The sequence below is a fragment of the Schistocerca piceifrons genome, chromosome 2 (assembly GCF_021461385.2).
Source record: "Schistocerca piceifrons isolate TAMUIC-IGC-003096 chromosome 2, iqSchPice1.1, whole genome shotgun sequence".
Taxonomy (NCBI): domain Eukaryota; kingdom Metazoa; phylum Arthropoda; class Insecta; order Orthoptera; family Acrididae; genus Schistocerca; species Schistocerca piceifrons.
The window spans coordinates 621,358,563-621,646,920 of NC_060139.1; the positions used below are offsets into that span (position 1 = coordinate 621,358,563).

The 288,358-nt window shown below is 42.0% G+C and overlaps 2 protein-coding genes across 2 annotated transcripts; both read left to right on the forward strand.

Moving 5' to 3' along the window:
• The first annotated feature begins 42,846 nt into the window (after positions 1-42,846).
• Positions 42,847-185,781, forward strand: LOC124775678 (insulin-like growth factor-binding protein complex acid labile subunit). The gene is made up of 5 exons (XM_047250506.1): positions 42,847-42,912; positions 133,577-133,702; positions 138,938-139,162; positions 176,472-176,750; positions 185,656-185,781. The coding sequence occupies exons 1-5, from the start codon at positions 42,898-42,900 to the stop codon at positions 185,779-185,781; spliced, it is 771 nt and encodes a 256-aa protein (XP_047106462.1). The 5' UTR covers positions 42,847-42,897.
• A 34,801-nt stretch (positions 185,782-220,582) lies between these two features.
• On the forward strand, positions 220,583-259,379 carry LOC124775679. The gene is made up of 5 exons (XM_047250507.1): positions 220,583-220,588; positions 220,630-220,974; positions 224,742-224,901; positions 242,536-242,739; positions 258,601-259,379. The coding sequence occupies exons 1-5, from the start codon at positions 220,583-220,585 to the stop codon at positions 258,816-258,818; spliced, it is 933 nt and encodes a 310-aa protein (XP_047106463.1). The 3' UTR covers positions 258,819-259,379.
• Positions 259,380-288,358: the final 28,979 nt, after the last annotated feature.

Sequence of the window (288,358 nt, forward strand, 5' to 3'; positions counted from 1 at the left end):
GTTGAAAGACTGACACCTCAGCACTCACTCCCTCCTTTTGAACTCGGAGTGCACCACTGTGCGTGCAGCACAGCTACACAAGGCGCCAGATACGTCGATCGGTGGCAAGGTAGAGTCCGCGCAGAATACCATGGCCGGTAGATTCGCAGTCGGCAGGGCACGTGTGGGGAGAACAGTAATAGTGGGGGTACGTGCAGGTGCTGTAGGGAAAATGTCGATGCTGTAGGGAAAATGTCGAGTGCTGGAGGGGAAGTGCTGTTGTAAACTGAAGCTCGGGTTTTTTGTAAATATCAATTGGGTTCCGTCCATACCCACACTTCCATGGTGACAATTCAAAAAGATATGTCACCTCTACTTTGGTTAGTATTTAAAAGAATTCTACCGAAAATGGAGCGATTTATTTTTGGTTTGCTTGTTATCCATATGTAACTTTCAGAGAAGCTTCATGAGTGGCGGATTTTGAGTAAAATGTACACATTTCTCTTGCTGCCACGTTAAGGGGAGCCGGAGGTGGTCAAATCCAAAAAATTACGATTTTTTTTTTTTTGCTACCGAAAATTAATTGGAACATTCCTCTTTAATGTAAACTTTGAATTATTGTTCTACTCGCCCTAGAAGTGGAGTTATTACCATTTTCCCCCACGCCTGCATAGGAAATGGGCGGCCGCTGAATGCATCTAACACCCTCTCGTGACTTCCTGGCGAACTGCTTGGGATTTTCTCGGCCTATTACGCATACAGCGCCTTATGTTACGCATACAGCGAGTGTACAAGGGTTGGCTACATTGTTTTCTGTGACAAATGAAGCGCTAAGAGGGATTTGGTAGTGACATTAGATGGTTCCTGGCAAAAGAGGGGTCATAAATCCCTGAATGGGGTGGTAACTGCTACTTGTGGTGATAGTGCAAAAGTGATAGATGTTGCAATATTATCAAAACATTGTAGGTGCAAAAATAAAATCAAAAGAGAGCACAGTGGAACCTGTGAGGCAAATTTTAGTGGCTCAAGTGGAGCAATGGAAGTGGATGGAGTGAAACAAATTTTTGAATGTTCAGTTCCCAGATACAACGTTAGGTACAAATACTACCTTGGGGATGGTGACTCCAAAGGTTTCAAGACTATAGAGGAACTGAAACCATATGGAAATGAATTTGTAGTTGAAAAGTTGGAATGCATTGGGCGTGTGCAAAAGCGTATGGGTGCACGGCTTCGAAGGCTCAAACAAACTTTGGGTTCAAGTAAGCTCAGTGATGGAAAGACAATAGGAGGGAGAGGCAGGCTTACTGATGAGGTGATTGAACGTCTACAGAGATACTATGGGTATGCTATAATGCAAATTACTAGTAATGTTAGTAACATGTGAAAAGCAGTGTGGGCATTGTTCCTTCATACTGCCTCTTCCAATGAATACCCTCAACACAGCCTCTGCCCAAAAGATTCCTGGTGCAAATATAATGCAAAAAAGGACTATGATCACAAACATGGTTTGCCAGCAGCTGTGATAAATGCAATAAAACCAATTTTTGATGACTTAGCACAGCCAGAATTGTTACACAAACGTCTACATGGAAAGACGCAGAATCCTAATGAGAGCGTAAACAATTTGATTTGGAAAGTGATTCCTAAAAGGGTGTTTGTAAGCATAAAAACACTGCACTTTGGCATTTATGATGCAATAGGAACCTACAACCAAGGGAACAGTGTGAAGTTCTGAAGGCATTAGGATTTACAGCTGGCGTGAACACTGTACTAGCACTAGGATAAGAGGAGCAGAAAGAAGAGAAAGGCATATGAAGTATGATGGAACAACAGGCCAGAAAAGAAGACAGAAAAGGAAGCTTTTGGAGGATGAAGAAGAAGACCCTGATAATCCATCCTATAGTGCAGGAATGTATTGAGAAACTTTGATAGCCATTTCCTGTAAATTAGAATTTTTCGAATATAAGGAACATTTTCTCAAAATCCACTCAAGCTAGAGAGATGAAATTTTTATACAGCACTGCTAGTGGTCAAACTTACATTGTAACACAGCCATTTGGCAATATATTCAGTAGTTTCATTTCAGTTTAATTATTATTATTATTATTGTTGGCGAATTTTCCCTAAAAGGAAATCGTTAAGCTTATGACTTTGAAGGCTTGTTCTTCTTGTCCTTCCAGTACTCCTTCATTCTCTTGGAGAGGGCCTCTTTTCTCTCCTCAGACCATTCTTGTTTGGTCCGCTGTTTTAGCGCTTCTGACTTCCCAATTGTCTATGTGTTTTCGGAAGGTGCTTCTGTCTGTGGTGTTTGTGGTGCCAATTGCTTGTAGGTCTTTTCGAACTCCTTCCATCCAGGGTGTCGAGACTTTAAGTGTCTTGATGTGTTCTAGAATTTTCTTGGTGAGTCTTGTTTCAGGGAGTCTATCTAAATGTCCGTAGAATTTAAGGCGCCTTTTTCTCATATCGTTCTCGATGTTCGAATATGCTTCTACTGTTGAGTTCTTCTGTAGTCTGTAGCCATCTGGTGTGGGTCTTCCTCCTAAAATTTTCCTCATGATTTTGCGTTCTTCTTTTTTGATTTCTTCAATTTTGATTTTCCTGTTGAGTGCTAGTGTTTCGCTGGCATACAGTACCGCGGGTTTGATCACTGTGTTATAGTGTCTGATCTTGGTGTTTCTGGAAATGCATTGTTTGTTGTAGACGTTTCGTACCATGCCTAGTGATTTCCGTGTCTTCTGTTGTCTGTCTTCGTAAGCCAGTTTCTCTGTTCCGGTCGGTTCGATGATTTCGCCTAGGTATCTGAAGTGTGTGACCCCTTTAATTTTGCCGTACTTGGTTGTGATGTCGTCGCCTTCTCTTGTTAGGACTTGCGTTTTTTCAAAAGAGATTTGTAGGCCGACTTTCTCGGCGCATTCTTTCAGGATTTCGATCTGTGTTTTTGCTGATGTTGGGTCATAGGTCAGTATCGCTAGGTCGTCTGCGAATGCTAGGTAAGGGATTTCCAGTCATTTCCTTCCTAATGTGAGTGGTCTCCAGGTGTTTTGTCTCCTGACTTCAGCTTCCCATTCGCTCATTACTTTGTCCAGGACGATGTTGAACAATAGTGGGGATAGTCCATCTCCTTGTCAAAGGGGTCCGAGATTTCGCCCATGAATTTGACTTTGGATTTTGTATTGGTTAGTGTCTGTTCGATTAGTCTTCGGGTCTTTTGGTCTAGGCCTTTTTCTCTGAGGATTTGGATGAGGGACTTTCTGTCGATCGAGTCGTAAGCCTTTTTGAAGTCGACGAAAGTGCAGATGATTTTTTTGGGGCTTGTCATGTGGGATTTTATGATTGATTTCAGGTTGAAGATTTGTTCGAGGCAGGCTCTGTTGGGTCTGAAACCCGCTTGGTATTCCGAGATGGCGGGTTCCAGTTGTCCTTGCGTTCTGGTGAGAAGGCAGGTTGATAGAATTTTGTAGATGACCGGTAGCAGGGAAATTCCTCTATAATTGTTTGTGTCTGTCCTGTCACCTTTCTTGTGTAGCGGGTGAATGAGTGCGGTCTTCCAGTCGTCAGGTATGATTTCGGTTGTCCAGGTGTTCTGTATGATTTGTGTGATTTCGTTTAGCGAGTTTGGTCCTAGGTTCTTCAGCACTTCTGCCGTTATTCCGTCTTCACCGGCTGCCTTGTTGTTTTTCAGTTTCTTTATGCAGTGGAGGATTTCTTCTTTTGTTGGTGATGGTGAGTCTTCCGGTGTGTTGGCCGGTTCTCGGGGTTCGAAGGTTGAGTTAGGTTCCGGGCAATTTAGTATTTTTGAAAAGTACTTCGCGAGCTCTTCACAGTTTTCTTTGTTGGTAAGTGCCAGTTTTCCGTCTTCTTTTCTGAAGCAGAGGTTCTGTGGTGAGTATCCTTTGACTTGGGTGGCGAACGTCCTGTAGAAATCCCGTGTGTTGAAATTTCTGAAGTCTTCTTCGATGGAGTTTAGCTGATCGTTTATGTATTTGCGTTTCTCTTGTCTTATTGTTTTCGATGTTTGTCTTCGAATTTCATAGAAGTTGTCCTGTGTTTCTTGTGTTTTGTTGCTGTTGTAGTTTGTGAAAGCTGTTCTTCGATTTTGTAGGGCGATTTCGCAGGTAGTGTTCCACCAAGGGTGCCTGGGTTTTCTAGTCAGCGGGATCAGTTCTTTGGCTGTGTTCACAATTTTTTGTTTAAAGCTGGTCCAATCTTTCGCCTCTTGTTTTTCCCAGTGTTCTGTGGTGTTCGATTCTCTGATCTTTCTTGTATCAAATTTCGGTGAGGTCAATTTCATTTTGTGTTGTCTTCTTGGTGTGAGTTTGATTTTGATTCTTGTTAGGTAGTGGCCCGAATCTATGTTGGCGCCTTTTCTTACTTGGACGTCGTGGATTTCTTTCTGGTATTCATAGGAGATTGCCACGTGATCTATCTGGAATTCGCCTAGTGAGTGGACTGGTGATCGCCACGTCTTTTGTTTCTTGGGCTTTTTCATCAGGGAGGTTGACATGATTTTGAGGTTGTTTTGCTGGCAGAGTTCGATCAGTCTGGTGCCGTTTTTGTTGGTGAATTTGTGTGCAGGGAAATTTCCTACTGTTTTTCTGTAGCGTTTTTCTCTGCCGATTTGTGCGTTGAAATCGCCTAGTAGAATTTTCGCGTTGTCTTGGGGTATTTTTGCCAGGGTGGTTTCGAGTTTGTCCCAGAATTTGTCTGTTTCTTCTGGTTTGTCCTTGTTGTCTGCGTTCGTGGGGGCATGTACGTTGATGAGGGTGTAGTTCTTGTTGGCGTGTTTGATTCGCATGGTCATGAGCCTGTTGTTGACCGCGTTGACTTCTTTTACTGAGTCTAGGATGTTTTTGTTTACTGCGAAGGCCATGCAGAGGAGTGCTCCTCCTTTGCCGATTTTCCTGTTGGTTCCACTCTTGAAGAATCTGTAGTTTCCGTAGTCTATTGTGTCTGAATCCGTGTATCTTGTTTCTTGTAGCGCTAGGATCGAGATCTTTTGACTGGTGAGTTCCATTGTTAGATTGTGTAATTTTCCCGTTTGTATTAGTGTCTGTATGTTGAAGGTGCCAAAGTATGTGTGTGTTTTCTTGGGTAGTTTGCCAGAGCGCTCCGACTCGCCCTTTAGTACATCTCCAGGTCCCCCAGAATCCGAGTGCCTGGTTGCCGTCTTGCGACGGGTGGATCGTCCACCTGGGGTAATGTTGTTTTTAGGTGTACTTGCCATTATGCTTGTAATTCGTCTGGCTTGCGCCAGTTTGGTAGAACCAGGGATTTTCAGTTCCTGGAGCTCGTATCAGCCGCACCATTGGTGACAGACGCTGGCCAGAGTACGGGTGGTTACGACACAGACGTGTCTGGGCTTTTGTGTTAGTTTTCTTCGTTTCGCCGGTTTTTACTCCGGGTACTTATCCTCGAGGATGTGATAGTTTTGGTCCGCCCCGAGTGTTTGATTTCCTCGGTGCCACCCATATCTGGGAGGCTTTCCCCTATCCGCCACCTGGGGAGGCGCCCGATTTGTGATGACCACTCTCACCCAGCTGTTGTTTACTTTTGTAATAAGGCTTCATTTTAGCATACAGTGGTAATAAAGTTAATGTTGCAAATCATTGAGAAGGGTGGCCTGTATCTTGTCAATCGCATATGGTATTAAATATTCCTTTGAGATATTTTTTCCACAGGATTACTATTAGTGTATGGTAAAGCACGGTTTGCACAAAGATAATACTGTTGGAATTGTGTGAACAATATATTTCGTGTGTGACGGCGCAAAGTGCACCGTGTAAAATAACCTCTTTGACATTGTCTAACACTCTTTGTGTGCGCTAATTATTCTGTTGTGTTCGCTGTAATTTTGTTTGTTCTTGAATGTGCAAATATAGTTATTAGTAAGATGTCCTTTTTTCTCCTTAATACTTATTCAGCTGCGCAAATTCCAATAGGTTATGGGCCCAGCGTGCATTTGGAATAAGTATATCAATAAAATAGTAGGGAGAAAGTATTGGAAAAGTCCCAATTTACGTGAAGAGCGAGTTATCCTTACAAGACGATCGCTATTTTTTTCCGCATTATTTTTCGGTGTTCTTTACGGCAATAAAAAGCAAGTTACCGTTAAGAATGAGTGCGGCACAAATTCCACAGACTGAAAGACTTATAGGTCGCGAAAACTATGCAACCTGGAAGTTCGCAGTAGAAGCGTATTTACGTTTAGACGACCTATGGGACGTGGTAGATGGGACAATGAAATCCACAGATCAGAATTATTCAAGTAAGGATAGGAAAGCAAAATCAAAAATGATATTACTGATTGATTCGGTGAATTATGTTCACGTTGAAAAAGCTGCTACGTCGAAAGAAGTCTGGGACAATTTACGAAGTGCATTCGAGGATGGTGGTCTTACGAGAAAAGTAGGATTATTACGCAAGTTAATTACCACTCGTCTGGACAAATGTAAGAGTGTAGACGAATACGTTAACAAAATAATAACCACGTCGAACCGTCTGAGAAACATCGGATTCGAGATCGCTGACGAATGGATAGGAACATTGGTGTTGGCAGGACTGCCCGAAAGGTATGCACCTATGATTATGGGACTTGAAAGCTCGGGTATACCAATCACAGGCGACAGTGTTAAGGAGAAAATCCTGCAGGACGTAAAGAGTGCTCCAAGCTGTTGTACATTGGAGAAGGAAGGTGCGTCTGCTCTCTACTCAAAAAACAAAAAGAAGAAACCGGTGAGGTGCTATAAATGTCAGAAGATGGGACATATTGCGTCTCAGTGCAAAGAAAAAGTAAGCCCAAGATCAGACACTCAGCAAAAGAGGTATGTTACTGATAGCCCAGAGAGAAGGACCAATAACAAAGGTAAGGCACTCTCATGTTTTTATTTTTTTGGTGGGATGAGCAATCGTGATATGGAATGGATTTTAGACTCAGGTGCATCTGTGCATATTGTTAAAGATAAATCACTTCTTTATGACATCAAAGATAAGACTCATATGGGAATATCTACTGTTGATGGCAACAAGCTCCAGTGTCACGTGGCTGGGAAACTAGATCTACATGTAAGTGTAAATGGTGAATCAGATATGGTTACAGCACACAATGTTCATTATGTGAAAAATGTGGCAACTAACCTGCTTTCTGTAGGGGAAATTGTCAAGAAAGGAAATACAGTCACCTTTGACATGCAGGGTGCAAGAGTAATCAGTGAAAGTGGTGAAGTTATAGCTACAGCGAATAACGAAAGGGGTATTTTTAAGTTGAATACCATTGACAGTAAACATAAAAATGTTTGTGATTCAGTATATTCAGCAGAAGGTTTTTTATGGCACTGGAGGCTTGGACATCTAAATAGAAAGAGTATGTCTATAATAAAGGATATGGTAAAGGGAATACAGAATTTTAGTGTGTCCAAGGATCCTTGTGAGACATGTATAAAGGGAAAACAAGCAAGGTTACCCTTCAAGACTAGTAAGAGTAAATCCACAGAAGTCTTACAGTTAATCCACACAGATGTATGTGGCCCGATGGAGAGTGAATCCATAGGTGGGAGTAATTATTTTCTTACGTTTATTGATTATTACTAACGATATACTCATATTTATTTTCTTAGTTCTAAAGACCAAGTGAGAGATATCTTTGAGGAATATTGCAATATGGTTGAAAGATAGACAGGAAAGAAGATCAAGATCATCAGGTCTGATAATGGGAGACAATATATTAACCAGAAATTGAAGAAACTTCTGGCAGGAAAGGGAATCAGGCATCAAACTACCATAAGGTACAGCCCATCTCTAAATGGGGTTGCTGAGAGGGCTAATAGGACCATTGTTGAGAAAGCAACGAGCATGATGACTGACACTGAATTATCCAAAGGTTTTTGGGCAGAGGCAGTGTCAACAGCTGTATATTTGAACAATAGCTCACCTACAAAAGCATTAAAGAATGGAACCCCTTATGAGACATGGGTAGGAAAGAAACCTGATCTAAGCAATATAAGGGTTTTTGGGTGTGATGCAATGGCACATATTCCAAAACAGCCTATTTTTGTAGGCTATTGTGGAAATTCAAAGGGCTACCGATTAATGGATCCATTGACAAAAGATTGTCACAAGTAGAGATGTAATATTCTTTGAAAATAGAAAGGACTCAAAAGAGAGCAAAACCACTAAGTCAACTGCACCTAGTTCAGAAGGTGAAACCTTGTGTGAGGAAATAGGAAGTGAAGAAGAGGAAGACGACAGCCAAGGACAAATGGATACAATTTATGATGACAATGAGTTAGAGGATGAAAAACATGAAGAACACAATGTAAGGCGTTCTTCTCGTGTACCAAAACCGAAGGAATATCCGGATTTTGAGATGTATACAGCACAGTCTTTTAATGATGAGCCAAGAACAGCAGAAGAAGCAATGAGTGGCCCAAACTCTCAAGAATGAAAAGAAGCGATGAAGAGAGAATTAGAATCTTTATAACAGAACGAAACCTTTGAATGGGTAGATATGCCAGGAGATAAGAAACCACTGCAGGCAAGATGGGTATTCAATTTGAAGAACCCTGAAAGCTCATCACCAAAATACAAAGCAAGACTTGTGGTAAAAGGATATTCACAAAAACAAGGGGTAGATTACGAAGAAACTTTTTCACCTGTAGTCAAGTATGCATCATTGAGATATCTTTTAGCCTTGGCAGTAAAACGAAATTTAATAATTCATCATATGGATGTTAAAATGGCATATTTAAATGGGAAATTGGAGGAGGAGATATATGTCATTCCACCAAGGGAAGCCAGAAAGTAAAGAGATTTGGCGTTTGAGAAAAAGTATTTATGGACTTAAAGAAAGTGAACGTTGCTGGAATCGATGTCTACATGAAACTCTAATAAATATGAATATGAAGCAATCCAAGGCAGATCCCAGCATTTACTATAAAGGGAGAAAAGAAGAAATAATAATAATGGCGATATGGGTGGACGATTTCTTTATCCTGACTGAAAGTGAAGGCCAAATGAGAATTTTCAAGAAACAGCTGCAAACCAAGTTTAAGGTGCATGATTTGGGAGAAGTCAAACGTTATTTAGGTATGCAGATTACTAAGGATGAAGAAAGACAAGAATTGAGCATAAGTCAATCATCATACACGGAAAAAATACTAAAGAAATTTGGCATGAGTGATTGCAAACTCATAAGTACTCCAATGGAAGTAGGAGTGAAGTTAAGTGTAAATGAGACTGATGTGGAATGTGACAAGAATGTTCCTTATTTAGAAGCAGTAGGGAGTCTGTTATATTTGTCTCAAACGTCACGACCCGTCATTGCTTTTGCCACCAATGCAGTGAGCAGATATTGCAGAGACCCAAAGGAAAAGAACTGGAAAGTTGTAAAGAGTATATTCCGATACCTAAGAGGAACCTCAATCTATGAGTTAAAATACCATAGAGACGGTAACGCAAAACTAGAGGGATATAGCGATGCGGACTGGGGGAGTGAATTGGGAGACAGATACTCCACCACTGGCTGCTGTTTTAAATTAATGGGGGCCTCACATCATGGTCCTGTCAAAAGCAAAAAACTGTTGCATTGAGCACCGTAGAGGCCGAGTATATGGCACTATCTTACACCACACAGGAAGCATTATGGCTACGAACATTAATAAGTGAAATAGAACCCAATTTAATTGAGGAACCTACAACCATCTTCTGTGACAATAAGGGAGCCATAAACCTAGCTAAAAATGATGTTACTAGTGCTAGGACAAAGCATATTGATATACGGCACCATTTCATTCGGGACCACGTAGAGCGACAGAACATTGCCGTGGACTATCTGCGTACAGAAGACATGTTAGCTGACCTTCTGACCAAACCCTTGGAAAAGGAGAAGTTTGAGAAGATTGTGGGACTATTTGGTTTATCTTGTGGAAGCAACACACAAAATATAAGTTCAAGGAGGGGTGCTGGAATTGTGTGAACAATATATTTCGTGTGTGATGGCGCAAAGTGCACTGTGTAAAATAGACCTCTTTGACATTGTCTAACACTCTTTGTGTGCACTAATTATTCTGTTGTGTTCGCTGTAATTTTGTTTGTTCTTGAATGTGCAAATATAGTTATTAGTAAGATGTCCTTTTTTCTCCTTAATACTTATTCAGCTGCGCAACTTCCAATAAATACAAACAAGAAAATTTTAACAGAAGGAAGTGTAGCTTGTAAGCAACTGTTTTTTACTTACAGTGGTTTCTACTTTGTGATGAATGGAGTCATTTTAATAACTCGCTGTGTACGTAATAAATGTGTGTTAACCATGTCAATTTGAGAACTAATTGTATGACTACTGTCTGATTCAGTATAATTATCAATCCGTCTCTCAGTGTGATGGCAACTGTTAATAGCGTCAGCTTCAATAATATTAAGAATATGGAAGCCACATGAAAAACAATTAAGAGGATCCTATCTACTTTCTTTCCCACCTTAAATATAGGGTCATATACTGGGGTAATTTGGCAGCAGCTAAGCGAGTTTTCATCATACAAACAAGGATGGAAGCCTAGAAACTCCTCTAAGCCTATGTTTTATAATTTAGATGTTCTATCTTTACCTTGTACTTACGTTATGGAGATTCATTTATTTTATTTTTTAGCTAACGTAATAGGCAAGGAATAGACTATTTGAACCATATTCATCTCGTTGACAGCATAAACTACGTAAGAAGAAGCACATTCCACCAACAAATTAAAAACTAAGAAATAACAAAGCAAGCGATATGAAAAGTAGGCAAGTACAGCACATGTCTAGCAGTTACCACCATCTAACGGTGGCAGATACTTTCAGAATGGGAGCCACAGACCATATGTAACATGGTCTATGATGGTAGTATACATGTAGCGAAGTGTTCCGATAAGGCACGTGGATATGGTCACATGATGTCAGTTCCGGTCCGAAACGTCAGTGCAGGCAGGCGTTGCAGTGGCGTGAGACACTTTCAAGATACAACACCTACATGATATACAGTCAGATCCATGAAAGATGGCGGCTCGCGCATGTCGAGGCACAGACAGGGGTTGGATTGTTGACGATTCTAATCGACAGTTGCGGTACACGCATGCGCGTGTTTTCCTGTTGGAAGTAAGTGTATATCCTGCAAAGTATGTCTCTCGCTTGCTTATGCAGAATTTATCACTTACACCGACAATCTGCGATGACAGTTCGCAACAAGTGGAATCGAAATTCACTAAACAACTCGCTACGATCACGTTTAATGTTCACATTAGCTACAGCATTCACAACAGAGCGCTCAAAACACTACTGAACGCTAATTGGCTGTTGGAGAATACGTGACGTAGGTGCGCAGAACAAGCCTAAACCTGACCGCCATCGTTCGTGACTTCAACTATAGATCTGCAGCTGCACTGTGGCGACATCTTTGTGAGTTTATTGCAAAAAGTGGTGGATTCCATGATTTATTCAATCTGAAGCAATCTTTCTTAGTTGAATTCGTCGCCTACCGAATTTAATTTGCTTCTTTCACTATTGAGTCCCAAAAGATGAAGTCGAGAGCTAAATTTTGATGTTTTCATACACCACAGAGTGCCCAGTGTTAATACAGTGCTCTGCCACCGCCGATTTATTGGATTGTAAGAGCTGGGTGTACCTGCAGTACAGTGTGCGATTTGTGCTTTTACCAGTTGGGGGGGTGGGGGGTGGATGTCTTAGCGGGTTAGTATAATTATATATGTTACTAGCTTAGACCGTGGCGTTACCCATGGCTAAACAGTTATTTATAAATAGATGTTAATGCCGAAACTCACTATTCACGCGTATGCACTATCAGAAAAGCCAACCCTTGTTATATCTTTAATAGTACATTATAGGTAAAGCTTACTTACAAAATCATCTGCATACAGGTATACGAGGGGAATTCAAAAAGCTGCATTTATTCTGATGATAGAAAACCGAAACATGCGTTATTTTTCTACGTAACCTCCCTGGACTTCAATGCAGTTTTCCCGACGTTTTACGAGTTTTTTTTTTTATTTCATCAGAAAATACGTTTTTATGTTGCATCTGTAACCAATTTTGCACCGCAGCAATAACGTCTTCATCACTTTCAAATTTTCTTCCCTGTTGTGCTTCCGTTAAGGGTCCAAACATGTGAAAATCGCTTGGAGCCAGGTCTGGACTGTATTGTGGATGTTCCAGCACCAAGAATCTCAACTCCTTTATTGCGTCGGCTGTCAGTTTGACAGAATGTGGGCGAGCGTTTTCTTGCTGCAGGATGACACCTCTTCACAGTTTTCCACGACGTTTGGATCTGATTGCAGGTTTTAGTTTCGTACGCAACACATCACATCCACCATACGATACAGACCTGGCTCTCAAGCCTCGTTTGCGCTGGGGCGACGTCTTGCAACATTGTGGCATGCTACGGAAATGGGGCGTGCGTCGTCTTGTAGCATGCTACAACAGGCAACATCTTGCGGCGTATTTTGCATGCGGCAAGTTAATTTATACCAAAGCAACGGAATTTGTGCCACACGTGTGTCGGTCTTGCAGTATAATGGATGATAAAGTGATCGCAGCGGCGGCCTACTTGGTACTTGCACCACTAATGTATTTATTTAAAGTATCATATTCTGCTATTTCCCTCATAGTGCCACAAGTATGTGAAGCAATTTTATTACACAAAGGTAAGCACGCAACATTCAATACTGATTTCATTTAAGTAATGTTTTATTGGCATTTTAAGCAAATTAAAATGGGTATTAAAGAACTGTTAAAAAATACTTATTTCTAAAATCGAATTAATTCGAGCTCTTCTGTTTCTGTTTGAACAAATTCGTCACAATTATTATTGTCCACACATACAATTTCACAGCTAGGTTTTGCAACCAATGTTTCGATGCTCGGAGTTTGCTGTTCACTCCCCCCCAAGGCCGCTTTAAAAAGAACATTTTAAAATATGTGCTTGACGTATGTGGGAGGTACATGTTCAATAGCTTCATCGCCGTCATCTTTTGATACTGTGTCCTCTGTGTCATCAGTCTGAAAAAATAGGGAAAGTAATGAGTATGTTTTACTTTTCAGATTCCAAAGTATACTGAAGAATGGCATAAGGTAGCAAGAAATTTCTAAGTGAAGTGGAATTTCCCTCACTGCATATATGGCAAACATGTGCAAATTACATGTCCTCCGAATACTGGAAGTGACTACATCAACTACAAAGAAACATTCAGCATTGTCCTTACGACAATTGTAGACGCAAATTACTGCTTTCAATACGTAAATGTTGGATGTCACAGGGACAGAAAGAGGGGGGAGGAGGAGGAGATTGACTTAGAGGGGGAGAGAAATTGACCTTAGCGAAGGGGAGAGTGACGGAGGTGGTAGGAGGTGAAAGAGGAGAGAAACAGATTTTGAAATGCTTAACTGCTACATATCACTTTTTCAAAATTAATAACCAAACATATTAATAGTATTAATAGTAAGACTGTATTAAAAACTTTCAGTGTTCAGCTCCACAAATTTAAATTATATGTAAAGTTTTACTCCAGTGCGTGGGAAATAAACATCCCAGGTTGGGATGCGTAAACTAAAACCAGAGGAGGGGATGGTCTGATGCAGAGGGGGGAAAATCCCCCCCATCCCCCCCCCCCCCCTGCAAATCGCACACTGCTACAGTATTGTGTGTATCTTTTGTGGACTATACATGTCGTCTGTCCAATGCGTGAAAGATCACACTCACAGGGGATCTTGCAACCCCCAGACTTCCAAAGCCACAAAAAATCTTTAATGGAACCCAGGAGTGCTGCTGTTTTGAGGGAAGGGGAGGGGACGAAAAATCACTTTTACTTTGTGTTTGCTGGCTCTATTTTTGACAGTAGGCTTTTCACTTATGGCAGGAAAGCCATGAATTTAAAACTTTCCAAGTCTTCTTCTGCATTCCTTAGCCCAGCGTTGGTTTTATTGATAATATGTATCTGCTGTGGAGAATACACATTGGTTCAAATGCTATGTTCATGTTTGGAAGCTCGTTCTCCAGATTACTCTATGTGGGAAGCCTATCATCAAGAATAGGAGGGATCCTTAGCAAACACAAAGTAAAAGTGATTTTTTGCCCTGTTTTAATTCTGTAAGTTCGGACCTATGCTTTCCCAGTGCTATAGTAGGGCACAAAAATTTCATTGCTGCATACATTGGATCCCCAATTGCCAAAAGTGTTAATATTTATTCAACGCATACACACAAAATTCCAGTCATCTCTTTCTAATTTCATCAACACCAGAAGCCGGTAGATCCCTTAAGCAATGTTTCACACTTGGGCCCTATATACACGTAACTTAAGGGAAGAAAATTTTGAGGACGACTTGGAAATACTAGTTTGCTCTTATTGACAAATATTTCTGACATGTTTCTGTAAGAAGTTGAACAGAATTTTCTTCTAGGAAATGAATAAGAGTCTTTTGACTCTGGAAGACAGCATCGAAGAGAAAATTAATAGCACATTTCAGAAACAAGTGTTAAGCTTTGGTGATAAGGTTATTTAGATCACTCATGACTGAATCAGCACTTTTTAGTTTATCCTCAAATGCAGCTACATTAAAAAAGCACAGTAATGCAGACCAGTTACCTGCTACGCAGCATAGGCATTGGTGCATTGCTAGCCACCTTGTAGTTGCTCGTTTCAGTATCTTATTCTTTTCCATGTTCATAAACTCTTGGATCTCAACTAATTATGCAACAACGCTTGGAACGGTAATATAAATAAGAAGATATGTTTCTTAGAACGTTTTCTTCGGCATGAGGGAGATTCTCACGAGTTTTACTACCTACTAAGGCTGCTGAATGACTAATGCATTACATTATGACATGATGCACCTCATGTTTAAGGAGAGGAACGAAAGAATCTCCGATACCAACAATTAAATTGATTCCATCACACGAAATGCCTACAATATTAGTTATTTGGATCATGATGAATTCTAGAAGTCCTGTTCTAATCATACCTGAAACTACAGACATACCTGACCACAACACACAGCAATTTATCTAAGCTTATGTATGAGCTTCCAACCTACAACACTTACGAGAGCGTATCTTTGATATCAACAAATTCAGTTGTTTCTACTTCAGCAAAAATTTCATTTATGAAGTTGGTGCACTTCGGCCTTTTCACTTAAATGTTCTAAGCTACTTTAGAATCAGAAAATACATGATTCTCTAGGGTGATTAAATGATCAACAATCTGGAATGCAACATTATGTTCCGGGGGTTGGGGGAGGGGGTGTGTTTCTTTGACTGATTTGTTAATGGGTTACTTCCGTTTTAGCTATGTATCTACTTATGGATAGCTTGATCGTGAAAGTATGGGCACACCGCCACAAATACAAGGGCGTGCCGAAAAGTAATTCCTAAGAATTTTTTATGTGAAATCTCTCAAAGCTTTTTCAATAAAACAAACATTATTAACATTCTACAGATTTATTCTTCATATCTATATTTATTTCCCAACATAGTCACCATGGTGATGAATGCTTTTCTCCCAACGAGACACCAGTTTGTCATACTGTCGCTGTAGAAGGTTTGACATTGTTGGAGACACAACCTAACCTCTGCACAGTTGCATCACTATCAAAGTGAAGTACTCGAAGGCGTTCCTAAAGTTTTGGAAACGGATGAAAACCGGGTGGTGCCAAGTTGGGACTGTGTGGAGCATGATCATGACAGTGAACCCAAGGTGTCAGATTATTGCAGTTGTCGTAGTGCTCATGTGTGGCCTTGCTTTGTCATGCTGAAGGAGAGGGTGCTCCATGAGTGGACGAACTCTTTGAATTCGAAACTCAATTAAAGCACATTGCTTCTCACACACCGACACAGAGACGTTACACACCACCATGTTATATGCTACAATTCGGAACCCTCTCGCGGCATAGGGCTGCAAATATGTAGATACGAAGAAAGAATAAAAAGTGGAATGTTAATAACGTATGTTTTATTTTAAAAGGTTTTAAAATGTTCATATAAAAAGCTTGGCGATATTCCTTTTTAGCAGGGCCTCAGGATTGTTGACTAGCATTCTTGCAAAGAGTAGTGGAATATCAATGGCTGGGATTGGCAGTTTGCTCTATAACTTGTTACAAGGTTACAGTTATAATATCTGGTGTATTATTGGTACGTTCCCCGTATCATACACGATAGAAACTACCTATACTGGTGACCGAGAGGTGATTTGAACACACGATCTTCTGATGTAGGTATTTTCCCAAATATAGGATTGGGGAACACACTTTTAATACACCCAACATGATATACGGACGTAAAGCATTTATTTGCACACAACACAATACAATGTGTACACCTTGTAACATGTTCTATACTGAACTGTAGTTCAAGTAACAGACATTTCACTCTTCTGCCTGAGAACGTCAGTCAGCAACTCTATTTGTGGCGGTGTAACCACTAAAGTTTTGACTAACTTTATATGTTTCTGTCTTCGAGTATGCTTGTATAGTTGCCTGCCCAGCCCGCTGTGCGGTCTAACGCTCTGGTTCCCGAGCGGGAGGGCATGCCAATCTCCACCATGAATCCGCCCGGTGTGCCGGCCAGCCTGTGGATGGTTTTTAAGGCGGTTTTCCATCTGCCTCAGCGAATGCGAGGTCGTTCCGCTTATTCCACCTCAGTTACACTATGTCGGCGATTGCTGTGTGAACACTGTCTCCACGTACGCGGTCACGCAGTCTAGGGCGTCATGTCACGGACTGTACAGCCCCTCCCGCCAGAGGTTCAAGTCTTCCCTCAGGCATTGTGTGTGTGTGTGTGTGTGTGTGTGTGTGTGTGTGTGTGTGTGTGTGTGTGTGTTGTTCTTAGCATAAGTTAGTTTCAGTAGTGTGTAAGTCTAGGGACCAATGACCTCAGCAGTTTGGTCCCTTAGAAATTCACACATATTTGAACATTCCACATACACGTCGATTATAATTACTCTACCACGCAAACATTTGGGGTTACATTCGTCTGGTATGAGACATTCCTGGGGAGGGGGGGTCCACTGGGGGCTGAACCGCACAATAACCCTGCGTTCAGTGTGGGGCAGAGGTGAGGTGAGTGGACTGCTGTAGCCTGTTGCAGGGTTGTGAAACACTGAGGGCTACGGCAGGGACATAACCTCTCCATCGTTTGTAAGTCCCCAGTTCAATATACAATACAATACTCAATGCTATATAGTTCACTTTTTCCACATATTTCCACATTACATGCAGCACACCTACATTTGAATCCATTATGAGGAAGATGTCTTAACCATATCTAAAAAGTAGGATTATTTGGGCACTGGTCTCGAAATTTATTTTTTCTCGAAACCTTCTCACCGTCTTCTCCTGGTTTTCTGGCCTTTATTCACCATGAGCTTTTCATTTCTTTTAAGGAGAACAATTACTGTTTGTACCTTTATACTGAAATGTTAATACATTGTAAGACAAAAAAAAAGATGCACCACAAAGGAATTATCTGAAAGGAATGGAAATCAATAGATATGATGTACATGTACAGACAAACAAATGATTTCAATTAAAGAAAAATTAGATAATTTATTCAAGAGAAAGAGCTACACAAATTAAGCAAGTCAATAATACACCAGTCCACCGCTGGCCCTTATGAAGGCAGTTATTCGGTTTGGTGTGGATCGTTAGAGTTGTTGGACGCTATCCTGAGGGACGTTGTGCCAAATTCTGTCAAGTTGTTGCACTAGAGCATTAGAATCCCAAGTTGGTTGTTGGACCATGCCTATGACACTACAAACGTTCTCAATTGGCGAAAGATCTGGCGATGTTGCTGGCCAAGTAGGGTTTGGCATGCACAAATACAAGCAGTAGAAACTCTCGCCGTTCACAGGGATGTATTTTCTTGCTGAAATGTAAGCTCAGAATGGTTTACCATGGAGGGTAACAAAATGGGTGGAGTATCATCGACATACCACTGTGCTGTCAAGGTGTCATGGATGACTACCAAATGGGTCCTGCTGTGAAATAAATGGCATCCCAGATCATCAGTCCTTATTTTCGAACCGTGACAGTCAGGTTGGTATCCCACAGCAGTCCAGGGCGTGTCCAGACACGTCTGCACTTCTCATAAGTCCTGGAATGTTATTAACTGGAGTAGAGTTGTCTTTAAGTGATAAACCCCACATTGAACTGAGCCCTGATGACCAGCAAGGACGTGTCTAAGGACGCCTGGGACTGTGGAGGGATACCAACCTGACTGTCGCCTGCCCTATGGCCCTTCAACCAGGATTGCCATTTCATTTCATATCAGGATCCCTTTGGTTGTTATTTGTGGCACCCTTACAGCACAGCTGTATATCGATGAATTCTAAGCCCTGTTTTATTTCCTTCATGGCATGCCATCCTGGGCTTACATTTCAACAGGATTGTAGTGTGATTTGGTAAGTCTGGTAAATTTCCACGAAAGAATGGAACAACAAAAATGTTGTGCCTTCATAATTGGCAAGCTTGATTATTGTAAGGGTTGTACAAATAATTTCAACATGTACAGTATAAGTTCACTGTTGACAGTCATTTGAATTGGTCAGTGTCAACTGCGATCGAAAATGGAGAAAACTGAGTTTTGTGCTGTTATTAAACATTTTGATTTGAAGGTTTGGACTGCTGCACGAATCAAAACAGAACTGGATGAAGTTAACGTGGACTGTGCACCATCATTGAAGACCATTTACTTTTGGATTAATGAATTTAAATGTGGTTGGACAAGCATCAAAGTCGAAGTGCGCTCCAGCCATCCAACTGACGTCGTCACAAAGGAAACCATTGACAAAATCCACGATATCGTGTAGCAAGACCTCTGAATAATAGTTCGTGAGATTGCTGAGGCTGTAGGAATATCAGCTGAGCGAGTGTGTAGTATCCTCATCGAGAATTGGCTGTGAAGAAGCTCTGTGTGAGGTGGGTGGTGCGATTGCTCATGGTCGACCAAAAGTGCATCCAGCAGAATATTTCAACACAGTGCCTGGCTATGTTTGATTGCAATCCCCAAGACTTTTAGTGCCGCTTTGTGACTTGAAATTTGGATCAACCATTACTCACAAGAGTCAAAACAATGGATAAAGCCTGGCGAACGTTCATTGAAGAAGGCAAAGGCCATTTTGTCATCTGGTGAGGTGATGGCTACTGTTTTTTTTTTTGTGCGTGTTTCCAAAGGAATAGTACTCATAGAAAGGGGAGAGTTTGCCAAAACAGGCTAGTCTGAAAAAAAGTACCCTCCCTATCTCTCCAGCTGCTATCTACTGGTTTTTGCACTCTACTACTTCCTCCCATGACATCATCAGTCTCCAGTGAGCAAATGTTTGCTGTCCTTTGTTTAATGGCTTGTGTGCTTCAAACTTAATAATTAGCAAGTTTTATTAAATTATTTTCTACAGCTTAAGTGCTGTTTCCACCTACTCATATTAAATAATGGGAGAAAGTAAGTTGTTATTAATAATACACTATTATCGCCCTTTATTAGTGCGAAATAATAGTTTCATAACCTTGGAATAGTCGCCATCGCCGCGAATATTTGCTTTACAATGCAGAATTTGCCAAAATGGGATACTACATGGTTGGGCAGAACTTGATAGTGTTCCATTTTAACCAACTAAACTCCATGATTTGCACAACTTACAAATAAAGCATTCTCTTACTTTTTATTCCATTTGGCTTATGATTTTTTTTAATTTCCATTTGAAGGTAAAGAAAAAAATAGCAAAAGTTCGTTACTGCATATGTCGAGAAAATTACAGTGTTTTCTTATTTTTTATTGGTTCGTAAAGAAATGAATAAGTGTATAATTATTTAAATAGACCAAAAATTAATTTCTTCTTTTTGAGAAATTTGAATTCTAGGGAAAATGTGAAAGTGCTTACAAATATTACTTCACAGGCCGCAAATGGAACATTGTATTACTTTCTATTCAGATTAATTCATAAAGAAATAGGAGGATGCACCAGTTTGTGACCCACATAATCAACTAATAATGTCTTTTTTTATTCGTCTTAATTCAGATTAGTCCTGTACAATGGAAACAATTTTTTTCTTTTTCTGATTGGTTGGTAAAATGGGAAAACACGTAAGAACAACTGAACGACACTCATGGCGTGTGGAAAGTATGAACCTCGCCGTTAAAGATGTTTTAGAAGGCACTGCAGGAATATGGAGTTACATGTAGTAGTCTGCAAGCAAGAGTATCGAAAGTAATCAATGGGTTGCCATCTGTGCAGAGACGTGCGGATAAAGGTTTGGGTCGATATAAGGCGACATTCTCTCTTCCACAAGGGGAAGAGTTAATTGGCCATGTCATTACCATGGAAAATAGGTTGTTTGGCCCAAGTCTTAATGAACTCTGCAAGCTAGCGTATGAATTAGCTGAGAGAAATGGACTTGCTCACACTTGCAGCAAACAGAAACAGATGGTTGGCAAGCTTGGTGTTATACATATCTAAAACGTCATCCACGTGTGAGTTTCCATGCTCCTGAGCCCATGTCTCTGGCTCGTGGTATGAGTTTCAATCAGCCTGCTGTGCTCAGTTTCTTTTCGCTACTAAAGCAGATTTATGATGAGCGCGACCTAACTCCAGACAGGATCTGCAACGTCAACGAAATGGGCTTTGTAACTGTGCCCAAGAAAACATCCAGATGCTTGGCGCTTAAAGGAAAGAGGCAAGTTGGTGTCTCTCCTCAGCTAAACGAGGGGTTCTCGTCATTGCGAAAATTTGCATGAGTGCTACTGGTGATTTCATGACAACAATGTAATGTTTTCCCTAGAGAAGGAGCAAAACCAGAACTCCTGGACGAGACATTACCTGGAAGTATTGCTGCACACCAATTATCTGGGTGGCTGCAGAAGGAAATTATCGATAGATGATTCCAATTATTTATTGATTTTGCCTGACCATCAGAAGAAAAACCTGTTCTTCTCTTGGGACAGCCAAGCAACTTACGCAAAGATTCTGGGACTAATTTCTTGGCTCAGATGAGTTAATGTAATTTTGCTGTGCTTTCCAGTACGTACAAAAAATCACTTGTACCCATTGGAAGTCAGTTCAGTACCCCTGTAAGCACATACTACTCTATTAAAACTAAAAATTAACTTCTGAGCCATCCAGGTCGTGCTGGGTAAATTGTATGTTGCAGCATTCATCAATGCTGCCACTCTTCGTATATCCGTAGAAGGGTTCCGTAGCACAGGGATTACCCCTTTCAACCCAAATGTCTGCCCTGGTTGGATGTATGCCCCAGCCGATACTACAGACGGACCAGTTGAGAACGTTAATCGAGAAACACCTGAGCAGCACTCAACACAAGTGTCTGTTGCCATACCCGATGCCACCAATTTATTACTGACAGAAACAAACACTATAACCGTGATCACAGATGTCGTAATTGATTCTGCTGAGTTGGGTGAACCGAGTACCTCAGAGTTAACATTCAGTGATTTTCCGAAAAACATTGAAAAGATTCCCCAATCTTAGAGGAAGCGTAACCCAGACGACAAAAGAAGAGGCAAAGCAGCAACTGAGTGATGCAGTAGCAGCTAAGGAAAGAAACTTCCCAAGGTCATCATAACTAGGAAACACTAATAAGTCTGTAATAATAATAATTGTTACTAATTATTACAAATAATTAATTAAAAGGAAATCTACTAAATGAAAAGTAAAATGAACCTAAATATTTCACACGCCAACATAGGCCACTTTCTTAGTCTCTCTAATGAAAATTAATTTTTGTCAGAAAATGCACACAATATTATCAACTTCGTAAGAAAATCACTTCAGTCCTTAGTTAAACCTACTGTTTTTTTACCTTTTTTATTGTTTGAAGTGAAGCTCGGTAGACTCGTGGCGTGCTGAAAAACGTTTAATTTGGGTTTCTATAATCTCAGGGAAGTTACTGTCTTCTCGCCTCGCGTTGGCAACGTAAGAAAATGTGTAGTAAAGCAAAATCTGTAACATTTATAAATTGGGGATTGATGATCGTTACTATGAAATGAAAGCAGAAATGCCAAATTAAACAATTATTATTTAACGAAAGAAGCTTTTTATACAGACATCTGACATCTCGTGTATTAATCTTACAGTTTTGAACATAACAAAGAATTTTTGCCGTATTCCGGCGAAATACGTAGAAATTACAGTAACCTTAGCCTGACTCTGGAACGAAAGAAAAAAGCATTCATAGTAAAGTCATATGAGTAATCGAAATTGGCGATAATAATGGCACAATTAAACAAATTCCTAACAGGAATACAATTTCAGTTCATTTGAACAAAAAGGAAGAAAATAAGAGTCTGATAGCGTAAGATGCTGTCGGAAAGCGCGCGACTAAAGAAGAGAAAGAAAAGAAGAGCGCGCATTCTTATATACACTCCTGGAAATGGAAAAAAGAACACATTGACACCGGTGTGTCAGACCCACCATACTTGCTCCGGACACTGCGAGAGGGCTGTACAAGCAATGATCACACGCACGGCACAGCGGACACACCAGGAACCGCGGTGTTGGCCGTCGAATGGCGCTAGCTGCGCAGCATTTGTGCACCGCCGCCGTCAGTGTCAGCCACTTTGCCGTGGCATACGGAGCTCCATCGCAGTCTTTAACACTGGTAGCATGCCGCGACAGCGTGGACGTGAACCGTATGTGCAGTTGACGGACTTTGAGCGAGGGCGTACAGTGGGCATGCGGGAGGCCGGGTGGACGTACCGCCGAATTGCTCAACACGTGGGGCGTGAGGTCTCCACAGTACATCGATGTTGTCGCCAGTGGTCGGCGGAAGGTGCACGTGCCCGTCGACCTGGGACCGGACCGCAGCGACGCACGGATGCTCGCCAAGACCGTAGGATCCTACGCAGTGCCGTAGGGGACCGCACCGCCACTTCCCAGCAAATTAGGGACACTGTTGCTCCTGGGGTATCGGCGAGGACCATTCTCAACCGTCTTCATGAAGCTGGGCTACGGTCCCGCACACCGTTAGGCCGTCTTCCGCTCACGCCCCAACATCGTGCAGCCCGCCTCCAGTGGTGTCGCGACAGGCGTGAATGGAGGGACGAATGGAGACGTGTCGTCTTCAGCGATGAGAGTCGCTTATGCCTTGGTGCCAATGATGGTCGTATGCGTGTTTGGCGCCGTGCAGGTGAGCGCCACAATCAGGACTGCATACGACCGAGGCACACAGGGCCAACACCCGGCATCATGGTGTGGGGAGCGATCTCCTACACTGGCCGTACACCACTGGTGATCGTCGAGGGGACACTGAATAGTGCACGGTACATCCAAACCGTCATCGAACCCATCGTTCTACCATTCCTAGACCGGCAAGGGAACTTGCTGTTCCAACAGGACAATGCACGTCCGCATGTATCCCGTGCCACCCAACGTGCTCTAGAAGGTGTAAGTCAACTACCCTGGCCAGCAAGATCTCCGGATCTGTCCCCCATTGAGCATGTTTGGTACTGGATGAAGCGTCGCCTCACGCGGTCTGCACGTCCAGCACGAACGCTGGTCCAACTGAGGCGCCAGGTGGAAATGGCATGGCAAGCCGCTCCACAGGACTACATCCAGCATCTCTACGATCGTCTCCATGGGAGAATAGCAGCCTGCATTGCTGCAAAAGGTGGATATACACTGTACTAGTGCCGACATTGTGCATGCTCTGTTGCCTGTGTCTATGTGCCTGTGGTCCTGTCAGTGTGATCATGTGATGTATCTGACCCCAGGAATGTGTCAATAAAGTTTCCCCTTCCTGGGACAATGAATTCACGGTGTTCTTATTTCAATTTCCAGGAGTGTAGAACAAAATACAGATGATAATGCTACGCCGCTCTCATTATCCTGGGCGTACATATTCGCTGACTTGCAACGCAGTTCATTGAATCAGTGGTTAAATTATATCTTTAACTCTTGATATTTCGATAGGAAAGGAAAATAGTATGTTATTACGTCGCGGGCAGGGCACAATATTACATCACCCCGCGGACGGAAATTTGAAAACTATTTACAATATTTTGAAATTATCGTCCAATTTTGGTAACAATAAATCCCCTGATTAGTCATAGACAGGTATCAGTTATTTAAATTGATCATAGGGTTTACGTTCCCCTTACAATGTTTATTGTTTAGCTTCCAGTCGCTTTCTATCACTGACATGTGCACCTTCACATTTGGACTACTGTTTGGTTAAATTTCGAGGGAGGGTCCGGGAAAAAGAAAACCGTTTTAAAAAAAACCGCCGCCGTGAGTCGAGGGTTGCGCATGTCTACGAGTTATATCACAATCAGGACTTTATGATATTTTCAAATAGTGGTTGTATATTGCAGTATTATTGAGTGTTCAGTAAAATTCCTTTTACTTTGGAGTTCACTACCTTTTAGGTTGCACTATTTGGAAGTTATGCTTTATAGAATATTACCAGGTAGTAAATATTTAAAGTCAATTCACTGAACTGGTGGTCAACTATGCTGATATTTTCTTATGAATCCTTAAATATTTCAACTCAAATGTCAATTGATTACATGATCACAGAACAATAAATATACCTTTTTTGCTATTAACGTCATATTGGTACGGAAAAGAATATTACTCTGGATTATGATTACACAACACATCATAAATTGTAACAAGAAAAATCTGAAATATTTTACAATACAGTTGTATTGAAATTTGTGTTACGGTGAATTAAGCAGATTTCAATCAAAGTATACTTTATAACTTTACTGTGTGTGTAGTGTATGTTTTGTGGTTATGTTTCATTACAGCCTTCTATTTAAATTTTCACGTGATGGAATTGTTGTGACTTGGCAAGACAGCCAAGCCACTATGATTGGTAGCCGAAAGGCACGCGTTTAAGCTCACGTTGGCTGGCGTGAGGTCTGGAACAGTTAAAGGAGTTGAGTCTAGTAAAAATAATACGTAGCTGCTGGAATACTTAACTTTAATCCATAATTGGTGAACATCGGTCTGATGGTACATGCATCACAAGATAAATAGCAAATGATAATGGCGCCTTGCTAGGTCGTAGCAAATGACGTAGCTGAAGGCTATGCTAACTATCGTCTCGGCAAATGAGAGCGTAATTTGTCAGTGAACCATCTCTAGCAATGTCGGCTGTACAACTGGGCGAGTGCTAGGAAGTCTCTCTAGACCTGCCGTGTGGCGGCGCTCGGTCTGCAATTACTGACAGTGGCGACACGCGGGTCCGTCGTATACTAGCGGACCGCGGCCGATTTAAAGGCTACCACCTAGCAAGTGTGGTGTCTGGCGGTGACACCACAGGAATGACGATGACTTTCATCCACAACGCTTCACAGAGCGCGGAGCGCGATTGATAGCCGTTGCGCTCGAAGTCTCTCTACGTACGGTTCGGCAAACATTAGTTGGCTCCGCACAGCGCTGCGTAAACCTTTTCAACAATAGTTCAGGCGAGGCTAACGGCGGCTGACGAGGAAATGTTCAAGCCAAAGCAAGAACGTTGACTCAATGTTCCGGCTACACACACGAAACATAGTCTTTAATAAGTTGATCAGATTTGTAATTCCCGGGCGGATTCTGCCCTATTGATCACACTTGTTTTCGGTTTTGTGGCAGTAAAGCACAAAATTCAGAGATCACTTTCTGTCTGGTTGCAATTTATGGTCACTGAATGAAGCACTTCACACAGTTCGCTCACAGTAATGTGTGGGGAAATGTCACCAATTGTCATATCTTGGAGAAAAATCGCCTCACAAAACTTGACGTGGTACCACTGTTCATTAAATAGGATTATTTTTATACACAGTTCATTGTGACAACCTTTGCTTTTATATATTGTCCAGTAAATCAGAACACTGTTCAGTGAAAAATACGATGACGCTTTATTTTAAAAAGTCTCAATCAACGTATTCACTTTGGGCAAATTTTATAGTTACAATATCTAGGTATTCTTTGAAACACAGGTCTGTGAGAGTTAACTGCTGTGTACAATTAGCTATACTCGCGTTGGAGGTTCATATACTGGATTTCACAGTAACAGTCACTGATCAGAAGATCATCTTTACTGTCCGTAAAGAATTACAATGAAATTAGAAATACACATTACTCAAAATTCAGTTACTCGTAACCATTTACATATTCACAGAAAAGAAAACATAAACTCCTTTCTCATTCAAATTATATTCGTTGTTCGATCAAGTAGAGAAAATCTCGCGATTTTACTTCCTACTTAAGAAATTAAAATTGAAACAAAAATTAGACAAAAGGCTACCACGTAAGGAAGTATTATCAAATGGTTCAAGCAAGGCAACACCTCTGATTCTCTAGAGACTGACTATCTCAGGGTTCTATATACAAATTACAAATAACACATTAGCACAAAAATCGAAATTATTTCATAAATAAGTGGAAAAAAGAAATTTACTATTCATCAAGTGATTTAAAGTTTGAGTTTACTCATTGACTTTGGAAAGAAAGTTTAAAATGTTTCTTCAACTTCATTCCTGTCATGACTAATTATTCATATCCATTAAAGCAATAACATTTGAAAAAAGTTCTTTTTGAAAAAGTTATCTTTGATTATTGAATGAAGTTATTTACTTAACTAATTCAAATGGAAAAAACTTACGAGCTAAATACTGAAAGAGAGAGATTCGCATTAGTTATACATACATCACGAAATCTATATACAAGTTAGATACACAGTACAGTTGTTTACATACAAATACTGGTACACATGTAATAAAGGTCATTACTTCAAGTGGTTAAGTAGCACTTTGTTTACTAACATTTGATCATTCATTACACATTTTTAAATCTATCTGGTTGTAAAGTCCCTTGACTTTGTCACTGAACGGTATCTTCAATAGATAGTGTGGTGTCACCGCCAGACACCACACTTGCTAGGTGGTAGCCTTTAAATCGGCCGCGGTCCATTAGTATACGCCGGACCCGCGTGTCGCCACTGTCAGTGATAGCAGACCGAGCGCCACCACACGGCAGGTCTAGAGAGACTTACTAGCACTCGCCCCAGTTGTACAGCCGACGTTCATAGCAATGGTTCACTGACAAATACGCTCTCATTTGCCGAGACGATAGTTAGCATAGCCTTCAGCTACATTTGCTACGACCTAGCAAGTGTGGTGTCTGGCGGTGACACCACAGATAGCTTCCTTTTTTACTCCACGGCATGGCATATGATGTCCTACAAAAAGTTTCGTGTGGGGCAATCTCCATGTGATACACAAAGTTCTTTATGATGCCAGGTTTACTATCAAACATAGGCATACCATCTTCAATGAGATTTGCGAGTTATTTCTTCTGTACTTGTTTCAGATAGGCCGACTCGAATGCTTTTGCTGCAATTGATGCTGAATAGTTAGGTGCTTCTGCGTCATTAATTTTCGAGTGCAGATATTTTGACGTCTCGAAATCCTTAGAAACGTGAAGTATTCTTGGGCCTACCAATTTAACAATAACATTATGACAGTATCTGTTATGTACATTTGGAGTCCTAATTAACCGTAGTGCAATTCTTTTGCGTTTGTAACTAAGCATTTTCCCACAAGTAGATCAATTTTCGCATTTCTACCGCGCAGAAAATCCCATCCCAGGATGCAAGGAACCAATAAATTTTTAATTAGTAAGAAGTGGCACGTAAGTTGCTCGTCTTCTACATAGAGATCGGCCTGCACCTGTTGCTTCACTATCTGTGTCGCAGCGCCTAATGCGCCAGAAACTTGGCAATTTTGCACGGACAATATAGGTAATCTCTTTATGCGGGTAATTTGGTCGAACAAGGTCTTATTTATGACACTTGTAGGGGCACCAGTATCAATGATTGCTTCCACACTAACACCATTAATAGTGACCATAATTGCAGCTTGCACCATGTATTCATCATCATGTTTACAGACATTAGCTTCTTCTAATAATTCGTCCCTGATTTCGGCACCGTCGTAATGTAGTGTTTTCAGGTTGATTGTGGGGTTGCCTCCACTTACAGATCCGACGTTGCTCGGGAGGCCGTTCAGAACGGTCGGATCTAGTTTGACTGTTGCTGCTGGCCAGATGGTTCTACTACTTGGCATACTCGCGCTGTAGTAGGACGATTACTGTCAATGTGACTTTGACCGTTCGCGTTTGGAATGACGGGTACCGCTTGCATTACATTCGGCGTCTGGTTACCGAATCATAGAATTAGTTGCTGGTTTGACCATTGATTGCCTTTATTATTATTCGGATATTGGTTCTTGTTCCGATTATCTGTGTTTGGCTGATTCGGAGGACTGTTGTTGTTACCCCATTGATTGCCATTCGGCTTTTTCCGCGGTGTTCTTTTATCGTGGTAAGCGTCATGTTAATTATTTCCATCTCCGAATCTGCGCTTATGGCTAGTGCCGTTTCCCGAGTTACCGTGCCCATGATTTCATTTATTGGCTACGTAACCGATATTCACGTCATTCGCAGCAGGCAAATTCACTTTGTCGTATTGACCTTTTATGTGTTGGTTACTTTCACTTGTTCATTACTGTTCGGCTTATCAATACTGTGGCAGCCGTTGCAGTTATTCGTGAATGTTTGGTAGTATTTTGCGTCTTCTTGAATTAGATCTAAGGAGTCAGTCACCGAAAGGAGATGCTCCAAATTTTCGTCTGGTACATTTATTACATTTTCCCTAAGGTGGATTGGTAATTTTGTCTTTAATATTCGTAGTACTTCGTTGTGTGAGATAGACTCAGACCAATATCTCGTTTTCGCAATGTATCGTTCAGGCTCCTCTTTTTTCGGATTATACAGTTCCGGGGGTATAAACTTCTTTGTGCAAACGTTCTGGGGGTCCTGCAGACCAATATTTTGCAAGAAAAGCTTTCTCGAATTCAGCAAGCGTGTTGCATAATTCAGTGGTTTCGCTAGCTCATAGGGCTGCGTCACCGGTAATGTGTGACATCACGAACTGAATTTTTTGATATTTTGACCAGTATCTGGGTAAGACATTTTTGAAAGCGCGTATAAATTCAATTGGATGGATGGACTTCTTGTCCTCGGAAAATGTTTGAAACTGGCGATGCTTGAGCAAACTTTGCTCATTCTTCGCTGAACTGACTTCGTCTTCGTGATTACATTTTACTGGCGACAAGTCGGGTGTTTGGAATATTTCTTCATTCCCGAATATCGTTTTTCGTGCATTGTCGTCGTTCGGCGGTTACATAGGAAAATTCATTTCTGTTCTGCCGTCCGTCGAAACGACTTTCTCCAAATTACGGACGCGAGCGTTCATTTCCCACCTCCACAAAGGCATTTCTTGGTTTGGTTCTTTTTGTCCGTGTCGCGGATTGGGCGTGGCGTCTGAATTCGCTTGTACGGCAGAACACATTTCTTCCGTACGCGCTGCGCAGCGTTGTCGACGGCAACATTAATCTTTGTATCTAGTTCCGTCTCTTTAGTGGTTATCCATTTGGATATTCCGATATTTATTTGCCTTTTGTGAGATCCTAGCTGTTCGTCTAATATCTTTTGATTATTTATTTTGAGATTTGTCAGATGTTAATTCTTCCACATCCGATTTTATTGCAGAATGCGAAGCTTTTAATTTTTGAACATCATTATTCAGTTTATTGACTTGGTCCAAAACTGGTGCATAAGTTTCCTTCATATTCATTAACTCGGTTTTTATTTCATCTTGTAATTCTTTGTCTCTTTGTTCCTGTTTCTTTTCGCGTAAAGCTTCCGTTTCTTTTTCCCGCGATCGCGTAATTCCAACTTTTTCAGGAAAGCAGTAAGCGAGTCAAGCGCAATACTATCTTCCGTCTTTTTATTAGATTGATCCGTGTCCGCTGCAGTTTCATTAATTGCAGTGGTCGGACGACCATTTTCTTTATTTTGTGCGATCTCCGAATTCACGACGGTCACGTTCAAGTCCGGGGTCTGATTTTCTAACTCATTTGCAGTGAAATCTATGAGTGATTCATTTAGATTGACCGCTTCATTTTCGAAATCTGATGGTGAAGCCATGGTTTTAATTAGTAAATTCTTTTTTTACCTACTTTGACCATAAATCGGCCATTTTGTGTTCTATATCTTCACACGCAAAAACAATCTAATGTCAATTTTTGCAAAATTGGATTTTTCTTAACACACCCTTCCAAAATCACTGAGCTAAATTACTACTAACTACGATTTTACTTTTGTAGAGAATCAAAGGAAAAATTGCTATAGAAGAAAACTACTGTCTTGGCAGAGCATAAAAATTCATGTGAATGAGTTTTTACCTTACAGATGTACAATTTGCCGTAAAGTGGATTGGTAAACCATTTTCACGTCGTGGTATAGTAGATCGGATGGTTATATGTAATAGAAATACAAATTTTATATTAGAAATTGAAATTAAAATTTTTACATACACTTATTCTTACATTGCAGCCACTCGTTTTGAGCGCCAAATGTAATAATAATAAAATAAATAAATAAATAAAATAATAAAATAAATGTAATAATAATAATAATAATAAAAATAATAATAATAATAACAGGCCTTTCTTAGTCTCTATATTGAAAATTATTTTTGGTCAGAAAATGCACACGATATTATCAACTACGTAAAAAAACATCACTTCACTCCTTAGTTAATCCTACTTTTTTTTTACCTTTTTTATTGTTCGAAGTGAAGGTCAGTAGACTGGTGCTATGCTGAAAATCGTTTAATTTGGGTTTCTATAATCTCAGAGAAATTACTGTCTTCTCGCCTCGCTAGAAAATTCAGATTAGTTTAATTTAATTTCGTGGGTATCGCGTTGGCAATGCAAGAAAAAATGTAGTAAAGCAAAATCTGTAACATTTATAAATCGGGGATTGATGATCGTTACAATGAAATGAAAGCAGAAATGCCAAGTTAAACAACTATTATTTAACGAAAAAAGTTTTTTATATAGTCATCTGACATCTCGTGCATTAACCTAATTTTTGAACATAACAAAGAATTTTTGCCATATTCCGGCGAAATACATAGAAATTACAATAAACTTAGCCCGACTCTGGACCGAAAGAAAAAAAGCATTCAGAGTAAAGTCATATCAGTAATTGCAATTGGCGATAATAATGGCACAATTAAACAAATTCCTAACAGAAATATAATTTCAGTTCATTAGAACAAGACGGAAGAAATAAGAGTCTGATAGTGTGAAAGTCCCTGTGAACTTACACGGCTGTCAGCTGCCAAGCCACGCACCGGTGCCCATTTGGGTCCCTCATGCATGAGGCGGCGGCATCCCTTTCATACTTGACAACTGAGAAATTCCTCTTGAAATGCATGATCACCTAGGCACCGTTGCTAACGTGACCTGATGGGAGCGAGGACCTATATGCAGAATGTGGATGCTCCAAGGGCGCGCATGCATCGACATCACCGTGAGCCACAGCCTGACGCGAACCAATGTGAGCCATCACTCTCACACTGCTGCCGACAGCATGTCAAAGTCACCTCTACAGTTAAAGTTCTTCAAGTGTTATACTGACTTCACAAGTCTATCAAAAAAGGCACCAAGTCATCCTCTGGGCCACGTGTACATGTGTTCACCACTCCTGGTGTGATCCCTCTCTCTACCTGTGGTCCAGCGAAGACCTAATTGCTGAGCGACTCACCCTTGGAGACGCTGCAGAAATCCATTCCAGAATAGCAGAGGGTGCATTGTTCCTCATGATCATAACGGGACATGTGCGAGATGCATACTGACATCACAGTTCATCCAACATAAATCTGTTTGACTGCTCGTGATTCTAACGGGGCATGCGTGGCGTGTGGCTGACACATCGCAGCGTGTAGCTATACACCATCACAAGCGCATCTAGCAATGTTCTCAATGTTATACTTAAGTCACATGGCTATCTAAAATAAGAACTAAGTCAAACTCTTTGAAATTGTATAGTGTCACAGAAATACTTAACATGCACTTTTGTAGGAGCTTTCCTGATGTCTCAGCTTGTATATACGGAAATTATTGCCCTAAAAGAACCTGTTTACGAAAATAGTGCGGAATAACGCCGAATGCATACCTCCTGATGGTCTTAACATGGCACCCCTTCTATCTTGTCTTACCCTTCCTGCTTTCAACATACACAAACGTTCTCACCACTATGTAGAGACTCCTATATGCCAGCACAAAGAACGTCTTCTGAATGAATTGAGCATTATGATTGATTCCTATCGAATTTACACACCGAATTACTGATGCCATCAATGTGGTAGCACTGTCCACCTTTTTTCTTTCTTTCTGCAGATGAGACTTACAACTGCAAAAACTATTTTACACAGATAGCAATATTGCACCCACAATTAAACCTTGCAAAGTGCCTTACATATCGTCAAATATGGAAAGTCTCTTACTCAAATACACTGCTATCCAACCGAGGACTGGAGCTTGAATATTAAGACGTGAAACCGATCTCCAACCCAGCAATATATCACCGCATACTGTATCAATGTAGTAAACACACAATTCGTACCCTGTGCCATACAAAAATCGACCCTTTTACATCATTCGTATAACTATTGACCACCAGAGATTTGTACATATACCTCAAAGACAGACAGCACCGTATATACTACTCGCAGCAATAGATTCGGGCTCGTTTCCCCTCGGCATAAACGCGTTACTGTTTCTGGTCCGCACCTGCTTGCTTGCTTTTCCACACCCATCTCCAGATGCTGGGATTACAGGAACACATTTATTTTCGCATAGTTAGCCATAATATTATACCATTTTCGCTGTACTTCTCGATATCAAGCATACAGCAGTATCCTACCGATCGCTCACGAACACAGTTCTGAAGATATAGATCCCCAAATTATTTCTCTACAAACCCTAAACATCAGCAAGGTGGAGCATGCTGTAAACCACCGAGTAACTAGAAACGTATCCACTATGCAATGACCTTTACGTGAGAATTAGAAAAAAAATAGATGAAACTGATATTTCCTCTCGCAAATACAGATGTTGGTGATGTAACAGATTCTAAATCATCCCTATAATTTGCAAAGTCAACAAAGGGGTTTCTCATGTCTAGAGAGAACCAGCAAACGTGTCTTCCACCCATCTTCCACCTGCTAGATGTACACACCACAATCGATGTTCCCTCAACTAAATAAAGAAGCAAAATGTGCAGAAGCAGTCAACCGGACAATTTACATGGAAGGGAATAACGGTCCACCGCAAAGACACATCCATATTGAATCTAGAGGACAACACAGTTAAGTCAGCTACATTTCGACACTCCAACAGGCGTCTGCATTCGGATGGCTCCCACAGGTCACCACGCTGCATGCCAAGCATGCATGGACTGAATCATCCTAGGAAAAAAACCGACATCATATATATATTATCCCCGTACTTACAACTAAATGTTAATGATTGTGGTCTCAGTTGAACAACAATCCACAACGAGCGAAGTATTGGAAATTCACCCTGCTGATGGCTGTGGGTCTGGAAATAGAAATATCAATACCATTCTTATGACTTAGCATATTCCTCCCTTTGCTGTCACAGTACTCCATGTCAAATCCAAACCTTCCTTTTGACTGGACATAACCATTCCCTTTGCACATGTCGGGACACAAACACATACTTCATAAGCCTGATGCTCGAGGCAAACCTATCACATACCCTCTACTACTAAGTATAATACTTAGTCAATAACCGATTGCTAGCAATATGAATTAACACTGACTGAAGATCAACTGTTGGTTGGCATGTCTCATAAGTTTCTCTTGCGAGTGCTACCACCATGTCCTAGAAAGAGGCGTAATCATCTTACAAAGTGCTATATGTTAAAAAAGACAGAACCATATTATCATCACAAGCAATCTTGGTTCTACAGGTGCACGCAAGTATCCATGTTAAAAGCTATACCAACTTTATAAATCCATGTAAAGCATTACCCATGAATGACTTGGTTTTTCCAGACAAATACCGTGACACGGAATATAGATGGTGATCGCCAGAGTGTATATTATCACACAAGCAGTGCGGTTGCACGTCGCCAATGGTACACCCTCGTAATAAAATACTGACTTTTGAAAGTGATTTAGCTAAGGAGCGTGGTATGAAACCGGCATTTGCAACTGCCTCTCGCCGCCGCCACTAGATATTTCTCCAGTATTTCTAATGCGTTCTGTCTCGATACCACGTTTGAGGTTCTGTGATATATCCACCGAGCTATAGGTGATGACTGATTGAGAAGGATCACAAACTATAGTAGATGGTGTAATGATTGAGGTCATGAGAAATGTACACTAGCTTTTCAGATCTCTGGTGTTACACTTTCGATAGAAATGATGTCTATGGTTTGGAACCTAGTCTTTTCACTCAACCACATACCTGCGTTGGATCCTATGGAGAAGTCATTTAATGATTACAGTCACTAGTGAATTTCTGGCACTCTCACATCTCGAAATGAGCCATCTTTCTCGAACCTATCTGCTACAGTCAAATTCCAATACAGTTTTAGGTAGCCCCTCTGCATCTTGCAACTATCCCTCAGACGCTGCACTACTGCCACCTTCTGCAACTCGTGTAGAAACAGGAAAAGCTGAGTTACTGTGGTTTGACCATTCAATGGAAACGAAGCCTGCTCCTGCAACATGAGGTAGTATGGGAACTGGGGGAAGGATGTGGATTTTTCTACTGCATTGTGGTGCTTCTCCAAACTACAAGCAGGTACTACAGATCCACATCCCTCATAGCCCATTCACGTCCATCACCCCAACAGTCTATCATGTGTTCGAGAATTAACAGTGCATGCACGTGCTGCACAATCATCTACCCACATTCACACTGATACTTGCAAAGTGGGGAGGGGGTGGTTTAGCTATGATACTGAAACTGGGAAACATGCTGTCACATCATTGGTCAGTGTTGAAATTACTGTAAAATTGGGAAAATTGTTCACACAATTATGCTTATTATTTCAGTACATCGGGGGTGTCTTTCCCATCCCATCCATCCACTGGTATGCTGATGGTTGCCACATACTGACTGACTGATATCACTTGTTTGAGCTGGAGAAAGAGTTTTGGTGGAGGGACAACACCGTATGGGGACAGATAGCACCAAAACAGCGATTGCGTACATGACCATAATATGAGGAATCAGTCGAAATGGAACACGGAGTCATCAGCTACTCCGTCATTCTGACAGATGGGTTTAAATGTAGAGGTCGTCAATCAATTTTGGACTGCAGTTTGGAAACTCTCCACAACGCTGCCAAACTCTTCCAGTTTCCTTATGTTGCAACTGTCTTTTATTTACAATCAATCAGTGTGTGCAGTGTGTTATGGTAGGCGCAGTAAAATATGATTTACACCATGTGATGCCTAGTTTTCTGTGAGAGACAATGGATCAGAACGTGTTAATGTCAGTTTAGAACCTGACACAGACCATGAATTCGTGGTGGAAAAACAAAAGGAATGCTAGTGTATAAATCGTGTTACAGGAGAAAGAAAAACAATGTTTCAAACAATGACACAGGGTCACAGAGTGCGTCTCTTGCGACTTGCAGTATAGTCTGTGTGATACAGTCATTCTCCTACAGTACAGGTGATGAAACTTTAAACTGGTCTGTGCAGTGGATCAATACCTGTATATTTAATAGGATCATCACATGTGCTCAAAGCCAGCACGCATGTGGTATTTGTATTCGATATATGAGAGGAGAGAGATGCAGTAAGAATCTTATTGAGTTCTCTATCAGATGAAGTTAGTGGAGGTTTTATAGTTTATAATTTTTCTCTGGTGGATGGAACGGAATAACGATGATAGAATGTTGGGGTGATGTACGTGAATGGGCCATGAGGGATGTGGATCTGTAGTACCTGCTTCACTTCCATTGAATGGTCAAACCGCAGTTCTGTGGCAGTAACTCAGCTTCACCTGTTTCTACATGGGTTGCTGAAGTTAGTAGATATAGCTTTCTCTTACTCCTACGCAGTTCTGACTTACATTGGAACAATCACACGCGCAAAGTTGCAGGGACGGTAGCACAGAGTCTGAGGGGTTGTTGCAAGATGCATAGGGGCTACCTAAAACCATGTTGGAATTTTACTGTAGCTGATAGGTTCGAGAAAGGTGGCTCATTTCGAGATGTGAGAGTGCCAGAAATATGATTCGCTAGTGGCTGTAATCATTAATGGGCTTCTCCATAGGATCCAACGCAGGTATGTGGTTGAATGGAAAGACTAGATTCCAAATCATAGACATCAATTCTACTGAAAGCGTAGCGCTAGAGATCTGAAAAGGTAGTGTACAGTTCTTACAACCTCAGTCATTGTTGTTTGTGATTCTTCTTAATCAATCATCACCTATAACTCAGTGGATACATCGCAGAACCTCTGACGTGGCATCGAGACAGAATGCATTACCAAAACTAGAGAAATATCTAGAGGCAGTGGTGTGAGGAAGTTGCAAATACTGGTTTCATACCACGCTCTTCAGCTGAAACACTTTCAAAATTCGGTAATTTTATTGCGAGGGTGCACTGCCAGTGACGTGTAACCGCACTGCTCGTGTGATAATATACAGTCTAGTAATCACAGTCTATAATCAGTGTCATGGTATTCGACTGGAAAAACCATGTCATTTGTAGGTAATGCCATACATGGATTTATAAATCTGGTATAAGTTTTAAGATGGATACTTGTGTGCATCTGTAGAATGTGATGGTAATATAGTTGTGTTTAGCGTATAGCAGTTTGTAAGACGATTACGCCTCCCTTTCTAAGACACGGTGGCAGCACTTGCAAGAAAAACTTACGAGACATGCTAAGCAAAGTTTGATCTTCAGACCTTATTATTCTGTATCGCCAGCAATTGGTTATTGACTGAGTTTTATACCTAGTAGTAGGGGGTGCGTGATATGTTTCCCTTGAGCAACATGCTTATAAAGTATGTGTTTGTCTTCTGAAGAGGTGCATAGGGAATGACTTTGCCCAGTCAAAAGGAAGGTATGGATTTGACATGGACTACTGTGATAGCAAAGGGAGGAGTTTGTTAAGTCATAAGAATGATACCGATATTTCTATTTCCAGAGCGACAGCTGTCAGCAGGGTGTATTTCCGATACTTCGCTCATTGTCGAATGTCGTTCAATTGAGATCACAATCGTAACATTTAGTTGTAAGTACAGGGATAAAATATATATGAGGCCAGTTTTTTCCTAGGAGGATTCTGTCTATGTGTGCTTGGCGTGCAGCGCTGGTGACCTGTGGCGAGAATGATTCACATTTCATGTTGTGGTGGTGGTGGTGGTGCGTTGCGGCTTATGTGCGCTCAACATCGAGGTCATCAGCGCCCTGACACACATTAAAAGGAACGAATGTGGACAGACCTAAGAAAACTAAAGCACACACTCAAAGAAAGCAGGAAAAGAAGGAAAATGCTACACAAGAAAGTAAAACCTAAGGGAAGGGGAAACATAGCAACAAGAATGTCACAGGAAATTGTTATTGGCTGGCCACTTACATAAAACATTGGCGAGCTTTTAACTGTAGGAGACGTCCGAATGCAGATGCCTGTTGGAGTGCAGGAATGTAGCTGACTTAACTGTGTTGTCCTCTAGACAACCGAAAGATTCAATATAGACATGTGTTTGCACTGGACCGTCATTCCCTTCCATGTAAATTGTCCGGTTGATTGGTTCTGCACATTTCGCGCCTCTATTTAGTTGAAGGAACATCGATTGTGGTGTGTGCATCTAGCAGGTGAAAGACGGGTGGAAGACATGTTTGCTGGTTCTCTCTAGACATGAGAAGCACCTTAGTTGTCTTTATAAATTATAGGGATTATTTGGATTCTGTTACATCACCGACATCTGTATTCACAAGTGGAAATATCAGTTTAATCTTTTTTGTTCGAGTTCTCTCGTAAAGGTCACTGCAGAGTGGATAAGTTTCTAGTTACTCAGTGTTTACAGTACGCACCACCTTGCTGATGTTTAGGGTTTGTAGAGAAATAGTTTGGGGTCTAGATCTTAGGAATTGTGTTGCTCGAGTGATCAGTAGGATGCTGCTGTGTACTTGACATCGAGAAGTACAACGAAAATGGTATAATATTAAGGCAAATCATGTGAAAATAAATGTATGAGTGTCTGATGGTCGATAGCTATATGAATAATATAAAAGGGGCGATTTTTGTATGGCACAGGATACGAATTGTATGTTTACTACATCGACACGGTATGTGGTGATATATTGCTGGGTTGAAGATCGGTTTCCCTCCTTAATATTAAAGCTCCTGTCCTCAGATGAATAGCAGTGTATTTGAGTAAGAGTCTTTTCATATTTGACGATATGTAGGGCACTTTGCAAGGTTTAATTGTGGGTGCAATATTGCTATCTGTGTAAAATAGTTTTTGCGGCTGTAAGTCTCATCTGCTGAAAGAAAGAAAAAAGGCAGGCAGTGCTACCACATCGGGGGGCATCTGTAATTCGTCAGGTAAATTCAATAGGAGCCAATCATAATGCTCGATTCATTCAGCAGACATTCCTCATGCTGGGTTATAGGAGTCTCTACATAGTGGTGAGGATGTTTGTGTATGTTGAAAGCAGGAAGGGTAAGACGAGATAGAAGGGGTGCTATGTTAGGACCATCAGGAGGTATGCATTCGCCATTATTCCGCGCAATGGTGCCTAGTTGATCACGTATTTTGAGAGGAATTTTTCAGGTGTCTAGTATGAAAGGTATGCCGCAGCCTCATGCTTGAGGGACCCAAACAGACACTGGTGCATGGCTTGGCAGCTGACGGCCACATCACTTCGTGGGGGCTGCTGGTGCATCCCGAATTCTGGATGCGTGTACAGTAGCCTCCTGTGCGGTCCAGTGGACAGGGGGTGTCGGGCAGTGCCTGCTCACGTTGTTTGCGTGTGTTGCATTATTTTGCGAGCAGGCTGTGCTATGCATTATTTTGACAATTTACAAGTTGATTTCGTGTCTGCACATCAGTGTACTGCATTATTTAGGAGGAGTTTGCATGTCTGTGTGCTGTGTACTGAAATTATTTCGGTAATTTAGGAGTTGTTTGCGTGTCTGCAGAGCGTTATTTCGGTAATTTACGAATAGTTTACAGGGCTGTAGGCTGTGTGGCGTTATCCCAAGCATGTCAGAGTGTGTGTTTGTATCAGTGTGATAAATATACTATCTTAGATCCATCCCTAAATAAATTGTTCCAAAATAAATAAAGTACACTCCTTCCTCTCTCCAGCAGCCCAGTGCAGGCTGAGTCATTTTCTCCTCCAGACAGCCATCTTGGGTCATGTCACTGAACGGATGACAGCGCCCTCTAGTGCCGGTACTTTGTACTAGGCTCGGATCCCCTGGTGAACACAAGGTTTCCCGCCATTTTCTCAGCCATCTTGGCTAATGTCATGAACAGATGACAGTGTCCTCTGGTGGCAGTACTATGTACTAGTTCAGTTGGACTCCGGACCCCATGGCGACTACCCTGTTTCTCGCCATTTTTCCCCGCCATCTTCAATTATGTTACAGAATGGACAATAGTGCCCTCCAGTGGCAGTACTGTATACTAGGTCAGTTGGACTCTGGACCCCATGGTGACTACACTTGATGGTGGTACTACCTCTAACTGGTTAAATAAATAGTGCATGCAAAATACTTATGTCCAGCACAGGCTGAGTTATTTTCCCCTCCAGTCCCTAGGAAGAGGCGGTCGTCAGGTGACTTGAAAGTGGAAGTAGTCCAAGTGCCCTTTCTTTCCCGCCATTTTCTTAGGTTAATATAGGTAGCACAAGTGGCCTTTCTTTACTACCAAAAATCAAATTTCCAGCCAATTCCTAGGAAGAGGTGGTGGTTGGATGACTTAAGTTAGTGGAGGAAGTCCAAGTGACCTCTTTCTCACCATCTTCTTAGGTTAGTACAGGTGGCTGTGGTGTGTTGCTTTGTCCTGATGGAATTTGAAATGGTTCAAATGACTCTGAGCACTATGGGACTTAACTTCTGAGGTCATCAGTCCCCTAGAACTTAGAACTACTTAAACCTAACTAACCTAAGGACATCACACACACCCACGCCCGAGGCAGGATTCGAACCTGCGACCGTAGCGGTCGCGCGCTTCCAGACTGTAGCGCCTAGAACCGCTCGGCCACCCTGGCCGGCGGAATTTGAACTTCCCGCCATTTTCTGGGGGAGGGGGGGGTTAGCCCAATTGATCTATCTTCCCGCCAAAATCCGCCATCTTGGATGACGTCACAGCCACCATTTTGGATGATGTCATGCGGTGATGCCAAGTCTACAGACCGCCATCTTGGGTGACGTCTTCGCCGCCATCTTGGATACATCTGCCAACAATGGAGAGTGTGATTGTGCAAACATAGCTCCACTACTAACGTGATCTGTTTATTAAAATAATCACTTTCAATGATGTACCAATAGTGAAACTACGGTAAATCCAAGTAATTGTGGCCAAAGAACTATTCGAATCCCACCCCTCAGTATTAAAACATCTACCTCTACATGTTTACTCCGCAACTGCCAATAAAGTGCCTGGACGAGCGCGCGGGAGAAACGAACACTTGTATCTTTCCGCCCTTATGATCATTGCTCCTTACGTTAAGTTGGCGCCAATAAAATATTTTCTCACTATGTGGAGGAAGCTAATGCTTGAAATTTCATAAGGTCTCGCCGCAGCGAAAAACGCCTTTGTTTTAATGACTGCCACCCCAATTCGTGTTTCATATTGGCACTCTGCCCCTTATTTCGCGATAATACAAAACGAGCTGCCTTTCTCTGAACTTTTTCGACGTCGTCCGCCAATCGTGCTGCGGATCCCACTCCCCAGAGCAATACTCCAGAAGTGGGCAGACAATCGTAATGTCTTTTTGGTAGATGTGTTACATTTTCTAAGTGTTGTGCCAATAACTCGCAGTCTTTGATTTACCTTTCTCCATAATATTATCTATGTGATCGTTCCTAATTGTATTTAGTTGAATTTACAACCTTTTTTGATTTGTGTGATTTATCGTGTTACCGAAATTTGGCGGACTCATTTTAGTGTTCATGTAGATGACTTCACACTTCACATTATTTAGAGAAAATTGTCACTTTTACAACATACAGATATCTTGTCTAAATCATTTTGCAATTAGTATTGATCATCTGATGAGTTTACATGACGGTAAATGACAGCATCATCTGCAATCAATCTAAAAGGGTTGCCCACATTGTCTCCTAAATCGTTTATGTGAACCAGGAACAATGGAGAGCCTTTACCACTTCCTTGGGGAACGCCGGATACTATTTCTGTTTTGGTCGATGAATTTTTGACAGTTATTACGAACTGCCACGTTTCTGACAGGAAGTCACGAAACCAGTCACACACCTGAGACAATACTCAACAAGCACGCAATTTAATTAGAAGCCACTTGTGAGTAACATTTGTCAAAAGCCTTCTGAAAACCTAAAAATATGGAATCAATCTGACGTCTCCTGGCGATAGCACTCGTTACTTCGTGAGAATAAAGGGCTAATTGTGTTTCAAAAGAACGATAATTTCTGAAACCGTGTTAGCTATTGTCAATAAATCGTTTTCTTGGAGGTGATTTATAACATTCGAGCACGGTATATATTCCAAAATCCTACCGCAAATGGATGTTAGTCAAATGGGTCTGTAATTCAGTGAATTACTCCTGGTTCCTTTCTTCGGTATTGGTGTGATTCGTGCAACTTTCCAGTGTTTGGTTACGTATCTTTCTGCGAGCGAACGGTTAAGTACGGAGCCAGTATCAACATGCTCAGGAAGGAATCTGACTGGTATTTGATGTGAACCGGAAGCCTTGCGTTTCTTAAGTGTTGTAATACCCATGCCAACTTAGTCGGCATAACCACTGGATAAATTTCTTCAATGCATCGGTCCATTGATAACACTCGAGCAAAATTTTACTGTGTAAGAGGGAGCCACTGTGGTCTCTTAATCAATTACGACGGCAGTGTACGTGTGGACAAGTTTACACACAATGCCGGTTGTGATACCTACATGTAGCCCTCTGTTTGTAAATCTTCTTTGTAAGCCCAATATTCGAAAGGCTTTCCTATCTGCCCCTGTTAAATTAAAGCTATTGAGCAAATATTGTACTCTTTTCAGAGATATTTTCGTTCTTTTTAAGGTAGATAAAGCAAGTTCTTGTGATACATATTTGTTATTATTGTTTTCATTGTGTATTTCATTCTTTGGCGTCATATGATGTAACCTTTTGTGACAACACAGTCTAGACCCAAAAAATATTAGTCCAAGCGCAGACTATCACTGATGCACGTGATATTAATTCGTGAATAAGAACGAGCTGTGGTTCTTACACAGATGTCGCAGTATAGTAACTCACTTGTCGATGATAGGCAGTGAAAACCTCTTAATTCTTATGTAATTATTTCTTTTCTTTTTTTTAATATAATGGCTGCTGCTTATGCATTGTTAGCGACAAACCTAAGTTGAATTCTCCTGCTGATAAAATCATATTTCATCAGGAAAACTGTAGTTGCAGTTAATTGTGAGACTGTAACGCGTTGAACTGAATGGCATAGTCACCAATACTACCAATTTATGTTTGCTTTAGGTCTGCAGGATTGTATTACGGAAACCAGAAAAAATTCCTGTAAGAGACTGATATGATCCTTCTGCACCGGTACTACTCCATCGATATCAGGAATGATGTGGAGCAGAGGAAATAATTAGAAGTCACCCTCGAAGAGGACGCATGTCCAGAAGCTGCCCTGCTGCAACTGCGCATGCGCGGGTTCCCTGTCCGCTCCCCGTGCCTGGCCTGGTCTGTCGTCAGCCCTTGTGTTGACAGTAGCCGGGGAGAAGCCGAGCTGGACGCAAACGTTCTGCCGATGCTGTGAGCTCTCGGCTGTTCAGATGACAATTATCTCCGTAAGTACACGCAACGGCGCGCACTTTGAGAAAGTATCTGTAGTCAAGTGGCTGACGGAAGTTTTCAGTAAAATTACAATTCAAGCCTTTTAATCATATCGTTTGTTTACACGTAAAGAATACGGTTATAATCGAATTATTCTGTAAATTTATCGTATTCTTCAATAACAGGAAAGTTCCGCCTCATTGACGTTAATTTGATGTATGATTTCTTTGAAACTGAATACGGCTATAAACGAATTATTCTGTAAATTTATCCTGTTCTTCAAATAACAGCAACATTCCACTTCACTGAAGTTAATTTGGTTTATGATTTGTTTGAAACTCCCAAATTGGTCTCCCAAATTGTTTTCCGCGGAAACTGGTGTTCCACGGAAAGTGTATAAGTGCTCCACGAAAAGCTATTAAGAACATGGCGTTTTTCTTTTTCCGATGTTCTGACGCTATTAATTTTTTAAAAATCGTTATGACATCTGTGCTATTAATCGTTATTTAAAATTGAAGCAATCGTTGAATAAAACAAGATTTTTTTCATTTTTTAATATTTTACTCATCTTCAAAATAAACAAGGTGTTCCATCAAAGTAGCAGGATTCTCAGTGTTTCCTCAGAGGAAAAGTTTGGGAACCCCTGTTCTAGAGGGAAAGCACCAGTTACATGAATCTGATTCCTCTGCCATTCGCGAGATTCAAAACACCGTAAATACTGCAGTACAGATTGATGCCATGTTTCTCGACTACAGTCTGGAGCTGTGCGACCACTATGGTCGCAGGTTCGAATCCTGCCTCGGGCATGGATGTGTGTGATGTCCTTAGGTTAGTTAGGTGTAAGTAGTTCTATGTTCTGGGGGACTGATGACCTCAGAAGCTAAGTCCCGCAGTGCTCAGAGCACCCCTTTGTTTCTCGACTTCCGGGAAACATTCTATACACTTCCGAATCGTCGACTAGGAAATAAAATAACTACTAAGAAACATCGGAGTAGATTTGAGATTTGTTTGAAAAAGACTGTTCAATAAAAAAAAAATCCTTTGGGTGTCAACGTTTCTAGCTGTCTGAGGCTCTCCGAAGACGTCGCACTTGCATTGATAGAAATTGGAAATTTGTGGTAAGGACTACGGGACCAAACTGCTGAGATCATCGTTCCCTAGGCTCATGCACTACTTAATGTAATTTAAACTAACTTATGCTAAGGATAACACAGACACACACACACCCATGCCCGAGGGAGGACTCGAACTTCCGACGGGAGGAGCTGCGCGAACCGTGATATGACGCCCTTAGACCGCATGGCTGTATTCAGAGATGTCACATCGTTAGACAATTGTAGCAAAATAAAGAAACACTTGCAGATTGTCGGTGGTTAGTGCTAAACGTGGAAGCTGGTCCTCAACATAAAGAAAAGGTATTGCGATGCGCGTCATTGGACGAAAATACCAGATATTGTTTTACTAAACGATTGGCGACTCGGGCCAGGACAGCAAACTGTTTACAAAATAAAGGGAAAAATGTTAATGTACTGTCAATAGTAATAATAATAACTGTGAAACGTGACCGTCATTAGCTTCTAGGGTACAGACCATATAAAAAACAGCTAAGACAGTCAAACTAGTGGTGTCTACCGTAAGTGTTTAAGGTTATTTCGAGAGACGCTTATCCGAGGAAGTAATAATGTATTTAGTGACTCTCCTTGGATAGTATGCCGTCAGAAATTTAACATTCAGCATCTCCGGTTTGCACACACTTTTATGCTGGGTATCCCAGTAGGAATGGTCAGTATTCAGTGATGTGACAGAATGCGAATCCGGGGACGTGGGGGGGAGGGGGGAGGCTATGTGGTTGCAGCCCCCGTCCCCCCCCCCCCCTCCCACCCGCCTCGCCACCAAGAATTACACCTTTACTCTAAATCAAAAGAGATTCTTTGCAACATGGCTTTCAGATTTAACGCTCTCGAAAATTTTATTGCTATTATAGTTGGTATTATAACTAAGAAAATATTCTCTTTCACTCTACAGCAGTGACCAACAAATTTTTTTGTTAAAAGGCCATTACTGATATTGTGCGGCGGGGGTACCTCGGGTTGCGTATGTACCCACCTATCCTATTATTATTATTATCTGGTAACTCAAATGAAGTTGTAGTACTTACCGTTAGAAGTCGTCACCATTCGGAGCAGTATTCAGTTTCAGATTGCTGCCAATTTTGGCGACCTCAAAGTTGTCTGATGAAGCGACATTGTATTGTCTGTGTGAACGGATGATTAATTGACTAATATCAGCAGTTGTACTTGTATTAGTAAGACATTTAATTGAAACTTTCTCAGAGGGCATCACCAGACACCATTTCATGAAATATATGATTTTACGTAGGTTAATTGTCGCGTCAAGAAGAAAAGTCACAGCGATGGTAGGCAACAATTTCCCTTTTAAGGTACTGTGCGGTGCAGCAGGCTGGTAAACTGTGTAGTTTTGACTGAATTTTTATTTGCATTGATCCATCATCTTATTCCTTATAAGCGAGGGCTCTGTCAAGCCACTGAGTAGGTTGGTTGGCGTCGTTACCGACGGCGGATGACGATCAGACCTGTAGGATTCTTGCGAGAAAGTGTTACGTAAGGTAATAAAAATATCTCGGCCGAGCAGGGGGTTTCTAGCTTGTTACAGAACAGTTGAACGGAAGAACACGAGAGGTGTCCGATAGTTCACCTTCGAACGATCGACCTCCAACTTGGCCGCTGAAAAACATTCAAAATACAATATAAGTTATTTTTATGCAAGAGAGATAGGATAGTAATCACTTTTAAATAATTAACACAGTTAAGTTTAATAAATAAAGTAATTATTAAGCCAGCAAATACGGACGGGCTACACTTGCAGGTACATGTTGTCAATATAAGATCATACAGCAGAAAGATGAGAAGGCAGGCAGAAGACAAGTGAAGTAACCTTTATCATTTGTCTCAGCGTTCTGAAACCCCCGTTTTACTGATTTCTAGAAATTTTTTTAGGTATAAATGTTCACTATGATCATAAGTGTTCTCTGGTTTCTTCACGGTTTACACTACAGCAAAATATCACCAAATACGTTGAGGAACAAATTGTATTTTCCTTGTACTGGATCATTTTAAACATTAATTAAATAAAAAATAAAAGGTGACGATTTAGGATGTAGTACAATAGCGTCAATTTAATTTCTTATTCGTTGCTACAAATATGCAGCGCGTGTGAAGATGACGGTCTCTATAACGCGCATCCACGAATCCATGTGTAAACATCCCTGTCAAAATTTATACCAAAGCAGTTGGTCGGTGCGAGTCGCGGATGCCCGTTAGTCGTCAGCACTGGAAGACAAACAGTAGAACATTCCCTCTCTCACATCCTGTAACCCCGCAATGGCCGCGATACTTACCCCTCTGCCCCTGAGGTAGGCGGCAATACACACATCCGTGCCCGAGGCAGGATTCGAACTTACGACCGTAGCGGTCACGCGCTTCCAGACTGAAGCGCCTAGAACCGCTCGGCCATGGAGAAGACATTCTTCAGTCTAAGGTTCGTCGGAAGAATCACAAGGAAATGTATCTAGCCACAAGTGAGGCAGTTTACAAAACCGTCTTTCGAATAATTATTGAGTATTTGTCTTCAGTTTGGGAACCTTGTCAAGTTGAATTAACGCAAGAGAGCTAGAGAACATTCAAAGAACAGTTGCGTTCTAGTACACTTTAGCGGCCTACTATCACCGCAAACCGTCCGGCAGCTTGCGAAGTACAGATACAGTTGAAATCGGCCTTGGTTTCCTTGTGCTTTTCAGTATTGCTACAACAAAATTCAGTAGCATTTCTCTTGGAGCAATAATTAACTGATGTTAGATATCAGCTCTGAATCACAGTAATGCGAGCCATTTCTTTAGATACGATAACGCTGGAAGCTGAAGAAATGAATTAAAATTTGCGCTGCGGCTGTGACTCGAACCCGGCTCTTCTTGCTTACTAGGCAGATATGCTGACCATTACACCGCAGCATTATGGTCAACATAACTGCGCGAGATCCGGGTTCCAGTCGTGGTCGAAGCACAAATTTTAATTCACTTCTTCAGCTTCCAACGTTATCGTAGATAAATTATAGAATTAAATCTCTCAGGGAAAATTTAATTTGAGATTTATTTCTTTGGGTGTTACAAAAAGTTATAGTCGTTGTCAGACACAGTCCAGTATTCTTACATCAGCAGTTGGAGGAATGGTTTCTTTTTATATGGTAGAGAATCTGCGTGAAAAAACAGACTCTCACTGTACAGAGAATGGAGAAAATAATATCATCCACGGATTTAAATCCTGAATTATACTAATAGGGAATGTTTACTATTCAGGCAGAAAACTTTCAGTTCTTTTATGAATGTTGAAAGAGGGCAATATACTCTTATCTGTTTTCCGAATGTAGACTACAATGACTCGACAATATACAAGCCTCTCAAGGAGACGAGAGAATGGGTCGTTATTTCGTTTTTACGTTCTTGGACCAAAATTGGACGTAATCATATCCTTGGATAGGGGCATTATCGTCTTGGAATATCTACTGCTAGAGAAAATACCTGCTCAGTGCTCAAGTTAAATGACCTGATAAGCATTACCACCTACCTTTCCTTTCAGTGTATCAGTAGGGCCTAATGGAAACCGCCTATGAGCGTCCAAATAACTGCAAAGCCTCTACCATTCGTCGCAGTTCAGTGTGTGCCCTTCTCCTGAAGCACGCCGTGTATAAATCTATCCTGGAAAGATAACAGAATTTGTTAGACCCCTCTGACAGCATTACGTGTTTACATTTGTCGATAGTGCAAGTTTTTGATCCGTGTGTAACTGAACCTCTTCTTTGTATTCGCCTGGTGTGAAAGTAGCAGTCACGTCTAATTTGCTTGTTAGAAGAAGTAGCACCATTTATAGCCAAATTTAAATCAGTTGGCATTTGACGCTAAAGTCCCAAACTGCGACGTTGCCGCAAGTAGTGTATGCACAGTTCTCCGCTTCCTGTGGCGACAGTAAATTGCTTAAAACTCTATATTTCCTACAAAATTCGTATAAAAAAATCTGAGATTAACATTTTTTGTAGAGTATTAACAGAATCTTCCTATTCCAAGGCACTCTTTATAAACAGTTAGATGGCTCAGCTATGGGTTCCCCTCTTAGTCCACTGTTGGCTGAAATATTTATGGACCATTTTGAACAAAATTTTCTAAAACCAGAACCTTTGAGTGCAAACATCAAATACTGGTTTAGATATGTAGATGATGTCCTTTGTATGTGGACTGGTACTACAAGACAACTCAACACATTCTTGAAAAACCTAAACAGTCAACATATAAATATCCAGTTCACTATGGAAATTGGCAACAAATCCATAAACTTCTTAGATCTCACCATCGACATCAGTACACATACACATTATTTCAAAATTTACAGAATAACAACTACAGACACAGTAATACATTCTTGCTCACAACACCCCATAGCTCACAAACATGCAGCTTTCCACTCAATGGTACACTGTCGCATATCTATCCCCATGTCCAGAGATGATTTTAACGCAGAGTTAGATACAATAAAATTTATTGCCACAGCCAATGGCTACAATCCAGTTCTTATTGACCACATCTTGCACAGGAAACAAAAACCCCTCCTCTATGCCCCACCTACTTCCCCATCCACTGTCTGCAAGAAATGGTGTACACTACATTTCTAGGTCAGGTATCACAGACTGTAGCCAAAGCACTGACATCCTGCAAGTATAGAGTTTCCTACTATGTCAGGAACACTACAGCCCAGTGTGTTTTTAATAGCAAAGACAAGATCCAGTTATTAGCCAACAGTGGGGTATACATAATCACCTGTTCCGATTGTGAAAAATTTTACATTGGTCAGTCAGGCAGAGACATATCAACTAGGCTGGCTGAACATGAACGCAGCTGGAAGTTGCAGAATTCAGACTCTGCATTTGTTGAGCATGTACTGAGTGAGGGTCACAACTACCAGCCAGAGTCCCAAGTACTTCACTTAGCAAACAAAGGCCATAAACTCAACCTGCTGGAAGCCCTGGAAATTAACAAACATCTTGCTCACAGTCCAGATCTCATCCTAAATGACCAGACACAACTCAACACTTCCCCTCTCCTGAACTTCATATAATCATCTTTGTTGTTCATTACTTCCCACACTCTCTCTTCCTACATATTCCCATTTTCCTGTAGTCGTTTTATTTGTTGCAGTTGTCTTTGTATTCCACATAGGCTGTAGTCTCAATAGTTAAGGGTTTCCTTTTAACTTGTACTTGTATTACTGTCCATGTTTAACTCCCCTTGTAGTTGTCTCATCAAATAGTGTTCACATTTTACTTTGCTCATTTATTTAATGAAAACTGGTACACAGCCACTGCTTTGGTTATAATGTTAATGTTAAAATGCAGTACCACCACATTCTCAAACTGTAGGTTCCCTCAAACACCTCAATTTTCCTGCATTTATTAATTTCTGTTTATCTTATTGATATTTCTTAAGTCCCTCATGTATTCTGTATTTACATTGACAACTGTCTCTTCTTTTTTAATTGGTTGTGTATCACTCTCCATGTTTCATACCTCTTGATGCAGCCTTGTCTAGTACTAATTTTATCTTATTTTATTAGTTTTGTTTATTAATAGAAACTGTTATGTAGGCATGCTATTCCTATTTTGTGCTAAAGGTTTTCCTGGCAATCCCATTGTTATTTATGTTCTGTTCAGTTTTTACCATTTCATTGCAAAGATGTTACTCACTGTATGTTTCTACTTCACTCTAGATGTGTTACTTCTCCTCGAATGTTGTCTGCTAACATTTAACTTCTTTGGTGATAATACTCAGTAAATGTCTGAAGATGGCCTTGTAAGTCGAAAACCGGTTAGCAATAAAAGTAATATTGTAGAACAAAAGCAAACTGGTGCTTTTCATTTATTATTTTTTGTAGAGGCTTGTAGTACTGCTAAGAATTTTAAAAATTCGTTCCTTATTTCACTTAGTGCTGAAGTCCTGTTTTCAGTTCGGGAAACAGTTTTAGACTTATGTCCTATCTAGAAAACTGTAGAACTCATCGAATTACGTTGTCCTTTTTCCTTGATTATGAAAGTACCTCCTTCGGAAACAGATCTTTCCAAAGTTTGGTATCGCTTTCGTCTGATGTGCGCAAGTTTCGTAAAACCCCCACCCCCACCCATAAATTTTTGACTTTTATCAATGTGTCGTTAGCAACAAGAATGAATCCTAAACTGTCCGTTCGCTATAAAAAATAAAAAATTCCCAAATACTTTCATCGTATGGCTATCTACAACGTCTACTCTGAGGAAGTCGTGGAGTAGCGATATGCACATGCACAGATGGCGCTAGTATGGCGTACACAAGGTATAAAAGCGCAGTGCATCGGCGGAACTGCCATTTGTACTCAGGTGATTCATGTGAAAAGGTCTCCTACGTGATTATGGCCTCGCGACGGAAATTAACAGGCTTTGAAAGCAGAATAGTAGTGGGAACTAGATGCATAGGAAATTCCATTCCATAAATCGTTAAAGAATTCAATATTTCGAGATCCACAGTGTCAAGAGTGTGCCGAGAATGCCAAATTTCAGTCATTATCTCTCACCACGGACAACGCCCTGGTGAACAGCCTTCACATAACGAGCGAGAGCAGCGACGTATGATTATAGTTGTCAGTGCTAACAGAGAAGCAGCACTGTGTGAAATAACTGCAGAAATCAATGTGGGACATTCGACGAACGTATTCGTTAGGACAGTGCGGCGAAATTTGGTGTTAATGGGTTATGTCAGCAGACGACCGACGAGAGTGCCTTTGCTAACAGCACGACATCGCCTGCAGCTCCTCTCCTGGGCTCGTGACCATGTCGGATGGACCCTAGATGACTGGTAAACCGTGGCCTGGTCGAGTAAGCCCCGGTTTCATTTGGTAACAGCTGACAGTAGGGTTCGCGTGTGGCGCAGACCCCACGAAGTCTTGCTGCCATGGACCCAAGTTGTCAACAAGGCATTGTGCAAGTTGGTAGTGGCTTCGTAATTGTAACGGTTGTGTTTACATGGGACAGACTGGGTCCTCTGGTCCAACTGAACCGATTATTGACTCGAAATTGTTATGTTTGGCTACTTGGAGACCATTTGCAGTTATTCGTGGACTTCATGTTCCCAAACAACGATTGAATTTTTGTGGATGACAATGCGCCATGTCACCTGGCATAATTGTTCGCTCCTTGTTTGAAGAATATTCTGGACAATTCGAGCGAATGGTTTGGTCCTCCAGGTCGCCCGACATGAATCCCAGCGAACACTAATGGCACATAGTCGAGAGGTCAGCTCGTGCACAAAATCCTGTACTGCCAACACTTTCGCAATTATGGACGACTATAGAGGCAGCGTGGACAGTATTTCTGCAGGGGACTTCCAAGACTCGTTGACTCCATGCCACGTCGAGTTGGTGCACTATGCTGGGCAAAAGGAAGTCCGTCACGATATTAGGAGGTATCCAATGACTTGACACTTCAGTGTATAAGTATGTCAAAAGTCTCAAATTTTAAGCAGAGCAGGTGTTATACATCTTCTTGAAATAGGCGAGTTTCCTGCTTGGTAAGTGGAAGGGACGCTACTCTTTGTGCAATGGAAGCGACGAGATAGCGGGAGCGCCCGGTCTCAGCCAGGCTTCCGTTGGTGCATTGCAGGCGGGAGCAGCCCAGCCCGCTCGCTGTTACTTGCCAACTAATATACTTTGTGAGTGTATTTAGATTTTCTATCACTCTTGTGTTTGGCAGACGAAATTCGCCAGGGCACATTGTATCACGTCATGACACTGGCTACAACAGCTCTAGATACTTTTATGGATGATTTGCTACAGTTCTCACGAAATCTCCAACAAGGCCGGCGCTAGCAATTTGGCCTCTTTTAACAGTCCGACGTGGCTCCAGAATTCAGTGGGCGTCAAGCTGCGGCTCGCAGTTCTCTGTCGTATTTTTATAATAATATACACCTAGCAACTGACAGCCTAATCCAGAACCGTCAACTGATGTCAAGAGTTTCTTAAGAGTGTAGTCCTACAGCTCAGTAACAAACAAAAATAGTTACGGAGACAGTAATGTTTTAAGAAGTGCTGAATTTTAATTGACATTGGTGAACTGGGCCGTGAGCTAAGTATAGTTGTCCGCTTACCTCAGTGGCGTAAGTAGCGCTGCCATTGCGGGGTTAAAGGCTGAGAGGGTGTGCGCTACTCGTACCGACCGGCTGCAGTGATACAAATGTTTTGACATGGAAGGGATATGGATTCGTGAATGCTCGTTATAGGGACGGTCATGTTCAAGTGCGGTACATACATTGCTGGAAAAAATAAATCGCAACACAAAGGAGTTGTGCGACGGAAACTGAAGTTGGTAGGCGTGTTTCTACATCTGAAAGATGTCTGTTCAGCTTCCGCGCCAGTCGCTAGTAGCTCTTCTATGAGGAAGCAAATCAGGTTTGCTTAAGTACACGCTGTAACGGTCGTGAGCGCTAGTTAGCTTTCAGACTGGAAGCGGTGAGTTAATGGTAGTCAAGAATGCCATTAAGAAAACAAAGATACTATTTATTATCAACACCTCGCTGAGTTGAACAAGGCCATGTAATAGGACCACAAGAAGCTGGATGTTCCTTCTGCGATATTGCAGAAATGCATACCAGGAATGTAGCCACTGAACTGTTACGAATCGGGTACTTCAAAGACAGTTCCGAGCCAGACGCTCTGTAGCGTGCATTCCACATACGCCAAACCACTGCCGTTTGCAACTTCATTGGTCAAGCGAGAGTTCATTAGAAGGAAGGGTGGAGGTCTGTTATGTTTTCTTATGAAAGCTGGTTCTACCTCGGTGTCAGTGATGACCGTGTGTCGGTTAGGTGGTGGTCAGTTGACGACCTGCACCCCACCATGCCTGCGTGGCAGACACACGAGACCTGCTTCTGGAGTTACGGTCTGGGATGCGATTTCATATGACAGCAGGAGGACTTACAACACTAACTGCCTCTCGTTTATGTACCGAAATATATTGCTCAACAATTATGGCATTTAGGAGCAGTACCATGTTAACCTCTGCAAGGATTTTTGTAGATTTGACCGTGAAATGCCTAAACGGTTTTTGCCTATCGGACATGAAATTAAATTTTACAAAAGCACACAAACAGTAACAGATCTAATTTAGAAACTGTTTTAACTAGTCAAACTTACTCAAATGAAATAGAATACGGTCGTCAGCGTAATTAGGCACAAAAATGTGAAACATTTTGAAAAAAGGTAGACAGTTTTAGTGGAAAAACTCAGCCTATACTTTTTTTTCTACGGAAGTGCAATGAACCCAGTCACAAGCAAAAAAAAAAAAAAAAGTTTATAGTGGGTAAAAGCAGTACCAGAAAGATATTCACGTTCTCACAAACACAAAAGACACTGTTGCAATCATCAAAATTGATTAACTTCATCGACACTACAAAACCAAGTCACTGCTAAACTGAAATTGGGACATGGGCCTAGTCTTATTTCTTCGGATATCTTCTACACAGTACAAATTTAAATAAAATTCACGTGCAGTAAGATTCACACTATTCCTTGAAGGCAAAGAAGTAACTGTTTTCGTGGATAATGGCATTCGTTGTAACTTTAGCTTCAGTGAGAATAAAACAGTAAGTGGGTGCTCATAAACTGATATTATACCTTTTAACACACGATGAGAACAAAACTCAACATAAATTTCAGGAACAGTTGGAACTTTCTACAGTCAAGTAACTTTGCTCATTTGAGCAACTTTCGATTGGGTCAATCACTTTGAGGTTTTCACAAAAGCTACTCTTGTTTCCTCTTCAACTTTACCAAAATCCACAATAATTTTTGATAACCTATTTTACTCAATTTTGAACACATTTAATCGGAGAGATGTCTTTCCTTTCGAATATCATTTTTCAAAATATGGACACTCGGAAATCATAGTTCAAAAACGAGAGGATCGTAATAGGTGTTATGATAGGGAAAAAATCAAGGTAGGTACATAAATTCTGGTATGGGTTACCTTATATTTGCACACACTAAATGTGCTGATCCATCACTTTACAAATCCATAATTCTTCCTCTCTGCTGCAGTGATTGCGCAATATTGGTGGCGAGTATATGATGGACTTACAGTTGTAATTGATGTGTTCTGTTATTTTCTTCATGGCATCGATCATCAGATTTTATTATAATTTCAGACCACAGAGCAACATATTAAATCCATTCATGCACCCGCGACTTAGGCGCAACAAACCCAGGCCCTAAAAGCCTCACTCGGCACCTGCACAATGCACCTTCCAATCACTAGCTGCCAACTGTAAGGTAGCTAGCCTCCGACTGACTCTCACTGACTCTCATGCCCACCTTTTCACTCGCACCGACCACGATTTGCGTACGCTAACTCACTTTCGTTGCAGAGGGGAAGTACACCAAGTTTTAACTTGATACAAACCAAAATTCCTAAGTGTGGATCAGCAGTTACAAAGTAGCAAGTAAACATTTTTAAACAAACTTTGCATATACCCATATTAGCAAATCAATACAAAATTATTTAACCAAAATCACCCATTTCCAAATACAATCAAAGCTATTAGTCATTAAAGAGAAAACATATTACAACATATCGAGAGCCCCCAGTTAAAGAAAATACACTTTATGCAAAACATAATTAATCAGAAGAAAAATTATTTGGTATCTTAGCTGTGGTGTTACAGACTCTCTTGGTTGTCCCGCTCGCCCGGACTGCAAATCTGTACGTCAGTTAGGTGATTCGACCTGTTGTGCCGCCGTCATGAACAGCATTCCAGGGGGTGTTTTCCAACAGGATAACGCTCGCCCACATTCCAGTGTTGTAACTCAACATCTCTACAGAGTGTCGACATGTTACCTTGGCCTACTCGATCACCAGATCTGTCTCCAGTCGAGACATCATCGGACGACAACTCCAGCGTCACCCACAAACAATATTAACCACCTCTGTATTGACTGACCATGTGCAACAGGCATTGAAGTCGATTCTACAAATTGACATCCGGCACCTGTACAACGCTATTCATGCATATTGCATGCTTGCATTCAACACACTTGCAGTTTCTCCGTTATTAATGTACCAGAATTTCACATTTGCAATGGTTTATCTCGTAATTACATTAACCTGTGCTCTTGCAATGTTAAACACTTAAGTAAATTACCTAGACAAATGTGTTTCACTACTCTACATTAATTATTTTTCGGTGTTGCACTTTTTTCCCGTCAGAGTATTTGTAGTAAGGAATATGAAATTAAGTTAAGGCTCTTGTAATATAAGACAATGAGTAGAAGAAAAATGACGTTTGAATCGTTTTTTATCGTCTCTAATATTTCATTACGCATTTAAATATAAGTATGGCTGCTGTTATTAATCAATCGTCCGATCACACAGACTACACAACACTTCATCACGCTGTTACGGTGTCATGACTTCGGGGTCGCTGAGGCTGGTAGCTGTCTGAGACAGAAATGTTGCACATGATGTCGACTTCTAAAGATCAGTAACTAGGGGGCCGGAGACCAACTTACCGCTCCTTGTTCTTTATTGGTACTCAGCCTAGTCCTTACAGCCCAATAGTGGATCTTCCAGCTGTAATGGTGAGCGGATGTTGGTACGGGTTTTACAAATATTTACAGTAGGTTTCCATAAAATTATGACAACGTATTTGATAAGTAATTATTGTTATATACTTTAACTTCTTGCAGCTCTATTTTATAAATTTTATGAAAGTAACTTCCCTGCGTTATAAATCACGATTGCTGTGGAACTCATGGGTGGTTAGAAAATTTTATTACTACCAGAGACACGAAAATGAGCGGTAGGAAAAAAAAAAAGATCGCCTACGTCCTCTCTGCATCAGCTCGACGGCGACAGACGTATCGGTTGTACATCAGTACCCCCCCCCCCCCCCCCCCCCTTTGTACAATGTCCTGAACTGTACTTCCAAATTAAAGTAGCTTTCTAACGTGTTAACGAAAAAGATTTTTTGCTAGTTATGAGAGATAGTGTCAAACATCTTTTTCATTGACATGCTGTTTGCGTAAAATTATTCACATTTTGCGCTGTCAGCATCTGCCGGCATTGCCACAGCACAGACTTTTCCTTTCACTTTTTGTTGGTGCAGACAGGTAACCAAAATATGCATCTTCAGGTCAGACGTAATGATGTCATTGAACAAAATGGCCCCCTCCGTGACAACCAACGTGGATTCTTAAAAAAACACTGGTCAAGTGAAATCCAGCTCCTGCTTTTCTCACATGAAACCCTTAAAGCCCTGGATCAGGACCATCAGGTAGGTGCCGAAAAAGCTTGACTCACAAGTCAGTACTTCGCCAATGCTTCTTAACACAAGTTCTATCTTACGGGACATCAAACGAAATTTGTGACTGGATTTAGAAAATCTTGGTAGGGACGTAACTTCAGACATGCTCCGTATTAATAACAACCTCAGATTTTTGAAGATAATGTGTAGTACTATCCGAGAAAAGCTGCACAGATATCCAGTCAGGTCTTGATAATAAGTTGATGTGATCAAAATATTCACAACGTGCTTTAAATATTTATAAATGTTAAATTATGAACTCCACAAAACGCAGAGACGTATTACCCTGCGACAAAATGTTGATGAGTCACATTTGGAATTAGTCGGCTCTTGTAAATAATTGGCTGCAACGATTATTAGAGATAAAGCGCATGACAGGTTTCGGCTCATTGGTTCGATACTAGGAAAATGCAATAAGTCTACGAAGAAGTTTCTTTACTAAGCATTCGCGCGACCCTTCCTAGAATGTTGCTACATGCGTGCGACCCATACCAGATGGGTCTAACAGACGATATGGGACACATACAAAGAAGTCCAGAACGGACAAGTTTTGTGTGGCCGCAGGAGAGCACCACGGAGATGCGGAAAAAATGGGCGGACACTTGAAGATAGACACAAGCTGTTCCGTGAAAGACTGCTTGATCACCTTTCCGTAAGACCAGCTAACGAGCGTACTGTGAATGTCAGGAATCCAGTAAAACATCAAATCTGCGGCGTCACTGCGACCGGGAAAACATCCTGTGTGAACGGGACCAATGACGACTGAAGAGAATCGTTCAGCTTGACAGAAATACAACCCTTCAGCAAATTGGTGCATATTTCAATGCTAGGTCATCAACAACTGCCAGCGTGCGAACCATTCTACGAAACGTCATCGATGTTTTGGCTTCCGGAGCCGAAGTCCCATTCGTATACCCTTGATGACTGCACGACACAAAGTTTTACATCTCGCCTGGACCCATCAACACCGACAATCGACTGTTAATGACTGGAAACAGGTTTCCTGGTCGGACGAGTCTCGTTTCATATTGTGTCGAGCGGATGGACGTGTACGGGTATGGACACAACCTCATGCATCCATGGATCCTGCATATCAGCAGTGGACTGTTCAAGCTGGTGGAGGCTCTGTAAAGGAGTGGGGTGTATACACTTAGAGTGAAATGGGACTCCTGATACATCTAGATACGACAGGTGACACGTAAGCATTCTGTCTGATGACCTGCATCCATTCATGTCCATTATGCACTCCGACGGACTTCGGCAATTCCAGCAGGACAATGCGACACCCCACACGTACAGAATTGCTACAGCGTGACTCCAGGAGCAATATCTAGAGTTTAATGACTTCCGCTGGCCACCAAACTCCCCAGACATGAACATTATTGAGCATATCTGGGATGGCTTGCAACATACTGTTCAGAAGAGATCTCCATCCCCTCCGTACTCTTACGGATTTATGTACAACCCTGCACGATTCATGGTGTCAGTTCCCTCCAGCACTACTTCAGACATAAGTCGAGTCCACGCCACGTCGTGTTGCAGCATTTCTGCTTGCTAGCGGGGGCCCTACAGGATATTAGGCAGGTGTACCAGTTCCTTTGGCTCTTCAGGGTATATACAGGATGCTCGACGACCTTCTGGTGAGTGTAGAATATGGCAGCGCTGTAATGCCAGGATAGGAGCTGGACCGCAGCAGTCGCGACCAGAATTTGTGATCTGTGAAGGAGTCAGCGTCCGTTCTGAAGGTGCATTTACACAGGCCATATTTTATGACGATATTTGGCTGCAATAGTGTTACCATCAAAATTGCAGCATTGTGGCTGAAATACATGCAGCATTGTGGCATGACCGGAAATATTGCTGATGTTCAGGTAGTTGCCGACGCATTGCCTACAGAGCTCCGGTTACTATCTTTAAACTCGCGAGCAAGTTCTGTGACGTCATCTCCGAAGTCGATGTCTCCTTGCCCGTAGAATCGACTCTCGAATCTCCACGGCAGCCCATTCGTCATTCAGTCTGTTGTGCAGACGTGGACTTGAATCGCTCTGAGAAGACAGCGAGCATGCGAGTTCGCAGGTACCGTAGGACAGCGGACGTGCAGCATTCCCGCTACATACTTAACCGTTTTGAACGATATTTCTGCCATTAAACTATAAATTAGTATTCATTTAATTCACACAATCATGACTTCGGCTTTACAGCCATTCTCGAGTGCAAATTGAAATATCACAAAATGTCCAACCCGCCTAAATGACAGAAGCAACCATTGGGCATGACAGTTATTATGTAACAACGTAATGTCTAATCAGATAGCAATGAATACTATTCTGCTTATAAATAAATTTATGTAGGTAAAACTTTTTCCAAGACTGCTGTAGATTTATTTTAATATTTAATATCTATTCAGAGAATTTTTATCAATTTCATTCACATATAAACATTTTCGAGGCATTACCGAGTCTGTGGCGACAGTACCAGAAACCATGATATGAGGATGAATTGCAATCTCTAAATGGCGATTAGTTATTGAAATAAATTACAGAAATGAATGATAAGTTACACAACTTGCTCTTAGTCCATAAAGCAAGTTGCCATGACCAAATGAAAACAGAATAGTGCGCTTTTTTGTCACAGCGACATAACAGCGACGTTGCTCTGTACGTAGTTTTCGTTTGACACAGCACATGTTTTCTCGCGGCGGAAGTGGAATAAACAAGAATACGGACATATTACCTGGATTGGACGATATTCTTATGTTTATCGTCTGAAGGGTGGACTATATCGCGAAACTTGTTCCAGATATCACTCTTCCTCTAATGAAGCACATTTGCAGTTGTATATTTTGCATCAATTTTTCGTCTTACATCCTCCACAAGTCTCACAAAACACAACTTCGTTTAATGCCATCAGATCCCGACAATCGCTCATTTCGCCTTGTCGGTGTTACTTTACAGGAGCAAGATTATCTACTCATCTTCCGGACTAACAATATGTCACGACTGGCCATACACTCCTGCGTTCTTCAGAAAGAGAGAACCAGTCGACGAGTATGAAGTGACCACAGCGCCACTCGCCATACTCGCGGAACTACAGCAGGAGCGAAGGAAGCCGGCTAGCACTGATGTAGCAGAGGCGCCTTGATTTGTGAACTATGTATCCCGCAACATCAGAATCATACTCGCTCCATATCTGATCTAATTGGTGAGGGGTTGTGGTGTTGTGCTAGTTAGGTATTTAACAGGAAAGTCATGGTGGGGGATGATTACCTCGGATCGGCTGCCGTCATTTGACATGTATCTCACCGTTCCGACCTGGTTGGAGCGTCAGTGTTAGAGCAACATGACTGAATAAACGTTTGCAGAATACACCGACAGGATTCTTCTAAATAGCGAAGATCATGGTAATGGAAGAGCTGCTCGTCACCTTTATCAAGATCGTTCTTCACAGTGCCCTATTTCATCACATATCCTTTTCGCCACAGTTAAGCAATGGCTCCGAGAAAAAGTATCTTCACCGTCAACAGGCGTCACTGTGGTGCTTCAAGGAGGCGCCGCAACTCAAACTGGAAGAGGCCGTACTGCATCACTTTGAAGAGAACACGTAATCGATTACACGAGCAATTTCTTTGGATATTAGGGAGTGCAATTGTAAAACAAGTGATGTACTAGGTCACACCTAATCAATTACTTGTAAAACTGGTCGCGTTACCAATATGTTTTCAAATGGTTGTAGCACAGGATGAGTGCGTTTCCGGACATGGTTTCCAATTCGGAATATTATCTTACTCACTCCCCTATACAAGTGCAAGAAGTTTGCAACGGGAATTCCTGAACACCATGCATAATTATTATAACTTGGAAACCACTACTACCGATAGGAAAATTGTAGATGACTAACAGTGGTAAATTAGCATATGTGCTGCTTAAGACAGGCGCAACTGCATGCTACCAGTGGTATCTTAAAGTTTTAATTATTATTTTGAAAAAAATCACGCTGTGACCATGAAATCTGGAGTGAGCACTTCTCTGCTTGTTTACTCACAATGTGACACACTTCTCCAACGATGGATGACTTGATTGTAGAAGTCTGCATTTTATCTGTTCAGGAATAGTTTCACCTCGAAAAACTCCTCTTCCCCATTCTACAAATGTCTGCCACGCAGCGTTTTTCTCATACGAGGAAAGACGAAGTCAGAGCATAATACGACGGGAGGGAGGTGGCGGGCGGGGGGGGGGGGGGGGGGAAATTTTTATAGCCCAAAGACGCAGTAGGTGTTGCTGTGTCCTGTGCAGAATGATCTGGAATGTTGTTGTGAACCAAAAACACCTTCTTGGACAGCTTTCCGCGACGGTTCGTCTCGACAGCCTCCCATAACTTCATTAAGAAATTTTGGTAGTATGCTCCTGTGACAGTTTTTCCCTTACGACCATAATCCTTTAGCACCGCACTATGGCAGTCCCAGAAAATGCCCAGCATTACCTTGCCCGGTTATGGTTGGGCGTGTACCCTCAAACAAATTAAAATTGAGTGCGTTAATTTTTTCGAGATGGTAATTAAAGCTTTGTGACTGCGTGTCTTAAATGTACTGTAAAGTAAAGTATAATAAAGAGAAATCGTCTGTTGGCGGTGTAACATGTGATACTACGTAACCCCCCAGCTGAGACGTAAATTAATCCATGTCGGTATACGGCATTGATCGTGTTGTTAGAGTACCCACATCATTCATGCTGTTCCAAGTTCACTTGTGGTTTAAGCTGAAGAAAGAGACAGATGAAAACTCTTGCAGCCCGTATTTAAACGAAAGCAGACGCCATAGAGCAGACAGTTGGAGAAGTAATAACAGGCGAATTACATGAAAAAAAAACTGAATCGCTGACAACCTGTTTCAACAAGTTATAGTAAATTCAGTATGCAGTTCATCAGCGCTCGAATTATCATCTGTCTCTCGAAAATAATAAAATATTCGTAGCTAGTTAAACCTGGCCAAGAGAAGTCTACTAGTAGCAAACATAGGCCTTAATTTAAGGAAGAACTTTCTGAGAATGAATGTTTCTAGCACAGCCTTGTATGGTAGTGAAACATGGACAGCATGGGAACCGGAACACAAGAGAAGTCAAGCATTTGAGATGTGGTGCTGCAGAATCAGCAGAATCGCCTAGGAAAGGAATCGTGGAAAATACTGACAAGAGGGGACAGGATGGTAGTACATCCGTTAAGACACGGCGGAATAACTCCCATGGCAATAGAGGGAGCTGTAGAGGGTATAAACTATAGAGGAAGAAAGAGATTGGAATACATCCAGCGAATAATTGAGGACGTAGGTTGCAAGTACTACTCTGAGAGGATGGGATTGGCACGGGAGAGGAATTCGTGGCGGCCCGCATCAAACCAGTCGGAAGACTAATGACTCAAAAAAACTAATCAAAAAACAGAAGAAAATAGTATGAAGGAACAACAAGAAGAGAAAGACACACAAAAAACATCCCCGAAACAAGTCTGATTAAGCTGAGAGAAGCAAGTTATTGTGTTTTGCTGCATGCGGAATCCTCAGAATGTGGTAGGAGTGCTATTCCGAAGGGCAGCATCTCTGTTTTGGTCTGAGCTACAAGGCCGTATTAGTTGCTTCTGCAGCGTCCCTCCGTCTGACGGAAATTGGCGCCCCAAGCATCCGCTCGGTCTCCCTCGCACTGCCATTTTATAGCCGCCTGTGGCCCCAGCAAACGGCGCCCTCCGCCATCCACCATGGGGGTTACATTCGCGAGGGTTGGGGAGGGTCGCGGACAAAGAGCAACGCGCATTCCACCCCTGCGTGACTCGCCTCCGCGCAGACTGCAGGGCGGTAGCTACCCCAGGCGCCTCTCCACCAACTGCACGCCTGCAGAATATTCGCAGTTACGGAGTGAATGCCAGACATTACACCCCCCTGACAACCTGATTAGTCACCGAAAGGAAATATTAAATGCTGTGGATATCCTACAGGGTGATTCAAAAACAGCTGTTGATTACAGACAAACTATGAAAGATAGCGAGATTAAAACTGTAGAAACTTCAGAAAAGGTAGGAATTTAAGGAGATGGGCCCAGGATAAACTGAAAGAACCAGGTTGTAGAGAGTTTCAGACAGAGCATTAGGGAACGATTGACAAGAACAGGGTTAATAAATACTGTAGAAGAAGAATGGCTAGCTTTGAGAGATGAAATAGTGAAGGCAGCAGAGGATCAAGCAGGTAAAAAGACGAGGGCTAGTAGAAATACTTGGGTAACACAAGAGATGCTGAACTTAATTGATGGAAGGAGAAAACATAAAAATGCAGTGAATGAAGCAGGCAAAAAGGAATACAAACGTCTCAAAAATGAGATCGACAGGAAGTGCAAAATGGCTAAGCCAGGATGGTTAGAGGACAAATGTAGTGGCATATATCACTAGAGCTAAGTCAGATACTGCCTGCAGGAAAATTAAAGAGACATTTGGAGAAAAGAGAACCACCTGTATGAATATCAAGAACTCAGATGGAAAACCAGTTCTAAGCAAAGAAGAGAAAGCCGAAAGTGGAAGGAGTATATAGAGGGTCTATACGAGGGCGATGTACCTGAGGGCAATATTATGGAAATGGAAGAGGGCGTAGGTGAAGATGAAATGGGAGATATGATACTGCGTGAATAATTTGACAGAGCACTAAAAGACCTAAGTCTAAACAAGGCCCCGGGAGTGGGCAATATTCCATTAGAACTACTGACGGCGTTGGGAGAGCCAGTCCTGACAAAACTCTACCATCTGGTGAGCAAGATATATGAGACAGGCGAAATACCCTCAGACTTCAAGAAGAATATAATAATTCCAATCCCAAAGAAAGCAGGTGTTGACAGGTGTGAAAATTACCGAACTATCAGTTTAATAAGTCACGGCTGCAAAATACTAACGCGAATTCCTTTCAGATGAATGGAAAAACTGGTGGAAGTCGACCTCGGGGAAGATCAGTTTGGATTCCGTAGGAATGCTGGAACACTTGAGGCTACACTGACCCTATGGCTTATCTTAGAAGAAAGATTAAGGAAAGGCAAACCTACGTTTCTAGCATTTGTAGACTTAGAGAAAGCTTTTGACAGTGTTGCCTAGAACACTCTCTTTCAAATTCTGAAGATGGCAGGCGTAAAATACAGGAAGGGAAAGGCTATTTACAATTTGTACATAAACCTAATGACAGTTATAAGAGTCTATGGCATGAAAGGGAAGCAGTGGTTGACAAGTAAATGAGACAGGGTTGTAGCCTATCCCCGATGTCATTCAATCTGTATATACACCAAATAGTAAAGGAAACAAAAGAAAGACTTTGAGTAGGAATTACAGTCCACTGAGAAAAAATAAGAACTTTGAGGTTTGCCGACTCTGACAGAATTACAGTGTCATTGGCAAAGGACTTGGAAGAGCAGTTGAACGGAATGGATGGTGTCTTGAAAGGAGGATATAAGATGAACTTCAACAAAAGCAATGGAATGTAGTCGAATTTATTCAGGTGATGCTGAGAGAATTAGATTAGGAAATAAGACACTTAAAGTAGTAAATGAGTTTTACTGTTTGGGAAGCAAAATAACTGATACGGTCGAAGTAGGGAGGATATAGAATGCATACTGGCAACGGCAAGGAAAGCATTTCTGAAGAAGAGAAATTTGTTAACATCGAGTATAAATTTAAGTGTCAGGAAGTCGTTTCTGAAAGTATTCGTATGGAGCGTAGCCATGGGTGGAAGTAAAACATGGACGATAAACAGCTTAGACAAGAAGAGAATAGAAGCTTTCGAAATGTGGCGCTACAGAAGAATGCTCAAGATTAGATGGTTAGATCACGTAACTAATGAGGAAGTACTGGATAGAATAGGGGTGAAGAGGAATTTGTGGCACAACTTGACTAGAAGAAGGGATCGGTTGGTAGGACACGTTCTGAGGCATCAATGGATTACCAGTTTAGTATTGGGGGGCAGCGTGGAGTGTAAAAATCGTAGAGGGAGACCAGGAGATGAATTCACTAAGCAGATTCAGAAGGATGTAGGTTGCAGTAGGTACTGGGAGATGAAGAAGTTTGCTGAGGATAAAGTAGCATGGAAGGCTGAATCAAACCAGCCTCTGGACTGAAGACCACCACAACAACAACAACAACAACGCTAAAGACAGAAAAGTAGCGTTGTGCACATGTCACTGGATAGAGGAAGGTTTAAAGATTTACGTTAGCACAGGCGACTATGCCATAGGTCAACACGAGCACCATGCGTTGGTAGTCCATTTCATTCCACGCACTAATCAACTGGTTCCTATTCATTGAATCGACAGCTTTAATAATTCGACTCTCTGCTCTTGAAGAGTAGTTGCCATAAGTGGAAGAAAGACTCAGTCTTTTATGTGCCCCACTGAAAAAAAAAATCGCAAAGTGTGAGGTCTGGTGATCAGGAAGGTCAAAAGTAATGACTAAATCATATTGTCCACCTCTTCCAACCTAAATGTGTGGGATGATGATGCTTACATAGCGCCGCACCTCAAGGTGAAAGTGAGGCAGGACGTCATCATGCAAAAAAAAAAAAAAAAAAAAAAAAAAATGAAATCATTGGAGTCTTCATAAAGTTGAGGGACCAACCAATTTTGCAGTATGTCCAGGTATGACATTCCTGTCATAGTTTTCACCTCAGAAAAGAAAGGTCCATCAACTTTGTGAACAGAAACGGCACAAAACACATTCAATTTCGTTGAGTCTCTTTCATGTTCGACGACAACGCCAGGGTTTTGTGACCTGATTATTACATTACGGCGGTTTACTTTATACGATATATGAAACGTCGGTTTCTCCGGAAAGATGAGTCGTTCGGAAAAAGTTTCCTCTGTTATATCCCGGAGAACAGATATGCAAAATTTGTACCTTCTGCTGTGGTCACCGGGACGAAGCTGCGATGATTTCACCTTGTAAGGCTTCATATGCAGGCGTCGCTTCAGAACACGCCCCACCATTGTTTGAGGAAGCTGAAATTCCTGGCCTGCTCGTCTTGTGGTCTTCCGAGGGCTCCGTGTGAACAAATCTTGGATACACTCGATACATCCGTCAGATGTTCGTGGCCGCATTACCGACCCTACGACTTATCTTAGAAGATAGGTTGCAAAAAGGGCAACTTATCCTCATATCATTTGTAGATTTAGAGAAAGTTTTTGACAATATCGATTGGAATACATTCTTTGAAATTCCAATGGTAGCAGGGACAAAATACAGGAAACGACATGTTATATAGCACTTGTATAGAAGACAGATGCAGGTATAAGGACAGATGAACATGAAAGGAAAGCAGCAATTGAGGATGGAGTGGGATCTTTGAAACCTGACCCCATGTTATTCAGTCTGCACACTGAGTAAGCAATGAAAGAAACCAACTAGAAATTTGGAGTAGGAATTAATGTTTAGTTAGAAGAAATAAAATCTCTGAGTTTTGCCGATGAAATTGTAATTCTTTGAGACGGCAAAGGATTTCAGGGAATTAGATTAGGAAATGAGACACCAAAAGTAATAGATGAGCTCTTCTATTTGGGTAGCACAATAATCCATGATGGCCGAGGTAGAGAAAGGTAGAGTGGTAATAGCATGAAAATCATTTCGAAAAATAGACGTTTGTTGGCACAAAATATCAGTTTAAATGTTAGGAAGCATTTCCTGAAGATATTTTTGTGGAGTGTATCCTTGTACGAAAGTGTAACACGGACGATAAACATCTCAAGTGAGAAAATAGAAGCTTCTTAAATGTAGTGCTCCAGAAGATTAGATGGGTATGTCAGATAACTGATCAAGAGCTACGTACTGAATCAAATTGTGGAGAAATAAATTTTTGGCACGACTTGACTGAGAAAAGGAATGGTTGATAGAGTACGTCAGAAGCATCAAGGAATTATCAGATTGGTAATGGAGAGCAGTGCGGGGTGTAAAAGCTGCAAAGGGATGTACGTTGCAGAAGTTATGCAGAGATAAAGATGTTTGTACAGGACAGACTAGCGTGGAGAATGTGTGTGAATTCCTATGGAACCAAACTGCTGCGGCCACCGGTCCTTAGACTTGCACACTGCTTAAACTAACTTACGCTAAGAACAACACAACAACAACACACACACACACACACACACACACACACACACACACACCCATGCCCGTGCGAGGACTCGAACCTCCGGCGGGAGGGGCCGCGCAATCAGTGACATGGCGCCTCTAACCGCACGGCCACTACGCGCTGCTAATATGGAGAGATGCACTAAACCACTCTCTTCGGACTGGAGACCACAACAACGGCATAGTGCAAACTAAGTTTGTAATTTGTTTCACGCTGCCATCACATACGCTGGAACATTACTATAGTTCGCGCCGCTGAGCTTCCGTGGCTTCGCGGCCAGAATCCACAGTAATCACTGCGGTCTGCCGCGCGCGAGACAATCTGCGCGACATACTACTCTCCGGATTTAAACCTCTAACTAACACAGGTAAACATAGATACCATTCGCCTTAAATGCTGTTTATTTCTTTATTTAGTGAAAACAATCGATTGTGTTGATGACACAAGTGAAACACTGATGTCACCGGCAACTAGGCATTGAAATAACTTCAGTGGTCACTAGGAGAAGATTTGTGCCGTACCGGGACTCGAAGCCGGATTTCTCGCTTCACGTGAGCGATTGCCCTAACAGCTTCGGCATCTGAACACGCCTCCCATTCAGCCCCAATTTCTCATCTTGTCGCACACTAGGGAGATAGTGTCTACTCTCCATTATCTTCACTCCTCTCAATTTCACTAGATTCCCGCAGGAGTTCGGGTGTAGTGTGCAGCTGAAACAACAGAAGCTCACCTCGTATAGGTTGTACTGATATTAATATATTCACAATAATTTGGAAAAACCCATATTTGTGCCACAATTGTTCAATTTTATGTTTATTCTCTACAGGTTTCGGTTGTTACTCATCTTCAAGGAGAAAAACATTGTGCACTAATAATGTACAATCCATTGATTTACAATGTTTTTCTCCTTGAGGATAATTGTAAGAATAATGTTTTTCTCCTTGAAGATGGTTGTGATAATCAAAGCTGGCAGAGAAAAACATAAAATTGTATAGCTGATGGCATAAATTGCTTTCTCCAAATTATTTAACAGCTGTAGACAGTTCCTTACGAAATTTTCAGTTTCTCTAATAAATATGAGTATCACTTTTTTGTTTCTAAATCGGTAGGCTTAAGATATCGGCGAAGGAGTGAAAATGGTATCTCAGCTAGCATTCGTCACCTGTGCATGTAGTATTTTGATATCCTCTGGTATAAACGCTACTGTGTTCATTCACAGTAACATTACCTACATTATCTATACTCCAATATAAATAAAGTCGTTGTTTAACATAAACACAGTTCATCTATGTTTCTGTTTCTATTAGAAAATTGGGCAATGCCAGGTTTTTCAGCTAGTACAATACATTCAGGGAAAATGTTATTTCTAATAAACTCAGAAAGTTCTTGACGAATTCACCTATAATTTTTACGCAATATTCTAATATAGATTTCGACAGATATAGGCTAATTATTTTTTAATGTCTGTAATATATGAATAAATGTTATTGTGGTCTTGAGTCCGAAGTTTGGTTTGATGCAGATCTCCATGCTACTCTATCCTGTGCAAGCCTCTTCATCTCCGAGTAACAGCTGCAACCAACATCCTTTTCGACCTTCTTAATGTATTTATCTCTTGGTCACCATCTACAATTTTTACCCATCACACTTCCCTCCCATACTAAATTGGTGATCTCTCGATGTCTCAGAATGTATTCTATCAACCAATGTCTTCTTCTACTCAGTTTGTGCCACAAATATCTTGTTTCCCAATTCATACAACACGTTCTCATTAAGTTACATGATCTGCCCGTCTAATCTTCAGCATACTTCTGTAGCACTAATTCAAAAGTCTCTTTCTCTTCTTGTCTAAACTGTTTATCGTCCATCTTTCACTTCCACACATGGCTACATTTTAGATAAATACCTTCACAAAAGACTTCCTAACACTTAAATCTGTACTCGATGTTAACAAATTTCTCTTCTTCAGAAACGCTTTTCATGCCATTGCCAATCTACGTTTTATATCCTCCCTACTTTGACCATCACCAGTTATGTTGCTGCCCAAATAGCAAAACTCATCCACTACTTTTAGTGTCTCGTTTTCTAGTCTAATTGCTTCAGCATTGTTTGATTTAATTCATTCGACTACATTACTTTGTCAATGTTTTGCTTTTGCTCGCATCTCGTGGTCGTGCGGTAGCGTTCTCGCTTCCCACGCCCGGGTTCCCGGGTTCGATTCCCGGCGGGGTCAGGGATTTTCTCTGCCTCGTGATGGCTGGGTGTTGTGTGATGTCCTTAGGTTAGTTAGGTTTAAGTAGTTCTAAGTTCTAGGGGACTGATGACCATAGATTTTAAGTCCCATAGTGCTCAGAGCTATTTGAGCCATTTGCTTTTGTTGATGTTATATCCTCCCCTCAAAACACTGTCCACTCGGTGCAACTGCTCTTCTAAATCCTTTACTGTCACTACCAGAATTACTATGTGATCGGCAAACCTTAACGTTTTTTTCTTCTTTTCCCTGAACATTAATTGCTATTCGTAATTGGATTCCTTTACCATGTGCTCCATGTACAGATTGAATGACATTGAGGATAGACTACAACCGTCTCTACTTCCTTCTCAAACACTTCTTTCCTTTCATGGCTCTCGACTCTTAAAACTCCCGTCTGGTTTCTGTAATAGTAGTAAATAGCATTTCGCCCCCTGTATTTTACTCTAGATACCTTCATAATTTCGAGGAGTATATACCAATCAACACTGTCAAAAGCGTTCTCTAAATCTACAAATGCTGAGTTTAAGTTCATCTCTTTTGTATAGGCCCTCTATATAATTATTCCATCTTTCAGCTTTCCCTTTTTCCTTGGTACTGGTTTTCCATCTGAACTCTTGATATACATGCAACTGCTTCTCTTTTCTCCAAAGACCTCTTTAATTTTCCTCTGGGCCGTATCTATCTCTTTCCCTGGCGAAATACGATTCTAAATCCTTAAGTTTATCCTATAGCCATTCTTGCTTAACAACTTTTCACTTCCTGTCAATCTCATTTTTTAAATTTTTGTATTCCCAAACGCCTGCTTCCTTTGCTACATTCTTAAAATTTCTCCTTTCATCAGTTACATTCAATATATCTTGCGTTATCCAAGGATTTCCACTAGGTCTTGTCTTTTTACCTATTTGATCTGCTGCCTTCATTATTTCATCTCTTAAAGCTATCCATTCGTCTTCTACTGATTTCTTTTTCCTGTTCTAGCCAATCTTTGCTTAGCGCTCGCTCCTTCTGAAGCTCTCAACAACCTCTCTTTCAGCTTCTCAGCTTTCAGCTTTCTTCGATTTTCTACCAATAAACTGTGGTCAGAGTCCATATGCGCCCCTGGAAATGTCTTACAGTTTTAAAGCTGGTTGCTAAATCTCTGTTTTACAATTATATAATCAATCTCGGATCTTCTGGTGTTTCCATGTACAACATATAATAGGCAAATGTTGTTAGCAAAATCTTGAAATGTGCTTGGCCGATTTACATTCAATTTTTACACCATGCACTATTAGTCGGCTTAAAATTACTTGATAGTTGACGTCTGTCACTTGCCACTGCAGTGTTGCCACATCGGCTGTGGCTACCGTTCGGTTACAGGTGACTTACAAACACGGCGGTCACTTCACAGATGTAGTTAATGCGTAGTGCGGAGCAATGTTGGAAGCGTTCGCCGCGAGGTATGTCGAGATGCTCTATCGACAGCTGATTTTAGGTAACCATGACTGAACAATGGCAGACAACACGTTCTCTGCCCCTGAATTTAAACTAATGTCCTAAGCTAACCATAACCTAGTGACGCAACCGAGAAAACTGCGGTTAGCGATCTGTGGCAGAAATAAAATCAAGATTCCTTTATTAACGGCGATTAAAGCGAACTCAAGACAGGAAGAAAAATATGAGCAAATACAAACGATAGCGAAACTGATGCGGAAAAGAATTAGAAATAAAAAAATATGTACTTAAACAAAGTAACTGAACAAAAATAATAATCGAACTCATTCGATTAGATTTAGAAATTAAAAAAAAAATTCCATGCCTTTAGAGATGATTTGAACCTGCGACCTTATAAATGCGAGGTCTAAATGTAACCCGTGACGTTAATCGTTCCAGTATTACACAGCAGTGTGACAAATAGGAAAATTTATGACTGTAGTTGCCCATTTGCAACGATGAATTCCAGCATTCAAAAATTCGGTTTCAAACAATGTCGTTCAAAGCTTATCTAACATAAGCCAATCTCTGTGACTATGATAACTGTATATGTGACACTGAATCGCGTCTTGCGTGGAAGTATCCAGTAGCGTTTGGTAGTGCTGTGTATGAAATGTGTTTCGTTATCATGAAATACGAAAGAGGTTCCACTGGCTCTGAGCACTATGGGACTTAACATCTGAGGTCATCAGTCCCCTAGAACTTAGAACTACTTAAACCTAACTAACCTAAGGACATTACACACATCCATGCCCGAGGCAGGATTCGAACCTGAAATACGAAATAAAAGTGCCAGACCATGATTAGCAATCCAAACACATGAAGAAAGGACGCTGGACAAAGAATTTCGGTTCGGCGTGATGTTGAGCGCTCTGATTGGAGGAAATCAATTCCAACGCATGAAGTGTTAAAGCCGACTGCGAGAAAGAAAATACTGTTGTATGAAAATGTGCGGTTCCGTTTTCTTTCTAGCAGTCTGTTTTAACTAGGACCGTTGATAGAATATCGATATCTTTTCCAATAAGGTATCGATAAATATAGGCGATATCTTCCCCCCGATAACTCGATATATCCATATCAAAATGGCAATATCGAGTGCCGATATTTTTATTTTATATTATATTTTAAAATGTTTAAGTTACTGTTTTAAAACTGTAGTAGAACAATTTTACTTTCACTGTGTGAAGGAGTCTTACGATTTGTTGAGCTTTCATCACGTCCAATCTTTCTCTTTGAATTTGTGAAGCATATATGGGGGACACAAAAGAAGTAGTCCGATTGTGCTTAGTGGTGACGGTGTGAATGGAAAACGAGATTTCCGATGTGAAGAAATAGAACACCACTTGCGTTAAAAAACAATTTTTAACGCAACTAGTGTGTTATACTTCACTTCGGAATTCTTCAAAAACAGTTGCAGAAAATGATGAACGAAAACCTGAATGACAAGGTAGGTCTTTGCGGTGGGCGGAAACGTATGAGGGAAATGCTGATGTAATCGGCGCCCGGCGGTACCGAGAGAAACTGCAATGCTGAGCGTCACCACGCAATTTTGACACTACAACTGCTAGGTCGCTGGGGTTGGCAGACATGAAAAAACAGGGAAGTCAATATGAAGCGTTCCGGACAAATCTGAATTTGTGATGAAACCGAACGACGGAACCATCGGACGCCTCTTATTGTGCCACTTACATTCATTTACCATTGTTAGCAAAGTGGTTATCGCCAAGCGTGAACATGGGTCGTTTTCCTTTCATTTCTTGCTCTAAGGGGGATAAGCGGGCTGCTAGCTCATTGATGCACAGAACATCTACTAATAAATCAGAACTTAAATATACAGCTCTAAAACCGGAAGTATATTTCCAAGCCGTGCGCGGTAGCCGCGTGGTCTCGGGTGCCTTGTCACTGTCCGCGCGGCTCAACCCGTCGGAGATTCGAGTCCTCCCTGTTAAATCCTTAGCGTAAGTTAGTTTAAGTTAGATTAAGTAGTGTGTAAGCCTAGGGACTGATGACCTCAGCAGTTTGGTCCCTTAGGAACTTACCACCATATTCACATAGTGCAGGCGATATTTTTATAGGTCGGTATGTGAATATTTTTTCCGTCGTTATATCGAATTTTTCACGATGTCGGGAGCCGGTAATGATACTTCTGAAACATCGATATGTCGGATTTCCGATATTTTTGAAAATATCAACGGTTCTAATTTTAACTACGATAGCAGGGTATGTAAATATTGGACAAATTGTTTCTCCCACATATATTCTTTCACCTTATATACCATTTTAAACAGAGATTGTATATAGAGCAATGTGTTGTTTTCTCTCTCCATGAATTTTACAGAAAACAACAAAGTTGTATAATATGCTTATCGGCTTACGATTAGAATACTACTGCCAAATCTGAGTTGCCCAAAACTTTGTAATCCCACCCATTTGTAAATTAAAACTATGCGAAATACTCATTGAAGCTACTATCCTCACAGATCCAACAACTGGACAACAGGCGGGATGGAAAAAGAGAGGAGAAAGGAGGAGGACAGAAAGAGGAAGGAGGGGGAGACGGAAGGAGGAGGTGGAGATGGAGAGGAGGAGGAGGAGGAGGAGGAGGAGGAGGAGGAGGGGATCGACAGAGAGGAGGGGGGTAGGGTTTAGGAAGTATATCTGACTCCCATACATACAGGGTGAAGAAAAAATGCCACACCTGGAGGTCGGCATGCGGTTCCTCATCCACGTTCAAGACAAAAGTTTATCTAGCAAAGAAAGATCGGGTGCATTTTGAAAACACGTGTACGAAAACGAGGAGTTGGCAACACTGTCGCGTCGTACTGTGCATCTGAAGGTCCGGAGGAACATGTATCATCCCGCACTACTTACCAGCTGTCGTAGCTTACTGCGTAGACTGCTGAGACATCAAACCCACATCCACCATGGAGCTATCGTTCGAATTCTCGTCAGATTCCTTTTTTAATTTTAGAAGTTCGTTCCCCAGTTCTCGTCGGTTATAAGGAGGACATCATAATGTCTCCTTACAATACCTCGTCACATGACAGTGGGATCCAGTAAACTGCATTTATGCGTCCGCCAACCGCTCAGTGCACAAAAAAACTGGTCCTGTCAAGTTTATGTAAGGAGGCTTCCCGATGGAGTACACAAAGGACGAGTACTTTCATATGATTTTGGAACTGGGTGCATCCGATAACCAAGCTACTGCTGATGCTGGTGGTGCATATGCTGCGCGGCACTCTCAAAGCCGCCATTTCGGTAAGAATGTTTTTCGTCACCTGGAGCAACGCCTTAAGGAAACCGGTAATCTTGGTCCATTAGTAATTTTTAGTCGTAAAACTTGCACAGGTTTGAAATATTGCGTTATTATAGAAAATTAGAGAAATGATCTGTACAATTTTACTAACAATGCCGGCGGAAACGAACAGCAACACGTACTGCACTGCTGAGACAGAGATGTCCCTGTTGCCGCGAGTCGTGGCTTGAAAAGTACCGTGGGCTTGTACGTGCAGAGTGCGAGAGTTGCCCCCACCTGATCTACACTGTGGTTTCTCGCTGTCGTTTCCCGACTTCCGTTGTATTGCAGAATGGCACCATCCCTAGTTTGGAAACATTTTTCCAAGTGATGTTGCAATGAAGTGCAATACATCATTTGCTTCAAAAGATTAAATATTTTTCTGCCATTTCTGTGAAATAAGAAAAGAGGAAGGAAATTAAGGTAATGGTATTAAATTAAAAGCTTAACAACAATTCATTCATAGTATGTAATAAAAACATAAAACACCATATCTACTGCCTGTGTCTTCATGTTGTTGTTGTTGTGGTCTTCAGTCCTGAGACTGGTTTGATGCAGCACTTCATGATACTCTATCCTGTGCAAGCTTCTTCATCTCCCAGTACCTACTGAAACCTATATCCTTCTGAATCTGCTTGGTGTATTCATCTCTTGGTCTCCCTCTACGATTTTTACCCTCCACGCTGCCCTCCAATACTAAATTGGTGATCTCTTGATGCCTCAGAACATGTCCTACCAACCGATCCCTTCTTCTAGTCAAGTTGTGCCACAAACTCCTCTTCTCCCCAATCCTATTCAATACTTGCTCATTAGTTATGTGATCTACCCATCTAATCTTCAGCATTCGTCTGTAGCACCACATTTCGAAAGATTCTATTCTGTTCTTGTCCAAACTATTTATCGTCCATGTTTCACTTCCATACATGGCTACGCTCCATACAAATACTTTCAGAAACGACTTCCTGATACTAAAATCTATACTCGATGTTAACAAATTTCTCTTCTTCAGAAACGCTTTCCTTGCCATTGCCAGTCTACATTTCATATCCTCTCTACTTCGACCATCATCAATTATTTTGCTCCCCAAACAGCAAAACTCCTTTACTACTTTAAGTGTCTCATTTCCTAATGTAATTCCCTCAGCATCACCCGATTTAATTCGACTACATTCCATTATCCTCGTTTTGCTTTTGTTGATGTTCATCTTATATCCTCCTTTCAAGACACTATCCATTCCGTTCAACTGCTCTTCCAAGTGCTTTCCTGTCTCTGACAGAATTACAATGTCATCGGCGAACCTCAAAGGCACTGCAGTCTGGAACCGCAAGACCGCTACGGTCGCAGGTTCGAATCCTGCCTCGGGCAAGGATGTTTGTGATGTCCTTAGGTTAGTTAGTTTAATTAGTTCTAAGTTCTAGGGGACTAATGACCGCAGAAGTTGAGTCCCATAGTGCTCAGAGCCATTTGAACCATTTTTTTGAACCTCAAAGTTTTTATTTCTTCTCCATGGATTTTAATACCTACTCCGAATTTTTCTGTTGTTTCCTTTACTGCTTGCTCAATATACAGATTGAATAACATTGGGGAGAGGCTACAACCCTGTCTCACGCCCTCCCCAACCACTGCTTCCCTCTGATGTCCTTCGACTCTTATAACTGCCATCGGGTTTCTGTACAAATTGTAAATAGCTTTTCGCTCCCTGTATTTTACCCCTGCCACCTTCAGAATTTGAAAGAGAGTATTCCAGTCAACGTGGTCAAAAGCTTTCTCTAAGTCTACAAATGCTAGAAACGTATGTTTGCCTTTCCTTAATCTAGCTTCTAAGATAAGTAGTTGGGTCGGTATTGCCTCACTTGTTCCGATATTTCTACGGAATCCAAACTGATCTTCCCTGAGGTCGGCTTCTACTAGTTTTTCCATTCGTCTGTAAAGAATTCGCGTTAGTATTTTGCAGCCGTGACTTATTAAACTGATAGTTTGGTAATTTTCACATCTGTTAACACCTGCTTTCTTTGGTATTGGAACTATTATATTCTTATTGAAGTTTTAGGGTATTTCGCCTGTCTCGTACATCTTGCTCACCAGATGGTAGAGTTTTGCGAGGACTGGCTCTCCCAAGGCCGTCAGTAGTTCTAATGGAATGTTGTCTGCTCCCGAGGCCTTGTTTCGACTTAGGTCTTTCAGTGCTCTGTCAAACTCTTCACGCAGTATCGGATCTCCCATTTCATCTTCATCTACATCCTCTTCCATTTCCATAATATTGTCCTCAAGTACATCGCCCTTGTATAGACCCGCTATATACTCCTTCCACCCTTCTGCTTTCCCTTCTTTGCTTAGCACTGGGTTTCCATCTGAGCTCTTGATATTCATACAAGTGGTTTTCTTTTCTCCAAAGGTTTCTTTAATTTTCCTGTAGGCAGTATCTATCTTACCCCTAGTGAGATAAGCCTCTACATCCTTACATTTGTCCTCTAGCTATCCCTGCTTAGCCATTTTGCACTTCCTGTCGATCTCATTTTTGAGAAGTTTGTATTCCTTTTTGCCTGCTTCATTCACTGCATTTTTATATTTTCTCCTTTCATCAATTAAATTCAATATTTCTTCGGTTACCAAAGGATTTCTACTAGCCCTCGTCTTTATACCCACATGATCCTCTCCTGCCTTCACTATTTCATCCCTCAAAGCTACCCAAAAATTGTGGTCAGAGTCCACATCTGCCCCTGGAAATGTCTTACAATTTAAAACCTGGTTCCTAAATCTCCGTCTTACCATTATATAATCTATCTGAAACCTTTTAGTATCTCCAGGCTTCTTCCATGTATACAACCTTCTTTTATGATTCTTGAACCAAGTGTTAGCTATAATTAAGTTGTGCTCTGTGCAAAGTTCTACAAGGCGGCTTCCTCTTTCATTTCTTTGTCCCAACCATATTCACCTAGTACGTTTCCTTCTCTCCCTTTTGCCGGCCGCGGTGGCCGTGCGGTTCTGGCGCTGCAGTCCGGAACCGCGGGACTGCTATGGTCGCAGGTTCGAATCCTGCCTCGGGCATGGGTGTGTGTGATGTCCTTAGGTTAGTTAGGTTTAAGTAGTTCTAAGTTCTAGGGGACTTATGACCTAAGATGTTGAGTCCCATAGTGCTCAGAGCCATTTGAACCATTTGAACCTCTCCCTTTTCCTACTGACGAATTCCAGTCACCCATGACTATTAAATTTTCGTTTATCTTCACTAGCTGAATAATTTCTTTTATTTCATCATACGTTTCTTCAATTTCTTCGCCATCTGCAGAGCTAGTTGGCATATAAACTTGTACTACTGTGGTAGGGGTGGGCTTCGTATCTATCTTGACCACAATAATGCGTTCACTATGCTGTTTGTAGTAGCTTACCCGCACTCCTATTTTTTTATTCATTATTAAACCTACTCCAGCACTACCCCTATTTGATTTTGTATTTATAGCCCTGTATTCATCTGAGCAATAGTCTTGTTCCTCCTGCCACCGAACTTCACTAATTCCTACGTCATAATATGCCTCTATTGCTTATAGCCCTTGAAAACCGACAAATCAACACGAAAAACAGAGTCCTTCAACCTTAGTTCTCACCATTTAGCACTGACTATTCGTAATGCCCAGACAGTGGTATGATCCCAGATTACAACGTGATTTTTGAGCAGAGTTTCAATAAAATTAGAATCAATGGGAGAATACTGATGACTTTTTGTATTATTCAACCACTTATCATTTTCCAAGAAAAGCAGCCAAGTTTTCCTTCATTTTCCTATTTCATTTAATGTTTTGATTCTCTATACCTTGAAACTGAAAAGTTTTTCAGTCTTTGTTCGATTTCTACGTTTATTACAGGAAATACTAGGAATAAAAAACCGAAAATCATTTATTTCTGAAACTGATTTTTTGAGCGGATTTAACTGACATGTTAAACTCGCAGGGAAAAAAACAGACATAACCGAAAACTGAATCTTTCGGCGATAACCACCATACCTGACAAGAATTAGATTTACTATACAGGGTGGTCCATTGATCGTGACCGGGCCAAATATCTCACGAAATAAGCGTCAAAGGAAAACAATACAAAGAATTAAGCTTGTCTAGCTTGAAGGGGAAAACCAGCTGGCGCTATGGTTGGCCCGCTAGGTGACGCTGCCATAGGTCAAACGGATATCAACTGCGTTTTTTTAAATAGGAACCCCCATTTTTGTTACATATAAATGTAGTTTGTAAAGAAATATGAACGTTTTAGTAGGACCACTTTTTTCGCTTTGTGATAGATGGCGCTGTAATAGTCACAAACATATGGCTCACAATTTTAGACGAACAGTTGGTAACAGGTAGGTTTTTCAAATTAAAATACAGAACGTAGATACGTTTGAACACTTTATTTAGGTTGTTCCAATGTGATAATGTACCTTTGTGAACTTATCATTTCTGAGAACGCATGCTGTTACAGTGTGATTACCTGTAAATACCACATTAACGCAATAAATGCTCAAAATGATGTCCGTCAACCTCAATGCATTTGGCAATACGTGTAACGACATTCCTTTCAATAGCGAGTAGTTCGCCGTCCGTAACGTTCGTACATGCATTGACAATGCGCTGACGCATGTTGTCAGGCGTTGTAGGTGGATCACGATAGCAAATGTCCTTCAACTTTCCCCACAGAAAGAAATCCGGGGACGTCAGATGTGGTGAACGTGCGGGCCATGGTATGGTGCTTCGACGACCAATCCACCTGTCATGAAATATGCTATTCAATACCGCTTCAACCGCACGCGAGCTATGTGCCGGACATCCATCATGTTGGAAATACATCACCATTCTGTCATGCAGTGAAACATCTTGTAATAACATCGGTAGAACATTACGTAGGAAATTAGCAAACATTGCGCCATTTATATTGCCATCGATAAAATGGGGGGCAATTATCCTTCCTCCCATAATGCCGCACCATCCATTAATCCGCCAAGATCGCTGATGTTACACTTGTCGCAGCCCTCGTGGATTTTCCGTTGCCCAATAGTGCATATTGTGCCGGTTTACGTTACCACTGTTGGTGAATGATGCTTCGTCGCTAAATAGAACGCGAGAAAAGATCTGTCATCGTCCAGTAATTTCTCTTCTGCCCAGTGGCAGAACTGTACACGACGTTAAGTCGTCGCCATGCAATTCCTGGTGCATACAAATATGGTACGGGTGCAATCGATGTTGATGTAGCATTCTCAACACCGACGTTTTTGAGGTTCCCGATTTTCGCCCAATTTGTCTGCTACTGATGTGCGGATTAGCTGCGACAACAGCTAAAACACCTACTTGGGCTCATCGTTTGTTGCAGGTCGTGGCTGACGTTTCACATGTGGCTGAACACTTCCTGTTTCCTTAAATAACGTAACTATCCGGCGAACGGTCTGGACACTTGGATGATGTCGTCCAGGATACCGAGCAGCATACATAGCACACGCCCGTTGGGCATTTTGATCACAATAGCCATACATCAATACGATATCGACCTTTTCCGCAATTGGTAAACGGTCAATTTTAGCACGGGTAATGTATCACGAAGCAAATACCATCCGCACTGGTGGAATGTTTCGTGATACCATGTACTTGTACGTTTGTGACTATTACAGCGCCATCTATCACAAAGCGAAAAAAGTGGTCCAACTAAAACATTCATATTTCTTTACGTACTACACGAATATGTAATAAAAAATGGGGGTTCCTGTTTAAAAAACGCAGTTGGTATCCGTTTGACCTATGGCAGCGCCATCTGGTTTCCCCTTCAAGCTAGACGAGTTTCGTTCTTTGTAGTTTTTTCGTTTGATGCTTATTTCGTGAGATATTTGGCTCGGTCACTATCAATGGACCACCCCGTATACACAGAGGACGTGATTTTGTATTCGTTCACCAATCACCTCGGCGTAGTACACACGATATAGCAAGGCAGGTCCAGATGTATCAAATACTAGTTGTTGATGTGTTGCACAAAGAACTGCATCCACATTATTACATGTTAATTCAACACCACTGATCAGCCCAATTTTGAGAATGGGTTTTGTGCCAAGTGAAAGATAACGAACGTTTTATAAATGACATGATATGGACTGACGAATCTAGCTTCACGCATGAAAACATTTTCAACCTCCATAACAGCCATTATTGGTCGGAACACATCCCACATGTCACCCATGAACGTGGCTTTCAGGCATGCTTTGGCATAAACCTGTAGGCTGGAATCGCGGGAGGAATGCTTCTGGACCCTTACCTATCGACGGATAAGTTGAATACGCCCCCGTATCCTAGGTTTCTTTGCAGTACTGTGCCCCTACGCGTTAGAAAACATTCTACTTTGTGTTCGGCGGTAGCTATGGTTTCAGCATGACGGTGCACTGCCACACATTGCGGTGAATGTGCATAGCTATTTAAATGAAGCGTTTCCAGGGAAGTGGATTGGTAATGTCGGTTCAATTTTCTAGCCTTCACGTTCCCCGGACATTAATCCACTAGGTTTTTTGTTTGTGAGGACACTTAAAGGAACAAGTTTATAGTACTCCACTCGTGCAAGCCGGGGCTTCGGCAGTGGTGGATGCAGGTGTGTTGCGTAGAGTCTAGCAAAGTATGATCCAGTGAATGGCGAAGATTTTGCAGATGCAGGGTGGTCGCTTCGAACATAAGTGAACGATGCTCGTACGTGTACGTACCGGATCTGCAAATATAATACTGGATATCAAACGTACAAACGTACGCATAAAGTGCGATCTAGCGTAGCCTTTCTGTTTTGTTGTTTGTATCTCATTGGGTACGGCCGGCATTACTGTATCCTCTATTATTTTTTGCCGGCTTCATTTGTTTCATGGACGAAACAAAGTGGTCGTTTACGTCTGTAAGAAGTTTATATTATACGCTATGTGATCAAAAGTATTCGGACACCCGGCTGAAAATGACTTAAAAGTTCGTGGCACCCTCCATAGGTAATGCTGGAATTCAATGTGGTGTGGGCCCACCCTTAGCCTTGATGACAGCTTCCATTCTCGCAGGCATACGTTCAACCAGCTCGTGGAAGGTTTCTTGGCGTATGTCAGCCCATTCTTCACGGAGTGCTGCACTGGGGAAAGGTATCGATGTCGGTCGGTGAGACCTGGCACGAATTTGGCGTTCCAAAACTTCCCAAAGGTGTTCCTTAGGATTCAGGTCAGGAACCAGTGCAGGTCAGTCCGTTACAGGGATGTTATTGCCGTGTAGCCACTCCGCCACAGGCCGTGCATTATGAACAGGTGCTCGATCGTGTTCAAAGATGCAGTCACTTTCCCCGAATTGCTCTTCAACAGTGGGAAGCACGTCAATGTAGGCCTTTGCTGTGATAGTGTCACGCAAAACAACAAGCGGTGCAAGCCGCCGACATTAAAAACACGACCACACCATAACACCACCGCCTCTGAATTTTACTGTTGACACTGTACACGCTGGCAGATGACGTTCAACGGGCATTCACCATACCCACACCCTGCCATCGGATCGTCACATTGTGTACCGTGATTCGTCACTCCACACAACGTTTTTCCACTGTTAAATCGTCCAATGTTTATGCTCCTTACACCAAGCGAGGCGTCGTTTGGCATTTACCGGCGTGATGTGTGGCTTATGAGCAGCCGCTCGACCATGAAATACAAGTTTTCTCACCTCACGCCTAACTGTCAGTACTTGCGGATCCTGATGCAGTTCGGAATTCCTGTGTGAAGGTCTGGAGAGATGTCTACCTATTACACATTACGACCCTCTTCAACTGTCAGTCAACAGACGAGGTCGGCCTGTTCGCTTTTGAGCTGTACGTGACTCTTCACGTTTCCACTTCACTATCACGTCGGAAACAGTGGACCTCGGGATGTTTAGGAGTGTGTAAATCTCACGTACAGGCGTATGACACGTGACACCCGATCACTTGACCACATTCGAAGTCCGTGAGTTCTGCGGAGCGCCCCATTCTGCTCTCTCGTGATGTCTACTGAGGTCGCTGATATGGAGTATCTGGCAGCACAATGTACCTAGTATGAAACACATATGTTTTTTCGGGTGTCCGGAGACTTTCGATCACATAGTGAATCTAACTGCTTTCATGGAAAGATTTCGAGATTCGACTACTGGAACCTAATGACATCACACACATCCTTGCCCGAGGCAGGATTCGAACCTGCGACCGTAGCGGTCGCTCGGTTCCAGACTGTAGCGCCTAGAACCGCTCGGCCACTCCGGCCGGCAACAGGAATTCAGTTCAAAGTCAGTGGTAAGTTACACTATGCGGACAATGAACGACAACCTAGAGAGAGTACAGTATCGGTTGAGCTCACTAGACGGAAGGATGACTGTGGCTATACTCGAGTCGCTGTAACAAGATCCCTGACTTTTACAGTGGGCTGAGCGCAACAACTTCGCTCGCCAACTGCAACCAATCACGTTATACGATTTTGAAAACGTTTCTACAGAAAGGCCACAGTGTTGCTGGAGCGCTATTGACTGCTATTGCTTTCGTTTGCAGTCTTTGTCACTGTAGATGAAAGCTTGTAGCAGCCTTGCCAGCTGTCGGGATCAACTTACGCCAACTCGACTGTGGACAGTTGCAAGTATTGGGGGACAGCCTCAACGACACAAGAACAGAAGCAACAACGCTGCAAGTAGCGGTTTAGCACACCATACGCGGGCAGCTCACTTCTGCACTGATACCTCCACAACATTTATTAGCTGGATTACGACAGACGCAAAAGGAATTTGCACCAGAACTGCAGGGAATGGAGAACCCAAAGGCAAGACAAAAGAACAACTTCAGAACAGTGGCAGATTGGTAAATGGTACAGTTTCGCCATATAGCTACCGTCTCCTGTACAATCACACTCAAGTTACCACACCCTGCATTGTATTGGCCGGAAAAACCGTTGGATGTGCTACCAGCGCAAAACCTGACTTCCTGATCAACACCTTGAATCCCGACCTATTACATTCATTGGATTGGACTTACAGCACGCCGAGAGGAAGAATTTCTGCTGAACGAATGTTCCAGTATATCCAGCAATACCGAGATAAATAACGTTATGACACAATCTTGAACATTACTAACAACAGTTGGTAAAATAAACAGCCAACCAGTTGCAGGAAGTTTATTTTTTAAAACTTGGCCTAGGTTTTGATACTCCTATGAGTGTCATATTGTTCCATTAGTTACATACAAACATTATACGTCGAGTTCGATGCTTTCCTCTGTTCCTTAGCCATACCTATCTCACTTTTACAGTTTAAATAGACAATTTAGTTATATTTACTGCATATGACTTGAGCTGGTTAGCTTATGACTCATTTGTAATATTTTTGCAACTGGTTGGATTTTTATTTTACCTATTCAAAATTATAACACCATGGCTATAAATATTACAACTACCAGTGTTGCCATGGTTCTATTAGCAGTTTGTGTACTCTCCTTTTGCTGTAAACGTAAAACTGCATATCCCCTTAGTTACTAGTACATAAAATACCTGTAGAGTGGCTTACTAGTGTAAATAAGGAATAGAAACTGAAACGTAATTAAATTGTGTATCTGTATTAGCAAATAAGAAGTAAACGAAGACAGAATAGGATTAACTGGAGGTGTTCGATGGCCCAACATAGAAAATACATTATTTTGTAAAATGAAGAAATCGCACAACAATTACTGAACAACAAACTGTTTCATACCGCGCCTGCATTATGGGTGTTGTGCGTCCTCAACACTGACAAGTATTTACTATTACATAATTTTCCTGTTAGAGTATCTGGTGGGGTGGAATAGGGGAACAGTTTTTATGGAATTTGTGTAACTCCATATCATGGCTTTTCCTTTCCAGTCTTTACTGTATCTTACTTGTTTTACGATTCTGGTGACTTTCAGTGTCCATTCATGATGTTGGTTTTTTTCAGATGTTTCTAGGTCCCCTTTTACTCTTTTGACACAGAATGTTTTTTTCCATAACGGTGGGGTGAGTATGATATCAGATGACTATGTGATTCTATTTGTAAGTAACTTCCTGTTCTCTCCTTTCTTTTGTTTTTTATCGTGTATTATCTGACATGTTTCTGAAACACTTCAGGATCCCCACCCATTGTCTTGTAACACAATATTTTCATTGTTAGAATTTACACCAGATCGTCGGACCTTGTGTTCCGAAACTAGTCATGTATGCAATAAAAGGTAGTTGTTTCTTCATTTTACAAAATGGATTTGTACCTCTGCGGCTACCCCGCAAGAAGAAGTCTTTGTGCCTAGAAAATAGTGTCATAGGAGTAAGAAACAAAAGAAGAAGCATATGGTTCAGCTCTCATGAGCATCCAAATACGAGGGTAATCCCAAAAGTAAGGTCTCCTATTTTTTTATAAGTACTTAGACTTGTTTGTTTTTCTATAATGGTTTACATCAGTTTACAGCTTGAACATTTAGCTATTTTTCGAAAAAATCACCATTTCTGTCGATAAATTTTTGTAGATGCTGTGGCAGTTTTTGTATGCTTATGTCATACCAGCTCGCCGCCATGCTGTTCAGAAACTTATGAACCTCTTCATTCACCTCGTCGTCGGAGCTGAATCGCTTTCCGTTCAAATGTTCTTTTAACTTAGGGAACAGCTGATAGTCGCTGGGCGCCAAGTCATGACTTTAGGATGGGTGGGTGATTTATGCTCCACTGAAACTGTTGCAGGAGAGCAACGGTTTGCCGAGCGATGTGTGGGCGAGCGTTGTCATGGAGAATGTGTATGCCCTTGTTCAACATTCCTCTTCTCCGGTTCTGTATTGCCCGTTTGAGTACCTGTCAGCGTTAATTGTGGTCCCAGTGGGCATAAAGCCGACCAACAATACCCCTTTCCGTTCCCAAAAAACGGTTGTCCTGACTTTACCGGCAGACTGTGTTTGTTTAAATTTCCGCGGCTTTGGTGAAGAAGGATGCCGCCACTGGCGTGATTGTTGCTTGGTCTCAGGTGTAAAGTTGTATGCCCATGTTTCGTCATCCGTGACAACTGAGTCCAGAAAGTTGTTCTGTTCGGCTGCAAGGCGGTGAAGAAATTCGCGGGAAGCATCAACTCGTTGCCGCATGTGGTCCTCAGCCAGCATTCGTGGCACCCATCTCGCGCACGCCTTCTGATAGTTCAATGTTTCCGTTAAAATTTTGTGAGCAGTGCTTTGGGAAACCTCAGGAACCAACGTGCAGAGATCATGCAGCGTGATCCGACGATCTTCACGCATGCTTTGCTCAACCTTCAACACTATCTCCTCAGAAACTGACGGTCTCCCGCTCCTTTGTTCGCCGTGAATTTCGGTCCGATCAGCTGCAAACTCTCTACGAACGTTTTTGACATCCATGCACGAGTCACCATACACTTCCGTCAATTGGCGATGGATTTCAATCGGCGCAGTGCCCTTTGCGTTCAAAAACCGAATAACTGCGCGCAATTCGCACTTGGCGGTAACATCAAACGAGAGCTCCGTAATCAACGGCTGCCAAGCCAAGACTGAGAGCCTCAGCGCGGCGTGCGCATGTTTACACAAAGCGCGTGAAGCACTCTTCATAACAGTGTGACCAACTGCCACACAAACAGAGTTCTGTACTTATAAAAAAATAGGAGACCTTACTTTTGGGATTACCCTCGTAATAAACCTGTAGAGTGTATAGTTGTCAATGTAAAAATATGTGTAATGAGATTGGTTCAGAAATAGCCTGAATATTGCGCTGCAGACCATATAGTGTCATCATCGCCAAGGGATAAGGTCATTGCCTGCGAAAGAAAGCTAGAAACACTCAAGCTACTAGGCCCTTCTTCTATTCAGTTGCAGTGAGCCAGTTCCGAGGCAGGACCTGTGATGTGCTGACTACCGTCTGGCAGATGACTACTACCTCGAGACAGCTGCCATCCAGGCCTGCTGGACTTGGCCATTGTGAGCTGCTGTCCTGTCCTCCGCTGATGTGAAAACTTTGAGTCTGCTATCACCTTCTCACTGGTGGGAAAACTAATAGTGTATGGCAGACTGTCGTTCTTCTGAGAATTCACATTAGCTGCTGCAGCCGTCTGCCTCGCATCTGTAGATGAAGATGAGCTAATTGAGGTGAAAATAGAGTTGCTGACGGCAGCAAAACTTAGCAGTTCCTGTAGGGTTCGAAGCCGTCCTTTTTGCAACTACTCTTGTTTCGCCGCGTTATCTCGCTGCAAGTGGCACACCAATCCTTGTAGACGCGTTAGACATTATGCGTTGTTGCCGGCCGGTGTGGCCGTGCGGTTCTAGGCGCTTCAGTCTGGCACCACGTGACCGCTACGGTTGCAGGTTCGAATCCTGCCTCGGGCATGGATGTGTGTGCTGTCCTTAGGTTAGTTAGTTCTAAGTTCTAGGGGACTGATGACCACAGATGTTAAGTCCCATAGTGCTCAGAGCCATTTGAACCATTATGCGTTGGCACACTAAGAAATCGGGCAATTTCATTCGCTTATGGACACGTCCAGACACTATAGCTCGCTTCTGCCACTCTGTGACGTCTCCATGTCGACTTACACCCGACTTGCACAAAATCACACCACTTCACTGCCATGGTTACACCAGCGGTGGATTGTCACGTGACCGCGTAGAACCACCTCTGCGTCATTTGTAGTGTTCCAGAGTGAAAAATATGCTGTTGTAAGATGATGACAATTTTTTTCCCCCGGAGAGTTTAGTTAAGAGGGCACACTGAAAATTAACCACTTATCGATCACTTTGTAGTGATATGCAGTATATGGAGGTAGCTGGTGGTGATGGGTGCAGCTATTCCCCATCCCCATCAGTGTCTGTTTCTCTGGGGCGGGGAATCGGCCCAGGACAAGGGCAGAAGCCACTTGTGTGGCTGCTGGGGACGGGAGTAGAGTCGGTGATGCCGTGCCGGTGAGAGACGTGTCCGTGGGAAGCGGCAGGGGCGCTGCGCGCCGCTATTCGCCACAGGCCGCTGCCGCCGGCGCACCGCGCCGGGCCGGAAGAGGAGAGCCCGCCGCGTGACGGACGGCCCGGAAGCGGCGGCCTGGCACCTGCCCCGGGGCACGCCGCAACTCGCCCAGCCCGCACCCTGTCCGCAGGGGCTCCACCAACAATCAATACCTCTCAGGCAAAATGAAAACTAGTTGCCACTTTGTTACGTGGCTTCAGATACAGTTTCCTGTAACAAATTGGTGTGGCTACTTCACGCAGCAAGTACCGGGTGATCAAAAAGTCAGTATAAATTTGAAAACTTAATAAACCACGGAATAATGTAGATAGAGAGGTAAAAATTGACACACATGTTCGGAACGACATGGGGTTTCATTAGAACGAAAAAAACAACAAATTTCACAAAAGTCCGACAGATGGCGGTGGACAGCAAAATGTCAGTGACTGCGCATGACAATCGCGTATAAAAGGAGCTGTAATGAGAGGCAGAATCAGATGCGCCAGCAGTCGCAGCATGTTGACGTTACCTGAAAAGGCGCTTTTAGTAAAGCTTTACTATCAGAATGGGGAATGTGCTAGTCCAGCGTTACGATCCTATCGCCATAGGAAGGGGATTCGAACGGGTGAAGGTCCGTTGACAAATGCAGCTGTGGCGAGAATGATTTCGGAGTTCGAAGCCACGGCTTGTTTAGACGATAGACCCCGTAGTGGCCGACCGAACACAAGGCGCAATGCTGCTGAGACAGTTCAGGAAGAAATGGAGACTGTAGCGGGTTCGTCTATACACGGGGAAGTCAGCGCTCGTGCAGTCGCACGTCGCACCGGCATTCCATACACTAATGTTTGGTTGGCATTTAGGCGTACCTTCCGATACTATCCGTACGAGCTCCATCGGCATAATGAACTCTTACCTGGCGATTTAGTGAAGCGGAGGGCATTTGCGGTGCGGGCGTTTCAAAAGATGGCGGAAGATTACGATTGGTTGAGTAACGTGTTGTGGACTGACGAAGCTCATTTCACGCTCCAAGGGTCTGTCAACGCCCACAACTGCAGAATTTGGGCTACCGAAAATCCTAGAACTGTTGTGGAAACTCCATTGCATGACGAGAAAGTCACGGTATGGGTTGGGTTTACCACATCTACCGTTATCGGACCTTTTTTCTTCGAGGAAATGAGTGATTCTGGTTTTGTAACAGCTATCGTGACGGGTGAGAGGAACGCCAATATGTTACAGAATCGTATCATCCCCAGCCTGGCTGATAAACACCTTCTGGAACGTACGATGTTTATGCAGGATGGCGCTCCACCCCATATTGCTAGACGCGTGAAAGATCTCTTGCACGCGTCGTTTGGTGATGATCGTGTGCTCAGCCGCCACTTTCGTCATGCTTGGCCTCCCAGGTCCCCAGACATCAGTCCCTGCGATTATTGGCTTTGGGGTTACCTGAAGTTGCAAGTGTATCGTGATCGACCGACATCTCTAGGGATGCTGAAAGACAACATCCGGCGCCAATGCCTCACCATAATTTCGGACATGCTTTACAGTGCTGTTCACAACATTATTCCTCGACTACAGCTATTGTCGAGGAATGATGGTGGACATATTGAGCATTTCCTGTAATGAACACCGTCTTTACTTTGTCTCACTTTGTTATGCTAATTATTGCTATTCTGATCAGATGAAGCGCCATCTGTCGGACATTTTTTGAACTTCTGTATTTTTTTGGTTCTAATAAACCCCCATGTCATTCTAAGCATGTGTGTCAATCTGTACCTCTCTATGTACATTATTCCGTGATTTATTCAGTTTTCAAATTTATACTGACTTTCTGATCACCCGGTATATAAGCATTCAAATCTCTATACATAAAAGGCCATGTCCTGACTGACTGACTGACTCACTCACTCACCGACTGACTCATCATCGCTCAGCCCAAACCGCTAAGCATAGAAACTTGTAATTTCTAGATGGCTGTGATCTGATACTGTAGGCGTCGTTTAAGAAGGAAGTTTCCAAAATTCCATCCCTGAGGGTATGAAACAAGAGTGAAAGGGTTTTTGAAAAAATATCACTATTAAGGCAATTTTGAAGCTACACCTACGAATATTGGTTTTTGGTGTCTCAGTCCGAAATAAAGAAATAGACGTTTTAGCTTTTTTGTAAAGTAGAGGGTGAAAACTTTTTTTAAAAAGTAAATCATTATTGATGGACTACTAAAGTATTTTTAAAGCTAAATCTATGAAAACTGGTATTTGACTTCTCAGTTACAAACAGAAAAATATGTGTTTTTGAAAATTCAACCTATAAAGGATGAAATAGGGAATGAAATGAAATGTCTTGTGGCTAGGCCCGCCCAGCGGGTAGACCGGTCGCCTGGTGCAAGTCTTTTGAGTTGATACCACTTCGGCGTCTTGCGCGTCGATGGGGATGAGATGATGATGATTAGGACAACACAACACCCAGCGCCTGAGCGGGGAAAATCTCCGCCCCAGGCAGGAATCGAACGCGGAGCCCTTGGCACGATACGCCGTTGCGCTGACCACTCAGTTATCGGGGCGGACAGCGGGTTAAATATTTTATAAGATGTATCATTATGAATGTAGTTTTAAAGCTAAATCTATGAAATTTTGAATTTCGCTTCTCAGTTAAAAATTAAAAATACACGTTTTAATGTTTTTGGGAATTCGACCCCTGTGAGAGTGAAATAGGGTATGAATGTTTTTATGGAAATATTTCTTTACACAACCATTTTTGAAGCTAAATATATAAAAAACTGTATTCTCCCTCTATTTTAGAATTTTAAAAAAATAAGCATTTTACTGTCCTTGGAAATTCAACCCCTACTGGTGTGAACTAGGAATTGAAATGTTTATGAAAATATTTCGTTGTAAAAACCTTTTTAAAGCTAAAGCTTTGAAAACTGAAGTTTGGCTTCTCGGCTACAAATGGAAAAAACGTTTCACTGTTTTTGGAAATTCAGCCCCGAAGGGAGTGAAATAGGGTATGCAAATTTTTAAGAAAATATTTCGATACCGGTAGTTTTTAAAGCTAAATTTATGGAAGCTATTATTTAACTTCTCGGTTAAAAATAAAGAAATATGGCTTAGGGAATAAAGTTTCTATTGAAATACCTCCACAAGAACGCAAAAGACATGACTAACAAAACCTCAGACTACTGCTACCAGAATCGCTTTTTGGTCAGAAGTGCGTTCGGAAAAGCCCATGATTCTATAAGTTCAGAAATTTTTGCAGTTTGTGAAGAGCATAAAAATTCGATTAAAGGATAAGAAAAAAAATCTGTGCGGACTATACAGCCTATCTGATGGTGATGCCACTGAGAAGTGGAAGCGCAATGGGACAGTCCTGGAAAACACCCATTGCTGACGGACAGCATTGCACAGGATGACCGTAAAAAACGGCCTGAAATCAACAGACAGATACACTCGTTAGTTCAGCTAGCACAGTGACTGTGCGTAGGGAGTCAAAAAGAACGGAGTACAATGGTCGAAGAGCTCCTCATAATCTGTAGTTAATGCTACGCGACGCTTGAGGTTGTTTAAAGAGCGACGCCATTGAGCAATGCATGACTGGAAACGAATGATTTTGAGTGAGAAGTCGCGCTGTGACCTGTGGAAGTCCGATAGCAGGGTTTGGGTTACCTGCCATCATCTGTAGTGCCAACCGTAGAGTACAGAGGAGATGGTGTAACAGTAAGGGGTTATTTTTTGTGAACAGGGTGTAGTCCCCTTATTGCGCCAAAGAAAACGATAATTGCGAAAGGGTAGCAACACGTATTATAGCATTGCGTCTTGCATACAGTAGACGAATAATTCGGAGAAGATGATGCACCTTGTCGTAAAACAGCATCTGTGAGGCAATGCTTTGAGGACAATAAAATTCCTGAAATGGACTCGCCTGCTCAGAGTCCCGATCTGAACGCAACTGGACACCTTCGGAATGATTTAGAATGTAGACTTCGCTACAGACCTCAGGGCCCATCACTACCTTCTCTATTTCCCTCTCTTGAGGAAGAATGGGCTGCCCTTCCTCTACAGACGATCGGACACCTCACTGAAAGTGCCCCCAGCAGAGTTCAAGCCATCATAAAGGCAAAGGATGAACATACCCAGTATTAATGTTCACTAGTAAGTGTCCGGATACTTTTGATCATATAGTGTATGTGATGCTTATAGATTCGAAACAGTTCACACCATAAGCTTCTCATGTATACAATGTTACTTAGTTAATCGTCTGTCCTTTTGCAAAAATATGACGGTAGAAAACACAGATTTTGTCAATACACCCTATGTGATCAAAAGTATCCGGACACCCCCAGGAACATACGTTTTTCATATTAGGTGTATTGTGCTGTCACCTACATGCAGGTACTCCATATCATTGTCCTCAGTAGTCATTAGACATCGTGAGAGAGCTGAATGGGGAGCTCGGCGGAACTGACGGACTGCGAACGTGGTCAGGTGATTGGGTGTCACTTGTGTCATACGTCTATACGCGAGATTTCCACACTCCTAAACATCCTGAGGTCCACTGTTTCCGACGTGATAGTGAAGTGGAAACGTGAAGGGACACTTACAGCACAAAAGCATACAGGCCGACCTCGTCTGTTGACTGACAGATACCACCGACAGTTGAAGAGGGTCGTAATGTGTAATAGGCAGACATCTATCCAGATCATCGCACAGGAATTCCAAACTGCATCAGGATCCACAGCAAGTACTTTGAAAGTTAGGCGGGAGGTGAGAAAATTTGTATTTCATAGTCGAGCGGCTGATCGTAAGCCACACTTCACGCCGGTAAATGCCAAACTACACCTCGCTTGATGTAAGGAGCGTAAACATTGGACGATTTAACAGTGGAAAAACGTTGTGTGGAGTGTCGAATCGTGGTACACCATGTGGCGATCCGATGGTAGGGTATGGGGATAGCGAATTCGCAGTGAACGTCATCTGCCAGCGTGTGTAGTGCCAACAGTAAAACTCGGAGGCGATGGTGTTATGGTGTGGTCGTGTTTTCCATGGAAGGGGCTTGAACCCCTTGTTGTTTTGCGTGACACTGTCACAGTACAGGCCTACATTGACGTTTTAAGCACCTTCTTCTGTTGAAGAGCAATTCGGGTATGCTAATTGCATCTTTCAACACGATCGAGCACCTGTTCATAATGCACGGTCTGCGGCGGAGTGGTTACACGACAATGACGTCCCTGTAATGGACTGACCTACACAGAGCCCTGACGTGAATCCTATACAAAACCTTTGGGATTTTTTGGAATGCCGACTTCGTGTCAGGCCTCAACGACCGACATCGATACCTCTCGTCAGTGCAGCACTCTGTGAAGAATGGGCTGCAGTTCGCTAAGAAACCTTCCAGCACCTGATTGAATGTATGCCTGCGAAAGTGGAAGTTGTCATCAGGGCTAAGGGTGGGCCAACACCACATTGAATTCCAGTGTTACCGATGGAGGGCACCACGAGCTGTAAGTCATTTTCAGCCAGGTGTCCCGATCCTTTTGCTCACATAGCATAAGAACACTGTTGTAGAGAAATGATGATTTTCGTATTGAAGCAATACAGGCGTTGACTCTGGATTTGATTCACGTAAGGGGGGGGGGGGGGGTAACCCACAGATTTTTCACTGGCTGCCCATTCCCTTAAATATAATGTGACGTCACCTCCACAATAAAAATATATAAGATGTTTAAAATGCAGCTGTCGTAATACTTTGTTTGGATTATTGGTTAGTGCAGTACTTTAGCTGTGCAGGGAAATCATGACTCTCTGATGACACCTCTCTCCCCTCCGGGCCTTTCTCTTGCATCCACGCCGGAAGCAACAGACGTGAAGAATATTAGATAAAAGATATTTTAATCCGAGCAGCGACTGCCTGGGCGCAGGTGGTTGTCATCCAGAAAAACTGATGATTCTGGCAGCACTTCGTTTAGACTTAATAGTACAGCACTGGTAACTGATCGAAATTCTGCCAATATCTGCTCCTCTAGATCTCAATCTCAATCTCAATCAGAGTTTGAACATAATAGCTCAGTTGTTAGCCGCTACATTGCAGTATCAGTAGAAGTAATTTCACGATTTTCACAATTAATAGTTGCAGCAGTTGACCATATAAAGTAACCTCATAAGAGTTACGATCTACACAGGACTCACAAGTCCTCAGATGGACAAAAGGGAAGGAAAAATTGGAAATAAATAAACGAAAAGAGTAAAAGTATAAAAAGCAAGAAGCTTCATCAAAGAAGCCAAACAAACATTAAACGATTGAAACCAATACCAAAACTGAAGAGAGAAGACAGGCAAAGAAGCTAACCTGGAAGCAACTGTTTGACTCCGATTTTGACGGATAACTACTGTGTCAAAACGAATTTGAAAATTTCGGTTTAGGAGAAATGGAAGGGCTTTTTTTTTACCGTGAAGAGTCTGAAATAGGCGTAGAAGTTTTGTTTCATTGCATCATTTGAGAATATAGGCTTGCCAAACTTGTAACGGATAGGATAGTGGCGTGGGTACTAATGTGACTCATGTAATTGGAAACAAACATGATAAGCTATTTTTTTCCTACGGTGCACTGCACATTTGGTATTTTATCAACGACGATGTTACAAAACCGTTTGTATGAATTTCTGGTTGCACAATTGGTTTCTCCCACCATCTTTACATCTTCCTGGGACTCATGCTCGATAGGAAACACTCTTGGTCCTCCCATGTGTGTTATCTGTCAGCCCCCTGAACGAGGTTCCCCAACGTCCTACGTGTCCTCAATGGTACTCCCTGGGGTGCAGATCGAACACCCTCCTCCGTTTGTACTGGTCCCTCGTCCGTTCGAAACTAGACGACGGGTGCTTTGTTTATACGTCTGCCCGTCCGTCCCTCTTAGGCCGCCTCAACACTGTCCACCATCGTGGCATCCGTTTGGCCACTGGCGCCTTTTACACTAGCCCGGTTGAGAGTCTGTATGCCGAAGCTGTCCTACCGCCGTGATTTTCTCCTCAGCAGGTATGCATGCCGTTTGTCTGCCATGCGTGGCCACCCGTCCTATGCCTCGTTCCTCGACGACTCCTTTGATCGCCAGTATGGGGCGCGTCCCTCTTCTCTGTTATCTCCTGAAGCCCGCTTTCGGTACTTGGTCCGGCGGCGTAACTTCACACTACCTACAACTTTCCCGGTGGGTGTGAACCATTCATCACTTTGGCTTCGTGCGGCGGCCCGTGTTCACTTCGGCTTTCATTCGATTCCTAAGGACACTACTCCGGCCTCGCTTTATCGCCTTCATTTTCACGACCTTCGCATGGAACTTAGCAATAATATCTCTGTGTACACTGATGGTTCTCGGACTGACTGTGGTGTCGGGTGTGCCTTTGTCATTGGCGCCTCCGTTTTTCGGTATCGGCTTCCGGCACAGTGCTCAGTATTTACAGCAGAGTTCTTCTCCTTGTATCAGGCCACGGAGTGCATCCGGTGACAGAGGCTTTTCAACTATGCCCTCTGCTCAGACTCTCTCAGCACCCTTCAAAGTCTCTGGGCGCTGAACACCGCCCATCCCTTAGTGCTACGGGCCCAGGAAAACTGTCACTTGTTCACTCTTGATGGAGCCACTGTGTTGTTTATGTGGGTTCCCGGTCATGTCGGTCTGCTAGGAAAGGAGGCCGCTGACGCTGCTGCCAAGGCTGCAGTCCTCGTACCTCAGCCCACTAGTTCTTACATTCCCTCCTATGATCTCTGTGTTGTCATCTGTCAGGAGGTGGTGTCGCTTTGGTATCTCCACTGGTCCACTATTCATTGGAATAAGCTCCAGGTTATTAAGACTCTCCCAGTGGCTTTGACGACCTCTCGGCCTTCCCGCCGCAAGGAGGTCATTTTAACTAGGTTGCGTATTGGGCACTGCTTTTTCAGCCGTCGTCATTTGTTTAGTGGCGCTCCCCCACCACATTGTACACATTACGCCCAAGTGTTAACTGTTCGCCATTTCCTGACGGAATGTCCATTTTTTAACTGTTTATGATCCCGCTTGGGTTTTCCGTTTCAGTTATTGGCTGTTTTAGCAAACGACGCGCGATCCGTCGACCGCGTTTAACTTTTTATACGTCGTAGCAATATGGCGAAGGCCATTTAAATTTTAGTTCTGGACGTCCGTTTCTTTATGGTGTATTTTAGAGACCTTTCTCCAAGTTCCTGTTTTTAGCTGTCTTCCTTTAGGTCGATTGGGATTGACGCGTAGTCGTTTTTAACTCCTCTCTGTCTTCGTGTTCTGACATGGGTGCATATGACCCTAGCTGCTTTTGCGCTCTAAAACTAAACGAAAAACAAACATTATCAGAGCGAAGTCCTCGAACGTATTCAGGACTGTATGGAGGATAATAGAGGACAGTGAAACCAAGGCGTCAGATCGTTGCTGATGTCGCAGCGCTCGTGTGTGGTCCGGCATTGTCATGCTTTAGTATATCGTACAGGTCGGTGTAGGTTGAGCTCATTTGCCGTTTGCTGAGTGACGTGTCTGAGATTTAGCTAGAATTCAAAAAATTCTTTCAATCTTTACGCAAAAATCACGGCGTCTGTTCGTGTGCAGTAACAGAGCTCATATGTCCATTGGATTTCAGAGGTCAAGGAATTATTATTATTATTATTATTATTATTATTCTTAAAAAAGTACTTTGAAGATGAAGCTGTAGATTCCTCCCGTGTTTCCAAAACGTATCTGTCCGCTTGGTTTACGCGAATTATGTAAGTATTTGAACTTCGAACTTAGTTATCACTGAAATGCAATGCCAACGTACCTTTTTTCCTTTAAATAAACTTCAGTTGTGTTGTCTACGATTTAAAACTCTTCTTTCTACATGTATTTTAACATCAAATTTTCAGAAATTGAAAATTACGACATGCTTGCCGTTAACAATACAAGATTACTTTTTCTGCATATGTATAATACATCCGTCTTTTCTGACATCTCAAACAGAAGTGGTTTACTTTCTATGTTTATTCAGCGACTCGTAGCTGCACGGTACACTCACGCGCGACACCGCTTATTAGCGTTCACACTCGTAGTAAAATGTAACCGTTTTCTTGCACAATTTTTATCACAAAACAACACTTTCGGTTGCGACCTGTCTTTTTCTCTCCCACGGTACGCAAGTTCCCCTTCACAGGCAGACTCATGATACACTACTATGCTGAAGGAAAGGGTGCTCCATGTGTGGTCGAGCTCTTCGAATTCGTGCTTTAACTTTTCTGAGTGTTTGTCGCGCGCCGATATAAGTACCTTACACACCACCATTTTGCATGCTACAATTGCGAGTCCTCTAGCGGTAGAGAGTTGCAACTTGCTCAGCGAAGCGGGATAGTCGACGGAGTGATATGCATGGAATGTGCTACCTCCACCGATGTTGACAGCAGAATAAAAAAATCGGAGGCATTACTTTTCAGCACGCCCTCGTATTTATTTTATCTTCCGGTGTGAACGGGCTGTAGGCTTTTTAGGCCCTCATCAGCCAACTTAAGACTGAAGGGTCAGTTTACATAGCATCTTAGACAGCTTCTAGTCGTACGAAGATTGTGATTTCGATATGTATGTTACCATTTTACGACTATCCATACGAAAAACGGAAATTGCACTGCGTCAGTATTGTGTGGATAATGTGGACTTACTGTTTTGCCCTAAGTTGTCTGATGATGGTCTAGGAAGACGAAACGCAGAGCACAAGGAAATAAAAAAAAATGTTATTGTGGAACATTAGTACTGTGTATTTCGGTTTTTAATGCATCTATGTGCCTCAAAGTATCGACGGAATAACCATAAATGTAATATCTGCATTCTATCGGGTGGTTATAATTAAACTGCAGCTATTCATGGAGGTCCAGTGTGAGCTGTAATTACCGCAAGGCAGCGTCTTTCTAACGTTCACAGTGGCAGATATGCACCTGGTGGCCAAAATTGGAACTAATTTTTCCAGCGTAATTCTGTTCCGAATTAACGCGGTACAATATCTACCAAGTTTCGCAGCCATACCATAATTACAGCCCGCACTCGATTTCTGTGAGTAGGTACATTTTAATTACAACCCCCCCTCCCCAATATATTGCTAGTTACATTTAGATTCAACAGGGTTTGTTGACAGTTGACGGGTTACGCTCAGCAGTTTCTTTTGGTTTACGATTGCTTTATGCACCAAAGTTGCTGACGAAATTGTTGTGGCTGCAAAGAGCAAACTCGGTAGGCGTGTCTGTTGTTCCGTTCACACTTCCGCGTCCGCAGCGGTCAGGTTCGCCAGACCGTGACGCTGCCCGTAATGTGAGAAGGGCGGGCAAGTAGCTGAAACAAAACACAAGCGCCGCACCGCGAACCTGCCGGACACCGCGGCTCGCTTCCAGCTTCCGTTCTCACAGAGATCTGTGTGCTCAGGGGCGTGCTAGCGACAGCGCCGGGGCTTCGGGCGCCGCGGGCGTCGAGCGCTCAGCGTTGCATGCAGGCCCACCCTAGTAGACGTGCAGCGACGCTGCTCCGTTTTAGCGAAACACGAACGGGTATGTAACACCCTACCACAGATATGTTACATCCTGCATTTTTTTTTCGTCTTTAAGATGTACAGATTCAGTTTCACGTTTTCTCTATGTGTATACAGGGTGTTACAAAAAGGTACGGCCAAACTTTCAGGAAACATTCCTCACACACAAATAAAGAAAAGATGTTATATGGACATGTGTCCGGAAACGCTTAATTTCCATGTTAGAGCTCACTTTAGTTTCGTCAGTATGTACTTCCACCTACGCTCGATGGAGCACGTTATCATGATTTCATACGGGATACTCTACCTGTGCTGCTAGAACATGTGCCTTTACAAGTACGACACAACATGTGGTTCATGCACGATGGAGCTCCTGCATATTTCAGTCGAAGTGTTCGTACGCTTCTCAACAACAGATGCGGTTACCGATGCATTGGTAGAGGCGGACCAATTCCATGGCCTCCACGCTCTCCTGACCTCAACCCTCTTGACTTTCATTTATGGGGGCATTTGAAAGCTCTTGTCTACGCAACCCCGGTACCAAACGTAGATACTCTTCGTGCTCGTATTGTGGACTGCTGTGATACAATACGCCATTTTCCAGGGCTGCATCAGCGCATCAGGGATTCCATGCGACGGAGGGTGGATGTATGTATCCTCGCTAACGGAGGACATTTTGAACATTTCCTGTAACAAAGTGTTTGAAGTCACACTTGTACGGTCAGTTGCTGTGTGTTTCCATTCCATGATTAATGTGATTTGAAGAGAAGTAATAAAATGAGCTCTAACATGGAAAGTAAGCGTTTCTGGACACATGTCCACATAACATATTTTCTTTCTTTGTGTGTGAGGAATGTTTCCTGAAAGTTTGGCCGTATCTTTTTGTAACACCCTGTATACCGTGTGTCCCTGCCATGAGTTCAAATGGTTCAAATGGCTCTGAGCACTATGGGACTTAACATCTGAGGACATCAGTCCCCTAGAACTTAGAACTACTTAACCCTAACTAACCTAAGGACATGACATACATCCATGCCCGAGGCAGGATTCGAACCTGCGACCGTAGCGGTCGCGCAGTTCCAGACTGAAGCGCCTAGAACCGCTCGGCCACTGCGGCCCCTGCCAAGAGTCGTAAGACACATTTTCACTGGTGTTTCGACAAATATTTGCGATTTCGTTTTTGAATTGCGTAGCTGGAGCCAACCCAAACAATTACTGCTCGGCGCTTTTTTCATGTGAAGCCTTTGTTTGTTTTCGATTACAGACAAAGGTCTATTTTGTCTAAAACTGACTTGTTGAGGCCGTGGCTGTGTACAATTAACGTAGGTTGATTCTTAGAATGAAGAAGTCAGCAACCAGCCACTGTTAATACTGCTATCTACTCTACTGGCCATTAAAATTGCTACACCAAGAAGAAATGCAGATGATAAACGGGTATTCATTGGACAAATATATTATACTAGAACTGACATGTGATAACATTTTCACGCAATTTGGGTGCATAGATCCTGAGAAATCAGTAACCAGAACAACCACCTCTGGCCCTAATAACGGCCTTGATACGCCTGGGCATTGAGTCAAACATAGCTTGGAAGGCGTGTACAGGCACAGCTACCTATGCAGCTTCAACACGATACCACAGTTCATCAAGAGTAGTGACTGGCGTATTGTGACGGGCCAGTTGTTCGGCCACCATTGACCAGACGTTTTCAGTTGGTGAGACATCTGGAGAATGTGCTGGCCAGGGCAGCTGTAGAACATTTTCTGTATCCAGAAAGGCCCGTACAGGCCTGCAACATGCGGTCGTGCATTATCTTGCTGAAATGTAGGGTTACGCAGGGATCGAATGAAGGGTAGAGCCACGGGTCGTAACACATCTGAAATGTAACGTCCACTGTTTAAAGCGCCGTCAATGCGAACAAGAGGTGACCGAGAGGTGTAACCAATGGCGCCGGCCGACGTGGCCGAGCGGTTCTAGGCGCTGCAGTCTGGAACCGCGCGATCACTATGGTCGCAGGTTCGAATCCTGCCTCGGGCATGGATGTGTTTTGTTTCCTTAGGTTAGTTAGGTTTAAGTAGTTCTAAGTTCTAGGGGACTGATGACCTCAGATGTTAAGTCCCATAGTGCTCAGAGCCATTTGAACCATTTGTAACCAATGGCACCCCATACCGTCATGCCGGGTGATACGCCAGTATGGCGATGACGAATACACGTTTCCAATGTGCGTTCACCGCGATGTCGCCAAACACGGATGTGACCATCATGATGGTGTAAACAGAACCTGGATTCATCCGAAAAAATGACGTTTTGCCATTTGTGCACCCAGGTTCGTCGTTGAGTACACCACCGCAGGCGCTCCTGTCTGTGATGCAGCGTCAAGGGTAACCGCAGCCATGGACTCCGAGCTGATAGTGCATGCTGCTGCAAACGTCATCGAACTGTTCGTGCAGATGGTTGTTGTCTTGCAAACGTCCCCATCTGTTGACTCAGGGATCATGACGTGGCTGCACGATCTGCTACAACAATGCGGATAAGATGCCTGTCATCTCGACTGCTAGTGATGCGAGGCCGTTGAGATCCAGTACGGCGTTCCGTATGACCATCCTGAACCCACAGATTCCATATTCTGCTAACAGTCTTTGGATCTCGACCAACGCGAGCAGGAATGTCGCTATCCGATAAACCGCAATCGCGATAATCTACAATCCGACCTTTATCGAAGTCGGAAACGTGATGGTACGCATTTCTCCTCCTAACACGAGTCATCACAACAACGTTTCACCAGGCAACGCTGGTCAACTGCTGTTTGTGTATGATAAATCGGTTGGAAACTTTCCTCATGTCAGCACGTTGTAGGTGTCGCCACTGGCGCCGTCCTTGTGTGAATGCTCTGAAAAGATAATCATTTGCATATCACAGCATCTTCTTCCTGTCGGTTAAATTTCGCGTCTGTAGCACGTCATCTTCGTGGTGTAGCAATTTTAATGGCCAGTAGTGTATTTAAGTAAATAGCGCCGTAACCGGGCAAATACTTTTTGGTGTGTGTGTATGCGCTGCTTTGCACAATATGGTGATATGCAAATCATACAAGTGCTGCATATATTTTGCAATATTTCAAAAATACAATCCTGCAACTTCGCAACAAAATTGCGCGGAATTTTCGGTGGCACCAACACACCAAGAATATTTCGCTACAGTGGAAGAATAAAAATCGAAAACTGACGATTATGTAAAGTGCATCTTGTAAGTCTTGTGAACAGCCGTCTGATGATGAACTTGTTAGTTCGGAACCGGTTACGGCGCTGTTGCTTAAATATATAGCAGTATTAATAATGGCTGGTTGCTGTCTTCTTCTTTGTAAGAATGAGCCTACATTAACAAACAAAATTACCTGCAAGTTTCTCAGGAGAGCTTCTGCGAAGTTTGGAAGCTAGGAGAGGAGGTACTGGCGCAGGGGTCCCGAGTCGTCCTTGGGAAGCTTAGGTGATAGAGCACTTGCCCGCGAAAGACAAAGATTCCGAGTTACAGTCGCAGTCTGGCACACAATTTTAGCCTCACAGGAAGTTTCAAAATTATCTTTAAATCGAAATTTTACATGCCGCTTCAATTTTTTTTGCTTTTGTTTTTTGGCGCTCCCAACTTAGTTAAGTCCTATATTCCTTTATTTATAAGTATTAACGGGACAGTGAAACACGAAAAATAAGCAGCAATCCAGGAGCGACTTAGTAACACCGCGTGCTTGGCGTAGCAGTCAGCGCGGGCCAGGGTAGTGCTGTAGCTGGTGGAGTACTCGTTTTTCTTAGAATCTTACTGTCCGACAACCCGACGCTTTCCGTCGACATTGGGCGTCACATGAAAGACTTTTAGGGGAGGCTCTCAGTATATATTTATAAAACCATTGCATGTATGTATGTATGTACAAGGGTTTGACAAAAATATGGAAACACCGCGAGAAATGAATGCTTGAACGTGCATGCTGGAACATAAAAGCAGGTTGCGTTGTTGTGTTTGATCACGAACGACACGAATGCAATGTCCTTAATACGTTACAAGTGTCAGTCGTGGGCCAGTAGTTGTGTGAGTGCTGTATGTGCTGTGGGCAAATAGTTGCTGCCCGCATAGGAGGAGCTTGCTTAACCAAGTTAGCCCGGGTGTTTTGTGTTTCAAGAGGCACCATATCGAAGATTTATATCACATACAGGGAAAGCGGAGAAAACATCATCCGCTAAGTCACAACGCGGACAAAAGTATGTGTTACGTGATCGTCACAGATGGTCATTAAAGAGGAATGTGACGATAAATAGGACAGCTGCTGCAAAAGTCACTGCAGAACTGACTATCGCACTCGCGGACGCCGTCAGGACCAAAATGACACATGGTGCCGAACCAGTGGAGCAGTGAAAGAAAATCGTTTGGTCGGATGTATCTTAAACTGTTCCCAACTTTCGTGCCAGTTTATGTTCCGCCAGTCAAACCTGGCGGTAAATCAATGATGATTTGGGCAGCCATATCTTGGTATTCGTTGAGCCCCATGGCTACTTTACAAGTTCGCATTATTGTCAGGGTTTGTGTGTCCATTTTTTCTGATCAGATTCATCCCATGGCACAATGTTTGTTCCCCAACGGTGATGCTGTGTTCCAAGACTACAGGCCCCCACCACCCTGTTCACACAGCTCGCATTGTCCAAGAGTGCTTTTGTGAGTACGAGAATGAATTTTCGCATCTCCGCTTGTCACCATCACCACAGTCACCAAATTTTCTTGATGCAATAATTTACTAACAGCCGTATGTATTGTTCAAATGGCTCTGAGCACTATGGGACTTAACATCTGGAGTTATCAGTCCCTTATAACTTAGAACTACTTAAACCTAACTAACCTAAGGACATCACACACATCCATGCCCGACGCAAGATTCGAACCTGCGACCGCAGCGGTCGCACAGTTCCAGACTGTAGCGCCTAGAACCGCTCGGCCACCCCGGATGGCGCCCTATGTATTGTAGAAATTTATTTTATTTTATGAACTTCTATGTGCTACCAGTTTCGGCATTACATTGATGCCATTTTCAGGCCCCACTCGTCATAGTCGTAAAATCGCTATACACGGAAGGAGCCGTATAAGAGGATCCGTGAATCAAATCGTCCTGCAACAGCTCTTGGTGGCCAGGCGACACAGACTGCTCAGTTATATGGCTCCTTCCGTGTATAGCGATTTAACGACTATGACGAGTGGGGCCTGTAGATGGCATCAATGTAATGCCGAACTGGTAGTACACAGACGTTCATAAAATAAAATAAATTTCTACAATACATACGGCTGTTGGTAAATTATTGCATCAAGAAGTTCATGCCAGCCGTCGTCCCACGATCCATAGTGGATCAACGAAGACAGTCACCAGATGTCAACATTATTGACCACTTGTGATGTACTTTGGTTGGAGCGGGGCGGGGGGGGGGGGGGGGGGCGTGATCTCTATCCACCTCCACAATCTTTACCTGAACTTGCCATCATTTTGCAGGAAGAATGGTGTAAGAGTCCCTTGAAAACCGTATAGGACCTGGCTTTATCCAGTCCGAGACAACTGGAAGCTGTTCTGAATGCCAGTGGTTGTCCTATCCCGTATTAGGCATGGTAATTGTGATTGCGGTATTCCCATATTTTTGAGCACTGCCTTTATGTATGTTGCACGTTTCATATCTTCTCCTGAACCGCTGGACCGATATCAGTCAAGTTCCGCACTCATATCTGGAAAGAATTGCCGTGGGCGTGCTGATGGACAACCATCGACAGAAATAGAATAACTTTAAGCGTGATTATTAGTTACGTATGTTTTAAAACAATACACAAAATTTCGGCCCTCTACCTGTAATATGTTTCGACCAATGTGAATAATCACATAAAAAAGTGAACTCCAGGGAAATTCGAGGTAAAGCTTGTTTCTCTACCTACCCTGCATAACACTAATGGACCCGACTTCCATATTCATCTTGTTTCTGGTGTTGTTCTCCCTCCAATTTTCCTTTTTCAGACTTCTTCTTCTCCTTGTTGTTTTGGTGGTTTCCAACGCAGATTTTTTTCATTTTCAGACTTCTTATTCATACTCTTGCTGCTTTCGTGGCTTCCAACAGAGGTATCCCTGCTTCGAAAAGTCTCGTACGGTTACTGGCAATTAAACTTCCTCGCATATTTAGTCCACTAGGCACTTCCATCAATTCCATAACCTTGAACCTTGACACGGCACTGTCTCTGAAACATAGCAGAGCATCCAGCACACCTATTTTCGAAGTATTTAGTCCTAACAGCACTTTTTTTTATATGCGTTCCCGTATACAGTTGTTGAAACTCTCATTTGGGTTCAGAGTTCCGCAGTGTAAATACTTGTCTAATAACCTTATGCCACTTAGACATCAGAGACTAAAAAGTTATAAAAAAAACAAATGAGAATAAAATTCTGTTTTTAACTGAGCTGTGTGCGTGATATGGGGGCGTCGCCGTGTGTGCAGACATTTTCAAATTCTTCTAATTTTGGGGCTTTTTCCGGTACGTTTTCCTCGAAGCAAACTTTCATTTTTTAACACAAAAATAAAAAAAAACATTTTTTGAGACTTATTCATGTACTGGTCCCTCTGACAAGACGTAGAAAGACGCACGCCGACAATGGTACACCCAACAACAACACTGGAAACGGAATGTGGAGGCTGCGGTGACAAGGAAAGTTGCCAGATTGCTTTTTTTCATCGTCATACGGGTTGACAATTATTGAACTACATGAAGAAGAAAATGTGAATTTGTTACAAACACTTTATTCAACATGTAAACGTCACTACAGATGAACGGATTTAGGTTATAACATATTCCATATACCTGCCATCCTTACAGATGTGGGGCAGACGAATAGCGAAATTCTGCATGACCCGCTGAAGTGTCGGAACATCGATGCTGTCGATGACCTCTTGAATGGCTATTTTCAGCTCAGCAATGATTATGGGGTTATTGCTATTCACCTGTCTCCTTGTCTGTAATATAGCCCCACAAAAAGGAGTCGCACGTGTTCAGATACGGAGAATGTTGAGGCCAATCGAGGTCTTTGCCAGTGGCCTCTGGATACCTCAGAGCCAGAATTCGGTCCCCAATGTGCTCCTCCAGGGCGTCAAACACTCTCCTGCTTCGATGGGGTCGAGCTCCGTCTTGCATGAACCACATCGTGTCGAAATCAGGGGCACTTTGGATACTGAGGACGAAAAGTCTTCCAAAATCTTCACGTGCCGTTCGTTAGTCACCGTACCATCAAGGAATGTCGTACCGATTATTCCGTGACTGAACATTGCACGCCACACATTCACCCGTTGAGGGTGAAGAGACTTCTCGATTGCAAAATGCGGATTCTCAGTCCCCCAAATGCACCAATTTTGCTTACTGACAAATCCATCCAAATGAAAGTGGGTTTCGTCGCTAAACCAGACCACACAGTACGTACTAATTCCTATCATACCCTGCGGCCAACCATGCAGTTCGAATGCCCTGATGAAAATCGTTCAGAAGTACGACGATTTTATCTCATATAGTTCAATAGTTCAACAATTGTCGCCTTGTGTATTTCCATAAGCTATCCTACATATTTACCGACAGAAGAAGGTATTCCAATGTGACGCATTCATGCTAAAATCATGAAAACATGAATTTAAGTACGAACCACTTACTATTACAGGACATCTACTTCGGTCCTGTCCTGTCAGTTTCCGAACACAAAACTGAACGCAGTGGGGTAGTGGTTAAGGCACTGAACCAACGTTCGAGGAAAATAAGGATCATATCCTTGTATGGGTAGTCAGGTTTAAGTGCTTCATAATAGCCTAAATTATTTAATGATAATGCCAAAATGATGCCTCTCAAAAGCCACTGCTGATCTCCTGTCATATCCTTGTCCAATCGGAACTTTGGCTGCGTCTGCAGAAACATCTTCGTCGATAAGATGGTAAACTCCAATCTTCCTCCCTTCCTCGGGACTAGAACTCGGTGCAGTACTACATCACGCAGACATTTATATCGTAACTGCATGCAAGATACCTTGGCACATTCGTTGTCAATGTTGCCCGCTTCCTGTGGTTGAAGAAACACAGTGAACAGTGCAGAACCAAAACCTAAAGTTTGGTTGGACGAATCGCGTTTATCGAACATGCAAATCATTAACAGCGTTTTGTTAATCGCAGACGCCAGTGTATCTTCCATGAAAACTGAACGCAAAGGATGTTTCAAGGTAGAGAACGCTCTGTGACTTTACACGGATGTTTTAATCAGGCCTAAAAAGAAAACAGTTTGGATCCGAACAGTTGTATGAAGCTGATATACATCCGTGTTTGTTCATTTCCTCTCATCTTAACGAGAACTGTACCATTATTAAGTTGCCTTTTCAAGAGAGTATCATGTCTGCAGTGTAAAAAAGTTTAATGCATGGATTGAGGAACGGCCATGTACCAACACAAAACTACGCTAGCTCGGAAGGTCACCGTGTTTGGACACCGTGAAACTTCTGAAGCGTGTCACATTTGCTTACGTATCTAAGGGTAACAATACAGAGTAAGATGAAGTGGAACAACCAACAGAAAACAGTATCAGAAAGGCGCGTCTTAAAATTACTTTCTGTTGGAAGGATTCTGTGAAAATTCAGTGCATTTGTTAATGACATCTCATTCCAGATACTAGGGCGACCTAGTCTCGCTTACTTCCCAGTGTTAAGGGTTTTTCACAAGTCTCAGTTAGAAGACTTGATAGGAATTTGGAGACATATTGTATGCGTCGAAAATATCCGTATGCCCTTACGAAGAACAAGAAAGATACTCGGAGAACCTAAAGGAGAAGAGCGCAGAGAGACGACTTTTTTTGTTGTTGTTTCACGAAAACCTTTTGGTTATGTTAGCAAACACGTTCTCAAATACACTGCTGGAAAAACGATTAGCTCTCTCTTTTAGAAGTTTCCAGTTCACTCAAGATTTATTGTTGCAACAGTGCATATGAAGTACATGAAATGATTACATTTACAAATGAATAACACAAGTGATTCTGAGGTACTAGGTGTCGACCCTTTCTGAAAAGTCCATATTAGTACATGGTGTAGCCTGCACGGGCGGCAATGCAGGCATTGGCTCTAACATCCATACAGATGACGAATATGTCCTGGGATACGTTATGCCTTGCCTTCTCGACCTGTTCACGTGGTTCTGTAAGAGTTATTGGTCAATGTGTCACACGAGTCACTTCTTGTTCCATCATATCCAACATACGCTCGATTGGAGACAAGTCTGGATATCTTGCTGGGCCAGAGAAGCTACTGCACGTCTTGCAGAGCACGTTGAGTTTCACGGGCAGTGTATGTGGGCGAGCATTAGCCTATTGGAAAAACACATCACCATTCTGTTGCAAGAACGTAAAAAGAACGGGTCTAGCAACGTTCTGCACCTACCGAATGCTGTTAGCGTCCCCTCTAGAAACACCAGAGGTGAAAGAGTGTTGTACTTATCACACCCCAGTCCATAATGCCTCGGGTACGTGTGTCTAGGACAAATCCACTGTACGAGACAGCGCTCACCAGGTCTACGTCGTACACGTAAACGACCGTCACTTGCGTGCAGGCAGAATCTGCTTTCGTAGCTGAAGACCACGGCGAGCCATTCCATCTCTCAAGTGTGCCTCTGACGACACCAGTCGATGCTGTGGCGTGAGTAGAAGACGGGCTAGAGGTGCGCGTGCCCGCATTCCCACTGTTAGTAACCAGATCGCAACAGTTTTGATACGTCTGGGCTCACAAGCCCTCTTATTCGTGCTGCGATACCTGTACGATCTGCCACTGCTGCCCGTACAATATGATGATACTGGTGGGCGTCTGTGCTGCGTGGACGTCCAGAATTTCGTCTAAGTGTGTGAGAATGTTCACGTGATCACTGATACCAGTATCGTTGCACAACTGATGCGGCATGTCCACCTTGTGAAGAAAACCCCAGAAAGGACCAGCCCTCCACTCGGAAGGTTACAATGTGATCCGTTTTAAACTCGGCCACTTGGCTGTAGGAAGCACGGGTATGTCTCCATGTCATGGTTGACTACTTGCTTCACTTGGTTGCAGCAGTCTGAGCCTTCTAGCTGTGAGCATTCGCCATTAAATGGTAGACACAGTTGGCGCTCTGGTAGCTACGCCACTACGCTATGTGTTGGCGAACGATGCTGATACCATAATCAGTACATCTACTATCCCCCAGAAGGCATATGACGTCATCGTTCCACAATCGACATCGGTTTTCCAGATGTAAAATTTTTTTTTCTGGAAGTGTACATCGTGCAACAATTCGACTGCTTGCATCGTAGATTTGGCAGACTGACCACGAGAATGAGATTAGAGAGATCAAGGTGCATAAGAACCACGCAAGAGTCAAATTTTCCTCGCCTCATACGCCACTGGAATGGAACAGGTAGCGGCTAACATTGGTACGAAGTACCTACCGTACGCCATACGTCTACAATAGCATCTGGAGTACTCATGTGTAGATATCGTCTAGATCCAAAACATTCTCAGACCCCTTAACATGAAATAGCAGGCGTTATCAACACTGTTAGGACAAATATAATTACGGACGAGGTAATTTTTATTGAAAGTGGCTGCAAAGAGGCATTGGCTACCGAGAAACTAAGGTATAAAATTTCTTCTAGTAAGCTGCTTGTGGAGCGAACCAGTGTCTCTGATCTGCCAGATACCAGATATGCTGGGGCAAGGAGACAGACGAGGGGTTGGAGGAGGGGTGGGGGTGGGAGGGAAGGGGTCGTGACAATAGTGTCACCGCGGTGCCATGACGGCTAAACAGGGCGTGTGCGTGGCGGCTGAATGATTTACGTGCCAGTTAGCTGTTTGCCCTGCCGCTACCACATGTCACACGGCAGCAGTGGTGGGGAGTGGATGGTGGGTGGGGGGTGGGGGGGGGGGGGAGGTTGTGGGAGTTGCGCGCGTGCAGCGCGCTCTTCTAGGCCCAGCTCCCGCCAAAATATTGAAGAGCTGGCTCAAAAAATAAGGTACTACGTAACATCATAACCGATTAATGATACACCAGTGGTATCCGTCAGTATCTGAAGGCGTTATTGGTCTTCAGTCAACATTATTATATCTACTGCGCTTTTTATAGCAACAGTTGTTTCTTTTGCTGGTTTTCAAACTGTAAATCTGCCGTCTTTGTTGATTTACTTGAAATTGGTATTCTGAGGCTTTCAGCAAATGAGGAACGAATAATGGCAAACAAAAATATTTTCAAACCTGTCTCCGACATATCCATATAAGTACTGAAAGCAACGAAGGTAGCGGAAAATCGTGTTCCTGTCCAAGACTCATGGACTGCTAGGTATTCCATAAACGATTATAGATATCGAAAAAAGTTTCAAGCAGTACCTAATGGTTTGAATGTTTTTACTGTGCACTGTACATCTTTAACTATTTCCTCAACTGAGATTTTTAAGTAACTATAATTATTTTATGTCAGGATTCTTCATCTCGGAGAAAAGTAGTTCAACATAATTCCCGTTAGTACACTACTTGCATTAAAATTGCAACACCATGAAGATGGCATGCAACAAACGTCAAGTTGTCACGAATCGTACTACATGCTTGGATATGCAAAGGATTAGCGTTTCACCACAACTGTGCAAAACGGGTAGGAGTAAGGACATGTAAAATCCTTACTTCGTTACTAATATTATAAATTCGCAAGTAAATCTGTCTATTATGTTGTCACGACTAAACTGCTAACCCGATTTTGATGAAATTTGGTATGGAAGTACCTCGAACCCTGGGCAAGCACATAGACTACTTTCGAAAGTAAATCCTCTCAAATGGATGTTGTTGGCAGTGAAAGAAGCGTAACGGTCCACTCGCAAATGACCGGACTGTGTTCGTCGAGGACGGCCGAAGTGGCCGAGCGGTTCTAGGCGCTACAGTCTGGAGCCGCGCGACCGCTACGGTCGCAGGTTCGAATCCTGCCTCGGGCATGGATGTGTGTGATGTCCTTAGGTTAGTTAGGTTTAGGCAGTTCTAAGTTCTAGGGACTGATGACCTCAGCAGTTAAGTCCCATAGTGCTCAGAGCCGTGTGAACCATTTTTTGTATTCATCGAGTATTTGAGAATGTCAGCACTTCTTGACTTGCAACAAAATTTATACTTAATTTCAGATATTCACGAAACTTCTTCATGCTGACACTCCCAGAAAATGATGCAAGGAGAAAAGATTATCGACTACTACATTCTCGCTGTCCATGCATCGGGAAAGACGTTTTAGTTTATTACTTCTTTAGTACTAACTCTCTTCGCGACACATTTTGCAGACAGTATCCACATACATCACTGAATGTGCATGCAAAATTATATCATTGTATAACACAGAGTTCAGGAGATATGTCGTCTTTAACACTGAAAAGGGGGTGACACTGAAGCAACACTCAGGGACACCTAGAGTAATTTCATACAAATTTGTCGTGTACGTGACTTCATTATTTGTAAAAGATATTGTTGAAATAAGATAATCCTGCTACTCCTGAGAGTAGGGTGTGGATGAGCAAGGGTTCCAAAAAAATGTTCCGCAGATGAAACTGCTGGGAGATTCCTTAGACATACGGGTGTACGGGTGAAATATGTGTGCAAATATGTGTCAAATATTTCTGAGATGTGCTTGCGCGGGCGAAGTCACGGGTAAAAGGCTAAGCGATATACACTACAAAACCAAAAAAATTACGAACTGCGAAGGAATTATCCCTGTGGGATGGAAATCGGAAGCTGTGCTGCACATATACAAACAAATGATTGCAATTTCAGAAGAACTAGATGACTTATTAAGGAGAATGAACTTCACAAATTCAGAAATTCAGTAACCCATTGGTCCACTTCCGTTTCTTAGGCAAGCAGTTATTCGTCTTGGCATTGATTGATAGTGCTAATGGATGTCCTCCTGAGGGATATTCTGTGCAGTTGGCGCGTCAGATCGTCAAAACCCCAAACTGTTTGGAGGGCCCGTCCCATATTGCTCCAAATGTTCTCGACTGGGGACAGAAACGGCGACGTTTCTGGCCAATGTGGAGTTTGGTAAGCACGAAGGCAAGCAGTAGAAACTGTCACCATATGCGGGCGGTATTATCTTGTTGAAATGTAAGACCAGCATTGCGTGCCATGGGGGGCAACAAAACGGGGCATAGAATATCGTCAGCGTATCGCTGTGTTGTCAGGGTACCATAGATGACAACCAAAGGGGCCCTCCTATGAAATGTAATGGCACCCCAGAGCATCATTGCGTGTTGTCGGGCCGTTTGGCAGACGACAGTCATGTTGGTTTTCCACCACTGTCCGGAGTGTCTGACATCTTTGCTGGTCATCGGGGCTCAGTTCGAAGCAAGACTCCCACTGAAGACAACTCAACGCCAATCAGAGAGCTTCTAGGCCGAAGACGTGTCGGGGGACGCGCCAGACAGCGCAGATACCAACCTAACTGTCGCCTGTTACAAGGTCCAACAACCAGGAGCGATGCTCTGAGGTGTCATTTCATTTCAAAGCAGGACCCCTTTGGTTGTGTTCTGCAGCACCCTTACAAAACAGCGGTAGTCGACAATATTCTACGCCCTGTTTTGTTGCACTTCATGGCAAGCCATCTTGAGCTTACATTTCAGCAAGATAATGCCCGCCCACATACGCCTAGAGTAGCTACTGCATGTTCTCGTGCTTGCCAAACCCTACCTTGGCCAGCAGGGTTACCAGATGTCTCCCCAGTTGAGAACATTTGGAGCAATGTGCGCAAGACCCTCCAACGAGCTCGGAATTTTGACGATCTACCGCGCCAATTGGACAGAACCTGGCACGATATTCCTCAGAAGAACATTCAACAACTCTGTCAATCAGTGTCAAGCGTAATAACTGCTTGCATAACGGCCAGAAGTGGAGCAACGCGTTACTGAGTTGTTCAATTTATGAAGCTCGTTCTCTTGAATAAATCATCCAATTTTTCTGAAATTGAAATCATTTCTTTGTCTCTACATGAACATCCCATCTACCGATTTCCGTCCTATTTGGATAATTCCTTCCTCGTGCATCTTTTTTTTTTTTGTCTCAGAGTGTAGAAGAAAAGATAATGCATTAGGTTTCTCGTTCAGAAATTACATTTGAATGTGGTTGCTTGTGAGAAGATCGTATTATCCATTAGTAAGAAGGACATATGTCTACCAGCATGCGACGGAATTCGATAGCTGCAGGATCGTGGTCTATTGAGAGTGAGCTTTATCATTCTGTCGCTTTGGTCGAGATTCCATTATTGGCGTGCGAGAATGAAATCGATGGATTCAAGAGCGCCAAAAAAGTAAAAAAAAAAAAAAAAATGGTTCAAATGGCTTTGAGCACTATGGGACTCAACATCTGAGAACATCAATCCCCTAGAACTTAGGACTACTTAAACCTAGCTAACCTAAGGTCATCACACTCATCCATGCCCGAGGCAGGAGACGGACCTGCGACCGTAGCGGTCGCGCGATTCCAGACTGAAGCGCCTAGAACCGCTTGGCCACAACGGCCGGCCGAGAGGGCCATACTAAACGTATACAGGGTCTGTGCCCATGCAACTAGCACCCGAGAAGCAGACATGTTGTTTGATCAGTTGTGAAGGATCGTACATTCACGTCACATACCCTGAGTCAGTAAATGGGCTTGTTTGCAGTGAGACAAGTATCCACATAAAGAAAGTGACATCTGCAGCTCCACATCTTGTCAGCGCAACGACCAGTGATGCGGCTTGCCGTGATGCAGTAGCAGACTAAGGTCTGGTTCCCACAAGGACATTCCGTGCGGAAAAATTAGTGGTAGCGGCAAGGACGTCACGGAGAAACTGGCAGTCTCAAGGCATGTGAACGGTAGTGATTAGGTTTGTGCAAGTTGAATTTTTCCATTGGACTCTTGATGCAAGGGTACTTCAAGACGCCAGTGATAGAACGTTCTTGCCCATAGCTACCATATGAATTCTCGACGAAGTGCTGGAGCGGACATGTTGGGCACTATGAAATATTTCTCATACGATTCTGAAAAAAATTATCGTTAAAAGACACTGATTTTTGTGCATCTTATAACCTCAGATATTCGACTGCTGCTGGACTACATTTGTATTAGTTATTCGTCATAGTTATTGTGCTACATCGAAATTAAGTAACACTTTGCACAAAATTTTAAGAGCTTGCGGTGGTGAAAACACAGCTTTGCCTATGGTTCAGATTAGATTGTACATTGCTGTGTATGAAATGTAACTAACATATTGAAGTTGAACACATACCAAAAAAAGTTTTGCATCACCTCGGCTTCGAGAGTTCCAGAACGTGTACAGAAAACTGGAATAGCGATCAACATAAACATCATTTCCGCTCTTTTTACTGCTCATCAGAACCACGCATTGCATGTTGTACCACCATACAGCGAGACCTTCAGAGGTGGTGGTCCAGACTGCTGTACGCGCCGGTACCTCTAATGCCCAGTAGCACGTCCACTTGCACTGATACATGCCAGTATTCGACGTGGCATACTGTCTAAAAGTTCATCAAGGCACTGTTGGTCCAGATTGTCCCACTCTTCGACGACGATTCGGCGTAGATCCCTCAGAGTGGTTGGTGGGTCACGTCGTCCATAAACAGCCCTTTTTAATCTATCCTAGGCATGATCGATAGGGTTCATGTCTGGAGAACATGCTGCCCTCTCTAGTCGAGCGATGTCGTTATCCTGAAGGAAGTCATTCACAAGATGTGCACGATAGGGGTGCGAATTGTCTTCCACGAAGACGAATGCCTCGCCAATATGCTGCCGATATGGTTGCCCTATCGGTCGGAGGATGGTATTCATGCATCGTACAGCCGTTACAGCGCCTTCCATGACCACCAGCGGCGTTCGTCGGCCCCAAATAATGCCACCCGAAAACGCAGGGAACCACCACCTTGCTGCACTCGCTGGACAGTGTGTCTGAGGCGTTCAGCCTGACCGGGTTGCCTCCAAACACGTCTTCGACGAGTGTCTGATTGAAGGCATGTGCGACACTCATCGGTGAAGAGAACGTTATGCCAATCCTGAGCAGTCCATTCTGAATGTTGTTGGACCCATCTGTACCGCGCTGCATGGTGTCGTGTTTGCAAAGATTGCCCTCGCCGTGGACGTCGGGAGTGAAGTTGCGCATCATGCAGCCTATTGCGCTCGGTTTGAATCGTAACGCGACGTCCTGTGGTTGCACGAAAAGCATTATTCAACATGGTGGGGTTGCTGTCAGGGTTCCTCCGAACCATAATCCGTAGGTAGCGGTCATCCACGGCAGTAGTAGCGCTTGGGAGGCCTGAGCGAGGCATGTCATCGACAGTTCCTATCTCTGTTTATCTCCTCTGTGTCCGAACAACATCGCTTTGGTTCACTCCGAGACGCCTGGACATTTCTCTTGTTGAGAGCTCTTCCTGGCACAGAGTAACAATGCGGACGCGATCGAATTGACCGTCTAGGCACGGTTGAACTACAGACAACGCGAGCCATGTACCTCCTTCCTGGTGATATGACTGTAACTGATCGACTGTCGGACCTACTCCGTCAAATAGGCGCTGCTCATGCATGGTTGCCAGCCGGAGTGACTGAGTGGTTCTAGGCGCTTAAGTCTGGAACCGCGCGACCGCTACGGTCGCAGGTTCGAATCCTGCCTCGGGCATCGATGTGTGTGATATCCTTAGGTTAGTTAGGTTTAAGTAGTTCTAAGTTCTAGGGGACTGATGACCTAAGAAGTTAAGTCCCATAGTGCTCAGAGCCATTTGAACCATGCATGGTTGTTTACATTTTTGGGCGGGTTTAGTGATATCTCTGAACAGTCAAAGGGACTGTGTCTGTGATACAATATCCACAATCAACATCTATCTTGAGGAGTTCTGGGAACCGGGGTGATGCAAAACTTTTTTTGATGTGTGTATTAAGGTTCTGAGTGGAGCAATTTCTATCTACACTCTAGAGATATTGATTTGTATGTATCGTTGAACGATCTTTCACACTGTGCAGAGTTATCTCTGAGTGCAATGTGAATCACCTACTTGTCAACACTCGTTACATTATTTATACAGTTCAAGATACTGAAACGAGTTTTTCAGAAATTGATAGCACGTAAAGCGGCACATATTTCGAACTATAAAATTATAATTCTTTCTTTGAGGGTCGATGTACTTTTTTAATATCTCGTCAAAGATGAATACAGTGGCATTGCACAGGTTAATATTCACGATATTCTATGTGGGCTAGTGAGCTTCAATTTAAGCCTTCTTGTTGTTATATCACAGGATGTAATCGTTAAGTAATTGTGACGGTGTGCTGAAGAGTTATGCCTCTGAATTTTTTATTCTGTTTTCAATATCAGTTGAGGTATTAAATGTCATGCGTGTTACTCGGTCGACTTTCCAGCTTCACTGACAATAGTTGCAACCCTCTGCCGATAGAGGGCTCCAAATCGTAGCGTGTAAAATGACAGTGTATAACATGAGTATATCTTTGCATTGTAAACAGCGTTCTGGAATCGAGTTTCCAACCACAGAAGAGTTCGTCCATACATGGAGCACCCTCTCCTTCAGCATGACAATGCCAGACCATACACAAGTACTTGTGTTCACTGACCCCCTGATCATCCTCCATACAGTCCCAAATTAATTCAATCCGATTTTCATCTGCTTCTAAAGCTTAAAGAATACCTTCGAGGACTTCACTTTGATAGTGATGAAGTGGTGTAAGCAGAGGTGAGGTTGTGGCTTCGTCAACAATGTCAGACAGTCGTATCAACAAACTGATCTCTTGCTAGAAGAAATGTGCTCGACTCCAGAGCGACTATTTTGAGAGATAAATATGTAGACATGAAGAACAAAGATTTAGAATGGTAATAAAGTTATTTCATCGAAAAAGCTTTAGGAGTTTTCACATAAGAAATTCGGAGGTATTATTTTTCAGCACAATCTCGTACAAGTTTTAATTATTGCAATTTACACAGACCTTTGATTTATTTACAATCTTTAGAACACTTTATGGTTACATGTAATAACATCAGTTTGACTGATAGTCTTTCCAGCATCGCTACAGAAATGATGTTTATAGATAGGCATCTGAAAATTTACTTCAGTTTCTTTTATCGAAAGATCAGACATCCATGATGGCTTCATCCTGTGATCTCAAGTACCAGGTAAAACTTCCTGTTATCTTCAGAATCCAGAAGTCCTAGAGAACAATGAGGCATGCTAGATGTTAGTTCCTACTGATCAAGGAATGGTTAGTAGGTATGTAAGGATATAGTTAGCCTAACTGTCCCCACTTCAACTTTAATCAAACGATTCTAGAGTTGGCACCTGATTGACAAAATATCGAATGTACTTTTGATTAATCTTCATGACCAAACAGATAGCAATTAAAAGTTGTTTCTTACGAAATCATTGTGTCTTTTGATCGGTTTGCACGTGGGTGTATGATATTTTGAGTCGACAAAAAGAACACCTCTGCACAAAATACGTATGACAAATGGTTCAAATGGCTCTGAACACTATGGGATTTAACATCGGAGGACATCAGTCCCCTACAACTTAGAACTACTTAAACCTAAGGACATCACACACATCCATGCCCGAGGCAGGATTCGAACCTGCGACCGTAGCAGTCGCGCGGTTCCAGACTGAAGCTGACAGCATTTGCGGAGCACTACATTACAATATTTTGCGGCTGATGACTGCTACACAGTCTGAGAACTGCCAGTGCATTCCAGTCATCGGCAGTATGTAATTAGTTATTGAGTGTTGGTTCACGAATTAATTGATGATAGAGGAAGTCGGACAGAGTTTGGACAGTCCTACGGTTACTGCTATAGATTGAAAAGTGACCATCACAGCAATTCAACACAATCGTAAGCTGAGGATAACTAAAATACATTACAAGTTGACAAGGGCAACCTTTATGTGACGGTCAGAGTCAATTTATCGCGTACACAATGTATAAAAGGGCATTGCATTGGCGGAGCTGTGATTTGTACTCAGGTGATTCATGTGTAAAGATTTCCGACTTGATTATGGCCGCATGACGGGAATTATCTGACTTTGAAGACAGATTGGCAGTTGGATCTAGACGCATGGGACATTCTGTTTCAGAAACCGTTGTTGTTGTTGTGGTCTTCAGTCCTGAGACTGGTTTGATGCAACTCTCCATGCTACTCTATCCTGTGCAAGCTTCTTCATCTCCCAGTACCTACTGCAACCTAAACCCTTCTGAATCTGCTTAGTGTATTCATCTCTTGGTCTTCCTCTACGATTTTTACCCTCCACACTGCCCTCCAATACTAAATTTGTGATCCCTTGACGCCTCAGAACATGTCCTTCCAACCGATCCTTTCTACTTGTCAAGTTGTGCCACAAATTCCTCTTCTCCCCAATCCTATTCAATACCTCCTCATTAGTTATGTGATCTACCCCTCTAATCTTCAGCATTCTTCTGTAGCACCACATTTCGAACGCTTCTATTCTCTTCTTGTCTAAACTATTTATCGTCCATGTTTCACTTCCATACATGGCTACACTCCATACAAATACTTTCAGGAACGACTTCCTGACACTTAAATCTATACTCGATGTTAACAAATTTCTCTTCTTCAGAAACGCTTTTCTTCCCATTGCCAGTCTACATTTTATATCCTCTCTACTTCGACCATCATCATTTATTTTGCTCCCCAAATAGCAAAACTCCTTTACTACTTTAAGTGTCTCATTTCCTAATCTAATTCCCTCAGCATCACCCGACTTAATTCGACTACATTCCATTATCCTCGTTTTGCTTTTGTTGATGTTCATCTTATACCCTCCTTTCAAGACACTATCCATTCCGTTCAACTGCTCTTCCAAGTCCTTTGCTGTCTCTGACAGAATTACAATGTCATCGGCGAACCTCAATGTTTTTATTTCTTCCCCATGGATTTTAATACCTACTCCGAATTTTTTTTTTTTGTTTCCTTTACTGTTTGCTCAATATACAGATTGAATAACGTCGGGGAGAGGCTACAACCCTGTCTCACTCCCTTCCCAACCACTGCTTCCCTTTCATGTCCGTCGACTCTTACAACTGCCATCTGGTTTCTGTACAAATTGTAAATAGCGTTTCGCTCACTGCATTTTACCCCTGCCACCTTCAGAATTTGAAAGAGAGTATTCCACTCAACATTGTTGAAAGCTTTCTCTAAGTCTACAAATGCTAGAAACGTAGGTTTGCCTTTCCTTAATCTAGCTTCTAAGATAAGTCGTAGGGTCAGTATTGCCTCACGTGTTCCAATATTTCTACGGAATCCAAACTGATCTTCCCCTAGGTCGGCTTCTACTAGTTTTTCCATTCGTCTGTAAAGAATTCGCGTTAGTATTTTGCAGCTGTGACTTATTAAACTGATAGTTCAGTAGTTTTCACATGTGTCAACACCTGCTTTCTTTGGGGTTGGAATTATTATATTCTTCTTGAAGTCTGAGGGTATTTCGCCTGTCTCACACATCGTGCTCACCAGATGGTAGAGTTTTGTCAGGACTGGCTCTCCCAAGGCCGTCAGTAGTTCTAATGGAATGTTGTCTGCTCCCGAGGCCTTGTTTCGACTTAGGTCTTTCAGTGCTCTGTCAAACTCTTCACGCAGTATCATATCTCCCATTTCATCTTCATCTACATCCTCTTCCATTTCCATAATATTGTCCTCAAGTACATCGCCCTTGTATAGACCCTCTATATACTCCTTCCACCGTTCTGCTTTCCCTTTTTTGCTTAGAACTGGGTTTCCATCTGAGCCCTTAATATTCATGCAAGTGGTTCTCTTTTCTCCAAAGGTCTCTTTAATTTTCCTGTAGGCAGTATCTATCTTACCCTAGTGAGATAAGCCTCTACATCCTTACATTTATACTCTAGCCACCCCTGCTTAGCCGTTTTGCACTTCCTGTCGATCTCATTTTTGAGACGTTCGTATTCCTTTTTGCCTGCTTCATTTGCTGCATTTTTATATTTTCTCCTTTCATCAATTAAACTCAATATTTCTTCTGTTACCCAAGGGTTTCTACTAGCCCTCGTCTTTTTTCCTACTTGATCCTGTGCTGCCTTCACTACTTCATCCCTCAAAGCTACCCATTCTTCTTCTACTTTATTTCTTTCTCCCATTCGTGCCATTTGTTTCCTTACACTCTCCCTGAAACTCTGTACAGCCTCTGATTTAGTCAGTTTATCCAGGTCCCATCTCCTTAAATTCCCACCTTTTTGCAGTTTCTTCAGTTTTCATCTACAGTTCATAACCAATAGATTGTGGTCAGGGTCCACATCTGCCCCTGGAAATGTCTTACAATTAAAACCTGGTTCCTAAATCTCTGTCTTACCATTATATAATCTATCTGATATCTGTCAGTATCTCCAGGCTTCTTCCATGTATACAACCTTCTTTGATGATTCTTGAACCAAGTGTTAGCTATTATTAAGTTGTGCTTTGCGCAAAATTCTACCAGGCGGCTTCCTCTTTCATTTCTTAGCCCCAGTCCATATTCACCTACTACGTTTCCTTCTCTCCCTTTTCCTACTACTGAATTCCAGTCACCCATGACTATTAAATTTTCGGCTCCCTTCACTATCTGAACCGTTAGGGAATTCAATGTTCCGAGATCCACAGTGTCACGAGTGTACCTAGAATACCAGATTTCAGGCATTACCTCTCATCACGGACAAAGCAGTGCCCAACGACCTTCAGTTATCGATCGAGAGAAGTGGAGTTTGCGTATAGTTGTTAGTGCTAACAGACAAGCAACACTGCGTGCGATAACCGCAGAAATCAGTGTGGAGCATAGACAAAGTGTCCATCAGGGTAGAGTGGCGAAATTTGGCATTAATGGGTCATGGCAGCAGACGACCGATATGAGTGCCTTCGGTAACAGCACATCACATGCAGTGCCTCTCGTAGGCTCGTGACGACACCGATTGGATCCTAGACGACTGGAAAACCGCGTCCTGGTCAGATGAAGCCCGATTTCATTTGGTAAGAGCCGGTGGTAGGGTCAGTGTGTGACACGGACTCCACGAATCCATGGACCCAAGTTGTCAACAATGGACTGTGTAAGCTGGTGGTGACTCCGCAATTGTGTGGGCAATTTGTACATGGAATGAACTGGGCCCTGTGGACCAACTGAACCGACCATTGACCGCAAATGCTTGTGTTCGGCTACTTGGAAACCATTGGCAGCTGTTCATGTTCATGTTTTCCAAAACAACGATGGACTTTTTATGTATGACTGCGCCAGCTCACCGGGCCACAGTTGTTTGTGAATGGTTTGGAGAACATTCTAGATAATTCGAGCGAATGATTTGGCGACTCAGATCGCCCAACTTGAATCCCATCGAATATTTACGGAACGTAATCGAGAGATAAATTCCTGCACCGGCAACGCTTTCGCAATTATGGACGGCTACAGAGGCAGTATGGCTCAGTATTTCTGCGGGGGAACCGACTTGTTGAGTCCATGCCACGTAGGGCTGTTGCACTACAACGGGCAAAAGCAGGTCCGACACCATATTAAGAAGTATCCCATGGCTTTTGTCGCCTCCGTGTATAGAAGAATGGTAAAGATTACATGGGCAGCTTCTGTAACTAATGACTAATTACTGAATTATACTACAGAGAAAAGGAATTTATCGTACAACTTGACTAAAAGGAGGGATTGGTGATAGGACATATCCTAATACATCAAGGAATCGTTAATTTGTCAGTGGAAGGAAGTGTGGGAGTTAAAAATTACAGAGGAAGACGTAGGTTTGACTATTGTAAGCAGGTTTAAATGGATGTAGGTTGCATTAGTTTTTGAAGAGGTTTGCATACGATAGACTAGCGTGGGAAGATGCATCAAACGACTTTTCATACTTAAGAACACAAAAATAGATAGTGAGACGAATTGTCTTTCTGGTTATTACAATCTAACACCACCTAGTAATATCTCTGAAACTTCCTGGCAGATTAAAATTGTGTGGCCGACTGGGATTCGAACCTGGGACGTTTGCCTTTCACAGTCAAGTGCTCTGTCGACTCAGGTATCCAAGCACACTACTCACGACTTGCCATCACAGCTTCACTTCCTCCAGTACCTCGTCACCTACCCTTCAGACTTCATACAAGTCGTCCTGCATACCTTGCGGGGCTAACACTCCTGGAAGAAAGGAGAGACTGTCACGTCACAACTCGCCAAAGACACGTTTGATAAAATTTGGCAGAGAACTAAAGAAGAATGTAATAACTTACACGTATTCGTCACGCAAGCTTAACGTCTACTCCACGTCCATCCCGGTGAGAGTAACACAGCGTTCTAAATTTCGCATCCCATACAGCTCCATATCAGCTACAAATATCATGAATTCGTTCTACTACAACGTATTCACACAATAACGACATGTTAAAGTTAATTAATTGCCGTCATTCTTGGTCTTTGAAGTTTAATAGAATGAAATTCTTCGCACAGAGAGCTCGGAAATGTTTTAAGTGAGAGGCTGAGGTTTTCTGGAACAGTGCAGGTCAGCCACATTATGCTACTTTTACTAAGAAACGAGCTGAAGCTTCACCGTGCCAGTGGAGTTCAGTCTCATATCTATTTCAATCACCGGATACTTTTATGAAATACGTCACTGCCAACTCTAATATACTGGCGTGTAAAAATTACGGACGGAAGTTAGCTTCCTCATGATGTATCACTGGCAAGTAACATAGCTCGATGAAACTTGCACCATAGTTAGAAACAACTGCGACAGTATAGTATGGAAAGTCTATGAGACGAACAGAAATGGCACTTTTATTCAAAGACAAAATTACACTGAACTCAACGCTATTTATGATGGTCCCATAGACATTACGAAAAGCAGGACATGATATGTCATCACCATGAAGGGCACTGAATCCTCTGCAACGTGCTTCCCCATTGGCCACAATGTTGGTGAGGAGTTCTTGTGACAGGGCGTTCCATTCCTCAGTCAGTGCGGTTGATAAGTGCTGAACAGTCGTCGGTGCATGTGGACGTGCTGCAATATGTCTCCCCAACGTATCCCACACGTTTTAAAATGGATTTAAGTCGGGGGAACGGCCAAACCAGTCCATTCGCCGAATATCTTCTCGTTCCAAGAGCTTCCCCACAGTTCATCTACATCTACATTTATACTCCGCAAGCCACCCAACGGTGTGTGGCGGAGGGCACTTTATGTGCCACTCTCATTACCTGCCTTTCCTGTTCCAGTCCCGTATGGTTCGCGGGAAGAACGACTGCCGGAAAGCCTCCGTGCGCGCTCGAATCTTTCTAATTTTACATTCGTGATCTCCTCGGAAGGTATAAGTAGGGGGAAGCAATATATTCGATACCTCATCCAGAAACGCACCCTCTCGAAACCTGGACAGCAAGCTATACCGCGATGCAGAGCGCCTCTCTTGCAGAGTCTGCCACTTGAGTTTGCTAAACATCTCCGTAACGCTATCACGCTTACCAAATAACCCTGTGACGAAACGCGCCGCTCTTCTTTGAATCTTCTCTATCTCCTCTGTCAACCCGACCTGGTACGGATCCCACACTGATGAGCAATACTCAAGTATAGGTCGAACGAGTGTTTTGTAAGCCACCTCCTTTGTTGATGGACTACATTTTCTAAGGACTCTCCCAATGAATCTCAACCTGGCACCCGCCTTACCAACAATTAATTTTATATGATCATTCCACTTCAAATCGTTCCGTACGCATACTCCCAGATATTTTACAGAAGTAACTGCTACCAGTATTTGTTCCGCTATCATATAATCATACAATAAAGGATCCTTCTTTCTATGTATTCGCAATACATTACATTTGCCTATGTTAAGGGTCAGTTGCCCCTCCCTGCACCAAGTGCCTATCCGCTGCATATCTTCCTGCATTTCGCTACAATTTTCTAATGCTGCAACTTCTCTGTGTACTACAGGATCATCCGCGAAAAGCCGCATGGAATTGCCGACACTATCTATTAGGCCATTTATATATATATCTATATATTGTGAAAAGCAGTGGTCCCATGACACTCTTCTGTGGCACGCCAGAGGTTACTTTAACGTAGGTAGACGTCTCTCCATTGAGAACAACATGCTGTGTTCTGTTTGCTAAAAACTCTTCAATCCAGCCACACAGCTGGTCTGATATTCCGTAGGCTCTTACTTTATCAGGCGACAGTGCGGAACTGTATCTAACTCTTTCCGGAAGTCAAGGAAAATGGCATCTACCTGGGAGCCTGTATCTAATATTTTCTGGATCTCATGAACAAATAAAGCCAGTTGGGTCTTCCACGATCGCTGTTTCCGGAATCCATGTTGATTCTTACAGAGTAGATTCTGGGTTTCCAGGAATGACACGACATGCGAACAAAAAACATGTTCTAAAATTCTACAACAGATCGACGTCAGAGACATAGGTCTATAGCTTTGTGCATCTGCTCGACGACCCTTCTTGAAGACTGGGACTACTTGTGCTCTTTTCCAATCATATGGAACCTTCCGTTCCTCTAGAGACTTGCGGTACACGGCTGTTAGAAGGTGGGCAAGTTCTTTCGCGTACTCTGTGTAGAATAGAAATTGGTATCCCGTCAGGTCCAGTGGACGTTCCTCTGTTGAGAGATTTCAGTTGCTTTTCTATTCCTTGGACACTTATTTCGATGTCAGCCATTTTTTCGTTCGTGCGAGGATTTAGAGAAGGGAACAGCAATGCGGTCTTCCTCTGTGAAACAGCTTTGGAAAAAGATGTTTAATATTTCAGTTTTACGCGTGTCATCCTCTGTTTCAATGCCATCATCATCCCGGCGTGTCTGGATATGCTGTTTCGATCCACTTACTGATTTAACGTAAGACCAGAACTTCCTAGGATTTTCTGTCAAGTCGGTACATAGAATTTTACTTTCGAATTCACTGAACGCTTCACGCATAGCCCTCCTAACGCTAACTTTGACATCGTTTAGCTTCTGTTTGTCTGAGAGGTTTTGGCTGCGTTTAAATTTGCAATGAAGCTCTCTTTGCTTTCGCAGTAGTTTCCTAACTTTGTTGTTGAACCACGGTGGGTTTTTCCCGTCCCTCACAGTTTTACTCGGCACGTACCTGTCTAAAACGCATTTTACGATTGCCTTGAAATTTTTTCCATAAACACTCAACATTGTCAGTGTCGGAACAGAACAGTTGTGTGCGGTCATCCATAAAAATAGAGATGGGACCGAATGCGCCCGTGAAAAGATTCACGTGGGGAAGGAGCACAGTGTCACAATTACGTTAACCTGTGAGTGTAATATGTTCAAAGATTTGGAGGTCAGTATGTTCATGCAACGTTATACCTTCTCACGCCATAACACCTGTACCATCAAAACGATCATGTTCGACAATGCTGGACGTAGCCTCATACGGTGAGACGTGGCAAAACATGATGCACGCGAGGACATTGTCGAACGTGATCGTTTTGGCGCTCCAGATGTGGTGAGGGAAGGCATAATGTTGGATGGGCGTACTGATCTCCAAATTTTTGAAAGTATTATACTCACAGGTCAACGTAATTGACAGTGTTCCGCTTCTCCATGAGAGTCTCTCCAGTGGTGCATTCGGCCCTGACGTCATTTTTATGGGTAACATCGCGCGACCTCGTGGATCTACGCAGGTGGAGGAACTCTTGGAGCGAGGGGATATTCGGCGAATGGACTGACCTGCCCGTTCCTCCGACTTAAATCGCATCGGGCACCTGAGGAATGCGTTGGAAAGGCGTATTGCAACACGTCCATATGCTCCAATATGCTCCAATCACCATTTAGCAGTTGTCAACCGCGTGGAGGAATGGAACGCCCTACCACGAGGACTATTTACCAATCTTGCGCCCAGCATGGGAGCACGTTGCAGAGTAGGCATTACCGTCTGTAGTGATCACACACCCTATTACGAACCATGACACGCCTTTTGTAGTGTCCTAGCTGTAATCTCCCCCTCCCACAGTTTGTTGATGTCACTGCTTTTTTCGATTGTATGGTCTCCTTTTTCAAAAATATTACAGGAATAAGATTTACAATAAACTTTTTACTTATCTTCTTTTTCGTAGTTCGCTCCAGTTCTTCATGTCTAGGAGTTGATTCTTGACGCTGAAATAATTTGACATTATATGGTCTCGTGGTTCCAATTGACATAATTAATTTCGAAGTAAAGCTGTGCAGATTTTTGTTTTCACTGTACTTTATTCTCTCACATTTTTTTATATCACACTGTCCTTTGCATTTTCATATTAACAAAGCCGAAATTGCATTGTTCTTCCTAAACACAAAACACGTGCGATCACATCAGAGGCATGCCCACTACTATTTCACTCTGCGGTAATAGCAATATTCCAAAGGGTTTACAAATGTTCTTGTGCTAAATCTACGGTGCAAGAACCAACTCATTTTGCCAAATTTTTTATTAAGGAAACTACAATAAACCACCAACAGTAGCACACTCTTCAGAACCAACAAAACAATAATGATGCCTTCTGCAAATAAAGCAAATAACAACTAATTCCTTTATAGGAATTCGGCTCTATACCGCACAACTGTTCCACGTGGAAGCTGGCTATTAGCAGCTGGTAGATAGCCTATCACGACGGAGGCGACGTCTCAAAATCGTTGAGGAAGAGAGGATGGTCGAGGTGGCACACCACTGTACCGGCCGATCTTCTCCGCACTCGGCGAATCGGGAACCGCCTGTGGAACAGTCGGGTGCTGCCTTGCCTAGCCCCAGGCGGACGACATTTCCGGGACTATCTGCACACGCGTGATCGCCAAGAAATAGTTCGTTGATCGTCGCGCACGCTTCCTCTGCTGCTGGTTGATGCCATCTGATGGACGTTGGCCTTGCCTACGTGTTTGTTGTCAATTGTGTTACTTGCTTGTAAACACTCTTGCGTCGGCCAGACTTTGCAGCGGAGTCGGCAACCCGCGTCGTTGGTTTGTCTGCGGAGTTGCCGCTGCAGTAGGCGTTTGTGGTGACTGCAGCATCTTCTAAATGAATTTCTGTCAATTTATATTATTATTTTATAAATGAATCCAGAAATAAACGTAGTACATAGTGTCAGATTGCGTAATTGATAACCGAAATTTTAAGTGTACCAAATATTTCGTAATGTCAAATGTTTCCAAAAAAAAAAAAAAAAAAAATTCAACTGTACATTCAGAGCTAGTACATATCGATTATAACAAAGAAAATAAAGTAATTTCTTTTTATAGATTTTAGCTTGAAATATAACACCTTGTGTACAAAATCACATGAATGTTTTTAGAAAAACAGCTTAGATAATACTGACCTGTTCAAAATTCGAAAATTAGTTCTGGTATCGACTACTTTTATTGATGGAAAGTAGTGGCAGAGAAGGGTGTCCGTTTACAAGGGGACCATGTTGAATCCCGGTGACTTCAGTGTAATTACTGTCATTGAATAGAAGTGTATTTCTGTTCATCTCATTGTGTATTTCTTTCAGTTACGTTCTGTACTATACTGTAGTACTTGTTTCTATGTGTGGTGCTAGTGTGATCGACCTGTATTACTTGGCAGTGATACGTCATGTGAAAGCTACTATAGTCCTTACGTTCCACAGTTTTGCACACTAGTGCGTGTTGCTATACTTCTTTCTTTTGCGAACTGCTGAATTCTGTAAAAAAGTATAGTGCCTCATATATAAACAATAGTTGCTTCAGGATCGCCATAAACACAAAAGTTATGAATATTACATTAAAATGCACGCCAATCACTATAGTAACACTCCGAAAGACTGTATTCATTATTTGATTCTGCACGTGGACCTTTCTCGAAAAATGTTATTATTTAGCGCTCTCGGATACTTTTAGTGCTCAGTATTGAATGCGGTGCATGCTTATTGATTGGCGCGCTGACGGGAGTCGCGTGCGCTTTCGCGACAGATAACAGATCGCCCTGCCGCTGTGGGAACGCTTTTAAAAGCAACAGCGGCGCGGAACGCAACAGATACTTCTGCAGTCATTCTTTGATACATAAAGTACTAAACTTTCAGATTAATATTCAACACTGCGCACATGTCCATCCAGTCATCGAATTTACTCGATTCAACACATAAACAAGTTCTCAAACAAACACGAGGCCGTTTACATTTTTGTCTGGGACTTAATGTCACAGAAATAAATAGAAAGAATAGTTCAACGAAAGTTTTTGAGAGCTTCCCCTTGGTTGGATGGCAAATACTGAAACTGCAAATCTCTTCCCACATATTCCCAATTAAGGCTCTTCCCGCTCCGTTATTAGTTCGTCTAGTATTTGGCTGGAAAAAAACTGGTTTCCGTAATTTGTGACATCTGGGATAGCCAGCTCTACCGTTCGGGATAGTGAGTGAAATGTATTTAAAAAGTTAAGTCTTCAGCGGTGAATGTGAAATGGTTTCACATTTCAAGATAGAAGTTGGTGCTCTTTTCTTTCACAGAATTCTGTATTACGCACACCTACTGGAGTGGTAAGCTATACTCAATATTCGTGTACTGCAGCATACTTGATCTACCGAATCCTTCTTGCCATTTAGAGGCACTAGATTCCGTACACCACAATATTTCAGTTCAATGAAGTAACAATAATGCGTTATCTAATGTATACAGTGTTACCTATACATGAGGATAACTGCTTTCTCAGCGAATTGCGCTGATGAAATCTTGAGTTCTTAGACAAGGGATGCAATGCGTGATTCCTTCAATGACTAACCTAGCAGAATATTGTCAAGTGGTCTTTCACAGAACCCAAAGAAATTCTTGTTGTTTGTAAAGGCTGTTTGTGGCACCAAATTCAGTGTCCAGTCCCTAGCGAATGAGAGAGAAACTGAAACTGAGGGTAGCACAGCAAAAGCTGAAGTGCTTTACTCCGTTTTCAAATGTTCCTTGACAAAGGAAAAACGCAGGAGAATTGCCCCAATTTAATCCTAGTATCACTGAAAAGATGAATGAAATAAGTATTAGTGTCAGCGGTGTAGAGAAGCAGTTCAAATCATTAAAATTGAACAAAGCTCCAGGCCCCTATGAAATCCCTGTCAGATTCTATACTGAATTTGCGACTGAGTTAGCCCCTCTCCTCACTATAGTCTACCGTAGATCCCTCAAACAAAAAACCGTGCCCAGTTCTTGGAAAAAGACACAGGTCACATACGTCTACAAGAAGGGTAGCAGAAGTGATCCACAAAACTACCGTCCAATATCCCTGAGATCGATTTGTTGTAGAATCTCAGGACATACTCTGAGCTCAAACATAATGAGGTATCTTGAACAGAATGACCATCTAAATGCCAACCAGCATGGATTTCGAAAACATCGATCTCGTGAAACCCAACTCGTACTTTTCTCACATGGCATACTGAAAGCTTTGGATCAAGGCAACCATGTAGGTGCAGTATTTATTGATTTCCGAAAAGTATTTGACTCAGTACCACATCTACAATTATTACCAAAAGTGCGATCATATGGGATGTCAAGTGAAATTTGTGACTGGATTGAGGACTTTTTGGTAGGGAAAACACAACAAGTCATCTTGGATGGAGAGTCATCGTCAGATGTAGCAGTAACTTCGGGTGTGCCCCAGGAAAGTGTGTTGGGACTCTTGCTGTTCATATTGTATATTAACTACCTAGCAGACAATTTTAACAGTGAAACCAGGCTTTTTGCAGATTATACAGTTATCTATAATGAAGTACAATCTGAAATAAGCTGCATAAATATTCAGTCAGATCTTGATAAGAATTCCATATGGTGCAGAGATAGGCAATTTGCTCTCTAAATGTTCAGTGACGTAAAATTTTGCACCCCACAAAACAAAAAAACGTAGTATCCTATGACTATAATATCAATGAGTCACTGTTGGAATCGGCTAACTCATACAATTACCAGGTTGTAACACTTTGCAGGGTTATGGAATGGAATCATCACATAGATTCAGTCGTGGGTGAAGCAGGTGGTAGACTTCGGTTTATTTGCAGAATACTGGGGAAGTGCAATGAGTCTACAAAGGAGATTGCTTACAAATCACTAGTGCAATCCACGTAGAATATTGCTCAAGTGTGTGGGAGCCGTACCAGATGGGACAGACAGAGGATGTTTAATGCATATAAAGAGAGTGGCAGCACGAATGGTCACTGGTTTGTTTAATCAGTAGAAGAGTGATGCAGAGATACTGAACGAACTGAACTGGAAGACTCATGAAGATAGACGTAATCTATCCGTAGAAAGCTTACTAACAAAGTTTTAAGAACCGGCTTTAAATGCTGACTCTAGGAATATACTACAAGCCCCTACGTATAGCTCACACAGGGGTCGTGAGGATAAGGTTAGAATAATTACTGCATGCACAGAGGCATTCAATCAGTCATTCTTCCCACGCTCCATACGTGAATGGAACAGAAAGAAGCCCTAATAACTTGTACAATGGGACGTACCTTCTACCATGCACATCACGGTTTTTTTGCAGAGTACAGACGTAGGTGTAGATGTAAAGCGTCGTCTCGAAGCGACGTTTCGACGAGTTCCCTCTCGTCATCTTCAGATAAAAACTCTAGGCAACTCGTTGAAACGTTGCTTCAAGATGAGGTTGTCACTTGTCTGAAATCAGAGAAGTGTTACACTGACGTCTTTTCACCCATGTCTCTGCATTGCCACTAAGACTTTCTCTTTCTGTTCAAAAACAAATCATAATTCTACATTTTCCCTCGTGAAAACGTGTCTAAGAGCTAGATGTCCTTCATTGAAATAAGCCGTGTCTTCTGGGTCATGCCAGATGGCGAACACCTCAGGAGTCGCCACAAGTCTTGCCTGGGTAAGGGTTTGGCAAAAAGGTTTTCCGACCTAACTGCTGGTGAGCGACTATAACCGCTTCAGCGACCACCAAACGTCACGGCTGTGGTGCGCTATATGCCAGAGCGAATGGGAACATTGACAATTCTCGGAGCCAGGGGATCGTACAGGTCTCTATTTAAGAAAGAACTATGGTTTTAGCGTTGATCTGAGTCAACTGCTCGGGCAAACGCGTTTTTGGAGTCAAATTGTGCAACCTTCACGGAGGAGATGAAAATTCAAGACATTAGTAGTACTTATTTTGAGATAAAGAAGCTATAAACTATTCAAAAACAGCCCACATTCATCTCGTCATTCGCTTCTATAGCCAAATTGATATATCGGAAAATGAGTGTTTGCAGAGACTGCAGCTGTTAAAATAAGTGCGCATGCATTGGTGGACTTACATCTAGATTAGTAGTCACCAGGTAATCAACACACACTGATAAGCCAGAACATTATGATCACTGTCTGCCGCGGGACTGAATGCAGCCTGATTTCATCGCGGGACAGTGACGCGGTAAGGACAGTATTTAACCAGAGCAGAGACGAATGGGGTCTCATACCACTCATACCAGCGACGATGCGCGTCGCGAAAGGGGAAATGAGAAGCGAGTTTTAAAAAGGCCGCCTCTGAACGAGCATTTCGGGAACGGCGGTAAAGAATCGTGTGCCACTGTTCTGAGAATTATGGAAAGAACGGCGAAACCGCGAGTGGGCGACGAGATGGTGAACTTCCATGTCTCATCACGAACCTGGAGGTCGGAGGGTTGCTCGCTCTGTGAAGCAGGATATGCGGCAATCTTTGGCACATCTGACAACAATGTACAATGCTGGAGCAGGAACATGTGCCAGAATGAGATTTTCGCTCTGCAGCGGAGTGTGCGCTGATATAAAGCTTCCTGGCAGATTAAAACTGTGTGCCGGACCGAGACTCGAACTCGGGACCTTTGCCTATCGCGGGCAATTGCTCTACCACTAGAGCACTTGCCCTCGAAAGGCAAAGGTCCCGATTTCGAGTCTCGGTCCGGCACACAGTTTTAATCTGCCAGGAAGTTTCAGGAACAAGTGGTTAGGAGCACACAGTCCAAGCACATTGTTCAATATGGTTTGTCACAGCAGACAACCCATACATATTCCCTTATTGACCTAACGACATTGTCCATTATGACTGCATTGCGCACAGGACACTTGAGATTAGACTACAGATCAGTGTAAAGTGTCGCCTGATCCGATGAACGACGTTTCTTACTGCACTAGGTCTATGGTCATGTCTGGATACGCCGTCATCCACGGGAATGTCTGGTTGGAACATGCAACATACACCGGACACATGCTGGTGGGGGCTGTGCTATACGTGGGGGACATTCACTGGGGCTTCCAACGGGACCCATGGTACCCTCTAGGCGGATAACTGTCCATGTCACAAGGCTAGTATTATGCAGTAGTGGTTTGAGGAACCTGGTAGTGAACTCAGTCACGTCTTGGTCAACAAATTCGCCTGATCTGAACTCGAGGGAACATATCTGGGACACAAATGTCGTCAGTTCTGCGCCCACAAACCACTGGCCCGTAATTTAAGGTACCTGCGTGACCTGCGCATAGACATCTGGTGCCAAATACTTCCCGAAACCTACCGAGGACTTTTCGAATGCATACCACACAGAATTGTTGATGCACTGCATTCCAGTGATGGGCCAACATACTATTAAGCAGGTGGGCGTAATGTTCGGGCTCATGAGTGTAGGATATAGGCAATTGTACATCTCAGACCACCCAGTTTTCCCTTCAGTCTGACCGAGAACAATCAGAGAGTCTATGCCCAAATATGAAATCACCTTTATATTCGTCGGAGGGAAAAGGGTTGATAAACACAACTGCTAAAAGAAAGATTTCGAAGCCCTCAGAAACACGTTGCACTGGTTCTATGTTTCGAACCAGAGATTGAGCCAAGCACAAATGAAATATATACTGAAAAGTGTTCTAAGGTGCTAGCAACCTCTCCAACAATCCTACAACTGTCGCTGCATTTCCGCTTCTACAGAAAGACGAGGAGGGACAAAATAAATCCTCGTTGTACAGTGGAATAAATGGTTTCACGCCATGTGAATGGACTGACACTTCTCACAAATGATAGAACTTCGTGCTTTTGTTCACGACAAAATCATTTTAAATATTTCATATCCCTATTTTAAGGGATTTTAGTCTTCAGAGGAATGACGAACTTTGGAGGGGGGGGGGGGGGCAGGGTTCTTCATTTGGGCCAGTCCATTGCACTCGATGCATAACGTCTCTCTCTTCTTGCCTTCAGCAGCAATCTGCAAACACTGGCTTCCACAGGGCATCAGATGATAACTATTCCCTTCTGTGTACCTGTAAGGAACAAACTGGGCAGGCGGTTCCCACTAATCTCATCACACTTTTCTCCCACTCGTTTTTGGTCTATGGGGATTTTAATGCGCTCTATGTGCCTTGGGGATTCTTACTGCCACGTGCCAACAGGGTAGAGTAATTGACATGGTCTTTCCACCAAAACATGGAACAGAGCACACACCTCAGCATTGTTACAGTGTCATATTCCGCCATCAGTCTTAGCTTCTTTCTATTAGCTACAGCTGTACTTTGCAAACAACTGTGAAGTACATGGCACGGGGTGCTGCACACTGCACCACTAATTAGTCTTTCTTTCCACTTCGTGGAGTGTGGGAAAGATTGCTTGAACGCTTCTGTTCACGCTGTAGCTAGTCCACTATTGGATTAGAAATTCCTACAGGAGTGATACGTAATATTCCTGTATTACATATGTCTTCAAGGGCCTACCAGTTCAGGTTTTTCAGTGTCTCTTTGACGCTGTCCCATTGGTAGAACTAATCTATAATCATTTGTGTTGCCCTTCTTTGTGTACACTGACCAGCCGGATCACTATGACCACCCACCATATAGCCAGTATGTTCGCCTTTGGCAGGTATAACAGCGGAGATGCGTCGAATCATGAAAGCAATGAGGCCTTGGTAGGTCGCTGGAGATAGTTGACACCATATCTGCACATACAAGTCACCTAATTCCCGTAAATTCCGGGGAGGCGGGTGATGAGGTCTGACGCCATGTTCAATCACATTCCAGATTTGTTCATTCAGATCTGGTGAGCAGTGGGACCAGCACATCAACTGGAGATCACCAGTTTTTTCCTCGAATCACTAAATCACACTTCTGGCCTTGTGACATTATCTTACTGAGAAATGCCACTGCCATCGGGAAATATGATCGTCATGAAGGGGTGTACGTGGTCTGCAACCAGCGTACGATACTCCTTGGCCATCATGGCGACTTGTACGAGCTTCACTTGACCCATGGATGCCCATGTGAATGATCCCCAGAGCATAATGGAGCCGCCACCAGCTTGTCTCCGTCCCGCAGTACAAGTCAAGGAGCTATTTCCCTGTAAGACGACGGATTCGCGCCCTTCCATCGGCATGATGAAGGAGGTATTAGGATTTATCAGACGATGCAATGCTCTGCCAGTGCGCCACCGTTCAGTGTCGATGGTCATGTGCCCATTTCAGTCGTAGTTACCAATATCGTGGTGCTAACATCGGCCCATGCATGGGTCGTCGGCTGCTGTGGTCCATCGTTAGGAGTGTTCGGTGCACTTTTTGTTCACTCACTTGTACTCTGCCCACCGTTAAAGTCTGATGTTAGTTCCGCCACAGTTTGCCACCTGTCTTGTGTTCCCAGTCTGCCCAGTCCACGATGTCCAATATCTGTAATGAGGGGTGGCCGCCCAACCCCAAGATGTCTGGAGATGGTATCACCATGGTTTCGCCACGTGCAGAAGACACCACAACACTCCTCGAACACGTGAGAAGTCGTGCTGTTTTCGAAATGCTCGTGCCGAGCCTCCAGGCCATCGCAATCTCCCCTTGGCAATCTCAGATTAATCGCGCGCCTTCCCCATTCTACACACTCATCGATACTGCATACACCGTGCGTGTGTCTGACGAGCAATCATATCTCACCAGGTGACGCTGCTATCGCATGGACGAATTTATATCGATAGTAGGACGGTGCCCATAATGTTCTGGCTGACCAGAGTATGTTAAATATCCCCAGTTAGTCGTATTTTGTGCCGGCCCCACACACTTGCAGTATTCTAGAATGGGTTGCATAACTGTTTCGTAAGCAATATCTTGTGTGGACTCATTGCATTTCCCTAGTATTCTAACAATAAATCGAAGTCTGTCGCCTTCTTTTCTGCGACTGAACTTATGTGATCTTTCTATTTCATATTCCTACAAAATGTTAGACCCAAGTATTTGTATGAGTTGACCGATTACAACAGTGACTCACTGATCCTGTAGTAGTAGGATAATACTAAATTTCGTTTTGTACACTCTCTTTACATCACACACATTTCTGCAGGGGAAATGGTCAGCAGATTGTGTTCCAATATAGAAACTAACGTACTGTTTTAAACATGACGATATAATGGATATATTTGACTAGTAGTGGTACAGGGTACCCTCCGTCACGCACCATACCGTGGCTTGTGGTGTACCTATGTAGATGTAGATTTTAGTATATTGCTATGGTGATTTCCTTCCTAGCAGAGTCAGCGCAACTAGTGAGCACTGTTCTTGGTTTGTTTCAGGGTTTCCTGTATGTAGCGATGCTACTGCTATCTGCGGCGGCAGTCTCAGGAGAGACCACCATAGCACCCTCCCACCGCTGCCCGCAGGCTTGTGACTGCTCATCAGACGATGGTACACATGTTACAGTAAGTCTGGAACAACGCTGTGCCGTACAGAATACTGGTACCCACGGAATTACAGTTTGAAACATATATGGTAACTGTGTGCAGTAAACGCTTCCTTCTGTCGGCGTGATTTCACGTTAGCCTTCTGTGTTCCAAGATCCCACGTTTACTATACGTATCCGATACTCAGCTGTTATCTGCCAGGAAGTTTCATATTCTCGTGCAACTGCAATAAAAAACAGTGAACGTATATATATATATATATATATATATATATATATATATATATATATATATATATATATATACACTTCCTACTTTCAATTGCAATCAAGACTATAATAAGATTGGCAAAGGTAATGTTAATCAGAACACTAGGAGGAGTTGTGGTCTAAATAACAATAGATTTATTCATTCTTAACATCACAAGACAGAAAAATGGCCCAAGAAACGTCACACAAACATTTTTATTTGACAAGCCCTTTCACTAATATGCGGTCTATGGTGAACAAAGTGATCAGCTGGGGATCCTCACAAGACCCTAACCAGAGCTAATCGCTTTACCTGACTTCATACATGTGAATCCGTTGTATGACCCAAAAACTACGCTACTATTAAGCATCTATACTCTACTATTCCATAAAGAAAAATATGGTTCCAAAGAACAGGATGCTCAGAACCATATATTGGAGCCCCACGGAGTAGCAGCGAATACTGTACCCTTCTGCAGGTCAGGGCAGCACATTACGATGCGCTCGGCGACTGGAGTCATGGACGGCAGCAGTCTGTTATTAATGGCGTGCGCCCGCAAAAATGCAAGTACGTGGTCTCGCTTTCAGCTAATTCGGAAGGCGGATATTTCCCTATGAGCCTCTGAAACCCCAGTGCATTCCAGTGTGCAGGTGGACCCATTTGCTGGTCTGCCAAACCAATTTGACTCCGTGCCATGACTATGCGTGACAGAATTTGTCAAATGTTTAGACGGCTACCTCAAATATGTACACCCATACATCACTCGTTGTGTGCGGGATGCTAGAAGCAGTACCTCTGACGGTTCAAATGGTAACTGGAACAGGCTCTAAGTGGCACAGGCTCTAAGTGACACACTAGCAAAGGACACAAGCCTCACCATTTAGGTAAAGGCCTGCAGTTCTTTCCTAGCGAAGCGCCAGTACAAGAGTGTCCTCTTCTCTTTCTCTCAGCTTTCCTTGCCAGCTTGATAGCATAGCACATTTACATCTTAGACTACTCCCACTTTATCACAAGCCAATCACGAGTTGGAGCGCGGTATTAGAAGCTGGGAGACCGCCCCTTGCTCTGCATACCCAGATTTGACCAACCAGCGACTTTAAAAATTAATTGGGAGAAAAGAAAAGAAGATCGTGGCTTCTTTCCATGCGTTTGTGCTGTGTTTTTGCTAAAAGCATGACGTGGATGGAACTACAGCCCTCCATAAAAAGATCGTTATCTCCGCCGTTGCGTCCATTTCGAACTTTCCAAAGAACAGCCATAGACTTGCTAACAGCCTCATGCCTTCACAAATACGTTTTGTAGCAGAGTCTGGACGTCTGGGCGCCACTGACCTGTCCCACGGAAATTCGCAGAAACACACAGTCTTCTCATCGGCTTCCTGCCTAACAATAGCCCACCCTCTGCTTTATTGCCGGTCATCAATGCTCTGCCCATAGCAACAGCGACTCCTCCTCGGCGCTAGTCAGCCCACCTGTACGTGGCCGCTGACTGACCGGCGCCATCAAACATGTCTGCACAATGAGACGGAGGAACTGGGCAGTGTGCAAATATTTTCACCCAGGTTCCGCAGAAATAACGCTCCCCTCGGCCCTCAGCTGCTGTATGCCTTAACTGCAGTCGTTTAAATCGGCACCCTCCTCCTTTGAACGGAGTAAAAGCTTACTACTATTCCTTCACTAGAGCACACAAGCAAGAGCGTTAACTACTACCAACCGTTTCATCATATGAAACAAGTCAGATCGTATCCAGGTATAACAAAAAAGTAATAAAGATCATCTTCTGTAAGAACATTAAGAAGTGTAACATCATATCAGAAGTGAGAGTGCTCTGCAATCTCTCAGTAGTATCCCAGTGAAATTCAAGTGTGTACATATATAATTATCTTCACAGATAAACTGTTCATATTACCACTGTTTAATTTTTAAGACAAATGTCGTATTAAACCACATATCCTTGAATAAGAATTACCATAATTGATAGGCATCACCTGAAAATGTGGCATCTATTTTAGGCGAAATTAGGCTATATTTTCGGTTAAATTAGCATCTACTTTTTTGGAAATCATTAGACAGAAATTTAAGAGAATGTGCACTGTTAGTGCTCAGAGTTGTATTGTAGTTGTACACGATATGCTGTCTTACGATCACCCTCTGTACCGGGTGATTCAAAAAGAAAGAAGACGTTTCAGTTGTTTATTACATACTGTAAAAGATAGCAAACCATGGAGCATGACAGTGAATAAGGAAGGTTCTATGTTTTGATAACGCTGCGCTGTTATTTGTTTGTGCCAACATGGCAACTACACCACAATAGAAATCTTTCGTATGTTGTAATTTGCATGAAGTCAAGCCATTGTTAATGTCCAAAGTGCATCCCGCCATCAATTCAGGAAGAACCTGCCTCTGCAAAAGCAGATTTGTGACTGGCATACAAAATTCTTGGGAGTTGGTTGCATATACAAAGGGAAAAGCAGTTGTCGGCCATGCATGTATGATGAAATGTCGAGGATATCCGATATGTATTCTTAAGGAGCCCTCTGAAGTCCACAAGACAGGCAGGCTAAAATTATCGGCTTCCTCGAACAACTATGTTGTGTGTTCTGAAACAAAGTCGTCGCTCCGGTATTGAGCAGAGATGTCATGGGCATACCCGGAGTTCAGAGGAGCATTGCACAGCGCGACAGGTATGGGAGATCGGCGTTCAGTCGAGCCTACTCGGCCGACAGCCCCATCCACCCTCTCAATTACGTCGACTGGCCATATTTGTGTGGCAGACTGCCATTCCGAGGAGCCTGCTCCCCCACCCCCCACCAGCCACTTACAAAACCTGACCTCCGTCCATTGACTCAGAGATGGAAGACAAGTATGACAAGACGACATGCTGATGCATGATGCACCTGCCACGTCACTCCCAACAGAAGAGTGGACGCGCGGGAAGATGGCCAGCATGCTGTTCCGCCTCGATAGCGGATGGCACAAAGGGTCGGGAACTGGAACGCATACTGGCATCAGAAAGGCACCCAAGAAGAAGAGTCACCTCGTTGTCTCTACCATTGGTGGCAGAAGGCGCACCATTGCCGATGACAGCGTGGCAGAGCTCGCCTGTATCATCATCACATCTCGACAGGCTGCCAGGAACAGCATGACGTCCTCCCCACTACCCACAACGACTGCCAACCACTTCAAAGTGCCGGACGATGCCCAGATGGTAGTCACCACCCACGCAGCAGGAGACCACGGCCGCTGCTCAAGGAGACGACTCTGCAGAAGAAGATGCTGCCGACTCCCGATCGGCAACCACAGCAGGTCGGTCGCAGCGAAGGCTATTGCGTATAGTCTTTGAGGTGGCAGAAGATTAAAAGGGGCTCGTACAGAGTCTGAAGCAGTGGGCCACCATAGGCTACCATTGGGGGCTGCAGGAGGCAACCTCGTGCATGCGCAAGCTGTGAGCGCAGAAGCTTTAATTAAGGTGATTGGCGAGGCATCAAACCAATGAATGTGTTGGTACCCACACACAGTTGTCCCTGAGAGGCTTCTCAAGATAGTCTTCCGTGGCTTCCCCAGAATACCTGAGCCAGGTTCCTGAAATAAGAATGAACTTCACCATGAGAAACGTGACTTGTATGAAATTGCACTTCATGCACAAGGAGTCACCGTCTCTGCTGGTGATCACCACTGACACCCCAGAGAATAGGCAGCTCTACCTGATTTAGAGGGTGGCAAACATGAAATTCACAGTTGAATACTTCAAGCAGGAGAAAGGCTTGGTGCAGTGCTTCTGCTGCCAGGATATGGGGTACGTGGCTTGCCACTACTCTTTCCCCGAGGTATGTGTGAAGTGCACTGCAGGCAGGAACTATCTGTTCCCCCGGACGCACACCCCAAAGCCTGCAAACTGTGGCTGCCCGCATGTGGCAAGTTATCATGGCTGTGAGGTAATTAAGGCAACCGCAGCTCACCAACATAGGCAGCCACCCAAACAGTAGGCCGCTGCTGGCCGCTGACGCTGCTTCCACTACCCCACCCAAGTGGGCACCAGACGACAGCGTGCCCACCCCACAAACCGTATCCGAGAGGGCACACCCAAAGAGCATCGCTTCAGTTCAGCAGAACGAAACGATGGGAATTCCATAAATTAGGGCTTTGGAGGGAGAGCTGGAATTCCAAAACACTTATCAGTGACAAAATGCCTGTAACAGGAAAATGTGGTGCCGAAGCTATAAACCTGGACTAAGGAACAATAGAATGACATTTGGTCGGATGAATCTCGTTTCGCATTGGCTGAGCTTATGTCCCAATAGTGAAATATGGCTGGGGTTTGGTGCTGATTTGAGCAGCGACATGGTGGTATTCCATGGGCGCCAAGGTTACTCTGCAAGGTCGCAATTACTGCCAAGGATTATGTGACGATTCTGGCTCATCAGGACCATCCCATCGTAAAATATTTATTGTCCAATGGCGATGCTTTGTTGCAAGACGATAGGATCCCTGTTCACACAGCTCGCATAATCCAGGACTGGTTTTGTGAGCACGAAGATGAAATGTCGCATTCCCCTAACACCACAGTCACCAGATCCCAATATTATTGAGCCTTTGAGGTCTACGTTGGAGAGAAGGATCCACCTCCATTACCGTTACCTGAACTTGCTACTTTTTTTTGCAGGAAGGAGCATTTAAGATGCTCATTAGAACCATACAGGACTTGTATTTATCCATTCCGAAACGACAGGAAGCTGTTTTGAATGCCAACGGCTTTCCCACAACATATTAGGCATGCTAATGTGTTGTGTTTTAGTATTTCCATATTTTGTCGTTGAATTCCACCCCTCCCCCCACAGCCATACATTGGGAAGAGACTACAGCCCTTTCTTAACACAGTTCATGAAGTTTGAAATTCCATTTTACTTAGCGTCTCCAGTTAGAATTCGATGAACACGTTCCTGCTCTGACTGTTCAAACCTGTGACAAAGTGCGCGGCTCTCCTCTGGACTTGCTGTGCCCGCAGGTGGTGTGCGATCGCGGTGGTATGTCCGGCTCCGTGCCCACGGGCGAGATGCCCGCCGCCCTGGTACGACAGCTTCGCATTGTCGGTCCCGCTCGCGGACCACCCAATCACCTCACCATCGGGCCGCTCTTCCACAACTTCTCCAGCCTGCTCTCGCTCGTCGTCACCAATTCCGGAGTGCCTGCTCTCGGCTCCAGGTCCTTCGTCGGACTCATCGCGCTCCAAGTAAGTACAGTTACAATAGGCACTTGTTACCAATATTTTAAGGTAAGAAGACTATTAAATACGTTTAAGGTAAGAAGCACCCGTAGTCTATCGGTAGTGTCTTTGACTAATAATCAAAACTTCCTCTTTCCCGGGTTCTAACACCGCTACCGCTTAAATTCAGTATAAAAATCAAGTAAAGGCGGCTGAAGGCTTCCGGCAAAAGAAGTCACCCTCATTCTGCCAACAGCCTCGACGAAGAGAGCGGAGGAGGAGACTGAGTTTCAGCGCAGTCTCTTTCCCTGAGGGTGGGAAACTGTCCCTATAGGCGGAAGAATAAGCAATGATCAACGGCGTGAGTACGCAGAAGGCAATGGGAAAAACTGCATTAAAGACACGTAACGTGTGTCCACAGGACATGTGGCCTTTAATTGATCTCTCCATTGGCAAAAAGCTCCAGACTAGTCCGCCGCTCGGATCTCCGAGAGATGACTGCCAAGGGGAAGATGACTGTGAGAAAAGAGGATTACGTTCTACGAGTCGGGGCGTGGAATGTCGTAAGTTTGAACGTGGTAGGGAAGCTAGAAAATCTGAAAAGGAAAATGCTGATGCTCAGTCTAGATACTGTGGAGGTCAGTGAAGTGAAATGGAAAGAAGATGAGGTTTCTGGTCAGATGAGTATAGGGTAATACCACCAGCAGCAGAAAATGGAATAACGAGAGTGGGATTCGTTATGAATAGGAAGTAAGACAGAGAGTGAGTTCTATATTTACGTGGATACTCTGGAAATCGCACCTAAGTGCCTGGCAGAGTATTCATCGAATCACCTTCACAATAGTTCAGTATTATTCCACTATCGAACAGCGCGCGGACACAACCGAACAACTGCACCTTTACGTGTGGGCTCCTATTTCCCTTATTTTATCAAAAATGTTTCAAATGGCTCTGAGCACTATGGGACTTAACTGCTGTGGTCATCAGTCCCCTAGAACTTAGAACTACTTAAACCTACCTAACCTAAGGACATCACACACATCCATGCCCGACACAGGATTCGAACCTGCGACCGTAGCGGTCGCGCGGTTTCAGGCTGTAGCGCCTAGAACCGCTCGGCCACTCCGGCCGGTCTCCCTTATTTTATCGTGGTGATCGTTTCTCCATATGTAGGTCGTCCTCAACAAAATATTTTCGCACACGGAGGAGAAAGCTGGTGGTGGGAAGATTCCACCGCAACGAAAAACGCCTTTGTTTTAATGATGTCCAGCCCAAATCCTGTATCATTTCAGTGACACACTGTCCCTATTTCGCGATATTACAAAACGTGCTGCCCTGCTTTGAACTTTTTCGATGTACTCCGTCAGTCCTATCTGGTAAGGATCCCACACGCGCAGCAGTATTCTAAAAGAGGACGGACAAGTGTAGTTTAGGCAGTCTCTTCAGTAGATCTGTTATATTTTCTAAGTGTCCTGCCAATAAAACGCAGTCTATTGTTTGCCTTCCCCAAAACATTTTCTATCTGTTCCTTTCAATTTAGGTTGTTCGTAATTGTAATTCCTAGGTATTTAGTTGAATTTACGGCCTTCAGATTTGACTGACTTACCGTGTAATTGAAGTTTAATGGATTCCTTTTAGCACTCATGTGGATGACCTCACACTTTTCGTTATTGAGGGTCAATTGCCAATTTTAGCTCTATTCAGATTTGTTTTCTTAACAGTTTTGCAATTTGTATTGATCTTCTGATGAGTTTACTAGACGATAAACAGTTTCATCTGCAAACAACCTAAGACGGCTGATCAGATTGTCTCCTAAATTGTTTATCTAGATAAGGAACAGCAGAGGGCCTGTAACACTTCCTTGGGGAACGCCAGAAATCACGTCTGTTTTTCTCGATGATCTTCCCTCATTTACAACCAACTGTGACCTCTCTGACAGAAAATCACGAGTCCAGTCACATAACTGAGACGATATTTCATAAGCACGCAATTTCACTAAAAGCCGCTTTTTGTTACTGTATCAAAAGCCCTTTGGAAATCTAGAAACACAGAATCAATTTGAATACCCTGTCAATAGCACTCAACACTTCGTGTGTGTAAAGAGCTCGTCGTGTTTCACAAGATCGATGTTTTCTAAATCGGTGTTGACTGCGTGTCAATAAACAGTTTTCTTCGAGGTAATTCATAATGCTCGAATACAATATATGTTCCAAAATCCTGCTACGAATCGATGTTAATGATATGGGCCTCTAATTTAGTGGATTGCTCCTGCTACCTTTTTGAATATTGGTGTGACCTGTGCTACTTTCCAGTCTTTGGGTACGGATCTTTCATCGAGCGAACGGTTGTATATGATTGTTAAGTATGGAGCTATTGCATCAGCATACTCTGGAAGTAACCTAATTGGTATGCAATCTGGACCAGAAGATTTGCTTTTACTAAGTGATTTAACTTGCTTCACTACTCCGAGGATATCTACTTCTACTTTACTCATGTTGACAGCTGTTCTCGATTCGAATTCTGGAAAATTTACTTCGTCTTCTTTTGCGAAGGCATTTCGGAAGGCTGTGTTTAGTAACTCTGCTTTGGGAGCACAGTCTTCGATAGTATCTCCATTGCTATCGCGCAGAGAAGGCATTGATTGTTTCTTGCCGCTAACATACTTCACATACGACCAGAATCTCTTTGGATTTTCTGCCAGGTTTCGAGACAGTTTCGTTGTGGAGACTGTTATAGGCATCTCGCATTGAAGTCCGCGCTAAATTTCGAGATTCTGTAAAAGATCGCCAATCTTCGGGGTTTTGCGTCTGTTTAAATTTGGCATGTTTGTTTCGTTGTTTCTGCAACAGTGTTCTGAACAGTTTTGTGTGCCAAGGAGGATGAGTTCCGTCGTTTGTTAATTTATTTGGTATAAATCTCTCTATTGCTGCCGATAATATTTCTTTGAATTCAAGCCACATCTAACCTACACACACTGTTAATTTGAAAGGAGTGGAGAATGTCTCTCCGGAAGGCGTCAAGTTAATTTTTATCTGCTTTTTTGAATAGGTATATTTTTCGTTTCTTTTTGGAGGAATTGGGGGTTTCAATATTCAATCTCGCTACGACAACCCTGTGTTCACTAATCCCTGTACCCGTTTTGATGCTCGTTATTAATTCAGGATTATTTGTTGCTAAGAGGTAAAGCGTGTTTTCACAACCGTTTACTATTCGAGTGGGCTCATGGTTCAAATGGCTCTGAGCACTATGGGACTTAACATCGGAGGTCATCTGTTCCCTTGACTTAGAACTGCTTAAACCTAACTAACATAAGGACATCACACACGTCCATGCCCGAGGCAGGATTCGAATCTGTGACCGTAGCAGTTGCGCGGTTCCGGACTGAAGCGCCTGAAACCGCTCGGCCACTGCGGCCGGTCGTAGGCTCATGACTGACTTCTTGAAATAATTTTTAGAGAATGCGTTTAGCACAATTTCGGATGATGTTTTATGTATACCTCCGGAATTAAGCATGTACTTTCGCCAAAATATCGAGGGTAAATAAGTCACCACCAACTACCATTGTATGAGTCGGGTACGTGTTTGAAATCAAACTCAAGTTTTCTTTGAACCTTTCAGTAATTTTATCATCTGAATTGGGAGGTCAGTAAAAGGATCAAATTATTATTTTATTCCGGTTGCCAATGCTATCTCACCATCTCACCGGAGCTATGTACTTCAATTTCGCGACAAGATAAAGTACTTCTAACAACAACAAACACGCCACCACCAACTGTATTTAGGCTATCCTTTCGGAACACTTATGTTCCTCGCAAAAATTTCGGCCTGAACGTATCTCCGGTTTTAGCCAGAGAGCGTTGTGCTCGTTCCCCTCAATATTGCATCAGTGGCATCACTAGCAGAGATTGCAACGGCTTTCGGTCGGTCCCAAGTGATGTCATCAGTGACAACACAAAACTCGTCACAGTGCTTACTCACTTGGGTGAACATGCGGATGAGATCAGCTATATCATCCTCGCCCCATCTGCGGACAATAAATACAGTCTACTAAAACAGCACTCCTCTGCTGACTTAACCGCTGCCCCGAGGAACAGTTACACCGTGTCACCCATAATGAAGGTTTAATGGACAGGTCTCCGTTGCAACTAAGGAGTCGGTTAAGCACTCAATTCGATTTACACCCAGCCTCGGATGTACGATATTTCAGAACCGGGGCAAAAAACTTTATAGTGCCGACCCCCCTCCCCTGCTCCCCCTCGAGCGTTTGTGATAGGACGTCAAAATTTTTAAAAAAATTCAAAAATATGTTCATGTCGTAGCGCACATCTTTCTGAAGAGTTTCATATATAAAACATATATGTTCAAGGAAATGTAAGACATGTTATTTGGCCTTAAGTGTGCCAAAGAGCAGCGCCACGCCTCTTCACACAGCATTCTTCTACTGAACGCCGCTGTATTTCGCTCTGTGGAATTCAAAAGTGTATATTTTTTTTATGGGAGTCATCAAACCGATACTCAGGGCAGTGGGAATTAAAATATCCTGTGGTGCCTTTCCTGCTGCCAGTCGACCGGTTTGACATCCTACCCCCCCCCCCCCCCTTAAAAAAAACAATTAATACTGGGTGGGATCATCTGTGACCGGGAGAACAAGAACGCTTCAGAAAACTTGCGCTCTTTATTGCCCATTAGCTAATAACTTCCTCTTTTGTGAGACATCAAATTACATACAAGAAACATAAAAGCAGTAAAGACAAGAGCCAAGCAAGACAGTACAGTCCTTAGATCCCAGCATGCTGGTTGTAGGGGGGAAGAGACCAAACTGCGAGGTCATCGATCTCATCGGATTATGGAAGGACGGGGATGGAAGTAGGCCATGCCCTTTCAAAGGAACCATCCCGGCATTTGCTTGGAGCGATTTGGAGAAATCACAGAAAATCTAAATCAGAGATCAGAACAAATTGCAAAACGATTTAGAAAAGATATCTGAGTGGTGCGAAATTGGCAATTGACCCTAAATAATGAAAAATGTTAGATCATCCACATGAGTGCTAAAAGTAATCTGTTAAACTTCAGTTACACGATAAATCAGTCTAATATATACGCCGTAAAATCAACTAAATACATAGAAATTACAGTTATGAACAATTCAAATTGGAAAGAACACATAGAGAATGTTGTGGGGAAGGCAAACCAGAGACTGCATCTTACTGGCAGAACACTTAGAAAATGTAACGCACTACTAAAGATACAGCCTACACTACGCTTGTCCTCTTTTGGAGTACTGCTGCGCGGTCTGGGATCCTTATCACATAGGGCTGAGAGAGTACAACGAGAAAGTTCGAAGAAGAGCACCACGTTTTGTATTATCGCGAAATAGGGGAGAAAATATCACGGACATGATACAGGATTTAGGAGTTTTTCGTTGCGGCGTAATCTTCTCACGAAATTTCAGTCACCAACTTTCTCCTCCGAATGCGAAAACATGGGTTGACGCCGACCTACACAGGGACAAGCGATCATCATAATGAAATAAGGGAAATGGGAGCTCACGCGGAAAGATATAGGTGTTCGTTTTTTCCGCGCGATTCGAGGGTGGAATAATGGTGAATTATTGTGAAGTTAGCTCGATGAGCCCTTTGCCAGGCACTCAAGTGTGATTTGCAGAGAATCCATGCAAATTTAGGGTGCGTGGGATAACCGCAGTAATGTTCCTGCTGTCATACGAAATCGCACCGCAGATCATAACACCAGGTGTAGGTCCACTCTGACTAGCACACAGACAGGTTGGTTGCAGCCTCTCAGTTGGCCATCACTGGCACTGAGACAGGACCAACTTTCACCAGAAAAAACAACATACTTCCAGCAAGCTCTCGCTTTATGACAACTTGGCTCCTTTTGAAAAAAATATATAAAAAGCCTGGAGAACAATGAAGTCTCGATAATTGATATACGAAATTTATTGACACTCTAAAAGATAGCTGAATGAAAGGAAGACTGCCAATTTTATTGGAATGAAAACCAAGGTGAATTTGAACAAATTAAAGAATGAGAACCCTAGTCAAGAAATAATTTGATTTCGAAATTTGAGGAAGAGAGAACGGCTTTGTGTACCACAGCATTTGATTACTTACAGAAATGGGCTATTTCTTTCAATAAGTATCAAGCATTTGATTGAATGACGCTGTCTGAAACCTCAGACTGGGCGGTGATTGAAAACACTATTATATACATGACTAAAAATGGTGTGAAGGTAATTGTTTTCAGGAACATATATCTGAAAAGAATTTTAGAAACTAAGTGTGACTCGGAAGAAATGGAAGTTTAAACACCCCATGGAAGAAAGGTGGACTTACATAAGGAAACCGAAAATCCTTAACACAAATTATGCGAGTATTTGTATTCTATCCCTGCACAAAACGCCACTATGGAAAGAGTATTTTGCTGATGTCGGCCCAGAGGACTGATGAAAGAAACCGACTGAAGCCAGGGCCTGTGGAAACATTCTTACTATGCCAGTTTAACTACAGGCTCACTTGCTTAGAGGTTCACAAATATGTAGAACGGAAAAAAGAGTTGCTGAAAAAGGTGAAACCTTCCGAAAAATGTGGCGTACCAACTACCTCTGCGGCAATAAGTTCCATGTAATTGTGCTCTAAATAAAAATTAATTATATTAAATTTTTTACTTCATTTCTACACCCTTATCTCAGAGTTTCTCGACAAGGTCCCAGCTTGCAGCGGTCTTACTGATCGCTAGAACAGTTAACGTTACCTGTATGCAACAATTACGTATGTCACATAGCAACAGGGACATGGAAACAAAACACTGGCGGTGCACAACGTAACCAGACGTGACCAAGAGTGCATGTTCCCCGTGATGTAACGTTCTGTTCTTGTAGGTTTGCTATGATTAATGAGTTGGAGAAAGTGAGTTGTAATATGGAAACAAATTTCCGGACATGTTCATATAACAATTCCTTGGTCTACATGTGAAGAATGTGTCATGCAATTTGTGCAGTACTTTTTTGTTACAACCTGTATAGTTTCGTTGGTTGACATAACCACGCTGCAAACTTTGTAGGCCGCACGGCGAAACAGTGTGACAACTAGAATATTCAGCCAGCCTGACAGCTATCCGTTTGAATTACGGTTAGTGATAATGTAGCTCATGTGATGCATTTTCGCGATCATGGTTTACATTCGCGTCACTGATTTTGAACTTAAACGTAGCGTATCTTTACAGTTTGTCTGTCTACCATGTTTCAACCATTTTGTAAGGTTTTTATACATGCTTTAATGTCTAATGAGCCGTGGTAGGGAAACAAGGGGGAAACAAATGGTAGCACCAAAATTTTTCTTTTAACAGGGTGGCTTTATTGGAGTGAACAGTTACACTAATTTTCAATCTTTCAAAATGAGCTTTACTTCTTTAAGGCAAGCAGCTGCAATTAATCAAAACAACAAACACTTTTAATACTGTAGCAAAGGGGAGGCTGGGAGGACAATGAAAATTAAATAACAACTCTCCACAAATATGACTTCAGATAAGATAAAATTTATGATGGTTAAAATTTTTTAAAAAACTTTCAACAAATATCCCTTAATTCCTTTAGTAAAATAAGTGATAGGCCTAATGAGAAAATGCAATCCACCCCAACATTTCCACAGATCATAGACACAAGCTGTACAATTTAACCCCAAGGATTTGCCAAGATAAAATTTCCACAAAACGTAAAAGATAAATCATTACACTAAAATGCTGCATCAGTTATCAACATAAAAATTCACAAGGAGACCAAGGCTAGATTTTAATATTTCTGACATCGCAGCAGTAGGCAATATAAAATTAGCTCAGTTAACAAAATACAATTACGCCAAAACTCAAATAAAAGTTAAAATTTAACACACACGGCGACAACCGCCAGCTTACAGTAGTTCAAAACATTATTCAGTCCCATAGGTGCGCAGATGTCATTACCAAGGGGAGTGTGCGAACCAACTTGAAGCAACTATAACATGGCATAGACCAAATTACAGATTCGGCAGTGTATGCAGAGAAGTCGGCAAGAAACGGTAAACAAGTCAGGAAACGATCACCGTCGCCCACATACACACTCGCGCACGGGCACAGAGGAGCCAACCTTAGGCCAGGGAGATAGGCTGGCTGCAAAAAAAAAAAAAAAAAAAACAATTCGTCTCGGGGCCCACCGAACCACTGGATGGGAACTACCAAAATTCACTCACCTTAAACCTTACGTACGACGCCCGGGCGAGGAAACGGGAAATCGTATGGGCACAGGCCAGCAAAAATCCCGGACAAACACCCAGAATCCCATAAATTCCAAAACATAATTTAATCAATTATACCCCAAAACCCCAGAACTTGACACAAGCGAAATTACAGGCCACAGGATCAAAAGGCACTCTGCAGAAGAGTAAGGAGGGAAAAGGTTAAACAAAGTTCTGCAACGGCACAATAGAACGCAAAGAAAAACACACTAAGTAAGGCACATCACCCCACATGTGGGGCGGCGGGTGGAATTGATTGTTGTAATGTAGAAAAGGATGCATTTCCCTGCTGTGTAACCATATGTGGGGCTGCGGGTGGAATTACGTTTAAAATGTTCCTATTATTTATGCTGTCTTTTGCCGTTCTCAACGCTGGCTCTCTAACTACAATATTGGCAACCAGAAAGTGATTTGCAAAACGTGAAGCCTGTAATTAGAATTCCTAGTGCCCACTTCATCTGAGAAATACACTTATAGCTACAGCTTATAGCTCTGAGGAATTACGAGATTGTCTGGGATTCATAATCAAAAACGATCGTGTAAAAAAGTTCTCTATTCTGAAAGTCACAGATGAAAAAAAAAAAAAAAGAATCCACACAATCTGACTAACAGAGCAGTTCAGAGTCTAATGCGCTGATGCAACTATTACTGTCCAAATTAAATGTTTAAATGAATGCTCGCCATAATTTGATGATAATGTTCATCAAACGCCACGCTAAATAATGGTAGAATGTCTGTCCCGCGGCGGCACGTGAAAATACGACATACGCAAACTGAAGATAGATAATTAAAGTCATCCCAGAATTAACACTTCACTCGAAAATGATTTCATGGTTACGCGTATCCCGAGTAACTTAATACGGCATCCGAGGCTGTTTATACCAATGATACCGACGCGACGCGACTCCCGACACAAATAGTGTGCTATCCAGCGTCTGGAGAGAACTGGGCCCTTGTTTCCTCGCGCAGCGTTCTTATATATAAAGCCGCGGTGCGGACAGCTAAGGGAACGCCTGATCAAATCGGCTCTCCCAACTAGCCGCTGGGCTAGTAAAGCACCACTTTATAAATTATTGAATAAATCATAGCTTCTTTTGCTGATGGCAGATGAAGCTCTCAATTTAAATGCGCAATCAGCACGCAGGTAAGTAATCATAATAAAAGGCTGATGTGGCTAAGTCAATTATTTTGGGCGAGAGAATTAATTTAATTACACTACACACAGTAGACGAGCTCTGAACCTGCCCTTTGGAGATACGCTATCGCTATAGTTTTACAGTTATTGAGTTGAAACTTCTCACATCTTCATGATTATAGCGGATCTCCCTTCTACTTAAATTTAAACATCCTAGCCTTATTTATTAGCCTAGTTAATCTATCTTGCTTCCTTAATTTTTAAGACAAAAACCAGAAAATCATGAATTTCAACTAAAATCTTAATTTGTGAGATCCAAAAGACTGTTTCTATTAATTTATTAAGAAAAAGGAATCTAAATACAAATTTTTAAGTTTCTAGCTCTCTTCTGTTGCGCCAATTATTTTTACAGAAAAACGTCCAAATTTCGAAAATGGTTAAAGTTATCGAACTGATATTCAACACATATTAATTTAGTATTACTCCTGACATGCTAGAAACGTTTTAGGTTATTTACTTGATTTTTAAAGTATTGCGCAACATTTGTGACGTCAGAGCTAGTTACAACGGACTAGGCTGGCACACAATGGAAAGACTGATGCGAATTTATTACGGCGTGAGTAGGCTGCTTCCCTACACACAGAATGCCGAGAAACACGAACACTGGGGTTTGTCCACGTTTCCGAAGATAATCTTCTTAGCCATAGCACGCTGAAACACACAAACAGCACCAAACTTCCGAGGACGGAAAAGTACTCCACTGTAAACTATATCCGGGAGCAGCACAGCCACAAACTCCTGCCAAGGCGCGATCCAGGGAAATCGCCGCGAGAAAGATGATGCAGCACGAGTATCATCACCCAGAGGAGCAGTCAGACAGGGCAGGAAAGCTGGTAATCAGGCGACGACTCAACCATCGACCCTGGGAGCATCAGCATCAAGTAACACCAGCCCCGGCCAGCGACAGTGCGGAGGGACCCACCGTCCGACGCAAAAGGCAATGCTTGCACCCAAACTTGACTGCCCGCGCACACGCCACCGGGCAGAGCCGGACCACCCGCCGCAAGGAGGCGCCCCGCAATGGAGAAAGAAACACCACTCGGAGGCCCAACGATCGAGAATCGATCGGGAATACCGCCGCCACGGCACATCTAACCCATTAAAATATGTGTTTTCATTCTCCCTCGTCGCATGTGGCAATGCTTTGTTTCCAGCTTTCACCACCAACACTACACACGACGTAGATTAGGATTTTACTGTGTGCCACAGAACTACGGAGTTTGTCGCGAAATGCATTGGTCTAAGCTCCATAAGTTTATGATACCGGCATTTTACTTTTGAATGTGGCTTGTAGTGCTTATATCCAAAGTTGATAGTGCGTGGGACTACGGTACCACTAATGTGCTCGACTAAATACATTAGGAACAGCCGAACAATGATAGGGGGAGGCGGGGGGGAATTGAGTATTGTTTGTTTAAAACATTTTTAAATTTTTGGGCCACAATATTTTTAATACAAATGCAAGGGATCACTATTTCATTAGAAGGAACATAAAACAGAACCATTAAAACTTACAAGCTAGGTAACAAATTTGAGTGTTCTTCCACGATTCGTTTAAGTTATGTCCAAATATCCCAATAACGGGTTTAAGATTCTTTAGTTAAGGAAAAATAAACGCAAAACAATACTAAATTTTACAAATGGTAAAAGATAAAAATACCAAACGTAAGGGGCAGAGTGTGGACAGAAGTGGTGCAAATAAGATGTGATCACTAACATGCCGGTCAAGGCTCGCAGCCACCACATATAGCAAAACAGCCATGCACGAGGTCCTCCCATGCTGCACAGCCACAACCCAAGGGTGGTGTGAGGGACTTTGTTATAACTGACTTATATAACACATCAAAACTCAAAGACAAATGAGTGAACACATTGCATGAGGGCTTAATTATTTTTTTGAATGCAAATATTTTTTAATTTTAATAACTGTCTGTCCGATTACGAAGTCTCGTAAACGGTTGGCCCTGACTAGTTTTAGTACGCAATCTGACTGCATAGAATAACAACAAAGAATGAAAGAAAGTTTCCGTTAACACAATTAATTAATTAAGTCCTCAGCAACTATAAAACATAGGAAAAAACAAAACACAAGTGTAGCTGTTCTGTGTGTGGAAGTGTGATTCAACGTACACATCTGGCACTGTTCTTCTTCAATAAGACAAGAAATTTTAAATGCCATTTATACTGAAGCAATTAAAAAAAATATAAATACTATAATTGCGTAAGGAAACCAGAATTACACTCTAATACAAGAACACGAGCCAGATGCTTTGTTGGCTGAACCTGTAATGACGCATTATTTAAGACATTGAAATAATAAAAAGAAAAGGGAATTTTTTTACCTTCATATATATTGACGAAAAGCACTCTGATCATTACAATATCTCTCTTCGAACAACATCTGCTGTCTAGCCCAAAAAAAAAAAAAATGCATAAAACATGGAACAAGCACTCCCTACTACAACATCTCAACACCGACTCACCCCTACCACTCCACAACAAGCACTCTCCACCACGACTTCTCGACAAGAACTTTTCACTACGACATCTCAGCAAGCACTGCCAGTGGAGGCGGCGGAATAAAACTCTTTGGCGCAATCTCTGGCGCTGTGGCTCAGTGTAGCCACCTTTCATATGCCCTTCTTCCACGGGCCAGAATTTGATGGTATTTTTGCATTGGTGGTGAAAATACCACCAAATTCGTCCACAAAAATACAGACAAAAATAAAAGATAATATTAATACGTAAATATCACATAATTAGATAAAATTTTGGCTTTGCACTGACCTTTCAATAACCTAATATATAAAATACAGTAAGCAATACAAATTCTTTCATACATGTGAGTTTACATAATAGTTTACACAAAACACAAAAAATCAGTTTATACAAATGTTCACATAAAATGCTTTCAATGATAAAAAAACAAGTAGTTGATAGTTCCAGCAGTAGCACCCAGCAATGGTCAACAGGTGCAAACAGCAAGAAGTAACATCATTTCAGTAGAAACAGTTTCAACAGTGGCACCCAGCAATGTTGAGTAGGTGCAGACACTGACAAGTGACATCATTTCAATAGAAGCAGTTCCATCAGTTGCACCCAGCAATGTTGAACAGGTGCAGACACCAACAAGTGACTTCATTTCAGTAGAAGCAGTTCCATCAGTGGCACCCAGCAATGTTGAACAGGTGCAGACACCAACAAGTGACATTATCTCAGTAGAAGCAGTCCATTAGTGGCACCCAGTAATGTTGAACAGGTGCAGACACCAACAAGTGATTATTTCAGTAGAAGCAGTTCCATTAGTGGCACCCAGCAATGTTGAGCAGGTGCAGACACCAACAAGTGACATTATTTCAGTAGAAGCAGTTCCATTAGTGGCACCCAGCAATGTTGAAAGGTGCGGACACCAGTAAGTGACATTATTTCAATAGATGCAGTCCATCAGTGGCACCCAGTTATGTTGAACAGGTGCAGACACCAACAAGTGACATCATTTCAGTAGAAGCAGTCCATCAGTGGCACCCAGCAATGTTGAACAGTTGCAGACACCAACAAGTGACATCATTTCAGTAGAAGCAGTTCCATTAGTGACACCCAGTAATGTTGACAGGTGCAGACAGCAACGAGTGACATCTCATCACTGGTTGAGCAGTTCCAACAGTGGCACCCAGTAATGTTGAGCAGGTGCAGACAGCAAAAAGTGACATTTCAGTAGAAGCAGTTCCATCAGTGGCACCCAGTAATGTTGAGCAGGTGCAGGCACCAACAAGTGACATTATGTCAGTAGAAGCAGTTCATCAGTGGCACCTAGCAATGATGAGCAGGTCCAGACAGCAGTACATAATATTCACTATCACTAATCACACTGTTCATCAGAGTTTATAAGCAGAAATTAAACATGTCCTAGTGGCCCCAATCATGTAGAAAAAGTGCAAGTAACAGTCCATAATATTCACTATCACTAATCACACAGTTCATCAGCAGAAATTAAACATTTCTAAGTGGCACGCATTATGTTGAACAAGTGCAGGTAACAGTCCATAATATTCACCATCACTAATCCGACAGTTCATCAGCAGAAATTAAACATTTCTAAGTGTCACACATCAATGTTGAACAGGTGCAGGTGTGAACAACAGTTTGAATGCACACACAATTGCTTTTACAAAATTATTCTCAATGCTCTTAAACTAAACATACAAATTATAACAAACACAAATGATGTCAGATAATTGTCATATTAACTATTACAATACACAAATAACAGTAAACCTATAATATTTATGGGTGTCAGTGCAAGCCACAACAAACAAGTAAAATAATATTTAGGAGATAAGTCAGTACCACTTATCTGGGGTTAGGAAGGGAAAACACACAAAACACACTCACTCATCTTTCATCCACATTAAGTACTACTATGTAATTGAATAGTGTTAACTGTGTAAATGCAATTCTGTCAAAATTTGATGTTCATCATGTGTATCAAGTAGTAGTGGCACAGTGTATAACAGTCAATAATAGTAAGTCAACGTCATAGTCATCATGTCAAGACCAATGTTTGCCAAGCCAGATCAAAATGTACGGTTGCTGCTGAACAACTGTCAGTGAGCCAAGATATGCAATTACTTCCTCTCTCAAAAAAAAAAAAAAAAAAAAAAATTGTACTGCTTATTGATTTAACAAAGTGTGTGTAGACAATCTTCCTTCCACTTTAGTGTTCTAGTCTGCTATCTTCATCCTCCTTGTACCATAAAACCAACAAAAAAAAAAAATATGCTCCTCACTTACTTTACCTCTTATCCACCAAAACTCCAATAATCATTATCATCACATAATCGCAATACTTCAATAATACCTCTTACGTCGATACATACAAATCTTATCATCAATAATATCATTTACCTTACCTCTTGTCCACTAAAACTCCAATAATCATCAACTTCACATAATCTCAATAGCTCAATAATACCTCTTCAATACGTCGATACATATAAACCTTATTACCAATATCATTTCCCTTCCATAACGACTCTTTCCTCTAGTCAGTCTCCTCGAACAAGTACAGATAAAATCCTAGTGCAAACTTCAATTCATCATCCCATACAATCCAAAGACACAATGTCCACACACAACCTCTGTGTAATCCATCTGATCCAAATCTTCATTATGAATTATAAAATACATTTTGGTTACCTTGTCCATCATTAAACAAAAGAAATGCATACGTGACCTCTAACAGACTTTAGTTTGAATAACTCTCAGTAAGTAAGTATGAGTACGTAGTATGAAAGACCACATAAGACTTTGAGTGAATAAATCGTAATATTTCACAGTGTGCACACCACTTCAAGAATCATGGCAGAAGCAAACATGTGGAGTATTTTTTGTGTCAAGTGTCACTTGCTATTTCAATTGCTCACGAAGAATGCAGTGTAATAACTGTCAATGGTCTAACCCTAGTGTTGGTATGTCATGTCGTTAGCTTCCTTCCTATTAGCATAAATTTATACAGCTTCATAAAACCTCCTGCTCATGTGACTTCAATGAAGTTTCTTGTACTAATGTCGTTCGTCGAATTGTAGCAGTTCATTTTCTTATCTTAAAAATATAAGGCACTGAGCGTAAGCAAAACATGCAACAGCGAGTAAATATACCAGTAGAGAACAGAATGTCAACAAGTGGATGCAGCACAATTCCTACAACGAGGCTCTGCCAAGCAAACAATCTATAATTAATACCATAGTGTGACCTAAACTCTGTTTGTACACAGTATCAGCATTTATATATACCAAATTAAAGAGTAGTTACGACAACAAAATAGAAATGTGTATATATGCAATCCATACGCAAAGCAGCAAATATATATCTTACATAATAAACAGGTCATTAGCATCGTATCAGCATAAGCAAATAAATGTTCATATGTCATCTTAATAAGTAAACATGAAGGCGCAAGCAGATACATCACAAAGTATAACTTACATACATAACCACAGTCAGCACAATTAATCAGGTGACAATTATAATTTAAATAAATAAGCACAGCAGGCACACAATAAAAAAATGTGACATCAATAAAAAAGCATAGCAGCCAAGCGATGCATAATATATACAATTAACAACCCTGTTCATTAATCAATCATTCTCAAAATCAGTTAACACGCAAGCACGTCGCTTCACAAGTAAATTCATAGAACATGAAATTTAGCGCAAAGTATAAATCACGTAATCGCGAGCAGCAAATTACGTCTAAAGTACGTACCTAAGTGGAAATATGTTACCTGAAAAATAAACTCAATTAATAGTTACCTTTTTAGTTTATTAGTTTCTTCTTCGAAATTACATTCTTCCTGAAATTTTCTCGATAGCAAGTCCTCTTAACGTCGGACACACACAGAATTTACCTGAAGTTCTTAAATATTTTATACAACCGTATCCTGAAAAATACTGAACGTTAATAACATAATTTATCAAGTCACTATAGTTTTACACTGAATTTAATCAGAGAAATCAGGCTGTGTATTTGTTTACGGCTGTCAGTGCATTCGCACTGAGCGCTCGATCAGCTGTAGGCGCGTGACGTAGGAAGTAATTGTTTGCGGTCAACGACTGCCTTGTGCGGCGCGCAGACTTGACTTTTGCTTTGAGTCTGTGCCGCCGCCAAAACACAGCGCGGTATCCTTGTATTCTCTGCATGTTTACATGTAGCTGTTAGTTTCTCTAAAGTATGTCATTCCTCAAAAATTTTAACGTTCGATATATGATGTATTCCCCTAGAGCGCCGAGATTTAAGAGTTTCTACTTCGACAGTGTTGTCATGAATAATTTTGCGAATCCTATATGGACCGTTATAAAGCAGAAAAAATTTGCGACACAAGCCCTTTCCTTTGTGAGACAAACGATGAGACTTAATTAATACCTTTTGACCAACTGACAAGATTTTTTAAACGACCAGGATGTTTAGCTGATTTCTCTCTTCTAGCAGCCGCAGCCGCAGACGCAATATCTCGTAGAGCCAGGTTGACAACTTCAGAATGCCGCAGTTTCCGTGAAGGCGGAAAAGGAACGATTTCAGAAATGCGATTTGTCGGTACTTTATTTTTTAATATCAGTATAGGCGGTAAAGAAGTTGAGTCATTAGGAAGTTCATTCAGAATGTTTTGAAAAATATGAAGATACTGATCCCAGGTTCTGTGATTCTGATGACAATAAAGTCGACACAATTTATTGATTTCCTTCATCCATCTCTCTGAAGCGTTAGATTGAGGGTGAAAAAGTGAAATGAAAATTGGTTTAATTTTACGACGCCATAGAGTACGAAGCCAAATTTTAGAGCGAAACTGTGATCCATTATCTGATATAACCTTATCAACATGACCTTCTTTAAGAAAATGTTTGATGAAAGCGTTAGATACTGAACGAGCTCTTGCTTTGCGTAAAGGTGTAAAACACACATATTTTGATGTCAATTCCACTGCTACGAAAATGTACGCAAAACCATTAGTAGAACGAACCACTGGACCGAACAAATCGACTGCAGCCATGTCCTTTAATTTTGCTGGAATAATAGGAAACAACGGTGCTCTGTGAGAAATAGTTGGCGGCTTGGCCTTTTGACATAATTTGCATTTGGCAAGAACAGATCGAATACGTTTTTCCATATTACTGAAGTAGCAATTTTCTCGCAATTTATGAAAGCATTTTCTGGGACCAAAGTGTGCATAACTGAAATGTGTGTACCAAATCAATTTATTGATCCACTCATCAGGAATACAAACTAACCAGAGTTGTCGACCGATTTTCGTTTAAAAAGAACTTTCCAGATAGATCGCAAAAACGAGGTGTGGCCAAATTGTCCAATCTAACAAAGCGTCTAAGAAAATTAGAGACACCAAGGAAACTACGAAACATAATGTTTTGTAGTAGGAACAGCATAATTACGAATAGCGTCTAGTTTCTCTGGATCAGGAAGAATACCTTCTGTAGAAATAATGTGACCGAGAAATTTCACCTGAGAACGACCAAATTCAGATTTTTCCAAGTTCACTGTAATGCCAACTCTTGCAAAAACACATAATAATGAATCCAAAATTTTGTTATGCTCACGCCAAGAACGTTTAGCAATAAGAATATCGTCAACATATGAAGTAATATTGTCACGAAGATAAACAGGTAAAATTTCGTTTAAACTACGAATGAATGCTGCAGAAGATACAGTAAGTCCAAACGGTAATTTCCGAAATCACTTTTGGGTAAAATAGTCATATCCGGTTATTCTTTAACGATTCTCTAAATAGATTGATAGTCGAAGAGTTGTTTTGACAGATGCAAAGAATAGTAAAAGAGTAGGCAGCGGTGCAGAAAACTAAAAGGGAAATAGCACCACTACAGCTCGGGGCCCTATGCACGCTACGGCACATATTCACTTAGTGTAGTGAATCCCCTGAGGACTTAATAGCCGCACATAAATTCCAGTTTGTGACTTAGTGGCCAATTTGGTGGAAGTGCGTACGTAAATTGATCTAACCATGAACATGGATGTATGTCGTTCTTAGAATTACGAAAGATCTTAAATTTCTGAACAGTCAAGAAGTGTTTATAGTCAAAGTTTTCTCCTCGTGGCGACAAAGACCTACCGCGACTGTTCCAGTCCGAATGTCGATTATTGTCAAGTTCACGCGCCTGGCGCTCTCTTGTTGCATCCCGTAAATGAAACAAATTATTTTCTTCAAAGCCCTCTGCTATCTGTGATTCTAAATTTCTTCTGCTGTCTTTTCCTACGATTTCGCCTTCAATTTGTTTGACTTGCTTTCGTAATGCCTCCACTTCCATTTTAACGTGTTCATTAAATTTTCCCTGATTTTCAACATGCTTATTTATGTTCTGGTACTCTTCGGTTTCTGCAAATGGCAATGGTGCTGTATCATCTGAATCTCTGTCACCATTTAAACTAAGACTTGTCAATTTATCTGCAATCTCCTCAACTCTTTCCGATAAGTCACCTATTTGTTCTTTCTGTTTATTTACGTCTTCCGTAAGTGTCGCGACTCGGGTTTCAGTATTGACACATTTAATAGTTAACTGTTCATATTGTTGTGTTAGATTATTTATTCTGTCATTTGGTACGGATTCCTCGATTCTCTCAAATATTTCCTCCTTATCGTGTGCACGTTGTAAATTGAACTCTGAAAATTTTTGTACTATCATGCGATCTCATTCTTCCTGTTCTCTATCCTGTTCCTTTTGTCTAATCTCTACTGCAATTAATCTATTATTGTGAGCGTTCAAAATCGGTTGTACTTCTTCTCTGATTTCTTTCTTTAATTCATCTTTCATATTTTTGAAACATGTCCCTATTCGTGAATCTAACCGTGTTTCCATCTCTGTTTTAATTGTTCCTATTTGTGATCCCACTGTTTTTAATTCAGATCCCAACTGTGATCCCAGTGAGTCTAACCGTGTTTCCATTGTCCCCACGTCAGTTTCTAACCGTGTTGCCAAAGTTCCCATCTGTGTTTTTAATTCAGATCTAAACTGTGTTTCCATTCGTGCTCCCAAATTTAATATAGCACCCATCAACTGCTCCATATTAGCCGGTTCGAAATTCTTTTCGCCCCTAACATTTCCCGCAAAACTAACTTCCTTCTGCACAGCCATAAAGCTATCTGTGTTCGATACTATTTCAGAATCTTCTATCGTTAATCTCGTATTCTGTGAATTTTCTAATTGAGAAAAATTTTGAAATGGTTCCGGACTATTTTCCCGACTTATTAAATTGTTTTCCACTTCATTATTCATCATACTGTTCTCCTGTGTTGACGAGTTCGCCATGTAAACAATTTCGTCATTCTGACTATCCATCATTTTTGCCTTTTTCATCGATCGCGTAATCATTTACAAAACATACAAAACTCGTCACTATATGAAAATTACACACAATGACACTTTATCATCAACAATATCATTCACACGAAATGCTTCCCTCAACCACGATTAACGAACAATTGAAATCTTTCTAACTGCACAAAATTGTCAAACGCGTATACAAGACATCAAAAATTAAATTTTGCAAAATACCATGAGAAGAATGACAATTACCAAATCTACACATGCAATATAGACTACAATTACTAAACTATAAATTACTACAACAATACTACTGTCTACTATTTTTACAATCAGAAGAATTCCAAGGGACGATCCGAAGCAGCGGTCGCCACGTGCATGGGGGCTTAATTATTTTTTTGAATGCAAATATTTTGTAATTTTAATAACTGTCTGTTCGATTACGAAGTCTCGTAAACGGTTGGCCCTAACTAGTTTTAGTACGCAATCTGACTGCATAGAATAACAACAAAGAAGGAAAGAAAATTTCCGTTAACACAATTAATTAATTAAGTCCCCAGCAACTATAAAACGTAGGAAAAAACAAAACACAAGTGTAGCTGTTCTGTGTGTGGAAGTGTGATTCAACGTACACATCTGGCACTGTTCTTCTTCAATAAGACAAGAAATTTTAAATGCCATTTATACTGAAGCAATTAAAAAAAATATAAATACTATAATTGCGTAAGGAAACCAGAATTACACTCTAATACAAGAACACGAGCCAGATGCTTTGTTGACTGAACCTGTAATGACGCATTATTTAAGACATTGAAATAATAAAAAGAAAAGGGAATTTTTTTACCTTCATATATATTGACGAAAAGCTCTCTGATCATTACAATATCTCTATTCGAACAACATCTGCTGTCTAGCCCAAAAAAAAAAAAACTGCATAAAACATGGAACAAGCACTCCCTACTACAACATCTCAACACCGACTCACCCCTATCACTCCACAACAAGCACTCTCCACCACGACTTCTCGACAAGAACTTTTCACTACGACATCTCAGCAAGCACTGCCAGTGGAGGCGGCGGAATAAAACTCTTTGGCGCAATCTCTGGCGCTGTGGCTCAGTGTAGCCACCTTTCAACATATTGCAATCCCCTTTTTAACGTAATTAAAAAAGATGGGTACCTCGAGAGAGGCTGTATCTTTTAACAGTTCAAACATGAAATATCAAAAAGGTGGCTCAAATCACCAAACATCCTTCAGAATATTTTACAGCAGGTACACTATTCTGAACGTAACGTATAGAGCCCAGTCAATATGTGAACACAATAAAACAAACGTTTGGCAATAGAAACCAAAAGAGGAAACCTTTTTCCAACCCAAAAGGAAGCCGAGGGTAGCGACACTAGATCGACATGAACGAGCCATTGAGGCACTAAATAAGCAATACGGTTAGGTGTCGAAACAAAGAAGAAAGTGATGCACCACAACAGGTCAAAAGGCAGGCTGCCGAATAATGTTCCAAAACCTGTGCTACACACTTAAGTGCCCAGATCTGAGGAAAACCAGCAACGCTAGAGGATTATTACGGCTCCCACCCAGTCGTAGTAAGTCTAGGAGCAGCAAGGCTTCGTTCTCGGAATAAACCAGCGCCAACAGTAACATCTGGGAAACAGCAGATGCCACAGGCCACACATCTTCTGGTCACGGCACGTCTCCGGTGCAGGAACGTCCTCTCTGGCATGTTTACACAGTTTCTTCAAATGTTCAAATGTGTGTGAAATCTTATGGGACTTAACTGCTAAGGTCATCAGTCCCTAAGCTTACACACTACTTAACCTAAATTATCGTAAGGACAAACATACACACCCATGCCCGAGGGAGGACTCGAACCTCCGCCGGGACCAGCCGCACAGTCCATGACTGCAGCGCCCCTGACCGCTCGGCTAATCCCGCGCGGCTTACACTCTTTCTCCTTACTTACACTGTTTCTCCTTACTCGCCCAGCGAGAAGTGGGGAAATTATTGTTTTTCCAAATGCAAATAGAACACTAGATAATTATTATCAACTCATGATCTGTCTCTTGTTCCTCCTCTAAGTTCGTAAACAAAGCCATCACCTCAGCAAGAACAGCTCTCACGATTTCCAGCTCATCAGAGGGCCAAGCGAAACCTCCCGCCCCTTGCTTCTCGAATATGCAGCTGCATTCATTAGCCATCACGTTCTCACTGCCCCAATATGCCCAGCAAGAACTTGAAAGCCAATAGGTGCACTGTCCAATGAGCAATGCCTTCGCCAATGGTACGTGGTAATATGCTTGATTTAGATCAAGTACCGTGAAGTACTGGGTACCAGTGAACCAAGTGAAGCAATGGTAAAGGTCAGGAAGAGGGGCAGATTCAAGAACTATCTTCCAATTCAAGGCGCGTTAATCCACCATAGGAAGGAAACCATCTCCATCTGCCTTTTTGACCAAAAATATGGGCGGTGCATAGGGGAAGTCTGCTAACATTGTCAACTTCCTGTTTTAACGCTTTCATCTTAGGCTGTGAAAGTGTATATGGAGACTGCCTAATGGGCTCTCGCTCCAATAATTGAATTCAGTACTCTATTTCATTCCTCAAACTCACAGATTCAGAACACCTTGACAATGAGTATGCTTGCAGAACAAAATCTTTAAAGAGGTGTGAAATCCGAAATAAGACGCCCTAAACATAATCCAGCACCAACCAAGATTTTCCTATACAATCGCACCCTAACAGGAGGTTGTTACAAAACCCCTTCACCACAGTGACCTGAACAGCCCAGGAAAATTCCCCATACGGCAATACACATGCAGTGTGCCTACCGAACCCAATTGTTGCCCATTAACTGCCGTACAGCTCCCTACATTGGACTGTACCTTGGGTAGACTACAAATACGTCGGTACCTTGAATACCACCGGTATTCCAACAAGGACATAATACTTCCAGAGTCGAGCAAGGCATACACTGGCTCATGGTTGAGGTAAGTGCAAGCGAAAGGCAAAGAAGGACCTTTAACACCTGCCACCTTGTGACAAGCTCACGGAGAAGTATGTGAGGCTGAGTAACATATTAAGCTATCTGTGTAACCAGTCGTTTATCAGTGGAATATTTCCTGAATGGCTGAAATATGCTGAAGTTAAGCCACTGTTTAAGAAGGGAGATAAAGAAATAGCATCAAATTTCCGTCCAATTTCACTGTTGCCAGCATTCTCAAAAATTGTCGAAAAAGTAATGTACAGTCATCTTTATAACCATCTTATCTCAAATAGCATACTGTCAAAGTCACAGTTTGGATTTCTAAAAGGTTCTGATATTGAGAAGGCTATCTACACTTACAGTGAAAATGTGCTTAATTCATTAGACAAAAAATTGCAGGCAACTGGTATATTTTGTGATCTGTCAAAGGCATTTGACTGTGAAAATCCAATATCCTTTTAAGTAAACTAGAATATTATACTGTAACAGGAAATGCTGCAAAATGGTTCAAATCTTATATCTCTGGCAGGAAACAAAGGGTGTTATTAGGAAAGAGACATGTATCAAGCTATCAGGCATCATCCAACTGGGAACTAATTACATGTGGGGTCCCACAAGGTTCCATTTTGGGGCCCTTACTTTTTCTTGTGTATATCAATGACCTTTCATCAGTAACATTACCAGATGCCAAGTTTGTTTTGTTTGCCGATGATACAAACATTGCAATAAATAGCAAATCAAGTGTAGTCTTACAAAGATCAGCCAATAAAATATTTGTGGACATTAATCACTGATTCCTAGCCAATTCTTTGTCACTAAACTTTGAAAAAACACACTACATGCAGTTCAGAACTTGTAAGGGGTGTCCCAAGAGTATATGTCTAACATACGATGACAAGAAGATAGAAGAAGTGGACAGTGTTAAATTCTTGGGATTAGAGCTTGATAATAAATTAAACTGGGAGGAGCACACCACAGAACTGCTGAAGCGTCTTAACAAATCTCTGTTTGCAATGCGAGTTTTGTCAGACATAGGGGATATAAAAATGAGAAAGCTGGCATACTATGCTTACTTTCATTCCATAATGTCAAATGGAATTATTTTTTGGGGTAATTCATCAAGCCAAGGTAAAGTTTTCCAGGCACAAAAACGTGCAGTAAGAGTTATATGTGGTGTGAACTCAAGAACATCCTGCAGAAGCCTGTTTAGGGAACTAGGGATACTAACTACTGCTTCCCAATATATTTATTCCTTAATGAAATTTGTCATTAAAAATATATCACTTTTTCAAACCAACAGCGCAATTCATGGAATCAATACTAGAAATAAGAATAATCTTCACAAGGATTTAAAGTCACTTAGTCTTGTACAAAAGGGTGTGCATTATTCAGGAACACACATTTTCAATAACTTGCCAGCAGCCATAAAAAGCTTGACAACCAATGAAATTCAGTTTAAGAGAAGCCTAAAGGATTTATTGGTGGCCAACTCCTTCTACTCCATTGATGAATTTCTTAGTAAAACCAACTGATTTGTATATAAGTACAACATAACTTCTGCACAATTTCAGTGCAGTAATGTGTTCATTGAAAATTTCTCTCTCTCTCTCTCTCTCTCTCTCTCTGTGTGTGTGTGTGTGTGTGTGTGTGTAAGTATAATCTAACTTCTGCACCATTTCAGTGCAGTAATGTGTTCATTGTAAATAAGTATTACAGTAGTTGTATTACATGTTTATTACCTTATAAATAAATAAAAAACTTTTTTATTTTAAATTCAGTGCATTAGTATTTGTAAAATGACTCTTAGTGTTCATTAAAAAATGACAATCATTCCACTTGTGACCTGTGGAGTGGTACATTAGCTTATTTGTTTTAGTTGTAAATATTTGTCATGTATTGTTGTTTTTCTGACATGTTCCACATCCTGGAGGACCTCCTCACTACGGATCAATTGGAATAAAAGTAAATCTAATCTAATCTAGTGCCACTTTTACCCTCACGTCAGCTGTTCGAAGGCTATCCTTGGGGAAGCCACCAATTCCGAATAAAATGCCTGGATTCACAGCAATGAAAGCAAAGCCTTTGTATCCTCTTGACCTTGCCCGAGTTCTTCGGTTTAGCGTTAACTACATGTGCTACCTGCTTGTCAGAGCTGTGCCTTGCCTCTGCTTGAGAAACCCCAATGATATTAGTAACCGAAAGATCTAGGTCTCGGCTGGTTACTGGTTCTTTTAAAAACAAAATGAGAGAACGATCCTCAATTCCCTGTGCAATAACACTGACTATCTGTGTCTGATAATTTCACATTGAAAGCGACCATGGTGGCACACACTTCAGTTATTTATTTAGACATTCCCAGTGTGGCGAATGCGGAAAGCGTGCAGATTAACTATAATAAATCACGCCGAACTCTTTCGGAAAGCCGTTCTCTTAAAATGCATGTATGCAACTCTCGTATGCCATCCTGACTAGCTAAGACATTCACTTAGCGAAACTTTACACAAAGGGGGATATCACCTCAAAAGCTACCTCCCAAAGAATATTAAAAACACTGATCTGCCTTTCCAGGTCGACTGAAAACAACAGATAATTTACTAACAAGTAACAGCATCAATTGCTAAATAATCTATTTCTTTTTTTGCACTGAAAAGGGCGAAATAACCAGAGTCACACCCAATTCGACCTCCTGAAACACCTTGGTCCTGATTGGAGTTTTCCATTTTCACATCGCTCTCCAGCTCTCAGCAAGGCTATTATCACAACAAGTAAATCGCTAACCCTGCCTTTTAAAGGAGGATCAGTCGTTGGCAAACTTAAATCCTCAGTGTGAGTCGTTCAGTCAGTAATTTGCTCCTGAAGCCTGTAGATTTGGGACCAAGAAGGGGATCTGACTTATAAAACATTTATATTCTTGCCCAAGTCGCTGAAAGAGGCTAAACAGCATCCCAACCTGGCACCTACCTCCCCAATACGCTCTGGCATAATTTGCACTGGGAGCCCAAGAACGCCATGAACATAAATCCAGTACATCACCGTCTTCGAATTGGCAACAAATCTTTAGCTCGTTCCTGAGCTGTTCCTTGCTCAGTACACCCAGCCCGATCATCTGGTGTGGTTCCATGTCCGTCAGAGAAAACCTGCAAACAACTGGTAGTCTCTGAACTGACTGCAAAATTAACCAAAACCTAAAAATTACAAATATAGAAACAAACAATGCTCAGTAGACCAGAAACCCAGAAAGTAAACAACAAAACCACACTCGTACTACCAGAATGGTACCAGTGCATCTTTTCAACTTAACGTGTTTGGAATGGCGAGACTACTGGGGGAGGGGGAATTGAGAAATTTTCTTTTAAACATTTTTAAATTTATTGGGCCACAAAATTCTTATTACAAATGCAAATTGAGCACCACATAATTAATGTGAAGTAAAGTGATTTCAACAAAGGAATTACTATTTCAACAGAAAGAACATAAAACAGAGCCATTAAAACTTAAGATAGGTAACATTTGAATGACCTTTCAAGAGCCATTTAAGTTTGATCTAAATGTCCTAATAAACAGGTTTAAGATTCACACAATAGTGAACTTTAAGAACAGTAAAAGATTAAAATTCTAAACATAATGGGCGGTATACAGACAGAAGTGATGCCTGTAAGACATTATCACCAACAGCGTGTCCTAAGACCAGTCAAGGATCCCAGCCGCCACCTCTACCAAAACAGCCATGCGCTAGGTAAACCCTGGCCGTGCAGCCACATGCCAAGGCTGGTGGGAGGGACAAGATTATAAATGACTTGTGTAACACACCAAAACTCTTTAAGACAAGTGAGGAAACGTCTATTACAATCCCCCTTTTTAAAGAAATTAAAAAAAAAAGAGGGGTCCCTCGAGACAGGTTGTAACTTAACAGATTCAACATATCAAAAGGTGGCTTCTCCAAACATCCTTGAAAAAAAAATTACGGTATGTACACTAGCCTGAACATAACATATAAAGCCCATCAAGAGGTGAACACGATAAAACAGAAACGTTTGGCAATAGAAGCCAAAAGCAAAAACTATTCCATCCAAGGGCGAAGCGGAGTGTAGCATCGCTAGATCGACATGAACACACCAAAGGCACACTAAGTAAGCAATACGGTTGTGTGTCAAAATAAAGAAGCATGTAATTCACCACAGAGAAAAAGAAAATTCAGGCTGCCGAATAATGTTCCATAAACTTTGCAACACACTCCAGTGCCAGGACCTGAGGAAAACCACCAATGCACGAGGCACTCACCCTGTCTTAATAAATCCAGGAGCAGCAAGGCTTCTCGATCCTGATCAAACAGCATCAACAGCGAGATCTGGAAAACAGAGGTTGCCATATGCCGCATGTCTTCTGGTCACAGCGCGTCTCCGATGCAGGAACGTCCTCCTTGCCGTGTTTACGCTGTTTCTCCTTACTCGCCCAGCGAGCTCCGAAGTCCTTTCGTACTGAGCGCCTCGTAACTAAAACAAACCGCCAGCGACCTCTTTAAAGGGCAAGCACCAGAAAAAAATCTCTGCCCGCTACAACAGCACACTCTAACCACACCAAAGTGAGCCTCACACTGCAGCACCTCAGACGTACTTGTGACAAGGAATAGTAAATCTTGGTGCCGATCGGGTACTCTCGGCATCTCTTAGCGCTTCCAGGTGGCAGTCGGCGAAAGTTTACAGTTGTTCTCTGTGCACAGTTCGCGTGTTTTGGTTATAGTGCGTTTGTTAACGTTGATGCTGCTCTAATTTGAAAAATGTAAAAACATAGTTCCACTTTGTGCTTCGCAACGTGTGGCCGTAATAAAAGTCTACATCGCCAAAATGTCCAGCATTTAACCAGGAGAATCAAAATTTCCGTAAAAATTAAACTTCCTACCACAAGGCGGTGTCGGTGATACAGTTTAGTAACACGGTGGTGTATAGCTCTCAGGGTCCTTCGGAAACCTAAAAAATAGATATGTGGTATCTTCTTCTTGTCGTTACTGCATTTTATTGCGTATGTACACTATGTCATTAAAAGTATCCGGACACCTAGCTGAAAATGACTTATAAGTTCGTGGAGCCGTCCATCGGTAATGCTGGAATTCAGTATGGTGTTGGACCACCCTTAGCCTTAATGACAGCTTCCACTCTCGCAGGTATACGTTCAATCAGGTGCTGCAAGATTTCTTAGCGAACTCCAGCCCATTCTTCACGGAGTGCTGCACTGAGGAAAGGTATCGATGTCGGTCGGTGAAGGGTGACGAAGTCGGCATTCCAAAACATCCCAAAGGTGTTCTATAGTATTCAGGTCAGGAATCTGTGTAGGCCAGTCCATATGTCATTGACATGTAACCACTTCGCCACAGGCCGTGCATTATTAACAGGTGCTCGATCGTGTTGAAAGAGGCAATCGCCATTCCGGAATTGCACTTCAACAGTGGGAAGCAAGAAGGTGCTTAAAACATTAATGTAGGTCTGTGCTGTGATAGTGCCACGCAAAACAACAAGCGGTGCAAGCCGCCGACATAAAAAACACGATCACACCATAACACCACCGCCTCCGAATTTTACTGTTGGCACTACACACGCTGGCAGATGACGTTCACCGGGCATTCGCCATACTCACACCCTGCCATCGGATCGCCACATTGTGTACCGTGATTCGTCACTCCACACAACGTTTTTACACTGTGTCAGTCGTCCAATGTTTATGTTCCTTACAGCAAGCGAGGCCTTATTTGGCATTTACCGGCGTGATGTGTGGCTTATGAGCAGCCGCTTGACCATGAAATCCAAGTTTTCTCATGTTTTGTCGTAGTACTTGCTGTGGATCCTGATGTAGTTTGAAATTCTTTTGTGATAGTCTGGCTAGACACACATTACGGCCCTCTTCAACTGTCGGTGGTCTCTGTCAATTAACGAACGAGGTCGGCCTGTACGCTTTTGTGCTGTACATATCCCTTCACGTTTCCACTTCACTGTCACATCGTAAACAGGGGACCTAGGGATGTTTAGGAGTGTGGAAATCTCGCGTACAGACGTATGACACAAGTGACACCCAATCACCTGACCATGATCGAAGTCCGTGAGTTCCACGGAGCCGCTCCGTTCTGCTCTCTCACTATGTCTAACGACTACTGAGGTCGCTGATATGGAGTACCTGGCAGTAGGTGGAAGCACAATGCAACTAATACGAAAAACGTATGTTTTTGGGAATGTCCGGATACTTTTGATCACATAGTGTAGCTACCTTACATGGCCTCAGTAGGTTTTGTTTCAGTTTTGTCCTGCAGAGATCTGTTGTGCCTAATAAGTGTAAACTGTGACGATTAGTATTAAAATCTTGTATTACAAATTTAATGATCCCAAAAATCGTCACAGATAGCATCTGTTTGCGCTAAGTTACTAATATAAAATTTTATTAGGCGCTACCTCAACATATTATATGGGTAGTAAAATAATAAATTCAAAAGTTCGTATGATAACGTGCTGTTGAATAACAACCACACAGTTCCAAAAGCGCATGTCGAGATGTAGGCCACACAGTAAAAGGGCATATTGGGAGGCAGTTTCTTAGCCAGTATTGTGCAGTATTTCCTAGTGAAGCAATGGTTCAGTTCATGAATCTTAGTTCACTCAGATTCTGAGGAGAAATGGAGCTGGTGTTATTACATGAGACTACAAAAAAAACTCCCAGTGAATTCACTTTGGTGTTTGGGTTTCCTGACAAACGGTTCACTAACTCCTCCCGCTAAATCGGAGTCATTTCCGCGAGGTATACAAGCTTGTGCGGAAATCTGTCTGTTTTGAAGGTAGCGGTGCCCAAATACCACTTGGTATTGAAGAAAAACAGCTGTATACTTGAAGTAAGTTTAATGTAAATTTCTTACGAAAATAAGTTAAATGTAAATCATATACAGGGTGTCTCTCCTAAGAGTGGTCAGGCGCATTTTCTTTGGTGTGTCGGCAGGTATCTGCAATTTCGTTTTTGCAGTATGTAATTGGAGTCAGCCTAAATAAATCCTGCTCTCACGTCTTTCATGCGACGCCCGGCATCGATGGAAAGCATAGGTTTGTATCCCATTACAAACAAAATGGTTTTTAAAGTGGCATTTTACTTGCGCGTTCGACAGAACAGTCTCAAATTAGTGTAGTGCTATATTTGTTTTATCGATACGTAATACAGTAAAACACGAAGAATAATCAGTATTCCTGCAGCTACAGCACGCCCTGGTCCGCGATGACTACTGCCGCCATGCAGAAGCGCTGCTCTTTCGCTGCTGGAATACTAATTATACTGCGTGTTTTACTGCCCTTGTTAATACATGTTGTTGTTGTGGCCTTCAGTCCTGGGACTGGTTTGATGCAGCTCTCCGTGCTACTCTATCCTGTGCAGGCTTCTTCGTCTCCCAGTACCTACTGCAACCTACATCCTTCTGAATCTGCTTAGTGTGTTCATCTCTTGGTCTCCCCCTACGATTTTTACCCTCCACGCTGCCCTCCAATACTAAATTGGTGATCTCTTGATGCCTCAGAACATGTCCTACCAACCGATCCCTTCTTCTAGTAAAGTTGTGCCACAAACTTCTCTTCTCTCCAATCCTGTTCAATACCTCCTCATTAGTTATGTGATCTACCCATCTAATCTTCAACATTCTTCTGTAGCACCACATTTCGAAAACTTCTATTCTCTTCTTGTCCAAACTATTTATCGTCCATGTTTCACTTCCATACGTGGCTACACTCCATACAAATACTTTCAGAAACAACTTCCTGACACTTAAATCTATACTCGATGATAACAAATTTCTCTTCTTCACAAACGCTTTCCTTGCCATTGCCAATCTACATTTTATATCCTCTGTACTTCGACCATCATCAGTTATTTTGCTCCCCAGATAGCAAAACTCCTTCACTACTTTAAGTGTTTCATTTCCTAATCTAATTCCCTCAGCATCACCCGACCTAATTCGGCTACATTCTATTATTCTCGTTTTGTTTTTGTTGATGTTCATCTTATATCCTCCTTTCAAGACACTATCCATTCCGTTCAACTGCTCTTCCAAGTGCTTTGCTGTCTCTGACAGAATTACAATGTCATCGGCGAACCTCAAAGTTTTTATTTCTTCTTCATGGATTTTAATACGTACTCCGAATTTTTCTTTTGCTTCCTTTACTGCTTGCTCAACATACAGATTGAATAACATCGGGGATAGGCTACAATCGTGTCTCACTCCCTTCCCAACCACTGCTTCCCTATCATGTCCCTCGAATCTTATAACTGCCATCTGGTTTCTGTACAAATTGTAAATATCCTTTCGCTCCCTGTATTTTACCCCTGCCACCTTCAGAATTTGAAAGAAAGTATTCCACTCAACATTGTCAAAAGCTTTCTCTAAGTCTACAAATGCTAGAAACGTAGGTTTGCCTTTCCTTAATCTAGCTTCTAAGATAAGTTGTAAGGTCAATACTGCATCACGTGTTCCAATATTTCTACGGAATCCAAACTGATCTTCCCCGAGATCGGCTTCTACTAGTTTTTCCATTCGTCTGTAAAGTATTTTGCAGCTGTGGCTTATTAAACTGATAGTTCGGTAATTTTCACATCTGTCAACACCTGCTTTCTTTCGGATTGGAATTATTATATTCTTCTTGAAGTCTGAGGGTATTTCGCCTTTCTCATACATCTTGCTCACCAGGTGGTAGAGTTTTGTCAGGACTGGCTCTCCCAAGGCTATCAGTAGTTATAATGGAATGTTGTCTACTCCCGGGGCCTTGTTTCGACTCAGGTCTTTCAGTGCTCTGTCAAACTCTTCACGCAGTATCATATATCCCATTTCATCTTCATCTACATTCTCTTCCATTTCCATAATATTGTCCTCAAGTACATCGCCCTTGTATAGACTTTCTATATACTCCTTCCACCTTTCTGCTTTCCCTTCTTTGCTTAGACTGGGTTTCCATCTGAGCTCTTGATATTCATATAAGTGGTTCTCTTTTCTCCAAAGGTCTCTTTAATTTTCCTGTAGGCTGTATCTATCTTACCCCTAGTGAGATAAGCCTCTACATCCTTACATTTGTCCTCTAGCCATCCCTGCTTAGCCATTTTGCACTTCCTGTCGATCTCATTTTTGAGACGTTTGTATTTCTCTTTGCCTGCTTCACTTACTGCATTTTTATATTTTCTCCTTTCATCAATTAAATTCAATATTTCTTCTGTTATCCAAGGATTTCTACTAGCCCTCGTCTTTTTACCTACTTGATCCTCTGCTGCCTCCACTACTTCATCCCTCAAAGCTACCCATTCTTCTTCTAATGTATTTCTTTCCCCCATTCCTGTCAATTGTTCCCTTATGCTCTCCCTAAAACTCTGTACAACCTCTGGTTTAGTCAGTTTATCCAGGTCCCGTCTCCTTAAATTCCCACCTTTTTGCAGTTTCTTCAGTTTTAGTCTACAGTTCATAACCAATAGATTGTGGTCAGAGTCCACATTTGCCCCAGGAAATATCTTACAATTTAAAACCTGGTTCCTAAATCTCTGTCTTACCATTATACAGGGTGTTACAAAATGGTACGGCCAAACTTTCAGGAAACATTCTTCACACACAAATAAAGAAAAAATGTTATGTGGACATGTGTCCGGAGACGCTTAATTTCCATGTTAGAGCTCATTTTAGTTTCGTCAGCATGTACTATACTTCCTCGATTCACCACCAGTTGGCCCAATTGAAGGAAGGTATTGTTAACTTCGGTGCTTGTGTTGACATGCGACTCATTGCTCTATAGTACTAGCATCAAGCACATCACGAACGTGGTTTTGCAGTCAGTGCAATGTTTACAAATGCGGAGTTGGCAGATGCCCATTTGAAGTATGGATTAGCACGGGGCAATAGCCGTGGCCGCGGTACGTTTGTATCGAGACAGATTTCCAGAACGAAGGTGTCCCGACAGGAAGACGTTCGAAACAATTGATCGGCGTCTTAGGGAGCACGGAACATTCCAGCCTATGACTCGCGACTGGGAAGACCTAGAACGACGAGGACACCTGCAATGGACGAGGCAATTCTTCGTGCAGTTGACGATAACCCTAATGTCAGCGTCAGAGAAGTTGCTGCTGTACAAGGTAACGTTGACCACGTCACTGTATGGAGAATGCTACGGGAGAACCAGTTGTTTCCGTACCATGTACAGCGTGTGCAGGCACTATCAGCAGCTGATTGGCCTCCACGGGTACACTTCTGCGAATGGTTCATCCAACAATGTGTCAATCTTCATTTCAGTGCAAATGTTCTCTTTACGGATGAGGCTTCATTCCAACGTGATCAAATTGTAAATTTTCACAATCAACATGTATGGGCTGACGAGAATCCGCACACAATTGTGCGATCACGTCATCAACACAGATTTTCTGTGAACGTTTGGGCAGGCATTGTTGGTGATGTCTTGATTGGGCCCCATGTTCTTCCAGCTACGCTCAATGGAGCACGTTATCATGATTTCGTACGGGATACTCTACCTGTGCTGCTAGAACATGTGCCTTTACAAGTACGACACAACATGTGGTTCATGCACGATGGAGCTCCTGCACATTTCAGTCGAAGTGATCGTACGCTTCTCAACAACAGATTCGGTGACCGATGGATTGGTAGAGGCGGACCAATTCCATGGCCTCCACGCTCTCCTGACCTCAACCCTCTTGACTTTCATTTATGGGGGCATTTGAAACTCTTGTCTACGCGACCCCGGTACCAAATGTAGGGACTCTTCGTGCTCGTATTGTGGACAGCTGTGATACAATACGCCATACTCCAAACCTGCATCAGCGCATCAGGGGTTCCATGCGACGGAGGGTGGATGCATGTATCCTCGCTAACGGAGGGCATTTTGAACATTTCCTGTAACAAAGTGTTTGAAGTCACGCTGGTAAGTTCTGTTGCTGTGTGTTTCCATTCCATGATTAATGTGATTTGAAGAGAAGTAATAAAATGAGCTCTAACATGGAAAGTAAGCGTTTCCAGACACATCTCCACATAACATATTTTCTTTCTTTGTGTGTGAGGAATGTTTCCTGAAAGTTTGGCCGTACCTTTTTGTAACACCATGTATAATCTATCTGAAACCTGTCAGTATCTCCAGGCTTCTTTCATGTATAGAGCCACTTTCATGATTCTTGAACCAAGTGTTAGCTATGATTAAGTTGTGCCCTGTGCAAAATTCTACCAGGCGGCTTCCTCTTTCATTTCTTACCCCCAATCCATATTCACCTATTACGTTTCCTTCTTTCCCCTTTCCTACTACCGAATTCTAGTCACCCATGACTATTAAATTTTCGTCTCCTTTCAGTATCTGAATAATTTCTTTGATTTCATCATACATTTCTTCAATTTCTTCGTCATCTGCAGAGCTAGTTGGCATATAAACTTGTACTACTGTGGTAGGCGTGGGCTTCGTATCTATCTTGTCCACAATAATGCGTTCACTATGCTGTTTGTAGTAGCTTACCCGCACTCCTATTTTTTTTATTCATTATTAAACCTACTCCTGCATTACCCCTATTTGATTTTGTATTTACAATCCTGTATTCGCCTGACCAAAAGTCTTGTTCCTCCAGCCACCGAACTTCACCAATACCCACTATATCTAACTTTAACCTATCCATTTCCCTTTTTAAATTTTCTAACCTACCTGCCCGATTAAGGGATCTGACATTCCACGCTCCGATCCGTAGAATGCCATTTTCCTTTCTCCTGATAACGACGTCCTCTTGAGTAGTCCCCGCCCGGAGATCCTAATGTGGGACTATTTTACCTCCGGAATATTTTACCCAAGAGGATGCCATCATCATTTAACCATACAGTAAAGCTGCATGCCCTCGGGAAAAATTACGGCTGTAGTTTCCTCTTGCTTTCAGCCGTTCGCAATACCAGCACAGCAAGGCCGTTTTGGTTAGTGTTACAAGGCCAGATCAGTCAGTCATCCAGACTGTTGCCCCTGCAACTACTGAAAAGGCTGCTGCCCCTCTTCAGGAACCACGCGTTTGTCTGGAATCTCAACAGATACCCCACCGTTGTGATTGCACTTACGGTACGGCTATCTGTATCGCTGAGGCACGCAAGCCTCCACACCAACGGCAAGGTCCATGGTTCACGGGGGGTGTTAATACATATCGATAAGAAAAATATGGCACTAGACTAATCTGAAACTATTGTTGCGAGTGGGTACGTAAAATACCGATTTAAAAATCATTTTGTTTGTAACGGGAATCAAAGCGAAGCTTACCGTCGATGTTGGGCGTCATATGAAAGAGGTGATAAACAGAATTTGTTTGTTGATGACTGTAACAAAAGGGATACTCTGTATATAGCTTTAAGGGTAATTATGAAAACTGTTGACAATGTTTATGAACTGATTGTGAGATCGAGCAGGTGATCTTGAATGCATGTTGTGGCGTCTCCTCATGAACTGCTTCGTAATTTAGGAAAGATTCGCGTTTTTCAAAGTAATTCCACGTATGTAATGGAAATAACAGGATGCTACAGAGTTATGATTTATGTAAAGCGTCATGTTTTGTCTCAGAGTAAGCATACAGTAAGGAGCTAGCGCTCCTGATTTGTTTCATTATTCAGTATATTATTCAAAACAAAGACTCGTCTGTTCTATTCGATTCTCTTCTGATTGTCTTTATGTTTACCAGTGCGATTGCTGCCTTTGTTCTGATGAATGTAGGTATCTACATTTAATTGAAATAATAACTACTGAAAAGAGTCTTTCAACTTTCTTTACATCATTTCCTGTGCTTTACTGTTCCGAAACATTAAAGTTAAATGTGGCCACTGCAGTTGTACTAGTGGAAGCTAGTGTCGTTTGCGTAACGCCATTAACTTATTTTAGTTCTCAATAGGCATTACTTGTGCGTAGCATTCAAGAGAACCTGCTCATAGTTTATTTGCTTTCGAGGTACGATACTTCATTGGATTACGCGGAGTAGGTAATTTTATAGCAGATATATATTTGAAACGCAACCATATAAGCCGAAGCTATCCAGTAACTTTTGCTTGAGCAGAAATCGGTTTGTTTTCTTTTAATAAAGAAAATAATCTGATCCAATTATCAGTAAAAAGGACAGTTTTACGAGCAGTCTTTGTTAATAAATATGTACTAAACTCAGAGATATTATTTAACTTAGATAGCCATTTCTCTCAGTTGGGCCGAATTTATAGCTGATCCTCTTGAAATATTACTGCTACCTATAAAAGAAAGATTTCTTGATTCACTTGTAACTTCCATGGACCTATTAAAATGTGAAGGATACACTATTGTCTTCTCCAGAGTAATAAGGAATTGTAGGGTCCTAAGCGTTTCGAATTCTTGTGCTGAGGTAGTCGAAATTATTGGAAGAGATGCTTCAGCCTGTGGAACTATGCGATGTGCACTCAATGAACTCTACGTCGAGCAATGTGTGGTGCAGGCGGAAGCAGGCGCGCTGTCCTACTTTGCGCCTCAAATTGCGATGTCGTACACTGAGGTGAAGGAAGACATTGGGTTGTGGGGGAGGAGACCAGACAGCGAGGTCATCGGTCTCATCGGATTAGGGAAGGACGGGGAAGGAAGTCGACCTTTCAAAGGAACTATCCCGGCATTTGTCTGGAGCGATTTAGGGAAATCACGGAAAACCTAAATCAGGATGACCGGACGCGGGATTGAACCGTCGTCCTCCCGAATACGAATCCAGTGTGCTAACTACTGCGCCACCTCGCTCGGTGACGAAAGTCATGGGAAAGCGAGCGCATATATATAGATGGCGGTAGTATCTCGTACACAATATCTAAGATAGTTGTTTATTGGTTGAGTTGTCTCTTGTACTCAGATGATTCGTGTGCAAATGTTTTCGAGGTGACTGAGGCCGCACAACTGGAATTAATAGACTTTGAACGCGGAATAGTAATGCATGGGACATTCCATTTAGAATGTCAGGGAGTTCAGTATTCCAAGATCCACAGTGTCAAGAGTGTACCGAGAACAGCAAATTTCAGGGATTATCTCTCACCGCGAACAGTGCAGTGGCAGAAGAACTTCGCTTAACGACCGAGAGCAGCGCCGTATGCGTGGAGTTGTCAGTGCTAAAAGACAAGCAACACCGCGCGAAATAACCGCAGAAATCAGTGTGGGATGTACGACGAACGTGCCATTGGCAGCGGGTGTAACTTTGCTAACAGTCTGGCATATCCTGCAACCACTCTCTTGGGATCATGACCATAATTGGTTGGACCCTAGACGACTGGAAAACCTCGGCCTGGTCAGATGAGTCTCGATTTCAGTTGGTAACAGCTAATGGTAGGGTCCCAGTGTGGCGCAGACGCCGCGAAGCCAAGAATCCAAATTATCAACAAGACACTGTGCAAGCTCTTGGTGACTCCACTATGGTGTGGGCTGGGTTTACATGGAATCGACTAGGTCCTCAGGTCGAACTTAACCGACCACTACCGGAAAAGTTTATGTTCGGCTACTTGGAGATCATTTCCAGCCATTCATGGTCTTCATGTTTCCAAACATCTATGTGCCGCGTTACCTGGCCACAACTGTTCGCAGTTGTTTTGAAGAAAATTCTGGACAATTCGAGCGAATGATTTGTCCGCGCAGCTCGCCCGACGTGAATCCCATAGAACTTCATGGGACACAATCGAGAGGTCAGTTCGTGCACAAAATCCAGCAACAACAACAAGTCTCTATTATGGACAGCTATAGAGGCAGCATGATTCAAGGTTTTACCAACGACTTGTTGAGCCCATGCCACATCGGGTTGCTGTTCTATGCCGGGCAAAAGGAGCTCCGACGCGATATTAGGAGGTATGCTGTGACTTTTGTCATCTCATTCTACATAAACATGAGCATCACAAAACACTCGCTGCACTGTCCCACCCTGCATCCCTGAACCACAGTGGTTGTTGATCAGTTGTAGCAGACGACAACGTGAGCAGTGAAGTTTACGCCGTGTTCCAGGAGCTGGACCTGTCGGGGAACGCGGTGAGCCACGTGTCCGGAGAGGCGCTGGTGGGCGTGCCGGCGCTACGCTCCCTAAGCCTGGCGAACAACCGCGTCGAGTCTGCGCCCAGCGGCGCCTTCCGGCACGCGGCCAGCCTGCGCCGCCTCTCGCTGGCCGGCAATCGGCTGGCGACCCTGCAGCCGCGGCTCTTCCGCGGGCTCAGCCACCTGCAAGCTCTAGACCTCAGCGGGAACCCGCTGTCGCGCCTCGACGATGCCGTCTTCTGGGACGTGCAGGTATTCCCGCCTCTTGTTGCCTTCTTCTTTCCACTGAACACACAGAAGCCCACAAGGAAGGGAGTGACAAGAGCCGGCACCCGAAAAGTTTCCCTGTACTCCGCAGATGAATGCTTACTCTCCAACGTATTTTCACTCCTTCAGAGTTTCTTGGCCTCAGCTTCCATTAACAGCGCCCCCCCCTCCCTCCCTCGCAGCTCCACTTAACCACCCTCCCATCTCTATTTTTTGCTTACATTTTTCTCATTCGTAGCATTCTGCGTTGTACCTGCCTTCCTGGAGATGAATGGGTCAACAGAAAATAATTCAAAGTAAACTTCTTTACGAAATATTAATCTTGTCAATGGTAGCTGAAATAAATATTCCTAAAATTTGGTGGGTGTAGCTCAGTTTATCGAAAGTAATTGTGGTGTGCGTACTGTAAGACCTTCGGTACACACACCATCAGATTATTTGACTTGTCGCTCTAACGAAGTAGGCGAGTGTCAGCAATATGTCTCGTGGTCTTATCGTGGCGTGTTTATCTTCTGCCGTTAGGTCAGATGATAGAAATGCCACTTGCACGCTTAGAGTAGCAGATGACCAACTTTAAACAGAACTTCATTAATTTTCACACACGATTATTAAAATAATAACAAGCATAAAAATAACTTAACTTGGTTCTGGATGCTATTTACAATTGACAATCTGAAGTTCCTTTGGTCTTGGTGCGTTAATCTTATTCTCACATATCTCTGATACTTGACAGAAGTGTCTATACATTTATCTTCATGGCTATGTACAGGAGTATGATAATCTTGTTAGGCGCAGACTGATGCAGACTGACTAATCGGAGGTCTGTACACTCGTTATAATACCTCGAGCGTTCAGGTATCACTGCACGAGTGTGATCCGCGAGGAGAAAAGGTTCTACGTTAGCAGCAATCTCATTGGCTGCGTTACATAGTAATACGCAGATCGGCGGAAGCAGAATTTGGTCCGTCTCTAAGACAGCGCTATCTCGTAGTGCGGAGACGGACGAGCGCTGCGCCTGCGCTGTTATGCTTAGTGGGGCGCGCTCTATTGGGAAAGTTGTGTACGCGCTGACTACGCGGAACTATGTACACAACAGTAATAAACGTTGATCAGAACTCAGCTTCATTTCGTTGCTTCGCTGCAGTTTATGTTTCCTGTACGTTTCGTAGGTGTAAACAGGCCACAAAACATCATGGTTCTCAAATAAAGTGAAAAGTCAGTTATTATTTCAGGTGCACAGTTTATTAAGTCAAGAGAGTGCTGCTCAAGATCTTACGGCGGCCGAACCACGAAGGGGAATAAATGCCATACGATCATTTCTTTACATCACACTGAGCCTCCCTCGCATTCGGGAGGACGACGGTTCAATCCCGTCTCCAGCCATCCTGATTTAGGTTTTCCGTGATTTCCCTAAATCGCTTCAGGCAAATGCCGGGATGGTTCCTTTGAAAAAGGGCACGGCCGATTTCCTTCCCCATCCTTCCCTCACCCGAGCTTGCGCTCCGTCTCTAATGACCTCGTTGTCGACGGAACGTTAAACACTAATCTCCTCCTCCATCACACTGAGCCTCCCATACGATTTCCCACAAGTCTCACATAATCTTGCTGACAATTGATGTATTGTTGTGTATAGTAAATTCGCTACTTACAATTACAGAAGTTGTTATTAATTCCAAAAGAAAGTCATCTTCCTGTGGTTACAATTGAAATGCATGGAATGTGATACAAAGACGATTACATATGTCTTGTTTTCAAGAAAAAAATGAGTGAAATGGTACGAATAAACAATGCTGATTACATTTACGTTTATTACACTGTAACTTACGTTTATGTTCATTTCACTGAAACTACGTTATCCTAAGGATTCCAAGCACCTGTCCTGCTTCAGATACGTGTAACGTACATTTTTTTCGGTGTGCATAGAATTTCGATGTATAATACAGCATCCCAAATAAACATTTTGTTTATACTGTTAATCTGGTTTCGTTTTATGAATTACAGTAATTACGAGGTAATTACTTGCCGTTATATTAGCTAATACCATAGCAAGCTGGCAGTATGATAAACAGAGTTGTTACGTGTTCAAACTATGTACTTATAGTGTATTTGCATCTCTTTTCTTATTACATTGTTCGCAAATGAAACCTAATTTCAATGAAACGAATTGACAATAAATGTTGCTACCAATGAGGGGACGTAAGATTAGTCAGTAATTTGTCTTGAAGTTGTTGCAAATTACGTTACGGAGCGTAAAAGGCGAAATTAGTTCTATGGATCACACCTAATGACTTAACAGTTAGTCATGCAATCCAAATTAGCTTGGAATTCGTATGAAAATGAGCTGTAACATTTCAATTCCTGTATTTCCTCAATTATTTTTCTCTCTTTTTCTTTTTTTCGTTTCTTTTCTTTTAACTCCATGGTTTTGTCCCACCCCCTCTCCCTCTGGTTATTCTCCGTCTCCTTATCCTCCATCTCCTTTTTATCTCTCTTCTTAATGCTTTATGGCACTGCAACCTACAATCTCATTTCTCTTCTTTGGAATCTGTCTTTACTTCTTATTCTGTCCTTCTGTCATGTTCGGCAAACTGCTTACCAATTTACTTTCTTTGATCTACTATGGTTCTACTCTCTTTGACACCACCCCTTCATCTTTGTTCCCCCTAGTCCCACAACATGCGGGCCACGGATTCCCTCACCAATTCCATAACACAACATATACAAGACAGGAGTATACGTGCCAGTCGTCCATCACTGTTTCCCATAATGACACCCCTCCGCTTGCTCTGCAATGGAAATCACAGCAGTACCTTATCCCTTGATGGCTTCCTGATGCTACATTTAGTTTTACATGACAGAACTGCTGTGCTGTAGGTCTGAAAGTTTTTACTTAATCCATGGTCTCAGATACAAAGTCGAAAACCGAAAACACGGTTTCTAGGAGAGAGGGAAAGTTAGTGCAGTTTTAAAGTCGAAAGAATGTACTATCTGGGACTGGGATTTTCTCACTGTCTGTGGCTAAAACAAACTGATGGATGCACTCAATGTACTATAAAATCTGCGTTCCTTTTGGCAAAATGCATAATAATGAGATAAACTGGATGACAAGAATTGCTTGATGCAGTCCTAGACAGGTAAAAGTAGATTACTTTGGCCAGTTGGTAGTGTTTTTGAGAGGTTTCTCCATATTTGTCTTATCATAGGATGACTGTGGGCAATGTTTTACTTAGTGTAGCTTTCAAAACACCTTTTGCTCGACTTCAGTTATGTACGTAAACACTAAAAAATAGAAATATGAAAACAGTGCAGTAAATCCACCATTGTGAACAGACGTGAAGTTTTTAAAGAAAACGATGTACTTTAGATAGCATCAAAGCTAAATAAGCATTTTTCAAAGTATATTCCTCGTTTCTCCACTTCGACAGGTATTAATGTGGCAGTTTTGTTGATATATAGCAGGAATTTCTCAATTACTCTTTTTTTTCCTATGTCAGATTTTTAGTTTTCAGTATAAATCTTACATGTGAGTATGAATAAATTATTTTTGAAAAAATCCTTTAGCTTCATTTTCTAACTCATTGGATATCCTGGATTTAATCACGTGAGGATGTAATTTCAGATCGTTGAATGAAAAAGGTGACACCCATATTCATATTATTGACATAAAAGGCGTACTACCGGTTCTACATCTACATATACATCATACTCCGCAAGCCACCTAATAGTGTGTGGCGGAGGGTACTTTCGGTACCACTATCTGATCCCTCGAAACCAGTTCCGCTCGCGAATAGTGCGTGGGAAGAATGATTGTCGGTAAAACTCTGTATTGGCTCTAATTCCTCGAATTTTCTCCTCGTGGACAATACGCGAGATCTATGTGGGGGGAAGTAATATGTAGTCTGACTCTTGAAAAGTGCTGTCCCGAAATTTCAATAGTAAATCTCTCCGTAATGCACAACGCCTCCATTGTAACGTCTGCGAGTAGAGTTTGTTTAGCATCTTCGTAACGCTCCCTCGCCTGCTAAACGATCCCGTGACGAAATTCGCCGCTCTTCGTTGGATCTTCTTTATCTCTTCTATCAGTCCTATCTAATAGGGATCCCAGATAGATGAACAATAATCAAGAATCGGGCGAACAAGCGCATTATAAGTAACTTCTTTCGTGGATGAGCTACATTTCCTTAAGATCCTTCCAATGAATCTGAGTCTGGTGTCTGCTTTTCCCACTATCTGTTTTGTGTTGTCATTCCACATAAGATCGCTCTGGATAGTTACGCCTAGATATTTTACGGCAGACGCTGTCTCCAACTGTTTGTCACCAATAGTGTAGCTGCACAATAGCGGACTTCTTTTCCTGTGTATGCGCAATATGTTACATTTATTTAAGATCAGGGTCAACTGCCAGAGCTTGCACCATTCATCAATTCTCTGCAGGTCGTTCTGCAAATTCTTACTATCTCCTGCCGTTGCTACTTTGGTATAGACAACTGCTTCATATGCAGTTAGCCTTAAAGAGCATCCGATGCTTTCGACTAGATCACATATTGTAAACAGCAACGGTCATATCACACTTCCCTGTGGTACTCCGGATATTCGTGAAAAGCGCCTAATTTAATTCATTATTTGAAATCATTTATCAATTGCTAAGGCTCTACAGCATGAAAATTACTAAGTAATGTTTTGAATAGACTGAGCGAAATAAGAAATCAAAATTCATTCCATGGTTTGCTAAACGAGCCCAGAGACCTACCAAACGAGTGGTGGTAACAACTGTTTCCAAAGATAAAAGACAGAAGATGACGAAGCGATATTTTGATGAGTTATCAGAAGATGAGAGACTTCCAGATCCGGAATCGTACTTCAAAGTCAATGTGTACTATTGCTGTTTAGATATCTTAATATCTCAAACTAATTAAAGATTTCAAAGCCTGTGTGACCTTAGGAACACTCTCGAAGTGTTACAACTGGAGAAACTCTTACCATTTTCAAATGAAATAATAAAAGGCAGCAGGAAAACTGATTGCTAAATATAGTAAAGACGCGTAATTTGATCTGTATGAACAATTAATTTCTTTGAAAATGTGCTTAAAAACTGAAATTCAGAAAATCCATTCCATTAAGGAACTCACGGATTTATTACTGATAAAACTCAGTAGCCTTGCATCCAGTTTTCCGGAGGTAATAACAACATGTTTCCTATTTTTGATCCTTCATGTAACAACTGCACCTGCTGAAAGAAATTTTACGAAATTAAAACTGATTAAAAAGTACCTTAGGACTTCTATGAGCCAAGAACAGCTTTCGGACTTGTCAGTGCTGTCTGTAGAGGCAGAACATCTCGACAAACTAAAATCGTCTTCAGCTATGAATGATCTCATAAGTAAGTTTGCCGAAAAGAAGGAGAGAAAAGTATATATTTGAATTGTTTGGCTAACTTGGCTCCTAGGAGCATTAATTGTAAATAATTACTTATCTGTGTAACCTGCACTTAATCAATAAATATTTATTTTATTTAGAATGAGAGTTCTTGTTTCTTTTGTGGAAAATCTTTACCCTCCATCTAAGCTTCGACACAGTTGGGTAATAGGGCCCAGCGACAAATTTTTAAACAGGGCCCGTCTAAGGCAAACTACGCCACAGGCCCAAAGCCTTTTCATGGTACCTGTCTGCTTACAAATCCGGTTGCTAACTACCTTATCTCCGATTCCCAAGTCTGTAAGAATATCTCAAACAGACGACAAGCAAAATATAGTTTCAATTTTGATTTTAAACTTCTCAACACTGCATTTACATTTGATGAAATTTTTGAGCTACTTTCTGCTGTTCTTTTTCTGGAAGCTGATACTGTCAGACAGCCGATGATATTGAAGAAACAGAGAGCGTAAAATGACCTGTTGTTCTGGTACCCAACAAGCGCCCTGTCATCAGAGCCTTAAAATGAATAAGCCAGGCCTTGACGACGCATACATTTTATCAGTGCATTATTTTGTTCCGTTGATATGTTAATAATGATGCAATATTGAGAAGTATAAGATCAAAATTGATGTAACATTTTGCCTGCCGCCTATGTTAGATACACCCACAGAATTGGAGATAAGGTACTTAGTAAATGCGTTGTAAGCAGGCAGGTACGACCACAAGGCTTTATTAATTAGATTACGAAACCAAAGTAGATGCCTGGGAACCTGGCTGAAGAAACCCAGTTAACACAATTTGAAAAATCAAACGTGACTTTCTGAATGTTTGAAAACATGCTCTTTCTAACAGTGATTAGTTTGAAATCAATTCTGGAAAACAGATTTTCTAAAAGAAAGTTGGATAAAATATATTTTTATAATTATTTCAAAAATCAAGTTTGAATTGATTTTGTAGAAATTTGGGAAACAGTATGTGGACGATGTTTTACACAGAGTTGACAAAAGTCATCTCCTCCCGTCCCCTACTTCCCCTCCTCTCTCCCCAGTTGTGAATTGGTGGGGAAAAAGACTCAATCCGTGCTGAGTTGCAGGAGAGGAAGGATGTAAGGTACTGTCTTGGGAATTGAGTTCTTTTACGTATATGTGTCATCCTCCTGGAAGAATATCGTAAATTTTACCGGGTATACAGAACTGGTTATTACCCCACAAACTTTGCTGTCTGAAATTCAAATAAGCACAACTGCTTAAAATTTGCGAGACGATAGAAAAATCTCTCATGAAAAAACGTATCTCATGACACAAAATGTGCGGTAAATTCGACCAATATTTGCTTGTTTGTTCAGACATTAATTAAGTTAATTAAACTGGTTGGGAATGTGTTCAGTTGACGAGATGTTAGCACTGGACTGAGAGGAGTTAAATAAGTGTGTTATCTGTAAGCGTACAGTTGAGGACTACATCCATAGCTTCATACTTAATGGTTGGAGAAAGTGGATACTGGATGAGCGTAGGGGGAATACTTTTCAGCAAATAATGATGCTGCATCAGGATGGTCAGAGGATGCTTTTCGCAACTCATAGAGACTACTGCCTGTGCAGAAGCTGTTCGTGTTTATTGAAATGGTCAGCCGATCCACTGTGCAGGAGACAAATTCGTCCTATTCCACTACCCCAAAGTGAACGGATAAGAGGTGCTCCCCTTGGTGTATGGGGCTCGACAGAGGATGCTTGAAATGTGCTTTGCTCCCCTTTCCAGTCACGTGTGTGTATGTTCACCTTGCTGTGTGCCCTAGTTCACGATTCCACTCGAAAAGGGTGGCGAACTGTCCTACAGCCACTGCCAGAATAATTGCCTCCTACCGATCTACAAGAGTATAGATGCTGAGGAACTTTTACACAGATACGTGGTAGGATGGGATAGGACAGCAAACTATCACTTTATTGTAGGAATGGTAGCCTCCTACAGCTACAAGTGAAATATAGAAAGTTGTACACACACACACACACACACACACACACACACACACACACACACACACACACATACACACACATTTACATGATAAGAAGGGACATAACAGTAAACTGTCACTGAGTATAGGAAGAGTTGCCTCCTATCGATCTAAAAGTGAAACAGCTGCTGAGGATCTTGTACACGGGTACATGGTAAGAGGGGATAGGACAGCAAACTATCAGTGAACTGTAGGAAACGTTGCCTTCTATCGAGCTACAAGTGTATTGCTGCTGAGGAACTAGTACACAGACATAGAGATACACATGGTAAGAAAGGACAGGGCACCAAACTATCACTGAAGCGCAGGAAGATCAATATATGCTACCACAACTGATGGAAAATGCTTCACTGCTCCAATTACGCATTGAAAATCTCATGAAAACAACGGACTATAATGCAACACATGCACTGGGAATTGAGAAAAATCATGGTAATAATACAACTACCACAAAAACTGACCCCAAAAGATTTCTGCCAGGAGAGTGTGGCAGCAGCTGCATGCGTATTCACCTCAATGTGTGGATACAGACTAAGCAGCTTACAACCGGTCTCACCTTCCCTCCTATCTGCCCTCGTACCTTCCTTTCCTCCCCTCGTAGGTGGAGATACCGGTTTCCAAGCCTGTCCTATCCTGTCGTTGATGGCACACAAAGAGATCCATCTGTTGGGAGTGATGGACTGTTTCCAGTGTGCAGACACCAGTCACAGATGGACAAAAGACTCAATAACCGGATGCTTCCAGCATCCAATTAAATGTATTTCTCGGAAAGACTGGTCCCCTTGGAACAATTTCTTGGAAGGACTGCCCTCCTGGAACCAAATTCTTCATGTATGAAGAACTGGACGATGAACAGCGATGTGCTTTCAAACGTTCTGGATGTTCTGCCACACTTCTAAAGTAGTCCTTGCCTAAGTAAAATCAGTATCATGTAGAATAAACATTAGACTAGTCAAAACTATTCTTTGATGCTTCTCACTGCTGATACTTCTATTCCTCCCACAAACCTATTCCCACTGGGAACTTTTAGCGCTGAAATATGGTCTCCTATGCATATTCCCATTATATTTAGTATTGTGCGTTAAACAAGTGTTATTTCGTGTTAATGTTTGCCAGGATAATTTCTCTGTATCCATTCAGCTATAGTGTTGGGCTGGGCAAAGCTACTTTTTGGTTCTTCTCAATAGCTATTCCATCCTTCACAGTCCTTCAGGTAGTGAGTGTTATACTGATCAGAGATACTCTGGCGCTTCTCACTGCTGCTACTTCATACCTATACCCGCCAGTAACTTGTATGGTCTCTTGTTCATTGGATTTAGTATCACGTGAGAGGTGTTCGCAATACCACTTTCGAAAAAAATGAACTGAACGTTGCATTGCTGTATACCCTAACCCACATGAATTTGACGACAGAGTTCACTCAAAAATCATCGCTAAACGTACTTACAGTTCGTGCTCAAAGATTGCTCAGCGGACGTATGTGGAGCTGCTGGCCCGAATCCGCGGCGGCGACCAGCGAGCGAGGCCTCAGCTGCTGGGTGAGCGGCGCCTGCAGCTGGCTAACCGCACAGTCAGGTACAGTGCCTGAGATCGCAGTTAGGAAGTCAGCAATATCTGCTATCAAAAACCTCGTCTTCATACTGCAGTTCTCAAAAATTTTCAAGACCACCACCCACCTACTCCACCAAATACTCTACAGCCTCGGTCTCTGAAAGATGCTCTCTGGCGACTTCTTTCTGTTCCACTGTCCCAAAGGACTGGCAGAGAGTTAAATTACAATATAGCCTTCGCTAACTTCATCCACTAGGAAAATCTCTAAAATTACAGATTTTTTTAACTGAACTGGCGGGCAACCTTGATACTCGAATCACACAGATCACAGTGACACAACTGACGGAAAATGCATCAGAAAGATCTAAAACAACCGCCACTCTAAATAGTCGTGAGAAACCGACACCCGCCTTCGAAATGGTCATTAAACACTCACACCCCACACTTTTAGATCATTATACTCATTGCTAATATCAGAATTAGAACAGAACATCGAAAAAATCATGACACATCACTGTAATAATAATCTTCAGCCAGCGAAGTGGAGGTAGCTGCAAGTATTCACCTAGGTGTAAGAGGACCAACTAAGTACACAATTCGACCGCTAGGGGCGCTGAGGTAAGCAACCTCCATCCTCCTCTCTCCAAGGGCGTAATCAGGATTTTGTCAAAGGTGTGGGGGTCCGATTTTGTAAGAAGGACCTTAAAAATGCTCATGTTTATTATTCTATTCTTTAAATATATTTAGTTATTTATTAACTTAATGTGTATTATTTGCTTTCGGGAAACCTTCATACCAACAGCATTTGGTCTATAAAATTAAATAGGAAATGCTTCTCTTAAAAAGTTTAACGTGTAATAACAAACACCCAAATGTGCAATTAAATATTTCTCTCATAGAATAAAGAACAACCGTCTCCAGTCACAGTCATGATTTTATTTCGATGTACGATGCATTTCGAGCCCTGGGCTCTCATCTTCGGTTGCTTCAACAGTCTGCTTCAATTTTTTTCTTGTGTCAGATTTAGGTTAATTCTGATCCTGGTTAGATTACAGAGGTATATTACAAAGTGGCAAATTTGAATATAAGTTCACAAAACTAAGGTAAATCGAAACATAACTTATTGTTTCCAGTTGTGGATACGTGATTTTGAAGCATAGTGTCGGTAAACATGTTTATAAGTATATACATACGCAGTATACAGAAGTATATAAACGCACATAAACGTGTTTATGCGTGCTGCACTTCAAAACCATGTTTCCACTGCCCTAAACAGTAAGCTACACTCCTGGAAATTGAAATAAGAACACCGTGAATTCATTGTCCCAGGAAGGGGAAACTTTATTGACACATTCCTGGGGTCAGATACATCACATGATCACACTGACAGAACCACAGGCACATAGACACAGGCAACAGAGCATGCACAATGTCGGCACTAGTACAGCGTATATCCACCTTTCGCAGCAATGCAGGCTGCTATTCTCCCATGGAGACGATCGTAGAGATGCTGGATGTAGTCCTGTGGAACGGCTTGCCATGCCATTTCCACCTGGCGCCTCAGTTGGACCAGCGTTCGTGCTGGACGTGCAGACCGCGTGAGACGACGCTTCATCCAGTCCCAAACATGCTCAATGGGGGACAGATCCGGAGATCTTGCTGGCCAGGGTAGTTGACTTACACCTTCTAGAGCACGTTGGGTGGCACGGGATACATGCGGACGTGCATTGTCCTGTTGGAACAGCAAGTTCCCTTGCCGGTCTAGGAATGGTAGAACGATGGGTTTGATGACGGTTTGGATGTACCGTGCACTATTCAGTGTCCCCTCGACGATCACCAGTGGTGTACGGCCAGTGTAGGAGATCGCTCCCCACACCATGATGCCGGGTGTTGGCCCTGTGTGCCTCGGTCGTATGCAGTCCTGATTGTGGCGCTCACCTGCACGGAACCAAACACGCATACGACCATCATTGGCACCAAGGCAGAAGCGACTCTCATCGCTGAAGACGACACGTCTCCATTCGTCCCTCCATTCACGCCTGTCGCGACACCACTGGAGGCGGGCTGCACGATGTTGGGGCGTGAGCGGAAGACGGCCTAACGGTGTGCGGGACCGTAGCCCAGCTTCATGGAGACGGTTGCGAATGGTCCTCGCCGATACCCCAGGAGCAACAGTGTCCCTAATTTGCTGGGAAGTGGCGGTGCGGTCCCCTACGGCACTGCGTAGGATCCTACGGTCTTGGCGTGCATCCGTGCGTCGCTGCGGTCCGGTCCCAGGCCGACGGGCACGTGCACCTTCCGCCGACCACTGGCGACAACATCGATGTACTGTGGAGACCTCACGCCCCACGTGTTGAGCAATTCGGCGGTACGTCCACCCGGCCTCCCGCATGCCCACTATACGCCCTCGCTCAAAGTCCGTCAACTGCACATACGGTTCACGTCCACGCTGTCGCGGCATGCTACCAGTGTTAAAGACTGCGATGGAGCTCCGTATGCCACGGCAAACTGGCTGACACTGACGGCGGCGGTGCACAAATGCTGCGCAGCTAGCGCCATTCGACGGCCAACACCGCGGTTCCTGGTGTGTCCGCTGTGCCGTGCGTGTGATCATTGCTTGTACAGCCCTCTCGCAGTGTCCGGAGCAAGTATGGTGGGTCTGACACACCGGTGTCAATGTGTTCTTTTTTCCATTTCCAGGAGTGTATTTTTCGATTTGTCTTACTTTTGTAAACTTATTATCACAATGTGCCCCTTTTTAATATACCATTGTAATCTTAATAGGACCAGAATTGATCTAAATCAGAGAAAAGGAAAAAAAGTCAATATAGACTGTTAAAGCACCTGAAGTTGAATTTGCAGGGCTCAAAATGCATCCTGCATTGAAATAAAATCACGATTGTGATGGAAGGCGGTTGTTCTTTATTTTACACGGGTAATACAGTCATGGAAGAAAAACTGACAACTAAGGATAAAATTATGCAAAATATTTCTTTATTTGGCAATAAGACAAATTCACTCTATCGTAAGAAGAATTAAATTTAAACGGAATACACAGACACTATGAGCTGCAGTTTTGGGAATTTAACATTGATTCACACTGTAATCTCCCCCCTCACTTATCGACCTTAATGACAGTGAAAAATTAAACCGCGTGTACCTAATGGAAATTTGGGAAAAAGCAATCGTTACCGAAGTCAATTTGTCGGTAAAGAGGGAGGAAAGGGTTACATCTAAATGAAAGGAAAAATGCAAATGAAACTGGTGGAAATTAATTTTGAAAAGGGGTAAAGTTAATAAAGTAAGTAAATGTGCGGCCGTTACATTAACAATTAACTAGCGGTAATTAGATATTTGAGATTTGGGGGAAATTATGGTCGCCGGTCCTAAGGACAATTACTATAGTAACTGAAAAAAGAAAGGTTATTACACATATAATTAGCACTAGAAGCGTGGCAACTGAAGGTTGACACATGTAGTGTGAAAACTGAAAGTTTGTCAGAAGTAATAAATTTCGCTACACTCTGACTTAATTTAGCAACAGAATTAATAAAACAGGAAAATCGAAAGTTAATTTAGTGACTGAAGTTAATAGTGAGCTTTCTTTCTGAAGCACATCGAAATTCAGTAAAATACGGTTAGTCTTGGACTACCTCAACAATCATTTCAAAAGCTACTTGAATCTACGCAATTTAGAAATAAGAGATTTAACTTTGAACTTGAATTAAATGATTCTGAACAATTAACAATAGTAAAATTTAGTATGTACCAAGCTGAGCTGTAGTCACAGGTAAGCTAAAATATGGTAACAAAACTCGCACTCATAATTTGTGCTTGTGTAATCTAAATATTGTAGCCAGCTATGAATACTTTAACTGAACTTTGAAATTAAAGCAGTGAAATAGAATAATATTGCTTTAATGCTGGCGTTTGAATTTCAACGACACTCGGGTTCATTCCGGAAAAGGAAGGGCCCCTGCTTGGTAATGCAATTGGGACAATGAGCAACAAAGGTTCATGCTATGTTGCTGTAATTTTGTGATTTGAACAGTTTTAAAAGCTGAGGTCTGCCATACAGTTCTAAAACTTTACGTGCTTCCAGTCTTCCTTGTTGGTTGATTGAAGGTTTGAAGCCGTCGATCGAGGAGGTGGCGACAGTCACTCATTGTCGGCCGTCGCTGTTGCAGAAGCTGGATGTTGGCGCGCCTCCTTCTCGACACGGTCACCAGGCGAAAAGGGCTCTTGATATGCGCCAGCTAATGCTTCCCGTCCGTGACACCGTGTCAGAAACTATCATAGCAAGTCGAGCGCAATTACATGCTGCCAAACCCCGAAAGCGCGGCAACTCGCGGGAGTGTCTCACAACACACCTGCTCCACTCGCTACTCCAGGCAGACTCCCCTCTGCCCGCGCTCCGCGCGTCAGAGTTAACACCACCAAAGATCCTAAACAATTTGGCTCTCCACACGACCTATCGATGTATTCGTTCGATAGCATAGTTTTCCCTAGGCCAGACCCAGCGTATAAATACAAATAATATTCACAAAACAAACCAATTATACATCGACATAAATGCATATACATACAAATAGTAAAACAATTACAATATACAAAGACACAGAAATGTTATATCTTCAGGTAACAAAAAAGGAACAAAATTTGCAGTGCAATAGATGGAAATAGGAGGATATGCATTTCCGGCGTTACAACACATTAATTTCAACTCGACCTCTAATGTATGGCCGACCGGGGTGGCCGAGCGGTTCTAGGCGCTTCAGTCTGGAACCGCGCGACCGCTACGGCCGCAGGTTCGAATCATGCTTTGGGCATGGATGTGTGTGATGTCCTTAGGTTACTTAGGTTTAAGTAGCTCTAAGTTCTACGGGACTGATGACCTAAGATGTTAAGTCCCATAGTGCTCAGAGCCAATACTCTAAATGTATGCGACCTCATAAATGAGTGTGTATTTATCCATGATAATTTGGTTATGAAGCCTTTGATGCTAATAAACTCTTCTACAATGTACAACATACGTTGTCGTTTATATGACTTCTTATGCAAATACGTTAGGGATGTGGCGGTTTGACCCACTGTTCCATTGACGTTACCAATAAGACATTTCATAACAGAACATCTTTCTTTCTGTGAAACTTGAAGACGTCATATAACGCCGTTCCTCAAGAAAAATAATTCAAAATGACGATCGCTAGCCGCCTTCCAATATAAATACAGCTTTTCAGTGTCAGGTGTCTCCAAACAGATGTTCGGCTTGGCTTCGATGCGGCTCTTTTCAGGTTGTATTTTTAAGGGAATTGGGATTCGACAGGAAAGGAAGGAAATGGTAAGGAATTCGTTTTGGCCAATAGTAAGGACCCAACCCCGACGTTTGACTGAACTGAAAATGGGGAACCACCGAAAACCATATTCATGGTTGTCGCCGGATGGATTTGAACCACAACGCCTCCCGAATCCAGGGATTGGCAGCTCAGCATCTCAAGGCGCAGAGCTACCCCGTTCGGTGGAGAATGTGAAAAAACTGTTGTTGTACATTGTTTTCAAACGAAATAAAATGTATCGCAACAGAAGATTGACATCTTAAACTGCGTGTTTGTCCTTTGTTCATGTATGTTTCGACAACTGGTGGAGCATGATCGCATGCATTTTAAGATTTAAATATTGTACAGGGAATTCGTGGCTTCAGTTATTATAGTATTGCAAGGGTGTAAATAGAGTCTGGACAAAAAGGGGGTGGGGGCAGGGCGCAGCTGGATCGGATGAATTCAAGTAGTCCGCTGAAAAAATCTTTTAGAAACGAACGAACTGTAGAACGTGTTGTCATCTCATACCCCTTCTGCTCTGCTCGGCACAAACCCCTCCCATCTTTTCGTATCGAAACCGGTTTTCATAACTGACTACCGCTTGGATTATCAAATTTGGGCTATAATGACAGAATTTTTGGTAAATTTTTTAAAGAAATGCAACCATCGTCGTTCAAGCGGTATTTTTGTTGATCAGCGAGATTTCTGGGCGACACAAGCAAATCCAAGTGTATTTTTATTCACTGATTTTAGTTTTTATTTGCAATGATGTACACCGTTCCGCTGCCTTGTGAAATACTGAAATATTTCAACCCCTAAGTTCTACCAATCTCCAAATAACAACTCCTGTGCTAACATTAATATGCCGCAGATAGGTAATTAGGCCATTACAATAGTGCACACGTATTTTAACTTATCATAACACTTGTGGACGAATCAAAATCGTTTCTTCTTCTTTCTTGTTACAAACTTATCCGTAGGGGAAGGTTCCCTAAAATGTCGTAACACAAAGAAAAACATCTACTGTGGGCATATTTTTCGAATTATAAGCTTTATTTTACGCAAGTTAATCTTAAGAATCATTAATTACAATGATTCATGAAAACAAATTATATCATACCTTGTATCATTATTACAATGTATTATCAGAAAGCTTACACAATCGCACGTCATGGCAATTGTTGAGTAAAATGACATACCCTTATGTCTTCTATAGATTTTCACTTTTGTTTGCAAATGTCACATGTAAACATCTTTGCACTATATGAAACCTCAGCACATACGCTGTGAGCCCACACTGAACACTTAACACAACTGAGCCATAAGGGTATTTACCCAACGATTGCCATGACATGTGAATGTGTAAGCAAAAAATCAAAATATGTTTAAATACATTTGTTTGTAAATAACTTCAAAATATAAAAATCAGTTTGCAGTATTAAAATACGCATAATAGTATGTAACCTATTAAATGCTTATTGTTTGTTTGTTTAATTTAAGTAGGCATTTACCTGCCATCAACGTCTCCTTGCTGAATCGATTGTCAATTTCAGTCCTCTTGGCTAACTCAAATGCCAGTTTCCTAATATCATTCAATGTAAGTCCAAATAGCCCGCACTCTAGGTCTTTAATATGCTCTACTAGTTCAATTTGTAGCTCTACTGGAAGCGTTTTCCCGAATCGACTTAAGCCTTTATTACTCCTACAACATGCTTTTTCTTGCCTTGTACCCTTCTTCTTAAAGTAGCTTGAGGAACACCGAACATGTTTGAGGCATGCTGCCAGTCCATTTGCTTGTTATGAACAGCATCAATACCCTTCAGCATGCTCTCTGAATCCCATGACTGGCGATTACTGATTATGTCATAAATTCCAGCCAGTGTTATTGAAATAATAATAATAATAATAATAATAATAATAATAATAATGGTAATAGTAGCGAACCACATGTTGAAGTACCATGACTAGAAACGAAGCATAAACTGAGGTAGTGGGTAAAATGACATACCTGTTTCATTTTACCTCCATCGATCGTATGTAATTTTACCTGCAATTGCAGCATTTCGTGTATTAGCGCACTACTAATAAATACGAGTACCTACACACCCAGAAACATGCTTAAAATGTTGCAAAGGAAGTATTTATTCACTTTCTGAGTGAAAACAGTTATTACTCAAACGATCTAAGCGTAGTGAGTCGCACAAAAACAATTATCGCAATTTCTAAACATAACCTTCTAAACCAGTGATCTCTATATTGGAGATCATTGTTCTAAACAAACGGCCTCGCCATTTTTGGAGTAGCAGTGTCGCCAACACTAGACCATAACCTTGTGTCATAAAGCAGTGGTGGCAATAGCAAAACGCACAAGGTATGTCATTTTACCTGACTGTGTAATTTTAGGACACTTTCTCCTAATTAGAAACTATCAGAAAAGCACACAGCACAAAAATAATATACGGCAACACTTACATTAAATTAAGTTAGAACAGAACCGATTATCAAAACAGAAGCTGATCTCAGGTGAGCTCAACAATGTACATATCTGATCTTGGCTAAAGCAGGGACAGGCGAAGTCCGGCAGTGCAATCGATATATCGACAGTTTAAATCTATTAAATCTCTCAGTAGTCTTGTTGTTTGTCGATAGGGCGCGTCCCTTTTTTGTCGTATAATTGAAAATCAAAGTATAAGGAGCGATCAAAAAGTTTCCTTTCACAGACCGTACAGTCCAGAATTGGTATGCTACTCAGGTAAAATCCCGTGGGCATAGAGGCAATCATTCCACCGACGCACCAGGCTGATGATACCGCTTTCGTAAAATACCGTACCCAGCTGCGCGAGGAAGTCCGCAATTGCCTGCAAGTATGTCTTCGTCCGAGACGCTTCAAGGCCTATTTTAAGGGACCAAAGTCGTGATATCGTACGGGGAGAGATGACTATGGGACGAGTGTTCTAGTGTCTCCCAGTTAAGTTGGCGTAATTTCTCCGTTACGACAATTGCGATATGGTGACGTGTGTTATCATGAAGTGGCAGCAGCCCTTGTTGCACCATTTCACAACGTTACTTTTCGACAGACATGCTGCTCCATACACATACTTCATTCTTCGGTGGATGTCTACCGGTGTTTGTCCTTCGGCAACCAAGAAAAGAATAGCAGCACGTTGGTCCTGTATGTGCAGTAATCCCTTGCCTACATATCAGTGCTTATATACCAGCATCGTAATCGCGCTACGTTACGCATACGTTGCAGCAACGCCCTGAAACAGAAACTTTTTGATCTCCCTTCATAACTTCCAGTTTCATTATACGGCAGGCAGATCATTGTACCCCTGGACGTCGCCTTTGGCTACGTCCTTGTTCCCTCCATCCACTCTCCTAACCCTCGCACTGGATTTCTGGTCTACTTGCATGCTGTAACTCGTTGCTGGTAGTAACAAATAGGCGGTGGTTTTGCTTTGAGGTGGAGTGTGATTTGACAGCTCATGGAGGGAACAAAGTTACAAGGATAACTCTGCACCTGCAGACACTTCAGAACAAGATGTCTTCGGAGCCGGCGACAACAGCATCGTTCCAGGGCATCCGGTTTGTGGAACTCCAGCACAACTATTCGTGGTTGAAAACCTACCCCAGAATTCTTCTCACACAACACGCTGTCACTTCGCGAAACTGCAACACATATGAACCTTCCATACTCGACAATATTCTCCTCTCCTCGTACCTAATAAAAACGTACATGGCTCCACTGACAGGGTGTGTGACGCTCTACGGCGTTGTACGAGTGTGCTGAACGGGAGAGCCAGCTTGCAGTAAGCGCCAGGTTTCTGCGACCTGTACCTGCGTCACAAGAGGAGCGCGCGGAGAGGTCACAAGCGCTAAACTTTTAACGTTACTGGAAATTAGCTGCTAAGTGTCATGAAACACTGCTCTTCAGTTCTTTCAACCCTTCCAACCTCTAAAATATACGTCAGTATTGGGCGCAAATATCAACACATGGTAAAAATACGGTCTTTTCCGAACATTATGACATGTCCTTCCATCGCTTATAGTAGCGCGCTATAGTAAACGAAAACGTGGTTGGAAGACGGGTTATTTCGTAACATCCAGTGGGGTACAAGGTTGGGAATGCCGGCAAAACTTTAATATTCCTGATGGAAACTGGGATTTAGTTACCAAGTCTCATCAAATAGAATAGTATTCACGCACACGAAATTTATGTTGGTAATTAGCGTAACTACATACACACACACACACACACACACACACACACACACACACACACACACAAACAACAAACATATGTCTTTTCTGGGCATTACAGCATGTATAAAGTTGTACTATAGTAAACGAAATTGTATCTGGGAACATTGTGCTACTCTAATACTTCACAACATCCAGCTGTGTGAAAGGTCGGAATGCCACCAAACTTTATGCTCCATAACGATTGCGTTTACTGTCTGCCTTGTAGTCGCCCATGTGTATTATAAGCTGCTGATTTGAATACGTCGTTAAATTAAGCAGGTAACAGTACTGTGCCCTCTGAGACGAAGAGCTTCTCACAGCTGTAAACTAATGAAGTTTCCGAACTTTTTGTTATTAGCAAACACCGTCCTTTTCGCTAACCCTCACAGTTGATCTTACACCATGTCGAGCTTTCTGTGCATAGCTTCGGGAGGGTGCCCCGTTGTCCATAAGAAACAGTGCCTCCCGGCGTCCTGTGAACATACACACCGTCCCTTATGTTAAAAAATGTCGTCGCTTTCCAGTGTGCGGGCAGCGTCTCAGTGATCTGTAAGTAGAAAGCCATGAGCTAAACACACATCATCTAGATTATTCTCTCCATGCAAACACCTGGAGTGGTCTCAGTGATCTGTAAGTAGAAAGCCATGAGCTAAACACACATCATCTAGATTATTCTCTCCATGCAAACACCTGGAGTGGTAATTGCGCATAACACTTGGAATATTCTGCGGTGTTACCCTCTCTCTCCACGCTAACTGATGCTGGTCCGGAATGACTCACCACAGTGAAGGGGAGAACATTGATTTCCTCACAGATACATGATTTAAGCACAGTGAAATGATTCTGTTGGGAGACTGGCGATCAGTATGTTCCAGGTCACTCTTGTAGCGACGGTAGCATTAGTCCATTTGGAGACATCTACACTATGACAGCAGAAGCTGCAGCGAATCACCAAATTATTGTAATCAGTCAAATAACGTCTCCTCGAAAAAGGAAAGTGCGATTAAATATGGAGCTCATCTTCTTCGGAAACGTCGAGTCTCCGTCTTCCACAATTTGTCTGTATGAGGAACCGTCTTCGTCTCGTGATGTGAGAGCAGTTGATCTTGTGATGTGTAGCATTCGGTCTTAATGTCGATTTATACATCACTGTCTAAATAGAAAATCACTGCTGGTGTAAAACAGTGCACACAAGAACCCTCTATTTGTCTTCTTTCAATAAGGTGTATGGAAATGACTTGCTCCTATGTACCCATCAAACATAAGAATGACTATGTTTTTGCCTTAATGTAAAAGACACTGTTACATATTGATATTTCATGTGGCTCAGATATGAGTAATAGATACATGCACGAGAATTTATTCACAGACTCTCTCTCTCTGAACTCACTTAAGCATTTACAAAAAAAAATTTTTAGATCGTTGCTGGATCTATTTTATAAATCTTTTATGGATATCCATTACCTTAGCCACAGTGTTATACTTACTAGAGTTAGTTTCATTTAGGTTGAACATTCGAAGTCAATTATCATGTTCCTGATTAGTACTGCGCCTTTCAGATATCCATATATCTTTCTGTTTGTTAACATCTGTGCTGTGTTTTACCTAAGCAATGTCTCCTGATTCTGTGTAGCCTTTTTTTTTATATCGCATACATGCAGTATTGGTTAGAGCTCTTGGCAGTTACAAGGATCGATCACTCCACGTGAGGTGAGATTCAAGGTAAATGTGATATTGTCTAACTCATTATGAACAAGTACCTTTTGTGGAGTTTACTAATACTCAAGTAAAATTCGTGGCAGAATTCAGAACACAGCTGATATATATACGAATCATCATTGCTACCACCACAAGTGAACGAGCTACTGAGGTGGTATTTACTGCCCAATGAGGGGGAGAGCGACGATGAAGTTGAATTTATATGTGAAATAATCAAAATGAATTAAAGAAATATGGTTTCATTTCTTTTGTAGAGAAAAACTGTTTGTGTGTCGCCCTGTCTCTCACACACATACCTAGCATCTTCTACAAGACCAGTCACTTACAACAATCTCCTTGTGTGTGTGTGTGTGTGTGTGTGTGTGTGTGCTTGCGTATGTTTGAGAGCGTTCAAAGTTAGTGTCTGTAAATAAATTCTCGTACAAATATCTATGACATATATTTGATATGCATGAAATATCAATAGGGAACTGTGTCTTTTACATGCATGCAAGAAGACACAGTCATTTTTAAGTTCCACAGCAAGCTACCACTAAACATGTTAGTGTTGGTACTTGGGAGCAAGTCGTTTCCATATACCTGTACTGAAAGAAGGCCAATAGAGGGTTCTTGTGTGCTGTAGTTTCGTAAGCATTCTGATGCACTGTGTTACACCACCAGAGATTCTATATTTAGACATTGCTGTATAAACCGACATTGTCATCGAAAGCTACACATCACAACATCGACTGCTCTCACATTACAAGACTGAGCAGTTTCTCTTACTGACAAAATGTGGAAGATGGAGATTCGAGGACGAGTCTGCATCGTTTCCAGAGAAGATGAGCTCTGTATTTAATCGGACATTGCATTTTCGAGGGGACGTTATTTGGCTGATTGCAATAGTTTGATGACTCAATGCAGCTTCTGCTGTGATACGAGGCATATTCGGAAAGTAACATCCGGTTTCACGCGAAATGGAAATCACTGTGAACAACGCGATGAAGCTCTGCACAGATGCGTCAATCAGTGTCTCTAGTATGTCAGTCGATGGCGTGACGTCGCTTTTTTCAGTTCTGAGCGCATAGAGAGCACGTAGACATGCTTACAATACCAGTGTCTCCCGCCACTTATGTGGATCTGGTGGGAAATTTCGCCTGAAGTTATGGAGCCAGCATAATATAAATGTCACGCGTTTCTTTCTTCAAGACAAGTCTCAGCCGCATTCTGCAGGGGCAATGAAGACGCTCCTGCAGTGTTTCCGATGGAAAGTGTTTGATCACCCTCATTACAGCCCTTAATTGGCTCCCTCCGATGTTCATCTCTGCTCACATGAACCGCTGGCTATGAAGACAACATTTTGGCACAAACAACGAAAGGCAGACAGTTTGTACAACGCCACAACAAATGTCTAAGTCGGAGTGGCGACTATTTAGAGAGGTAGCTGGAAGATGTGGCTGACTTCTACGAATAAAAAGTTTTTGATTTTCACTGTGGTTTCCATTTCGCAACCGATCGGACCTTACTTTCCAAACAGCCCTCTGGGTATAGATGTCTCCAAAATGACTGGTGCTACCCACACCACAAGAGGAACCTGGAACAGACTGATCGCTAGTCTCCTACCAGAATCATTTCACTGTGCTTAAATGATGTATCCGTGAGGAAAGCAATGTTCTCCGCCTCACTGTGGCATCAGCGTGGACAAAGAGCGGAACACACCACACAATTTTCAGTGTTACGCACGATTACCAATCCACGTCTTTGCATTGAGAGATTAATCTAGATGATGTTGTGTGTCTGGGTCACGGCTTTCTGTTTACAGATTGCTGAGGTGTTGCTCACAGAGTGGAAAGTGAAGATATTTTTTAACATAAGGAATGGTATGCATGTTCACAGGATGCCGGGAGGCAGCGTTTCTTATTGACAACAGAGCACCCTCGCCAGAGCTGCGCGCAGAAAGCTCGACGTCGCATGTTGTGAGATCAACTGTGAGGGGTAGTGCGAAAGACGGCGTTTGCTAATAACATAAAATGCGGAAACTTGATTAGTTTACAGCAGTGAGAAGCGCTTGATCTCAGAGGGCACAGTACTGTTCCCTGCTTAATTTAATGGTGTATTTAAAACAGCAGCTTACAAATCACATGGGGGTCTATAGGATCATTAGTAAATGCAATTGTTATGGAGCATAAAAGTTTAATGGCATCCCTGGATGTTATGAAATAAAATAACACAGTTAGAGTAGCACAGTGTTTTCAGACGCACAATTTCGTTTACTATAGCACGCTTTATACATGCTGCAATGGCCAGAAAAGACCATATGTTTATTTTGTGCGTGCGTGCGTGTGTGTGTGTGTGTGTGTGTGTGTGTGTGTGTGTGTGTGTGTGTGTGTGTATGTGTGTGTAGTTATGCTAATTACCAACACCAATTTCGTGTACATGACTATTATGCTATTTGATGAGGCTTGGTAACTAACTACCCGTTTCCATTGTGCATGTTAAAGTTACGTTTGCATTCCCAATCTTCTACCCCGCTGGGTGTTGCGAAATAACACGTTTTCCAACAACATTCTCGTTTACTATAGTTTGCGGTTATAAGCGATGGAGGGATAAGTTATAATGTTCGGAAAGACCGCATTTTCACCGTGTGTTTATATTTGCACTAAATACTGATGCGTATTTCAGAGTGCCAGAAGGGATGTAACAATCGAAGAGAGGTTTTTCACACACACAACAAAAAAACACTGTATCACTGTCAAATCAAGCCCCACATCAAAGCAAAACCACTGCCTCTTTGTTACCACTAGCAAAAAGTTACAATAGGCCATCAGAGTGGAGAAGCCAGCACTAGGTTTAGGGGAGGGAGGAGGATAGAGATTGCTTCTCCCAGCGTCCTCTACCTGTCTATTTGTAAACTTACTTAGTTGGCTCCCTGACATGTTGCTGAACACTTGCAGCTGCTTTCGCTTTTCTGGCTGAAGATTTTTATTACAGTAATTTTTTCGGTGTTTTGTTCTATTTCAGATATTAGCACTGTCTATAATGATCTGACAGTGGATGGTGTGGGGGGAGAGGTGTTTCGTGACTATTTGGAAGGCGAGTGATGGTTACTCACGACAATTTAGAGTTCGTAATTGCTTTAGAAGATCTTGATGCATTTTCCGCCAATTGTGCCACCGTGGCCTGTGAGTTTCGACCACCAAAGGTATTTGCCAGTTCAGTTATAAGATCTGTTATTTTAGATATTTTTGTAGTGGATGAGGTTGTCGAAGGCTGTATTGTGAACTAACTCTCAGCGAGTCCGCTGGGACAGTGTAATAGGACGAAGTCGCCAGAGAGCATCGTTTACAGAACGATAGTTGTAGAGCGTTTGAAGAAATAGATGAGTGGTGTTTTCGAAGTTTTTTATCACAAGAATTGTGGTGTGAAGACCAGGTTTTTGATAGCGGATGTTGGGGACTGCCTAACCCTGCCTGAGTCCTATCACGCTGGCCGCCGCTGCGAACGTGGACCCGGCAGCTCCACACGTGTTCGCGGTGCAGTCTATGCACATTATCTATAAGCGCTTTTAGGGAGGATTTTTGAGTGAAGCAGTATTGTGAACATCTCTCATGTGATACTAAATCCAACAAACCAGAGACTAGAAATGTATCCAACGAGTTTAGGTGTGAAGATACAGCAATGAGAAGCGCCAAAGAGTGGCGCCAAAGAGTAGCTTTGATCAGTGAAACACCCACTAGCTGAAGGACTGTGAATGAAGGGATAGGTCATGAGAAGCACCAAAGAGTAGCTTCGGGCAGCCTAACAAACTAGCTGAACGGATACAGAGAAATTATTCTGGAAAACCTTAACACGAAATAACACTCGTTTAACGCATAATACTAAATATGACGAACAGGGACATGCACAGGAGATCATATTTCAGTGATAAGGTCTCCAGCTGGTGTAGGTATGAGGGAGGAATAGGGGTATCAGCAGTGAGAAGCATTACAGTACAGGTTTATTCAACATGAGACTGATGTACTTCGCCAAGGACCACTTCGGAGTGTGGCAGAACACCCAGAACATTTGAATGTACACAGCTGCTGATCGTTCAGTTCTTCATCCATGACAATTAGTCAGGTATTTAGCTTTTGTTCTTGGGGGGGTAGCCCTTTCAAGAAATTGTTCCAGGCAGGCCAGTCTTTCACAGAAATAGGTTTAATGGCTTGCAGGAAGCATCTGGTTCTTGAATCTTTTGTACATCTGTGACTGATTTCTGCATACTGGAAACAGTTCATCACTGTCAGCAGATAGATCTCTTTGTGTACCATCAGCAATAGGATAGAACAGGCCTGGAAGACCAGTATCCCCACCATGGGGAGAGGAAAGGAAGGGAGGAGTGAAGGTGGGAGGGAAGGCAAGTGTGGGATCCTTGTCTCTTATAGGGTGCCAGTAGTGAGACAACAGCGATGTCACCCCAAATTGCATTGTTGCCAAATTTATTCAAGATGGCGGTGATAGATGTGGCAATGTTGCATTGATGTCATGGAGAGAAGTTCAAATTTTGGCGGGAAAATAGGTCAATTGGGCTACCTCTGCTATCCTAACTCCCCCCCCCCCCCCCAAATGGCGAGAAGTTCAAATTTTGACAGGTAAAGAAGGCTACCTCCACAAACATAACATAATGGTGGGAATATTTTGACGGGAAAATAGGTCACTTGGGCTACCTCCACTAACCTAAGTCATCCAACCAACACATCTTCCCTGGAAGTGGCGGGAAAACAACCTACCTGTGCTGGGCTGCTGGATAGGATGGACACAAGTCTTTTTTTTGCATGTAGTGTTTATTTAAACAATTTGAGTTGTTGTAGGCAGTAGCTCAATCCAGTGTGCTCACCATGAGGTCTGGAGTCCAGAGTCCAACTAACCTAGCACACAGTACCGCCACCAGAAAGAGCTGTCGTTCCTCCCGCGATGTAATCCAAGATCGCCGTCTCGGGAAAAAATGGCAGGAAAATAACGCAGTCTCTGTCCCATTGCTGGGAGGGGGGGGGGGGGAGTAGTGTACTTTATTTATTTTCAGTAGGACATTGGGACACTTTATTTAGGAATGGATTTCATGTAGTTTATTACACTGATACAAAACACTAGCCCTGTCATATTTGGGGCAAATTACATAGCATGCAGACCTGCAAAAAACTTATAAATCACCGAAACAATGCAGTACACTTATGTACATACACGCAAATGCCTCATAAACTGTCACAATCATTCATGTATAACGTTCTGCAAACATGCTCACTAATTATAAACTGTCGAAATAATGCACTGCACAGTCTACAAACCTGCAAACTACACGTAAATCACCAAAATCCTGCAATATACTGATGTTGTTGTTGTTGTTGTGGTCTTCAGTCCTGAGACTGGTTTGATGCAGCTCTCCATGCTACTCTATCCTGTGCAAGCTTTTTCATCTCCCAGTACCTACTGCAACCTACATCCTTCTGAATCTGCTTAGTGTATTCATCTCTTGGTCTCCCCCTACGATTATTACCCTCCACGCTGCCCTCCAATACTAAATTGGTGATCCCTTGATGCCTCAGAACATGTCCTACCAACCGATCCCTTCTTCTGGTCAAGTTGTGCCACAAACTTCTCTTCTCCCCAATCCTATTCAATACTTCCTCATTAGTTATGTGATCTACCCATCTAATCTCCAGCATTCTTCTGTAGCACCACATTTCGAAAGCTTCTATTCTCTTCTTGTCCAAACTATTTATCGTCCATGTTTCACTTCCATACATGGCTACAATCCATACGAATACTTTCAGAAATGACTTCCTGACACTTAAATCAATACTGGATGTTAACAAATTTCTCTTCTTCAGAAACGCTTTCCTTGCCATTGCCAGCCTACATTTTATATCCTGTCTACTTCGACCATCATCAGTTATTTTGCTCCCCAAATAGCAAAACTCCTTTACTACTTTAAGTGCCTCATTTCCTAATCTAATTCCCTCAGCATCACCCGACTTAATTAGACTACATTCCATTATCCTTGTTTTGCTTTTGTTGATGTTCATCTTATATCCTCCTTTCAAGACACTGTCCATTCCATTCAACTGCTCTTCCAAGTCCTTTGCTGTCTCTGACAGAATTACAATGTCATCGGCGAACCTCAAAGTTTTTATTTCTTCTCCATGAATTTTAATACCTACTCCGAATTTTTCTTTTGTTTCCTTTACTGCTTGCTCAATATACAGATTGAATAAAATTGGGGACAGGCTACAACCCTGCCTCACTCCCTTCCCAACCGCTGCTTCCCTTTCATGCCCCTCGACTCTTATAACTGCCATCTGGTTTCTGTACAAATTGTAAATAGCCTTTCGCTCCCTGTACTTTACCCCTGCCACCTTTAGAATTTGAAAGAGAGTATTCCAGTCAACATTGTCAAAAGCTTTCTCTAAGTCTACAAATGCTAGAAACGTAGGTTTGCCTTTCCTTAATCTTTCTTCTAAGATAAGTCGTAAGGTCAGTATTGCCTCACGTGTTCCAGTGTTTCTACGGAATCCAAACTGATCTTCCCCGAGGTTGGCTTCTACTAGTTTTTCCATTCGTCTGTAAAGAATTCGTGTTAGTATTTTGCAGCTGTGACTTATTAAGCTGATAGTTCGGTAATTTTCACATCTGTCAACACCTGCTTTCTTTGGGATTGGAATTATTATATTCTTCTTGAAGTCTGAGGCTATTTCGCCTGTTTCATACATCTTGCTCACCAGACGGTAGAGTTTTGTCAGGACTGGCTCTCCCACCGCCGTCAGTAGTTCCAATGGAATATTGTCTACTCCGGGGGCCTTGTTTCGACTTAGGTCTTTCAGTGCTCTGTCAAACTCTTCACGCAGTATCGTATCTCCCATTTCATCTTCATTTACATCCTCTTCCATTTCCATAATATTGTCCTCAAGTACATCGCCCTTGTATAGACCCTCTATATACTCCTTCCACCTTTCTGCTTTCCCTTCTTTGCTTAGAACTGGGTTTCCATCTGAGCTCTTGATATTCATACAAGTCGTTCTCTTATCTCCAAAGGTCTCTTTAATTTTCCTGTAGGCAGTATCTATCTTACCCCTAGTGAGATACGCCTCTACATCCTTACATTTGTCCTCTAGCCATCCCTGCTTAGCCATTTTGCACTTCCTGTCGATCTCATTTTTGAGACGTTTGTATTCCTTTTTCCCTGTTTCACTTACTGCATTTTTATATTTTTTCCTTTCATCAATTAAATTCAATATTTCTTCTGTTACCCAAGGATTTCTACTAGCCCTCGTCTTTCTACCTACTTGATCCTCTGCTGCCTTCACTACTTCATCCCTCAAAGCTACCCATTCTTCTTCTAATGTATTTATTTCCCCCATTCCTGTCAATTGCTCCCTTATGCCCTCCCTGAATCTCTGTACAACCTCTGGTTCTTTTAGTTTATCCAGGTCCCATCTCCTTAAATTCCCACCTTTTTGCAGTTTCTTCAGTTTTAATCTACAGTTCATAACCAATAGATTGTGTTCAGAGTCCACATCTGCCCCTGGAAATGTCTTACAATTTAAAACCTGGTTCCTAAATCTCTGTCTTACCATTATATAATCTATCTGATACCTTTTAGTATCTCCAGGGTTCTTCCATGTATACAACCTTCTTTCATGATTCTTAAACCAAGTGTTAGTTATGATTGTGTTGTGCTCTGTGCAAAATTCTACCAGGCGGCTTCCTCTTTCATTTCTGTCCCCCAGTCCATATTCACCTACTATGTTTCCTTCTCTCCCTTTTCCTACACTCGAATTCCAGTCACCCATGACTATTAAATTTTCGTCTCCCTTCACAATCTGAATAATTTCTTTTATTTCATCATACATTTCTTCAATTTCTTTGTCATCTGCAGAGCTAGTTGGCATATAAACTTGTACTACTGTAGTAGGTGTGGGCTTCGTATCTATCTTGGCCACAATAATGCGTTCACTATGCTGTTTGTAGTAGCTTACCCGCATTCCTATTTTTCTATTCATTATTAAATCTACTCCTGCATTACCCCTATTTGATTTTGTGTTTATAACCCTGTAGTCACCTGACCAGAAGTCTTGTTCCTCCTGCCACCGAACTTCACTAATTCCCACTATATCTAACTTCAACCTATCCATTTCCCTTTTTAAATTTTCTAACCTACCTGCCCGATTAAGGGATCTGACATTCCACGCTCCGATCCGTAGAACGCCAGTTTTCTTTCTCCTGATAACGACATCCTCTTGAGTAGTCCCCGCCCGGAGATCCGAATGGGGGACTATTTTACCTCCGGAATATTTTACCCAAGAGGACGCCATCATCATGTAATCATACAGTAAAGCTGCATGCCCTCGGGAAAAATTACGGCTGTAGTTTCCCCTTGCTTTCAGCCGTTCGCAGTACCAGCACAGCAAAGCCGTTTTGGTATACTGATGTAAAGGCACGAAAACAACTCATAAATTGTCAAAAGAATGCATGTATAACACTCTGAAAACATGCTCACTAACTGAAATAATGCATTGCACAGTCAGCAGACATGTTCACAAAATAATGCAACAGACATATTCACTGTGAGTAAAACTGGCAAAATAATGCATGTACAAAGCTCTGCAAACATGCTCACAACGCTTAAATCGCCAAAATAATGCAGTGCACAAACACGCACTGCATGTAAAAATGCTTTCAGACTATCGTTAAGAAATTCAGCCGCAACATATCAGCGAACTGTTTCCTTCAGAGTTCCAAGGCGGAATGATGACTGGATGTATTCTTCCTAACGATCCTAATGGGACAGTGCATCCCACATGCGAGACACCTCTGGCCACACGTGTTTACCTAGCCACCATGGCTGACGTGGCTTTTATAGCTGCGGCTCCAACACAGAGCAAGATGTTTGCATAGTGGCTCACCCTTGCAGGCATGGCTGAAAAGTTGTCAGTGTTATGCTGAAGTCTTATGTCTATGTAAATAAGAGCCAAGACTCCCTCCCAGAAATCATAAAGGGTCGCAGAACTAGTTAAAGGTCGCTTTTGTTATTGTGGGAGCTTTTGTAATGTCTCAGCTTCTCTGCATGGAAATTCTTGGCCCAACAGCTCAGAATAACAGCGAATGCATTCTTCCTGATGCTCCTAAAAAGGCAGCCTGTGCTACCCTTCCTGGAAATCGTGACGTCCTGCTTTCAATATAAGTCTCAGATGTGGTAAACGGTCTCACCACTAAAAGCCTTCATCATGTATGTGCATGCCTGCAAGAACAATGTTAATCGTAAAACCTTTCTTGTTGTTTGTTAAGAGAGCACTGTCTAAGCACAGACAGGAAAATCAGAACAATTACGCAAACAGAATTCAAGACACTGGCCTGCAAAAGAAAAAAAAGGCTGGAATTTTTGGTGTCCTACAGCTGTTGGTCTGGAGATGTCCTAATGTGACAATGGTGGATGAGGGACAGCATCCCATCAGATATGGATGGTCTGCTTCAACTTGTCTTTGAACACTTGAACATCACATTACCCCCAGAACTTTCCGTTGATACCTTGTCCCCATCTTGATCGAACCATTCTGTAGAGGCTCCTATGTCCCAATACAATGGATGTCTTGTGAATGAATGGTGTATTCTGATTCGCTCTTACTGAATTTACCTGCCAAATTACTGATCTTTTTTTCAGCAGATGAAACTTTCAGCGGCAAAACTATTTTGTACAGATCGCCGTATTGCATGGACAGTGAAACCCTGCAAGAGTGGTCTACAGATCATGAAATATGGGAAGACACTTCCTCACTTACACTGCTCTGCCACTGACGACAGAAGCTTGAATATTCCAGTGTGAAACCATCCGCCAGTCGTAAGTCCCAAGAAGAGGAGAGTAACACAGGATTTACCTGACGGCATTGCCTGCATTCGTCAGAGGTGAGAGAGTGGGTTGAACTTCTTTATTTGTGGTATGGCATCGGGGTATGCGGGATCATAAAAAGTAAATCATAGGGACGGAGCCGTAAGCAGCGTCCGCTTGGTGCACCCCCAGGTTCTCATCTGTCGAGGAGTGCAACAGGCCGCTGATAGCGGTCACGAACATCTTGAGGAGCGCCAATGTCTCGAATGAGGGGATTGGCAGAGGCGTGCGACCGTCGGTAAAAACGGCTGGCAGTCTGCTGGATGCGGAGCATCACGTCCATTTCATCAGCTGCGTGGTGGAGATAGTGATGCGGGAACTGCGGGTGTACATGGAAAACCCGCCGAAGAATCTTATTCTGTTGCGCCTGAAGACGCTGGATATGTGTGGGGGCTGCATTGCCCCAAGCCTCACATGCATAGTCAACAATCGGCCGAATAAATAATCGGAAGATGAGGAGGCCATTCCGGATGGAGAGGTCAGACCCCTCATTAAGGAATGGGTACAGTGCGCCCATCCGCTGGTGGACTTTTGCACGGACGGCGTCGATGTGTGGCTTCCAGAGTAGGCGATCGTCCATGATGACACCCAGGTACCGGACAGTCTTCTGCCAGGGGAGAGCGGTCCCATAAAGTCGAAGTGGCGGGGCCGGCATCGTTGTCTTCCTCGTAAAGACGATGGCCTGTGTCTTCAGGGGGTTGAACCGGATGCGCCAGCGAGCTGCCCAGACCTCCAGATCGGCGCACGCTTGCTGCAACCGGGAATGCATGGCGGCATGCCACCGGCTCCTGGTGTAGAGCATCGTATCATCGGCATAGACGGCTATCTCCACACGGGGCGACCGCGGAAGGTCCGATGTAAATATAGTATAAAGGACGGGGTCCAGGACGGAGCCCTGCGGCACCCCGGCGACGATGGGCCTGGCAGTGGAGAGGGCTGCTTCAACACAGACAGCGAAAGTGCGGTGCTGCAGGTACGACGCAATGAGGCGCACATACGCCCGGGGAAAGCCAAGGTGGCCCATCTTCCACAGAAGTCCAGTATGTCAAACACTGTCAAAGGCCTTGGTGACATCAAGAAGAACTGCTCCACAGTACTCCCAGTTATTGAAGGCGCGAGTGATGTACTCCACAACACGTACAATCTGCTGGGTCGTGGAGTGGCCGCGGCGGAAGCCAAACTGTTCTGGGGGAGGATTTCCCGAATATCCAGGATGGCCCGGAGTCGCTGAAGAAGAAGCCGCTCGAACAGCTTGCTGATATGTGGAAGCAAACTGATAGGCCGATAGGATTTTGGGTCTTTCCGATCCTTGCCCAGCTTGGGAACAGCAATAACGATGGAGTGCTTCCACGCCGCAGGGTAGGTGCGAGTCCGCAGAACCCAATTGAAGATGGCAGTGAGACGAAGAACCACCAGGAGCGGCAGGTTCTTAAGGACCCGGCCAGTAATGTCGTCAACACCTGGAGCCTTGGACGCCGGGAGAGCTTTGATGCCCGCACGGACTTCGGCCATGGAAATAGGCGGGATGTCGTCGTGGTCCTCCTCCCCGTCCCCGTGGAGAATGGGCTGCACTTCGGCGTCAATCCGGTCGACGTGCAACTGGTCCACACCATCTTGAAGGGGGGTAAAATTCTCCTGAAAGATGTCCGCAAGGAGATTCGCCTTATCCGCATGTAGATAGGCCGTCCCAGTCGGCGTTGCAAGAGGGGGTATCCGTGTCCTGCGTTTCGTAAAAAAGCGGACCGCATTCCAGTGCATGGGGTCGGGGGTGAATGCCTGCAATTTCGCAGCCCAGCGTCGATTCTTATGCTGGACAATCGCCGCCTTGATGTCACGGCGCAGGCTGTTGATTTGGCGCTTCAGCTGTGGGTGCCGGGTCACACGCCAATCCTTGCAGAGGCGATTACGAGTGCGGATGTCCTGGAGGATGTCCGCCGGGAGAGCGGAAGATGCGAACGTGCTGGGGCGCTTACGGGGCGTCGCCCCCTCCAGAGCGGCAGTGAGAGTATCAGCAAATTGGCCGGCAGAGGCCTCGTGAACGCCGACGCCAGCCACCTGTCGCTGCAGAGCTGCAGTAACTCGCCGCTGGAAGCAGGGACAGTCCGTGCGGTTGAGATTGAGGTGGCCCGGACTGTGCGCTGGGGCGACGTCCAGTTGAAAGAGAACAGGCAGATGGTCGGAGTTCAGTTCGTGAAGGACTTCAGCAGTCAGGAACTGATTAAGTCCCCGAGTAATGGCGATGTCAAGAATGTCGGGCCTCCCTCTGCTAGGATAACACGTCGGCTCCACGGGCCCACAGACATACGCCCATTAAGATTGGTGACCAAGGAATTCCAGGCGGCGTGTTTGCAATTGAGGTCACCAGCGATAAAGTATTTGCCAGGAGTCCGGAGAAGGAGACGGGCATCATCGATGAGGAGCTGGCGACGAGGGCTCCGGTAAACAGCCATAAATGTGACCGGTCCAGTGGCTGTGTCAACCTGGACAACAGTGACTTCTATAGACCCGATGGCAGGCGGTTGAATTTCACAATGCGGGATGGAGGAGCGGATGAAGATCGCCGTGCCACCCGCCTGGGTCGGCCTGTCGTTCCGAAAGCATCGGTAATTTGGGATGTTGGAGCGGATGCCTGGTTTGAGAAAAGTGTCATTGACCAGGCAAATGTCCACGTCGTGTTCAAACAAGAACTGCCGGAGCTCCTCAAGGTCATAGGTGAGGTTGGCGGCGTTATAAGCCACTATGCGGAAACCATTCAAGCGGCGGCGTCTAGGCATGCTGGGCTACTGAAGTGTCGGCAGTGGGAGCCTGAAGGCTGCGTGAGATCGTCGCCTCCACTGTGGCGGCGATGGTTGCAGGCAGGTTGACGATGGCATTGGTCAACTCGGTCACCATCGTGGTCAGATGCTGCAGCAGCTGGAAAACGTTGTGGAGCCCAACAGTAGGCACTGCAGTGGGTGAAGGAGAAGCTGGCTGGCGGTCCTGGCGTGGAAGAGGCGGCGGGACGCTTGGCACCTCGGCAGCTGCAGTTGCCCGAGGGTGGGAGACGCCCTTCAGTGCATCTGCGACTGTGACACCGGGCTGGATCCTCGCGGACCGGCGTTCCATGAGGGAGGGCCACGTACGCTTGTCATTGGCCGGCTGTGGGGGCGGCGGTTGGCGCCTCCGGCGGGTATCAGCCCGTCGGGAGGGCGGGACGGGTGGAAGACCCCGCTGCCGACGGCTAGCCTCCTTATGCTTCGCGCAGGAACGAAAATTGGCAGGATGGCTGCCTCCACACAGGCCACAGATGGGCGGCTCATCCTTGCTTCGTGGACAAAGGTGGCTGTCGTGGCCAGCACCACACTTGACGCACATAGGCGGCATAGTGCAGTGACGGGCCACGTGGTTGAACCCTTGGCACCGGAAGCATTGGACCGGGCCACGGGACTTCCGCAGACGTTCCACGGTGATGGAGAGATCATAAATCCTGGTTAGCTGGAATATTTCCCGATGCCGAGGAGTGTCCTGCAGGACGACGACGCGGTGGCCAGTAAGCTGATTGGTCCCGGGCATACAATGGTAATCCACCACCATCGCCACGAAGCCGAGGTCCTCCAGTTCTTCCTTCAGGTCGTCATGTGTGAGAGACGCCGGAATGTGCTTCAACAGCGCCTTCAGAGTCGGCGGACGGACCGCTGGATAGGTATACATGGGGATACCCTCTCGCCCAACCATATCCATTACAGTCACATAATCCTCAGTACAGGAGAGGCTGAGCTTGAGGGTATCACCCCCCGTCTGCTTGGCAGTAAACGACTGCTTACAATGTTCCTTTAACCATGTGTGTAGTTGCTTGTAGGAGTTCTTAAACTGCAACACAATGGGCGGCACCTTCCGCTGCAGCTGAGGCTGGAACGGTTGCTGCTGCGCCCCCGGCTGTTGCTGTTGCTGCTGGGGCGGTGAAACGTCGTCCGCGCCATCTTGGATGACGTCGTAGCAGTTAGATGTTGGCACCGCGTCCGTGTCAGGCCGCCGCTGCGGCTGCTTCAAGACCTTCTTCTTTGGTGGCTTCCGGAAACCGTCATCTGCCCCAGTGGCGGCGTCGCCGGAGCGCTTATGACTATGCTGCTGGTGGCCGTCGTCATCTTCTCCCGACGAATCACGAGTGCAATCCATACTGAGATCCAAGGTCCTTGCAGAGGTCGTCAACAGATCGTTCTCACGGTGGCGTTGCCTGGTCATCATAGGTGGGGGGCCGGATGAGGCCGCCGACGAAGTATTCTCCGCCGGACGGCGATCCGCCACACCCTCAGCCAAAGTAGCGTCCGTAGACATAACGAGCTCTCGCGCGACACGTCTGCTGTCGATGGAAGACTAACTCCGATTTCCAACCGGGCTATATATCACTACATACTGTATCGATGAAGTAAACATGCAATTCGTATCCTACGCCATACAAAATCATCACTCCTGCATCCTGCTTATAGCGCAAAGACAGATAGGATAAGCACATGGATCGTATATAGTGGTTGCAGCACTAGATATTTCCTGCGAGGTTGGTAAATCATCCTGTGCAGCCGGCGGTCACAAGTCATCTGTCCCCGGGGAGTGGGTGTGGCGCCACTCCATTGATTGCCGTTTTGTTTCAGGTTCGAAGTGATGAATCCATGTTTCATCACCTGTAACAATCTTTGACAAGAAATTGTCACCCTCAGCCACATAACGAGCAAGTAATTCCGCACAGATGGTTCTCCTTTGCTCTTTATGTTGTTCGGTTAGACAACGAGGGACCCAGCGGGAACAAACCTTTGAATATCCCAACTGGTGAACAATTGTGACAGCACTACCAACAGAGATGTCAAGTTGAGCACTGAGTTGTTTGATGGTGATCCGTCGATCATCTCGAACGAGTGTGTTCGCACGCTCCGCCATTGCAGGAGTCACCCCTGTGCACGGCCGGCCCGCACGCGGGAGATCAGACAGTCTTGCTTGACCTTGCGGCGATGATGACACACGCTTTGCCCAACGACTCACCATGCTTTTGTCCACTGCCAGATCACCGTAGACATTCTGCAAGCGCCTATGAATATCTGAGATGCCCTGGTTTTCCGCCAAAAGAAACTCGATCACTGCCCGTTGTTTGCAATGCACATCCGTTACAGACGCCATTTTAACAGCTCCGTACAGCGCTGCCACCTGTCGGAAGTCAATGAAACTATACGAGACGAAGCGGGAATGTTTGAAAATATTCCACAAGAAATTTCTGGTTTTTTCAACCAAAATTGGCCGAGAAAAAAAATGTGTTGCATTACTTATTGAACTGCCCTCGTACAAAGGCTGGGTCGGTTCCCCCTCGATACAAAGGTGGCACTGTTTCTGGTCCCGACCTCCTTGCGTGCTTTCTGGATCCATCTCCAGGCACTGGGATTACAAGAACACATATGTTTTCTCATGGTTTCCCAGAATATCATACCATTTACGCGATACTTCTCGATATCAAGCACATAGTATGCTACCGATCACTTGCACAATATAATTCTGAAGATATAGACTGGAAATTATTTCTCTAGAAACCCGAAACTTGAGTGAGGAGCAGCATGCTGTAAACCACTGAGTAACTGGAAACTCATTCTGTCTATGAAGTATCTTTATGTTAAAACTCGAAAAAGTAGAGGAAACTGATATTTCCGCTTGCGAATACCAATGTCGGTGATATAACAGAGTTCAGATCATCCCTATAATTTACAAAGTCAACTAAGGTGCTTCTCATGTCCAGAAAACCAGCAAACGTGTCTTCCAACCATCTTTCACCTACTATACCCGGGGCAGTGAAATATGTCACTTGACAGCTCGAATGTAGTTGGCTACACTGCGATTGCAAGGTTGCAATAGCTGCCACCGCACACGCCCCATCTCCGAAGTACGTTTTGTTAAATGTAAGCTACAATCAACGTTTATACGTAAGTGCAACAAAGTACGTTTTTCTAACAATGGAGAGAACGACGACGGAGAGTAAGCGTTTGATAGTATATGATACCGGGAAATAACGCCTGAAGTTAATGACAATATCTATGAAAACTCGTCCAGATTGTTACAGTAAGTAATACTGCATGTAAAACGTCGTATAATAATGCAAATCTAAGCATACCAAATAACACGCTATGCACACTCATAGAAAGAAATAAAGCAAAACATATATAGCCTACCCGACTGCAGAGAGAAAAAGAATTAATTCTGCATACATTTACACTCACCAATTTACGATGTCAGTGGCGCAATTACATCCAGTTCTCCTTCACTGTCATCGGAATTGGCGCCAAAACCGTTGTCTTCGTCATCATCATCATTAAGAGAAATCATTAACTGTTCGTTTTCATTTATAATGCCATCTATAGTCTGTCCTTCTCTTATCAGTTTAGGAACATGGTCCACTTTTTTCCTCCATGAGGTAGCGTCTACCGTAGCAAGACCTTCATGTAGCAGTCTTTCCACTTCTGTTATAGTAAAAGTCTTGTTGTTACTTCTAATGTACGCCTTGACTTCACTCCAAACCAACTCAATTGGATTAAAATGACAGTGATAAGGCGGTAGCCTAATTACCAAGTGACCCTGTTCGCTTGCAATTTCATCTACAACGTATTTAGGCGTCACAGGCTTATTTTGTTTCACGAGCGAGTATAACAGCAGTTTTGTCATGCTCATGTCCTCAGCAATGTCTCTGGCCTGCAACTACTGCACCATAGTTTCTTTATGGTCACTAGTGGTGGGAGCTTTATCTAAAATCACGGAATGGTACGGTGCATTGTCCATCACAAAAACTGTCGGAACACTAAACTGGAGCAACAGATTTTTAAACCACTGTAGAAACCGTGGGTGGTCCTCATGATAGTCACCGGTTTTTTTCGATCGAAAAACTAGAAGTCCTTCAGGAACAAATCCGTTTGAAGATCCTGCATGGGCCACAACTAATTTCGTGATCCTCTTCGTGTTGGCTGATGACCGCTGCTATTCGGAGTATCATTTGTTCAGCATTTCTCAAGTGAGTCTCCAGCGTTGACCCAAGTTTCGCTTAACCATATGACTGAGTGTATGTCCTTTCCTACAATTTTGTGTAAGAAAATGGAACGAGCTCCAACGAACGACATGAGCTTTTTCTAGTAACAGTTTTCGTCCATCTACCTTTTTAAAACGGAAGCCCATACTTTTTAATATCATCTTAAGTGATGTTTTCCCCCCTGAGAAAAGTTCACTTTCTTTTAAAGAAATTACCAACTTCGCTATGGCGGAGTATTCTTTCCTTTCATAGTTTCCGTAGATGTGCCGACAAACTGCATTGGACAATATCTGTAACAGGACGAGGCTGCTTCTTTTTCTTGCCCGGAGTACTTAAAAACACACTGTTTCTTCCACAGAGGCTTTCTTCATCACCGTTTACTTCACTGTCTTGTAAGTCTTGAAGTAGCACCTCTTTCAAAAATTGTTCAAATGGCTCTGAGCCCTACTAACCTAAGGACATCACACACATCCATGCCCAAGGCAGGATTCGAACCTGCGACCGCAGCAGTAGCGTGGTTCCAGAGTGTAGCGCCTAGAACCGCTCAGCCACCGCGACTGGTAGCACCTCTTTCCTTATAACTTTCTTTCTCTGAGTCCTAGAGTTTTCGAGGTACGCTCAAAAACTTTATCGGCAGGAATTGACGCATGGCCATGAACAGAAACAAATTCTTTTTCTTGTTCATAAAACTCACGCGTCCTCTGTAGTAATTCCAAAGCCTGACTATTTAATGTCACTCCACGGCGCAACGGATTGTCACTTGGTGAACGACATCATCGTTCTGGTGACATTGTTTAACAAACAAAAACTGTAGTTGAGGCGGTAACACAACACAGCAGCAGGCGTTCGCGCACTAACATCAATGGTTACATGGGAGCCGGCAACGTGGTAGTGTCGATGCCAGAACCGGCTTTCTTTCGGTGCTGTTATTGGTTCAGTAGAAGCGCCGCCTCCCGTTCCTCACTTGTTAGTTATACTACCAACTCAACGGCGCTTGGGGAGTGACCTTGAAGTGACATGTTTCAGCGGCCTGGGTATAGATGCACACACCACAATCAAAGTTCTCTCAATCAAATAAAGACGGGAAATGTGCAGAAGCAGCCAACCACACAATTTACATAGGAGGGAATAACGGTCCAGTGCAAACACACGTCCATATTGAATGTTCTCAAATTTCCATGAAGAACACGTGCGATCATGAAGGCTGTCCAACACATAGCGAGTGATGATGATGTGGTCCCTTACTCAGAGGAATGTAGGGGACGATGCAGGAGACCCACACCACCGACTAGGCAAGGTCCTAGCAAAGGTGGTTTGCCATTGGCTTCCTCCGACTGTAATGGGGATGAATGATGATGATGAAGACGACACAACAACACTCAGTCGTCTCGAGGCAGGGAAAATCCCTGACCCCTCCGGCTATCGAACCGGGACCCCGTGCGCAGGAAGCGAGAATGCTACCACAAGACCATGAGCTATGGACATAGTGAGTATTGGTTCACTATTCAGCCATCTAGAGGGTGACATGGTTAAGCCAACTAGATTCCTGTACCCCACTCAGTCTTTCCATTCGGATGGCCCCTGCCATTAACTGGAAACGTGAATCATTCCCACGACAGGCTACTGCCACCATGTACTCCTTGCACACCATACAGAATCGTCCTAGGAAACCGGCCACATATGTTTTATTACTGTACTTACAATTAAATATTACGATCGCAGTCTCAATTGGACAACATAAGACAATAAGCGAAGTATTGGAAATACCCCCTGCTGATGGCAGTGGCTCTGGAAATAGAAACATCTGTACCATTCTTATGACTTGGCATACTTTTCCAAGTAAACGAAAATCTTTCATTCCCTTTGTGGCTATCGCAGTAGACCACGTCAAATCTATACCTTCCTTACGACTAGACATAGTCATTTTCTCTGCATATGTTGAAACACACACACACACACACACACACTCACACACATCGAAAAGAAATACCATTTGCATGCCAGATTCGAGCACATGTGGCGATCCTATTAAATATACAGGTATTTATCCATTGGAGCAGGCGGCCACTGATTGAAGTCCCTTGCACAGACCAGTGTAAAGTGTCAACGCCCTTACTGTAGGAGGAGGATGACCGTATCCCACAGACTACACTTTCAGTCGCAATGTTTGAAACACTGTTTTTTTTCTGCTGTAACACGCTTTGTACACTGTCATAAATTTTGTTTTTAACGCGACTGTGAGGTCTGTGTCAGGTTCTACACTGACATTAACATCTTCTGATCCACTGTCTCTCACAGAAAACTAGAGAATGCACAGTTGTTACTGCTGCTGCCGCCTCTCTCTCTCTCTCTCTCTCTCACACACACACACACACACACACATACTGGATGATTTTAAATGTAAGAGAGTTACAACATAAGGAAACTGAAAGAGTTTTTCTGCATTGTTGAGCGTTTCCAAACTGCTGTCCGAAGGTGATAGATGTCCTTTAAACTTATCTGTCACAGTGATGGGATTGCTGATGACTCTTGTGTTCTGTTTCGATTGATTCCTCATATTGCAGACATGTATCCGATCACTGTTTCGATGCTAGACATCCCCATAAGGTATAGCCCCTCCACCAAAACTCTTTCTCCATGTCAAACAAGGAATGTCAGTCAATCATTATGTGGTAATAAACAGCGTAACAGTGGTCAGATGGGATTGAAAAGGTACTGCCGATGTACTGTAATAATAAGTATCACAGCTGATAGTGTGAACAATTTTAGCAGTTTTACAGTAATTTCAACACCGGCCAATGATGCGACAGCACGCTTACCCCTCCTCTCCTTTGCAAGTACCATTGCGAGTGTAGTTAGATGACTGTGCAGTACATCCATTCATTCCTAATTCTCGAACATATACATCATCAAAGTATACCAGACAGTGATCTACATATTTCTTGCACCTCAAGCATAGTGCGTAATTTTCGATCTTTCTCTATGCGGACGGGAGTCATAGACAGAGAGATCCCCTCGCACGACCAACCCACTCTGCAGCACCGTTACCGATTTAATTTGCAGTTGACCAGAAGTAGACCGCTACATTCCACGTCTCGTGAAAGAATGGTGCTTGCGGAGTCCATAACTGGTGTTCTGCACCCACCTAAGCGCACAAGATTTCTCCAGATGCGTGCATGTTCAGGAGGTTAGCACCCATTATCAGTGAGTAGTAGTAGATTTGAAAGTGTTCTGGTATAATAGCAGACGGTTAAGAAGAACAAGAAACGGGTGGTTTTTATGCATGATGGAGCTCCAGACAGATGGAGTTCGAAGCATTTTGTGTAAAGCAACTACACTATCAATTCTATAGTGTTGTTGTAATGTCTGGGATCTGGTAACAGAGAACAGAATCACACTCACTCCTAAGGCTACATGGTTTGCACTTAAAACAGGCAATAATGTTTGATCGCTTCAGTTTCCGACCTATTAGTCATATAGAATGTAATGTTGTTAATATTCCAGTGTAAGAAATATATTTACAGCACATGACATACATTCTTCTTGCAGGTTTCTCTACGATAAGCTATGGTAACAAACTGTAAAATGGAAAAACTACTTGGTTAAAATATGGATTCTGTGTGATATATACCAACGTAGCTTTCCAGAGATGTATAGCGTCAAGTGTTCACATCCTATCATGGTTCAGGAATTATACTATGCTCGCATCAGTCCTATATAAAACGATCGTTAGTAACAGAGAATACCACTTACAAGGAAACAGATAAACGCATAGCAGAGACATTTGACATGTGAAATTACACGTCTGCCGCCACTAACTCTGTAAACAGGACATCTGCCAAGCAGATGTATAAACATGGATTGCAGTGCCTTACAAACACCTGTCGCTAACTTAGAATCACCTTATTTATGAAACTGAAGTCCACTTGGTGTCGCGTACTCGTTCTCATGTTTGAGAATGGTTCTGGGCCAACCAGAAGACATGCAAGTACTTCCTCAATTTCCCTGCATTTCGGTGTATTTTCCCAAAGTTTATACTTATTTTTCATCTTTCGTAATTCTATCGATTTTATGTCACTTCTACTCATGTGATCATGACAAAGTTCTAAAATTGCTTGTAAATGTAGCACAGCTGCTAACATGTAGCGTAAATGCACCATTCTTCTGGTCAGGCGGCATAGTATAGCACTGTACTCGATTGCATCCAGTCGCCTCTACCCACATATTCTACATTCGCAGTGCATTTGCTCTGTTTTCTGCATGTCTGTATATGTGCATGTGTCGCAGATGCAGGACATAGGAGCCTCTACAGACTGGTTTGAATGAGATGGGAGCAAGGTATCTATGGAAAGTTAAGAGAGTAACGTGATGTTCAAGTGTTCAAAGACAAGTTGAAGCAGACCACCCATCTCTGGCGGGATGCTGTCCCTCATCCACCATTAGGACATCTCCAGTCCAACAGCTGTAGGGCACCAAAAATTCCAGCCATTTTTCTCTTCTGCAGGGCAGTGCTTCGAATTCTATTTGCATAATTGTTCTGATTTTCCTGCCTGTGCTTAGACAGTGCTCTCTGTCCAAACAACAAGAAAGCTTTTATGATTAACAGTGTTTTCGCAAGTGTGCAGATACATGGTGAAGGCTGTTAGCGGTGAGAATGTTTCTGAGACTTATGCTGAAAGCAGGATGTCACAATTTCCAGGAAGAATAACACAGGCTGCCTCATTAGGAGCATTGGGAACAATACATTTGATGTTATTCTGGGATATTTTTGTAAAAATCTCCTGTTTGGACAAGAATTTCCATGCAGACAAGCTGAGACACCACGAAAGCTCCTACAATAACAAAAGCGACCGTTAACTAGTTCTGCAACACTTTACAATTTCTGAGAGGAAGACTTGGCTCTTATTTACATAGACAGGAGACGTCACTATAACACTGACAACCTTCTAGCTGCATCTGTGAGGGTGAGCCACTAAGCAAACATGTCACTCTGCACTGGACCCGCAGCTATGAAAGCCATGTCAGCCATGGTGGCTAGGTAAACAACACCCCAGGGAGAGCCACCACGTAGAGTAAATTTAGCAACAATGCACAGTAGTATCATTTCATCCTTGCCCCATTACTGCTCTGTGTAGTCAAATTATTCGGTCAAATTGTCGAATTCTACAAACCAGTTGCTAAGAACTGTGCCCCAATGGCATGCCACATTGTCACTCATAAAAATTCCATCGCTGTTTGGGAACATGTCCATGAATAGCTGCAGTGGTCTCCAAGCAGAAAAACAAAACCATTTCCAGTCAATAATTGATTCAGTTGGACCTTTTGGTACAAAGCATATTGTGTAAGGGAGGTAACCCTACATCTTATAGAGATCTCATCAAGAGTTTTGGAGTTCTGCCGAGTTCATTTAATCCTTAATGGTTTTTGCTGCACACAATAAAAATCAGTTTCAGATGAACTGTGATTTTTACAGTTACAGTACGAGACACATAAATAATTTTTGTGTAGACTTCATCTCCATGTCTAGGGTTCAGAGTGAAGTAATGTACAAAGGTGCATAGCTCCTATCTAACATAAGCAATAAATTAGGACTCACTGTTATTTCAAAGGAAAATTAAAAAGAGCTCATTAGCCACTCCTTCAACAAATTATATGACTATCTAAATTCAAAGATTGAAAATCCCTGTTAGCTGCATGGAAAATATCATGTTCGTAACGATGCTACATGGGAACTGGGAAGTAGTTGTGTGTAACTTGATTTTATTTCAATTTGATCCTGTATCAACTGACTGTTTACAAGAAGTGTATATGTAATATGGGAGATGCAAGAATAGATAACATTCTGTGTCACTTGTTTCCTGAAGAGTCTTCCTGAACTTAGTGATAGAAAAGAAGTATATTTATGAATTTAATTTGCTAGGTGATCTCTAACACTGTAATATTCCTTTCCACTAGGTAGTATTTAAGCTTTTGTGCACAGGTATGGTATTTACAGGATCCTGCAGGTTTTTGGGTGTATGTATCATTAACATGATACCTGAGTAATGTGATACTTTTTCAAGGGTTGGCAATGGTTGGGGGGGTTGGCAACTGTTGTTACAGATGTAAGCAACCACTTTCTTTTAAAAGTAGCAATGTAATTGTGTAAATTTTCAGCTAGCAGAAGAAGTAATGGAAGATTTTTAACATATCTGAGGAAGCAACAACTTGTTTTCAAACTGGCAGCTTTCTTTGTAATTTACTATGTTACATTTAGATGATGTAAGCAAAAATAGTAGAAAACATCATAGTGATAATCTGTTCTTAATGCATTGTACAGATTAAGATTTTATGAGTTTCTTGTTTTCTGTTATTGTATATCATGACTTGTTCTACATCCCTGATGATTGTCCTTCTTGGTGGAATCTATGGAACATCAGAAATGAATGACCATATTGTAAATCATGGCAGTAAAGTGATGACCTGAAATAGTCTCTGTGTTACAGATGCATGCAATTAGAGCATATAAATAATAATAAAAAGTGTTCTTAATGGCTAAAAGCACAGAGTATCTACATTTTTTCTGATAAACTAATTGAATTATTCCCTCTTTTCCTGATGTGACAGAGCATCATGGAGATGTTCTGAAATGGAGGTGCTATTTTCTGATAGGAGTTTCTAAATGTGCTGTTGCAGGAGCTAAGTGAATTGCGATGCTGTGGCTGCCTGTTGGTGTCATTGTCTTCTGTGCCAGCACTGCCACAGTTGCGCCTACTTGATCTGTCAGATAACCTGCTACAACAGAGAACATTCCCAGCAGCAGAGGCCTCACGCCTCTGGCCAGAGCTGCGGGAGCTGTCACTTGCGGGAAACAGACTGACGTCAGTACCAGTGACAGCACTGCCGGAACACCTTGGCACCATGTCACTGGCACGTAATGAGCTGGCTGGGCTGGGTGCACTCAAACTGCCCTTGTGGCTGCGTGAGCTGGACTTGTCTACCAATCCACTTGCATCTTCTGCTGTTACTCAACTTCTACAGGTCTGCATGTCAGCTTCACATACTGCACAGAAAATCATAAATGTCTTCTTAGAGGTCTGGCTAGAAAAAGCAGTATTTTATGGCTTTTATTTTCATTCTCTGTTTTCAAGGGTTAATTATTTATGTGTAAGACAGGGTCCAGTCACCCACATTCTCGATCAAAGGGCAATAACCACTCACAGACAGCAGGAGGCAGCACTATCAGTGAAAGGTACATAAAGTGTGTTGTGGGAAAGCAGGAATCAGTGCAGTTATTGTCATAATGTGGAAATGAAGCTTTCTATCTGATGTCCAAAAGGGCATGAATGATGGCTTTCGGCCAAGGTTGGAAGCATTTGCAAAATGGATAAACTTGTAAACTGTTCATGTGCTGCCATTGTTAAAGCATACCAAGCATGCCAAAATGGTGCTATCCAAAAGTGGTGCCAAGGCAAATGGTGCATCGCAGGCCATAGACAACAGGGCTAAATGACAGCTGCAGAGATGTGTACGGACGATACACATGCAACTGTTAAGCAACTGGCAACACAGATGAACCTTGGGTTACTAAAATGTCTCCTAAATGGCCATTCAGCAAACATTGCTGCATATGGGCCTCCTCAACAGGCACCTGGTTCATGCATCCTTGTTGTCTGCTGTTCAGTGGTGATGAAGGCTGGAATTTGCATACCATGGCATGTACGAGGTCTGTTCAAAAAATTTCACAACTTTGTCCACAAAATTTTTCTATACTTGCCATTTACTTACTGTGCATTGTCTCCTTCGAAATTCTCTGCTCAAAAATTCATATACCACTCTAACGCCATTTCCACTTCTGGAAGCAGGCTTGGTATGCCTCTTGCTGAATTATGCAAAGTGCCATCTGTGAATTTTCTTTTTTTTTTGGCCTAACATTGCTAATATTCTTCCTTTCAACAGGGTTTTCAACTTTGGAAATAAAAAAAATGTGTGCAGGGGCCAGGTCTGGAGATTTGTTCTCATTAGCACAGTCCAAAAGCTCTTCACAGATTGTGGGGCGAAGGTCTTCCTGGTCTTGACTCATGAGCATGGGACGAACTTGGTGGCACATGACGCATTCTCAGATGCAGTGTCAGGATTTCACGACATGATCCAACTGAAATGTTAATTCTTCTGAAATCTCTCAGACAGTAAGTCTTCAATTGGCATCCACGATTTCATTGACATTTTTGATATGACCATCATTGGTAGATGTCGAAGGGTGCCCTGAGCGAGAGTCATCTTTAACTTCCGTCTGGCCATTTTTAAACCATGTGAACTATTTGTAATGCCAAGCATGGCTTAATTACTCATAACTGTAGGCTTCCTGCATTATTTGGTGTGTCTCTGTAGAGTTTTTCTAGAGTTTCACACAAAATAATGCACATGTGTTGTTCCTCTAACTCTGCCATCTCAAAATTCACAAACTGTGTGACACAATATTCTACTCAATGCAGCACTGAACAATAACTAACATGTCCAACTATTCATGGAACATACTCTCATGGAACTTTCATAGTAAACCTCTGCGATGCACAACAGCCCTGTTGTAGCATCAGATAGTGTATTTGTTGAGCATCTCCTTAATGCTCTCATGCCATATAAACTATCCCAGGATGAAAGGCACCACTTGTCATTTGGATCTTGTCTATTTCTTCTATTAATCCAATCTGGTAAGGGTCCCAGACTTCCTTATATATCACTCAGCACTGTTGCTACAGCAGTGTAGCAAGAGAGCTTCTCAGTATCTTGGATGGTATGGAAAGAAATTAGTGACAACTGAAAGGTCCAAACCAGAGTATATGGAGAGACCTATAGACAGCACATTGTATTTAAACGATGGGGCTCTGGGTAGAATTGCATTTTCAGTGTACTGTTTTAACTTACTGCAAATGTTTGATGCAGCACTGCGTTGAGAGTAGAAAAGTATGGGCCATACATTGTGTAGCAAGTCTGATTTATATGTTAACCAGAAACTTGCACATATTTTTCATTATGTGTACCATTTTCTTGTTGCAGCCATGGAGGCATGTAAGAATGTGTGCTTATATTTGAATTTTGTATTTGTAATAGCAGAAAGAGCAAAACCTTTGAAACTAGTGTGATGTTCTGATTTGTTATGCGTATCTATGCAATGCCAACGAATATTCGATAGTTGAGAGTGGTCTTTCCTTGTTTGTGATTGTTGTAAGTAGTAAAAGAATACAGCAACTCAGGTAAAGCACAATAACATTTACCACCCCAAAATATGATTGTTTTTGATATATTAAATAAGTTAAAATTATGAATAACAGAAGCAAATGCCTTTGTGTTGAGAGTGAAATCATTGTTTTACATCTGTGATTTTCTTACTATCATTTTAAATTAAAGTGGTAATTATTCTTAACTGTTGTTGTTCACTAAACTGTGAACATTAAATCTCGTTTGCCTTATAGATGAATTGGCCAGTTCAAATCCTGTTAGCATCTACCCAATGATCTCAAAAATGTGTAATTGTGTCCTATGTTACGAGGGTTGAATAAAAGTAATGCCTCCACCTTCGTTAATTGGGTTTGGATGGGAATATTTTAATAAATCAAACGCAGAAATAATCCTTAGAATGTGATCTTTCATTACCAATATTCAATTTTCCACATAATCACAAGCCAATTGGATACATTTCTGCCAACAATAAACAAGTTTTCTGAAGCTGTCATGGAAGAAGTTGACACACTGTTTCTGCAACCACTGTCTCACAGTTCTCTTAATGTCTTCATCAGAAGCATAATGATGTCCCCGCAAATTGCCTTTCATTATTGGGAACAGATGGAAGTCAGATGGTGCTAAATCTGGACTGTATGGAGGATGCCATATGTGGTGAGATTCAGTCTCTGAAGTTCTGCTGTGGTGGCACATGAAGTGTGTGGTGTGCCAAGCAAAGCTATAATGTGACCCACACATTCTTGTGAAATGCCAATTGTGATTGCAGTTTCTCTCTGAGTGATACAACGATCATCCTGAATCAGTATGTCAACATTTGGCATGTGAAACTCAGTGGTTGCTGTCGCAGGACTTCCAACTCTTTGTTTGTCATGCAGTTCAGATGATCCCACCTCAACATTTTTAAACATACTCACCCAACAACGCACAGTACTCATATCAAGACAATCACCATAAACAGCTTTCATTCCCTGATGAATCATCTTTGGGGTGACACCTTCTGCTGTCAAGAAATCAATGACTGCACGTTGCTTAAATAGCATTGACCGACTGTCTGTGCAGGGTTTCATACTTTATAATGTAACAACAAAACTGTTCCGTGCTAAGGCTTCCTGCCAACTGGAGCTGTAGAGAAGAGGCTACTGAACAAGCCAGTACCTGTCACTTACCAATGCTGCCAACTGTTGAAGAGTTATGAAGGTGGAGGCATTACTTTTCAGTCAACCCTTGTACATGCCAAACATCAAGATTAGTGACCATAGAAGTTGATCTTTCAGTTTACAGACTGTAATTATTTTATTAATTGGCTTGCTGGGCAATGCTTTTTTTAGTCACATGAGTACATTTTTTCCAGTAATATAATCCCTCATTACCATTAATATACAATTATATCATGTGTTCATATCAAGGGAATGAAGTGAATAACATTAATGGGGTGCTTGTGACTAAGGATGTAAAAAAGAAAATAATTTTAGTATTTTTAATCCAACTCAAAACATAAAATATGTTTCTTGATGACTTATACACAATTAATATCAACAGGTTCAAGCTTATCACTTGATATTTTTCAGGAGGAGCGGCAGCTTCGTAACTTATCTGTGGCCTACACTGGTTTGTCAGAGATACCAAGTTCAGCAATCCCTGCTGTGTTAAAGCTGCGGTTATTGGATCTTAGAGGAAATCCATGGACCTGCACTGAGTGTCATGCTGCTCCACTATTGATAGCAACAGGTTTGTTATCATGAACTGCATTAACAATTCATGAATACACTTTAATGCCTATATAATGAGCAAACATTTTGATACTGCTTATAAGTACAGTGTATGATAACAATCATATTATGGAAAGGACAGATTACTGCTCACCATATAGGGGAGATGTTGAGTTGGAGATAGGCACAAAGACTGCTACAAATTTAAGGTTTTGGTCAGGAGGCTGTCTTCTACAGGAGAGAACACACACACACATTCACACAAGTGCAATTCACACACTCATGACTACTGTCTCTGGCCATTTAGTGCTCATGTGTGAGTGACTTGTGCTTGTGTGAACTGTTTGTGTTACCACTTTAGGAGAAAGCCTTTTGGCTGAAATCTCAGAATTAAGCAGTCTTTTTGTTGTGCCTGTCTGCAACCCATTGTCTCCTCTATATGATAAGCAGCAGTCTAGCCTTTTCATTATATTGTTGTTATTCCATACTGAATTCTACAATGTATAATACTTAGATACATTTCATTTGAAAGATGGGAGACACAATACTAATATGTGAGAGAAACACACAGATTCAGTAGTCTTATGTTCTGCGACATCAGTGTTGGAGACATAGATCGCAACAGTGTTTGCTTTTATGTCAAGTTAACTATTATGTCATTTTGGGGATCAATTTCTAGTAGTCCTAGGATTGCTTCTGTCACTAATTTCTTCTTTCACCTCTACTTTATGTTTGTCAAAAATGATATCTTGCATCAGGGTTTGGTTTCCACATTGTATAGTGTGTCTCCTGGCTGGATAAGTTAATTTACAAGTTGGACGAAGGTGTGTTACCTGCATTAGGAGCATATACAGTAAAACAGTTTGGTATTCTAATCAGTGTTTGAGCTAATGGTGGCTTCTTCTCTCTCTCTCTCTCTCTCTCTCTCTCTCTCTCTCTCTCTCTCTCTCTCTCCCTCCCTCCCTCTCCCGCTCTTCTATGACAACAATCATTTATCACATTTTCGCATTTGAATGCAAACCACCACAATAATTTGTTTGTTTGTTTGTTTGGAGAAGTATACTGGTCTCTGCGCACCAAAGTGTATCTTCATTTTAGCAATCTCACCCAAAGGCATAGATGACTAGTGCAACTGTAATTGCAGCCCAATTTGTTATCTGGCAGAGTCCATAAGTATAGCATCATCGTATAGGAAAATGTCGCTTAAAAGAAAAAGACCAGAACATGGCTTAGGTTGACTTGCAGAAAATGAGAGTGAGCTCATGGTCACTTGGGTGTAAATGAGCTGGCTAGCTGGTCTAACATGATTGGTCAGCCAGAGATGCTGTATCTCTGTTGCAGCACCCTTGCCAGATGTAGACATAATGACACTGTTGAGTAGTCTCATGTACAACTGGAAACAAATATCTACTTGCAGCAAATTCTCCTGGATATTTAATGATAGATAAAGGCCAAAATGCATGATATGAGCAATAGAGCACTTCCTTACCTGATGTTTGTCTTTTACCATTGTGACCTAGTTAGCCTGAATGCAGAACTACTGTTTATTGGAATTGGAACACTCTTTAATGAGAATCTGAATAATAAATTCCAGTAAAATTTAGTCTAAATAAGAACTTATTGCAGTTTTTAGATAATCTGTTAACAGATAAATGTAAGGGAGGTAGTGGTAATTGGAAACAGAGTTGTAATATGAAACACCATAGTATTTGCAGACTACTTATGTAATATGGCAGCAGCTTCAACTATCACTAGCATAATGTTCTGTTTCCTCTATTAGAGGCAGCAGAGATCAGTATCACGTTGTTTATGGCCGTAAGTGGATGCACTTTGTTTTCCAACCTCCAAAAGTTTTTGCAGTGTTAAATTCAAATATTTTCCTGCTACCTTCATTTACAAGTTAACATACTGTTTCTATTTTAAAATTTAGTAATAGAATTAAGTCTGCAAATGATAATTTTAGTTACTTAAATTATTTATTGAAAGTCTAGTTTCATTGATTAGTTTCAAAAGTGGTGTAGCGTGGAAATATGAAACATGTTGTTCCATATTACACCCTCTTTTGTTTTGTCGGTATCACTGTGCCAAAAGCAGGTTATAGTATGAAAAAATGGGAATGCAACAGAAATGGTGCCCTGAGGATATGGTTCAGGGAATATAGGCTGCCAGGGATAAAATTAAATCTCTGAATGAGGCAATAAGTTGTTTCAATATACCAAAATCTACACTCTTTAGAAAGATGGCTAGAAAGGATATAGATGTAAATGCTTTAATGCCTGAAAAATTAAATTGAAAACCTGTTCTTCCCCAAGAAATTGAAAAAGACCTTATTTAGTATTGTCTGTTGATGGAAAAGAGGTTTTATGGACTCACAAATAATGACATAAGGCAAATGGCTTATCAGCTGGCAGTAAGACATGGAATCTGCAATCCATTTAGTGCTGATATGAATGGAATGGCATGGTTCGATCACAACATGAGTAGACACAAGAATCATCTTTCACTATGACAGCCTGAAGGAACATCACTTCTTGAGCCATCAACTTTAACTGAGAGAGAGTCATGAGACGTTTTGATCTTCTGGAAGCTGAAGACACTAAACATTGTTATCCTCCTGACTGCATCTTCAGTGTTGATAAGTCTAGTCTTAGTGTTGTGGAAACAGAAATTCCACATTCAGTGGCATGAATGGGAGGAAACAGATAGGAGCCCTCATTGCTGCAGAGAGGAGACATCTGGCAGTGAACACCATGTGCATTAGTGTAGGTGGCAACTTCATGCCTCCTATGATGAGTTTCCAATGCATCAGTGGGATAGGCAGATTGATGAAAGGTGCACCTCATGGAGCCATAGAAAATATCATCTTCAGGCAGGGTACAGTCCTATCTATTCACTGAATACCCATTTCGTTTAACATAAAAAACATACAGCTTAACTCCCAGTATTGCTCAAATTGGATGGATCTTATCTCATACCAGGAATATAGGTGTCATAATAAAAGCAAAAATAATCGTGTGACCATCCTCTGCTTGCCACCTCATACTACACATAGACTGCAACCCCTCAATGGGACTTCCATGGTACCTGAAAGCATATTATAATGAAGAGATCAGACAGGCTCTAAGAAGAGGTAGGATGATATCGCAGAGAAGTTCGGAAAGGCATACCTCAGAGTCCAAAGTGATGCAATAACAGTCAGTAGATTCACGTGTACCAGCATGTAACCACTAAACAAAGCTGTTTTTACCGAATCAGATTTCACTGCAGCTGAACATGAAGCAGAATGGGTTGCTGACATTGTGAAACTTCTGGAACTGAAATCGGGGTGTGATTCAAAGAAAGGTGATAATGGGCAAGTGGAAGAGCAGACAGTGTGCCCATTAACATATGAAGGTTATGTCAAGTCATAACACATCTCCCCAGTCCCAAGTGCAAAACAGAAGACATCAAACAGAGATCAGAAAGCACTTTTGGGTATTGTCCTAACCAGTTCACTTTATACGTATGTGTTAAAGTGTTGCATAGACAAGAAACAAAGTGAACAAATCTACTGCAGAGGAAGGCATCAGCTCAGATAACTTCCTCTTATAGGACTAAGAAAGGTCACCACGATCAACCAGGAATGAGCAAGACATCAAACAGTTCTACAAAAGAGAAGATTGTTCTTAAGAAACAAAGACTTTTTGACAAGAAAAAGAAATGAAGATGGAAGTTCTGTCTAGAAAGAGGAAATAGAAAGCCTATCTTCTGGTGGTTCAAACACGATGGAACCTGTTGGGAAAGAGGTCCCTGAAAATAATGATCCATACTGTCTACTTTATGACAAGGCATTTAAAGAAATCAAAATCTGGAAACTTTGTGTTCAGTGTACCATGTGTCAGTAATGGGCTCATATGGTTGTGCAGAGGACGTGAGACTGGAATGTTCATTTGTGATTTTTGTTCATGAAAAAATTTTAAATTGTAATTGTGGTTTGTAGCTCATGAAAACAGCTTTACTACAAATTTACATTGTAATAAATGATTTTCTTCCATGTGAGGTCGAAATATAATTTAATAAAAATGTAAACTGGCAATGTGTGTTTCATATTACCACCCCACTTCAAAATGCCCATAATTTGCAGGAAGTTAAAAAATCTATTTTAATTATTGCACATGTTCATTTTTCATCAGAATTGTTATTGATCCTTTATAACAGATGTACAGACTAACGCTGGTGTCATTTTTGATGGAACAGCCACATTTCAAATTCAGTATTTTGCTTTAAACAAAAAAGTGTTTTATATTATCACCACTTTTCTGTTGAAAATAAGATGAAAATTAGCAAAAAGCTCTGGTTATTTTTGGGAGCATAAAAACATTACATAACAGATGGGACGAATCCACCTGGAACCCCCATTTTGGATTATATACAGGGTGAGGCAAAAGTCCGGATACACCCCTATGAAAGTCGAACGGCTTGAGCAATCATAGTGGCATCTGGTACGGAGTGTCTGTAGGTCAGAATGCAACTTACAGGAGCTATGGCAATAACGGCGGTTATCTTGAAATCCACCTTCTTGTATTTGAGTTACTTGTTTCAAATGGGAAGGGGGTCATGTGGCATATCATTTTGAGTTTCCCAACAATCAGCCTTTCCTTCTCATCCCATCTGCTAAATCTCCCATGACCTGTGGTTCTGGGTGAATTTTATGAACTGTATCCCTTCACCCCTCTTCCTTCCCCTTCAACTCTTCTGCCAGAAGAAAGAGTCACTGGTTCCAAAAATATGTAAAAGTTAAATCCTTTTGTGTGTGTGTTCCCCTGCAGCCATTTGATGAGTGGACTTTTTATCTATCCATTTACATTATGTTATCAATAATTGATTATTTTCATTGTTATACATAGATACCCCACAAGCTACTGCATGATGCATGGTAGAAGGCTCCATGTACCACTACTGCTTCCCCATTCCACTTCCAAATAGAGTGAGGGAAAAACGACTGTCTACATGCCTCCATATGAGCCCTAATTTCTTGTATCATATCTTCTCAGTCCTTATGCTCAATGTATGTTGGCAGCAGTAGAACTGTTTGACAGTCAGCTTCAAATGCCAGTTCTCTAAATTTTCTCGATGATGTTCCTAGAAAAGAACATCACCTTCCCTCCAGGGATTTCTATTTGAGTTCCTGAAGCATCTCTGTAATACTTACGAGTTGTTCAAACCTACCGATAACAAATCCAGCAGCCTGCCCCTGAAATAATTCTATGTTTTTCTTGAATCTGTCCTGGTAAGGATCCCAAACACTGGAGCAGTACTTAACAATAGATTGCACCAGTGTCCATGTGAGGTATCCTTTACATGTGAACCACACTTTCCTTAAATTCTCCCAATAAACAGAAGTCAACCATTCACCTTCCCTACCACAGTTCTTGCATGCTTGTTTCATTTCATATTGCTTTGCAACTTACGACCAGATAATTAAATGACTTGACTGTTTCAATCAGGACACTACCAATACTGTATCCAAAAATTACAGATTTGTTCTTCCTACCCATCCACATTAACTTACATTTTTCCACATTTAGAGCTAGCTGCCATTCATCACACCAATTAGAAATTTTGTCTAATTTTGTAAAACCAAATTGGGATTCCATCCGGACCAGGTGATTTATTTGCTTTCAAATCTTTCAGTTGTTTCTCTGTGCCAGGGATGCTTATTACTATGTTGTCCATACGGGAGTCTGTCCAATGGTCAAATGATGCTATGTTTGTATGATTCTTCTGTGTGAACGATTTCTTGAACATGAAATTTAGAACTTTGACTTTTATTTTGCTATCTTTAACTGCCACACTAGACTGGTCAACAAGGGACTGAATGGCAGCCTTAGACCGGCTTAGCAATTTTCATATGACCAGAATTTTCTCGGGGTCTCTGCCATATCTTTTACTAAGATATGACTGTGGTAACTGTTGTTTGCTTCGTGCATAGATCTTTTCACAGATGCATGAAGCTGTACTAACCTTTCCTTGCCATTATTTGTACATTCTCTTTTGAACTGTGAGTCAACAGTCTCTGTTTCCTCAGTATCTTCTGAATTTCATTATTAAATCATGGTGGGTCCTCTCCATCCTTTCTCCACATACTAGGCACATAACTCTCCAGACCATGATTTACGGTCTGCTTAAACTTTGCCCATAATTCCTCTATGTCATTCTTACCAGAACTAACTGATGTCAGTTAACTGTATAAATAAATGAGATGCTAACAAGTGCCGGTCTGCTCTATCTAGCAGAAACACTCTCCTAGTCTTCTTGATTGATTTATCAACTTTCATAACTGTAGTTGCTACAAGGACATCATGATTGTCAATCCCTGTTTCTGTACTGACATTGTCAATAAGGTCTGGCATATTTTGATGAGATGCCATGCATGGACATCCTGTGAGGTGTGAGGCCTTCGTCAGCAAAGTTGGCTGGCTATTTCTACAATGAGCTGGAACTTTGAACTTTGGGAGACTGTGTTGACATCACAGCTCATTAGACATGTTCTACAGTGCCTGTGCTGCTTCGGTGGTTTTAAATTTGTGTCCTTGTGAGCCTTTTATGGTTTTAATTGCTCATGTTAATATCAGCTCATGTTCTGTTCAGGTGGCTGCTTGCATATTCCTCCATTAAAGCTGAAATTGCAGAAGAAAATGTTTTGGGAGGGTTGATATATCACCAATTTCACATTTGTGAAAGAACTATTTTTGGCTTACTGTGTTTTGTCAATTGTGCATGGTGCAGCTGATAATAAGGCAAACACATGAAAGTGTTTTTTATTTGAATTAACTAATTTCACTTCTCTGATAGTTGTAGAAGGCTGATAATACTCTGTGCATTAGTTTTCTGTGCTACCACAGGATTTTTTTGTAATTGCAAGCAACTTGCAGTGGGTTTGTCTATTCTGGCTCTGGTCTTGTAATGTTTAATTGAGCTGGATATCCTGGTGTGGTGGTACAAGAATTTTCTGGGCTTAAGCTTACTTTATTTTACTGCTTTGCTCTTACGTAGTGTTACTGCAAACAGTTACCAATGATCAGTAGTTATTTTACGATGACAGCATATCGTTCTTAGGTGGGAAGTTATGTGATTCTGTTATCTCTTGTAATATACTACTGAAAGATAGTTAAAGCTGACATTATGTGGTCACCTATTAGAATATGTTAACAATTTTAAAAAAATTTTATTCATGAATACTTTAGAAATTTCTTTCATAACCTCAGTTACGGGCAAGGACCAATTGAGATTTGTTTTGGTGTTGCAATGTCTTATATTGTTTGATGTACAAGGAGTCGAATGAAATTGTTCTCTTTTAAAGCATCACTGTAGGTTAATAGTTCCTGTTTGATTGTATCATTCTGTTTTATATTAATGTTATTTCTGCTGGGACTTGGTCCTGTGTGTTCTGGTTTTAGGGAATAACATTTTTACTGGTTAGTACAGTTAAAGGTTTATCAATTTATTTCTTTTGAACACTATGTTCTCTAAAATGAGCCTTGAAATTCTTTTCTGTGTGATCAATACAAAACTTTTCATAGTCTTGTCAGCTGATCCTGTAGCCACCAGTTTCTAAATATTTGTTGCTGTTGCTGTCAGTTTCATGGATCAACCTGGAACCAACTGTACCTTTCATTTGAAATCCAATTTATACCTAAGTTTTTCTGAAGGCTTGTGCAACTCAGCCACAAAATGTGACATTGTATGACATTGCAACAAACCTCATGCATCCATATTTATTGTGTCCTTGTCACATATTGTTTACTTTGGCTTGTTATATAGTTTTGTTACATGACAGTCCTAATATCTGTTTGTCCTGGCTACTTGTTTATCCACATTTAATTCTTCTGCTTTGTCATTATGGATGAGTGGTAGTCTTAGCATTCTGTCATCTGCATTATGTGTGTAATATATAAGAATGCAGGCTTTCTTGGAGAACCTTGATGATAAAACCTTCTCAGGTTGACAACCGAGTCAATACATCATTCTCTGGCAACGTTTCAGCAAGTTTCTTACTTGCCATCTTCAGGTAAAGTGTCAGGTTCACGTCCCGTCCAGGTCTTTATAGCCGCTGGATCACGGGCTTCTCTGCATCCTTGTTGCTGGTAGGGCCAATCAGTTGTGATTGGAATCAGCACAGTGGCATGTGATGGTGGTGGGGAGGGGGGGGGGGGGGGGAGACATGGGCGCCGGGTCCTGGCATCATCTCATCTCGGTGCAGCCTGTTTATTCCATCCGCAGCCACCGACCTGCCTCTCAACATATTCTTGCTTATGCTGTGTTCCACGTAGTGCTAAGTTGGAAGCTGCTATCCCAGTTGACCAGCTTATCACTGACTCATGTTTTCACTGCTTCTTAATAATGGAGTCCCAGAAACCTTTTCCTCTTTACAGCATCTTGGTTTGCTCAAATTGAAACATGCATTCTTACTGAGGCTGTGCTCCGCTACTGCTGATTTATCCTCTTGTTCAAGGTGAGCACTTCTCAAATGTTCAGAGATGCATTGTATGATGCAACGCTGCGTCTGTCTGATATATTGTTTTCCACATTCACAGGAAATGCTATAGACACCAGGTGTTCTTAGACCCTAGTTGTCCATCATTGAGCTGAGCATATTCCTGATTTTTGTTGGAGGGCTGAAGAAGGTTTTTATCTCATTCTTCTCCAATATGATGGCAACCTTTGACATTGGCAGCTATGCATTTGGGAGGAATGCCAGGCCTCCCATATGCAGGGCCACCCACAGCAAAGACTACCAGGATATGGAGAAGAACAAGATAAAAACCATCTTACATCCTCCAACAAAAATCAGGAATATGCTGGGCTCAATGAATGACAACTTGGGTCTAAGAACACCAGGTTTCCTGCGAATGTGGAAAACAATATATTGGACAGACACAGCACAGCATCACACAATGCCTCTCTGAACATGTGAGAAGCGTTTGCCTCAGTCAAAAGGATAAATTGGCGGTAACAGAGCAGAACCTCAGTGAAGAACACACGTTTCAGTTTGAGCAAACCAAAATGCTGTGTAGAATGAAAGGTTTCGGGGACTCTGTTATTAAAGAGACAATGGAGATACACTATGTGGTCAAAAGTATCAGGACACCTGGCTGAAAATGACTTAAAAGTTCATGGCACCCTCCATCGGTAATTCTGAAATTCATTATGGTGTTGGCTCACCCTTAGCCTTGATGACAGCTTTCACTCTCGGAGGTATACATTCAGTCAGGTGCTGGAAGGTTTCTTGGGGAGTGGCAACCCATTCTTCATGGATTGCTACACTGAGGAGAGGTATCAATGTTAGCCGTGAGGCCTGGCATGAAATCGGTGTTCCAAAACATCCCAAAGGTGTTCTGTAGGATTCAAGTCAGGACTCTGTGCAGGCTACTCCATTACAGGGATGTTATTGTCATGTAACCACTCCGCTACAGGCTGTGTGTTATGAACAGGTGTTCGATTGTGTTGAAAGATGCAATCGCCATCCCTGAATTGCTGTGGGAAGCAAGAAGGTCCTTAAAACATCAATGTAGGCCTGTGCTGTGATAGTACCATGCAAGACAACAAGGGGTGCAAGCCCCCTCCATGAAAAACACCACCACACCACAACACCAGCAACTCCAAATTTTCATATGGTTCAAATGGCTCTAAGCACTATGGGGCTTAACATTTGAGGTCATCACTCCCCTAGACTTAGAACTAAGTAAACCTAACTAACCTAAGGACATCACACACATCCATGCTTGATGCAGGATTTGAACCTGTGACTGCAGCAGCTGCGGGGTTCCAGACTGAAGCGCCTAGAACCGCCACAGCGGCCGGCCCTCTGAATTTTACTGTTGGCACTACACACATTGGCAGATAACATTCACCAGGCATTCGCCATATCCACACCATGTCATCGGATTGCCACATTGTGTACCGTGATTCATCACTCCACACAACATTTTTCCACTGTTCAATAGTCTAATGTTCACACTCCTTACACCAAGGGAGGCATCGTTTGGCATTTACTGGTGTGATGTGTGGCTTATGACCAGCCACTCAACCATGAAATCCAAGTTTTCTCACCTCCTGCCTAACTGTACAGTACTTCCAGTGGATCCTGATGCCCTTTGGAATTCTTGTGTGATGATCTGGATACAACATTAGCAAGAATACATCGAGAGCACACTGATGGAGGCTCGTTTGTGGCAGGGAATGAAATAAACAGGCCACACCAAAATGAGACATCAGAACCCGGTGCCTGCAGCTCCCCCCCCCCCCCCCCCCCCCCCTCAACACGCACTGCTGCGCCACTTCCGCTCGTGCCTGATTGGCCTGATCGGCGTCGAGGATGCACAAAAGCCCATGGTCCAGTGGCTATAAAGACCTGTATGAAACGTGAACCCGACACTTCACCTGAAGACGACTGGTAAGAAACTTGCTGAAATGTTGCTGGAGACGACGCATTGACTCAGCTGTCAACCCGAGAAGATTCTATCATGTCTGTAATAGATAATTTTTTGCATACTTTAGGATTTTGTTCGAAAAACTTATTTTCTAGTTCATTTATGAAGATCTTAGATGAAATACCTGTAAAACAGTTGCCCATTGCAAGTCTGTCTTTTTGATAAAAAATCTTGTGGTTAATTTTAGAGTAACGACAACACGAATTCTAAAATTTTCATGAGTTCTGCTATTTCTCCTTGACTAATCTTCTTGTATGTTAGTACGTTCTTCCCTATAATCTCCAATGTATCATTTACTGGGACATTAGTATATAGTTAATAATATCAAAGGAACCCAGTGTAGCTCCAGCTAGGATTAGTGCTTCTTTATTATCTCACAAATTCATAACTATTTATGGCATTGTATATACTTTTATACACATAAGCTGCTCTCAATCTTTGGTTGCATTTTCAGTTAACTTTGTAATTGGGACATGACATATTGTTAATAATTGGTCTAACCAGTTCCTCCATCTTGTGTAATTTAATTTGTGAATGAAGCACTATGAAAGCTATAATGAAAATCAGGTTTAATAAATTCTCTTTAGATGAGGGGACTATTCCTAAATATGTTAATCAGAGGATTAATTATCATTCATGTATGTGTGAAACACAAAAATGAAATTTTATGGATAAAGACTGAAACTGGGGAAGCGTATAACAATAAGAAAAAGTGTAATCAGGAAACATTCAGACTTCAGTTACTTTTAGGTACTTTACTGTTGCCATTACAAATTTTTCATGTCTGTAAGGTTGTTAACAATGTGGAAATCTGTTAACAATATGGTAGACAATGAACAGAAACATATCAAAATGAGACATAGAAAGAAAACCTTGAATGTACAGACAGAATATAGTGGAATAGCAGACAGAAAGAAGGAAGTCAAATATCCATTTTAGGACAGGGTAGTCAATCTCATGAACATAAAGTGACATATGATGAAACTGATCTTCTGAATAAGAGTCTGCATTTTAGTGTTAACCTGAAACTGATCCCAGGTATAATAAAAAATGTTATTGCAGGAGTAAGAGTTACTTATGACATATCCAAACTCAGTAAATTTGAACAAATGGACATAGCAGTAAGAACTAACAATTTTGTACCCAAACTAGGTTGTTACAAGCATAATAATGCAAAACATATCAAAACACATAAATTTTTAAATCATAAATTAGAAATAGAAAGTGCTGACAAAGGGAATGCTACTGTTGTAATTTATGGCTATGACTATATTCATAAAACTGGAAAATTTCTTGCAGATAATAAAACAGTCAAAATTAAGAGAAACACTGTGAAATTTCAGCCACAAAAAGCTGAAAACAGGTGAGGAAGAGAAATGTAGATTAAAATGGCAAATCCATCGATTTCAACGATTAGTTTGCAAATTAAATTATACAAAAGAGGGGAACCGGTTAGGCCAGTTATTAGCAATATGTCATGTTCCAATTACAAAGTTAATCAAGAATGCAGCCAGAGACTGAGAGCAGCACATACCTATAAAAGATTGTACAAACTCAAAACTATTTAAATGAATTTGTAAGTGATATTAAGGATTTACCAATCCCAGCTGGATCTACATTGGCTTCTTTTGACATTGTTAACCTATATACCAGTATCCCAGTAAGCAACACATCAGAGATTATAAGAAAGAACTTGCTATTATACAGAAAGTTTAGTCAACGGGAAACAATAGAACTTCTGTTGTCATTTAATTATTTTAAATTTAAAGATAATTTTTTTTTTTTATCAAAAGGATGACTGACAGTGGGCAACTGTTTGTCAGGTACTTTGGCTGGGATCTTCATAAAACTAGAAAATAAGTTTTTTGGACATAATCCTGATGTACGCAAAAAAATTATCTGTTACAGAAGTTACATAGAGGACATCATACTACTGTACAGAGGTGACAGAAATGATGTACTGATAAAATGAAACGTGTGGTAGCAGAAAGAATGAGTGGGATGCACTAAAAATTAAATTCACTGTGGAACTGGAAGAAGAAGGAGGTATAAATTTTGTGGATCTCAGGTTAACTAAAAGGGATGGAAGACATAAGGTGAGTGCACTTAGATTGTCAACAGCTATTGACACAATTATAAATGTGAAATCCTGCCACCCAAAAAAGTATAAATGGGTTTACTTTAGATCGATGTTCGACAGGATGCTAAAACTACCACTCATGCTTAACAACGAAGTGGAAGAATGACATGTGATTAAACAGGTAGTCAGGGCAAATATATGTAAGGACTATGATGCAACAAAACTGTATAACATGTTACAGTCACAAATATGTTACAAGAAGGAGACAACAGATCCAGAGGGTGAGTTGTTTGTTTCTAACTCACACAATGGTGCATATTGTGACAGAATTACACAAGCCTTCAGAATAAAAAAAATTAGAAATATATTTCAAATGAGAGGTACAGTTGGTTCAACAAATATTTAGAATGTGATGTCTACAGGATCAACTGCCAAGACTGAAAAATATTATTGTTCAGATGGGAAGGAATTTCAAGACTCATTTTAGAGAGTAACATATAGCCAAAATAAGAGTGCATTTGGTACATATTCAGATAAAAAAAAACATGTGACAGGAAATATAGAGGATAATATGAAATTATTGCATAATGGACCCAAAGTACAATTATTGAACCTATTAGAAGAAATAGAAATTTATGTACATAGAAAATGGCAACCAGGATTACTGCTAAATGAACAGAATGGGTTTAAGTTGAACATTTATTTTGGTGTATTCAGAGACCTACTAGTTTGAGCAGCATCACACACTGAAGCAGCTTGGCGTGTGGTTGGTGGTACCAGCCACCAGCAGCGAGGAGACTGGTCCTTCTTTTGCAAGCTGTGCCACAGGAAAAAAAAAAAAAAACTTTTTACAGAGAAGCTATGAGGTGACACCTCTGAGATTCCACTTCAAATACATTATAAACTATAACTATTTTAATTAATAGTCATTATCTTGTTAATTGTCTTACATTTACGGTCATGCCGAATGGTTTTGATTTATAGATGTGATGTCGCTTTTAAACTTTTCATTCAATTCTGACTTTTACACAATTAAGTGTTATTTACTTCGTCAGCCCAAGAGCTTTCTATTGTTGCTCTTTGCATGTTTTATGTGGATTTTAAGTACCGGTATGGATTTTATTTCCACATATTGTATGTCAGTCCAAGTATTACTGTCAGATGCCCTCTTTAGTCATATGAAATAATTTTCATTGGTGACCACGCATACTGCATTTTAACTATTGAATTTATGTTACTGGTTACTTATGCACCCTAGCATTAGTGTCCTCTACCGGCTTCAGTTAATTATATAAATACAGGATGCACCCAGGCTAATATCAACACTCATTATGTACCTAGATTTATGGATATTGACATTGATAAGTACATCAGGATATTTTTATGGTGTTTATGGCTTGTGTGCATGGCTGTTAATAATGTCATCTTTTTTTATTTTTGTATACGAGGGTTGTTTTTTAAGTAAGGGCCGTTTTTATTTTTAAAAAAAGATACAAATACTTTTGTAAAAAAAACTTTTATTTTCTGATTCTACGCACTTTAACCAATTTTTCTAGATAGTTGCCTTGTTTATTTAAGCACTTGTCATACCGTACAACTAAGTTTTTAATTCCCTCTTCAAAGAATTCGGCCTCCTGCTCCGACAGCCAAGAGTTCACGGCTGCTTTCACTTCATCATCGTCATTGAAGCGCTGCCCGCCAAGATGGTGTTTCAGCTACCGGAAAAGGTGAAAATCGCTGGGAGCAAGGTCGGGGCTGTATGGTGCTTGGTCCAAAACTTCCCGGCAAAAAGAGTCAATCAAATCACGAGTCTTTTGAGAGGTGTGAGGCCTAGTGTTAACGTGCAGGAGCAAAACTCCTTTTGTCAGCATGCTGCGCCTTTTGTTTCAAATTGCTCTGCGGACCTTCTTTAGAGTTGCACAGTAGGCATCTGAGTTGATTGTCGTTCCTCGTGGCATAAAGGCCACTAGCAAAACACCGCACCGATCCCAGAACACAGTTGCCATAATCTTGCACTTTGACAGCGTCTGTTTGGCTTTGACCTTGACGGGTGAGGTTGTGTGTCGCCATTCCATCGATTGTCGCTTGCTTTCGGGAGTGATATGGGATACCCATGTTTCATCTCCAGTGACAATTTGACTCAACATGTCATCCTCTTCTTCCTCATAACGAATCAAAAAGTCCAATGAAGTGGCAAATCTCTTCCCTTTGTGGTCCTCTGTGAGGATTCTGGGTACCCACTGAGAACACAGTTTCTTAAAGTTTAGGTTTTCAGACACAATTTTGTGCAAAACTGATCTTGAAACTTGTGGAAATTCCAAAGAAAGAGTGGAAATTGTGAATCTTCTGTCCTCACGAATCTTTGTTTCGACTTCAGCCACCAAATCATCAGTGATCACAGAGGGTCGACCTGAGCGTTCTTTGTCATGGACGTTTTGACGGCCATTTTTAAACTCTCTAACCCATTGATGCACTTTACCTTCACTCATTGCAGTCAAGCTATAAACTTCTGTTAACTGACGATGAATTTCTGCAGCTGATAGGCTTCTCGCGGTCAAAAAACGTATCACTGACCGTATCTCACATGCGGCGGGCGATTCAATAATCGTAAACATTATAAAGTAGCACAGCGATGCGTACACATCAGCTACAGAGCTGCAACTTGCATCAGTGTGAATGGGAAGGATGCTGGCAAGTGGCGCGGTGGCTTGTTGCGGCGTCCACGTGAACTACGGTACTATATGCGCGAACGGCCTTACTTAAAAAACAACCCTCGTAGATTGCTGAGCCTGTTGTAGAAATTGCATCAGTTAACTGAATTTATCTTGTTATTCCACCATTTTTCTGTATGTAGCAGACCTGAAGATGGTAATGACAAAAAACAGTAATTGTGAATCGTACATTTTATGTGACATTAAAGAAAGTGCTGTAACAGTCTTTATGTCTTCAATTTGATTATATGTAAATCTGATGGGAAATACCACGTCATAGCAATATTATAGAGTACCTATGAATTTGTGTACTGTGTTGTGAGCATCACTATAAACACTCCTTCAATCAGCTTTATGGAGAAAATGTGTGAGAGCTACTACATTATTTTTGTTACATAACATGAAAAGTGTAACACATAGACCTACAACAGTAACAACTACTAGTTCCTCTGCTATTGGCAGTTTTTGCATTAATACCAACATATCATCATTATGCACAGTAATGACCATTTGGAAACGTTTTTGTAGGTTTCTGTCTGTGTTTCTAACAAAGCCGTATTCAATGTTAAACAGTTATGATTGGATATACTATTAAAAATACCATTTACTGTGCATAGTGATGATATGTTTTTACTAACACAAAAGCTGCTAATAGTAGAGGAACTAGTAGTTGTTACTGTTGTAGGTCTGTGTGTCATGCTTTCCATGTTGTACCATCTTAACACATTCACTAGTTTTTTGCCAAGCTGAGGATTTTCTTAGAACATATATGTTAAGATCATGACACAGTAAAGTATTAGCGTACTTTGGGCTACAGATTTCTGACACTACGTGTATAGTTTTGAAGTAAATATTGGTATGCTACCATCAAGTGATTGGTAGAAGTATACAACTAAAAGCTTCCAGAATTTGATCTCTATTGTTGCATGTTAAAAATGTTTTTCATAGTTCAGTCATTTGGTTTGAAGTATGGGATTACACTCAAATGCTGTCTCTGGCAAGTATTAAACAGACACTTCCCATTTTGTCAGTTGTCCAGAAATTACTAACATAGTGGTAATGTGGAAGAGAAAAATAAGCTATTTAATCATCTTTGAGCTAGTTCTCAGCTACTGAGAATAAATGTACAGTTTCTTAGTAATTTTTTAAAAATATTTGTAGGTTTGTTTCTTGTGTATTTCAGATTCTGGAAGAAAACACAAAAATCTGGTATTTTGTATGAGTGCACTGCATTTATTCTATGCTTCTCCTGCTTGCAGTCACTTTTAATGGGGAGTGAGTCACTCATAAATTTTAAATCATTGCAAGAGAGATTTATTTGTGCTCTTACATTTGTTAAATTTGGATTCTTGTTCAGTCAGAGTACCAGAACTCCTTAAGGCTAATTGGTCTTCCGCTTCTAGTGATTCTTCTATTAACTTCTACTGATGTTCCTGCTGACTATGGACTGTCTACTGGTCTTAATGGAACTGTCTGTGTTGTGCTCTTGTTCCTGCTTCATGTGGTGACGATGTTTTTTTAACTGCTGCTTCTGATACTGCCTGTCTTTGTGGGAAGACTGTCATTTCTCCTGTTTTTACTGTTGTTTTTTGTTTTGAAATATATTACCATATTTTAATTTCCTAGATAATCTGGTTCAAAAGATAGATATTCTATCCCCAATCCATTCAGGTATAGTTCATGTTACTTCTGAAATCTATGTCTTATGTTTCCTATATAAGTGCATTTCACATTTTTGTAAATGATGGATTATCCCTATCAAAAATGAAAACTTAAATAAAAGTGTAACTATATTTATTCCAATCCTGCAATGTAAGTTCAGTGACATACAAGTCAGATAACATATTTTACTAAGAAACTGATCTAAGTCTACATGAAATTGGCATGGCTCAAAAATTTTATCATAAATTAATGATTGCAATACAATAGAAAATCATAGTGAGGTACAGTCATTGAAGAGGCTTCTGTAACTGCTGCTTTATGATATGAAATATTGCATCATGTACTGCGTATCATATTAAAACTAATACTACATTTTATTTGAGCTACAGAGTTTTCTGTCCAAAGGATTCATAATAATCAGATTTTGTCTTTACTAGAAATAAAGTGCCCCTAGTTTGCTAACACTCTAGAATTTATTTATTTTTTCTTTTTTATTACTATAAGACCTAGGATTAATAAATGTAGTTTGGATGTGCCATTTTGCGTTTCTGTTATAGTATAGCCAACTAAAAGTAAAAATACAGTAAGAATTGTGTAAAATCTGGTCATCAGATCATAAATGATAAATTTTATTTTTATTGTTGTATAAATATTTATTACTATTTCATTTTAATTTAACATTGCGAACAAGTGAATTATTTTTCTGAAAATTATTTTGGTGTTTGCAGAGAATGGGGATTGCACTTTCGTCACCATTCACTGGCCTACATGCCACTGGCCTTCAAGTACTGATGGACTTGTACTTTCCAGTTTGAGAATAGAGCAGCTTCCTCCATGTGAAGTGTACAGGATTAATAAAAATGGTGGGATATTTGGAGACAGTGAAACATTTGCCGCGGTAATGGGGGTTTCTCTGCTAATATTGGTAGTAGGTGAGAGTCACTCTGTTTTCCTTTGAAACTATTCAAAAGTTTGTTGAGATCCTCACAAAGTGTAACAGTCTAGTATAAAGTATTTTCTGAGCACATAGCAAAAGTTGTTAAATCCAATCACTGATACACTTTTTACTGTCCCTTAATCCTGGCTATCCATTCCTCATTTCTTTGGTTGACTCTCTTAACATACAAATAGGTATTCTTCCCTTCTATGTTGTCCTAATGCAGTATTCTACTACATTGATGTAATTTATTTACATGCTGCTGATGAAAAATGTTCATCTTATGTGGTGTAATTTGCTGTTGTTAAGCCAGCCTTATACCACTTCTGTTGTTAAGCCAGCCTTATATCACTTTACTTACTGAAAGGGCAGTTTCTGTACATGGGCTATTACCTGTATTTGTCACACTTACAGCATGGATGGTCTGCAAGTGGACACAGGTGTCCAATGAAAACTGGTCACAATCAAGGAATAAAAAATAGATACTTCTCCATGCAACTTATGATGAAGCTACAACCAGTTATTTAACTTATATTACCTTGTAGTTGCATGTATTTGGATGTTCATGCATTTACTAGAAAAGGAGCAAAAGCTCAAAGCTACTGTGAATAATGGCTTCTGTTTTGCAGTGTTACATACTACTATCGATGACTCACAATTTAGGCAAATTCATCTTTATAACAGAAAGTACTACAAACACAAAAAAAAACCCTCAAGACATTTTTGAACATCATGCTCTTCATTGGCAGACACACGTTTTGAATTAATTGTTGGCAGTATATTGTATCCGCTATGTTCCACTTTGTATGTGTGTGATGTACATGACTTGGTGAAGTTAGATGGATGTTTCTAGATTTATGAAATAAATAGGTATTCTGTTGCAAAACTTTTCGTTTTCCTCTTGATTCTTGTATAGACCTTATATGAGGACTGTTCAAAAAGTATCAGACCTTATTTTTTTGGAAACCAACAATGGTATCGGGATATTTGCAGTCTCTTTGTAGACATACATAGTGTGTACACCTGATTTTTTTCGTGACTGCAGAAACAACCAGTCACTCACTATCCATGTGTAAGTGGTAGACTTCAGGTTTTGTACTGTGGACAAGATGAAAGAAAAGTTGAAAAATTTAACTGCATCAGATTGCGTTTTAAGCTTGGTGATTCTCAAGTTGAAACAATTGGTGATTCTCAAGTTGGAACAATCCACAAGATTTGACAGGTGTTTGTAGACAAAGCAGTGGGTATCACACAGATAAAGGAGTGGTGCAACTGCTTCAAAGGTGGCTGCTCATTAGTGGAAAGTGAAGCATGTCCAGGTAGGCCCTCAACATCTGCAAATGAGGTTCTTATTGATCATGTGTGGACCCTGATGATGCAGAATAGATGAATCATGATCAGAGAACTTGCGGATGAGGTTCAAATTAGTACTTGATCCATTCATTCCATTTTAATGGAACATTTGGACCTCAGGAGGATCTTAGCAAAATTTGTGCCAAAGTTGCTAACAACTGAGCAGTAACCCCAACTTTATTAACCCATAGATCACTGGTGATGAGTTCTTGTTTTATGGGTATGACCCTGAAACAAAGTTCCAATCATCACAATGGAAGCGTCCATCATCCCTGAGACCCAAAAAGTGAGGCAAATCCATAACAATGTGAAAGTCATGGTGTAAGTCTTTTTTGACTACAGTGGTGTAGTCAATCATGTGTGTGCCCCAAACGGTTCTGTCATCAATAAGGAGTACTACCAAGAGGTTCTGCATTGCCTCCATGAGGCAATGAGTTGCAAACGACTGGACTTTGGACAGTGGGCAGTTGGCACCTTCACCATAGTAACACACCCTCTCACCATTCTTAGTTAATTCAGAGTTTTTTGGCCAAACACAAAATAGTTGTGGTTTGTCAGCTTTCCTGTTCCATTGACCTAGTACTGAGTGACTTCTGGCTTTCCCCTAAGCTGAAACAGACTCTGAAAGGCAGCAGATTTCAGAACAGGGAAGACATGCAGAATTTGATGGAGTAGCTGTGCAACATATCGAAAGAGGCTCTCCAGCAATGGTTCCAGCAGAGGCATTCACCTTAGGATAGCTATGTAGAAGCTGAAGGGGACTCCTTTGAAGGTGACTAGTGTCAAACAACTGTATCTGAATAAAGACTGATTTTATAAATAAAAGTCAGATATTTTTTCAACAACCCTTGTGAAATTGTCAGTTACTAACTCTATCAACTGTTTTCATAGATACCTTCTGCATTATAGATAGTTTATTCTCACAATATTTGACCATAAAATGCCATAGGATTAAATGTGTAACAATATTTTCTTCTTGTCCTTCAGTATAGAAATAAATGAAATGTAGTGAACTTAATTTCTTGAGCAGTTGGTGTGTATGCTCACTCCATCTCAAATGTCTGTTCACTTACACATAAATGTGCAAACTTCTGCAGCTGTATGTCCATTGACATAAAAGTTTCTGGGTTTGTGTCACTTCATCTTGTAAAATCACAATCACTGAATGAAACTGAAATTTTAGCCATGGTTGCAATGGCCTTCTAAGTCTACCAGTACTGCTGCAACCATGGCTTCAACATAATTTTATTCAGTGACTTTAATTTGCCTTATGATGTGGCACCATACTCTGAAAATGTGTATGTTAATTATCTGTGCAGTTTCATTAGTTTTAAATGCTTAGTTGTAGTTCCAGTAGTCTTTAGGTTATATCTGCCACCAATAATTGCATAAGATTTATTGCTGAAAGATTTACAATTACTTTGTTTGTTGTGAATCACCTATTCATATATTTTGTAGTTATCTTGGATTCTGTTATGAAGATGAATACCTGATCAGGTTCTTTGCATTCTTGGTCAAGGTTGATTTTTGATTTGAACTAACACTATCAACTCCATCAATAGTATCTCTTGATCATATTACTGAGGAGGTGTGAAGTTAGAGTAACTTAGTTAAAATAGTGTCTAATACCAAAGTGAAAAAATACAGTTCACCTACATGCATTAAATAACATAAAGGAGAAATCAACTTTATTATTAATTTCACAGTTGCCTTTTGGATACCGGTAATGTAGCTATTCTTAATTTCATGCTTACAAAGAAAAATTGGAGAGAATTTCCAACTAATTCAATATAGTCAGTTTATGTTTCTTTTGCCTAGATGTACTGCAGCACCTTTTGGGCTGTCTTCAATATTTTTTTGTTGATCTTCCTGAAAAGTTTTTGTGATATGATAACTTCCTGTGGAGGTTCGTATTAACTCTGCTTAAAGCTTTAAGAAAATTAGTGATGAATCAATGTCAATTTACATTACATTAGTATACACATCACAAACTTACAACTACGTACATCATATTTCAAAAAGAAATGCTAGGATGAAGGACATATTGTGGAAACTTACATACTGTGGGAAACAATGTCTGAAAGAAATAATTGCTATTAATTCTGAATGTAACTTTTATTTTATTTGCCCAAAAGTATCATGTAAGTCAGATTTAAACATGTAATATAAAATGTACATGAAATCTGATATTGAATACTTCACATATGAAATTTAGCCATTACCCTGTTGCTTTACAATATACTGCTTGAGGATGCGATACAAATGTTACAGTTGAACTATGAAATACTATATATCAGTTATTTCTTTTGTGTTGAAAATTAAGTCCACAATACTCTTTGGAAAGTAGGAGTTACACTGTTATATTTACCTATCATAATGCCATCAATTATTTTGTGCTAGTACAGTCAGAGAGAGGGGGAAGACTTACCTGATGATTTGATAGAAGAAGAAATTGAATTGAAAAGTCCTTTGGTAGGCTTAATATCAAATAAAAGCAGAAGATGTGGATAAAATTAATTGAAATTTCTAATACCATTGGGGAAAATGGCAACCAAATGACTATCCAAGTTGGTGTGTAGAATTTATGAGACTGATGACGTGCCACGAGACTCTCAAAGAAATATCATCCACATAATTCCAAAGACAGCAAGGGCAGATACATGCAAAAACTATCACACTATCAGCATAACATCTTATACATCCAAGCTGATGGCAAGAATATTATACAGAAAAATGGGAAAGAAAACTGAAGATCTGTTAGATGAAGATGGAAAGATAAAGGCACTAGAGAGGCAGTTCTGACTTTGCACTTGATAATGGAAACAAGAATGAAGAAAAATCAATATATGCTGACAGGTTTTCTAGATCTGGAGAATGCCTTCAACATTGTGATACTGTGCAAAATGTTCAAAATTCTGTAAAAAATGGGAGTAAGCTACAGGGAAAGATGGGTGATGTAAAAGGTGTACAAGAACCAAGGAGGAACAATAAGATTGGATGACCAAGAATGAAGTGCTCAGATTAAAATAGCTGTAAGACAGGGAAGCATTCTTTTGGTCCTGCTGTTCAGTCTATAAACTGAAGATGCAACAACAGAAATAAAAGGAAGGTTCAAGAATAGTATTAAAATTCAAGGTGAAAGGCTATCAGTCATAAGATTCACTGATGATATTGCTATCCTCAGTGAAAGTGATGAATTACAAGATCTTATAAATGGAAGAAGAACAGAACATGAAATGAGAGTTAACCATAAAAAGAAAAAAAGTAATGAGAAGTAGCAGTGACAAGAATAGTGAGAAGCTAAAGATCAAAATTGTCGGTCATGAAGTAGACAAAGTTAAGGCATTCTGCTACCTTGATGGCAAAATAATCCATGATGGACAAAGCAAGAATGATATAAAAAGCGGACTGTCACAGCTGAAGAGGGAATTCCTGGTCAAGAGAAGGCTGTTTGTATCAAAATTGAGCCCTAATTCGAGAAAGAAATGTCTGAGAATGTACATTTGGAGCACAGTGTTATATGGTAGTGGATCATGGACAGTGGGAAAACCAGAAGTGAATTAAGCATTTTAGATGTAGTGCTACAGAAGAATTAGGTGGACTGAAAGATAAACAATGAGGAGATTCTTCACAGAATCAGTGAAGAAAGGAACATATGGAAAACACTGACAAGAAGAAGGGACAGTGCGATAGAATATGTGTTAAGATATCCACGAATGACCTCCTTGGTACTAGAGAGAACTGTAGAGGATAAAATTGTAGGGAAGACAGAGACTGGATTACATCCAGCCAATAATCAAGGGCATAGATTGCAAGTACTCTGAAATGAAGAGCCAATTTTCCATCATTCTTTCATATCAGATTGAAAGCTTCAATATGATACAGCAGTTTTCAATCTGAAATGAAACAAAAAGAGAAAAATAGAATAATGTTTTGTTCTTTGCAGGTGACAAGCTGTGTAAAATATTTCAGCACCAGCACAAAATAACCAATAATGTTATGCGATGTACAGGAATACGTAACACAATGATTACCTTATTTTTCAAAAGAGTATTATGGACCTGAATTTTCAGCACAGGATAAATAACAGACACATAATGTTTTGTTTCTCAATTGTGTAGTGTGTGTCACATCATTTAGCTAATTATGTATGCTAACATAAATTAATGTTATATTATCACTATTTTTTTTCTGTCCTACTCTGCATAGATAGAACACAATTTTTTTTCTCTCACACTGGTGGTAATGCAGAGACCAATGGGATGAATAGGTGTTTCCTGATGTCAATGACAGCAGAGTGAATGTCTAACCAAAAACAAGTCCAGGGTGTATCAAGGTTGTCTTAAGTGTATACAATAGTTCAGGGAGCAATCCAAATCACAAGCTTAATACAAGCAAAGTCGGAACTCTACTGTCCAATGGTGAGTAACTAAAGCCTTCAAAGATTATTGAGAGACTGATTGGTAAATGGGGGGGGGGGGGGGGGTTGTTTGGGGGATGAGGGATGAGACCAAACAGCAAGGTCATTGGTCTCATAGGATTAGGGAAGGCTGGAGAAGGAAATTGGCCATGCCCTTTCAAAGGAACCATCCCAGCATTTGCCTGGAATGATTTAGGGAAATCACGGAAAACCTAAATCAGGATGGCCGGGTGCGGGATTGAATTGTTGTCCTCCTGAATCAAAGTTCAGTGTGCTAGTGGCAAATATGGGCTACAGTGTTTATAGGCTGTCTCATGTCAGTGGACGGCTTCACGTGGCATCTTGTGGCACCAATTGCACCACTCAGGGAAGAAAGCTACAGCTGGACTAAGAAGCCCTAGTATCTCTGACTTGTCTTCCATAATGATAATAGGGCTGCATGAGGAATCCGAATCACTGTTGGATACTAAACCCTTCCCCCTTTAATTGACACTTAGGACCAGAAATGGCCCAACCTGTGCTAACTTTGTCGAGGAACAGGAGAGAGAAGTGCCAGAATCCCCAACAAAGGCTCCTGCAGTTGTTCCTGGAAGTGATCAGCTGGGCCAGATGGTGGTGCTTGTAAATGTTGGTCTGTTGTCTGAACTGAGTGACTGATGTGATATGATGTTCTTCTGCAAAACGCCTTTCTCTGTCAGATGGGAAGTTACATTCACCTGCTGATTTATGATCCCTGGACCATAAAGGCGATGGCCTTCTTCTCTCTGCAGCTGTTTCATCACCCTGTTGATAGCTTCATTTAATGACAAAGAGATAGAGGAAAACTTATAAAATACAATAGACAGTAACAATATTCTGAGAAGGAAAGTTGGAACTTACCATATAGCGGAGATGCTGAGTCGCAGATAGGCACAACAAAAAGAATTTCGGCCAATGGCCTTCGTCAACAATAGACACACATACGTGCACACACAAACTCTTGTAAATGCAACTCACACTCACGATTGCAGTCTCAGGTAATTGAAGCCACACTGTGAGCAGCAGACCAGTGCATGATGGTAGTGGCGACTGGGTGGGGGTAAGGAGGAGGCTGGGGCAGGGAGGGGGAGGGATAGTATGGTGGGGATGGTGGACAGTGAAGTGTTGCAGGTTAGGCGGAGGGCAGGGGAGAGGTGGGGAAGGGGGGGGGGAAGTAGCAGAAAAGGAGAGAAATAGAGAGAAATAAATAAATAAATAAATAAATAAATAAAAATACTGGGTGTGGTGGTGGAATGACAGCTGTGGAGTGCTAGAATGGGAGAAGGGAAGGGGATGGATGGGTGAGGAGAGCGACTAACGAAGGTTGAGGCCGGGAGGGTTACAGGAACATAGGATGTACTGCAGGGAAAGTTCCTACCTGCGCAATTCAAAAAAGCTGGTGTTGGTGGGAAAGATCCATATGGCACAAGTTGTGAGGCAGTCATTGAAATGAAGGATATCATGTTTGGCAGTGTGTTCAGCAACAGGGTGGTCCACTTGTTTCTTGGCCACAGTTTTTTGGTGGCCGTTCATGTGGACAGCCAACTTGTTGGTAGTCGTGCCTATATAGAATGCAGCACAGTGCTTGCAGCTTAGCTTGTAGACCACATGACTTGGTTTCACAGGTAGCCCTGCCTTTGATTGGATAGGTGATGTTTGTGACCAGACTGGAGTAGGTGATGGTGGGAGTATGAATGGGACAGATCTTGCATCTAGGTCTATTACAGGGGTATGAGCCACGTGGTGAGGGATTGCGAGCAGGAGTTGTGTAAGCATGGATGGGTTGGTTGTGTAGGTTCAGTGGACAGCGGAATGCCACTGTGGGAGGGATGGGAAGGATAGTGGGCAAGACATTTCTCATTTCACGGCACGATGAGAGGTAATCAAAACCCTGGTGGAGAATGTAATTCAGTTGTCCAGTCCTGGGAGGTACTGAGTTACGAGGGGAATGCTCCTCTGTGGCCGGACGGTGAGACTTTGGGAGGTGGTTGGAGACTGGAAAGATAAGGCACGGGAGATATTTTTTTGTACAAGGTTGGGAGGATAATTATGGACAGTGAAGGCTTCAGTGAGACCCTCAGTATATTTTGAGAGTGACTACTCATCACAGACACTGCAGATGCAGCGACCATGGGTGGCCAGAAGGGACTTCTTGGTATGGAATGGGCAGCAGCTGTCAAAGTGGAGGTATTGCTAGTGGCTAGTAGGTTTGATATAGGTGGAGGTACTGATGTATCCAACTTTGAGGTGAAGGTCAACATCTAGGAAGGTGGCTTGCTGGGTTGAGTAGGACCAGGTGAAACAAGGGGAAGTTCTTGAGGTTCTGGAGGAATGTGGATAGGGTGCCCTCACCTTCGATCCAGATAGCAAAGATGTCATCAAAGAATCTGAACCAGGTGAGGGGTTTAGGAGTCTGGGTTTTTAGGAAGGATTCCTCTAGATGGCCCATGAGTAGGTTTTTCATAGAATGGTGGCATGCAGATGCCCATAGTTGTATCCCGGATTTGTTTCTAGGTAATACCTTCAAAGGAGAAGTAATTGTGGGTGAGGATAGTTGGTCATGGTGACCAGGAAGTAGATTGTTGGTTTGGGATCCATCGGGCATTGGGAAAGGTAGTGTTCAATAGCAGTAAGGCCACATGCATTAGGAATGTTAGTGTACATGAAGGTGGCATCAGTAGTGACGAGCAGGGCACCATGTGGTAAAGGGACAGAGCTAGTGGAGGAAATGGTTGGAATCTTTTATATAGGAGGGTAGGTTCCGGGTAATAGATTGAAGGTGTTGGTCTACATGAGCAGAGATTCTCTCAGTGGGGGCACAGTAACCAGCCACAATGTGGCGTCCTGAGTGGTTAGGTTTATGGACTTTAGGAAGCATGTAGAAGGTAGGAGTGCGGGGATTGGTAGGGGTGACTCCAGGGGAGGGGTTCTGGGATGGGCCTAAGGATTTAAGTAGTGACTGGAGATCCTGCTGGATTACTGGGATGGTGTCAGTGTGGCAGGGTTTGTAGGTTGAAGTGTCTGACAGCTGACAGAGTCCTTCCACCAGGTAATCCTTGTGATTCACAACAACAGTGGCGGGGCATTCGTCCGCGGGTCAGATAGTGAAGTCGCAACCAGTTTTTAGATGGTGGACTGTGGTTCTTTCTGTGGATGTAAGGTTAGTCTGTATGTTGAGGGATTTGGGGAATGATGGTGAGGCAAGGTGTGAGGTTAAGAAATTCTGGAAATTTAACAGGGTAAGGTTTGGGGGCAGTGGGTGTGGTTCACGGTTCGATGGAGGAGTGAACTGAGTTAGGCAAGGTTCAGTATTTGCCTTTGGTTGAGTCTGATTGGTAGAGTTGTTGGCGAAAATGTTTTTCCACTGTAGGGACCAGGAGAAGGAGAGAAGGCTTTTAACAAATCCTGCATGATTAAATTTGGGAGAAGGGCAAAAGGTGAGGGCTTTGGAAAGGACTGATATTTCTGTGGGGCTAAGGCTTCTGGAGGAAAGGTTCATGACTGTGTTGCAAGTCTGTTTAGATTCTGGATTCTGTGTGGTGGTGGGAGGGAGTTGTGGAGGGTGGTGATAGACAATAAATATTATTAAAGTAGGTGTAGATATTGCAGTAAAAGACACGAAAGTGACAAATTTTATATATGCACTCACAAATCTGAGTGACTTGGCTTGAAGCTGTCTTCCTGTAGGAGAAGGAATTAAAGAAAGAAAGTACATCAAAACACACTGAAGTTAAATGAGATTATGTCCATTCACTAGAGAGTTAGGAATGGTTGAATGCGAGAATGATAAGATGCTAGATGTGAGATCGGTGTAATGAAAACAGGCACTGGAGTCAGATAACAAAACTTACATCATTACAGTTTGTGAGATCACAGTACTGGGTGCTCACTGTTCCAACAGCATAATTGTTCACTAGGAACAACATGACTTCTGCAAGCTTCTGAAGGTGAATCATACTAATTTACAAAGGGATGAGAGATAACACTTCAGTAACAAAATGACAGTGCTTTCCAAAAGACTGTCTGTGAAGTGAGGCCAACCAAGATCAGCAACTGAAGGGGTGGAATGTGGCTCTTGGTCTCACTTGTAAACTCAGGTGTCACACTGTAGTATGTGTCTGCAGTTCACAAGCAGGTCCCAACAGCCAGCATAACGGGTGGAGGGAACAAATCATTGGTGCAGCCTTACCACAGAGGGGCCTCTTTGCCTCTCTCGTTGGGACACCTGCTTGGCTGCAAATTCTTCGAACTAGGGAAAACTGGGTATGTCTATGCTAGGCTTGACCTTACATTCAAATATAATGGTGAGGAACTGCTAAAGAAATTCACTATTTTGAGCATTTTCTTCGTTAAGCATGTGGAAAACATAAATTACTCTGCCCCTTCCATTTGATGGTCCTCCATGTAAACAATCATTCGGTGATACATGTGTTCTGGGGAAAATTAATTCCTTAAAATGACTGATTTAGTTTTATGAAAATGGCCTGATGGTTCATACCCCTGTAATAGACCAAGATGCAAGGCCTGTCCCATACATCCTCCCATGACCACCTACTCTAGTCCAGTCACAAACATCACCTAATCTGTCAAAGGCAGGGCTACCTGTGAAACCAGTGAGATCTGGAAGTGGGGCCACTTCAGTCTGTTCCCATTTTTGGTCATTATCTACCCCCTATTGATGACTAATGTATTAGTGGAGGCTGTAGCAGCAGGTGGCAGGCTGTGGCACATGCTTGCCCCTGGCATTATTATGTAGGTCATGCCCAGCGGGCAGCTGTGTGGAAGGGATGGGGGTATGGTATGCCTCAATGCAGCCAGAGCTAATTTTGATGCATGAGTAAGTGCTCCCAGTGTCCAACAACCTCAAATGTTTGTAACCACCTGTTGCCAACAAAAATGCCTTGAGTTCACCAGGGGTCTGAGCCAAAAGTGAGTTCAAATGTGGGACCATGGGTAGTGGGCTTGCTGAGTTAGGCACAGCAGGTTGAAGGTGTGGGTCTGAGTCCATGTAAAACTATGGCCAGACTACATCCATTTATGGATGTGGACCAGAATGCACTGAGGAAGCTGGTGAGTGCTTCCCTGGACTGGCTGTCATCATCATCTTGTGCATCTTTGTGTGGAGCTCCTGACTATCCTCGTAGCTTCCAAACTGGACACAGGTTGGAAGGGGCAGTTGTCAGTTACTCAATGTAATTGTTTTACAGAAGTCCAGTTTTGCATATACCATGAGCTGAGGGCATTTGTCATAATTCAGGGTGAAGGTGCACCCTCTTTTGCAAATATTATGAACAGGGCACAGATAGTATTTGTTGCAGTAGTGGTAACCATCTGTGCTACATGTGGTAAGTTAGAAAGGGCATCAACAAGTAGCAGCTACATTGCTTCCTGGAATGGTCCAGCAAAATTGACATGCACTCTTTGCTGAGGGTGGTCAGGGCATGACCAAGATTGAAATGATGTGCAGGGGCTGGGTGATTTTGGGAGGAGGCTTGGCATTTCTGGATGGTGTGTTCTGTGGTGGCGTCAGTGCCAAGCCAATACACATGATGCCAAGCTATTGCCTTCATTCTGCACGTTCTCCAATGTGCAGGGTATAGGAACTTCAGTATGCAGGGGCAGAGTGGGGGGGGAACTACCACCTGAAACCACCTGAAACTTCCATAGCTCAGGAAATGACGCGCTTATTGACATTAAGCGTCTGCTCTCATGAAAAATAGGTTGCTCAGGCCAACCCCACCATACAGCAGACAACACCCTGCAGAGTAATGGGGCATTCCCCCTTTTTTTTGCTACCACATGTGCCATAATAAGAAATTCATCATAAGTGTATTGTTGATTTATGTTTATGGTGAAACTCCTTATTTTTTACCTGCCAGACTCTGCATCTGAGCCACACAGCAAGTGGGAAAATGAATCAGTGGTTGAGTGCTGCATGGTGGACCAATAATGGATGTCATAGGTATAATTTCTCAGGAACACCACTCGGCATTGTAGCTGGTGCACTATCTTATTGAGAAGTTTCAAATGGGGTCTGAACAGCGGAATTAGGGGCTTGTGATTGGAGATTAGGTGAACCTTAATACCATACAGATTCACTTTAAATTTCATGACTCCCTATATAATAACTGACACCTCTTTCTCAATGTGTGAATATTTTCTCTGTGTTCCATTTAATGTTTTAGATGCAAATACAATGGGCTGTTCAGTACTGTTGGTATATTTGTGTGATAGCGCAGCACCAGACCCACAACTGATACAACACTGACAAATATTAAACATTTGCCAGCATGGAACATTTGTAAGCAAGGGACCATCCTAAGGCATTTTTTTAAGTGGGGAGAAAGTCATTTGGCATGCCTCAGACCACACACTTTTGTTACACAATTGATTAATCAGATATGAAATCTGGGTCGCATTGAAAATAAATTTTGCGCAATAATTTACTTTGCCAAGGAACAACTGTAGTTCATTGTGGTTCTCAGGAGCTGGTAAGTTAGTGACTGCATCCATATGATCCTGTGTAGGTGTGAGCACTTCTTTGCGTAATATATGTCCCAGATACTTGACACAGCTCGGACAGCTTCTGTAGGACGTGCAGGTACTTCTCCAGGGTGTCCCCATAGTTATCAGTCATCTAAATAATTACAGTTGGGGATACCTTGGATGAGTTGTTTGAGGTATTTCTGAAATACCATGAGAGTGCATGCAACCCAAAATGGCAAGTTGTTCTAATGATGCGTGCTGAATTGTGTGTCACTCACTAAAAACTGTCTTGTCTGATTATCTACAGGTAACCAGAAACAAGTGACAGTGAGATCTACCTTAGAAAATAATGACCCCCCCCCCAGCCTATTTTGGCTACAATGTCTCCAACTTAGGAACTGGATACAGATCAACATTTGTTTGAGCATTGATAAAATGAGTTCCTTGTCCAGCCAGTGAAGCCGAGGGATGTTGACTCGCTTTTGTGTCATCCTCCACCTTTCTGCATCATGCGGATGCAGCAGGGGGGATCATGTAGTCAGCACACAGCACTCCCAGTTATTTTGCAGACTTTCCAGGCTGTGAAACAACTACTGCTTGGTCAGGTAGCTCCTCAATTGTCATTGTGAAGCTGAGAGCACCTCGTACCATCCAGAAAATATCCCTGGGAATCAAACTTGGGTCCTTCAAATGGCAGCCATCTATTCTGACCACTCAGATACGGAGGCAGAATCTTGAGCATTAATGGTAGACTGAAAATGATCATAAATTCTAGTGAGACATTTGGCTTCTTATCTCCAACCATTGGCATTGCCCACTGGCTAGATGACACTGGGGATATGGCTCCCATATTTTGCAATCTAGCCTGTTCCACGTTAACTTGATAGCACATAGCAAAAGGCACTGGACGTGTTCTGTAAAACTTAAGCACTGCTGATTGCTTCAAAGGAGTATGTAGGCTTGGAAACCTGTTGCACAACCTATTGTAGGTTCACGCAGTTGCTTATATTATGCACATAATGTATCAAGTGCTGTGAATGGTATCCCACTGAAGTGAGAATCACTATGACTTGATTCTGGAAACCAAAAAGCACAAAAGCACCTAACCCAAAAACGTTAATTGTCATTCAAGAGTTGACTACCAGCTGGTTAGTTGCCAAGCTACATTTTTTGTACTTATCTTCAGCCACAATCTGCTCCCACAATGGGATTAACTGGCCATTGTGCATCACACTCAGCATTGAGAGTGCCACAGATGTGGAAAGTCAATGTGCTGGTACATGTCTGCATCAATCAGGGACAGTCATGTCTGTGTCCAGCTGGAGCTTTGCTGTTACTCTATTAATTTCCAGCTGCAATATGACCTTATGCATCCCGTCTACTGCTACTATGATCATCATAAAGATAGGGTGCAGTGCACTGACAGCCATTATTGCACTTGTTGCATGCCAACAGCTGCAGAAACATGCAAGGTATCTTGGTTTGTGGCATGCAAAACAGATGATGTCACAGAAAGGGCACTGATGCCATTGATGTCATGGGCTCCAATCTGAACTTAATTTGATGGAATGAACTTTTCAGGGACCCTTCAACAATGATGGGGAGGAAACTGGTGCATGAGCCTCTGCTCGCTTTGGGAAAATCTGGGAGCAAACAACGAGCTTCTGTTTTGGGTGCCTATCAATGACAAGAGCAGTGGATCACTACCTACTGCACTAACAAATGAATCCCCTGTCTCTGGACTACTGGACAAACAGCTGCTGAGTAAGTCAGATAATGACATTGACTGGATGTCACCAGTTGATCAAAGAACACAATAGCCACTACTAACACCAAGAAAGTTGACACTAGAAGAATCTTGGGAAATAACTTGTAGACACTGTAATTGGTGGGTTTTAGCTATTGTTAGAATATTGGTCAGGATTGGACCAGATGATTCTAAAGCCTTCACAATAATGTCTGTCAGTTGCAAAATGTATAATAACATCATGGATTAACAATTCTACATACAATGCACCACACTATTTACACCCTTGCATCACTTATAAGTCAGCAGCCCATGTTGTGTAGGATTGCTTACATTGCTCAATGCATTGATTAAACTTGAGCCTAGCTGCAATGACGAGGGTCTGTTGGCAGTAATAGTCAGTCAGCAAAACACAAACATAAGAAAATCTCAAACTACAGGGGTTCTAGTATGGGCTTAGTTTCCGTAGCCCTTCCTACAGTTTATTATTAGAAGACAGCAAGAGTGCACACTGATGTTCAGTGTCAGTTATTAAATTACCTTTCAGTGAAGAACAAAATAATGTAAATAGACCTCCCAACTGCTGTGTGCTCAGTTGAAGCAACTGAATGGTGGAGGAAGAGATGAGTAAACTGCATTTGACAACTGCTATTGGTTTTTTAGCAGTTGTAACAGCAATTTCTGCTGTTTCTGGTGGAATTCTCCCTGTTTTTCTTGCTCTTGCTGTTGCAACTACAACTGCTGCTGCTACAATTGTAGAAACTCAGGGTCTTTGCTTCACTGGAATAATTGCATGGTGAGAAAGTCCTGTTTGCTACTTTTCTAACCTGCTCTGCGTGAGTGGAATACATTTTATGATCCTCACACTGATTGTGAAATAAACGTGCAGTTCCTAAGGTCAATGATGATGGAGTTCACAAAATGAATGGCTAACCAAACACAAGAGCAGAGTATAGAAAAGCTGTTGGAAGCATATACAATGGTCGAGTGAGCAACCCGTACCACAAATGTAATACAGTCAAGGTCAGAACTCTACTGTTCAGTAGTGCATAACTAAAGGGTTTAAAGGCTGATGAGAGACTAACTGGCAAATATGAACCATTGCATTGATAGGCAGTCTCATATCAGTGGATGCATCCACATGACATGCTTCCGGAAGTGGCTGTGCCCCTTGTTGCAGCAAACTGTTGCAACAGTATGAACGTCAAGTATCTCTGACCTGTCTTCGATATCAATACTTGGGCTGGGCGGAGAATCACTGGAGAAACACCCTTAAACCAAAGTCATATGAACATTGAAAAGATGCTATGATTTCACAAAAACTATTCAGTAAGAATAATAGGAAAGATAAATGAAGATCACACATCAAGTGCTGAAACATCTATGGGTTAATGAAAATTAAATTACTTGTAGTTTTTATCTCTAACAAACATTATATTTCCTTTCTCTTGTTAATATACATTTTTTTATTTAGCTTTCATGAAAATGGTGGAAAGGAGCTGTATTTTGTAAAAGATAAATGTAAACTATCTTTCTCTTCAGTAGGTTGCACATTTTTGCATGTATTTGCTTTATCTTCATAAGGGAAGATGTGAAAATATTTTAAAGATACCATAAATCATTTTCTCTTATAATAAGAACTCACAGAAATACATTACATTCTAAACTAAATTGTAAATGCTATCAAAAATGAATCTGTACTCTCTTATCATTTTACATTTTTGTCAACTCTGTTGAGAAATACTTAAAGAGTACATAACAGAACATTTTTTTTTTTTTTTTTTTTTTTTTTTTTTTTTTTTTTTTTTTTTTTTTTTTTTTTTTTTTTTTAGCACTAATGGTCATTGCTGCTGTACTTTATCGACGTTATTATGTGGCCCATTACTACACCCATGAAGAACTGCATGGGCCAATCTCAAATAGCTCACCAGAATTTGCTGATGATACAAACTATAATCTCTACTGGCCTTTAGTTTCGAGTACTAACATGAGTTCAATTGAAAAGTTGCCTTCGTTTAATGGAAATGGAAATTTTATCACTGTCTCATGAAACAGACAGTGAGGAAGTATGGCTAGAAGAAACTTGAAGACTTGTAAGATGAACCTGTTTTGAAAGAATCTGATCAGGGTACAAACTGCAAAGTGTATGAAGTTATGGTAATTATAATTTAATATAAGACGTAATGGGAGATTAACCTTGGAAAAGAAGTCCAAATAATCTTGGTATATTTCAAAACCAAAAGGTTTATCAGAGAAAGAGAATGGACCTTTGAGGTTTGCTGGTAGACCTGATGACAGAAACAGAATGGGTAACAGGAAAACAAAAATGAGACAGCTACATAACTTGAAGCAAGTGACTGAAACATTGGAACAGGAATACAAAAGTAACTCGTAACATAGGAAATGGGAAAGAGATCAGAGAGGACAGTTCAGCAGGTTGAAGTAAGTCAATACATCATCACTGGCATAATTACTGCCTTTACTGTCATAGTTATAAATAGAGGCAAAAACAATTTTGTGTTTACTGAGTTTGTTATCCATTGAAAGGAAAAACAATGAAATGCCTTTGTACTTGATCAAAATTGTATGTAATAAAGCAGTCTATTAGTAACTATGAGTATTTGTTGTTTCATACACATATAAAAATAAAGGACCCTGTTTCTCAGTTCTTGGTAGTATATAGTTGAAAGAATTTGGAATTGAACATACATTAAGTTAGTCACCAATCCTCTGTTAGATTGCATATGTTGTTTGTTTCATAGCCTCAAAGGGAGGAGATCTTTGTGGTTATGGAACATGCCAGATAAAATATAGAAGATAAAGTTTACACAGAAATTGATGTTAAAATTGGTGTAATGTCCCACACTCACTGGTATTCGAAAAGATTTATTATTTTTCTTGATTACATTTTTTTTTTCATTTCAACATGAACCATCCTTAAGATTTGTAGACAGCAGTGAAATAACTAACTAACAAATACAAATACTAGCAGTCACATAGGCTCAGTCATCGTGACATACTTCAGTGTACTGTTAGAATACGGGGGAAATGCAATCAGTCTACAAAGGAGATTGCTTACCAATCATCATACATCCCATCCTTGAATATTGCTCAAGTGTATAGAACCCATACCAAATAGGACTTACGGGGATATTGAACATATACAGAGAAGGGCTGCACAAATGGACACAGGTTTATTGGCCCATGGAAAGTGTGTTACAAGGATGCTGAAGAAACTGAACTGACAAACTCTTCAAGCTAAATGTAAACTATCCCAAGAATGTGTCCTTACAAAGTTTCAAGAACCAGCTTTAAATGATGATTCTAGGAATATACTACAATCTCCTTTGTGTCGCTCCCATAGGGATCATGAGGAGAAGATTAGATTAATTACAGTATGCATGGCAGCATTTAAACAATCATTCTTCCTGCACCCCATACATAAGTGGAATGGAAGAAACCCTAATAACTGATACAATGTGGCATACTCTCTGCCTTGTCCTTAACAGTGATTTGTGGAGTGCAAATGTTCTATAGAGGTACGTACTCTACAAAATACAAAATGTTACCAGACTACGTCTACATCCAACATCAAATGCACAAGAATGAACCTGAATGTATTGGTTACAAGAGTAATCTGTCCAAGTACTAGAAAATTCACATGCTACATCACTTAATAATTAATATAGGGGTGTGGTAGAATCCACAGTTTTAATACAGCCCATAAGGCCACTGCTGACAGGTGGCATCTTGTACATTAGTCACATTTGAATAAAACGTAACATCCATACTAAAGTAATAATAATTTGTGTTTGTTTGGTGAGATTACTGTTTTTGAAAGCAATTAATTACAATTAAAATCTGTGGTTTGTCCAAGTTAAAAGACATTATAAAAATCATTATAAAATATTTGCAAATCAAATATTTGAATTGGTTTCCCTGCAGAAAAGATGTTGAAAATCAAACTGTGCCATAAAATCTGTAACAGCCAGAATAAGATTCAGAATTCAGGCATGTGCAAATGCAGTGACTGCAGTAGACAGTACAAAGGACAAATGAGAAGGAACTTTGAAACTAGATTCATATAGCACATATACTGTCAGACCAAAACAGCGTTTGCGGGATATACACAACCTTAAAGCACTCAGGAACTTCAAATTTATGCTTACAAAGAGCAAGATCCTTATCTAATACTGAATGAACAAAGCAAATTCTATTGTAATCTCTATTTTTAACATGTATGATAACTTAAAGTGATGATTGTTGCATATTGATTTCCAAGGCAATAGATGAGAGAGAGTGTGCTGTAGGACAGCTTAATGTGTATGCTGCACCTGACATTGGTGAAGGGGCTCTCCTGCATGGCCCCCTGCTTGTGGTAGCAGTCAGCAGATGATTGTTTGGCTCGTTGCACAACAGCAAAACAATGATCACATGAGGAAGTAACCCATGACACAGACAAGCCTACAGCAATGCCATAGATGTGGACACTGTCAGTCTTTTAAATTACAAATGTTTTGTAATGGTTTTAACCCCTTAACATATTAGTTTTTTTACAAATTATGTTCCCAGAAATAGTATTTTTTTATTAATGAAAAATGCCCTGCAATGAATAATATTACATGTCAACAAATAAAGTCAGACTTTAAAGTTCAAACTATTGAGCTACAAATTTTTGAAGTTCACCATTAATAAAATCCCATGTGCAGTTGCATACTGGGCCTTGACTAAAATATCCTGAAACTTAGTAATATTTTAGTTTCTTTGTATGTAAGAAGTTGAACCATGTATTTCACAATGGTTTCCTGTACACAGAAATCTTGGCAGAACTGGGTGGAGCACAGTGGACATATTTATCTTGTACCACTGGTGAGCACCTGTCACTTGTGTGACAAACTATCGTCATTTTCAATCTATTGAAATAATGTCTAATTTTTCTTTGCTTTCTGAGCCCCTAAATTCAGTATCAAGCTCAGGACTGCTGTAGCCACCCATTTTTGGAAGCACTACCTAAACAAGTTTCACTTATCTGTGTATTACTAGTTTATTTTTGTAATTTCTTGCGTGTTTGAGAGCTTACTGGGCACAACCTTTTATTTTAATAACAATGTAGTTTATAGTACTGCCCTTGTTATTGACCCTTGTATCGACTCTCATATCATACAGGCTTTTGTTTGTTTTGGTTAGAACAGCTCAGTGTCAGTTAGACCATCAGTGAGAGAGTACCGCGAGTTACTGCAGCTAAAAAGGCGAATATACCATTCGTTTATTACATATTTTTACAAGCTTCAAACAGGAGCGACTTCAGCAATGGATAGGAACTGTGATTGCTGTGTACAGATGTGAGCTGAGTTGCTGACCCTTCGCTTACAGCTCCAGGCAGTGTTGGCTTCCGTCACACAGCTTGAGGCTGCTGCCAAGGGGCATCACTATGGGGGTCCGACATGGGGATGCAAGGGACGTAGAGCATGTCCCACATGTCCCCCGATCGGTCCAGTGCTGTGGCCACCCTGGGTACTGCCTGCACTGAGGTTGACCCCTCACCCGTGGTCAAGTGGGAGATCATTCCAAAGTCTGGTAGGCAGTGAAAGACTTTCCAAGAGGTTGATCATAGGGCCTCCTCAGTTCATTTGATGAATAGGTTTTGGGCATTATCTGTAGCTGAGGAAGTCCCTAAGCCAGATGCACTTGTCCACCCTGTTCCAGAGGAAGCTTCTTGGCCTGCAAGGTCTGGGCATTCACGGAGGGTGGGTTTGCTGGTAGTTGGGAGCCCCAATGTTAGGCACATAATGAGGCCCCTTAGAAACATGGCTGCCAAGGAGGGGAAGGAAGCCGGTGTGCATTCCACATGCATGCCGGGGGGAGTCATTCTGGATGTGGAAAGGGTGCTTCCAGATGCCATGAAGAGTACGGGGTGCAGCCAGCTGCAGGTGGTGACCCATGTCGGTATCAATGACGTGTGTCACTTTGTATCGGAGTAGATTCTCTCTGGTTTTGGGCTGCTAGCAGAAATGGTCAAGAATACCAGTCTTGCTTGCAAGAATAAGATGAAGTTCACCATTTGTAGCATTGTTGACAGAACCAACTGTGGTCCTTTGGTGCAGAACTGAGTGGAGGGTCTGAATCAGAGGCTCAGGCAGTTCTGTGACTGTGTAGGTTGCAGAGTCCTTGACTTGCACCATCGGATGGTGGGTTTCCGGGTTCCGCTTAATAGGTCAGGAGCCCACTACACACAGGAAGCAGCTACATGGGTAGTGGCAGCTGTGTGGAAGGGACTGGGCAGTTGTTTAGGGTCTCAGGAAACCACAGAAAGGGCATCCAAAGGTGGCAGGTAAAACACCATAAGGCAGTTGTAGAAACGATCGATATTGTAGTTGTAAATTGTCATAGCTGTGTTGGGAAGAACCAGAGCTCCAAGCCCTAATAGAAAGCATTGAAGCTCAAATAGTTATAGCTATGGAAAGCTGGCAACAGTCAGAAATAAGTTCAGAGGAAATTTTTTCAAACGACCTAACAGTGTTCAGAAAGGATAGATTAAACACAGTTGGTGGTGGAGTATTTATTGCTGTCAGAAGTAGTTTACCTTGTAGTGAAATTGAAGTAGATAGTTCCTGCAAAATAGTATGGGTAGACATTATACTTGACAATCGGACTAAACTATTAATTGGAAATTGGATCGTTTTACTGACCCCCCCCACCCCCTGACTCAGAAGATACAGTTGCTGAACAGTTCAAAGAGAATTTGAGCCTCATTTCAAATAGGTACCCCACTCATACAATTATAGTTGGTGGTGACTTCAATCTACCCTCGATATGCTGGAAAAATTATACATTTAAAGCTGGCAGCATGCATGAAATGTCATCTGAAATTGTACTGAATGCATTCTCAGAAAACTATTTTGAACAATTAATTCATGAGCCCACTCAAAGCATAAATGATTGCGAAAGCATACTTGACCTCTTAGCAACAAATAATCCTGGACAAATAGGGAGTATCATGATGAATACAGGGATTAGCGACCACAAGGCAGTTGCTGCTAGGCTGAGTACTGTAACACCCATAACCGTCAAAAAGAAACACAAATTACATCTATTTAAAAAAGCTGATAATGCTCTTAACACCATTTTAAGAGACAGTCCCCACTCCTCCCGATCTGATAACATAAGTGTAGAAAAGGTGTGGAATGATTTCAAAGAGGTTGTATCAATGGCAATTGAGATATATATACCACATAAATTAATAAGTGATGGTACTGATCCCCCATAATACACAAAACGGGCTAGATCACTGTTGCAGAAGCAATGAAAAAAAGCAAGCCAAATTTAAAAGAATGAAAAATCCCCAAGATTGACAAAGTTTTGCAGAAGTTCGAAATATAGTGCATACTTCAATGCGAGATGCTTGTAATAATTTCCAGAATGAAACTCTGTCTCGGAATCTGGCAGAAAACCAAAAGAGATTCTGGTCATACATAAAGCACACCAGTGACAAGACACAATCAATACCTTCACTGCATGATAACAATGGTGAAGTCACTTATGACAGTGCCACTAAAGCAGGGTTATTAAACACAGTTTTCCAAACTCCTTCACCAAAGAAGACAACGTAAATATTCCTGAATTCCAGTAAATAACAACTGCTAAGATGAGAAACATATAAATAGATATCCTCAGTGTAGCAAAGCAGCTTAAATCGCTTAATAAAGGCAAGGCTTCCAATCCAGATTGTATACCAGTCAGGTTAATTTCAGAGTATGCTGATAAAATAGCACCATTTTTAGCAATTATATACAACTGCTCACGCACAGAAAGTTTCTTACCTAAAGACTGAAAAATTGCTCAGGTCAAACCAAACCCAAAAAGGGAAATAGGAGTAATCCACTACATTACAGGCCCATATCACTAACGTCAATTTGCAGTAGGGTTTTGGAACATATACTGTGTTCGAAGATTATGAATTACCTCGAAGAAAATTATTTATTGACACTTAGTCAGCACAGATTCAGAAAACATTGTTGTTGTGAAACACAAGTAGCTCTTTATACTCATGAAGTAATGAGTGCTATCAACAGGGGATGACAAATTGATCCCATACTTTTAGATTTCCAGAAGGCTTTCGACACTGTTCCTCACAAACGTCTTCTAACCAAACTGCGTGCCTATGGAATATCGCCTCAATTATGCAATTGGATTCATGATTTCCTGTGAGAAAGGTCACAGTTCATAGTAACAGATGAAAAGTCATCAAGTAAAACAGAAGTAATATCCGGCATTCCTCAAGGAAGTGTTATAGGCCCTCTACTGTTCCTGATATATATTAAAGGTATAGGAGACAATCTGAGTAGCTCTATTAGATTGTTTGCAGATGACACTGTCATTTGCCATCTTGTAAAGTCATCAGATGACCAGAACAAATTGCAGAATGATTTAGATAAGATATCTGTATGGTGCGAAAGGTGGCAATTGACCCTGAACAAGGAAAAGGGTGAGTTTATTCACATGAGAACTAAAAGAAATCTGCTAAATTTCGATTATGCGATAAGTCACACAATTCTTAAGGCTGTAAATTCAACTAAATACTTAGGGATTACGATTACAAATAACCTAAATTGGAACAATCACAAAGATAATGTTGTGGGTAGAGCAAACCAAAGACTGCAATTCATTGGCAGAAAAGTTAGAAGGTGTAACAGGTCTACTAAAGAGACTGCTTACACCACACTTGTCTGCCCTATTCTGGAGTATTGCTGTGTGGTGTGGAAACCGCATCAGGTTGGATTGATGAATTACATAAAAAAAGTTCAAAGAATGGTGGCTCGTTTTGTATTATCATGAAATAGGGGAGATACTGACACAGACATGACACGTGAATTGGAGTGGCAGTCATTAAAACAAAGGCGTTTTCCCTCAGGTCAATCCCTCCGATTGTGAAAACATTCTGTTGGCACCCACCTACATAGCGAGAAATGATCATCACACTAAAATCAGTGAAACCAGGGCTCACACAGAAAAATTTAAGTGCTCGTTTTTCCCACATGCGATTTGAGAGTGGAACGGTAGAGAGACAGCTTGAAGGTGGCTCATTGAACCCTCTTCCAGGCAATTTATTGTGGATAGCAGAGCAATCATGTAGATGTAGATGTAAATAACAATAAAGAACAGAGTCTAAAGGGGCTCACATTTTGTTTTCAAGAATCTAAAGCTGCATGCAGTAAAGACAATATATAGTGGCAACCACCTCAACTAAAAGATGATAACCAGGCTACTAATGTAGGACTGATGCCCTTTAGCAGCAAAACACTTAACTGTTATTGCTGAAAAGGATATAACTGAGGTTTTATTTTTTCAATGGTCTGTTTTGAGGTTGCCTGAGTATACTGGGGATTTTAAGTTTCTGTGAAAATAATAAAAACTGTGTGGCTTCAGCTACCAGAGACTACAGTCATGTGTGTGTGAGTTGCATTTGTGTGTGTGTGTGTGTGTGTGTGTGTGTCATCTACTCTCTGATAAAGGCCTTGTTGGCCGAAAGCTTATTTGTGAGGTCTTTTTGTTGTGAATATCTACGACTCAGTATCTCCGCTATATGGTGAGCAGCAACTTTTCTTTTCATAATATTGTTACATTCCATCTTGAATTTCCCTTTGGTTGATAAAAACTAAGCAACTCAGAACTTTATATTAAGGGATTAACAATATATTTCAACCTTGCCAAACTACTGAATTAAATTAATTATCTCATAGAACAGTATTCTCCCAATAGAGACACATATTATTATTAATCCAGTATGGGGGTTACCTTTTATTCACATGTGACAAATGTACCAGGCACCACCTGTTGGCAGTAGCCTCACAGGAAATTTTAATAACATGAATTCTACCTCACCATTATTTTGTTACATGACATAGTCTGTAAATTTGTTGATAATTGGACAAGTTACTCTTGTAGGCAATATATTCAGATATATCCTCATACATTTGATGTTGGATGTAGGTATTAAATGGTAAGATTTTATATTTCATATTTTATATTGCTAATTAGTTATTTTACTGTTGTTTACAGATCTGACGATGGTTCATGTTGAACCAAACCCAGTCATTTAAAAAATTATTGCAATCAAGATGAATAATAAATCAATTAGAAATTGATGAGCTTATATTTTATGTTGATTCCACAGCTCTTTAATGAAATGGCCCTGAAAGTAAAAAAATGTAAATTGAAACTAATTTATTTCATTTACAGAGTGAGCAATAGTTGTCAGAAGAATATGTATAAACACACATACACCACACAGACACACACATACACACACACACACACACACACACACACACACACACACACACACACACACACAAACAAACTAAAGAACATAAAATTATGCCTAGATTATCATTACCAAGCGTCACAAAAAGAAAAGAAAGCAATTGGAATAATTACTTGTACTGACCATATTACTACACTTCAGATGCTGATGTTGAGATATTACATAGCCTCATCGTATGTGAAATAACAAGGAATCAAGCAGAATTTGCCAAATAACTGCAGTTCAGAAATACACTGATGCACTACAGCCATAATATGACAAGCAAGAAATGACAAATGGGCAAAAGTGTTTACATGTAACCTAAGTTACTACAGCTAAAACATCTGAAGCTGAAGATTGCAGTTACTGATTACACTAGCTCAAAGTAATTGTTTAAGTTGAACAGCAAGAGACAGGTAAAATTTCCAATCCTATCCATACCTAGTTCAATTATACCTGATTTTTCTGTGATGTTTATAGAGTAAAACACGGATATTAAATCACCTAGGTTCAAAGTAACTACTTTTTTTAGCTGTACAGTTTCAAAAAAACAGTCAACATGTTGTAACGTACCATATTTCATAATTTTGTACCATAAATAATGTGGTGTCACCGCCAGACACCACACTTGCTAGGTGGTAGCCTTTAAATTGGCCACGGTCCATTAGTATACGCCGGACCCGCGTGTCGCCACTGCCAGTGATAGCAGACCGAGCGCCACCACACGGCAGGTCTAGAGAGACGTACTGGCAATCGCCCCAGTTGTACAGCCGACGTAGCTAGCTACAGTTCACTGACCAATACGCTCTCATTTGCCGAGACGATAGTTAGCATATCCTTCAGCTACATTTGCTACAACCTAGCACGGTGCCATATTCAATTGATATTGAGATTCTATTAATGTATCATCAAGAGCGATGTTCTACAAATGTGGATTAAAGTTAAGTATTCCAGAAGCTACGTACTTTTCTTTATAGCATTCATTACGTATCCTGTTTCAGACCTCACGCCAGCCTGCGTGAGTTTAAGCGTGTGCCTTTCGGCTTTCTCTCATTGTGTCTAGGCTGTCTTGTCTAGACACAACAAATAACATTGGCATAGAAACAAAACAAGTAGAGATATGCTCTTACATTTTTTAATTTCTTTATATTCATCTGTTTGTCTCTATAGTTGGTAGCGGGCAGATGTATGAAGAGTTCCGCCACATTAATATTGTTCAAAAATATGTATTCTAATTGGACATTAAAGAAGTGTAATAAACGTTATTTGAAAGATGAAGTTTATTAAAAAACCATCTGTTCCTCATTTTGCTGGCACCAAGAATCCTGCATCAAGAGGAGACAAGAAGAATTTGCGTGAGCAGAGGAGGGGTGATCTGGAACCATTATTGTTATACCAAGCTCTATGCCCAACACCTGTAACAAGAAAAAGATGTATGTAAAGTTAAATGCTGAATATATGTATTGAATATTGAAGGTCTGTTGATATTAGTGCCAGTTAAGAACCTCTCAGGATATGTGTGCCTTCCAATTTCTTTCAATTATTCTTTCAAAATTTCCTTTTTAATTATTTAAGCAGCAAATTTTCAATCAGTTTTCCAACATATATTACATCTTATCCCAGTTTAGTGAAGTGAGCAAAACTATACTTACTGAATTATCTGACGAATTATCCAGTAAGTTCAATAAACAACTAAAATAAGAAACAATTACCAACATGTCTCGCAATATAAATACGTTAACGGAAAAGGTAACATCTGTAGACTGCAAAAAGGAACAACATGCAGGTGAGTTACAAAACCTCAGTGAAGCATTCTCAGTTCAATTATAAAACAAATTAAAGAGGATTATTTTGCAAGAGTAGGAAAACCAGAAGTCATGTGAACAGATAATGCCTCATATTTTGCGGGATGTAAATGGAAAGAATTTGTAGATTCCAACTGAGTCTAACACATTTTAGTATCCAAATTTCATCCTGAATAATCCCCCATAGAATGGGTGTTTAAGGAATTCAACATGTCTGTGAGGACCTATATACATCATAAACATACCAAGTGGATTGAATATGTCACTTCTTTCTTACAAGTTGTTAACAACCTTCCCAATACATCGACTGGATTTACACCAAATGAGCTGATGTTCAATTGCAAACAGGTAGATGAATGGGAAAAACCTTTACCCAAAATACTGATACTGGAATTATCACTGGATGATAAAATACAAAAAGCAGTAATCAATCCTGAAACCTGGGCTAAATATAGGAAAGGAATTTACAACAGAAAGCTGAAATGTACAAAACAGTTTTACATAGGACAAAAGGTATTACTTAGAACACACCCCAAATCCACAAAAATTGGAATACTGAACCATAAGTGGCAATTACTATAAACCAGAACATACATAATTACCAAAATCCCATACCCAGGAGCATAAAGATTGGCACACGCGAATGCAGGTAGAGACAAGGCCCTTTACCCACACAAAGACTTGAGAACGTTTGTATATTGAAGAAGGGCTGTATACCCTCTAAGTTGTACATATGTATAATATTATTAGATTTAGGGTGCTTGAAAATCACATTCCAGAATTTATGTTGTTAGTTGATAAGGATTTTTTCCCCCCTTTATACGTCAAATGTGTAAATGGTAAGGTGAGTGGATGTAACAAGGAAGAACTTTACTTTTATGTGTCTAGAGACAACGATACTTTAAACACAATGCTTTGCCTTGCATGTAGCCCAGTTGTAAATGAATAGATGAACTTGTGAAACACACAGGAGCGCACACTGCAATACACAACTCGCTGCGATATTAGTGGTAACAAAGAATTGCAGCGCATGCGCATTGGGGGCAAAAGGTATCCAACAAACCACAGGCACGTGCATGTCAGAGACAGCTAAAAGTGTTGGAGCACCCAAAATAAACAAACTCTATGAGCTACAGCCAGCACAAGCATTTGTAAAGCCTATTGTATAAACTGGGACATAGAAAATTAAGGGAGAGTGTATACTACAACTATGACTATCTACACAATACACACAAACAAAGATAAGCTAAGGGATTATACACACAGAGAGGGATCCTAAACTATGAAATATTTACTGAAGTTACACTACTATGTACATTATATATTTACAAATTTAAGTTTTGAAAGTGCACACACTAATTATAATTATAGGATCAGAAAACTCTTTCTGCAGGTAAACAATTGAGTACAATATGACAAGCTAAATAAGAGGTCACACCACGCCTGAAATGCATCTTTTGCAGTACATTCTATATCACGATGCTGAACTAAGGTGGAGCACTACCAAATAATCAAGAAGTCGAAACCCAACTACTGAGAGCATCGACTACTCATGAAAGCATCAAACACCCTCCAAAACCAGTGGTAGAACCATTCATCATGGTCACATGGTCATCCACATGGACATTCCCAATGTAATTATTATTACTTTCTGGTGTATGTATAATGCTGTGAACAAATGTGTTGTGCATGACCATGTGTATTTAATTACTGTCACCCATACATACAGCTTGGACTTGGTATGTGGACACAGCAGTAAGCTGGCCCACAGTATAACAGGTTTGAAAGTGGCAAAGAACCACATGTTGATCACTTCAGTTATGACCCAACATAATCGTTTGTAGCCAAAAACATGTGTTGACGGAATCAATCAGAGTGAGTAACCAGGAATTGTGAGCGGACTCACTTTCGAATGTTTCTGTGCTCACCCATAGTCTCACTTGTATAATATTTGGACCTCAAACATTTATTCTTTTTGTGTGTATTTTCTTTGCATGCATCTTGGTACTTTTAATGTGTCCCTTTTGTGTGAGAACTTACTGCAATAGCACAATGGTGACTACAGAGTGTGTGAAAAGCCAACAGGAAATCAGGAGCTGGAGGCCTTTGCAGTTCCTGCGCCACCTGCGGAGTCTTGCACAGTCTGTCATGGTTCCAGATTCACTGTTGTGTGCTATCTGGGTGTGAAGCCTCCCCGCTCAGGTGCAAGCAGTGATGTCCACACAGATCAACATACAGCTAAACACCACAGTGGACCTGACAGACAGGGTGCATGACGTGCTGCCAACAGTGCCAAGCGTGACATCTGCAGCCGCCTACAAGCCCTTACCCCCACCAGCCTCTTTTGCTCCGTGTTGACACACATCTCCCCCAAGACCTGGCAACAGATGCTGATCAACAGTACCTTGTGCATTTACATGATGTGTATTTGTCAACTGCTGTGATACACCTGAGAAATAATAGTTGCAAGCACTAGCCACTTGTGTGGGGTCAATTAGTTCCTTGTTATTCATAATTAGCTCTATATTACTGTGATTAACAGACCTTGCACCTGTTTCTCTTCTTATAATTTGCTAGGTTGCTTTAGTTTTTTTCTTTAAATCACACATGAGTAGATTGGCACAAGCTGTACTTTGTTGTTAGTATTCTTCACTGAAGTAGCTAACAGTGATTGCTTCTGCGTGGTAATCTATAACCTTGAAGCAGGGGTGTAGTGTTATCATCACTTATGATCCTAGACCTGCAGTGAACTGGCTCTACTGCTGCACCCATGCACTATGTTCAAGGAAAAGGCTTGGTGATGGGAACAGGACAGAAATTGAGAAGTACTGTTCTGTTAGTGATATATATTTATTTTGGCATACCTTGCTAGGTGTTACAAACAAACATGTCTTTAATATTGATACTGGCACATTGCACTGGTGGTATGACTCAATCACAGATCCTGGAGGCTACACACTCCAGTGATAAGCATGTTGCATGGCCATGTGAACCACAGGAAACATAGGTCACATTGCCAAACAGTTGGTTTCCGGCACAGGCCATGGAGCATCATGTCTTTCACAGATAGATGAAAGACATCACAAAGTGAATAAATTGGCAAGACTTCGTGTATAAGTTTGTGGGGAGTTACGTTACCTCATCCCATGTGGACAGTGTTGAGAAAGATGGGAGACAGGTGTCACATCGCATTGTCCAGCTCACACTGCCTGCCTGCTTTGTCTTGTGTGGGGCAGTGCACGTCACACCAAGGCCAAAATTTGGCATAATGGTAAATCTGTGACCTTGGGCTGGTGAATGCCAGGCACTGTTTGCTTGTGTCAGCTGTGACCTCAGTTCTGCTGTTTGCACATTTTTGCAACATGGCTGCCACATAGAGCCCCCTCTCGGTGAGCAGAGCTCCGTAGCTGTAAGATAGCTCGATGATCAGTCTGTGGGATGTCATGTTTAGAGTTAACGCATTGCATGATGACATCACTGTAAGCATGATGATGGTGGATCACTCAGAGGTGGAAGAGGGGCAGCCTGTGATGTCTGCTCGCATGGCTGATGATCACGTGGTGGGCGTGTCCTTGTATGGTTGGATAATGACAGCAGTGGCAGCTGGTGCAGGCTGCACACTGTCTGTAGCAATGCACAGCATTAGGTGCACAGCTGTGAGTAACTTGGAAAGACACATCGAAATTTGATGCACTGGTAGTTTAATAATGACACAGAGCATTCACCAGTGTTACAAATAATGCACTACAATACAATGAAGTTCACTCTTTTAATTGTACAGAATTATATTCAGAATGACAATTCCAAGGTTCATGAGTTACACTATCCTACAAGTTCACCAACAGACTCAGTCGTAGAGGCACAGCGTGGCACTTGATCTGGCCTCAATGCTCGAGACAGCGGTGGTATGGAGATTGCATGGTAAGAAAAAACTTGCATGAGTATGGTGTCACCACAACTCAAATGTGGGTCCTGGAGCTGCGATGGATGAGCCTGGCAGCACAAAGGCAGTGTTCAGATCTCAACGTGAATGCAAGTACAAAAGTCATGCAGACGTCAATCTGGTCTCAATGCTCAATGCAGCAGAGGCCCAGGAACGTGAATGCAAGTCCAGCAGCTATGAAGAACAAGCAGCCATTGACATGGGTGGTGTCCACAGCTCAACTGGATATATTGGCTGCAGGCATGGTCAGCTGGAGACAGGGACTCTACAGCAGATGGTGGCTGGAGGGGCACCCAATTCTAACAAAGTATGGTGGCTGGGGTGCATGCTTGCTGCATTGCACAGTGTGGTGTTCTGATGACACAACATTGGTGCTTGAAGTGGACATGGTGGAGGGTGTGTGTGACTGGCGGCTGTATTGGAGGTGACCCATGAACCTATGGTGGGTGCAGTCTGGGCAGCAGCACCGGGTGCCAGGGTGGGTTGGTGGGAAGTGCACATGGTGGTGCAATGACAGCTGGCTGCAACTGTGCATCACCAGTGGCTGTAGTTGCATGCTCTGTCTGACCAACAGTGGAAGGCATGTCTACTGTTGTCATATCTTCCACCGGGTTGAAGAAGTGGGTGGCTTGATGCAGTCAATTGAGACTCTAGACAGCTTCCCATTCCACTCAATGCGTTTTTTCTCCACAGGAGATCACATGGTGTGGTCCAGAGTGGGTCAGCCAGAGAGGTCGCTGTACTGTGTTGGTACACAACACGATATATGTGTGCAGCGCTGAAGATTGGTGTGCGTGAATACTTTCCCAGTGCTGTGGCAGTTTGTTGCATGTACATGGAGACTGGATATGAGAGTGCACAGACATTCTGCCAGGGTGGGGCCATGTCATTGTGAGGGAGTGATACTTCCTCTGCAAAATCTCCTGGGATTGTAAGAGACTGGCTGTAAACGAGGTTGGCAGGTGACACATCGACCTCATCCTTCGGCATTACTTGCAGACCCTGTAGCACCAGTGGAAGTGCCTCCATCAGGGCGGTGTCATTGCATGTGTGGGCAGCCTTTAGAGTCCTATGGAGCCACTTGACCATGCCATTCATCACTGGGTGGTTGCTTGTTGTTCTGCTTAAGTACTTGAACAATGCAGAGTCAAAGAGGCAGCCACAGTCTGTTGTCATGTGACTTGGGCATCCAGAGCATGCCACACAGATGTCAATGAAGGCAGTGCAGATGGTCTCAGTGATGAGGTCAGCAATGGGCATTGCCTCCAACCAGTGAGTGAAGCAGTCCACCATAATTAGCAGATAAGGGAACAGGCTGACAAGTCCATGTGGAGATGCACAAATCCTTCAGGAGTCCTAGCCAGATGAAAGGCACAGCCATGAGTGTCATAGTGGCGTTGGTGCCAGGGTGTGAGAGTCTGTGGACTCAATTGAAGGCAGTGAACTGGAATTCCTCTGGAAGGAATTGTTGGTGTGTGCTGCTGCAAGTATCACACCAAATCTTCTGTATAGGGCCAGGGATAAGCACTATCTCCTATTGCAGACCACTGGAGGTGTCATGGCGGAAATTGTGCAGCTCTTCATTACCTCCTGTACTTGGGCAGCATCCTTGAAGTTCACAGGGGGCGAGATAATGGCATAAGCTTGGGACAAGCAATCGGGCACTATATTGTCTATCCTGGAAATGTGGATTATGTCTGTTGTACATTGTGACACATATTCTAATTGCTGGAGTGATTATTTCGAAACGCATGAGTTATTGGTTTGTGATTGGTGAAAATTACAAACTGTCAGGCTTATAACGACGGATGGAAGTATTTCACTGATGATGATTCTGGCTTCAGCCAGGAGCTGGAAGACAGTCAGTAAGTGATGGCAGTGGAGTTTGGGTGACTTTGATAACATCAGGAGATCATTGAGGTATGCGAAACAATATGATGAGACATGATGTTATCACCACTTACAGTCCTAGACATGCAGTGAACTGGATTTACTGCTGCACCCATGCACTATGTCCAAGGAAGAGGCTTGGTGATGGGAATGTAACAAAAATTGACAAGAGTTGTACTGTTAGTGAGATACATTTATTTTGGTATGCCTTGCTCTCAGTGCCCATCCTGCCAATCATTCTGATGGATACTTCAGACATGCCAACTAGTGAAAAGAATGCTGGTCAGTCACAACTATGAATGGGGAGCCTAATGCATAGCCTCAGAACTTATTGATTGTGTAATCCTTCACAGACTTTGAGTGTACTCAGGAGGCATAAGCAATCACTCTTACAGCGTGTTCCTGGATCTGAACTAAAACTACAACTGTCCCACAGGTGCTAGTATGTAATGTGTATTGAGTATTTCCAGCTCAGTGTTCTAGTGAAAAAGTTCCAAGACTGGTGAAGTTTTCAGTGGCACCTTAAGGACATACGGAAGTCTTTCTTGTTGTTCACTAAATCTGATGAGAGGAAAGACTCTCCTTCTCATCCCATCTGGTAAGTCTCCCTTCACCTATGGTTCTAGGTGACTTTTCTGAAATCTATCCCTTTTCCTAGATCTCTCCAGTCCTTTTCCTTCACCCCTCTTCCTTCCTTTTCAACCCTTCTGCCTGAAGAAGAAGCCTCTGGCTCCAAAAGCTTGCCTAATTATCACAATCTTTTATGAGTGTGTTTTGCCACTGCTTGGTGAGTAGATTTTTTTATCTATTCAGTTATATTGTCAAAAAATTGATTATTTTCATTGTTATAAACATACAGGTTGAAGCGAAATTCATGCACTCAGGCTTCACAGTGTGACTCCTCGCATGCCAGTGATAAAGAAATGTCTTTCACAAAATTTTGTCCAGTGAGTACATCCAGCAGGAAAAGGATGTTAAAGAGCTGCAATCTGGCAACACTGTAACCACATGTATGGTAACTACCTCTGCCAGTACATATTAGTCATTCTGTGCAGTTGGTGCAGTGTCTAGAGTTTTGGGTTAGTATGCAGGTCATTGGTTCGATCCTGGGTTGAGGCATATGATTTTTATTTGGTAAATGTAGTCCAGGTGGTACGGTACCTGGTATGTTAATCATCAACAGTGATTGCAGCAGGTCCTCTAGAAAATATTTGCACTTACATACTACAACTGTAGAAATGGAAGATTGGTCTGCTTTGAAAGAAGTCCTTTCCACATCGTGGGTGTGAATTTATTCGCACCACTTCATCTACTAGATGCGAAACCTGTTTTCTTTGCATCCTCCTCCAATAGACCCATAGATTAGTACCAACTATTATTCTTGCCTCATTGAGATCCATTACATTTCGTTTGGACCTTACATTACCAGTAGTACTAGCAATGTACTTTGCGAATAATGTCCAAATTCAGTTACTAGCTGTATGTATTATCACCATGGTTTCACTAATTATGCCTTTCAACATTGAGTCTGGTAACTGCATGTGTTTAGTATGTATCTCAATGCATTGTTATTATTATTATTATTATTATTATTATTATTATTATTATTCTATCGATGGGATTGTGGAAACATCATGTCTATCACCATTAGGGAAGCAGTGTATTCGAAATCAAACATATCACAATTAGCGGTGTCAGGATGAATCATACAGAACAATATCCATCAGAGGTGTAATGCGCTGTTCACCAGACAGGGACTAGTTGCGAGTGGAGTAATGTGCCCATGACAGGCTCCAATGTACATGCGTACATGTATCGAATTTTCTCATTGTAAACATCCAAACCAGTGTGGCAGATGTATGGCATACACAAACGATGAACATATGGATATGCTTCTGGTCCTTGGTGCATCTGATAACCAGGCTGGTGTTTCCACCCATGAATGTGCTGCTAGATAGCCTCATCGACGCCACCCAGATAAAAATGTGTTTTGTCATCTGGCACTGCGCCTTTGGGAGCCAGGTTCTCTCCTTCCACCATCGTGTGACAGAGGTTCTCCATGGACTCGCCATACTCCAACTATTGAGGAAGCTATTCTGGAGGTCCAGTGAAGTACACGTAGCATAGCAAGGCAGCTATGTGTCTCGTAACACATGGTCATTAACATGCTGCATGAGCATGGGCTGCACCCCCTATCATAATGCTTTCACGCAACACCTGCATCCTGCAGATCACCATCAGGGGATGCCTTTCTGTGAATGGTTCCAACAAAAACAGGAAGCCAACAATGACTTCGTGAACACCATAATATGACCGGATGAAGCAACATTCACTCATGAGAGTGTATTTTCAATATGCACATTGCCCACCATTGGTGTGAGGTTAACCCGCATGTCACCTGCAACCTTGGTATCAACATCTGGTCTGGAATAGTAGGCAACAGGTGTTTGGGCCCCTACATGTTGCCTGACCGGCTGACTGCATGAAGATATCATGCATTCCTCTCAAATTATCTGCCTGATGCACTGGAAGATGTTCCACTACATGTTCAGCAGAGGATATGTTTCCAACATGATGGTGCATCTCCACACTCTAGAATTAATGTGTGACAATATTTGCACAGAACATTTTCAGCGAAATGGCTCCAATATGGAGGTCCATTTGTATGGCCACTGTGTTCACCTGACCTAAATCCCCTGGATTTCTTCCTGTGGGACACCTGAAGGAGCACATGTACTCTACTCCGCCGATGAATGTGGAAGAATTGGTAGCATGTGGTCATGTTGCTCTTGTTACTGTGGACACAACTTTGCTGCGAAGAGTCCAGAGCTGTATGACCCAGCAGGTTGTGCAATGTTTGGACGTACAGGGAGGTCGCTTTGAGCATCTGTTGTTCTGAGGACAACGTGTTCTGTTGTGAAGGTGTTGCAGTCATTAATATGGACATTATTATTGTCACTAGTTGCTAATGTGCAACATCTGAGTGCTCATATTACATGTAGTATAAATGACAAGTAGATGTTGTGTTATTGTACTGTGCTATAGTCTTTAGCATCTCGAAATTGATATTTCTTTTGTAATTATTCTGTCCTATGACAGGTCATTTGTCTCAAGTGTCTATTTCTTATTTGTCTAACCACGTATTTATTATTTTCATCGTTACAGAATGGTGCTGTAAATTTAGGATACACATGATCTAAGAAATGGTGTATATTACAGTATGAAAAGTCAGAATGAAATTAGCAAATAAAAAAAATGCACCCCAATCAAGGATTGAACCTTCAACATCTTGCATGCTAACCCAAAACTATGCACTGCACCAACTGACAGAACAAGTAATATTTCATCTCATTTTCATTTCATTTCATTAATTTATTCGTCCAGAAATCATGTTGTGTTATTACACATAGATGTAGGATGAGTTACATTTAACATGCTTTGATACATAAATATACTTATTTTGTAGGTATTCAGTTACATGCATAAGTATAGACATTCTTAAGATATACATAGTGAATCATAACTTTTTAGCTTAGTTAGGTTTAAGCAGTTCTAAGTTCTAGGGGACTGATGGCCACAGATGTTAAGTCCCATAGTGCTCAGAGCCATTTGAACCATTTTGTTATCATAAGTGCAGATGAACCATAACAAGGAACATTTATATCTGTGAATAGAGTCAAATAAGTCAGTTGAAAGTAATGTTTTAACACATGCAGTAAAATACATTGCAAAAATTGTTTTAGATTACTATTCATAAATTCTTCCACAGAATAGAAGCTGTGCTTCTGTAGGATTGACTTTATTTTGGATCTGAATCCTTTCTGGCAAGACCTGACATTTTCAGGTAGCTTCTTGTACAGAAGTACTCCCCTGTGCCTTACACTACTATGCCCTTTATGTAGCCGTTGATCAGCTATAAATATGTCATTGGAATGACGAGTATTGTGACAGTGAACATCTCTATTTTTTGTAAATATATGGAAATTTTCATGAATAAAACACACTGTTTCATGAATATAGATACAAGGCACTGGCAAAATATTGAGCTCCTTAAAGAAATATTTAGTGGTGGAAGGCAGAGGTACTTGTTTCGTTGTCTTAATTATTCGCTTCTGCATAATAAATACATTCTTATTGGAGAAGCCCCAAAAAGGAATGCAGTATGTAATTATTGAGTGTACTAATGCAAAGTAGGCACATTTTAGTGTTTTGATATGACAGATTTTACATAAATACTAAAAGCGTAGCACAAACTGTTCATTTTACTTAATAATTTATCTTTATGTATGTCCCACTGTAGTGTGTCATCTATCCACACTCCCAGGAATTTTGTGGCTCTTTCTCGCTCTATGGGCACATTCTCAATCCTGATATCTATCACAGACGATACCTTTTGTGTCGAGTGGAAATTTATATACACTGTTTTATATTTATTTAGGAGAAGTTTGCTTTTGTTCAACCAGTTTAGCAGACTACAATTTGTATCAGCAATTGTGGAGTTCAGTTGATGAGGACAGTGATTTGAAAACAGTATATTAGTGTCGTCAGCAAACATTACCGGTAGACCTTCCTGAATGCTTTGGGGCAGATCACTGATGAGTATTAGAAATAAGAGGGGACCAAGTATAGAGCCTTGAGGAATACCTTGTCTTACAACTAGCTCCTCAGATTGAGCATTTTCATCAATTTTTGATGTAATCACTACTTTCTGTACTCTGTCTGAGAGATATGACCTAAACCAGTCATTGAAATTTCACCTAATCCCATAACGTAGTAGTTTCTCCAAAAGTAATTCATGATCGACAACATCAAAAGCTTTAGTGAGATGAAGAAACACACATGTTGTGTGTTTTCTATCATTGAGTGCCCTATAGAATTCATTTAAAAATGAGTATAATGCTCCATTTATTGATCTCCCTTTCCTAAACCCAAACTGGTGAGGACTTAGTATGCAGTTACTTTCCAAGAAATTTATAACATGGTCATATACTGATTTTTCGAGGACTTTTGATGAGCTTGATAAGACTGAGATGGGTCTGTAGTTGTTTACATCACTCCTTTCCCCTTTTTTAAGCAGAGGAATAACTTTTGCTGCTTTAAAAATTCTAGGAAATTGACCTGATGATAAAGAGCAGTTTATTATATCTGACAGTGGTTCACACACATGATGGCAGACTCATTTTAAAAGGCAATCAGATATACCATCAAGACCACAGGAATGTTTGCTTGTTCTCTGACTTATAATATTGCAGATTTCATTTGGTATGACTGGGTCAGAGAAAATTGATTGTAGGAATACTGCTGGATCTGAATGATGAGTGAGTGCAGGAGTCTTGATTAAAGAAGAAAACTTGTCACCAATATTTGTGAAATGGTCATTAGATATTTCACATAATTGCTTAGGGTCAGTGATAACACCATCCTGATCTTTAGTGCAGGTTATTGAGTGTGTCTTGTCTTTTTTGCCAACTGTTTCATTTATCAATCTCCACACGGCTTTTGATTTATTACTTGAGTTGATAATGAATTGCCTATTATACATTTTCTTTGCTTCATGAATTACCTTGTTTAGAATTCTTTTATACTGCTTGAAATAGTTACAGAATACCTCAGTGTCTATAGTTTTACTGTAGGCATATAGCAGTCTCTTATTTCTGCAAGAGGTTTTTATTCCTGGTGTTAACCATTTATTATTGGACAGTTGAGATGTGTATTTTTTAGCTGTAAGTTTGACTGGGAATGCCACTTCGTAGCAGTGTTGCAAGATACTCATAAATTCATTAGCCTTTCTGTCAACATTGCTGGCACAATAGACACCTTTCCAGTCAGCTTTATGGAGCAGAAGTGAGAAATGTGCTATATTATTTTTATTGCCAGTTGATCTTTTGTAAGTCTGTTGGGGAGGTTCAGTCTGTCTATTTGGTCTTGCATGGTCATATTCAGTACCAAGCAGTTGTGATCTGATATACCATTGGAGATGTTGTCTAGTTTGCAGACAGATGACATGTCAGTGTTAACCAAAACAGCATCTATTGCAGAGGGACTGGTGTTGGTTGTTCTAGTAGGTTTTTTGTTTAAGTTTATCATGTTATAACATTGCAATATATTATTCACTATTTTCCAGGAAGCAGTGGATTCTACTAGGAAATCTATATTAAAGTCTCCACATAACATAATACTGGGATATTTTAAACTGTACTGTTGTAGTAGTATATCTAGTTTGGAGGTGAATATTTGTATGTTACCATCAGGTGGCCTGTAGATACATATAACTAAAAGCTTAATAGATTTAACTTCTACTGTGATGTGTTCAAAATGCTTTTCACAGTTCATATGCTTGGTTTTAAGTAATGGATTACATTCTACATTATTTCGGGCAATTATTACACAGCCACCTCCCTTTTTATTAGTTCTGCAAAAATTGTTAACCATTTGAAAGCCTAGAAGGGAAAAAATAGGCAGCTTCATTATCTTTAAGCCAATGCTCAGCTATACAAAGCACATCTATAGTGTCTCTAAAGCTTTCTAAAAATATTTGTAGTTCTAAACTTTTGTTCCTTATGCTTTGCATATTCTGGAAGAAAACACAAAATTTTGACTTTTTGTGTGAATACACTGGTTTTTCAAGTGAGTGGGACTCGGGTACATTATATGTGCTGACAGAGGTAGTTAACATACATGTGGTTACAGTATTGCCAGGTTGCTGCTCTTTAATGTCCTTTTTCTGCTGGATGTACTCACTGGACGGAATTTTGTGAGAGACAATTTTTTTATCACTAGGAAATTAGAAGTTGCACTGTGAAGCCTGAGTGCACAAATTTTGCTTCACCCTGTATATGACATAACTTAGAAGCTATCCTCATAATTATCAATATGAATAGTTTAGCATTAGTCATAATATGTTACAGAAGTAGCCTGCAACAACTGCCTTTGCTCATTAATGTACAACTTTTTCCACATCTCTGAATGCTCTCCTTCATCATGCAAGTCATTGCCAAGAAAAAACTTGTTATAGAGACCAATAATCAATATCTTGTTAATACATAGCATGTATGGAGGATAATGTCAGATTTTTTATACAACTTCCTGTGAGATGGTTATCTAGTAACCAGCATTTTTAAACAGAGTTCAATCATGGCAATTGAGATTTAAAAAAAATGGCTCTGAGCACTATGGGACTCAACTTCTGAGGTCATCAGTCCCCTAGAACTTAGACCTACTTAAACCTAACTAACCTAAGGACATCAGACACAACCATGCCCGAGGCAGGATTCGAACCTGCAACCGTAGGGGTGACACGGTTCCAGACTGTAGCGCCTAGAACTGCTCAGCCACTCTGGCCGGCAATTGTGATTTCAGCTCTTTGACAAAAGATCTTGATAAAGAAAATCAGGCAGTTATAATTGAGGGTGCAAGCAACAGGTTACATCACAGTCTCATTATACAATTTAGGATGACATCAGGCACATAACTGACAGTGGGCCTCACACTAGCATGAACATTTTTTACTCTTTGAGTGATACAACAAGCTTTAAATGATTCATTTTATGGAAAGTGTTGGTTCAGAGCCTGGAAAGTCACTCAGGGTCAGGGAGAGTTTACAAATGAGTATGACTGATGCATTACTCCTTACAAGGTCAAGTTATATGCAGGCTGGTCTATACCTGAGTGCTTCTGGTAAGAGGCTACTTGCATGACTGAGTACTAGAATTATGTAGTCTGAGGACAGTAGTATGCTTCCTATCCAAGAGATTTCTGTTGTTTTCACAATGTTCTTTTATGGCCATTTCTTCTGTAAGCAGCAGCCAAAGAATACATATAGTTGGTTGGTTGGTATAGGATATAAAGGGACCAAACTACTAGGTCAGCAGTCCGTTTTTCCTGACACAAATGAGGCTCAAGGTAAAACAACACACAAATTTAATTTAGAGGGGGGGGGGGTAAAAGAAGTGGGGAACCACACTGAAAGAGAAAATGAAAGAAACGAACAAAAAGGGGGAAAATGTACACCACAAGGATATGTAGAGGAAGGTATTAAAACCATAGGGCAGATGGTCTGGGCTGTCTGACTACACGAATAAAAGAGGATGTGCCAGCCACTCTGCAACGCACAAAAATCTCCAGCCCAAAAAGACAAGGCAAGATGAACAAACATACGGAAAAGACGAACAACAAGTCAAACAAAATGCACAGAAATGATGACAGAGAGTGAAATCAGAGGGAGGATGGAGGTCTCGGAGAGAAGACCAGATGCCCATCCTTAGATGGTATGATAAAAACCTCCCTCATGAATAAAACATAAAACTAAATCTGCTCTTAAGGCATTGTTGCCAATGCCATAGGCAGGGTGCTGGGAAGGTTAAAAGTCCTCTGGAGAGCAGCTAAAATTGGGCAGTCCAACAAGATGTGGGCAACAGTCATAGGAGAGCCACAGCAACACCGAGGTGGGTCCTAACGACAGAGGAGGTGAGGATGTGTTAGCCACATATGGTCGATGCAGAGCCAGCAAAGGACTACAGATTCCCTATGAGTGGCTAGCATGGATGGCCACCACACATTTGTTGTCTCCTTGATAACACGGAGTTTATTTGGTGTACTGAGGATGCACCATTCAGTGTCTCAGATCATGAAAAATTTGTGGCAGAAGACCAACTGCAAATCGCTCTCTGACAGGCCACTCTCCAAAGATGGTTTACTGGTAGCCTGTTTGGCCAGGTGGTCAGCAAGTACATTGCCCAATATCCCGACATGTCCTGGGGTCCAAATGAAGGTCACTGAATGTCCACTGTTCTCAAGGGCATAAAGAGACTCATGGATGGTCATTGCCAAAGTATTTTGAGGGAAGCACTGGTCGAGAGCTTGTAGGCTGCCTAATGAGTCACTACAGATGACGAAGTACTCACCGGTGGATATGCTGAAAGGCACGATAAATGGCTACCAACTCTCCAGTGAAAAAACTGTAGCAATCTGGCAAGGATCACTGTTCAGTATGTCCAAAATGAATGTAAGCAAAGCCAACAAGACTGTCGACCATTGATCCATTGGTGTAGACTATTTCTGAGCCCTGGAACCCGCTGAGAAGAGAGTAAAATTGCTGGCACAGGATATCAGTGGAACGGAGCCTTTTGGGCCATGTGATAGGTCCAGGCAAAGCTGTGGCTGAGGTGTATGGAAGTAGATCCACAGGAAATGTGGTAGGGGGAAAGCATCACGTTCATTAAGACGCGACCGGACATGGACGGCGAGGTGATTCCCAGTGCTGGGCCACCATTGTGGGAGATGGATCGGCCTGTTAGGAAAAAGGAGATGGTAATTTGAATGATGAGGTGAACTGTGAATGTGGGCAGTATAATCTGCAAGCAACAGTTGCTGCCAGAGCTGAAATGGAGGAACACCAGCTTCCACAAGGAGGCTGTTCAAGGGGCTCATTCGGAAAGCTCCTGTCATGAGCCAAACTCCACAGTGGTGGATAGGGCCCAGCAGACGCAGTGCAGAGGGTGATGCTGAAGCATTCACCACGCTTCCATAGTCAATACGGGATTTTACGAGTGACTTGTACAGCTGCAGCAGTGTAGGACACTCAGCACCCTAGTCGGTGTGGCTCAGGCATCGGATAACATTAAGATGCCACTAGCCCTTGCCCTTAAATGGACAAAGATGGGGAAGTCAAGTTAAGCACACATCGAAAACCAGTCCCAAAAAGTGGTAAGTCTCCACTACATCTAGTAGTGGGTCATCAAGGTAAAGTTCTGGATGGGGATGGACAGTACGACAACGACAGAAGTGCATGACGCAAGTTTTGGCGGCTGAAAACTGAAAGCCGTGAATGAGGGCCCATGTCTGCACATTCCATATAGGTCCCTGCAGCTGGCATTCAGACACAATAATAGAAGAGTAGCAGAAGGAAATACAAAAATCGTCAGCATTTAGGAGGGGAGAGACTGATGATGCTACTGCTAATGTAAGACCATAGACGACAATTAAAAAGAGTGGGACACTCTGGACAGAGCCCTGTGGGACCCCTTTTTTTTTGTATATGGGGTGCACTGTGGGATGCACCAACACAAACTCTGAAAGTGAGGAGTGACAAAAAGTTCTGTATAAAAATTGGGAACAGGCCCCGGAGACCCCACTCATGCAGAGTAGTGAGGATGTGGTGTGACCAAGTGGTATCATAGGCCTTCAACAGATCAAAAAAGACGACAATAACATGTTTGTCACCGGGAAATGACTGATCAAATGGCAGACTCTAGGTACACCAAATTGTTGATGGTGGAGTGGCCTAGGCAAAAACCTCCCTGGGACAGAGCCAGAAGGCCCCCAGACTCAAGGAGCCAACACAGCCACCAGCTCACCATACATTCAAGTAGCTTGCGCAGAGCGTCGGTTAGGCTGATAGGATGGTAGCTATCAACATCTTGTTGGTTCTTACCAAGCGTTAGCACTGGGATGATGATATTTTTCTACCATTGCAAAGGGAATTCGCCATTCCTCCAAATGTGGGTGAAGACAGCAAGGAGGTGGTGCTGGGAATCTGCTGACAGATGTTTCAGCATTTGCGAACGGATGTGGTCTGGGCAAGGGAAAGTGTCAGGACACCCAGCAAGGGCACTGAGAAATTCCCATGCACTGAATGGAGCATTATATGGCTCAGGGTGATATGGAGCAAAATATAGGTGTTGTTGTTCCACCCTCTTGTTTGAGGAGACGAAAGATAGGGTGATAATCTCAGACACAGATATGTGAGAATAATGCTCAGTAAGATGCTCTGCAATTATCTCTGCCTTTTCAGAGGTCTGATAGCTGTAAAGTTGGCGGAGCTTTCTGCAAACCTGGGAAGGGGAGGTTCGTGTTCCAATGATGGAGACATAGCGTTTCCAACACTCCTGCTTCCTTCATTTGATGAGTAGGTGAAAGTGGGCATGGAGCTGTTTGAAGGCAATGAGATTCTCAAGGGATGGGTGGTGCTTATGACACTGAAGAGCCTGCCTATGGTCTCTAATGACTGCAGTGATTTCAGATGACCACCAAGGCACTGAAATCTGCTGGAGGCAACTGGAGGAACAAAGAATTGCCAATTCAGCTGCGGCAATAATGGTATTATTATTAACTGAAAAGCACACAATTTGCAAAGAGAAATTGCAAATTACAAATGACTAGTTATTCCAGAGCCGTTTTTAAAATCAAGGTCTCCTTTATTTTGCAGTTTTGAGCATGGTATCCCTCACAATGTTTCTTACACAAATCACGAACACAGTCTTCGTTCGGCTGGAGAAATCTCTTGTTTCGGCAGAGTCTATGATGAAATCCATGTGTGGCGTAATGCATTATTATGTGTCATAGCTTGTAGTTTGCTTGTTTCCATTCATCCATCATTATGGCGTCTGTGGAGTAGAAATTGGGCCAGATGGCTCTGCACTTCTAGGTGAAGGTTTGACGTGCTTTCTCGTAGGGTTTGGTATTTGGCAGCCAATACTGCATTTTGATGTCATTGATGAAGTAGTTTTCCTTTGTTAGTACATGTTAGCCTTGAGGGTGCTGACTTCCCAATGCCTAGAATCCTTTTCATATAGCAAGCTCTGACTTTTTCTATTGTTATCGGTCGCTTATGGTGAGTTTATCTCACATGATGCTGATCCCATAGGTAGCTATTGGGGAAATGGCTGTCTTGAACATTAACATTGCTGTATCCAGTGGTATTTATTGAGGCTGTTTGATATGGTAGATGGCTTTTATTGCTATGGTAGCTCTTTCTTTGACATGGATACTGAAGGATGAGAAGGTGATTTGCAGGATGACTCCAAGATACTTGAATTTTGGCATTACCTCTAAAGGTCTGTTGTGCAGGGTCATTGTATTTCTGGGAGTGTGTTTCTCTCCTTCTTTAAAGTCATTTGTTTGGTTTTGCTGTGGTTTATTTGCAATCCATTTCTTTCTGCCCATGATGTGAGCCTGCTGAGGGCCCTGGAGTTGATCAGCATTTTCTGAGCCTATTGCCATGTCGTTCGCATAGAGAATAAGTGATGCTGAGGTGTCTCTTATTATGTCTGTAATGTCTGCAGTCATGATGTTGAATAACATTGGGTTAATTGGATCTCCTTGTAGAACTCCATTTGTCTGGATTATGTTGATGGATATTGCTATGCTGTCTGATATTTGGATATTGTTGTATCTGAGGATATTTGAGATTGTGATTGCCAATGGTTGTGTGGCTCCTTTCAGGTGATTGAGTTTCTGGACTAGTGTCACTCTGTTGATGAGGTCAAAGGCTTTGCAGTAGTCCACGAAAACTACAAAGTAGTTCTTTCTTGGATGTTTGAGTGTATCTTGTGATTGCTCCATTAGGTAGCTTACAGCATGTAGTGTGCTTCTTCCTTTTCGGAAGCCGAGTTGATTCTCTGGTATTTGCAAGTCTATCACTTTTATGAATCTGTTTGCTAAGATTTGAGACAATCTGAGACTCCTCCTGCTGGTCTTCCTGCAGTCTGAATGGCTTCCTCTGTTAGGACAGTATTCCTCTGTTAGGAAAGTTTCTGTCAGTATGATAACATCATAGCTTCTTAGTGTTTCTATTGGGAAGAGAGGCAGGGCATCCTTCAAACCTTCGATGTTCCATAGGATAACACTTGTGAGTTTATTGTAATTCTCCCCCTTCGTTGTAGTGTGACCTCCAAAAATGGGTACATCTTACGCCTATTCCTATCAGCCAGAACTCTGATCACTCTGTATGTTTGGGGAATTCGAATGGGAATTCTATTTTGGAGGCTTTTTTCCCCCTAGTGCGTGTAGTTCTTCACATTGGACGTTGTCTTTGACTCCATTTCTCTGTAAATACTGTTTAACCTTCTCTATTATGGTGTTTCCCTGCCAGGCTATTTTGCTTGCAGCTTGCAGGTCATCTTCTACTACCCTTGTTCTCCTGATGGACTGATTATTTCTGTTTCTAGTTACCAGTTACCATTCTGGTTCTTTAGTAGTTATAGTAATTTTCTTCCCCATCTTTCGTGTTGTATACCCTCTCATTTTCTTTGTGTGTAGGCCTGTTCAGGATCTAGTTTATTTTATCCTCTATAATTGTACTTAGCTTGTTAGTTATGAAGTCCATTATATATCCTATGTTTTCTTGCATATTTGACAGCTCCTTGTTTCACTATTCACATTTTCATTTTGTTGTGTGTGCGATGTTTCCTGCTCTGAAATGGTATTAGTGATGGTGTGAATCACCTCATCGATGGTGGCATTCAACGAAGATTCAATGGTGGTAGCAGATGTGAAAGTGTCCCAGTCAGCCTTGGGAAAAGCCCACTTGGGAAGTGGTGAGATGAGGGATGTTGTGGTAGGGACAGGAAGAGTGGAAAGTGGTCACTACCACACAAGTCGTCATGTGCTCTCCAGTGGATAGATGGTAGAATGCCAGGACTGAAAATCGAGAGATCAGTGGCTGAATATGTGCCATGCGCCACACTGAAATGTGTGGGGGCACCTGTATTTAGGAAGCAAAGGTCGAGTTGAGTTAACAGGTCCTCAACATCTTTTCCAGGGCCAGTAACAAGGGGTTATTAAAACCAACGAGAAGAAAAAAGGTGGGGGAGGAGTTGCAAAATGAGTGCAGCCAATACATGGGGCAGCGCGGGAGGTAGATGTTACAT

Excerpts from the sequence above, each read along its gene's own strand:
- LOC124775679 (XM_047250507.1), top strand. Across the intron at positions 220,975-224,741 it reads CTGTTACTCAACTTCTACAG|GAGGAGCGGCAGCTTCGTAA; the intron begins GTCTGCATGTCA and ends GATATTTTTCAG. Across the intron at positions 242,740-258,600 it reads TCTGCTAATATTGGTAGTAG|CACTAATGGTCATTGCTGCT; the intron begins GTGAGAGTCACT and ends TTTTTTTTTTAG.
- LOC124775678 (XM_047250506.1), top strand. Across the intron at positions 133,703-138,937 it reads ACGATGGTACACATGTTACA|GTGGTGTGCGATCGCGGTGG; the intron begins GTAAGTCTGGAA and ends CTGTGCCCGCAG. Across the intron at positions 139,163-176,471 it reads TCGGACTCATCGCGCTCCAA|GAGCTGGACCTGTCGGGGAA; the intron begins GTAAGTACAGTT and ends GCCGTGTTCCAG.